The following is a 288,358-nucleotide window of genomic DNA, read 5'->3' as shown; positions in this document are numbered from 1 at the left end:
TTTCATTGGTTTATTTAAAATTCTTTAATTAGATAGGAATTCATGATTTCCCTTTGTTTCTAGTTGATTTGATGATGAATTTTACATACAACATTTTGGTGAACCCGACATAAAACAACAGCTAATTAACCTTCTCTATTTTCTATGTGATTTTTGTAGGTCCTACGAAATTTTAAGTTTTTTTGCACGTTTTGTGCGGATTGCACAGCGAATTCAACAATCACGCAATCACGTTTACATAATCACGCAATCGCATAGACAGACTCACGCAATTGATCACACAGGATCACGTATTCATGCGGACCCCATCATGCAATAGCCTTTATCTTGTCACGCATTCACTCAGATTTTGTCATGCATTCGACAGAGTTATTTATCTGTTCTGTTTATCTAATCTTTCTTGTTTCCTGCTTTCTGTTTTGTTAAATTTTGTATGAAATTGGTTAACTCTGAATATGGTTTACACTTATTACATTCTTTAATTATGATATCTTGTGGCACATAAGGTACAATTCAAGATTTTAGGTGCAAGGAGGACGAAGGAACAAAGAAGACAAGCCGAACGCTATCAATGAATCCTAAAGGCAGAAAAGCAGATATGAGATCTAGAGGACCAACCAGCCATTGATAGATACAACAGCCTAGTTCTCTCATATAGAGTAAAATACAATTTGCTTAACATAGAGTGGATGATGAGAGATCTTGCTAGGGCATCACAATCTGTTTTGCAGGTTCCAGATCAAAATTAGCTTTTTTTATTTTATTTTATGTTTGGTATGTCTGTGTATCACGCATTTGCTAAGATAGAATCACACAATCGTTCTGTCATTATCACGCATTCGCTTTGTCAGAATTACGCAATTGCTCTATCACTATTACGTAATCGCTCATATAGAATCATGCAATCGCTCAGGTATCACTATGCATTCGTATTTTTCATTGTTAAGTTATTGTTTCCTGTGGATTTTCTTGGGTTACTGATTATATGTCTGCAACATGTGGCGAATTTATAGAGAGGGTCGGATTATTTCTAAATCATAAATACTCATGTTATCACACTTCAGTTTTGGGCTTAAAATAAACCTGGTTAAAAATGGCCATGCATGTTATCACACTTCAGTTTTGGGCTTAAAATAAACCTGGTTAAAATTGACATGCATGCTTTCACACTTCAGTTTGGTGTTTTAAAATTGACATGCACATGCGTATCTCACACCTAAATTTGGGTTTTAAAATGAACGTGGATCAGGCTTATCAATAGAATAACTCATACTTCATTTTTTTAAAAGCGAAAGAACTTTTTATCATGTTTGGGGTGGACCTATTGTTGCATTAACTACCTTTCCACCCGCCTTTGGGGTCTTCGAAGAAAGGGAGAAGGTGATAACAACACCCAATTTTTTTCATTTTAGTAGTGAGGGGTATCTTTGACTGGGGATTTCATCAACCCATAGAGGTACTTCGAATTGGGATGCATTGGGGATATCATCTCTCCCAAAATACTCTCGAGCGGGTTTTTCGAGCCACTATATAAATATATTGGTCAGGCGGCTAGATTGTTGAGTGAATTAGACGTATGTGGGGGCCTTCCCTGCATTGATAAGCTCAACTAAAGTCTTAAGTGGCTTGCTCTGAGAATCTGTCATTTGATTGGGACCCCTCAAAATTTACAATAAGAACCAACTTAGTAGCCCAAATCCCACATTCAGTGATTCCAGGAGTGTGGATCGTACCCCATAGATACCCCTCATGTACCTTGCATTATGAGACAGAAATCCCTCAGTGATAAGATCTTCAGATCTTTGGGGTAAGAGAGACTGGCAGACCCAAGAAGTGTGTGTCATGGAGTCGAGCCAGTGCTACTAGACTCTCTATCTGTTCGTCTTGTTTCAGTATTTTGCTACGGGGGCCTCATTGAATGGTGTCCACTTTCTAGCCTAAGATTATATTTTGTGCTTTTATATGTATTGTTGTACCAGACTAGTATTGAGTTAGTATTTGGGCTATTTTAGGCCCTACCTTACGTATCTTTGAAACCTCAGAGTTGGTCAGAACACAGTTTAGTCAGCTATACCTGTCTTCGAACAACTATTCTCATATTTGGAAAACAACAAATTTGTCCTACAGGCAAAATTACTGGAAACAAATTTTATCTTGAAACATTAGACGGTCCTACAAACTCAAAAAAAATTACATACTTGTGACCATAGGAAGTCTTTGCATAGTCCTCATATACGTCCTTAGAAGTTGCATAGTCCTCATATACATCCTTAGAAGTTGCATAGTCCTCATATACGTCCTTATTATCGTCCTCATTTACATCCTTATTATCATCCTCATATATGTCCTTAGAAGTTGCATAGTCCTCATTTACATCCTCATATACGTCCTTAGGAGTTGCATAAGTCTTTGCATAGTCATCATTTACCTCCTTATTATTGTCCTCATATACATTGCATAAGTCCTCATTTACGCCCTTATTATCGTCCTCATATACATACTTAGATTTGGTCCTTATTAGATCTCATATGCATATGTCTTAGTCCATCATCATTTGCATAATCATCCTAGAAAGTCATAGCATGTGTCTTAATGGGTCTCCCAGGTGATGGTTTGCTCCCCTTCGAGTAACCTAATCTAGTGCCAAACGGCGGTCAACAAGAAATCATTAACGGTTTAGGTAACTTGGCCTAGCAATTAAAGAGAAATGCACCTCATTACATAGGAGTCGAGTATGAGCTAAATAGAGAATATAAAATTGCCCGTAGAATTGATAGAGAAATTGTTGCAGAACTTCTAAGAGAAGAACTTGGAAAACTTGCGTTGCAAAAATCTCGAAATACTCAACAAGTCTCACGTCCAAATCCCCAATAGAGAGTCTGGTCTAGTGTTACATATTCCATATTTAGGTCTAGAGTCTTACATTATTATCATCTTGCATTAGGTTCTAAACCATCCTCATATAGAAGTCTTAAATGCCCGTCACAAGGTCACAAAAGGCAAAAAGTAAGATGGACCGAAACAGCGACCTATCAGTTAATCCAACTTGGAACATGGACATATCAAGTAGTCAATAGTCAAATCTTAAGGCAATTCCCACAATACATGAGCTACAACAAAATTTAACATGCGAAGAGATTGAATCAGCTCAATAGGACCGACATGTCCTTATGATCTTAGATGCTCTTATACATAATGATAGGGACAAATATCTCTTATTGTTACTACAAAATGGGGCCAAATTACCTGAAGATTTTGATATCACAACAATCTTACCACTAGGAAATAATTTATGCCCAAATAGCAGTCAAATACCACATGTGACACAAATGCAAGCGATGACCTCAAGTTTTCCTCAAAATGCACCAACATCATCTATACAAACAAATGTCATTTCAAACGCGACTTCTCAATCAAGTGCATCATCCTCAACAATAAATGTTACTGCACCAACACAGGCTATCTTATCCTCTCACACAATACCGATAATGTCAAGTGTCTCAGCACCTATTCAAACACAAGTCTCTCATACAACAAGTGTGACTCAACCTCTGGTTTCCTATTCCATAGGATCTACATACAATCATCAGAATACAAACCCAGGTTCCGCTAATACAATAAGTACAACCCAGTCAAACATGGGTTCACATGTCGCTTATTTCACAGTACCTAGCGTAACCCATAACACATAGAACTATAATTATAGTAGCTTTCAACAACCTCCTTGTTACACTACCACGAATCCTTTTGTGGGAAATATACATGCGCAAAGTGTACCCCTGACTCAAACAGATATTTTGTCCCAACAAGTACAAAATCTGCAACAACAGATGGAAACTATGCAAACCAGTAACAATAAAAAGAGCTACACAATGGAGTACTTACGTCCTTATCCTTTTGATCACACATTATACATGCCACCTTTTCCACCACATTTTGAAACACCAAAATTTGACAAATACCGAGGGAATGGTGATCCTAGAGATCACATCAAAGATTTTTTTACGGCATGTATAGAGGTTGCAACTGAAGACACTTATCTAATGAGATTGTCTCCTAAAAGTCTGGGAGGCTCATCCTTGGAGTGGTTTTCACATCTACCACCAACTATCACATCTTGGGGTGAATTAGCTGAACATTTCATTGCTAACTTCTCGCATAACATTGAAACCCTAGTCACTTTCATGGACTTATGTGCTGCAAAACAATATGAGAATGAAACATCCACGTCCTTCATACAAAGATGGAGAGCTCTCTATAGAAGGTGCAAGACTATTATTCCCAAAACGGAGCAAGTCGACATGTTCACTAAAAACTTAATCCCTAAAATCAAGTACCTGATACAAATGCAAGGTTTGACTACATTTAAACAAATCACTGAAAATCCCTAAAGTGTGAGAAAGGACTAGTAGAACAAGGTCTCATAAAATATGGCAATAAGAACAATAATGATAAATCCAAATTTTGGTCAAAAAACAAAAATGTGACCAACGATGGTGTTGTAGATGCCCGTACAGTGAACAGAACTCAACCGATTTTGTCTTTACAAGGCCCAAGTCAATTATTTAGTCCACATACAGAGAATAGCACTGTATCAACCAACTTAAATGCTACACAAACTATGAACACAAAATTCCCAAGGGTAAATGCTCCAAAAAGTAATTACACACCTCCAGGGGAACCTATTGAATCAGCATTCAAAAAGTTAATACAAACAAACATGATCAATTTGCCAGAAGTAAGAGTATATGAACCAGGTCCTTTCAAACCTACATGGTGGAATGATAGTGATTTCTGTGAATATCATCGTACTAAAGGTCACAAAACTGCAAGTTGCTATAAATTGAAAAACTTAATCCAAGACATGATCGATCAAGGTGACATCACAATTGACACCAACAGAACTTCAACAAACATGAATCATACCATCTTTAAGGATCCATTTGTCAAACATGATAAAGGGAAGGCATATACATCGGGAACACAAGACAACACAACTAACTACACAAAAGTCTCATATGACTATACTATTCATGCCATTAGCTCAGGAGATGTAGTAAATGATGATTCACAAGAAGCACTTGATAATGGTGAGCAATATCAAGAGACTTACAACTATGATAACCAAATTTGCATGCTGTCAGAAGCACCAAAATATGATGAAGACAATAATCTTTGTCTTGTGGACTGGGGACATGAAGAACTGTTTCATTCGGGATGGTTTGAAGATGAACTTATAGCACATATCATGGATGTCAGACTTACACATAATGACTATAGGAAGGGATATGAAATGAACCTTGATAACACAATATATGTTGCTGACATTTCCCTCACAAGAGATGATACAGTGGCTACAATCATGATAACTCCCAAAGACAAATACTGTGTAGTAGTTACTCGCAGATCTAAAGTATCTTTACAAGGAGTACCATCAGGCCCACCACTAGCAGTAGGGACCTATAATGTTGTTGAGAAACTCAAGAAAACCCTAGCTCAGATATCACTCTTTGAACTATTGCATATATCACCAACTCATAAAGCTATCCTTGACAAAGCACTTCAAGATTCAGTAGTTTACAGAGATATATATGAAAATGCCTTCCAATCCATGATGGGGAATTTCGCTAGTGGTACCTATATTGTGTTTACAAAACAAGATATTCCAAGTGATAGACTTCTCCATAATGACCCAGTGCATCTAGAAGCTTACATACATAAGAGAAGAATCAGAAGAGTACTTATAGATGGAGGAGCTGGTCTCAACATCTGTACATTAAAGCTAGTTAAGGCATTGGGATATTCTGAACTTCATATTGATCCTTCAAAAAGAATAAGCATCAAAGCATATGATGAAGAGTGTCCTTCAAAAGGTGTAGTTACGCTACTAGAGCAAATAGGACCTATAACAATAGAGGTTACTTTCCAAGTATTGGACAGAAAACTAGGGTACAACATCTTATTGGGCTGCCCATGGATTCATACCATGCAAGTTGTACCATCAACATTTCACCAATGTGTTAAATTCTCGTACAATGGCATTGAAATCACCATAAAGGGTGATCCAAATCCATTCCAACACTGTAATCACTTAAAGGCAAGTGTAGATAATCAGGTGCCCAATAATCAAGCAGCACCCCTCACTACACAAATGGAGTCATTAACGATCATAAAAATACAAAAGAATGCGCCTGCAACATCTTGTTTGTAGATTAAGGATGTTGGTTGTGGGGAATACTCTATTTCAAGTACCTCAAAGGGAAAACAATTATCTCTTTCTCCTAGGTCTTTTGGGAAGCCTCAAAACACAGTAATGAAACAAGACAAAGGAAAAGAAATAGTAAGATACTCAGATTCATTCTCTTTCATTAGGTGGGGAGATTTACAAGAATAATCTCTGAATGAAGATGTCAATCACTGGATATACAGAGAAGAAGATGACATGACAATACCTAGGTTACCTTTAGATTAGTATGGCAAGGGATTCAAGATGCTACAAAAACATGGGTATGATGGTACCATAGTCTTGGGATTACAAAAGAAAAGAAGATTATAACTCGGTGTACTGAATGAAAACCCAAAGAATCAAGGGTTGGGATATAAACATGTACCAAATATAAGAGATGCAAGACAATGTACACTAGACATACTAAATAGATCAAGGCTATCGTCAGAGTACATGCCTCAAAGTCAGTTGTCAACATGAGTGTTTCCCTCTTCATCTCAGACAAGCAAGAAAGCACCAACATCTCCTAGTATGGAATCAGATGGTGAAGATATAAGACAACTTCTACAAGAACCTAGCACCGAATCACCTAGAAATACAATATATGAAACATCTGCACAAGCAAATATGGTAATAGACACTACCTTAGCACTAGTAAATGAGTCTAATCCTTGGTCATTGTCAATACTTTTTCCAAGGGAAAAAACTCAAGCTCCACCCAATGAATCAGACGAGGAAAGACTACAATGACTTATACCAGGCTTAAGAAGGGTGACCACCATACAAAGGAGGCCCGCGAATCTACAACAAAATCATATGCAAGAACAAGAGGGATAAGAGACACAACCTCAGAAACTAAAACGTACATAGAAAGTGTGACAGATTCTCGCGACTATGAATTCCTATCTGATCATGATGTTATCCCACAAGCAATAGACATGATAGAGGAGCATAAATTGCCTATCAATGATGAAAATATATCAGGTCACTCAAATAAACAGGTATAAATGTTATCAGAATCCATTACAACAGAAGGGAGTAATGAATTACCCCTTATACACTCACATTTGATTGATTGGGGACGATAAGGAAAACCAACTCTAGATTGGTTTGAGAATGATGAAGCTATTGCAGAATTCCTTGGTGATAGAGAAGGGTTTCCACAAGGTGATCACAAGGTAGGATTTCTTGTAGACCTGGATAGAACAACATACTTTGGAGAGGCAAGTGCCTCTATGACAGAAGATATGGATCAAAGTGATCGCAATGGCAAGAGTGAGTTAGACAACCTCCCTATTGAAAAAGAGAATTGAACTTTACTCATGGAAGAAAATGAAGAAGTAAATATAGCAGAAGGAGAAGTTGTACATAATATCCACTTAGAAAAATCATTAAACCAGGAAGAAAAGGACAAATTCATATAGTTTTTCAAATAACATCCGATCGATTTTGCTTGGTCCTATGCAGATATGTCAGACCTAGATCCAGAATTGGTGTTACATCATTTATCATTGCTACTAGGAATTAAACTGTACAAACAAAAGCTAATAAAGATGCATCCACGGATTACATTACTGGTCAAAATGGAACTCCAAAAGCTTCTAGATGTGGGCTTCATTCGACCTATTGACTATGCAGAATGGATATCCAATCTGGTTTCAGTGACTAAGCCCACTGGGGGCATAAGAATTTGTACCAACTTTCGAGATCTAAACAAAGCATGTCCTAAGGATGATTTTCCATTACCTAACATATACATGATAGTTGACTTAACTGTTGGGAATGAAATGCTTTCATTAATGGATGGTTTCTCAAGATATAACCAGATCAGGATTACACCAGAAGATCAACATAAGATGACATTTACTTGTCCATGGGGAACATACTATTGAAATGTCATGTCGTTTGATCTTAAGAATGTAGGAGCAACATATCAAAGGGCTATGACAACACTATTTCATGACATGATCCACAATATCATGGAAGACTATGTGGATGATCTACTGGCTAAATCACAGACAAGAGAAGGTCACCTTGAAGTCCTTGCAAAGATATCTGATCGATTAGAGCAATACAATGTCAAGTTAAACCCCAAAAAGTGTGTGTTTGGTGTAACAACAGGCAAACTTTTAGGATTTATTGTGTCTAATAGAGGAACTGAAGTAGATCCTGCAAAGGTCAAAGCAATCATGGATATGCAACCGCCATCAACACTTAAGCAGTTAAGAGGGTTACAAGGGAGACTACAGTCTATAAGAAGGTTCATAGCACAACTAACAGATAAATGTTATCCATTTCAGTATGTACTCATAAAAGGAGTTACCTTCAAATGGACAAAACAATGCCAAGAAGATTTTTAAGCTTTAAAAGATTATCTTTTGAATACTCCAGTATTAGTTCCACCTACTCAAGGAAAGCCCCTATTATTATATATATCAGCAACAAACTCATCTTTAGGAGCCTTGTTGGCACAACATGATGATCAAGGAAAGGAAAGAGAAATCTACTATATAAGTAGAACCCTAATTGGATATGAGCTTAAGTACACTCCTATAGAACGAGCATGTCTAGCAATGATCTTCGCATCTCAGAAACTTAGACATTATATGCTAAGTCACAAAGTTCAACTCATCGATCATTTTGATCCACTCAAATATTTATTAAGCAGAGCAACATTGACTGGAAGATTGGCTAAGTGAGTCATGATTTTAAGTGAGTTTGATATAGAGTATGTGGATAGAAATGCAATCAAAGGGAAGATTATAGCAGATCAGTTAGCAGAGGCTCCCTTGCAAGATAGTCACCCACTACTAATAGACTTTCCTGATGAATCTATGTTTACATTGACAGCATCCACCATGTGGAAATTATACTTTGATGTGTCCTATACAAATCATGGAGCTGGAGCTGGGACTCTTTTCATCACCCCTCAAGATGATTCTATCCCTAAATCATTCAGAATAAATTTTCCCTATACGAACAATATTGTTGAATATGAAGCTCTCATCATAGGACTTCATACCGTTGTACAATGGAGGATAAAATAATTAAAAGTCTATGGTGACTCACAACTGATTGTAAATCAAGTCAATGATGACTATAATGTACAAAAGATGATAAATTGTTGCCTTATAAACAAATGGTAGATGATTACAAAGAACATTTCAGTAACATCACTTTTGAACAGATTCCAAGGATACGGAACAAGGCAGCCGATGCCATGGCTACAGTAGGGTCTCTACTAAATATGCCTAATAATGAAACTCAGTTTGAGTTTATTGTAGAACAATTGATGATACCGACATATGATATTCCCTCATCAGAATTAAATCCCCATGGTATAATGAGATATACCCATACTTACATACTCAGTATATGTCTCCTGATTTGTCTAGAAATCAAAAGAAAACTCTTATTCCTCAGGCATCTAGACACACTATTATTGCTGACACATTGTATAGAAAGGGCTTTGATGGAACCCTTCTTTGATGTCTTGATGAAGAAGAAGCACAACCTGCCCTAAAGGAGGTACATGATGGAATTTGTGGGGCACATCAAAGTGGCCCGCCACTATCAAATAAATTGTTAAGAACTAGATACTATTGGCCAACTATGGAAAAGGATGCCAATAAATATGTACAGAAATGTAGACAATGTCAAATGCATGGAGACCTCATTCATGCACCGGCACAGTATCTTCAACCTATTACATCACCATGGCCATTTTTATAATGGGGGTTGGATCTAGTTGGTAAAGTTAATCCTACTTCTTCCAATTAGCACAAATTCATCTTAATGGCTACTGGGTATTTTACTAAATGGGTAGAGGCAATCCCCCTTACATACACCACTGGTAAGAAAATAGCAAAATTCATGCTTAATTACATTATCTCTCGATACGGGATTCCAATGTGCATAGTGACAGACAACGGACGTCCATTCAAAAATCAAGAATTGAGAGAATTGTGTGAAAAAATTGAAATACAACAGAGATTTGCAACACCATATTATCTACTAAGCAATGGACAAGCAGAGGCAACAAACAAGACAATATTAAAGATCCTTAAGAAAGTTGTTACTGACACAGGATGAGACTGGCATCTCCAGTTAAATCACAATCTTTGGGCTTATAGAATAGGAGTATGCACCCCTACAGGAGCAACACCATATTCATTGGTCTATGGTACAAAAGCAATGCTACCTATTGAAATAGAACTACCATCTTTAAGAGTCTCCTTAAAACACATCATATTAGAGGAAGAATATCAGGTTGTAAGATTACAAGAGCTTGAAATGCTCGATGAAAAGAGATAAACTGCTTTAAATCATTTGCAAGGTTACCAGAACAGATTGAGAAGGAGTTACAATAAATGATTACGCCCAAGGAATTTTGAAGTGGGAGATCTATTTCTCAAGGAGAACCAAAGGAACCTAGAAGAACATGTCATTTTTATCATAACAAGGGTTATAGGAAATGGAGCATACAATTTGGCTACCATGGAGGGAGATCCACTCCCTGACCCTATGAACAACATGCACCTTAAACGATATTATATCTAAGGGTTGGGTTAGTTTAGGTTTTACTTTCCATATTGCATCTCATTTTATTCAAAGCATTGCATCCCATATAGTTTCTTTTTCCAATGCATCGCATTCACAAAAAATTTGCATTTGCATATATCAGCATCAATAAAACAAGGCAACTATCCAAGTTTATCATCTATTTGCATTCAAGAAAAATAAGGGTTGTCTCCTTTCTTAGATATTCGGACATGAAGTCTTTGAGGTCCTAAGGTCATTCATTTTCAACATCACCCTGTGACGATGCTTTACTTATGGTTGGGTAGTGATTTCACTATTTTAGACTTGTTAACCCAAAATCTATCAATTTCTATATCTCAAACACATTAACAAAATCTCTAATTCATTCAAGACACCTAGTTGATCATATGACAAGTGAAAAATCTAAAATTTAACTTAAGTGTTGTTGTAATTGTCACACCCAAGTAGGTTTCATTACTTACAAGTCAAGGCAAGAAAAAGAAAAAAAAAAGTGCTATGCCAAATATCCATCTCAAGGCAAAAGAGCAATGATATATAACTAAAATATCATGCATACAAAGTGCGACAAAAAGCTTGACTATGGGAACATGCAAGTAACTCCATCAGGGCTATGAATGCCTGTTGGCAATGGAGCAATATTTGAGAAATTACAGTCTATAACCTCATCAAAGCTCTAAAAGCTTGCTGGCAGTGAGGCTCTATTCGAGATGCTTTTGAAGTTAGAATAATCCATGTAGCTAGTCATATAGGATGCTAAGGATCTTTAGTGAACACAAGAGCAGGAATTAACTCATTTGAACACACATGGGCAAAAGAAGATCAAAGTTTCAAGAACCAATGGGGAATTTGTTCGCGTCTCCATTTGTAAATCCTAGTCACTAAGTGTGTTAATTTGGATGTTCCAAGAGACCTTAAGGATCAATTGATTGCTTATGTATTAATTTTTTTGTACCTCCAATTCACTTGGTGTATTACAAAATGTTAAACAAACACAGTCATCCTTGTTCGAATAGGAAATGCATATTGCATTAACATAGGTCATGTCAAAAATTCATTGTTTCCACATGCATTTTGCAGATCATCATGTCATACAGGTTTGCATGTTGGGGGCATAACTGAAAAAATCCTAAAAATTCAAAAAAAATAAAATAAAATAATCCATATAAAGTCTTGAAAAAATCATAAAAAATCAAATACGATCCTGATAAAAATCAATCAAAAAACAGTGGAAAACAAAAAAATCCAAAAAGATTATAAAAAAAAAACTTTTAAAAATACAAAAACATTCAAATATGATCCTGAAAAAATACCAAAAACATTCACATATAATGTCCTGAAAAAATCAACCAAAAACATTCAGATATCAATCCACAAAAATCCAAAAACATTCAAATATCGATCCACAAAATCCAAAAAACAATAAAAAATAAATCAAAAAACTTGCAATAAAATGTGTCGCAAGAATCAAACACCATACCAGATATCCAACAAACACTTCGCATGAAGTTAACAAAGGATACGACTATCCAATCAAACATTTGCAATCAACTAATCAAACTGTCTTATCAATCGTATCATATCCATATCAAGTGATCATTATCTTGTCTTAAATAGAAGAGGATACACTCGAAATCAGACAGGTCAGTCTTAAATGGGGTCCACAACTTTATGAGATCAGACATTATGAACTATCACAACAAGCAATTGAGAACGAAGGCACAAGATCGGTATAGCTTCTGAATTTTGTCTGGGTCAGTCTTTATCTTTTATCATTTGGTGACAGATGATGTTCCTATGCCACTCGAGGATGTCCACAAGTGACTAGAGGAGCCATGATGGGCATTATCTTTTTTCTTTGTTTGTTATTTGTGGTGTGAACCAATGAAGTTCTAGGGAAATTGCTCTAGTGGGTGTCTATGATAGGAGCATTCAGCTTGTGAATGCCACACATACCTCGACCCCTAGTGTATTTCCCAAAATGAAGGGTTTCACTCCTTGTCTGCTACATGTTTATTTCTTCAATGAGATCTCTTTACATCTTGGTTCCTTATACCCTGATGTGCTAAGCTCCATTGCTCAATAATAAGGCTCGGTGATGAATATATATTGCATAATAAATAATGACACGGGTTCGTGAATCAATCATTCTCATTCTCATCTCATCTGTTTATTGATAGTTTGTTGATTTCTCATCTCTTTCTAAATTATTTTCTATCATCTAACATTATTCTTTCATCAATCTCTTCTTTCTTTCATGTTACTAACATTTCTTCAAGGTACATTTGAGTTAAAAGAATATTCTGGCATTATCATACAACAAACAGAAGTTGTATTCATATAGTTTTAAGTTGCATCCATATAGTTTTAAGTTGCATCTGTATAGTGTAAATTGCATTTGTATAGTGTTAATGGCATATATTCATAAACATCCTTCATAAATTATGTAGAAATCATTGCATTCATAAACATCATTCACAAATCATGTAGCAATCATTAAACCATTAATTAATCATCACATCATAAATCATGTAGAAACCATTGTATTCATAAACAATCATTTAAAAATCATATAGACATGCATCGCATAACACATAGTATCATACAACATACATGGAAAATAAAGCATAATAGATCGCCGCCAAAAAACTGCATATCATATATATAACTCAAAAATGGTAACGTGTCAGAATACAATAATCATAAAAACAGGCCCAAAGGCTCAGATAACATGATCTCAATGTATCAAATCACACTGCCTTTATCTCCAGGTGGATCCTGCCTGCTAGATCCTGCCCCAGGATGCTGAGGTGGACCCATAACACCACCACTGTTGGTCCTACGTGTAGAAGTCCTACTAGAACTAGAATGACCTCTAACCTCACTGAAGCTCAGAGCTCTCTGTCCCTCAGGTATAGCCTCATGGTAGAGCTGTCGATAATAAAAAGCCTCATGTATACCATAATAGAGTTTGTTAGACTATCTGCGTGCATCGGTACCCGGAGCAAAATGCTGATCATAAGCAGCCTGAACCATCTATGACCGTCTAACTATGTCATCTCTCTCCCTCTAGAGACGATCTCTCTCAGTCTCTAATGCACCATAGTCTGTGGAATGCCTATCGCTCAACATCTTGTCGCTGCCTAAGTCTAGCAACCTCGTCCTCTAGACTCTGAATCTATGCTCTGAGAATCTATGCATCATTATCATCTCCATCACCACCTTGTCCTCCTCCTCCGCCCTCTACAGCAGGAACGTCCTCCAACTCCGGCATATCATCATCATCCCCATCCTTGCTGCTCGATGACTCTGAGGAATCATCGTCATCTCCACTACTCATAGACTCAATGTCTCCACCAATGTCTACATCCTCCTCTACCCCCTCATCTACTCCTCTGCCCTCCTATCCTTTGGCATCTTCCCTCCTCTCCCCCATGTCAATCCTTAGTCATTGTCTAGGATGTCGTATCTATTGCATTGTGATCAGAACAGTCGGATCAGTCAGTGGAATAGGCCTATGTCTAGCCCACCATGCATCATACTCAAGAGTAGTCCCTAGATCTACTGCACCTTCTCTCCAACCCCATGGTAATGCATGAAGAGCATCAAACTTGGTAGCTACCACATGTGGTTGTATGCACACACCCTGATCAAAAACCTCACGAGAAACATGAGCAAAGTACATTGTAACAACAGGTGTCACATGTACCTCCTCGAACTGTTTGAGTACCCATCCTGGAAGAGACATCTCAATAATCATCTGCATCTCAGTGGTCCTCCCAATAAGATATCTTTGTTGTCTGCACAAAGGTAAGTGATGTGCATCATCTGCCCAACCAGGGTAATCTAAATACGGTCTCCAAATAAAATGCTACAAGATATCAAGTTGATATCGCCAGTACAAGGTGTTACCTGAACCCCTATGTCTAATACCAAGTGTATATCTATACGCATATGTCTCCTTAGGTTGTAAGTCAACATGAATAGCTGGCCTCTAGATAGAAATGTGCTCCCAAGCCCAAGTCTGGAGCAATGTCACACCATAGTTGATCGATCGGTATCCCAAGTATACAATGATGTGCATCTAATAATAAACCATGGCTAATAGACAAGGACCCCAAGCATATACTCGATGATGAACAATAATAGCATGGATAACTCTACCCCATACAACTAGAAATCCATGGCCTCGTCTGTCAGGAATCAACAAACCACCTACGATACTACACAATACTATAGTAATATCATCATAGTCCAAGCGAGCCCAAGGGATATCATAATGACCACTGATTTGTAAATCCTTCTCCTCACACTCAAAAAGTGAACATAGTCCAACGACGCCATCATCGTGATCATATACAACTCTGGCACCATGGATGGGAATATATAGTATATGCCAAACATCCTCTAAAGTAATGGACGCCTCACTAGTAGGAAGATGGAAGGTACATGTCTTTGAATGCCACTGCTCCACTAACACTGTAATCAAGGCCCTGTTGGTTGTAATCTCTGGCAAATGTAAAACATGATATTATCTCAGATGTCAAATATGTTCAATCTCCTCATCAAGTAACTCGAATCAAAGATCAAGTCCACTAGGTCTACTATGTCAGCAATATAACACTCCAATATTCTCTTGCACAAAGAAAACATTGAAAATGTCAGATATCGGATGCCGCGATAAAAATTGGATCAAATGCATGACAAAAACATCTTCAATTAACAACGAATGCGTAATGTTTAACACTTATGTGTAGAATTTAACACTCTTGCGGTACAATTAAAGCTTATGTGTGACAATTACAATGAATGCATAAAAGTTAACACTAATGCGTAAACAGATAGAGGAATGCGTGACACTAAGCACCTATGCGTGACACTTACACTCTTGTGGTACGCTTAAGGTGCTTGTGTAACACTTATGGCGTATGTGTGAAAATCGACAAGTGTATGCGTGATGACTAAAAATTACTTCTCTGGAAATTTTTTGAAAATATTACAAAAACAGGCAAAAAATTAAGCGAAAAATTTGGAAACATACCATGCCGCCAATCCCCGAAGGTCTCTGGTAAGAACGTACTTAGTCAGACAAGTGCACTTGTGACCTATAGCCAGCCATGATGATCAAATACTCGCAGGAAAGCAAAAGACTCGCAAGGATCTTCAAGCACTCGACACAATGCAAATGAGCAAATGAAAGGCCAAAATCACTATTTATAGCTCAAAATTAGGGTTTTTTTCTATTTCAACTCGTGAACTTCAACGAACTTGTAGGATACTCAAACGATCTTAAAATTGCACAAAACTTCACACGATTGCTCACTATAATGATATAAAAAATATGGTCTCAAATTTTGAATTTTTCAACCACCTTTTCCGAGGGGGTGCATATTTAACATTATACAATGTTACCAAGGCATGCTGGGGCAGGAAAATTTTTGTTTTCTTTGAAACAATATCGTATCGACTTTGTCTCAAAGAGGGGCAAATGTAGACACCTAAAAAATGTCTCATTAATCATGTACCAATTATTTGTCTAAATTAGTTAAATGTAAAAACGTAAATTGTGCTAACTTCAAATATAGACGAAATACTCTTTATTCTTAAATAAACTCATAAATCAGTTAATAAATCTATTTCATTCTACTTTTCCATCCATAGCTTCATTTGATCATTCCATTTAGATCATAATAAACACAGAATTTCTATAAAAGATAACGATTCTTCATTCAATAAATTGCTAAAAGTAGCATCTCAATCATACAATACTTAAGCATTTCAAGTTGCCTTAAGTTCAATAATAAATAATACAAAGTAATGGGTGAGAGGCGTCCGTTGATCTGCAACCCAAGTTATCACCAGTGAAATCTTTAGCATGAAGACGAGAACAAGATTCGAGCGCTTTTTCTGCCCAACCTTGAAGCTTACGCTTCCCCGAAATTCTTGGTCAATCAAGAATACCTGACCCTGCACGAATTGCTTAGCAAAAGAATTTGAAAGGCAAGATGGAATCTGATGCGTGCCTAGATGATACAAGCATTTTCATTTTTACAATTCTTTTAAGAAACAAGCATTCATTATCAATCTAGGATATGGTAGAGAGCATAAAATAAAATAATTCCATCTATTTCAATGGTTAATTCAATTTGATTACTCGACCGAGTATAATGCCATGCACAGCAAAAATAGATAGTTGGAAAAGCAACTATTCTCTCTATAATCCACATTCGACACCCGTCCAGGAAGGTAACTTTCCACAAACACAAGCCTATCTAGCTTTGTTCACATAAATCTTGAATAAATTTATACAGAAGACAATCTTTCGCCTTTCAATTCTAGCTTCCTATTTCTTGCAAGATAAAAATACAATGCTAAGAAGGCAATCTTTTGTTTGAATAGAAATTGATAGAATAAATCTTTATTACAACCAATCCTATCTGACAGGAAACAATCTTTTATGGATAATCAAATATCTAAAAGAAAACAATCTTTCCCTTCTATCTTTCAAGCAATTTAAAGACAAGAATTAAATATTAAGAAGGTGTAACACATGTATGAATCTTTACATAGAAATTGAATAAAATGAGCACACATTCTTTTATTCAATTATTAAACATTTAAATAATGTAATCATTAATGTGCATTCCATTTCTTATGGTTTAGAAATCTAAGTTTATATCTTCTAAGCTCTCCATCTTTCCATGTGTTTTGGTTCATTTACCTCTTTTCTCAAAACATCATATTTAGTTTAATACTAATATGTGACTTTTCATGATTTAAAACTTAACACACTAATTTCACTAATTTACCATAACGACAATCTAATATGATGCAAGTTCATAAAACGCCTATCTATATGGCTTTTTAAATGAGACATTTGATAACCATCTTTTCATTTCATGCAAGGATCTAAATTGAAAGTGTAAGTCTTTTCTTTATGATATCAAAATAAACTTCACTATTTAATAAGTCATAATCCTAATATTTCATTTCTTTATAGTTCAATTTCAGAGTTTCTCTCTCTATCCTCTTACTCTATTTCTAGAGGATTGGGGGATCTAATTTCTAAGACTTTCACTAAGTTTTATCAACCAACTTTCATAAAATATATCATTAATGCATCTCTATTTGCATGATCGGAATTTAAACAATTATAAATTGATTCATATTGTGACTCTAACTCTTCCATTAAAATATTTCATAAATCTAAATCTAGATCATTCTTTATCCCTTTAAATCTCTTCAACAAAACATACTAGATTTGAGCCTACCTCAAGAAGCGCAATCCAGGTCTATTATGATCTTTGATAACTTCAAATTGTCGGCAATACGTCCGGATTCCAATGCTTTCCTTCTCGACGCTCTTCTATATCTCGAGCTCTCTATTCCTAGTCCTTATCCTTTCTATATTCTAATAGTTCTTCTAAAAATAAAGTAATTAACACTCATTCACGAGCGTAACCTCTAAATTTGACACTATACCGGAGATGATCATCATTGATCTTTTACGACTCGGTCGTAAGCACATCAAAATCTCCATTATTCTATTCTCTCTTATCTCTCTGTCGGTCTTCTTCATTCTTGCTCTCCTCTATCTTGCTTCTCACTAACTTCCTATCTTCTTCTATATTCCATTCTCCAATCCTTCCTAATCTTTTCTCTCTATTCTTCCTCTCTCGTGTGTCTTTTGTGTTTCTCCCTCTGTGTCCATCTCTCTATCCTATGTCTCTATTTATTCTAATTTTCCTTATGATCTCTCCCAAATTAGAGGCTCGGTTATGGTTGTTAATTTGAAGTCTTCTTCTTCTACATTATGATGAGTCGACCATGCATCTTCTTCCTATCGTTGGCATTCCCAATACCATGGCACACATGCCTGCTAATGCATTTCTCTCTACGGTTATATGCCTAAGATTGTGGACTTCTTCTATGTTATCACCGTGGAAACTATCAGTCAATTCCAATCTACGTGGAGTGAGGGAGTTATCCATCGATGAGTCTGCAGTCACCATTAGAGAAGTGTCTGGTATCTCGTGGCAGATTGCTCGCTTGGTGGAGGGGTCGGCAAAGTTAAATGAAATTACAAACACTTAAGTGTTTGTCATAAGAGAGATTATTGCTCTCGCTGCCAAGTCGATCGCCATGATCTCCACGTCGATGCAAACTCTAAGTTATGTGTTAACCATTGGTCTTTGTGCCTAGTCAGCCACCCTATCGACTCTTAACTACCATGCGACATAGTCGCTATCCTATGTTTATCTCAAACCCGCCACCTTTCTTGTTATATATATAAATATATAATAAGCGGCTATATTATAAGTTTCAAAGTAAATCTAAACTTAAACGGTTTTAGATATAATATATAATCATAGTTTTATATATATGTATATTCATAAATACTTTATTATGAATAATCATGTTTGTATAATAAGATAATAATCGTATAAACATAGTTCAAATATTCACCTATATATATATATATATATATATATATATATATATATATATATATATATATATATATATATATATATATATATATATATATATATATGTCCAATGGGATCGTAGTTATCTAACTACCATGTGTATAAAACTTGTATCAATATAAACAAAACGATCATTAATAAAGATGCATTTTCTTATTCAAAAGATAATTAATCTTTCTATATAAGGTACGTTAAGTCATTAAATCCAAATTATTCAACTTATAAATAATCATATAATTACACATGAACCATAATTACCTACGTATATATATGTATATGATTGAGTCCTAGTTATTGAACTAATATACATATAAAATATGTATAATTATAGTATAATTTTGAAAACCAAACATTAAATATAGTTTCGATAATTTACATACTTCTACACAAAGGACGTTAAATCATAGAGTCATTATTTATGTTCAAATTATTAACAGATTTTCACTCTTCATAGACAAATAAAACATAACATTTGCCTTTACTCACAAAATTTCATTCATGACTCAAAATCATTCATCAATGCAGACATAAATGTATATGCATAACTTCACTATGTGGTGTGTGAGATTCCATCTATTCTAACGAAATACAAGAGCTAAGACAACTCTACCTGAACCATGTTCTCGCCTTCATCATTGTTCACATGTTCCTGCATTCACTTGCACTCAATCGCTCATTAGCAATGACAATCCCAGTTTACAATAAAAATTATTACTGATCATTCAATTGTATATAAATCATTTCATTGCATTCAACCTCCTATCTTATTTCATTGATAATTCCAATTTCATTTCATTTCCAATTCATTTACAAAAAATAAACATTATTTTCCTAATTAAATAATTATGGAAAAATAGGGTTCGTGACATTAAATAATTCTTTAATAATTTAATTAAGTTAATTAATCTTATTCTTCTAATTTCATATTTCCCCATCATCTTACTAATTATTCCAATTTCAATTCTATCTTCATTTAATCATTCAAACTATTTTCTAATGTTAATTAAATATTTATTATTTAATTAATTGTGATTTTTAATCATTCAATTTAAATAATCTTTATTATTTAAATAAATTCCTGCCTCGATTTCTATCTCTATCTTCAATTAATCATTAACCCTTTTCTAAAATTTATTATTTAATTAATTGTGATTTAATTTCTTTAATTAAATAATCTATTATTTAATTAAAGTCCATTTCTAAATAATTAAATACTTTCTTTAAATTATTTAATTAACTAATTTAATTTCATTCAAATTTCAAATTCAAATTCTTCTAATTTCAAATACATGTGCATGATTTCAAAAATCAAATTGAAAATCAAAGTCAACTTCTAAATATATTCAAATAACAAATTGAATTTAAAATAAATTCAATATTTGAATTCAATCTCATGCAAAGATTAAATTGAAAATCAAAGTCAAAGTGCAAGCACAAGCTAAATTAATTAACTCAATTAATTAATTAATTAAATCATTATCTTTTCAATCTCTATTTCTATCTTCCACTTTTCTTTTTTCCAAAAAGCTTTCAATCGGTTAACTTTTCAATCTATTTTAATTGATTAAATTTTAATTAATTGATTGATTACATAATTTCTTTAATTCTCTCCAATCATTCTTTTTCTATCTTCTAGTTAGCTTTTTCTAAATAAAGCTCTCAACTAGCTTTCAATCAGTTAACTATTTCATCCTCTTCAATTATCCTCCAATCATTCTCTTTCATCTTTCAATCAGCTTTTTTCTCAATCAGTTAACTTAATTAATCAATTTAATCTATTCAGTTCTACCTCCAAATCAACAGTTCAACTATCAATCAACATGTGAGCTCACATGAGTTCCACTTCTTGATCAATTTGTTCCACCTCTCATTCAATCTCACCCAAAATCTATAAATTGAGCATTCAATCTCCATTTTCAACAATCACGAACTTCGAATTTTTGTGTCATTTGCAGGTTGCCAGCGCGATATCTGAGAGCCACTATACCACGAAGAGAAGAAGAACAATGGAAGCAATATGAAATCATGGGATAGGGAGTTTTTATTGATAGATTTTATACTCCTATTGTTTTATTGTGTTATTTTCATTGGTTTATTTAGAATTCTTTAATTAGATAGGGATTCGTGATTTCCCTCTGTTTCTAGTTGATTTGATGATGAATTTTACATACGACAATATGTACGTACATATGTGTACATATATATATGTACATACATATATACATACGTACATACATATATGTACATATATAAATACATGTGTGTGTGTGTGTGTAGATATAGATATCAAAACTAGCAATTGATATCTTGTATAAACATCTTTACTCGATTCTTATTGCAACTATTTGATTAAGTAAGAAATTGGACTTAGATAATTGTCTCTACTTTCTAAGATAGCAAAAAACAGGACATTACAGAGGGAGCCAAATGACAAGTGTTGAAGTTCGGATGGGTGAAAATGAACTTTGATGGTGCTTCAAGGGGCAACCTTGGTAGATCCGGTGTGGGTTCCTTAATCAAAGAGTAGGAAAGGTTTGTAATATGTAAAATTATTTCTCCCCTTCCTAGAGGAATAAATAATGAAGTAGAATTTAAGGCACTCATTGTGGGATTATGAAAGTGTAGAGAAATCTATCTCAAAAAGGTTGTTGTGGAAGGTGATTTTAGCATACTTATAAATGTTATGAGAAAGGGATCCACACCAAATTGAAAGTTACAAGCTCTCTCGAAGGAAGAGTGGGAGATTGCAAGGGGCTTTGAGCTTTTCACTACCAGCCATGTTTATAGAGAAGCCAATACAAATGCAGATTTATTGGCTAATGAGGTAGTTGATGATGCTTTGTAAGGGGTGAGTTTGTGGATTTTAGATTGTGTTGGAGAGACTCTTCAACTTCGACATTAAAGGGTGTTGATTTTAAAGTTTATTTTAAGTTTACTGGTTTCCTAACAATGCTATCAACCTCCTTGGGTAGTGACTAATTTTCATGTTGTTATTGTGGTTTGTTGGGGTGACACTCTAGGTGTGAAGGCTAGCACACTTTCAGGTTAAGCAAGGGGCAAGTCTTCACGTAGCCTTAAATCATGGATGGGTAGGAAATGATAGACATGATTAAGCTCATCTATGATGTTCACTAAACATCCTCATTTGTATTCTTCTTTTTTATTAATATATTTTTTTCCTATGAATAAAACAAATATAACTAGTAAAATAATAATATTTTTTAATATTATAATGATTAATAATATTATTATTTCTAAATAATATTATTAGTTCCTGCCTTGACATGGAACTATAGGCAAGGCTATGTTTTTAACTAGCAACTAACTAGTGATTAAATAATTTTATTTGAACCAATCAAAACAATTTATCTGTCATACAATCAACTTTAATGTTTTAGCTTTATGTAAATGAACATTTTTAATGCCCTAAATAAAAATCCACTTTCCCTCCATTTTGATTGGTGATATTTGAAATCTCAACATTTTCTGAAGGCATAATAAGACTATTTCTAATGACACGTATACTAACTTATTTACCCAATTTTCGGCAATGACAACTATTCCTATATTTTAGGAGAATATGGATGTTGTTTTAACGTGAATAACCAAGAAACTAAAATAATTCATGTGCAACTTATTTAATCTTTATATATAAATTTCAAAACAAAATTAAACATTCTATCATCAAAACATATGTGAAATTAAAAAAAAAAATAGTATTAAAAATGTAGTAAATACTATACATGTGGTGGTTTCTTCAGTATCTTCTCGGATTCTTTCTTAGAATCATAGATGGTTATCTCTCTCGAGTAAATTTATTTTGATTAAATCTATTTTGAATGTTGTTCCTATTTATTTAATGCATGTTCTTAAAGCTCCAAAGTCTACAATAGATAAGCTTCATTCAATTGCTCGATCTTTTTTATGGAATGATAATAAGTGTAACAAATCTAAAATTCCTCTTTTGGCTTGGGATAAAGTTTGCCTTCCTAAGGAGGGGGGAGGGGATGGTGTTAGAAATTTATATAAACAAAACCTAGCACTAGGTGATAAGCTTGTTTGGAAATTGTATCTGGATCCTATGAATCCTTGGGCTAGGATTATGCATGCTAAATATATGCTCAGGGGTTCTATATAGGAGTTGAGAAAATACAACACCACAGGAGCCCAAATAATCTCTGCAAGCTGAAAAACCTATTACAAGGAGAAGCAATGAAGCAAATCACAAAAGGAAAGAATACACAGGAAAAATATGCTCCAAAAGATGAGAGCTCAATAATAATCCTTCTTCATACAATGAAAAGAAAGAACTCAACCTTTAATAGGTCAAGAAACCCTAAAAGGGAAAACCTAGGTTTGCACATAATAATTAATTAAAATAATTAATTATATGCACCTAAAGTTAGCTTAAGTGTAAAAGAGATAAAGGGAACTTAAATAATTAAACAAATAATGTTTAATTAATCAAGTAAATACCCGAATACTCTAACACCCCCACTTAAGCTAGACTTAGGGAGAAGCTATAACCTAGAACAGCTACTGAAAGCAATAAAGATGGGTCCCGGCAACAAGGCCTGATCAGGTACCCAAATACAATGAAATCTCTATGAACTAGAGAAATAGAGAAAACCACGTGGGAACAAAACTCTACTCCAAAAAGAGATGAAAAAGAATATCACTGAAGCATGAAGAACCTGCAAACTCTGTCGAAGAATAACTACTGATCTAAAGAACATCCACTGAACTAGAACATGACTAGGTAGAGAAGACTGTAATCTGCATGAGTGCCCTCAAATGACACTACTCGAATCAGGAGGCAAACTAGGCAAAAACAACTGAAATCGAAGATACAGATGGCATGAGAAACATAAGCCTGAAGAGCTGATCAATCGAACCATGGAAGTAGTAGAACCAACAGGATAAACCTCCCCATAATGCGAAAGTGGGAGAGGGACAAGAACACTGAAAAGGACAGCAAAAAAAAACTGCATGATGAAGAACCAAGAACATCAAAGGTGCTGAGACACATCATCATGAGGCAAATGTCGTGGAAGGAACATTCACTGGACAAAGGAAGATGGCAAACAACAGGCAAACATCAACCCCCTCATGGCACTTGATCAATAGTGCATGTACAACAAGACACAAAATATGCAAGATTCCAAGTAAACAATGCATGATGGCACTTTATCTCAATGTGTTTGCATAAATACAAGCTACAATGATAAGAAGACTGGAAATAGAAACGTGAGCCAAAATAGAGACAACCTACTCAGAGAAGAGATCCCAGGACCTGAAACAACCACGATATCCACCAGAGTGCTGAAAAGCAAAAAACTGAATAAAATATGCATGGAGCAGAATCTGGAAATAAAACTTAGATGGCTGGAAAGTACACAACACACACTTTCCAAAAATATAAAATTTTCAAAAAACGAAGGTCGGATGCTCATTCTAGGGCTCCCGAAGTGCAAAAACTAGACCTCACTTTGACTGGAAAAAAACATAGTCAAATAGAAAAATTGGAAAAAATTACCAACTCCATGAGGTCAAGCTCGGAACCAGCTTTCCGACGCCTATTCATTTTTGAAAAAATGACTCTGTATGCCCAAGATAGGGCCAAAAAACCAAACCCCCCCTGAAAAAATGCCAAAAAAGAGGTCTGGTGGCTTGTTTGGGTGGAGGTGGCCAAGGAGCGGCGCTCTGGTGATGGACGGGTGGAGCTCTAGTGGCCGGCGGCTGAGCTCGGTGGCTGAGTGGCACAGGGAGGCTACGTGCGATGCCAGGGGGCCGGGCGGAGAGGGGTCGAGCGGAGCGGTGGAGGAGGAGTCTGGATCGGGCGGAGCCAAGGTGGCCGGCGGCAGAGGAGGTCGGGCTGGGAGGAGCTGGGTCGGTGGTGTTGTAGCAGTAGCTGGTAGAGCAGGAAGGCCGGGGGCCGACGGGCAGCTGGGCAGTGGCCGGGGGAGCCAGGCTGAGCGCGGGGGCCGGTAGCTGCAGCAGCGGCGAGGCCGGAAAGTGGCGGGGGGGCCGGAAACCACAAGGCCGCCAGTCGCCGGGGAATGTAGGGAGGTCGGTGGGGGCCGGAGGGGCCACCGGCGGGGGCTGTAGAGGCCGGACTGACAGGTCCGACAGGCCTGTCAGTCCGATACCCTGCAGTACCCACAAAACTCAACCAAAAAAAAAAAAAAAAAATTCTTAAAAAGAAACAAAAAACCCCTTTTTTCACTTTTTTTGAAAGAATTTTTTTTTTTAAAAGAAAATTTCAGCTTGCATGCCGTAAAAAGGCCAAATTTTATTTTATTTTTATAAAAAATTTCTCGATTTGCGTGCCAGGGCCATACGGCCTGGATCTGAGAAAAAAATGCTCCCAGAGGCTCAGGAACCAAAATAGGTCAAATTTTATAAGACCATAAGGGTTTTCGGGCCTTCTGAGCATGATGGTGAGGTCCGTTTAGGCCCAAAGTGCTCAGAAAAAAAGGTCAAACCCTAGGTGCATAAAAAAATTCTTGAAACCCCAGATCTGCTTCCAAAGCAAAAATTCTCAAAACAAGAACAGGCAGCTGCAGATCTGAAGCTCTGATACCATATAGGAGTTGAGAAAATACAACACCACAGGAGCCCAAATAATCTCTGCAAGCTAAAAAACTTGTTACAAGGAGAAGCAATGAAGCAAATCACAAAAGGAAAGAATACATAGGAAAAATATGCTCCAAAAGATGAGAGCTCAATAATAATCCTTCTTCATACAAAGAAAAGAAAGAACTCAACCTTTAATAGGTCAAGAAACCCTAAAAGGGAAAACCTAAGTTTGCACATAATAATTAATTATATGCACCTAAAGTTAGCTTAAGTGTAAAAGAGATAAAGGGAACTTAAATAATTAAACAAATAATATTTAATTAATCAAATAAATACCCGAATACTCTAACATTCTAGAGAGAGCATTTTCACTGCCTCTTCCCTTCCTAAAGGTTCTTCAATTTGGAATTTTGTGGTTAATTGTCATTATGTTATTCTTCCTCATGTTTCTTGGCTCATCCATAATGGTTCTAAGGCTAGATTATGGGATGACATGTGGAATGGATATCCTACTTCAACAAGTATCAAAGATTGGTCCCCTATTCTTAATCACTTAGTTGTGATATGGGGTGTGTATGTTGCAGATTATTTTGAGTTGGATTTTTCTGGGCCATATTCTATGGCCAAATGGAGATGTATTGATTTTCTCGATATAGATATCTCTCTCAAATTTGCATATGTTATTGAGATCCAGAAATGAATAATTATTTATCATGACTTTGATGATGAGATAATCTGAAATAAATCTTCCACTGGTTCTTATTCTGTTAGAGAAGGTTATAAATCTTTGTTAACTCCTACTCTGGATCCTCCTTGGCCTTCTAAAATATTTTGGCATATTTCTTGTTTTCCTAAAGCTGGTGTTTTTGCCTGGTTGGTTGTTCATGACATGGTTCTTAGTGGTATGAGATTGGATAGACTTGGGATCACTACTGTTTTTTCTTGCTTGTTTTGTGGGTCCTTCTTAGAATCATCTTCTCATCTTTTTCTGCATTGTGACTTTGCCTCAGAATGTTGGTATTGTCTCTTTAATAGATTGGGGTGGGCTTCTACTATTTGTCCAAATCTTCTGTCTCAGTTTAGATCATGGACCACTTTGTTTTCCTCCTCTTTTTTTGCTTCCTTGTGGGTTGTGGCTCCTTCAATTCTTATTTGGAATATTTGGTTGGAAAGGAAAAATAAGATCTTTCGTAAGAAGTCTTCCTCTCTTCTAGAAGTTTTGGGTAAGATAGAGGCTTCAATTTATGAGGTTGTGTTGTCTTATATCTATAAGAATCTTGTTGGTTTAACCACTTTTACTCATTAGGACAACATGCTTTTAAGACTCTACCTAATCATTGTTTTGTTTGTAATGTTGATCTTTCTACTTTGAAAAGGAAAAATGCTAAATGGTATCCACCTCCTCGTTCTAAGTTTAAACTTAACTATGATGGTGCTGCTAGGGGAAATCCTAGCATGGCTGGAATAGGTTATGTTATTTTTTATCATATGGCTAATATTATTCTGGTTGGTTGCCATGAGGTTGGTATTCAAACAAATAATTATGCCGAATTCCAAGCTTTGTCTTTGGGCATAAAAGACATTGTTATTGAAGGTAACTCAATGATTGTTTTTTTTGCAGTCACTAAAAGGAAAAGCCATGCTTGGCATCTACAGTACTTGTTATCTAAAATTTTGCAACAACTTGATTGCTTTGGCTCATTTACTATTTCTCATTGTTGTAGAGAGATTAATAAAGTGGTTGATTTCTTAACCAACTTGGCTATTGATACTCATGCTAATCATATGATTATTTCATCTTTGGAGATTCCTTCTCATATTCGTATGGGATTACGTCCTATTGATTCACGAATCACATAACGAGCAGTTTGATTTTGCTCAGATATGGTTATTTGGTTATGTTTCCTTGAAGGGTTTGGTTTGGTTCCCCCTCTTTCTAAGATGATCTCTTGGTTCTAATGCCTCCCTTGGCATCATGTGGTCTTAGCTTTTCAGTTTTCCTGGATGTCATATATTGTTTGTTGCAGGTCTGTACTCTGGTGACACTTTTTGGAGGGTAAGATGTTTCATTTTTGGATACTATTTTTATTGATTTATCTCATGTTGTTGTCAGTGGTTAGGGTACTAATGGTTATTCCTGAGTTTTTATAGTCTTGGATTCTCTTCTAGTCTTGTGGTTTTGCAAGATCTTGTTGTTGGTGAAGACTTTATGGGCAACCTTTTCTTTTGTATCAAAGTTTATGTGGGAATTGTTTCATCCCTTATTTGTATTCATCGTATGTATCAGGAGAGGGGGGGGGATTTTTTGGTGGTTGGTTGGGTAGTTTTTAGGTTCTTTCATGGGCTACAACTCGAGGTTTTCTTCCAGATTCTTTCTTGCCGGTATGCCCACCTGAATCCGGTTTCTGTACTCTTCAGCTTTCTATTAATAAAATGTTCAGTGGCTCTGCCACTTTTATTGAAAAAAAATAAATTTATTTTTAGGCTATTCAAAATTTAGAACTCTTTAAATAATCAATAAAAATAAAAATAAAAATATTCATGTACCAAACAATGTTTTAAAAAAAAATCTTCCTACATCGATTTTTAAAGGTTTGAAATTTCAATTGATGAATTATAAATTTTAACAATATTTTGAACACAGGAAAATTAATTTCTAATATTATATAATTTATTGATGTTGTATGGAAGTAAAAAACAATGACGGTAAAAATATATCTATAGATAGTATATTTATTTATCTTTTAGATCATATAAATTAAAAAAAATCTATCATACAAGCACGCAAATTGTAATATCATGAATAGCTATCAATAGTTGACTTGGATTTTTCAATCTTAATGAAACAACAAAGAAAATAAAGTAGGCCATGCATAAGGTAACAATTATTTAATCTTTACATTTAAATTTAAATTTAAAAAAATTATTCATTTATTTTATTGGTAATTTACATATTTTATTAATATAGGAAAAACAGTATACAAAAGATACAAAAAGCCTAAAAACACAAGCGACCACCTCCATATCCATTCTCTGCCACCCCGTCACCCCCTAAATACATACATATAATTGACCTAAGACCAAAATGACAATTTCCTAAACATCCTACCTACATACAATTTCAAATCAAAATGATGATTCCATATTGATCACCAAGCCTACAGTTACTGTTGTACAACCTCAGCTACATAAATGACTTAAACACATTAATAAGTAACTAGAATAAACAAGATAAAGACCCAACAAAAATAGGGCAACCGTCGCTCAAGAAGAAACAGAGCACCCGACATCCCTACAACACCAGGACTAGGGCAAAAACTTTATACTTGTTCGAGTCCTCACCAACACGCACCATCCTTCACCACCCATAGGAAATTAAGCCACATTCTGGCCACATGCGGACCTTGGTACATCTGCAAACTCTGTCTTTCTCTTCATGTTGCGGTCATGTTTCTTCTTTTCTACACGTGCCATATCCCTTTCAATCTCCACATGCCAGACATAGACCAAAAGGTCTTCCCATACTTCATGAGCTTCACTAGTTTTCAACATACGGTCCGCACCATCCCTCCACAATAGAAAAGGTTGATACTCAATATTAATTCGGTCCAACATCACTCCCTCCCCAAAGGGACTCCTCAATCCCTGCCCTAGAATTGCCCTTGCCATTAAAGAAACTAAACCATACAGAGAATGGGTCGACACACAACCTTTTAAAACCCATTCCACCTTAGCTTTTGTGTCAAAACTTAACCCCTAGGCCACCAACATCGACACAATACCCATGTTGGTCCTATACCTATATTCAAAGACCAGGTATTCTTGACCCAAGAGGTGCTTAATGATATCGAGAAATGCCTCCTCATCACAACAAAAAAATTTGCCCAACTGCTTGTCTGAGATGTCACCAAGAAAGGCCAACTACTGCTTGGTGGAATGGACTGTGAAATTCACCCCCATTTCCACGCAGAGCCAAACAAACTCAAGACTACACCTAGAACTGATAAATTAAAACTCTCTCACTCGATGGAAAACAACTTCACAATGCCAAAAAATCTGGACAATTCTAAATAAATAAATGCAACTAGTTGCTTCCCACATCATAAAGCATGCCACCTCATGCAACCAATCCCAAAGACCACTGTTTTAATGACAAAGTAAGGTGAAGACATTAAATTTAATGATACAAGAATAAAATCTACACCAAAAATAAAACCAAGGGGTTGAAATGATGTTGCAGTACTATGAAATCTGAACACAATGATGACATCTACCAATTAGTCCTACCAAAACATGTCCACGTCTGAGTTGTCCCACCATCGAACCATTAGGGGTTCAACGAGTGAAAAATTATTATTCATTATTTCTATTTAAAAAATAGTTTTAAAAATGTAGTAAATATTATTATATCTTCATTTTTAAATTTACACTAAAAATAAAATTGAACATTCAATTTAACAACACCTTAATCAAAACATATGTGAAACTATAAAAAAAATAGCATTTAAAATGTAGTAAATGATATACTTATATGTTCCTCTTTAAATCTATATCTAATATTTGACATTTTTCTTTTCTTAATATTATTATTTGTGTATCGACTTAAGTTTTCACCTCAAAAGTTGACCTGCAACTTGTTAGTCCATGAAAATATAAAAGCCACGGGAACTCAAGCTTCAACCAATGAAACAACATAAAATAAAGCAAATAAAATGATTATACCTTCATGGATTATGTCTCATTGTGTCCTAACTTCATTGTTCTTGGTTGCAGATGATTTGCTCTCAGACAAGCATCGGTAGCCTCCAAGATGGAAAGTGTGGAATGGACTGATAGGTGATATGATATGCAAAAAGCTATGCTATGAAAATGATTTATGCTAATTTGCTCAAAAACTCTAAAATTCTTAGACAAATGAGCTCACGGATGCAAAGATTAAGACTCCTAGTTAACTATGAGATTAGCTATTATTTTCAAAAATGGCTTAGGAGACCTCTATTTATAGATTTTTGAGTGCATAAGATTAGGTGGCAGAGATCAACATTCATGATTAAATCTTGCTTTTTGGATGGCTATGAGAAAGAGGCTAAAGGTTGAGAGAAAGGGGGAAGGAGAAGACAAGTGTCACTCATCTCATCTTGGTCGAGGGGAAGACTGAGAGATTCTAGGATTGGTTGGAGAATATTTAGGAATGGAGGGAGAAGTGGAGATGGACTAGGGTTAGGTGGACAAAAAATCTTCCAAGAATATAGGAGTGTTGGAACAAAAATAGGGAGGTTTCAAAGATTATGTGCACGTGCCATTTTATTCATGAATATGGGAGTTGGAGATAAATGGCTCATAAATGATTTATTTTTATTGATTTAAATTAGCCGCATGATGGATGAGTTGGCAAAGGTGGAGATGAAGGATGAGTTGGAAAGTGGTAATTAAATAATTATGAAATCATTTAATAATGGAACTATGGGATAGTGAATAGTGCACAAATATGATAAGGAATGATAATTAAATATTAAATATTTAATTATTTGGCTTAGAAGAAAGAGGGATAATGAATTAATTAATTAAATATTTCAACTCAATTAATTAATAGAAGAATATTAAATACTAATGAATTAAATAAATTAATCTTTTCAAATTAATTATTTAATAGAAGAATAATCATTAAAAAAATAAAAGAATAATCATTAAATAAATATAAAATATTTATTTAATTGCTCATAGCCAATTTTATGTGTATACATTTTGCCCCTCTTTGAAATGATGTTGAGACAACATTGTTTCAAAGATTAAATCAAGTCTTGATGATGCCCCTAACGATGATAATTATCTTGATTGTGTGCCCCCTCGGGAGATTGATCGTGAAATTATGAAAAATTTAATTGAGTGATTAATCTCACGATAATTGTTTGAAAAGATTTGATTAAAAATAGGCCCTTCAATTAAATAAAATTGCCCCCCTTTAAAAAATTAATTACTCCTTCAAAAAATCAAAAAGGTAATAATAAAATTAACCATTGGCCCATTTTATCCTCATTTGCAATATGTCAACTTTTGGAGAGAAAAGAGAAATTATCTTGGAGTGCTAAGGTGGCAAGATGGTGATCCTATATGAGAACCATAGATTTGAGCGTGCTTGTCGATATTAGCGACTTGTCGAGTATGGCCCACCAGTGAGTGACCTATCCCAAGCTTAGTTTTTTATTTTCGTACTAATTTTCCATGTTTTTTCGTTTCATTGAAAATCACGTTAAAATTTTTCTGATTTTCATGATTTGGTTTCTCGCTTTTGCTTCTTAAGTTAGCACTTTCGTTGGTTAGGTTAGCATTTTTGTTAGTTATTGTTGGTAATTGACACTCATTTGATTGGTTCCAATATGTTGTCATTGATGGCAACATGTTCTGGGTTTCATATTTTGGTTTGGTTGTTTACCGGCACCAGCATGTATCTTCACTGGCAGGAAGGATTCTTTGGGTACTGACATTGCATGCCGACATGACTTCATTAGGATATTGGTATATGAGGTCGACATCATTTGGGAAGATTCGGCAATCGAAAATTGATTTTTATATTAATGTATATATGTAATTGAGCCAACATGTATATTAGCTTTGTAATTATCTATGTAAGCCGACATAAGGTATGAAGGATTGTAAGGGTATAGTTCAGTTGATTAGATCATTTTGTGACAGGTGATGTGATTATGTAATGAAATATGAGTGAGAGAGAGATAATTGTGATGCGAGGAATGTTGATTATGTAAGAGGTTTTTCCGGTAAGGGTTTAGGGTATCAAAACCAGAACAAACAGAGCTTAACCGGAACCATATTCAGGCATAGGAGATGATATCATTGCAGTTCATTCATTCTTCCAGATTGTTGTCTGGATTTGTATGTAGTCAGTGAGACTCCTTTTGTGATGAGCAATGTGCTCTAGGCTGTAAGCCTTCCTACATGTGCAAGCCCCCATATTTTGTAATATCTTTTCATATGGTCAATGGATTGATATTGTGGGTCACAAATACCACCGTGGTTTTTTCTCTTTGAGGTTTTCCATGTATAATTATCTATGTTATGGTATTCATTTGTGTGATTGGCTTATTGGTTGCTTTACTTCTTTCATTTATATATGTATCAGTTTACCAATTGATGAATGCATGTTTTAATAAGGTTAAAATTGATCATTCTGGTAGAACATTGACTCAACCCCCCCCCCCCCTCTCAGTGTTCTTGGATTCCAACAATTGGTATCAGAGCCTTGTGCCTCGTAGGAAGTTTAACAGCTTGAGGAAGATCTTGTATTCAAAATCCATGGATATGAGTTTGGAAAGGCAACTTGAGGTAGAAATTGAAGATTATGATGCTTAAAGGATGAAGAACTTGAAGTTACGAGATGAATTGAATTCTGCTCAGGAATTCATTCTTATCCTACAGAAGAGGTTGTCATCTATTCAAGCTAGGAGGATGGAACTTCTGCAAAATCAGAATAATGACGAGAAAGATGCCCTTAATGAAAGATGTCAGAAGCTGAGTCAGGAGAACATGGTCATGAGGAATGAAATGCAAGCCCTAACAATGAGGATGTCAAAGGAGATTGAAGACCGGAAGATGAATGAAGAAAACCTTGGGAGATCCCTGAAAGATAGATCTGAAGATTGCATCCGGTTGGTTCATGAAAATGATATGTTGAGAACAGACTTAGTGCAATCCCAGAGTAATGAACAAGAACTTGAGAGGCAAATGACGATTCTAAGAGATGATCTGACTATTGCAAGTGAGTATAAGGACAAATTCAAGGCTAGTTCAACATAGCTTGATGAATTATTGAAAAGTTAAAGATAGAATGGAGATTCCAGTGGACTTGGATTTGAACAAGGTCAATGCTCTGGTACTACAAATGAAGATCAAAATCAGAAGACACCGATAAGGCAGATTAATGCTTACAAATTTAATAGTAGATGCTTTGTTTGTAGAAAATTTGGTCACATGGCTAGGCAATGTAGAAAAAGAGCAAATCAGAAGTATAATTCTGCTCCCGGTCAATGTTCTAAATGCAATAAGTATGGTCATAAGACATAAGATTGTAGAATGAATGTTAAATGTTATGCATGTGGAAAATTTGGACATATGGCTAATCAGTGCAGGTCAAGCAATTATACCAGTTTTAGCAAAGCAATTCAAAAGAACAATGTTACATGTTATGCATGCAATAAGGTTGGACACATAGCTAAGTTTTGTAGAAGCATAAATCCGTTGGTTAACAATGATGGATCAAATGATAAAGGAAAAGAGATTGTCAATGAAATCAAGAAAGATCATATCAAGAAATGGGTCAGGAAGTTAGATGATCAATCAACGGATGGAAATGCTCTGGTTACTCAACTGGCAGAGGAGGTTGGTCCTGCACTAGTAGGAAGCTCATCTGGTAACTGAGGCAGATGCCTTAGGGGTAGGCAAAATTCATGACAATACTGTTTAAGCCCTGGGAAGAGATTCTAGAAGATTTTCCAAACATTGGAAATGCTTATCCGACATGGAGATGTTCAACCTAGATCCGATATCTTTCATCGGAAGTCATTCATATCAATGACGGATTAGGGTTTCTTGGAGGTTAAAAGGTTGAATCCACTTCATTTTTTATCACCTTGCATTCAGAGCGATTCAGAGTGAGTCTAAGGCGATTCAGTGTGATCTGATATCTTCTTCAGCGATTTCACCAGTGATCGGAAGAGTTCTTTAGGGTCTCATCGACAACTATTTCTCAGGTACTTATCGATATTATCTTTCATCATGGAAGCGGGATCATCCTCTGCACCTACTTTTATTGTAAATCCTACTGTTGTTGAGGTTAAGGACCGTCCTAGGCCGATTTTCAAACGATGTTCGCATATTGCCACCTTGGATGATGCAGTTGGCGCTTTTTCCTGTGTCCCAGAAGGAGTTGTATATGTGGAAGATGTCAGAGCATACATTCACTACCACATTGAGGATTTGGGTACCAGTGATATTAAGAGCATGTATATGAGCGAGTTGATGGGAGACTCCGGAAAGATCAAGCCTGAGTACAAACACATGGAGGATTTAGGGTTTATCGATATTATGGATATTCCTGAATTTGAAGATGAGATTGTCAGATATGTTTTGAGCAGAGAGCATGGAGAATTCATTTGGTTGGACATACCTTACAAGATCTCAAAGGAGGCCATTAGGTCCATCACTAGTTTGTCGTAGATTGGTCAGCGTCCAGAGAAGAAGATTTCTAATGATCAGGTTAACAAACTCACCGGTGCAACATCAGACCGATGATCGATGAGGGTTAGCACCATCATAGACAGAGACATCAGATTTGGTAGCATGATTATTAGATACAAGGTAACTCCATCCAATCGTCTTAACTCTGTTTCTAGCTCCTACATTTATGCTGCACATAAGATCATGAGGGAAGATGAGAAGTTAGATCTATGTGGATGGATGTTAGATGAATTGTTAATTAACCTAGGGAAGATCAAAGGAGAGAAGAAGGGAACATTCCGGTATGGAAATCTTATTGTCTGTTTGATGCTATTTTTCATTAATGAAACTCCCAGTTTTGGGAAGAGACAGTGGGCATTTGATATCCTGGTAGGAAGACAACTGAAACAATCTATTGCTACATTGGGTAGTCAGTGAGATGATAAGGTATGGGGTTACTTCAAGGCATTCCAAAAGGATATGAATTCTAGAGAGAGGTTCCAAAGAAAATTGTTGAGAAATACTCAATCGAGATATGCTTCATGGTTAAAAAGGATGAAACCTTGATGGAAGCAGTCAAACCCCGGAAGATACAGATTGAAGAGATGGGTTATGAAGTCGATGCACAAATTTTGGATGCTTATGCAAAGATGTTAATTGATGCACTTATTGATGAAGTTGAGAAATCCTTTGGTACTGCAAAATAGAAAAAGCAAGAGGATCAAACTGAATTTAATAGGAAGAAGAGGGAGAAATAGTAGGTCAAGGCAAGCAAATTTGTTGAACAAGTATCTCAAGATATCAAAGCATTAATGGATGTTGTTTTGGAAAAAGGAAGTAAGAGGATAGAGCCTAAAGTTTTTATTGAGCCTATTCCATCAGACTCTCGAACTAAGGATGACACACCCTTAGCATTCAAGAGGGTATTGAGGAAGAAAGGTGAGGAGACTAAGGAGGAAACTAGGAAGCAACCGGTTAGGAAGGTTACAATCAAGGTACTGGCACATAAGAGAGCTCCAAATAAAACACCTTCTGCTCCATCCGGTACTGGTAGAAGAAAGAAGATGGATGACATAGACCTGGCAATGGTATCCGATAATGTAACTATTATTCCACCCAAGACTTGTGCAGAATTGGTAGATGAAATTACTAAGGATGGTATTATGAGCATTTAGATAATGATGAGCAAAGAGAAGTTGAGGAAGTTGTTTTATTATATCTGGATATATATAAGAAATCTTTGTTGGAAATTGAGAAGCAAATATCGGCACAACTATATGACAATTTAGATGCTAGAAGATTATCAGCTATGGAGGAGGATAAGCGGATAAAGATTCATGAGTTGTTAGCTACTTGTGGATCCATTACTCCATAGGAGTTGGATAGGACACTTGAGGTTGCAGACATAAAATTATTTCACAGCAAGCACAAGATAGTTAGTTTTATGTTAGGAAGGATTAATGAGATAATCACTGAGACCCAAAAGGCATGGGTTCAATTCTTTGCTACAAACCCTACTTTTTACACTTCACCGAAGGCTAAAACTGACACTACAGACATCTCAATTGAAGGGGAAGGTAAAGGTATAATGGGTACCTCATCTACAATTTTGAAAGATATTAAGATATTGGATATAGAGCCTCCTGGTAGAATCTAATGTACAGGACACATAGGTGATACCGACAAATGTTGAGATACCGACAGATTCAGAGAGTGTACAAGTTACTAATGTTGAGGAAAATAGTCCTCCGGATCAAAATGGACAGATTGAGGTCACGGTTCATAAGGAGGAACCGGTAGTAACTGATACTGCACCAACTGGCGAAGCCACTGGTGCAAAAGAGGAAGTTATAAAAGTTAATAAACCATCAGAGGAGAAGAAAGAGGAATCCAATAGGGAATCGATAGTGAGCGCATCATTGTTGTCAATCGACACCTCACAGGTAGAACAAAAAAGCTTAACTGAGATGAGTTCTACTGAGCTCATGATGATGGTTGCACAGAAGAAGATGAAGGAAGGATCTGTGGACAAAGGAGTTATTGATCAGTCTATCCCTATTTTGCATAGACTTGTCCCGGAGTGCAAATTTGACAGAGGAGAAAGCCCATTCGACAAGCTTAAAATAATCACAGAGGATATTTCTAAGGACTTTCAATCTTTATAGCAGATATCAAACTGGCAAGCATTGGAGAGGTTTACACAAGCCAAGAGAGCAACATTTGATCAGATGATTGAGTCGGAGAAGAAGGAGATTAATGATAAGCTAAAGTTGATTGATAATGCCTTAAGGCAATGTACTAGTATTTATAAAGTATGTTGTAACACAGGTTTACATACAACAAATTTAGATAAAAGGATTAAGGATACTCAGGAGAAGATTGTAGGTTTAGTCAATTCTTTTGATGGTTCAAATTCTTTGACTACATCTATTGATGGTCAGATTTTGGTATTGGAAGCTCATGTTTTAGCTCTTGAGAGGTATAAAGTTAAAATTATTAGGAGAGCTAGAGGTCTTAGAGGATTGGTGAGTCCCCGGTTGGACTCATTAAGTGTACATAAGAAGGAGTGTATTGATATGGTTGGTAAGCCCACACTAGCAGAACTTAAAGATAAAGAGTCATATGCTCACATGCTTAATAGACTTGTATTTGTTTCTAGCACACTCATATCAGGTTAGGATACCTATCTAGAGCTTTTGGAGAAAGCCTATCTGGAAATTTTCAAGTATATTCAGCTCCAGTGAGGTGTTTTGGGACATTCTTTGTACAAACTTTAATTCTTCGTCTCGGTTTTTGGTTTTTTTTTTGGCATTGATGTCAAAGGGGGAGCTATAGGTAAAAAATATATTATTGACATCGGGAGATATGGAGGTATGGATTATTTTGTTTAGATCATGATCACAGATGGATATTCAACTCAAGGGGAGTAGTCTCAGGGTGAAACTAGCAGATGGAAACCATTATCATTTTTCACATGAGTGTTGCCATCAATGACAAAGGGGGAGATTGTTGGCAATTTACACTCATTTGATTGGTTTCAATATGTTGTCCTTGATGGAAATATGTTTTGGCTTTCATATTTTGGTTTGGTTGTTTACTAGCACCGGCACCGGTAGGTATCTTCACCGGTAGGAAGGATTCTTTGGGTATCGGCATTGCAGGCTGACTTGACTTCATCAAGATACTGGTATAGGAGGCCAACATCATTTGGGAAGATTTGACAATCGACAATTGATTTTGATATTTATGTATATATGTAATTGTAGTCACATAAATCTATCCACTTAATTAAATGAATATTTAATATTTATTTGATTATTTAACCATCAATTAATAATTAATTAAATTAATATTTAATTGATTCATCTTAACCCTCTTCTCCTATTAATTAAATAAATTATTCAATTTATTTGATTTAATTCACTTAACCAAATTCAGACCATTAATTAAATAAATAAATCATATTTATTTAATTAAATCTTCTCTCACATTTAAATAAATTAATATTTATTTAAATTCCCCCAAAATCCCACCTCTCACATTTAAGTAAATTAACATTTATTTAAATCACCTTTATCCTCTACCCACTTGTATTTTCCTACAAAAGCAAGTTGCACAATTATTTTAAATAAATAATTTATTTAAATCACCTTTATCCTCCACCCACTTGTATTTTCCTACAAAAGCAAGTTGCACAATTATTTTAAATAAAAAATTTATTTAAATCACCTTTATCCTCCACCCACTTGTATTTTCCTACAAAAGCAAGTTGCACAACTATTTTAAATAAATTATTTATTTAAAATCTTATTTATCCTCACCCACTTGAAACCTTTAATGGTTTCCCTTAAAGTCTTCAAACTTGATGGCTTTAAAGTCTTCAAACTTGATGGCTTCCTTCTATAGTCTTCTTAAGCCTTTAATGGTTTCCCTTAAAGTCTTCAAACTTGATGGCTTTAAAGTCTTCAAACTTAATGGCTTCCCTTAAAGTCTTCTTAAGACTTTAATGGTTTTCCTTAAAGTCTTCAAGCCTTTAATGGTTTATCTTCCTTTTTCTCATTTAAATAAATTAATATTTATTTGAATATTTATGCAAATGCAAATTACACCATTTAATTGAAATAAATGATTTTATTTTAATTGAAAATACCAAAATTTCTCCCACTTGCATTTTCCTACAAAATCCACTTGCATGCCTAAACCCCTTCTAGATTCTTCTAAACCTTTCCTAATTAACCTAATCCATCCCCTAAATATTGTCACATTCCTAAGCAAATTGGAGTCACTTCTCAAAGACTCCAAAGTCTTTGAAAAGCAATTAATACTTTGTGTGTTCAACAAATTAACCTCTAAAGTCTTCCAAACCACTTATGGCTCTTACATGACCATTAATGGTTAATTCCACTTGCACCCATGGTTAAGGACTTTAACCCCTAACTTAACCCTCATGTAACCCATGTGTCTCTTCAAAGCATTTATTTCTTTGACTAGGGTAACCATCATGTCCCTTCAAGCATTTAATGCTCCTTATCTCTCCTCTCAAGCCTCCTCATGATGACACTTGTCAACATGGGATTGGGTTGAAAGTCTCACATGGATTGAATATCTTTCAATCCTAACCCTTGTTAAGATTACTCAATCTTAACCCTTCATTTCCCCATTTCTTCTATAAATAGAACCCTTCTCCTCAAGCAAAAAAGAAGCATTAGAGTATTGTTGTTATACTGGCATTAGCATAGAGCTTTCTCATAGCATCACTATCTACACTTGCATAGCATTTGCTTATCATATTCAACCATCTTAAATCTCCATATGGCATCCATGGCTAGTGCTAAAAGCTGAGAGCTACACTCATTTGGGACTTGGAGAGGAGAGGAACAAGGGAGGAGCAACTATGAGCATCTTGATTAGCTATTTTATTCTATGTTTATATGCTTTCTATTTCATGCTTAATATCTCTCTTGATATGCCTGTTTAGGATAATCTTTTGTTGCTAACACTAACGTTTGTTTCTTGTGCTCTTGTGTGTGTTGCCATCAAACAAATTTTCTAATCCTTTTTGCAGAGCATCAGTAATTAAGCCCACATGTATATTCATTTTGTAATTATCTATGTAAGCTGACATAAGGCATAAAGGATTGTAAGGGTATATAGATCAGTTGATTAGATCATTTTGTGACAGGTGATGTGATGATGTAATGTAATATGAGTGAGAGAGAGATAATTTTAATGCAAGGAATGTTGATTATGTAAGAGGTTATTTCGGTAAGGGTTTAGGGTATCAGAACCAGAATAGATAGAGCTTAACCGGAACTATATTCAGGCATAGGAGATGTTATCATTGTAGTTCATTCATTATTTCAGATTGTTGTCTAGATTTGTATGTATTCGGTGAGACTCCTTTTGTGATGAGCAGTGTGCTCTAGGCTATAAGCCTTCCTGCATGTGCAAGCCCCCATATTTTGTAATATCTTTTCATATGGCCAGTGGATTGATATTGTGGGTCACAAATCCCATCGTGGTTTTTCCTCTTTGAGGTTTTCCACGTATAATTCTCTGTGTTATGGTATTCATTTGTGTGATTGGTTTATTGGTTGATTTACTTCTTTCATTTATATATGTACCAGTTTACTGGTTGATGAATGCATGTTTTAATAAGGTTAAACTTGATCATTTTGGTAGAATACTAATTCACCCCCCCCCCCTCTCAGTGTTATTGGATTCCAACAGTTAGTGCATTTACTTGATGTGTCCACACATATGTTATCTTAGTTAGCACATTTTCTTGGTCAACACTTTTGCATGTTTTGGTTGCGCATACGCATTGTGAGTTAGCGCTTATACCTGACTTCATGCTTTCGCATGGTAGGTTAGTGCTTTTGTCATGTGGGTTAGCGCTTTTACTAATTTAATGCCTATGCATATGTTTAGTTCGACAACACTTTTGTTGAAAAAAAAAAAAACTTTTGTGATTGATGCAATGTATAAGTTCGTTATGATGGATTTGATTAAATGTTTTGATGTTCCATTTTGATAGATTGATATTTGCCTTGATAGATAGATTTCTTGATAGATGTTTTGATTTGATGGGATAGCTAGTTGTTTATTAATTAATGGTTTGATAGGAGCTCTAAGAGACCGATGTAGTCTCTGATGAAGAGCTTGATATGTTGATCATTTGATTGATAGCATGATTTGCTTGATAGATAATATTTGCTTGAAATGTTTGATTGAGAGGATAGATGATTGATAGACAAACTTGTCTGATTAAACAAGAGAAACTTGATGTTCTCCAGTGTCGGGAGAAATTCCCAACGATGCACCACTTGGTTTCAGAGTTGATCAGGATGAGATTAGACATATTGATTCTTGTGGTCTACGTCACCTTTTGTATATGCCAGATATTACGCATAACAGGGGTCTTTTGACAACATTAGTCGAGAGATGGCATAGTGAGCATAACACGTTTCACCTACCCACTGGTGAGATCAGTGTTACGCTCGAGGATGTGTATAGGATCTTACATATCCCTGTTACTGGAGAGCTTGTCCAGTATGACTACCAAGATTTAGGAGGTATTGAGGCCTGCACAACGATTTTTGGAGATGAGAGCATTGATGGTGGGGAGATCAGATGGGAGGATATGATTATGCATTATGAGACTCTCCCAATTATACTCACATGTTTGATTGGTGGATTCATTTGCCTAGATAGGAGATCATGGGGGTTTGTTGTTGGATGTGGCGACATTCTTTAGAGTATGATGGAGCACCGTACTCAATATGCTTGGGGTATTTGCATGTTCGCGCATCTTTATCATGATTTACATTAGGTTGTGTATGATGGCAGGGCTAGTGTGTCTACTAGGTGTACACTCCTCCAGATCTGGTGTTGGGAGCACATTGTTGTCACATGACCAGTTCATGACAGGGTTAGAGGAGATGATCAACCTTTTGTTTACTTGTATAGAGGTATCATTACTCAGCCTAAGCTGGGTAAGCTAGAGTATTCAAGATGAGTTCTTGATTCTTTGGATACAGTTATTTGGTGACCATACATACATTGTGAGCCTTGGTTAGAGGATGCTCGTGTGTTACCATTGATATTGAAGAGAAGATATTTGATCAATCATACTCCTTTCATCATTGAGAGACAGTTATTTGGTCAGATTTTGAAACAGTTCGACTATATTCAACATATGCCTTATGGTGTGGTCATGTATGCGTGAGCATACAAGGATAGGCAAGATTGGGGTCCTTCCTTATCTTTTGATGTAGCATATGCAGAGTTTTTAGTTGTTCCTATTGTTAATTGTGATTTGAGACCTCATGTTCTAGATGCAGGTATCACAACGGATTATGCGCAATATCTTCTTACTCATCCATTTCTTTGCATTATTGATCTTGCAAACCCTCCTCCTAGCTCAAGAGGTGAGGATTCAGATTCTGATGATCCCATTGTGAGGAGGTGGAGATGGAGGTGAGAGGTCAAAGTTGCACGGGAGGCTGGGGGAGATGATGGGGACGAGGGTGGTGATGGTCGCAGAGGGAGGTGAGGATGAAGAGGAGGCAGGGCTAGAGTCCGAGGAGGACCTTTTGGAGAGATTGGTCAGATCGGAAGGATAGGGAGACCACTTCCTATGGTAGGTAGAGATGAAAATCAGTTTGGGAGGGATGCAGGGAGGGATACAGGTCGAGGCAGTGACAAGATTGGATCAGCGAGAGGACTACCTTCTCTTGGATTGGGTAGAGGCAGTGGATTGGACAGAGGCCAGGGGAGGGAGATTGATTTTCATCAGATCCGTCCAGATCCTGGGGTTATAGCAGCACAGGGAGGCTGGGATGAGGGTGAGGATTCAGAGGATCATGTGCCACTTACTCATCAATGGGTCATGAGATCCACACAGGTTCAGAATCCAGCTAGTGGAGAGGCATGAGTGAGGGCTGGTGATGAGGCTATGCAAGATGCACCTCAATAGGATGTGCCTCAGTAGGAGACCATGGATGATCTCAGAGTGCAGATTTATTAGCTAAGAGTGTAGATACAGGCTCTCACCCTTGAGAGAGATAGAGCAATGAGGAGATACCGAGATGTACAGGATACACTTGATCATATACAGGAGGTTGGTTCTGGAATATTCTCAGTCGATACTATCAGAGTATTATTCCGAGCTAGGAAAGAGACTACGCATTGGTGAAGTTTATATGAGGATCTAGTCTCAGAGAGCCAAAGAGAAGGTAGCTATGCAACCACAGCTAGGATGGATAGCAGCAGTGGTGGGATTATGTGGCCTCCTTAGAGAGACAGGGATCGAGGAGCAGGACCATCTAGTGGGCCTTCTTGTCCACCTCCATAAAGACGGACAGATTCGAGCGATAGTGGCACTGGACACCCTTGATTTGAGACTTGATTTGTATCATGGGACATTGTATTTTATTGATTATTTCTTTATGATATCATTGTATACTTGAAATTTTTTATGTTTATGATGATATGCGGACGTGGACTTTATATGATGCTTTGATTCATGATTTATTATGCATGCTACTATGATGATGATGACCTATATGCATTGATTACATGGATGATGCTATGATTATCTTTTCCTTTCTTTATGTTGTATGATGGTATACTGATCTATATGCCTCTATGATATGATGATGATCTTTATGAAATGATGAACTAACTATGATTATATGCTCTATATGATGATGATGTTTCTATGATTTGCATGATCTATATGCATATGAAAATGATTCTATGATGCTTAACTTAAATGATTAAATGTAATGATCTATATGAAAAATGATTGTAATGATGACTTATGCAATGGATGTTTATTTCTATTCCATGATGTGCATGCATATGATGATGAAATGATACTAATGAGATGCATTTGATCCTAATTTGATGATTTGGGTACAATATGATGTTTATAGATGATAATGTAAATGCCTATAATGATTAAATGATGAGATATTAATAATAATGATGTAATAGTATAGTTAATGAATCTAAATGCAAAAATGCAATTAAATGAACCCAATGGATAAATGATTATGAAGGAACTAATGATAACTAAATATGAAAATGATAAATGAACCTAATGCAACTAATAATGATATGATCAATGAAAATTGCACTCTGTTCAAACTAATGCAATCCTAATGCAAATAAAATGAATGCAACTAATTAATGATGAATGATGAACGATGTGATGATTATGATAACATGCACATCTAATTATTAAAAGATGAAATAAACCTAAATAATTTAATGCAACCTAATGCAACTTAATATGATTAGTGCAAATCATTTTTGTTTGTTCAAATATACTCAATCTTTATTCTAACCATTGACCTCAAATGAAATGGGATGAAATGCTTATAATGCAACTGACAATGACACTAATCTAAAGTGACCTAACTTAAATAATACTACCATTCCTCACATGCTTTCTTGTAACAGTGCTTGATTTCATCATTGAACTTTTAAATTGTTGTAAGAAAATACAAGCAACTTGACATAATGATTCAAGTTGACTTGAGTACTTCTTACATGGACTTTGATATAGCAAGTTAATACAAGAAACTTGATATGATGAACCAAGTTGACCTGAGTATTTCTTGCATAACAGACAAGGATTATCTCCTTTCATGCATGAATCAGTACGTCCTCCATGATCTTTTGTCGATCATATCTTTAGATGAGTACATACCTTACTAAGAGATAAACCGCAGACAACAAACAAAGAAAATAATCATGCCCTATCATAGCTCCTCTAGTCATAGACATCATCGAGTTGCATAGGGTACATGATTAGCAAAAATCAAGATATAAACATTGAATCATGTATGTCGCACATATGTTCTCATAGTCATTAATTGATAAATCATCTTGATGAATGATCATTGATAATCCTTCATTACTTGTTGGTTGAATCTTTGTATTCTGAGTTTCATGATTCAATTGTTACAAATGTCTTGATCTTTGTTGCCTTGTTGCTTGTCGTATGTTTCAAAACCCTAGGTGTTATTGGTTTTTCTAAGTTTTTGAATGTTTTTGGATTTTTTCGAAGCTTTAAAAGATGTCCTTAGCAAAGTTCATAGGATTTTGCCCCCAAAAGAAACAAACTTTATGATGGATATACAAAGGATAATCCAAACCATGGTGGGATGCGATGCAGACATGATTGACTCTGATAAAATCCAAGACAATGACTACGCTAATTATGTCAAAGATTAATAACTGTTGATAAGCTGCAAATTTCCTGCTAATGGTTCAAGGCAATGGATGCGATAGATGAAATGGATATGCTAGGATAGATAGATGTGATAGGATGGATAGATGAGATAGGATGGATAGATGAAAAAAGCAATCTCATAGATGGAAGAACCTACTTTCAGATAGCACTTTTTTACCAAGTTTTCACCATCTAAATTTATTGCATTTTTCATATATTTATTTATTTATTTTATGCTTTTTACGGATTTTGTTTCTTTTCTGATTTTTAGACTTTTTTTTGTTTTCCACTATTTTTGGTATTTTCTGCTGATACTTTTAAGCATAGAATTTATTCAAATGCATAGTATTGATAGGCTTATCGAACCAATCACCTTCTGGTGTAGATAATTTGTATGCTCCTGAACCATATGCTGCTACAACGACAAAGGGACCCAACCAGTTTGGCTCAAATTTGCCTTTCTTTTCTCGATCTTGTTGATTGCGTGGATTTTCTCTAAGGACTAGATATCCAATCTGAAAAATTCATGGCTTCTCTGTGGTTGTAGCTTCTTTCCATTCTTTGTTGGTATGGTTTTAAGTGATCTGAAGCATTTTGGTGACGTTCCTGAATCAACTCAAGTTCTTGAAGCCTAGAGACTCATTGTTCTTCCCCTGGGATAAGACCTTTCAAGGACACCCGTAGAGAAGGTATCTCTACTTCTACTAGAAATATTGCTTCTGATCCATACACAAGGCAATATGGAGTTTCCCCCATTGGTGTATGAATGCTAGTTTGGTATGCCCATAGAGCAGGATTTAGCTGAACATGCCAATCTCTACCAACTTTATTGATTGTTTTCTTCAAGATCTTTAAGATTGTTTTGTTTGATGCCTCAACTTGACCATTTCCCTATGGATAATATGGTGTTGAGAACCTATGTTGGATATGGAATCTCTCACATAGTTCTTTCACGTCCTGATTCTTAAATGGCCTTCCATTACCAGTGATGATGGTCATAGGGACTCCATAGCGATAGATTATGTAGTTCAAGATAAATGATGATATTTGCTTTCTTGTCACCTTTGTCAAAGACACTGCTTCAATCCATTTAGTGAAATACTTAGTAGTAGTCAAAATAAACTTATGTCAATTAGAAGATGAAGGATTTATCTTACCCACTAGGTCAAGTCCCCATTAAGAGAACGACCATGATCCTGCCATATGATGCAGTTCTTGGGCTGGTGCATGGATGAGATTCCCATGAATTTGACATTGTTTACATTTCTTGGCATATATAAATGAATTTCTCTCCATAGTAGGCAAATAATAACCCAATCGAATAAGTTTCTTATCCAACGTTAAGCCACTTGAGTGCATGCCACAAAGACATTCGTGGACTTCGTTGAGAACTTTCTTAGATTCCTCCTATTTGAGACACCTTAGTAGAGTGCTATCTAGACCTCATCTATAAAAAGTATCAGCAATGATAGTATAGCAAGATGAATGGCGGATGAAATTTATTTTATGATTGCGGGATAGGTCTAGGGGAAGGATATTCTCCTTCAGGTATCGATAAGTTTGGTTATATAAGGATTGATCAGTTCTAGATATGTGGCAAATCATGTGGGTGCCTTGAGATTCAATAGTAGGATGCAAGATATCTTCCACCAGGAATTCGTAACATTGTTAATTCTCTTGGTTCTGCAAAAGAGATGTTATTGTATCCATTGCATCTGCTGCTTTATTCTCATTCCTTGGGATCTAAGTGAATGATATTTCTTCAAAGTTCTCTTTAAACTCTTCAACTAACTTTTTATAGGGCATCAACTTGTCATCCTTGGTTTTATAATCATCGTTTATCTAGTTGATTATGAGTTGTGAATCTCCACAAACATGTAATTCCTTGATGTTCCATTCAATGACCATTTTGTTTGCACATGGGAATCGTAGTCTATATGATTTTGGAATTGTGTGGCCTTGAGGTGTTATAAACAAGATTCTTGCACCTAATCTATGTTGTCTATAAGAGCCATCAAAGTATAACTCCCAAAAATTTGTGCTAACTGTTAGAATGTCTACATCGGGAAATTCAATATGCAATGGTGTATCATCTTGCAGGGGTACTTCAGCCAATTGATCAACAATTACTTGTCCTTTGATAGCTTTCCGATCAACATATTCTATATCAAACTCACTTAGTATCAAAACCCATTTGGCCAATCTACCTGTCAATGTTGGTTTGCTTAGCAAATAATTCAATGGATCTATTTTTGCTATCAATTTCACAGAATGAGTCAACATATAATGTCGCAATTTTTGAGCTGCAAATACAATTGCTAAACATGTCTTCTCAATTGATGTGTAGTTCAATTCATAGCCTACAAGTGATCTGCTGATGTAATATACTGCTCTTTCTTTTCCTTCTTCATCATGTTGTGCTAAAAGAGCTCCTAGTGATACATTTGTCGCTAAGATGTACAGCAACAATGGTTTCCCTTTGATTGGTGATACCAGTACCGGAGGATTCACTAGATATTCCTTGATTTGCATGAAAGATTCCTCACATTTATGATCCCATTTGAATGAAACATTCTTATGTAATAAGTGAGTGAAGGGATTCCATCTATCTGCTAGCTGAGAAATGAATCTTTTGATTGACTGCAATCTCCCTTGTAGAGAACACAACTGGATTATGTTCTTAGGTGACTCCATCTCCATGATAGCTTTGACTTTTTCAGGGCCTACTTCAATTCCACACACTGATATAACATGTCCAAGGATTTTTTCTGAGGTAACTCCAAATGCACATTTCTTTGGGTTTAATCTTAACTGATAATGTTCAAGCCTGTCAAAGATCTTGCCAAGATCTTCAAGTGTTCCTTCCTTGTATGAGATTTTGCAGGTATGTCATCCACACAATCTTCCATTAATGTATGCATCATGTCATGGAAAATTGTTGTCATGGCTCTCTGATAAGTTGCTCCTGCATTTTTAAGCCCAAATGGCATGACATTCCAATAGTAAGTACCCCATGCACAAGTGAATTTTGTCTTTTTGTGATCTTGAGGGGCGATTTTTATTTGATTGTACCTCGAGAATCCATCCATTAAGGAAAATATCTCATGACCTGCTGATAAATCTATAATTATATCAATGTTTGGTAGTGGGAAATCATCTTTAGGACATTCTTTATTCAAATCTATGAAGTCGGTGCAAACTCTTATGCTTTTACCTAGTTTTGACACTGGTACAATGCTTGAAACCCACTCTGGATAAGGAACATGTCTTATGAAACCCACATCTAATAGTTTCTTTAGCTCCATTTTGACAAGGAGAGTGATATGTGGTTGCATCTTCCGTAGCTTTTGTTTAACTAGTTTTGCTTTTGGTTCTACATTGAGATGGTGCATGATAAGATTTGGATCAAGTCCTGGCATGTCTACATAGGACCAAGAAAAATTTATTTGCCTTTGTTTGAAGAATTCTATGTAGTCTTTCTTTTCTTCATCTGATAATGATGCAACAATATGAAGGACCTTGAGATCCTTTGGTGTGCCAATGTTTATTGCTTATGTCAGCTCTATCAGTATAGCAAATCTCTCCTGAAAAATATGCAGGGAGGGTGTCAAACCTTCCATCTTTTGGTGCCTCAAGGAGGTTTTCACCATCAAATACGCCCTTTATTTTTCCTCTTGACTGATGTAGTGTTGCCATGAAATGGTGTTTAACACTAAGTCTTTTTCCTTGTTTTATTTCAATTTTGCAACTGGACAGTTTGGCACCCTCCTGACTGCAAGAAGTGTTACTTGATTCACCGGTGAAAGATATCTTAGGTGTGATTGGTTCAATGGCGTTAATATATATGGCTAAGGCATGATCATTGGAAAAGATATCAAATTCAGGATTTTCAGTGTTTTCCTAGTCAATCAGTTCTGGATGAAGCATAGGTAGGTCACAGTCTTCATCATCGTTGGGTATTTCAATATTTATGACATAATAGTTATAATTTGGTGTTGAGTAGGTGATGTCATAGATAGAACTCTCTTGAAGATAATCTCTCCCAAGTGCTCTCCAATTAGCTCTAATGAAGTCAGGATGGGTATTTTACGATTCGCTCTCAAGTGACTCATCATCTGACGTACTGCAGGTTCCCTTTGGGTCAATTTCATTAGATTCATTTGTGGCCTGAAGTTGACATACTTGTGCACATGGCATAGAGGATTATGTCATTGTTTTCTTTGCTAGCTTCTGCCTTCTCTCGAAATCAGCTTCTTCTGAACTAATAGTCATTCCTGCTTGACTTTCTATTAGTTCTTCTAGAGTTCTTTCATATCTTGGTGTTTCTTGTTCAGTATTTGATATAAATTTGATATTCTGTTGATCTTCTGATGATTAATTAGTGACTGTTTGTGTTCCCTATGTTGTCATTTATTGATTCTTCCCATTCTCTTTTCTTTGTTGTCTTGCATATGCCTCTTTTCTTTGGATCCCAATTTCTTCTTGCCTTCTTTCCATCACTCTTCTCTGTTTTATGGAAAGTGTGTCTTCACTTGTAACAACAGTTTGTTCCTCATCATTCTCTTCACTTGATGCATCAGATAATGGATCTGGACCCCATTCATATTCATTTGAATATGTCTCTGAATCATTGTCTAGAATCACTCCACTATATCTGACACGAATGTTATATGGTGAGAATAGTTCTTTAATTTTTTCCATCTGTTCTTTTACTATTTTTGGAATATCTTGTTCAGGTTCCAGGCTTGCTTGTATTCTTTGGACTTGTTTGTAAGATTCTTCTTCTCTTTTGATAGCAAGCTCTTCCTGTTGTCTCTCGTATTCTTCTTGTTTCTGCTGCTTCATGTAGCCTTTCTTGCCATAGTTCTTCTTTAAGAATCACTTTCTTTCTCCATTTTGGGTGTTGATAATTGTGTTACTTTTGTTTTGATTTAGAATACCCAAGTCCTGATTTATCTTTCTTAGATTGTGTGTGAGGACAAATGGGTTATGAAATACCTTCTCGACGCTTACCAATTGGTCCTTTTCCTTCATATCCCATCCTTTTCATGATTTTATAACCATTGCCATATTTCTCTATGGGAATAATGACTTATGTAGCTATTGCTATAGTCCCGTTTTCGTCTTTGTACAACCAGCTAAGAATATCCTTGTCTTCAATTTCCTCTAAAAGTGTTCTAGCTCTAACAAATGCTCCATTAAACATTTCAATTGATTTTTGTTGGATCTGTGGTTGAGCATTTATAGATTTTCCATATTTTTTAGGTGAAAGTGGTAAGTTATGCAAAGAGTACTTTCCCATTCCTTCATCATTTAATTTGAGCTTTATCTCAAAGTCCTGTCGTAATATTTCTTGAGTTTCCTTGGTGGGATAGACTGCTTCTATATTATGTGGAACCCTTGCATCTTGCATTGGTTTTAGATTATTGCAATATTGGCTGGAGTCTGCTAATATAGTGATTCCTTATCCATTATGAGGAAACTTAACACACTGATAGTATGTAGAAGGAACTGCTTGCATACCATGAATCCATGGTCTTCCCAAAAGAATATTATAAGATAGATTCAAATCTAGAACCTGGCACAGTGTATATCTTTCTACTGGTCCTATTTTGATTGGCAACACCATAGTCCCTTTAGAAGAATGCTCTTCCTCATCATAGGCCTTGATGGTTATTTTCTTCTCCGGATCCACTGCATTCTCTGAATATCCCAAAGCCCTTATTAAATTTAATGCACAAATATTCAAGCCAACTCCACCATCTATGAGTATGCGTTTGACATAAGTTGTATGAATGATGACTTCGATATGTAGGGGAGGATTGTGATAGTGTTGTAAGGATGCGTCATCATTTTAAAAAAAAATAAAAATAATGAGGAGCTATGAGGTGTCCAACCATGTTTTGAAATTGATCCACATCCAGGTCTTTTGAGACCGTTGTTTCTGCTAGAGCTCTCTCCAATGTTTCCTTATGCATAGGCGAAACTTTTATGATCTCCAAAATTGATATTTGGGCAGGTATCTTTTGTAATTGTTCCACTAAGTTGTATTGTCTCGAAGTGGATGTTTATTCATTTGTTGTACCCGGAAATGTAACCTTTGCTTTGCTTCTAGTAATGGCGTTAATAGGTTCTGAAGATGTTTTGTCTTTGACAATGATGACATTTACCACATCATCATATGTGTAAGTATAGTTTACCTTGGCTTTGCCCTTGTCATCCTTTGGGTTGGATTGTTCACCTTTTTCATAATTTGGGAGTGGAGTCTTGAATGCTAGATGTGATTCATTCATCTTATGACCATCCACTGTACTATTTCCATTATCAATTAAGTCTTGAATAAGGTGCTTTAATCTTTGACAATCATTGGTTTGATGTCTTTTGTTTCGATGATAGTTGCAAAAATGATTGTTGTTCCAACAACTCGGTTTGATTTGAGGCTCATAATTTCTTGCTTCTGGGAAGGTAATCAATTTATTCGCAAGGAGAGTCTTTAAAGCCGATTCCAATGGTTCCCCAATGTTTGTGAATTTCCTGCAGGGATTGGAGAAGATAGACTTGGGTTTACTGTTCTCCTGATTGTTGTTGTTTGGTGCTTGACTTGATAAGTTAAAGATTGGTTGTTGTTTAGCACCATTGTTATCATCATTTCCTCCATTGGTAATGTTTCGATTCTTTGACCAGAATTTAGGTTTGTCATTGTTATTGTGACTGTTGTTATAGGAATTGTTGTAGAGTTTTAAATCTCCCTTCTTTACCATTGCATCTTCTATCTTAAGACCATTTTCAATCATTTTCAAAAAAGTAGGAGGACATTGCAACTTGAGTCTATAACTCATTTCACTGGTAAGATTGTCAATGAATATGTCCATTTTCTCTTGATCTGGTACATCTCTTGGATACCTATTAAACAATCATCTCCATCACTGTAAAAAGACCATGAAAGGTTCACCATTCTTTTGTTTGATATTGCATAGGTCTATCATTGTTATCTCATTTCTTATGTTTTAGGAGTATTGTGAGATGAATCTGTTCACAAGTTCTTCAAAAAATTTAATCCCAGATGGCAATCTTGAGAACCATTTCATTTATTGCCCACTTAAACTTTTAGGAAATAGACGCATCAGGTAAGTTTCATTGTGTGCAAAATCCATACTCATAGTGCAAAATTCCCTAATATGATTTTGAGGGTAAGATTTTCCATCATATTTATCGTATTTCAGGATTTCACAATGTTGTGTGAATGGTGTCATGTTTAAATTATTGTCAAAAGGATATGGACAAATGCCCTCCAATGAATATTTCTTGGAACTCGTTCCATTCTGAATATCCTGTATTTGTTGTTGCAAAGTTTGCATTTGTTGAGTGAGAGTTAATAGAGGATTGTCAACATGGGTTCTCCTTGCATCCTCATAAGTTCTTCTATCACTTCGCTCCCTTCTTGTTTCATATTGGTTCCTTGTATCATCGTGGTCTCTCCTTGTTCTATCTCCTCTTGTTTCTTCATGGTTTACTTGGTTTACGTCATCATCATTGGGATCATCAGTGTTTTGATTATGACTTGTTTCTGCATCTTGTTTCAAACTTTCCATGTTAAAACCTTGTGGCAATTTTGCTCCTAAATTTGCCAACATTAGGGTATACTTTTGTTTTTATTTTTTCAAGAATTTTTCCATTAGTTTGTCAAATCTGGAATCTTGTTCAAGGTCTCTAATGGTATTATTGTCTGCTTCTTCATCAACATCTATGTATCCAAATGGTTGAAACATTGAATTTTCTTCTTCCATTTGTTTTTGTTGTCTTCTCAATTGCTTGTGTTGAGCTCTAGTCCAAACTGGCATATGATTGATTTTAAACTTCGCAAGTTTTGATTTTCTAGATGCAACTCAATAGGTGATCACTGGTTTAGGAAGATAAGCTAAATTGATTTTACCACCCCTATTAGTGCGTTGAGATAAGGCGTCTCTTTGTTGAAAAGCACGTCCTTGCAAAGTTTCTTTGTCAAAGTCTATTTCGTAACCACGTAGATAGTTACGAAAATGGTGTAGGAATGTTCTATGTTTTAACAAGAGTTTGCGATTGATGTATAAGAATCTCCTCTTCTTCAAGATAGCCTTCCAACTTGGTTTTCTTTTCTTGAGGCGATATCTAAAAGTCATATAAGCATATAATGATTTTCAAGTTGTTTGATTCCAAAGTGAGTGTAATTTTGATTTTGATATAACCTAGGTCCAAATAGGAATGACATATCCAAGATAATGAACAAAGGTTGATATGATCTAGTTTCATGATAAAGGATTTGATGTATCCTAATAAGAAACTAATGATGATGATGATTTTGCACTTGAGATGGTTGAATCAATAAATTGTTGAATGTTTATGCTTATAAAAACCTTTGGAAATGACCTATTTAATTGATAAACCTGATTATTTGACTAGTTTGAAAATCTGTGATAGTTGAAAATGAATTTCCTTGAAAAAGGGTATCTGAAATTGATGTTGAAATTTTGCTCTGATATGGGGAAATGCTCACTATTACAGATGCACTAGAACAAATGTGCTATCCTGTTGAATAAAAGCATTGTCGTGTGCAATAAATGCGTTGTTCTGTTGAGTGAAAGCGCTGCTCTGTAGCTGTAAAAGTGTGAACCTAGGGTGTGAGTGCGTTGTTTATGTTGCAAAAGTGTTGCCTCATTTAACAAATGCATGATCCTATGACTCAAATGCGTTGTGTTGTTGAGTAAAAGCACTACTTTGCGTTGCAAAAGCGTGATTCTCACTGTTTTGATTGAAATTCTCAATTTACCAGCAAGTTGTCAGATTTTTGACTCGTTTCAAGATGATGATTTTTCAAGTTTCTGACCATTTTGAGAACATTTTGCAGACACCAAAGACACAATGTTTGGAAAATCAAAGTGCACAAGAAAGCACAAGTCCTATGGTAGGGCGAGACAATAATTGTTTAATCTCACATGGGGTTTCCCCTGAGGCTATGCTATTCAAAGTAGATATCTAGGTGCTTGACCCCATTGGCTCCACCCTCGACACTCACTTCTCTAGGGCAACCAAGCACCAGTTTTCATGCAAAATCCCCATGACAAACTACATATCTCTACTAAGAACTGTATGTGTGTAAGTCGCTTCAGAGGTTTGACCTCCTGCGCCAACAATTAGAAGGATTTTGGCAATTAGACAAGATGGTTTTTAGTAAGGACTTCCGGTCATGTGGCCATACATGTGACACTTTACACTTTGTAAATACAAAAGGTTACCAACCTATAGAGGTTGCACTCTATAGGGTTTATGGGGAAACATAGTGTCGGTATGAACTAATCGACACATGTTTCCCATGACTTTCGTCATAGACATGATTTTTTTAAAGTGGATCAGAAGGACTCGGTATTAGCCCGTTTCCACTTGGGTCGTTCCATTGGCCCCCTCAAGGTAGCTCGAGAAGGCAGACCCTCTAAAGGTAACACATAAGATAAAAGCAGGTCTAGCTTTTTGTTCACTGTATTAGGGTGAGAGCATACTCACCTACTACTTTAAAGCAAAACGATAGACAATGATTCTTTTTAACCTTTAGATCATCTATGTGCAACTACCTTACTGAAAACACATAATGCAAGTTTGCATGCTGTTCATTCACCCCTTAGTTAAGCTAGATGAAAGATGTATGATCTTTTACTTTCTAAAAGAACTCCTAGTTAGACTAAGTGAGAAAATGCATAAAAAATTGTTCAAAATAAAGCCCTGCATGCACACAAGTCAGTAGTTTGCAAAAATTGAGTCTTGGACAGTCGAACCTGCAAAGATTTATTAGCTGAGAGATTATAAAATTTCAAATTTTGCAGATAATGAGAATGAAAACGCTACAGTAAATGCGCTATCCTGCAAAGCATAAGCGTTACCTTGCAAAACAAAAGTGCTAACTTGAGTTGTAAAAGCGTTGTCCTATGTAATAAATGCGTGATTTCACAAACATAAGCGCTAACCTGAGTGATAAAAGCGCTAACCTATGAAGTAAAAGCGCTAACCTGAGTGATAAAAACACTAATCTATGTAGTAAAAGCGCTATCAAATTTCACACAGGCATGAAGCTGGCTTACAAATGCGTTAATTCATTCAGTTATTACGAGAATTAGACAGGATATTAGAAAGAGATGTGGGAGGCCTGAGCCCCACAGTGGGCGCCAAAAATTTATCGACTTAAGTTTTCACCTCAAAAGTTGACTTGCAACTTGTTAGTCCATCATGAAGATATAAAAGCTACAGGAACTCAAGCTTCAACCAATGAAACAACATGAAATAAAGCAAATAAAATGATTATACCTTCATGGATTATGTTTCATTGTGTCCTAACCCCATTGTTTTGTATTATTATATTATAATTATTTTATTAATATATAAATATAATTATACTAATATAATTTTAAAATAACAATAATTCAAAATAAAAAAAACAATAAAAAAATTGGGACGAATGTTTTTATTACAAGTACTCAAAACAAATAGAACTTAGACATATAATTTTTAAATTCAATATCGCACATTAAAATGGAATGAAGGTATACAAAGAAGAAAAGCATGATTGGATTGTTTTCGAAATCAGAAGTGAACAGCTTAGAAAAATGCAGAAAATCCAGTTGCCCATATATATATAGTTCGTGTATACCCATATATGGAGAAAAAACAAAATTGGGTTGTTTTCGAAATCAGAAGTGAATAGCGGAGAAAAATGGAGAAAATCCAGTTGCCGATCAACGAATACGAAAATGAAATATTGAAGGCCGTTACTCACAATTCAATTGTTGTTATTATTGGAGAAACCGGTTCAGGCAAAACTACGCAGCTCTCACAGATTATGCACAGGCATGGCTTCACTAAATCTGGAAGGGTGGGCATCACGCAACCCAGGCGCGTTGCAGCTGTTTCAGTCTCCAGGTAATAAGCATCAACATCAATTTCTGTTTAGATTATTGTTTTCATTTTCTTCAATGAAATGTTAGTTATTCTGTTCATTTGATTTCACATCGTCAAATAGCTGTAATTATGACACAGGGCATTTTTCAAATAAAGATATGAATTAATATTGGAGTGGAGTTAAGAACAGTCTTTTAACACGATGTTGATTTAGTTCAAATCGCGTTAACAAGATTTAAAAACGTGAGTCACAGAGGAATGTGCTGTATAATCATAACATCTCTACCTCAGCATATCCAAAGTTTACAGACATTTGTCAGGAAGAGAGGCACCTCATATTCCCTACACGGCAACCGCACTACATCTAACCTTCCTCATTATACCTCCGCTGAAGTTATGGGCAACCCTATTAATCGTTAGTCTGTAACTGCAACGTATCTAACTTGCTTCACCATATGTCCGCTGGAGTTATGTGCCACCACCCAATCTAACTGCAGCGAGGGAGGACTTGAACTTGGTTCATGCTCTTACAAATGGCCCCAATTCATATTACATTGAAATCTTTGACACATTAAGTTTGATACTCTTTCTTTGTAATTTTCTTTACCACTTGAGTCAGTTTAGAGTTACAAATAGAATAATGATCAATCGAGAGTGAATGAATGCATGCATATGTCAGAATTTGTTGAATATTGTTCTCCAGTTAATAAGTTTTGCATTTAAAGAAAACAAATTCAAGTATCATATTGAATTGGTTCGGGTAGGAAAATAGAAGAATCAATCAGTCGAGGGTAAAATCAATTTTGATATTCAAGAAAATCTATAAAATATATGTTCTCTAGAATGTTGGTAAACAGATTTGTCTCTGTGATATTTTTTTTAAATCAGCATGACTTGTTTAATGAACAACAACAAACATTCATGACAGTTGGAGAAATTGCTATTGAACTGACGATTTTCCTATGCATTTGACAGGGGCAGCTCTCTTGTAGTATGGGGTTTTTGCGTAGTTTTAACCCAAAAGTACAAAATGAAGAAAATAAAAATCAAGGAACACTATAAACCCTAGATAGGCTCATACGAGACACTGCATAGGATTCTTTATACAAAGGTGAGAAGAAAGGAGGGAATAAGAAGAAATAATATGCAGCAACTACGAAGATACAAAGTCTCTGGCTTGTGCATACAACATCAGCCAAAAAGAGAATGTTTAACAGTTTTCTCTGTCAATGGACAAGAAAAATTTAAGGAATCAGTTACACATTACAAATAATGTAATAAAGTAATAAAAAAGTAATATTAATGACACAAAGTTCTGAAATATTCTTGTAGATCCTACAAAATTAGACGTCAAAGTCTTTGTTCCATTTCTTGTACAGCCACAAGTTTAAGAGAAATATGAAAAAACTAGTTCAACTTACGAAGAACCTGCAATTAATGGAGAATAATTGACACAAAGTTCAGAAAAATTCTTCAAATTTCTTCAAAAATTTAGAGCATAAAGTTTCATTAGAATTTCTGTGGAGTGGCTATGTAGGGAGGTAACAAGTTGTAACACTCCTGAAAAAAGGAAGGAATCCTCATTGTTGCCCGAATGCCCGTGGCTTAAAATTTGGTGAAATTTAATGAAACCGCACTTGGAAACCAACTTGTGACCTGCTGGAAACTACGAAGTGCGAAAGATCAAAGGTGCCGAAAAATACCACAAAATGATGCACCAGTCAAATTGAATTGGAAATTGTGTATTTCTGCCACTAAGATCCATTAATCATTTTGCACAGATTATTCAATTAACAAGACTTTGTGATTTGATTTGTGACACGTGACTTTGAGGCAATGGCTTTTTGATGCACATTGATCCAAGGAACATGAAAAGTTCAAAGTTTTGCAATGTAAAAAAATGTAGATAACACAGAGTATAAAGCATTTATCAATTTCTGGAGTATGTCATTATTTGCACACATTTGACTATAAAACAGGCTTCTAGAGGTGTTGTCTGGAGATCAAACAAAATGAGGTATCTCTTTTGCTGCAATTTAATTTTTGCAGTCTAAATAGGATGCTAAGAATGAAAAAAATCTACATTTTTTTATTCAAACAGTAAGGAAAACAGTAAACACAATCGGTGAAGAGGGCAGAATAGAGTCACATACGTCAAAGTTGTGAAGGGTGCAAAGTGGACATTAGTGTTTGTAAAAATAGACATGAAGTTGGCTTCTAGAGGCATCGTCTGGAGATCAAACAAAATGAGGTTTCTCTTTTGTTGCAATTTAAGTTTTGTAGTCTAAATAGGATGCTAAGAATGAAAAAAATCTGCATTTTTTATTCAAACAGTAAGGAAAACAGTAAACACAATTGGCAAAGAGGGCAGAATAGAGTCATATACATCAAAGTTGTCAAGGGTGGAAAGTGAACATTAGTGTTTGTAAAAATAGACATGAAATTAACAGGTTAGCTTTAGAGGAAGGTTGTGCAGCACTGCAAATTGCATTTTTGAATTTGAAGAACTTTCAGTAGTATATATTTTTCTGTATTTTTTGATTTTGAGGTGGTAAGGCTCAAGGGCTACAACGAGAATCCATGCTTTTGAAGATGCTCAAGTTCAAAGAACGGACATGAGATATTTCCAGAACAGTGTACGAATAAACTGTAAGAAAGACACAATCTTCTGGTGGGCAAAATAACGCGACATAAATTTGCTGGAGGATGGCATGTAGGATGGAGTGGAAATTAAAATTTGGGAAAAACAGATATGCAAGTTCCATGACGAGTTAGAGGAGGGTTGCAAGACTCTTTGAAGTATCTTTTCGTACTGAAAACCATTTGGAACATTTCCACATTTTTTAATTTTAAATTTTGAGCTGGCAAGCAGGGGTCAAATAACAACCCATGCTTATCAAGAAACCAAAATTCAAAGCTCAACTGTGGATAAATTTTCCAGAAGCAAGCTAGGCACCTGTTGCAGATCAGGAAATCCTGGTATTCTGAGGAATACTCATAAATGTGGATGAAATTGCACCAACTATAAAGGTGATTAAAAGTCCAATAGTTTCATCTTTGCATACCCAGCAAGAGTGTTTGCCCTACATGACTCAGCACTGGCTAAACTGATGGATGCTGGTTCTAAACTGATTGTGGAGAATTAATTTCAATTTTTTGAGATGCTTTGGATGTGTGAAAGAGAAAACTCACCCTTGGGTGAAATTAGTTAGTATTGGCAAAATATGCTAGTTGTGTGTAGCAATCTTTTAAAACATCATCGATGGAGATTTCTAGTAAAGGTCATACATCCATATTTAGGTTGCCTCATATTCAAACTTCTTTTGGTTGGAAAAAAAGGAATGGGCATCCCTCCTGCTAGAAAGAGGAGCGCAGACCATCAGCTGCTTATTCTAAGAAGGTGCAACTGAGAGGCATATATTCCATGAAAAGTTACCTGGGAGTTGCAGCTGGCCTAAATTGTTCTTTTTGGCCAGTGTTTACCACTACAACTGGTAAATTAAATACAAGAAATAATAATGTACATGACAATGCATACTAGACACGACAGTGAAATATATCTTTATTTGCACATGCAATTATTACAGAGAAGAAGACCAGAGATGGCCGGCCAAGGATTACAATAGATCCGACTATACCGTACTACTTCCTTGGCGGTACACAACATATTTAAAGAACCTGACGTTTTTTGAGAGGAACACAACCGTCAACCAACCGACACATAACTACCGAGAGTGACAACCCACTTAATATAATTAAATTATTAATTAATACATTGGTAGATAACAAATAAAACCATAGGCATTTTATGCCGTCTACATCGTCCCCCCCAAAAGAAAAAGTCGTCTTCCAGACGAGAAGTAAACATCAAGTAACATCTGAAAATACTAATGACAAGAGTATAGGAAATGACTTGTACTGGACAACCCCAACTTGTAGTGTACCTACCAAATCAAATGGGGGTCTGGGGGCAGTGCCCCCAGCGGGGTCAAGGGGCAGTGCTCCTCGTAGGTCCCAGGGCAACGCCTAGGACGCACTCCTTGTCGTGGTACAGGGCAAGGTTGAGGGGTAGTGCTTCCGGCGCCAACACCAAATTACAACCTTCAAAACGACATGGAACTTCTTGGCGCACATGATTTTCATGATTGTTTAAGACGCCAGAAACAATGCTGATGAAGTCAGAAAATCGAGACTTTGCAGTGTTAAACCACGACTCAAGTGGCATTTCCACGTACGACTTTCAACTTTTATTCACTTGTGGCCTTGAGTCATTCCTCACGTACAACTTGCTCATGTACAGTAGATGTTGTATGGATAGGCTCCTCTGGCATATAGACTCTTTGTAAAATTCCCTACTAGGGACTGACTGCAAATAAATGTATATGTCCAGATTATATAGATATGTATTATTTAACTTAGCCGGTTGATTATTGAATTGCCTATGAATTTCATTCAATAGTATAACCCGTGCAGTTCCAAATTAACCTTCATGCTTATTGATAAACATAGCATTTATTGAATAGTCATTATACAACATTCAATATCGTATGAATAAATATTTCATGATGCACCTGTTAATTCGCAGTGTTGGCGGTGCCAAACTCGGCGCTGTGGTCCACTCGAAGAATCTTCGTATGCTCATTGGTAGGCAACGTGAAAAAGACACCTGCGACCGCCAACGATCCATTGATCCATTCCGAACTTTGTTCCAACTTATCCTTCACGGAGTAGTCAATAAAAGCACTGGTTTGTACCCCCGTCACGGTGTACTGCGTTTAGAATTCCTTCCGGTTCACTACGTGTTGTCTGCGATACCCACGGCGGTAGGAATCATATCCCGATATCGGATCTCATAGCCACGTAATACAAGTTGAATGTATCGTCTTTCCCTGTGTTCGGAGATCACACCCCGTCACGAGGATAAGGTATATGTATATACACTCTGGGTCTCACGCCATTATGGCACTCCACGGCGTATACCAACACGACTCCACTTCCAGGCTCACGTCCAATAGGCCAGTTATTAGTTGACGAAAGGAGGCTTGATCCGGTTCGTATCCTGTCTCACAAGAATGCAATTCTTTTCCCAGGCATGATTCATCACTTATGCCATGCCTTTTTATTCATCCACAAATTAGTTTTATGAACTACCTTTATTCATTACGCGTTAACAATATATGTTAACAATATTAATTATATATATTAATCCAGGTTAAAATATTAATATAAAATAATTAATATTATGTCATATTTATTTTCATGAATTAATTATTGGGGAACATCACACTCTTCTTGCTTTTTACACCTGAGTGCCTCCTGTATAGATCCGTACGACAATAATTTTCTGCTCCCCCAATTCCATATGGGTTTGTACGATGTTCTTTCAAGGCTATCTAAATTCCCATACGGTGTTCCTTTTCGACTCTGCCACTTCTGTTCAACTCCGTACGATGTTCTTTCAAGGCTATCTAAATTCCCATACGGTGTTCCTTTTCGACTCTGCCACTACTGTTCAACTCCGTACGATGGGCCTCCTATATTTTGGGAATTCCCTATGGAATCGTACGATGCTCTTGTTCTCTGCAATTGCCGTATGGGTCTGTACGACGGTCGCCTCCGTATGAATGATCTTCTTCGGCAATAATTGGTCAACACAATTCTGTACGATGACCTTTTTGTGTTTTGGTTAGTCCGTATGGATCCGCCAAATGTTCCTTTTCTCTATACGAGTCCGTACGCCAACCACTTGGTGGTGTGCAGATTCCGTATGATTGGTTGTTTGCCTTGCCAATTCCGTACGTGTCCGTACCAACCCTATATCTTACTTTGTGCTGTTTGCTCTACACCTTGCAACCCTTGTATGGATTCTCCTTCACACTGTAAATTCCGTACGATGTGGTACAGTGGTAACCTTGCTTTTAAAGAAATTCTCTTGGCCAGAGTTGCCTCTCCTCGCCTACAATCCTTGCTCAATTTCTCACCCACCCCGTACGGCCATACTTCGTGCAAACACTTTCTCTATCTAGACAACTTGTCACATGCATATGAGCTAACCCTCTGGATATCTATGGCGTACAATTTCAACTCATATGGCTCCTTAAAATTTAATTCCCCCTTCTGTACAGTTCTTGTACATAGCTCGTGTGCAATCCTTTCCTCAACCCCATAGGGTTCCCCAATACGACTTTGCCCCCCATGAGGTCCCACGTGCACTTCCTTGATTCCGCCGATCTGTAGCATGTTGCACTCGGGGTGAAAGACTTCGTAGTTCTCCATCTGCCAGTGAAATAACCCATTCAGGTTACTCGTCTCATCATCTTCCGAGCAATCTTCCAACTCAAGCACCCCTTCATCGTTGGGTTCCATGCTTTTCCTCCCTTCAGCCATACCTAGCTCTCCACCATCGGACTCTGAATCGGAGGATGCCAGTTCTTCACTCACCACTTGGTTCCTCAAGTCAATCACATATTTCCGCCCTTCACTCTCGATGGAGAGTGTGTTCTTCTTCTAGTTATGATTTGCCTTCGCCATGATCAGCCAACCCCTCCCGAGGAGAGCATCGTAGGCCTTTCTCTCCAATGGAATGACGACGAACTACGAAGTCAAGGAAGAAATGTTGGGTGCTGATAACCACCTTCTGTGCCATGAGTGTTCCCAAGGGCTTGATACCGTGTTGGTCCACACTGACAAGGTGGAATGTTGGTGGCCAGAGAGTTGGTTTGCCCAGACCCCTCCATGTCTGCTTTGACAATACATTCACTCTGGAGCCGCCCTCGATGATGGTGTTCGTCAACTTCGGTCCCATTATCTCTATGTCCACTACGGTCGGCTTCCGACTGATACTTACGGTGAGCAACATGGGGTCTATGGCAGACGCGCTAGGTAATTCTGTCGCCGTCATAGGGTCCGTGCTAGATGGTTTTGTTGCCGTTTGACGGTGTTCCTGGTCGATGGTATTGTTACCAACTACATTTGTGAGAGCCATTTTCAATTGTGGCATTGTCTGTAGAAGGTCAGATGCCTGTATTGGTACGGTCGCTTGCAACATTTGTTTTATGATAGTTTTCTTGTGCTCCGACCTTGGTGGGGTACTGGTGGCATCATGTGAGGCCCTTCGCTCCTCCGCCATCGCTTGTTCAACATCTGCCTTTGCCTCTTAGAGTCTTTCCTTCTCCGTACTGGGATCGGGGTACATTGCTTTTTTGCTTTGTAACCTTGTGATTGCGAGTACCTCCTTGTCTGGCTCTTTGATGTCCAACATATTTACCCCTTTTTGCTTTGGACAGTTAGTGTCTTCATGGTCACTTGGTCCCCACCATTTGCACAATAATTGTACGTTGTCTTTCTTGTTCTGGCAATCTCTCGCAAAGTGTCCCCATTCACTACGTTGTCGACATTGTATGATAGGACGTCCTCTGGAGTCATATTGTATTTGGTTGCGCCCTCGTTGATTTCCATTACCGCTAGGTGATACATTTTGAGGTTTTGGTGGGCTAGACTCTCCCTGTGTGAAGAGTACTTGCGTACTTCTCGTCTCCAAATTGTATGGGCACTCCTTGATTGAATGCCCCAACACTTGGCAAATCTCACAAAACATATTTCTAGGACAATTACCTTTTGTGTGCCCCTCACTTTTGCACTCAGTACACCATAGTTCATTACTTTCTTTGCTGGTTCTTTCTCAACCTTCAATTTTTTCATCATTCTCAACATATCTCGTCGAAGGGCTTGTACGGTTTTGGATTCGTCATCATTGCTACCTTTGGTGCTCTTGTAGTCGTCGGTCTTCCTCTTCCCTTGGGAGGAGGTTTTGTTTTCATTCTCGATGTCCATCGCTCGATTGTAAGCATCGACGTACGAGGACGGAGGCACTACTTTCGTCTTCTTGCGCAGCGAGGGTATCAATCTCTCAGTGAACCATCTCTTCTTCAACCTGTCGGCTGGTTGGTTCTCCATCTTGTTCAATAGTTCTTTGAGCCTATGGTTGTAAGCGCGTACACTCTCATTTTTCCCTTGCTTGGTATTATAGATTTCGGTCACGATCTCGTCGTCATCCCTCAAGAGTTTGAATTCCTCCTGGAACGCCTTCTTCAAATCATTCCATCTGGTTTTGTGTTGGGCATCGAGGTCTGTACACCAATCAATTGCAATCCCTCGAAGGGTGGCCGAGAATGCCTTCAACCAGTAATCCTGGTTGTCTTGGCCATTTGCCTCCCAAATGGTTATACATGTTTTGTAGTGTCGTCCAGGATCCTCTGATCCATCCCCTGTGAACTTCGGCAGTTTCTGCTTCTCCTAGGTGTTCACCATTGTTTTCACTTGAAAGGTACGTGTGTATTCGCCTTGTGTGCCGGACATGGGTGGACTGTTTCGACCGCTATGTTTCGGTGCTTTCCCTGCACTCTCGGCCACGCAGGCGTCCTCTACACGTCCACCTTTAGTGTCCCCAACAGTCCAAGTACTTCCAGGTGTGTCGGACCTGGGTTGACTGTTCCGACTGCTACGTTCCGATGCTTTCCTTGCACTCTCAGACACGTGTGCGTCCTCTACACGTCCACCTCTAGCCGAACACTCCAGGTACTTCCAGGCTCCTACTCGTCTCTGTGCTCCCTCCGACCGAGGGTTGGCGGATCACCTAATCACTTGATCTTGACCACCCTATGGCCTCTTCTCACCTTTAATGGGGTCCACAGGCATGAACCACTCAAGGCTGACCCGATTTCTTTTAAGGCAACGGCGCCAAAGTGTTTACCGCTACAACTGGTAAATTAAATGCAGGAAATAATAATGTACATGACAATGCGTACCAGACACGGCAGTAAAATATATATTTATTCGCACATGCAATTATTACAGAGAAGAAGACTAGAGATGGCCGGCCAAGGATTACAATAGATTCGACTATACCGTACTACTTCCTTGGCGGTACACAACATATTTAAAGAACCCGATGGTTGCCGAGAGGAACACAACCGTCAACCAATCGACACATGACTACTGAGAGCGACAACCCACTTAATATAATTAATTAATACATTGGCAGATAACGAATAAAACCATAGGCATTTTATGCCGTCTACAGCCAGGTTGTCTAAAACTTCAAATTTTTCTTTGGATCAAAAAGGGAAAACACTTATACCTGTGGCTTGGAGATAGAAGATCACATCATCAAACTTGTAGAGACCTTAGACTTAAGAGCTGTGACTGAGAGTATTGGTTCCGTGAAATTTCACCTCACGTAGGACTTTCATCCCATCTCAATCATTTATATGGCTGCATATGGCAGCTACCTGACAATAGGGAGCATGCCTAAAAGGATTTAAATCTGAATTGACATCATTGTGATATCAACAGCTTACCATGAGACCCTAGCCTGCTGGACTTGGTTGTTTCATATTGAAATTACATACAAATGCATGGAAGTAACCTTGCGTACTTTTTTTCATGGTGATAGAAGTACACATGCATAGCCAAGCTTTTTGGGTTGCCTAGTTGAGGCAAGGGAAGGTGATCCAAGATCGAGGAACTCATAGTTTTACAACAGTTGTGGAAGGAAGCTTTCCAATGACTTTAAAACTACTGTGGCACATGAAGATTTGGCCTTATCAAGTTTTGGAAGTTCATTGGATGGTCAGGATGGCTGGCAGAGGTTTTTGTCTATTTTTGGGTCAAATTTTCATCTGGATCCAATCGATGGTGTATTGATGTTAAAGTTTTTAAAAAATGGATTGCAGATTTTGACTTCTACAATATCGTTCTCATTTTTAGATGCAAGAATATGGGATCTTTGAGGGAGAAAATGCCTTGCTTCTGATCATTGACTTGTTTTGCTACCTGCACTTGTTATACTAGTGATTGATATGATATTATAACTTACAACTAATGAACCAATCATTGTAAAAGAGGCGAAGCCAGTAAGTTATCTTCAAAGCAATTTAAGGAGTATATATCCAACATAAGAGATAATGAGAGTAAGTGAGAGGAGGCATGACCACTTTATAGTTTATACTCAGTGATTGGATGTGGACATAGAGAGAAGAGAAAAGCGAAGAGTAAATTAAGTAATCTTAAAACTTTTAAGCTAAGGTACTGAATTGGAATCAGGTACGGGTATTGGTATGTAGATTTGGTATGCCGGTATAGCAATTTTTAATTTTTTTTGGAGCAGTCAGGGTACGTCTGTTCTATAAAAAATTAAAATCATAAATATATACATATTTGCAACCTAAAAACTACTATATTTTCCATAATAATATAAATCCATATTATATTAAATTTATTAACTACTATATTAATACCGTATTAACATAAAGTTATACTATATTGAATTTATTTTTTAAACATGTTAAGTATTAATGTTAATAATAAATATAAAAATAATTAAAGCAGAACTGTATAGATATAGATAGGAATGCCATAAAATATTAAATTTAACAAATAATCAATTGAGTATTTATTAATATAATTTAATACAACTAACATATATTTGAGTTTAATAAACAATAAACATCATTAAAAATGACTGTAAGATTAGTAATATTAATAAATGATATTAAATTTAATAAAATTTTAATCAGTTAAAGTTAGCACTTAAATAATTCTATAGCCTAAGTTTGATTAAAGAAGGGGAAAAAAAGCTCTAAACTTGAATGCAACGTTTGGACTATTATCCTGATTGGGAGCTATTCAAATGGCTGAAAGGAAATAGATAATATTTAAACATGTCTGGAATATTCCGAAGGCAAGTAGGGAGAAGGGTGGGAGAAATGGTGCAAATGCAACTTGAACAAAACTTTTTGTTGGCTTGTGACACAAGTGCAATCTAAAAAGGGGTTAACCATTCTATTAGAGTTTAGATCAAATGACCCTTTCTTCCTCATTTTCTATTGCTTGCAAAAATGCAGTGAAGAATATTGTCATCTAGGATTTTGGTCATATGTTTTATGGTAAAAAACTAAAAAGTTAAAACAAAATGCATTGAAATTTTCATCTGCCACTGGGATTGCTGTCAAAATGCCTTGTATAAGTTGGAATCACCCAGGTACGCTTGTTGATGACTCTATCTGTATCCACCTAAAAAAAGTGTACCCTGCCTGATTCCATAGGTGTTTTGTACATGAATCCAATTTGGATTCAGTAATGTATCTTTAAAGTGATTACAGTGAAAGTAAAAGAAATTAATGTTCTTTAATAAAAGAAATTAAAGTCCTTTAGAAAGCACACAAATGCAAATTCAAAAAATAAACACATGTTCTGTGCAAAAAGACAAATGGACAGTGGACAAAATTTCTATAATCCTAAGAAGAAATGTGAAGACAATCTTTGTTCTGCCAAAATTATTAGAGATGAAGCTGAAGTCAGAAAAGGACTCAGTTGACTCAAGGCAAAATAGTGGGGTTTATCTGATTCCTTGTTCCTGAAGATGTTCATATATTGGTGAAACAAATAGATCTATTTCAAGTTTCAACAAGAATTAATGACTATCAGACAAGTTTAGACCTTAATAGCATCATCAGATCAAGTTTAGTGGAACAATTGCACACTAATAAACATTACATGTGTGTACAGGATGCGCGAGCAATGCGGATTATTATTCCAAGCAGTGGAATTACTAATTAGAGAAATATCCCAATGATCTAAATAGGGATGTGTTGTGACCATTTCACACATCGCCCCATTAAAATGGGGGCCCCCTCTTTTTGCTCGTTTTGCTTGTTCTTTTTCTCTGCTTTTTAGGGTTTTGGTAGTTTGTCAGTTGTCTGGATTTAGGGTCAAGCCTTAGGGTTCCCGTTTTGACGTTTTCAGGCCGGAGTCCAGTCAGTCTTGAGAGCTTTTTTGAGCTTCCTCTCGCAAGGTGCAATTTTGAATAAAGTGAATTCGCCAGAGGCTAAGTGAGTTGGTCTATTTTTAATTGGAATTTTGAACAAATTTGCCTAAGTGTTGATGATGAAATTGTGAATTTTGTCCAAATGAGTAATTTTGACCAAATTTTGAGTTTTTTGATATTTGATCCCGGGCATTGGAAATGATTTGTTTTTGCCTTGTGAAGTGATTAGAATCCCGAAATCATGATATTTTGGCCTGTAGGAGCAAAATCGCTCCTGTCCCTCAGTGAAGGACCGGAGCTCGTTTTCAAAAATCTTACTGTCTCTGCAGGATCAAGATGATTTTTCAATTGGAAGTAGTAAAGGGAGGCGTGATCTTTCCGTTGAATATAATTTGAAGAATTTCATGAGCACGGAAATGTCCCAGGAGTGAAAATCGCTCCTGTCCCTCAGTGAAGGACCGGAGCTCAAAATCAAACATCACCTTGTCCTTGCAGGATTTGAACAGCTTGACGATTTGAAGAGGTCAAAGGGGATACATTTCATCAGTTGAATATAACTTGAAGTGCCTTCGTGAAGGAAAATGGACCAAAATTGCAAAATCGCTCCTGTCCCTTAGCCAGGGACCAGGGCGAAATTCAGTGTTAGCTCCCGTCCCTCTCCCAGGGACCAGAGCGAAATTCTTCATAAGGCAAAATTCAGGCAAAGGCAAGCAAGTTTTAAGTTTGAAGGCAAGAAAGGAGGATGAAATGGACCCGTTGAATACAAATTGAAGATTGCAAGACGCCTGATGAACTCCATATTGGCCTAGGCGCTCCTGTCCCTCAGTCAGGGACCAGAGCGATTTTTACCTTAGGTCAATTTCCTGCCAAGTTTGAATGAATTCCAAGCCATGAATGAATGAAAGGATGCATAACGAGACCGTTGAAGATAAAATTGGAAGCTGGCAAAGTGTGATGGAGCCTACAAGTCTAAATTCGCTCCTGTCCCTCAGCCAGGGACCAGGGCGATATGTTAGTTATGATGCCTTTCCTCCAAGTTCAAACCACTCCAAGTCAAGGTGAAGGGTGGCAAGGACATTTTGAAGCGTCTCAATGAAGAACGAAGTATCAAAGGTCGCCAATATTGAAAGAATTACACCAAATATCCTAGTTCGCTCCTGTCCCTCAGGCAGGGACCAGAGCGAAATTTTCAAATGAGGCCAAATTTAAGTTGCCATTCACATTTTGAATATTTGAAGGGGAGTAAAAGACATCGTTTTGCACTTTGAAGGCAATTACAAGTTAATATGATGAAGATTTTGCACTAAAAGCCCAAGATCGCTCCTGTCCTTCAGTCAAGGACCAGGGCGAAATTCAGTATAGCTCCCGTCCCTCAGGCAGGGACCAGAGCGAAACCTTCACAAAGGCTTAGATTTTGAAAGTTGATCGCATATCAAGTGACCAAGAGGGATCAAGGGACTTCATTTTACACGATGAAAGCAATGGCAAGTTGATGAAAGCAAGCATGAGCCTAAGACATTGAAGTTCGCTCCTGTCCCTCAGTCAGGGACCAGGGCGATATTTACTATACTTGCCAATCCGTTCAAAAATCATGCTAAGACAAGGTTATGCGAGGTCACAAAATATCAAAGATATCTTAAGAAGATGATATGCAAAGAAATTAAGCGTCAAAGGGTGATCAATTTGAACAAGGAAGCTATATCGCTCCTGTCCCTCAGTCAGGGACCAGGGCGATTTTCATTAAATCACTCATTTCCTTCAAGGTCACGTCAAGGCAAGGATACACAAGGTCGAAGATATCGTTTGGAAGGCAATGAACAAGAAACGAAGATTGAAAGATAGCAAATTGAGGCTAGAACACAAGGTTCGCTCCTGTCCCTCACCAAGGGACCAGGGCGATAATCCTTCAAGTATTAAAATGCCTTGTTAAAGGCAAGTGAAACAAGCATGGAACGAAAATCTAACGTTGTTTCTCCCTTGTGATGAAATTTGGTGATCATAGAAACAAAGACCAAGGAGAAAACATAAAGTTCGCTCCTGTCCCTCACCAAGGGACCAGGGCGACAATGGTCACAGAGGGCACTCATTCACACAATCAAGTCACTCAAGTTCGAAGTTCCTTATAAACATGCCAGCTTCAACATGGAGATGATGGTTTCAAACGTCAAAGGCACAAGAATCCAGGCTAAAATGGTAGATCGCTCCTGTCCCTCAGTCAGGGACCAGGGCGATGAGGTTTGTACTTTTCCACCTTCAAATTTTGGCGCTAACAAACATTTTTTGAATTTATTTTAAATGCTAAAAATCGATAAGTTTGAAAATTCAATTAAATAGCATTTAAAATTGTGCTAAAACATTAATTAATTGATTTATTAATTAAAAAACGATGGCATTTAATTAATTAATTGTTATTTTATATAATAAAAAATGGCGCTTGGATATTTAATTAATTAATTTTGCCTATTTAAAAATCGAAAAAATTAATTATAAAGGCAATTAATTAATTTATTATTATAAAAAATGGAGCGCTTGGATTTATTTTGTAAAAGTCGGCCTTTGTTATTTATTTAAAAATCATTTTAATTTCTTTATTCTGGCAAAGTCGGCCTAGAGGTGAATATGAGGTGAGCACTTATAAAGGGAGGGTGAAAATTTTCATTTTCACATTATCATTTTGTCATCTCACATGCGATCTTGGAAGGAGAAGTGCGAATTGTGTTTAGAGAGTGCGAATTTAGCAAAGGTGGTGCGAAGCATCATTGAAAGGGAGTGCGAACCTTAGTTTCCATATTGAGCGAACTCGCAAGGACATTGAAGATCACGTCAAAGACATCCCCAAGGGTGGCGAGTTGATAGGAAGGACGTTCGCTTGAAAATTCATGTGGTAAGGGCTTCAAACTTTAATTTTGCCTAGGCGATTTTCTTCATTTTGCATTTTAGAGTTAGCTCTCAAGTGAGGTATGGCGATGTGGTCCCTTGTTTTGAATTTCGAATTTTGATCGTCATTGCTTCAAGTTTTGAATTTTGAAATTTTGAATTTCAATAGCTCAATCGTTATTTAGGAAATGATAACTCAAAGACTTATCATGAAGTTTCCTAAAATTAATCTAATCTATGTTATGCATTGCAATATCTAGTTACTTATTATGAAATGTTGTGTAGGTATGGCGACCCCGAAGGTGGGAGCATCCACCAGTCGTCCAGCTCTCATGAAGGAAGATCAAAAGACCGAAGAAGTGGAGACCAAGATCGTGTCGAAGTGGAGCAACATTGGAGATACTAACTTGGGCAACTTCAGCACGAAGAAGTTTCGAGAGGTCCCTTACATTGGCAAGCCATCACCTGTCGCCAGGAGGATAATCGAAAGTGGAATCATTAAGGCGGCCGGCTTCCCTCCAGCAGTTCAGTGCCATGAGTTGATGATCGAGTGTGCTCGTCATTATGATCCTCAATCCAGAACAATCGTGTCCAAGGAAGGAAACACTTTAGCTTATCTTTCAGAAGAGGCTAGAAGTGAGGCTTTCCATCTTCCAGAGCACAAAGATATGGTCTACAAGAGTATAGAAGGAGCCAGGTCAATGTACGAAGATGATCCAGATGCTTGCCTAAGCATCATTAACAAGAACTGGTTACTCAAGAGTCGTCCTCGCCTGAGCAAGGTACCGAACACACCACATAGGATCGATTTCCAGGAGGAGTACAGAGATTTGATTACAATGCTCAACCGAGTCACAGGAGCCCTTCAGGCCTTCTACTTTGAGAAGTGGATGTTCTACTTCATCCAGGTGATAGTTCAGGGTAAAGGAACAATTCATTGGGCTAGAATGATTAGCCATTGCTTGGACGTACAGTTGAGGAGACTAAAAGCTACCAAGTCCTTCCACATGAGTTCATACGTCATATATGCTTTGATTAGGAGCTTTGAGTACGCAGGACTACCTCACAGAGGAGTGATTGGAAGAGGACCCGGCGAGGTCAGAGTTTGTGATTCCTATGTTCACTTGCATCATCCGCCAGGAAACAACTACAAGTTAGTTAATGATACCTTCACGATGAACATCACAAGGACGTTGCAAGGCGGGATTCACAACAGATTATCTCAGGATGCACAGGAACTAGTGAAGAGGTACGGTGCTTGGTTTATCCAATTTCCGAAGTTTACTTATATCAGAGTTCATGGATGTCCTTCACCTCCATACATGTTGCCGAGATATCCGACAGACAGAATAGTGTTACTTGAGGTAACAAGACAGTTGGCAGCTTATGCGAAGGCTTTCAGACACAGACATGGAAATGGAGTTCCCGTACCTATCATATTGGGCAATTCAGTTGAGGTATGTCCTAATGCTTTAGCCATGGATGACGCAGAGAAGGAGTTAGCTTTGTATTCTTTTTCATCCTTTGCTTTGAGAGGAAGCTTTGATCCACATGGATATATAGAGGAGACAGTCGGTAGGAAGTTTAAGCATGAGTTCCAGATAGAAGATTTTATGATGAATCTCTTAGATGATCTTGAAGTGAAAAGGAAGATGCATTCTAGATTGCCTTTGGATTTCATCAGGAAATGCAGGATTTACAGAGTGGCCGACCAAGCTCAGGACAATGGCAGACATCTCCAATCATCCTATGATCGAGAAAGCAAATCAGTGAGGTTAGATTGGAATGAGCCCGAGGTCGTGGATCTAGATGCTTTGATGACTCCAGTCTTGTCTTGTACCCGCAGATGGGTTGATGTGCAGCATCAGAAGTTGAGAGAGCAGGGCATAGCTATGACTTTCACCTTGGAGGAGAGACCAGCCGAAGGTGGAGCTAGTGTAAGCGAAGGCAATCCTAATCATAGAAATTCAAGTGAAGGCAACCTTCGAAGTGCAAGTGAAGGCAATCTCCATCCAAGAGGCTCGAAGAGGAAAGAGAGACCTGGAAAGAGAGAATCTTCCAAGAAGAAGCAAGAGGCCAACCGAGATCGTTCATCCGGCACATCTTCTCGACAAGAGAAGAGGACACTTGAAGTGGAAGAGTCTATGGAGTCGATGGTACAGAATGATAGGTAGGAAGAGGGACAGGCACCGCAAGGGTCACCAGATGGATCTCTCCAAGATTATGAGCTACATGAAGACAAGAACAATGACGAAGTAACATCTCCTCCCAGAGAAGAAGAAGCATTGCATAAGGAGATTCAGGTTAGAGAGACAAGATCAGCCATCCCAGATTGGTTGAAGGAAAGATTAACAAAAGTGATCGTGATTGAGGACGAAGACAATGTAATTGATTTAGAGAGCCTTGTTGGACATTCCCAGGAAGTGATAGAGAAAAGGAAGGCTACCAAGATGTCCAAGATGATTAGAGATGAGACTGGATCTAGAAAATTACAGATAGCTACACCGGCGGTGGACAAGTATGAAGGGGAGATCCTAGCAGAGGAATATGATGTAGAGACATTTGAGCTAGGTCCATCCACAGCTGAGCAGACACTAGATGATGCCACAGATTCCTTTGAGGCATTGAAAGACAAGCTTAGAGAAGAAATGGAGAAGAGTAGAAAGCTTGAGAGAGAGGTCGGTGCATGGAGAACATATTTCAGCCATCTCAATCAGCCTTTAGGACGTCAGGATCCAGCAAGATCACCCATACAGGCACTTCCCCTTCAATCAATTGGTGAGGCAGAGAGATTCAAGAGTATGGTCCAGCGTATGAGTACTTGGATGGACAAATCTCATACAGTTGCCGTAGAATTTGCAACAAGGATGATGAAGACTATTCATAGGGCTATTCAGGTTCTTGAGATCATCCACAATTTGATGATAACTGTAGCTGCTTTTGCTCATACCAAAGATGATGTTATTCCTGTCTTGAAAGTAATCAGACAAACATCGAGGAAGGTCTTAGCACAGGAAAAGATTATGGATGGAGGACCTCACAGTTTACTTCAGTGGTCAACCTTACTCCAGATGAAGGAAGTTCTCTTCGAGGACATCAGTAATAGATGCAGTCATGTTGAGGAGGTGATCAACCCGATCCAGGACAGAGTATTTGAGGTACTACGTACCATTCTTGGCAGGAGGATCGAAGTTGAGACAGATGTGGATTTGCAGGAATTGGAAGATAGAATCAAGGTCATCTTTTGCAAGGACGCTAATATCACAGATGAGCAACAGGACCAGATGTTTGCTACCATGCTCCTGATTGAAAAGACTAAGGAACTTGAACTTACATGGGACGCAACTCTTCTAGATGCATTTGATCAGGTCATCCACTTGGAAGAAAGAATGAAGAATCTTCCCGAGATTCCAATTCTCGAAATCGAAGGAATCGTGTCAAGATTCATTGCATATGCTAAAAAGGAGCATTGGAAAGGGAATAAGATTCTAGATGAGAGGTTGTTATAGATGACATGGCACCTTAATTGTCATTGGTCTATGTCTCCTAGTTTTTTGTGCCAAATTTAATATTTGGCTATGCATTTAATATTGTTCAGTAAAAAGGGGGCTATTTGTAATAAACCCTAATTAGGGTTTAGGTGTCATGATCTTGACCATTGATCTGCTTTTGATCTGGACCATTCATTGTAATTGAGGATGCTATTTATACCCTCATTTCATTTCATTTTGTCAATTAGAGAGATAGCTAGAAAATCAGTATTAGAGAGAGATTAGAGTTTAGAAGCAATTTACTTTTTGTAGCAAGATTGAGCTTTGAAGAAAGAATTCAAACAATTGTTGTACATGATGGCTTTGAGATCAATGAAATATTGAAGTTATGGTGTTTTGTTGCAATTCTCTTGGTTATCTTCATGGTTGTTCATTTTCCTTGAATCATTTCTCAATCAAAGTAGTGTGTTAATTCGAAGGACGAAGTGTTGGACTTGATCTTTGGTAGGATTCGCTTTCCAAACCACTAGCTTCTTGCTGATTGTAGGAACGCCTTGCGTGGTCGACTGGAGAATACTCGAATCACTTAACCTTCAATCGTTATTGTATCTTGGATATGTACCTTCGTGGTAGTGTCTTTGATCTTTGATGTGTTGAAGAACCATTTGTTACCTTAGAAGATCGCATCAATTTCAATTGAGTTGTTACTTTATGGCAATATTGAAGTTGGTTGAATCTTGCCAAATCTTGTCCACATGAGGTCATTCTTAGGGTTAGATTAGATCTCTTGCAAAACCCTATCCTTTTGTTATTTTTTGTAAAAGTTTGTTTAGTTCAGCAAAAACTTCGGCAACGTAAGGCCCCTTGAGGACACAGCAAATCACAACGACCACTAGTGCTTATCCACACGTAGAGACCCTACTAACCAGAACATTGGAGTCATCCTAACTGATCCTTCTTGCGAAATCTTCAGCAGTTAGAGACTTTACTCAAGAGAGGATAAGATGCCTTTGGGTATTTTATTCTGTGTATGATCGTGTACAAAATACATGTCAACAGGATGGTGTGATGATCTTTAGCCAAACTTGGAAACCTGCCATCCAAAAGCTTATGAATGCCAAACATAATCAGCAATGAGAATATTTTTGGTGTTTGAAAGTTAGTTGGCAAGGCATTTTGAATTTGGGTTATAACAGGAAGGTATCTATGGTATATGGTTGAACTATTCTACAATACAATATCAACAATTCTGATAGTGGGTCATGAAGGTGATCAGAGACTTTGGTGATTAAAAATGATTATGCAGTTATATCTAGAAGATGTCTTACAAAAACTATGCACTGCAAAAATATTGAATCTTTAATGATAAAAAATAACAATGGCTAGAAAGATTAAATGTACATACAGCTGCTCTCCAAAGATGTAAAACAATAAAATTCCACATGTAGTAATGACCATGGAGCTCTTTAATAAATCATGGTTAGTATAGAAATCTTCAGCCATTTTAGGATGTGGGTACCTAATATGAATGTAATTATGTTTGATGCTTGAGTCTCATTGAGACAAATATCAAAACTATGGTTGCAGCCAACCTTAACCTACCTAGAATAGTGCAATTCTGCATCAAACCCTGACTCAACAAGCTTCTATCTCTATGCACAGAAATTTAATGGTGGAGTCTATGGAAAGTTAGTTTCTAGTCCATAGGTCCACGACAGAGTTAATTGTAGTAAAATATCAATCTCCATGGATTAGGTTTTATAGGAAAAAATCATAAATAAATGCTTTTTAAAAAGTAATTTTCAAATTATCAGTTTTCTTTTGTAGTGATAAATTTCCAGGGTTGTTTTAGTCAAGGCTTCCGATCTTCACAAAAATGCATCTATATCTCTATTTCAACCACTTCTGTAAAATTTTGCTGAACTTGACAAACATCTAGTTTGACATACTTGTATATAGTAGAGCAAAATGCTAACAGTCATAGGGAATGATTAAGAAATAGTTTGAATTGGTCAATATTCAACATACAAACACAAAACATGGATCTAGGCTAATCCACTAATTTGTTTGTCAACTCTTTTTCTATCTGTTTCTTAGCATGGAATGGACATAATTTAAGGAACATTTCTTGGCAGGCAATTTCTTTCTGAATTATGGATTCTGTGGTACAACTTAAAAGTGAATGGTATTGTTTTCTTTTCAAGGATGTATTCTTTTACTTCTGTTCCTATTAATGGCTCTTTCTTATCTTCAGACGAGTGGCATCTGAGATGGGGGTTCGAATTGGAGAAGAAGTGGGTTATTCTATCCGGTTTGAGGACAGAACCTCAGACAGGACCTGCATAAAGTATGGACCATTTCTTTTGTTACTGCCATTTTTTGACAGCTTGGAACAATTTATTTTGGCTGATCAACCAGTAAGCCACTAAAACCTTCATTTCATGAGTTATTGGCAGGTACCTGACAGACGGCTGTCTCCTTCGTGAATGTTTGTCTGATCCAGAGCTAAGACAGTATGCGGTTATTATATTGGATGAAGCTCATGAGAGGAGTTTGAACACGTATGTTTTCTGTCTGTGCACATTTTGCAATCAGCTTTCCTTGCCTGCTAGTTGAATTCTTTTAAAAAGTTAGAACTGCAGCAATGTGTGATGTGAATAAATTTGACTATGGAATTCCAAATCATACATGTCAATTATCAATTTGTATGGGGTTTAAAACCATAAATTACAATTTGTTTTTTCTGTTGTGATGTGAATTGGAACCTTTGAATGCTGAAATAAATAAATGTTTGCACAAAGTAGTTTGCTAAAAGATTGGCACAAATATTGCCATATTGGACTTCATGTAAGTTGAGTTACACTTTTCTTTAGCACGCGTGTTCCTGACTGAAAGCCATATATGATCTGCCAAGAAGATGCATGACATAGTTCTTAACGTGTCCATTTCCAATTTGTATAGGACTTCATAAATTACAACTTTTTTTGTCTATTGTGATGTGAAATGGAATCATTGGATGTTTAAACAAATTGGTGTTTGCATCAAGTAGTTTGCTAAAAGATTGGCGCAAATATCTCTATAATGGACTTCTTGTAAGTTGAATTATGCTTTTTTTAGCACGTGTTCCTGACTGAAAGCCATAGATAATCTGCCGAGAAGATGCATGACAAATACTTAAAAGGGGGTGATTGATTTTCTAACGATAAACAACTCTTCTTCAATGACTCCTGCAGCTAGGCACACATTTATAGTTGTACAGGATAGTAAGGGGTTCAACTTTTGTTCTCTATCCTGGTGCATCATGTTTCAACTCTCTTCTAATTTGGTATAAATTTACCGCTGAGCCATTTATAGTTTGATTCTACCATTATCTCTACAATTCAGTTGCTGCTGATTATTGTTGTTTAACTCATTATAATTTATCAATTCTGCAACTGCTTTCCTGTCCCTTTTTTAATTTTTAATGGAATCCAGATCAGGTTGGCTTTTAGGTTGTACCTACCTCAACCAACTTCCCTATTTAATAAATAGTTGAGGAAATCTCTTTGGTGTCTGTTAGAAGTTTAGAAATAAGTTTATTTAAAATGGATGTGAGAAGTGCACAATCTATAGGAAAGACAATGGTAGAATTTTTAGGCTGCAGCACGCCTTCATTTCATGTGTTTGATCTGAGCAAGAGGGAAAGAGTGGCCCCTGAAAGAAATATATAGGTTTAACTATGTGTGTTTATCACATTCTTTTCCATTTTGGTGATTAAATGTGATGTGAGAGTTGATAGGTCTTATGCTGTTATGCAAGTAGTGTTGAACCCAAGGCAGGACTGAGGGGGAGGGGGGCGAATCACTCCAAACAAACAAATAATGTAGCACATAAATCATTAATCAACAACACACATCCAACACATGAACACCAAGATTTATATGTGGAAATCCCAAACAGGGAAAAACCATGGTGATCACCTGCCCACAAAATATATCCACTATGTATATCGGATTACAAAGAAAAGAGCTCACTGCTCCGGACTTGCACACCAAGGCTAACTGCTCATGGGGCAAGATACAAAGAGGACTTGCAAAACCTAAAGCTAACTGCACTCAAGGCAAGATACAAAAATGATATGAAAAGAAGGATCTCCTAATCATGAAGTTCAACAAGCGACCAACATCGACACACACAACTTTGACCTCAACTGCCAACACTCTATCTCAAATCTCTGTCACAGTCTCAGCACAACTTGCATATCATTCTAACACAACTCTTTTTCTGCTCTTCACCGAACTTCACTGACTATCCTCGCATCTATATTCATCACACTTTCCTGCCATGCCTCTACACCACACGCCTCATCACACACTTAACTCAATCGCATACACCCTTATATATAAGATAGATCATCAAAAACTTAAACCAAGTCGGCCTGAATCAAAATACACTTTCCGAACTGTTGTGACCATTTCACACATTGCCCCATTAGAATGGGGACCCCCTCTTTTTGCTTTTGTTTTGCTTTCTCTCTGTTTGTTCTTCTCTCTGCTTTTAGGATTTTGAGTGAGTGAGTGGTCTGTCTGGGCTAGCTGGATTAGGGTTGAACCTAGAGGCTCAGTTTTAGGGGTTCTTTTTGGTATCATTCAAGCTAAGTCCAGTCAAATTTTGGAAAATTGTTAAGTGTCTTCCTGAAGGATTTGAGATTGTTAGAATGAGGTAAACCTTTCAGGGGAGTCAAATAGGTCTTAGGTTAGGTCTTGATTGAAGATGGGTTTCTTAGTGTAAGGTCCAGTTTGTCTCCAAGTCTGAGTCAGTTAAGCATGGTCAGTGAAGAAAGTGAGTCTAGTGGGCTAAGTGAAATAGGTAAAGAAATAGATCAAGAGCCTGATAATGTCAATTTCGCTCCTGACCCTTGCTGAGGGTCCAGGGCGAAATTCCTTGTAAACTGGATTTCCTTCGCAATTTTGACTAAGTGTTAGCGTGTTTGAAAAGGAATTTGTGTGTTCTTGCCTGGAGAAGTTTTGATCGAATTTTTGAGAGCAAGATGATGCCTGAAATAGAAAAGTCGCTCCTGACCCTTGCTGAGGGTCCAGGGCGAACTTCATCCTAAACGTAGTTTCTTGTTTTTTGATGGATTTGCTAAATGGTTCCTGGCCTTGAAAATGACTTGACTCTGCCCTGTGAGGTGGTTTGGGACTTAAATTTTGAGCAGTTTAGCCTAAAATGAGGATTTCGCTCCTGACCCTCTCTGAGGGTCCAGGGCGAAAATGTTGTTTAAGCTTATTTATGACTGACTTTGGCTAACTTGTTTTGTGTAGGGTCTCTCGGAAGGAGGATTGGACATCACTTGAGGCAATTGAAGGTTTGAAGACATAAAAAATGATGAATTTTGGGGACTAAGAGCAAATTCGCTCTTGACCCTCTCTGAAGGCCCAGGGCGAAATTTTGATTTTCCTCATTTTGCAGTGAAAAGGGATCAAGTTTTGAACATGAATGGAAAATGAACAACTTCCTCTACCCACCTGAAAAGGTCTTAACTTGAAATGATGAAGGATCTTGTTGAAAACCTAAATTTCGCTCCTGACCCTTGCTGAGGATCTAGGGCGAAAATTCTTATTAGAGTCATTTCTAGCCTTGTTTGGTCAAATTGAGATATCAAAGGTATGATGAATGGTGAAATGAGCATGATGAAACCTCCAAACTTGTTTGAGAATGAAGAGATGAAGGAGTTTTGTTCAAGAAAGGTAATTTCGCTCCTGACCCTTGCTGAGGGTCCAGAGCGAAGTTCTTTATAAACACATTTTTGACTTTTCTTGGACATGAAAATCATATTCCTAGCATAGAAAGGGATGAAATCTTCCTTAGCAAAGAGGTTTTAGGATGAAAAGTGAGGCATTTTGGTCACAATAGCAAAATTCGCTCCTGACCCTCTCTGAAGGCCCAGGGTGAAATTCTAAAAGGCACATTTTTCTTGCAAAGTCAAAATGATTCTTATGGTTGGAATGGATGAGAAAAAACATGTTTTACCCATTGAAGATAATTTGGATGACCAACAAAGAGGCAATCAAGCTAAATAGGGAAAATCGCTCCTGACCCTTGCTGAGGGCCCAGGGCGAAAAACCTAATATTGGACTTTTTCCTCCAAGTTTGAGCGAAGCTAAGACTAGGCATGAGTTTGAAATGATGTTAGAATTGCCCTGAAGTGAAGGAAGATTGTTAAGAATGCAAGTTTTGAAGGCAATTATCAAAATCGCTCCTGACCCTTGCTGAGGGTCCAGAGCGAATTTCCAAGGTTCTCTCTTTTTTTTTTGTGGAATTAAGACAAAATCTTGCTTGGATAGGAGAAGGATGTGATGTGTTATGCCTTAGAGGTGATTTGAAGCCTAAAGAATGAAGGAATATGCTTAAAATTCAAAAGTCGCTCCTGACCCTTGCTGAGGGTCCAGGGTGAAAATCATAAAACCAACATATTTCCTTCAAGATTGTGCTAAGGCAAGGTTAGGCTAAGATAGAAAAGACCTCCAAAAACATGATGAATGATGATTTGCCTCTAAAACTTGATGATTCTAAGCCAGGGAACAAAAATCGCTCCTGACCCTTGCTGAGGGTCCAGGGCGAAAATTTGAAAACCTCTCATTCTACCTTGCAGAAACAAGACAAATTTGGATGGAGTGGATGAAGAAAGACATTGCCAAGTAATGGATAAAAGTTTCAACGAAAAATGATGATGGATTGAGCCTAATTTGCAAAAATCGCTCTTGACCCTTGCTGAGGGTCCAGGGCGAAAAACTTGGAAAGAAGATTTTCTTGCTTGGTTTGGAAGCATAAACATAATCTTGCTTGGTGAAGAAGTTTTTTGATAAGGAAATGAGGATTTTTGGTCAAAATTGAAAAATCGCTCCTGACCCTTGCTGAGGGTCCAGGGCGAAAAACACCAAAATCACACTTTTTCTCCAAAGTTGGATAGAGCTAAGTCTGGAATTCAGTGAGGAGACCTATTTGAGATGCCTTGAAGAAATTTTGAGCTTTGAAAAATGCTAGTTTTGAGCCAAATTAGGAAAATCGCTCCTGACCCTTGGAGAGGGTCCAGGGCGAAATTCCTCTAAAAGCATTATTTCCTTCAAGATTTTTGATGAAGTAACTTGGTGGCGCAAGGAAATGGATCTTGGAAATTGCGTTGAGAGTTCAACAATTGAAGCTAAGGTGGATTTCAACCTAAAATGCAAAAATTGCTCCTGACCCTTGAGAGGGTCCAAGGCGAAATCCTTACTTCCACCTAAATCCTCATGCAGAATACCAAAACTTGAAATGCAAGACCTTAATTGGGTATGAATTCATCCTCCGGGAGATTTTAGAGTCAAGGTACAAAATATTCAAGGCTAAATTTGGAAAATTGCTCTTGACCCTTGGAGAGGGTCCAGGGCGAAATTATTTGCAAGCTTCATTAAGACCTTGATCAAAAAATTGATATTCTCCAGTTTGCACTAAATCGCCAAAATTGCTAATTTTGAGAGATTTGGAAAATTAAATTTAAATGCGCATTAATTTAAAAGCATTTTGCATTTAATAAATTAATTTTAAGCCTTGAAAAAAATCGAAATTTTACCCTGGAGGCATCTAAAATTAATTTTTATTAAATTAAAATTTTTTAGTGAGCGCTCAAGGCATTATTTTGCCTTTATTTTGCAAGTCGGCCACCCTTTTTTGGAGATTTTATTTATTTTTTACGCCCTTTTTTGCCAAGTCGGCCTTGAAGGGAGTAGGGTGAGCACTCTATATATTGGAGAAGTGTTGCTTCACATTTCAAATCATTCAATCATTCCTTCTAAGTGCGAAATTGCAGAGCAAATTGGAGGAGCGAAATATAGCTTGTTTGGAGTGAATTTCTTCTAAGTGTTGAAGGCTGAGGGTGGAGTTTATTCTTTTTGAAGCCAGAGGAGGCGCAATTCATCCAAGAGAGGGCTATGATTTAAACTTTGCCTAGCGAAATCCCTTTTTCTTGCATCATTTTTTAGAGTTAGTACTCAAGAGGAGGTATGGCGAAATTATCTTAATATTCTTGTTCAAGACTTGATCTAAAGTGTTGATTAGTTAATTAGGAAATGATAACTCTAGATTTATCATGAAGTTTCCTAATTAATATCTTGAATCTTCCTTTTGAGTCTTATTTTCTACCCCTTAATGCTCAAGGACTAATTTTGAAATGTTGTGTAGGTGTCAAGATGGCGACTCCAAAGGCAGGAGCATCTACTAGTCACCCGGCTCTCACTAAGGAAGATCAGAAGAATGACGAATTGGAGACCAAGATCGTGTCCAAATGGAGTAATATCGGAGACACCAACTTGGGAAACTTCAATGTGAAGAAGTTTCGAGAGGTCCCCTACATTGGCAAGCCATCACCTGTTGCGAAGAAGATAATTGAAAGTGGCATCATCAAGGCGACAGGTTTTCCTCTAGTAGTCAAATGTCATGAGCTGATGATCGAGTGTGCCCGCCACTATGACTCACAATCAAGGTCGATCGTATCCAAGGAAGGGAACACCATAGCTTACCTTTCAGAGGAAGCTATAAGTGAAGCTCTTCATCTTCCAGAGCATAAAGATATGATTTACAAAAGCCTGGAAGGAGCCAGATCAATGTATGAAGATGATCCCGACACTTGTCTGAATCTCATCAATAAGAATTGGTTGCTCAAAAGTCGGCCTCGCCTGAATAAGATTCCCAACACACCGCGTAGGATCGACTTCCAGGAGGAGTACAGAGATTTGATAACTTTGCTCAATCGAGTTACAGGGGCTCCTCAAGCCTTCTACTTCGAAAAGTGGATGTTCTTCTTCATTCAAGTGATAGTCCAAGGAAAAGGAATGCTTCATTGGGCTAGAATTATTAGCAATAGTCTGGATGTGCAGTTGAGAAGGCTAAGACCTACCAAATCATTCCACATGAGCTCATATGTTATATATGCCTTGATCAGGAGTTTCGAGTATGCAGGGCTACCTCACAGAGGAGTGATCGGAAGAGGACCCGGAGAAGTGAGAGTTTGTGACTCTATGTTCATTTGCATCATCCGCCTGGAAGTGACTACAAGTTAGTCAATGATACCTTCACGATGAACATCACTAGGATATTGCAAGGTGGGATTCATAATTGACTATCTCTGGATGCACAAGAACTTGTGAAGAAGTATGGTGCATGGTTCATCCAGTTTCAAAAGTTTACATACATCAGAGTTCAAGGGTGTCCTTCACCTCCCTACATGTTGCCGAGATATGCGACAAACAGGATAGTGCTACATGAGGTGACCAGACAGTTGGCAGCTTATGCGAAGGCATCCAGACACAAGCATGGAAATGGAATTCCCGTGCCCATCATATTGGGAAATTCAGTTGAGGTATGTCCTAACACTCAAGCCTCGGAAGATGCAGAGAAGGAATTATCTTTATATTCATTCGCATCCTTTGCCTTGCGGGAGAATTTTGATCCTTACGGTTATATGGGGGAGACAGTCGGTAAGAAGTACAAACATGAGTTTCAGGTGGAGGACTTTTGGATGAATCTCCCAAGTGATTTAGTGGTTAAAAGAAAGATGCATTCCAGGCTACCTTTAGATTTCATCAGGAAATGCAAAGTTTATAGAGTAGCTGATCAAGCCCAAGATAATGGTAGATACCTCCAGTCGTCCTATGACAAAGAAGATAAAAGAGTGAAGATAGATTGGAATGAGCCCGAGGTTTTAGACTTGAGAGCTTTGATGGCTCCTATTTTATCATGTACTCGCAGATGGGTGGATGTACAACATCAGAAGTTGAGGGAGCAGGATGTATCAATGACTTTTACTTTAGAGGCCAGAACAGAAGAAGGAGAAGCAAGTGTGAGTGAGAACACTTCTCATCCTAGAGGTGCAAAGAGGAAAGAAAGACTTGAGAAGAAGGAATCTTCCAAGAAGAAGCAAGAGGCCAATCGAGATCACCCATCAAGCACATCTTCTCGACATGAAAAGAAGGCAAGCCAAGGGGAAGGTCAGGAGAAGATGGTACCTGAAGTTGATGAATCTATGGAATCTATGGTACAAAATGACAAGCCAGAGAAGGGACAGACACCTCAACATTCATCAAGTCAATCTCCCCAAGTTGATGCTAATGAGCTACATGAAGAGAAGAATGATGATGAAGCGACATCTCCTCTTCGAGAAGATGAACCACTGCCTAAAGAAATACAAGTAAGAGAAACAAGATCTGCCATCCCGGATTGGTTAAAAGAGAGACTGACAAGAGTGATTGTGGTTGAAGAGGAAGAAGATGTATTTGATTTAGAAAGCCTTATAGGAAATTCTCAAGAGGTAATGGAAAAGAAGAAGGCCACAAAGATGTCCAAGGTGATAAGGGATGAGACAGGATCCAGGAAATTGCAAATAGCTACACCAGTAGTGGACAAGTATGAAGGTGAAATTCTTGCAGATGAGTATGACTTAGAAACATTTGAGCTTGGTCCACTCACTACTGAACAAGCAATGGAAGAAGCAACCGATTCATTTGAAGCACTTAAAGACAAACTTAAGGAAGAAATGGAAAAGAATAGGAAGCTTGAGAGAGAGGTCGGTGCTTGGAGAGGCTATTTTAGTCATCTCAATCAGCCCTTGAGATGTCAGGATCCAACAGTATCTCCTTTACAAGCACTTCCTCTTGAATCAGTTGGCGGAGCAGAAAGGGTCAAAAGCTTGGTTCAGCTTATGAGCTCTTGGATTGATAAATCCCACACGGTAGCCGTTGAATTTGCAACCAGAATGATGAAGACAATTCATCAAGCTATCCAGGTCCTTGAGATTATCCATAATCTAATGATAACTGTAGCCGCTTTCACTCACACTAGAGATGTTATCATTCCTGTCCTGCAAGTAATAAGGCAAACACCAAGACGGATCCTAGCACAAGAAAAGATAATGGATGGAGGAACTCATAACTTCCTACAGTGGTCAGCTCTGCTCCAGATGAAAGAGGTCCTTTTTGAAGACATCAGCACCAAATGCAGTCAAGTTGAAGGTATCATCCACCCAATTCAAGATAAGGTGTTTGAAGTATTGTGTACCATTCTTGGCAGGCGGATTGAGATTGAGACAGATGTGGACATCCAAGAGTTGGAGGAGAGAGTCAAGGTCAACTTTTGCAAAGAGGAGAACGTCATCACTGATGAGCAACGAGATCTGATGTTCGCTACCATGCTCCTGATTGAGAAGATCAAAGAACTTGAACCTGGATGGGAGACAACTCCTCACTGCTTTTGATCAGGTCATTCACTTGGAAGAACGAATGAAGAATCTTCCTGAGATTCCCATTGCTGAGATTGAAGGAATTGTGTCCAGATTCGTTGGATATGCTAAGAAAGAGCATAGGAAAGGGAACAAGGTTCTAGATGAAAAATTGTTATAGGATGATGTGGCAGCTTAATTCCTATTGGTCTATGTTTCCTCGATTTTTGTGCCAATTAAATATTTGGCTATGCATTTAATAATGTTCATCTAAATGGGGACCTTTTTGTAACAAACCCTAATTAGGGTTTAGGTGTCAGAATCTCAGCCATTGATCTTCTTTCGATCTGGGCCATTCATTGTATTTGAGGATGCTATATATACCCTCACTCATTTTCATTTTGATATAGATGAGATGATAGATAATAGTTAGAGCTTGGAGAGAAGAAAGTTATTGTGTAGCAAGATTGAGTAGTGAAGAAAGAATTTTGAACAATTGTTGTCTATTTGGCTTTGAGATCAATAAAATATTGAAGTTATGGTGTTTTATTGCAATGCTTGTGGCTATCTTCATGGTTGTTTATCTTCTTGAATCGTTCTCAGTCGAAGTAGTATTTAAGTTTGAAGGATTAAGTGTTGTGCTTGATCTTTGGTGAAATTCACGTTCCAAACCACTAGCTTCTTACTGATTGTAAGGACGCCTTGTGTGGTCAACTGGAGATATTGAGATTGCTTAAACATTCAATCATTGTTGAAATATTGATATGTATCTTTATGATAGTATCTATATCCTTGATGATTTGAAAATCACTAATCACCTTAGAAGATCGCATCAATTCCAGTAGAGTTGTAATTTCTTGGCAATACTGAAATTGGTAGAATCTTACCAAGTCTAGCTTACATTGAGTCATTCTTAGGATTAGATTAGTATTTATCCCTTGAAACCCTCATCTTTTGATATTTTTTGAGAATCTGTTAAGTATTAGGAAAATCCTGTTCCTGCAGTCAAACGAGAGTGACACGAACAAAGCTTTCTCAGAAAGTGCGTAAGACCCCTTGAAGAAACAGCATTTACAACGACCACTGGTGCTTATCCACACGTAGAGATCCTACAACGAAGAACCTTGAAGTTACCCTGATTGATCCTTTTCGCGATATCTTCAGCATTCAAAGGCTTTAATCAAGAGAGGATAAGGTACCATTTGGGTATTTTATTCTGTGTTTGGTTGTGTACAAAATACACATCAACACGAATCAAAGATACACACACTGATCCACTCCAGGAGAAAGAGAGGACCGAAACACATCTTCCAATAATCAATTCACTGATTTGCAATCACTGGAACCTAACTAACAACATATCCACACGCTACACATCCATATAAGTATTTTCCGATCAAAACATACTCTCCAATGCAAATAACTCAAAACCGGATCTCCACACGCTACGGTGAGACCCATAACATAACAAACACGCTTCCACAAATCATATCCAGACCTAAGGATAGGTCAAACATAGAATCTCACAACCAGCAACGATCAATGCCACAACATCTGGAGAGCACAAAAATGTTTCCGGACCACAAAACCATCATATCCATGATACCGAAACTATATCCAATGAAGATAACAATAACACTCAACATCAGCAACAGATTCCGGACCCAAGCACTTCCGGAACAACCAATAGAACAATTGCACCAACAACACTGCAAGATAACTTTGCACCACAGACATTCCGGACCAATCCGGAACAACAAGTTTGACATCAATGACAACCACAGCAACACATCAATGCATACTTCCAACAAGTAGTTGATCAGATCATGCCAACCTTGTAAAATATTCAGTTCAGTTACTTTAACTAGATATTGTGATGCATTAGAGGTTAAATATTATTAATTTTTTGCATTAAAAACCAATTCACATTGCCCATATTCACATTTTCTCTTTAAATGGACACAGGTTGTTTTCAAGCTGAGCTTTCAATTTATAATTACCCATAACGTACTGAATTGACTGGAGTATATGCATTTTCTGCTAAAATGGACATAAATGCTAAGTTCTTTTGACATTTTTGGAAGTATTTCAGCATTTGTGAACTGAAAATGTTGGAAATTTATATTCATGGGTACAGTAGCTTAGCCAAGATAAAATGGAGACTTCAGCATAGAGGACAGTAAGGAATTGAAACTTGAGAATTTTCTTGGCATTGCAGTGATATATTGTTAGGATTGATGAAAAAGCTAGTGAGAAGGCGATCTCAAGATTTAAAGGTTATAATTACATCTGCAACATTGGATGGTGACAAATTTTCTTCTTTTTTCTTCAAATGTCCTGTTCTGAATATTCCTGGCAAATTATTCCCTGTTGAAATATTATATAGCATGGAGCGACCTGCAAGTTACCGTGAGTCTGCTTTACAAACGGCTATAGGTGAGAATGTTCAACCTTACCTGTTCACTTGCTCATTTAGTTTCTTGTTGAGTACATGATAAAATACATGAGAGCAGTTGAATCTTAACTGTTCAACTATTTAAGGATTATGGTTTTTGTACTGCTCTTAAGTTTATATACATATGTATTATTAAGGCTATCAAAATGTGTGACGTATGTGTAAATACTTGTCTCTGTATTTCTCTTTTCTTGTTTTTGTGTATGTGAACAAGTCTTATGGCTGATTGATATAATATTTTGTACAGTGTCAATTTGTCTGTTTCTAGACAACACATATGATAGAACTGTTTCTTCAAATTGTAAGGGCATATCCTTGAGGCATAACTAAAAACCTACAACTACAAAGATAATTTACAAGAATGCACACTATTTAAGATTTCAATGGTGTTTTGCATTAAATGTAAATAGTTAATTGACAATGTATTTACCTCAGATGTAAGCACCAGATTGTCAATAGTCAAGACTTGCAACAAGATTTTTAGATTTAAAGGAGGATAAACTGTTAAGCATAAACAAAGACAACTTTATACTGCCCAAAGTACAGATCAGTATTCAGCTATAAGTGAAGATTTGAAGAGATACCAGAGATATCATAGATGATTGTTGACTATTGGCTAAATTGAAGACCACCAAATCCGCATCTAAGGAAAGAATAGAATGCAAGGAGCTTTCTCTACAAATTTGAAAAGAGGATTTTCTCACACACTATTTTTGTTTGAGTTGTTATGGAAAGGACAAATTAAAATGCTAACAACCAGTCAACCGTTACGCTCCACAACCTTGGAGAGATGAGGAGTCATACAAGGAAACGGTTTTAAAATTTCCTAGCAACTCTTGGTCTCCACAACATGAAATCTATGTAATGTATTATACATATCTGTAATATAATTTACAATCAATTAATCAATATAGATAGTAGATAGGTAGATAGTAATCATATATTCTTCTCAGAAGTATGTCATGTACAAAATGAATAGATAATTAATAATACATTTACTATTTTAGTTCTATATCTCTTTCTTTGCACCTGTTTGTCTCATAAAGCTTCCACACATGCCTATAACTCTATCTAGAGAGTTGTCCATTAGGATTAAACTTGGACCTAGATCACTCATTTTCAAAATTTAGTGCCAATCAATATTACCCTTTATCACACTACACATCCATTACCAAAAAGAAATATAAAGCTACCTGTAATTTATTTGTAACTTGGGATTAATGTCAATGGGTGGTTATACGACCCTTTTTGAGAAGAAATTCTAGTTGGTTGCTTTTGATGAGTTGATTGATCAGAAAGTTGTTCAATATGGGTTTCAATCTCCAGGAAGGACTTTATTATCTAACAAGTTATTTTTTAATTGTCCTTGTTTTGTACCAGATTTACATACCCAACAACCTCCAGGTGACATACTTTTGTTTATGACTGGACAGGTAAGAACAATGTATCTCAAAGTAAACATAATTGCATTCTCTTATTTGAAGTGCAAACTAAAATATTCCTCTTTCCTTGGTTGGGGTTTGAGAGCGTATTTCAATAATGGTTTTTGTGCTCAAGGCTGAGCCACACCAACACATTTGTTTGTAATGCAGTTTTTTTTATAGAATTATTTCATCCTGAGTCTTTTGGATGTTTTCATGCACATTTGCATGTTTCATGGCCTTATCTTGATGAATTACAGAAGATGGATCATATCCTTTAAAGATATTTGCTCTTTTAGATGTTTTTTTAACTGTTTCCCAAACATTTATTTTTGAAACTTGCTGTTGTCTCATAACTTTTAATTTGAGAATATTTTTGCAATCATACGTGCAGGATGATATAGACAAAACCGTTTCAAAACTTGAGGAACGGATTCGGAGTCTAGATGAAGGTTCTTGTATGGATGCCATAATTCTACCTCTTCATGGCTCGCTTCCACCAGAAATGCAGGCAAGAGATACATATTGCTAGTTCTTTTTCCTACATTTAAAAAATATTACATTTTCATCTTTATAAAAGTTTTTCTTTTTCTTTTTGAATACTTTGAATTTTATCTAGGATGATTGCTAAACAATTTTTTGATTTATGATATTGTACATGCTTGCCAAAATGTTTCTATGGTATACAAATATGATAAGAATATGAATTCAATCAATGAAAACATAATTAGGGCACTGAATCTATTAGTTAAATAATCTTGTTGCCCTTATTAAACAATCTACTTAGTCCTTAGTTCATATGTTGCAAACGAAACTGAAGAACCTTTTAAATTATTTTATAGTGACACAAGTTCTCCACATTGCAAAGTTTACTGCGTTTTCCATTTCTATTGTTCAATGGAGTCTCAAATTATGTGAAATCTACATATTAATAGGTTTTGGTCAATAGCATGCACGCTCTACTGAAGAAAAGCTAGATCCCTTTCATCCCTATCAACTCTATCTAAACTTCCCATCATAGGGGGGGTGGGGCACTTGCACTAAGGGTGCATTTTACCTTAAGGTGGCCTTGGATGATGCCCTATCCACCCTAGGAAGCAATAGAAAACCGGGTGTGCATTCGGGAGGCCCTTTCTATCTCTCCCCCAGGATTTGCATGGTCATAACTCTTCCAGGGGTGCATCTTCAAACAAACTAAAATTGGGCTTTGCAGGGTGGGTTTCTAATTATTTTGTAGGGTGATAAATGGTAGAATTATAGTTGGGTGGGTGGGTTAGGTTCCTAGTGAAGTAATATTGTATTCCAAATTACCACCCTGCAAAATAATCAAGTGTGCATTCATAGGAAGATAAAGCAGGGCCCACCCATCCCTGCTAAATAAAGAGTTTAAATGATCAATTCCACTCAATGACTTCCGCTTTAGGGGGCCTTAACAAGTAGTCGATCTAAAAGATGGCTTTAGTCAGTTGATGTTGATGGAAGTTTCATTATTTCAAGGAGTTGCTCGACTGGTGAAAGGCAATGTTTGAAGAAGGGACTTTCAATCTTACAGGCTTGCCTCTAGTTTTCTTCCATCTTTTTAACATTCTTCGAGTGTCTGCTTGCCCTACGGTTTGCCTACCGTATTGGAACATACGAAGAACCTAGGTCATTCTCAACGTGCCAGGTTCAAATGGGTTGGATTCACTAGAGAGAAGGAATAGTGTTTACTCTCTACTGTGTGAATTCTCAAATTGCCAGAAGTAAACAAAATGTAGCAAGTACATGAACACTAACAATAGATATCATTCACAGATAATTCACAGAACATATATGGCAGAAAGATTTAGCTTTATTTCATCATGTAAAACTGGATACACAATAATAATCATAATGTTCCTGTTCTCATTACAACATAGCATATATACTGCCCGTCGGTTGATGGAGATACCAACTGTCGCCAACTACCAACCAATCCCTACGGGAACATTTACATGGCCAATTATTAACTAAACATAACAAGTATTATTCCTATGTCGGCAAATTACCGCCAACAAATAGCTGGAACGATCAAGCAAAACAAGTGGCAAACATTCGGGTGATCACTAGTGGAAAATAGGGTTGGTCATTGGGAAAGGTTCTACAATCAATGCCATTGACCCATCCGACATATTACGTATATGATACAATGACTCCATCTTGCAAGGGACACAACTTGCTAGACAACTCTTCTTCATAACTCTACTTTGGGTGGGAAGGCACGAAAGTTCACAAGTGAACCTCACCGGAGCCCTAACTCTACCAACCAAATTCAAGCTCTAACTCATTAAGCTATACTTTGAGAAAGAAATTTATTAATGGAAGTTCTTCATTGTCCCGATGGTCGAGTGTCTAACCTCACCCATTAAGGCATCCATTCCTTCTCTTCGTCTTGACAATCAACAACTGGACATTCTTTCTCCGGCAACATTAGCAGCAACCACAATTGAGCAACTGACAACTAGACATTCTTTCTTGCCACTGGACAACTGACAACCATAATTGGACAACCGATCTCTCTCTCTTAGTGTTGGACAACCGACAACTAGACATTAAGGCTTTCTCCGAGGAGGGGGCTTTGGTGGTCATAGCTTTGATAGAGAAATATTTGTTATGTAACATGCCGGGGTGGGAACTTAGGAGGCATCCTAGCTCCCACATTTGTTCCTTCCAATAGTACAAAATATGTTTATGAATATCCTAACATGAACGTATTTTTGATTTCCATCTTAGTGTTTGCTGAGCATGAAAAGTGCTTTCTATGAGACTTCCATAATCTCAAAGTTATAAGTCACTCTGTCATCATCCTTTGTTCTTCACAGTGTAGAGATACAATTTCATATTGTTTTCATTGAGAAATAACTTCACATAGTTGTAGCACAATTAGTTGAATATAAGTTGCGAAAACACTCTCATCAAGGGCCAATTCTTTTTGAAAGATGCTGGGCTCATATGATTGAATTTTGCTGCCTCTATTATATGGTATTTATTTGAAGTGTCCCATAGCAGCAAAAATAGTTTGGGGAAAATATCGGCAAACCAAAAATACAAGATTTAAAAAAAAAATTGTTTTAACAAAAAATCAAAATTGTAGAAAAAGAGACAAAAACTACCTCTCTTTTTTTAAATTTAAGGGCATTTTCATAGCATGGAGATATAGAGTGAAAATAAAATAGATATTTTAACCTATGAATTGTAGAATATAGAGTTTTGTTGTTTATATACATATCACTGATTACAATGCATTGCACAAAAGCTTTTACTTGGGGGAAGAATATTAAATTTCTATTGCTTTGTTTCATGTTGTACTGTCAGTTTATGTTGTATGACACTATGTTTTATATGAATTTCACCACTGACTTGTTAAATTATTATAGAAATGTAATGTTTGTTATTGTCTATCGATATTAAACAAAATGGTTTAGAATGCTTTGCTCATTTAGAATGCTTTGCTCATCTCTTGTGCTAGGATCCAGTCTAATTGATAGCCTCTCCCCTTTGGTTCTTTGGAATTGCGCTAGAGTAGATGAGGGAATGATAGTTCTCCATAAAAAACCATATTTTAAATATCTTACAAAATGGTTAGCAGCAGGATAATCTTTCCACTGATTGTAACAATCGGGATTGTTAAGTATTATCTATTGGATATAGTATAATGTCTTGAACAACAGATAAAAGATACTTGTATATGATCCGAAAAATCACATCAATAAAATGTTTAATCATAAATTTATAATATTACTTAGGGACGTATAACAGTGATGGTTTGCATGCATGAGATTGTTCATTGTTGGCAAGATAGAAGTCAAGTGTACAGCTATCCATATGCCATAGATCTAAAATACATCTAATTTACATTCTAATTTATTGGTTCAAATATCCTACACCCATGGAGATAGCGAGCATGCTAGATTTAGTGTCCATCATTCTTGACTTTTCCTTTATTTATCAATAAGATGAACCTCTTCATCACTTGAAAAGCATAAACAAATTCCTTCCAAATTTTTGTTACTCTTTTCTGAATTTCATATATATAAATTGCAATGTATCCGACAAAGCAAGAATCTGACTACAATAGCACTAAAGTCTAAGACATGAGTGGAATTTTCAACTAAAATTATTTCAGAACAACAAACCTACAACCTAACTCATCGTGGAATAGTGGACAAGTTGTCCAATGAGAGGATACTTTCTCTAGTAATTATCAATCTCCTTAAAGGCTTAACACACAAGCAACGAGATTTAGGAAAAATTAGGAATCCACATTGCTGTCTAACACAAAATGTAGAGAATAAAGCACGAGAATTAATGCCTAACAACACAATTGAGATTGATGTCAAACTAACCTTAAAACCTTGTTTGAATTATAAGGTTTAGTGAACTCATAATGGTGCAAAATTATTTTTTAAGAGAAAAAAAGAAGATAATGCAATAGGTGCTTTCTTGATGACTTCAAGGGTAACTGTCTCCAAAGGATTATGAAAGTACATGATAATAATAAATGTTATCACACAACACCAAATGGATTGGGTAGTTATTCCATAGCTTTATGTTTCAAATAACTCAGCTAGCTTCCCAGAGAAACATAACTCAGCTAGCTTCCCAGAAAACTTCACAGCATAGGAGAAAGCCTTTTAAGGTCTGTTAGGACATACAGGAACTAAACACAATAGTCTTTAGCGTTGCCATGAAGTAGCACAAGTTTATACTGAAAAATAATTGCTTCAGAATTGTCAAGAAAACTGGCAGATTCTTAGGAAAAGACATGTTGTTAATGGCCACAAAAGAATTCCTGCAAATAATTAAAATATTAGAATGATGCATAACTTATTGAATTGAGCCCGAAAGGAAGCTACAAGGATGATAAGGAGATTAATTCTAATTTCAATGTATTTTAATCCTCTAGTTGGGTCAATGTAACCACAAGGGTAGCAGGTTGCTACTACGATTTTAGTGAGTGTAACAACTTATGGCAGTGATCCAGGACACTAAACTCTGGACGATTAACTGTGATTTCTGGACAAAAACCCAATGAACTATGATTTCTGGACAATTTTTGGACATTTTTGAGAGTTCAGGATTCTGTAACAGATTGGTGGAGATTAACCAGTGATTTTTGGATGTTTTTTTATGTTTTTTTCACAATTTTTTAATGATTTCAATGGTATAAATCATTGAAAATCGCAGGTCAATAAGTTGCGATTTTTTTAGGGATTAAATTGTGACAGGTGCCAATTTTATAAATATCACAATTTTTGCGATTTTTAAGGATTTCTGCTTCTATGTTTTGAAGTACATTTTAGGTTTGCTTCCTTTATTATGTTTTTTGGACAAAAAAACTTTGCCCTCTGCCTTCTGCTGTCTAGGTTTGCTTATTTTAGGTTTGCGATAATGGGCAATATATTTTGTGGTACTTCACCTTTAATTGCAAGAACATAGTGGGTTATTGTTAAATGAAGTGTACCACAGATAAAAGGGAAGGTTGCAGCTACATTATTATGTACACAGAGGCCATAATTGCAAATTTGTCCTTTTATGTTGAACTTCTATCATTTGTTGGATAAGAAAAGTATAATTGTTTATACAAAGAGTTACATGTTTCCAAGTTTATGATGGAATTTTTGAATGCTTTTTATGGATGTATAATTGGATCATAGGTTTATTCTATGTACACAAAGAAAGTGTGAAAAATGACAATGAACATAATACTTACTACTTGGTTCTAATTTGGATTGGGTGCATTGCTGAAAAAACAGGTTCGAGTGTTTATGCAAGTGCCTCCAAATTGTAGACGTATTATTGTTGCAACTAATATTGCAGAAACATCCCTCACTGTAGATGGCGTTGTGTAAGTATAACATGCATAATATTTCTTCTTGTAAAATAAATTGCTTTTTACAATCTTCCTGATATTGTCAATTGGATGTATGACAAGTGTGTTTTGAATGTTAACAAATTAATTATTATGTAGTTCTGAAAAGCCTTTGGATATGATTAGCCAGAATTTTTGTATCTTTTCCTTACTATTACGAAAAATTTGAAAATTTGCATTTTTATTTTTTTTCAAAAAAAATCCGTGGAAAGGATTGTATCAATTAGATATAAAAGTTACACAAGATATCATTAGTAGACACCTGTTCCATTACATGAACGCCTAGATCCATGTAGAACCAGATACAATAATAACTGATAGTCCAAAGCATTTCTTGAATTTGAAGATTTATGTATTGTTAAATAAGGAAACACTATCTGTTTTCTCAATGTTGTCCTACATGGAAACTGGCAATTTATATTACAAAACTGAGTCTGAAAAAGACAGTTTGCTGAATGTCTGACCATGCCTTATATCTGTAAACTACGATGTTAGTAATTAACATTCAGATTCTAAGAGAGGGTATTAAGAACTGCAGTTTTAGGCAATTCAATAAGCTGTACTCAAAAGGAACATGAGAGCAAACAACAGGCCAATTGAAGACAGAAGGAATTTATGGTGGAGAACCTGAATTCCAGAGAAAACTCCAGCGGAAATGAGGCAAATAGAGCCCTTGTCCAATATATCATATATCCAATGACAGATACACTATTAAATGTCTTATGCAAACAGCTAGCCTGAAACAACAGTCTTCATTTAGCAGGTCACTTGCAATAAATCTCTAATGCTCTCTATCATCTTAAATACAGTCTACTCGTTTCCTACTTGCATTTGGGCATATGCTGTTATCTTTTTGGGAATTGTTGTGATTGTTTAGCTTCTTTGAGCTATAATTTTTCACCTTCCTTTGAGTGGCTGTTGTTCATAGTAGTTCATACACTAACCCCGTGTCCCCATGCGGCTGCTTAAGTCCATTTTCTGCTTAAAAATAAGTAGTTAGAGTGTCCCCATACAAATTTTTAGCTATGGGAAAAGGTTAATTTGGAATCTTTTCCTATTTTTTTGAAGATGCACTGCTTAAAAAATGAAAATAAGCTGTGGAAAAAAGAGGGGGGCTGGAAATAAGCAGCAACTGCATATTAAAAGAAATGCCACATGACTGCACAAATTTCTCTGCCTCTATTTTTACCAATTTTTCCCTCCAAGATTTATTACAAAGATTATTATTAATACTATTCAAATAATTTAATATTTATGTGGGAGAAGAATTTAAGTTGATTGCTTAACTATAAGCAGAAAAAATAATGTTAATGGGGCCACCAGCTCCACAAATTGATCCTTAAAATTTTGAGCAGTTGCTGCTAGCCAAAATAAACTAAGCAGCTGCATGGGGAACTGGCCTAAGGTGTCATTAACCTTGAAAATCCCATGTATAGTAGGTTACCAAGAGATGTGGGTACTTGGAGATTGGTATTGGTATCGGGTTGTCTATTTTTAAAAAATAGAAGACAAGGGTACTTGGAGACGCCACAATAAAATAAAATAAAATAATGTTTAGCATACTTAATGTTGGCAATATGTGTTGTCATTGATGTCAACTTGATGTTAGACAATATATGTTGTCCTTAATTACTGTTAGTTGTTGTGTTGTCATTGATGATATGTTTGGTATGATGATTATCAGTGTAAGAGGAGATTGTTGGTAGCTGTTGTCACTACTTGTCAGTTTTTGTCATTGATATAGAGAATAGATGAATATTGGTTGCAAGTGCTTTGTGTTGTGGATGTCCATCTTCTTGGTGTCTTATGTCTACACTTAGTATGATGTGATGATGTAGATAATGATGTTGATAATGTTCTTGATGGCAAAGATGGTATGATGATGATATCATATTATGATGAGTATTAGATGCATTTAGAAATATTAAAATGAGGATTAGAAACATCGCAATAGAATGAAGATGTTTATGTTGATCTTATGTATGCTACAAAATGGTGGTTTTATTTCTTCTTTGTTCTTGAGTGAGAAAATGATGTTTTTGAGACATTCTGGTCCTTGGAAGATTGATGAAGAAAGTTGTTGCAGGAATGTATGCTAAAAATAGTTTGTAAGAATGCTTCGCATTCCTCTGCGTTTGATGATATGGTCTTGCGGACATGAGCATAATGTTTATGCTATGGACAATGCACTTCTATCTTTTTTGGTCCCTAGTGTTGCACCTGATATGGTTGATGATTGCAGTTTGCTTACAGTGTGACTGTCTATTAGAATTGGTTTGAGAAATGCTCCTCCTTTCTATGCGTTGATGTTTCAGTTGCTACAACTTGGAGGACGTTTTCATAATGTTTGTGTTGTGTCTCAATTCAAGTTTCACATGTTGGTGTTGGTTGCAAGAATTGATTTTGATGATATGTTCATGACTGGTTTTCTTGGCCCTCCGAAATGAAGTGTTCTATATCAGTTGTATTATGCCAGTATGTTCTTTTGATATGATAGTAAGAAAGAAGTATTTGGGGATGGTGTTGGATGTTTAAGGAACGTCCTTGCTTGCTCTGCGTGATGCTAGAAGATCTGTTTGTTGGTGCATTGTGTCTAGTATTTGTGTTTCAAGGTAACTACTTTGGTTTGGCCAACAAAAGTTGTTCTCTTGCTTGTGGTGTATCCTTGGGTGTCTCCACTTGCATTGAAGATTATGTTACATTGTATTTGGGTCCTACCTTGGTGTGTAGGGATCCACATTGGGCTTATTCATCTAGAAGATATGTTTTTGGGCCGACTAGTAATGTGCTACATGGCTTATCTACACGTTACCTTGTTGCCGACTTTGGAGGATGTATGATAGTGTGTGAATTGGTTGAGACAACTTAGAAAGAAGTGATATGACACCTTTAGGTCCTCTCGATCTACTGGATTGGACTACTTTCACCACATTTGGGTTTTGATGAATGTCAATAATTCAAAGACCCATTATAAACTATGGTATGGAACAACTGCCACTGTTAGGTACTTTAGAATCTTTGGAAGCAAGTTACATCAGAAGAGATGAAGAAGATCTTGGAAAGTTTGATTCAAAAACTGATGAAGTAATCTTGCTTGGTTATTCAACAAGAAGCAATGCTTACAAATGTTACAATAGGAGATTCAAGAAGATAGTTGAAAGCACAAATGTTAGAGTAGATGAAAACTAGAATCAAACCACAACCCGAGGATTGTGGAATAGAAGGTGTTCCCAGCATGGCAGATGAAGAAGAGGAAGAAAAAGAAGAAAAGGAAACGGAGGAAAAGGAATAAAAAAAGACACCCAAGACTCCGTCAAGGTATGTTCAAAAGAATCATTCAGAATATCAAATTATTGGTGACAAAAATGAAGGTGTGTAGACCAGAAGAAGACTTGCAAAGGCAAGTGAACAAGTGAATCTTTGCCTTCTATCAAAGGTTGAGCGGGAGCCCAAAACTTTTTTTGATGCAAGCAAGGATGAAAGATATGAAACATTTTTCTAGGCCTGGTTTCTTTAATATTTTGCAGAATTTTTTAATAGTTTTTTGGATAAAACTGTGGGTTTTTTTAATAAAATCAGTGATAGTCATTTTTTAAGATTATTGCCTTGGAATTAGTGCCAGCAGGGTCTGCTATTTGACAAAAAAATTTGACCTTTTTTGCCGATTTGTTAATAAAAAAGTGAAGTTTGTAGCTGAAACATATTTTTGACCTCATTGAAAAATGAAAACGGGAGGGATGGCGTATGCTTTTATGGGCAAATGACCAGCATATCCTATCAAATCATCTGCAGATCAGTTTACTCTCTGTGAATTAGATTATGTGCCATTGTCCCAAGTTGGATGTCATTTTCAGCACACACAATTCCTATATTATTGGCAAGGAGTCCAAGCAAACAATTGCAGTTGGCATAGAGGATCATGGGTTGTATAGGCTAATTGTTAATGGAGAAGTTCAGGGGTGTGTGTTGGCAACCAAGATTTCATTAGCTATCAGTACTCTTTGGCATCATCGTTATGAGTATCTCAACCTTTTTTGTCTCTCTTATCTAGCTTGAGGGAATATGGTTGAAGGTTTACTTGAAATCCAACAACAAATACAAGGTGTTTGCGGAGCTTGCCAAGTAGGGAAGCAACACAAAACTCCATTTTTAGGAGGACAGGTTTAGAGAGCACAAAGGGTCCTTTAGTTGGTTCATGCAAATGCATGTGGAGCAATGAATACATCATTTGTCACTCATGCCAGGAACTTTCTCTTGTTTGTAGAGGATTTCAGTAGGAAATGTGGGTGTTTTTCCTAAAATAAAAATCAGTTGTGTTTAAGAAATTTCAAAAGCTCAAAGCATTAGTAAAAAAAGAGTTGGTTGTTCAATAATCACTCTTAGCTCTAATAATTGAATTCGAAACAAATTCAACGACATTTGTGCTACACACTATCACACATCAATTCGCAACACCCTATACTCCATAGTAAAATGAAGTAGTTGGGAGAAGGAATTGTACAATTACGAAGATGGCCTGTTGTATGTTCGAGAACAAGAGTGTTTTAAAATGTTTTGGGTGGAGGCAGTTTACACTGCTGTGCATTTTCTCAATAGGTCTTCAACACAAGCAATGAAGGAAAAGATCCTAGAGGAAGCTTGGTTTGGGAGGAAACCAAGAGTGAGCCATCTTAAGGTTTTCGTTTCTATTGCATATGTTTGGATTACAGATGCCAAGAGAACCAAGTTGGACTCGAAGAGTCTCAAATCAATGCTCACAAGGTATAGTGACAATCATAAAGTCTACAGGGTGATTGATGTGGACATTGACCGCTTAACTTTTAGTAGGGATGTGGTAATTGGTGAAGAATTTGGGCCTTTCTAGCTCTCTTTTAACATCAAGATTACTGAATATTAGCCTTTGAAGGCTAAAGATTTAGGTGTCCAAACTCCATTCGCTACACCTAAAGGGGGCACTCTGATGATTCTGAACATGTGGGATCACCTAGGAAGGTACTAGTAGTAGTACCAAAGAATTTTCTTTAGGAAAGCCTTTATCAACATCCAAATGATATAGTATCAAGTAGCCCAAGTTATGATGGTAATGCTGATTTGGAAGGATAGGTTTCTCGAAAGATATCAAAGTGGTGGGAAAAAATTGTTAGTGATGTTTGGGATGATGGAATGATCGAGAGGAGATCAACTAGGGGCATGAGGAAGAACAAAGTTAACTTTGTTCTTATAGCTAAGATTCGGGAAGTTTACAAACCTCAAGTGGATTATTTTAGATCTTTCACCAGGGAAGAAACCCATTGGCTGCAAATGGGTTAAAAGTCAAGTACAAAGATGATGATACACTTGACAAGTACAAAGCATGATTAGTGGCTGAAAGGTTCTCGCAGAGAGAAGGTACTGACTGTTGTGTTGTAAACACACATGCCTCGTTACAAATGGGGACCTGTTGATGTGTGTTTTATGCACATAACATTCAGAATAAAATACCAAAGCACTTTACCCTCTCTTGAACAAAATCACCTCAGTTGCTAAGGGTAAGATCAACTAAAATGATTCCAAGGTTTCTACAGTCAGGTCTTGACGAGTGGGTAACTCAATGGTCGATGTGAATTGCTGTTTTCACTTGGGGACTTACACAATTGTTCGAATCAATTTCTCTTATCATGGATGTGTGGAATGGGTGTGTTGATAACCTAGGATATGGCAATGTAGTTCTGGACTCAAGACTTACTAAAAAAATGGCAAAAGGGAATAGGGTTCAGGAAATATATTCTAAGCCTAGGAATGTAGGAAATGATGAATAAGTTCAGTGGAATCAAACTAGGCAAGGTCTCACCATCAAGTCAAACGGATTTTGACATGAGCTTAGTGCAATCATCTAAGTTATACTTCATAGATTTTCAAACTATTATCATCAAGCATTGAGACCATCCAAGTTGATGCATAACAATGGATATGTAATAATCGAAGTTAAGTTTGCATAAATTTCCAGTTGACCACGCAAGGCACACTTACAATCAACAAGAGGCTAGTGGTATGGATTAATAGATTCCACACAAATATACTCAACAATTCTTTCATTCAATCTAACAAACATTGAAAGCAAATTCTAATCTAACTTGGAGGAACTGAGAACCTTGAATGCAAAACAACACTTGAAAGACAAAATCACCATCACGTCGAACAATGATTTATATTCAAATAGCTGCAGCATATACCAACAATTCTACAAAACTCTCTCTTACAAATGAGAGGCAATGGGGTATATATAGAGTCTCATACAAAATGGACGGCCAGGATTAAAACTAAATCAAGGGCCAAGATCATGCCAACAAAACCCTAGAGTTGCCCTAATTAGTGTTTACATAAAAAATGGAGCCACCAACATATGGCCTAATAGAAAGATACCTAGTTTGAAAATATAAGGAGTTCATGGAGCAATAAGGAGAAGGGAGATATAAGGAGTTCATGGAGCGATAAGGTGAGGGAGGTATAAGGTGACCTAGTGGAGTGATAAGGTGAGATAATTAAGAGTGCAAATTGTGGAGGTGTTAATACCTCATCATTCAAAAAGATAATGTACTTGGGGATGGGGTCCCCCGATGTGGCCCTACTAGTTCATAGCTCCAATCAAAAGCGATTACCGAGCAAAAAATAAATAAATTTATAAACATATATAAATAAATAAATATAATATTTACACCGAAGGTGTACCCTATATGAAGTGGAGTGGCTCACTTGAAACATCAACGATGCAAATTGTTTTAGAGGGGATGCAAGACGATGAAAGTCATCTCACTCGTTGAATTTTTTCTATTTTCCGTTCATCGATTTGTGAGTTTTTTGCGTCCGTTGATCATTTTCCGTCATTCTTTGTCGTCCTCCGTTTTTTGCCTTCCCATTTTCCGCGAGCTTTCTTTGCATCGAACGCTCTTAACTCCGTTCCATTATTTCCGCATTCCAATTTACTTCTTGACTGTATAAGACGATGAAAGTCATCTCACTCATTGAATTTTTTCTATTTTCCGTTCATCGATTTGTGAGTTTTTTGCGTCCGTTGATCATTTTCCGTCATTCTTTGTCGTCCTCCGTTTTTTGCCTTCCCATTTTCCGCGAGCTTTCTTTGCATCGAACGCTCTTAACTCCGTTCCATTATTTCCACATTCCAATTTACTTCTTGACTATATAATGGAAAACACACATCACTTAACTTTTTCTTCACCTTCTTGTGCCCCTAGAAGATCTCTTGTTCATGGAGCTTCTGCAATGTCTCCATTGTTTGTATCTTTGCACTATTAGCTAAGCCCAAAAGCACCTCAGTGGGGCTCAAGCCGGACTTGAACTTGCCTCAATGTAGCTCAAGACAAACTTGAACTTGTGACCTTCTCGATCTCCATTTTCAGCCCTTGCATTTGTGTAATGGACACCCCCTGTTCGGTACTAAATTTATGTCCTTTTTACTTAGTGTAATTTTGTCAAACAGTTGGCGTGCAAGCTGACTACTGGATTTTTTGGTTCTTGATTTGCTATAGGATAAATTTGGTAAACTGATATTTATTGTAAAGCTTTCAAAGTTTATTCAATATAAAAATAACCAGACATATCAAATACCAAAAACAAGAGGATTAATGCTGATGGTATTTATTTAATTCCAACTCCAAGCATACAAATCAGATTTGAAGAATATTACAGACCATATGATAATAAACAAATTCAAACCTGGACTCCACAAGTATAGAACCTGCTGAAAACACTGTTCATGCACTGTAGCTGCACTATTCACGGCACTGTAGCATTTTTACTATTCACGCGGCACTGTAGCAAAAACACTGTTCACGCGGTACTGTAGCAAAAACACTGTTCACGCGGTACTGTAGCAAAAACACTGTTCACGCGGTACTGTAGCAAATCACTATTCATGCGGTACTGTAGCAAAAAACACTATTTTCAAATCTGCACTTTCAAACCCCTGTAAAAACATCATGCGAGAGCACCAAATGAAGCCCAATGTGTTTCCTGAATGAAAACACCATTAATCCTCCTGACTGTGTCTTTCAACAGCGAAGAGAATGCTAGCAAAGAGGGATTCCGTCCTCCAAGCCCAATAATTAGATTTCTACGAAATCCAACAGCATAACATTAATTCATCCCAGCACCCCCAAAAGAGAGCTCTCAACCTCCATTTATATCTTCTCCCTGGATGCAAACACTTCATTTCCTAAATGTGGGATAATACAATTAGAATAAAATATTATTTCCACAATGTACCATTAAAGGGAACTTTTAATATTTTAAACATTACTTTATATTCCCAACCTTATAAAATAACGATAAAGTTAAATATTTAATTTAACTTTACACTTTATCGTTAAATATTAAAACATTGTTGATAATCCCTTTAAATCATTGTCGCCTTCAAATATTTTTACTGATAGTTATGCCAACCAGGGAAACACTAAAAATTTCAAGTCACTGCTTGGAGACTAACTTACTATAAATAGTAAGTGTCTAGAAACCCTGTCAAAGCAGCACCGATTGGCCTGAAATCGAAAACACCTAGGCCAAAACACCTCAGGATCCCATCAATGTCCTTGTTAGCCTTCGGGACCATGTCAGAATAGGCTAACGACACCCCATATCATGTTGCGCTAAAAAGGGGACATTACAATCTGCAATACTACTTTGGAATAATAAGCGAGTGACAGGACCACAAAAATTGTATTAAAGAAACATTAGATGTAGGAAATATAGATATTCGTATAGGTATAATTTAGAAAGCTACTAGGCCTAATGCTTCTTTTTTAGGGTTTCAATGTAAGAGATCAAATAATCTCATAAATAGATATTGTTTGCAATTATCATATTGCTCCTTGGTGTTCGGTTTTATATAAGGTTGTATATTTTTTGTTACAGATCTTCAAATATTAAATAATGGCCATTAAAGATGTTTGGCTTTAATAAGCCATAGGCCACAAGTTTGAATCTCATTGCTTTGAACATTGATAGACAAAATTCTACTTTTTAACACTTTCTTAGCCCTTTATGGTTCTTGAAATTATAAGGATGGGATTACATAAAATATGCTGAATTAGGATGGAATTACAAAATATATTGAATTACTTTCGACCAAAAAAAGTCTATTGAATATGAACTTGCATGGGAAAAGAAACTTGAAAACTGATAAATGAGTAAGAAAATCACAGGTCAATTACTCATTATTTAAGTTTGAGTAGAACAAGGTTTGTTCAAACTCATGAATTGTTACCTTACCTTTCACCTCATACATGTCTCTCTCTTCCCTATATTTTCCACTCTCTCTCTCTCTCAACTCTTTATTACTCCCTCCATATCTCTATCTCTATCTCTATCTCACTCACAAACACTCCTTATTTCTCCCTCCCCATCTCTATGTCTATCTCTCACCTCCTCATAATCTCTCCATTACTTATCCTATAACCTCTTTTTATCTCTCACTCTTACATACTCTTTCTTTATCTTCCCATATCATTATATCTATCCCTCTTATTCACTCTCTCTCTCTATATACCTCTTTAGCTCTCTCTCTAGCTCTCTCTCTCTCTATATATTTATCTCTTTCATTCTATATATATCTCCCTCTTCTCTAGCTATTTATCTCTCCATAACCTTCTCTCCATATCCATCTCGATCTACATCTCTATCTTCCTCTCTATGTCCTTACCCTTCTCTCTCTCTTCATCTCTCTCTTCCCCCCTATCACTCACCATTTCTATCCATATCTCTTTGTCTCTTCATATTGGAAAAATAAACGAGCCTATTGCTAATGGAGCTTGATTATCTTCCCAATTAGAAGGCTTTTTTTGACATGTTTGGAAGGATGCGTACCTAATTTGAAGCTATCACTTATCCATTGAGACCTTTGTTGAACAAACAATATCATTTGCTAAATGGCCTCCCACTTGATCTCATGTACTACACAATTTTTTGCAACTAATAGACCTGAAAAATGTCCTAATTAAACTTCCAAATCTCTTCAGTGTACCCATTGCACAACAAGGTGCGATTGCTAGTATAAACTATATAAAATGTTATAGCCCTAAAAAAGACAAATAAAAACAAATATGTGATAAGAAGAACGCGCAGCAAAAATTGCAAATGGAGGTTGCTCATGCGAACAGTGCAGGTTGCATTTCCAGCTTTGCTTACACAACAATGCAAAAATGAAGATGTGCAAGGAAATGAAAGTCAGTGGGGAAATGGAGAAAGCTGATGGATGTTGCTGTATGAATAAAGGCCGAATTTTAACAAATTTTGTAAAAATATTTGAAATTCGCCAAAATTCGAATTTCATGGATGAAGTTCAGCAAATGCTGTGACTTAGCTGACTACTATGGAAAGCCGCCCTTTTTGTCCATGTGCAAGTGACATTTGTTCCTACATGAATCCCTGCCTAACATGAGAAACCGCTCACACTTGTCCATGGACACCTCAAAAACGTGTTCATATTGTCCTTAGGAAAATGGAAATCCTACCAAGGACAACTCAAAATGAAATCAATGACTTTGGAAGGCCAACTTGCATTGCAAAAGACTTGAAGAGTCCCTCCAAAATAAGGTGTATAAAGTGAGCGCCTAAATAATCAAAGCTGGCCGACCTTGGAGAGGGGTCTAAAAACTTTTGAATTTGAAATTTTAAAAGAAGGAAAAGATGAATCAAGGCCTAGCCGACTTGACATCAGATCAATACAAGTGAAAAAGCCAATAAATTTACCATCTAGGTCGGCCTTTGTGAGGAGATTGGAATTCCTAACATGAAGCACCTATATATGAAAGGATCAAAGCATCATTTTCACATCAAATTTTATACAATTCAAGGAAAATTTACGCAGAGCAGAGTGAATTTTAGCAGACTAGAGACTAATTCTCATTAAAGTTAGATCTAAAGCCCTAAGGAGGTGCGAATTTGGGAGGGGAAAAGAGTTACATATGCAGATTTAGGCGAAATCCTTCATCAAAAGGCATTTTCCAGACCTGCATCATCAATTTCAAGTGCAATTCCACAATTCTCAAGTCATTCCCAGATCATCAAGGATGAAAATCAGACTGTGTTAAGGTTTGGTTTATTGGAAAAGCGTGAATGAAAGGGTTTTAGAAGGGTTTTTGAGGCAAATTTGATGAATTCTTGCTGTTATTACTTTACATTGAATAATGATTTTCATGGCAATCATTTTAAGATTGAATTCATGAAGTTTCCACAGTCCATATTGATATGTTTGTAAATCTTCTGGATTCAACTGTGTAGCTAGAAGATTTACAAACATAATATTTTTTAATATCTTCAAATTGAATTTAGAGTGCAAATTGAATTCTCATTGTCTTATCTCAATCCTCTTGCATTTTATTTGTGTGTTTTGGAATTTCATTTACTTAGGGTTTTATTCACCATCATATTTCAAGGTTTTCCCTTTTCTTTTTCATGTTCGATGCATGAAATGAGTGTGTGGAATGGTGGAGAAAAGATGAAGATGCAACATGGAGGATACGTCTACAACAAGAACATCAAGAATCCAAGGGATGGTTGCTAGAAATCAAGTACAAGGAAGCGTATGGAAAAAGGAGGAGGACTTCACAACGTGAGAAAGATATCAAGACATTCAAGAGGATCACAAGGATGAAAAACATAACGACCTTGGCTTTCCCTTGAAAATCCAAGATCAAGATGGACGACTCAACTACTACAGGGAGATGAAATGCAAAGTATCATAAAGAATTCCAAAAATGAAGAAGGAAGATAGCGAAAGATGAAGAAGAGTTAATCAAAGATGATGTAATTTGGGAATATGAACCATCGCAATCAGCCAAAAGGCTAGATGAAGTTGACAATCACAAGGTATTACTACAAGGTGCAAGGACTGCTTTGTGATGAACAATTGAACATTATAGGAAATACAAGCTGAGGTGGAGCCCACTCATCATCAGCTAATCAAATAATGACAAGTCGGCATGTCCGGATTCATTGAACCTGACTCATCCAAAGGAGAACAAGTGGACAAGTGGATGCATTGAATGAACTGCCATCATCTACTCCTTGCAAATTGTGTCATTTGGGCTATGTTAATTATCATTGATCCTTTTCCTCAAAAGGATATGTATTCAAAGCAATATAATTTTCTCATTGGATAGAATTAAATGTAAGGTGGTGGTTGTTATAAGTAATCCAATTAGGGTTTCCTTGAATTATCTTGGCCATTGATTTAGAATCAATCTGGGCCCTTCATTTGTAATTGGGAAGTCTATATAAGGCTTACACTTCTCATTTGTAAATGTTAATGATTAGAAGCTCATAGTTAGGAAGCAAGTAGCAACAGTAGTTGGAGGAGATTAGAGATTGTTGCAAAGACTATGATGGAATAAATACACGATTTTCATTGAAGATATGGTTTAACTTTGTGTGTTGTTTCAACATTTTGCATGGTTTCTACTTCTTGAGTTTTAGTTAAAGTTACATTGATTTTGATGGAGAAATGTGAAGATGTTTGATGGAATTCTGGTTCATACCATTTGTAGTTTGTTGATTACAAATTGCAATGTATGGTTAATCTGAACATAATTTAGCACTAGTTTGATTGTGGATGTTCATTTGAATTGCACCAGCATTGGTATTTGGATGAATGCTAACAATACGAAAATCCTTCGTTACCTTTGGAGATTGCATCATCTTTGTGTAGTTGTTTTCTCATGGCGAAGCAAAGCTTGCATTATGGAATCCATCTACCAAAGCACTATCCATCATTATCATTGTCCTTACGTTTTAGATTAGATTCCCTAAACCTTTATCTTTTGTCTTTTATTTGAAGTTTAAGTTAGTTAAGAATTCCAGTTCCAGTGAACAAAGCATAAGTCCATTTGTGATATCAACAAATCACATCATTCACTTAGTCTATCCATCATAAAGTTGCATTGTAAACCTTGGGGTTCCCTTATTTGATCACGTTGTTTAGAACTTGAGGTTTCCTTGTTCAAGAGAGGATAAAATGCTTTGTATTTTATTCTATGTTGGTGAGTGTCACAAAACCGGCATCAACATTGACTATGAGGAGAACTTTGATCCTACAACAAAGATGAGCACCATCCATCTAGTTTTAGCCATGGCAACACAATTTGGTTGGAAAGTCCATCAAATGGTCATTAAGAGTGCCTTCCTGTTGATGTGTCTTTTGTACACGACCAAACACAGAATAAAATACCTAAAGGTACCTTATCCTCTCTTGAACAAAGTTTCCCGACTGCTGAAGATCTCGCCGAAGGATCAGTCGGAGTAACTCCAAGGTTCAGGTATGTAGGTTCTCTACGTGTGGATAAGCTCTTTGCGGTACGATGTGATTTTGCTGGAATCACAAGGGGACTTACATTCGACTGCCTAAGCGTCTGATTTGCTTTGGATATCACTGGAACGTGAGATTTTATTGGTTCTTGATTTAAAAAAGGAAAAAAGGACAAGGGTTGGAGAAGGATCTAATTCTAGCACTAAGAATGTAGGAGCAATGGATGACCTTTGATGAAACTTTAACTAAGTCTTGCTTTGACATGCTAGGATCATCTCCACAAAGTTAGTGCGATCTTCTAAGGAAAGCCTTATGATGTTCAGATCACCGCTACAAGCATAGACACCGTTAGGTTGATGCATATCAATGAAGAAGCGATAATTGAAGTTAAGCTTAAGCTGAATGATTCCAGTTGACTACGCAAGGCAAGTTTGCAATCAACAAATCGCTAGTAGTATGGATATACAAATTTCATCATTGATCATACAAATTTCTTCCATTCATCTAGTAACATGAAATTAAATTTGAGAAGTATAGAGACCATGCAAATTGTTGAATCGACACATAGATTTCACCATTTCTTCAATGAAGTTTACAAGTCTTTTGCAACAATATCTTGGCAACAATCTTTGCCTTCTCTTTCTACTCTACTCTAAAATGCTACTAATTATTGACTATTCTCTCTAACTATTTCCTATTCTCTGACTATTAACTATTAACCTTTACAAATGAGGAGCCAGGGCTTTATATAGAGAACCCTTTACAAATAGACGGCTCTGATTGACTTAGAACCAATGACTAGGATTACAAGATAGAAACCCTAATTAGGGTTTGTTACAACAAACTTCCTTAGCCAATTAGAAAATTACATTTCAGGAGTGAGGACCAATAAGAAGCAGGGGTAGGTACATCGAAGTTTGTGCCCTCCGGTAAATTAGGTACATTGAATCTAGTCATGCTAAGGTGGACCAATCCGACTGGAAGAATGATGACTGGGATGCCACCTTGTCTAACGCTTGTGACTTGGTTGATCCTCTTCAGCCTTTTGACATGATGAATGATGTACTTCCTTTGTTTGACCAGGCTTCCTCATTGTCAAGTCTTTCTTCTCCGGTAGCACACCTCCGCCTGGAAGTGCTGGCAAAGCCTTTTCTTTGTCATCTTGTGAAAGAATGAAGTCTTGAAGTTAACTCAAACTCCTTGAACACCCCTAGTCTTCCAATGCTTTAAAGCACCTTGAGTCTTCCCTTTTGCCTGTAGAATGTCCTTGATGACGATGGACTGGAAGAGGTTGTCCTTGTCCTGGCCTGGTCTTCTTTCATCTGCAAAACAAACCAAAAGATGATTAAGGACACATAATAAATTCATTCTAACATAGCATTTTCTACCTTAAGTCGTCAACAAGAAGACATCAAAATGGAATTTCGTTCAATATCCTCTCCAAGGACAGGCCTTATAAGAATTTCGCTCTGGACCCTTTGGAAGGATCAGGAGCGAAATTTTCATTCCTGGCCAATTTAGACCTCATTTCATCATAATCTCACAACTAGCCCTTTGCCTAGCTCAAACAGGATGAAAAAATAGGAGTTTCAAAGGATTTCGCCCTGGACCCTCTAGAAGGGTCAGGAGCGAAATTTGCATTTTAGGACAAAACCTTCACAACTTGTGACCACAACTTGCTCAAATGCATGTCTAAGGATCCCTTTAATCTCAACCAACATCAAGCTTGATGCAAAATTGGATAAAAATGGAGTTTTTGAGGATTTCGCTCTGGACCCTGGCCAAGGACAGGACCTATAAGGGATTTCGCCCTGGACCCTTTGGAAGGGTCAGGAGTGAAATTTGCATTCCAGGACAATTATATCACTCCTTTACTCCAAAATTCCTCCCAAGGCAAGTATATGCTTAGTTTTCTCTTCTCCAAAGCCTAGGGATCCATGTCTTGACCTTGGTTATGGGCAAGTTAGGTGAAATTAAGAATTTCGCTCTGGACCCTTTGGAAGGGTCAAGAGCGAAATTCAAGCTTTAGACTTATTTCTTGACTTCCTTCACTTCAATTCACCTAACAAGGCAAGAATACCTCACTCCACCTTCAACCATGCCATAGGAATCAATGTTTTGGCTTCACTCAAGGAGAAAATGGTTGATTTGGAGAATTTCGCTCTGGACCCTTTGGAAGGGTCAGGAGCGAATTTCTCCTCTTTGCTTGTTTTCCCTCACTCAACTCCATTTCTTCCACTTTGTTATTACTTGGTTCTCCATTTGAATCCTTCTCTCAACTTGACAATGCTTACTTGGCCTCAAAAATGGCTAATAAGGAGAATTTCGCCAAAAACCATGGCCAGGGACAAGACCTATTTAGGATTTCGCCCTGGAACCTTTGGAAGGGTCAGGAGCGAAATCCTTGTCCAAGCTTAAAATCTTCATTTTTGGTGGCGACAATCCATTCAAGGGCAATCCTAGGGGCATCTCCCAACTTCTCCCACCTTGGTCTAGGCTTAGCTTGGCATAAAAATGAAAGGAAAAGGTAGTTTTAAGGAATTTCGCTCTGGACCCTTTGGAAGGGTCAGGAGCGAAATTCATATTTTGAGCTTATTCTTTCATTCCTCTCACTTCCATCCACCTTCAAAGGCAAGGTCACGCCACTTCACACCTATCCAAGCCATCAAAACCATGGATTTGACTTGCTTTGAAGGGAAAATAGGTGATTTTAGGAATTTCGCTCTGGACCCTTTGGAAGGGTCAGGAACGAAATTCATGATTTGGCTCAATTCCTTCAAATTTGATAATCACTAGCAAGTCAAAGTCACACCTAAGGACACTTCCAATCCTAATTCACCTTGAACCACCCTAGACTTGGCATAAAATTGAGGGAAAAGAGTGGTTTTGTGAAATTTCGCTCTGGACCCTTTGGAAGGGTCAAGAGCGAATTTCTCATTCTAGACTTGACTCTTCATCTTTTCAATCCCAATCTTATTTGCAAGGTAAAATTCCATCACTCTTCACCCAAGGAACAAGGTTTCAAGCCCAAGCATGGAAGCAAATGAGGTTAATAAAGAATTTCGCTCTGGACCCTTTGGAAGGGTCAAGAGCAAAATTCATGATTTAGGCAAAATCTTCATCTTTCAAAGCGTCCAACTACCTCTCAAGGCAAGAACATATCAATTCACCCTCCAACATCCCAACGCCTAGCCAAAACAAGGAAGAAAATAAGAGCTATAAGGATTTTTCGCTCTGGATCCTTTGGAAGGGTCAAGAGCGAAATCCTCTTTCCAGGTTGATCTTGCACTTCATTCATCCAATTCTTCCTCAAACACAATCAATTCAACTTCCTTTCATCCTAATCAAGGCAATTCGCTATCAAACTAGCTCCAGACAAGGTCACTCTAGGGCCTAAGGCAAAAAAGAAGGTCAAATGGAGGATTCGCTCTGGACCCTTTGGAAGGGTCAGGAGCGAAATTCTCCTTCCAGGTTGATTTCCATCATTTCATTGCCTCAAACCTCCTCTCCAAGGTAATATGCATCCAAGTCTCCTCAACTATGCCTTAGAAGTTCCAAACTTGGTCAAGTCAAAGAGCGAAATAGAGGAAAAGTGAATTTCGCTCTGGACCCTTTGGAAGGGTCAGGAGCGAAATTCTCCTTCTAGGCTCATTTTCACTTTTTTCCTCCCTTCTTTGGCTTGGATATAACTCATTAGGCTTCTCCTGATCATCCTCCAGTCCAAGTTAGCATTCACTTCAAGGCTTTGTGAAGAAAAAAGGGGCTCATATGAATTTCGCTCTGGACCCTTTGGAAGGGTCAGGAGCGAAATTCTTGTCTTGGTCAAAAATCCTTCATTCCTTCACATTCTATCACTTGGAAAGGCAAATACACATCATTTCCCTTCCAAATACGCTCAAGGAACAAGGTTGGTAGTCTAAGCAAGGAAGCAAATGAGGCTTATGAAGAATTTCGCTTTGGACCCTTTGGAAGGGTCAGGAGCGAAATTTCTATTTTAGACTAAAATCCTTCACTCCTTCACTTTTAGTCACTCCCTAAGGCAAGAACATATCCATCTACCCCCACCATGACCAAGGAACAAGGCTTTCAATGCAAACAAGGAAGAAAAAAGGTGTCTTCTAAGAATTTCGCTCTAGACCCTTTGGAAGGGTCAGGAGCAAAATTTCTTTTAGGCTCAAATCTTGACTTCATCTCTCACATTTCTTCACTCCAAATAAGTGTTTTGCCCTTAATAATGCTTGGGAATGAGTTAGTTCTAGGTTTGGATCAAAGTAGAATGTCCTATAGAGGAATTCGCTCTGGACCCTCTGGAAGGGTCAGGAGCGAAATTGAAATTCGCCTTGGACCCTTTGGAAGGGTCAGGAGCGAAATTTGACATTTTGGTCTCTCCGTCAGGATTCATATATGGAATATGACATTTAAGTATAAGTGACAAGATATAAGGAAATGTCACTTATACTTTAAGTTATATTCCATATATACTATCAAGATGTTTGAGAGTGGTTTCGGACCTCCAGGAGTTATAATACAAAATCTAGTTTTTGGAGGATTCTTCAATTTTCCAGACAATCAAATTTCAGGATCAAGATGACATTCCAGACAGCCAAATTTCAAGACATTTGAAGATCAGGATGACATTCCAGACTTCATCACTCACCAACTTGACCTAACTCAGACCTTCAAAGAGGATATTCACTCACCAAGCTTCATTGACCCACTCAAACTCAAACAAGACACAATTAGCAACAAGAGCAAAACTAGGCCTAAGGGAGACTTTCAAAGAAACCCTAACCTGGAGCACATGCTGACTCCCCCTAGCTCAAGCAGAGCCTGCCATCCTAGTGATCCCCCTGGCAACACTCAAAATGCAAAGGCTAACAGACAAAACCCTAAAAGACCTAGAAACAAACCCCAAAAAGCAAAAAAGTACGGGTCCCCATTTGCAATGGGGCGATGTGTGAATACGTCATAACACTTCCTCAATGGCAACTTGGAGGAAGAAGTGTAGATGACTCAACCTCAAGGTTTTCAGGTTGCAAGAAAGGAACATCAGGTATGTAGATTGATGAAGGTATTACGATAATAGATAGTTTTTATTTATTGTTAATGGTTATCTACTGTAATATTCTGTAAATACTTAGTTAGCTGTTAGCTAGAATAGAATGTTTCTATTCTTCACGATCGTTTCCTAAGGAAACATCGTCTTTCTTCTTGTATATAAAGATCTATTGATCTCTGTTAATATCAAGCAAATATTTTACCAATTACTTCGTAATATGGTATCAAAGCTTTAGGTGAATTTTATCGAAAATTTTCGAAATTATTCCAGTTCATCCTATAAGGGCTTTCGTTTGCAACAATCATCATTTGTCTTCGTGGGTGTGTTCTGAGGATTTTTTTCCTACTCGCGTTTGTTTGGTAGCTCAGGAAAACGTGATTTTTCGCGTCTGTTCTTCGGCCTCTATCTGCATCGCGTGACTTCCACTCTGCAAGTTCACGTGGTGTCTGTGTGTGTCGCGTGATTTTCCGTGCCTGTTGTTCGTGGCTTGTGTCACGTTTTTTCCTTGCTCACGACCTCTGCTCTCTGTCTGTGAATGAGTTTTTGTACCGCGTGGTCTTCTTTGTTGGCGCCTTCTGTTCATGGTTGTGGTCTCTTTTCACAACCTGAAACTCGCGATTTTTTCCCGCACATTCATATTTCGGCGCAATATAGACCCGCCATTTTTTCTGCAACCTGCAACTTGGTCAAACCCACGTTTTCTCACTTTTGGCTAGGGTTTTGACCCTCCAGATTTAGTCAAATTTTTTTTTTGAGCACAGATTCGTGGTGGGTTTTTCGAGAGCTCAACTAGGCTATCGTCCGTTTTTTTAGCATGCCTCGATTTTTGAGCCAGCGGATCTAGATTTCGACAGCATATTCTTTCTGGGTTTTTCAAGCTCTCTTCTGGGTGCCTCTTCATTTTTTTTGGATCCTCCGACATTTTGCCTCGAAGTACGTGCCTTCTCAATTTTTCACGTTTTTCATAGAAATTCGTGCCATGGCATCTCTAACGAATATTCTGCTCGAGGGAAATCAGAAGTTCAATGGTCGGAACTATAGCACGTGGAAGCAACGAATGCTAACCATCTTCGAATATTGCGACAACAATTAGGTGGTTCTGGGTACTACTCAGCGCTCGACTACAGCTAGTCCTGATCAGGTTGCATATGACCAGCATAATCGAGAGGCAGTGATGCTTCTCAAATTATCCGTAGCTGATGATCAACCCCCTCAGATTCCATCCGGCAAAACAGTTGCCGAGATATGGGCGCATCTCAAAACCCTACATGAGACTTCTGATAAAAGAAGGGCCTTCTTTCTCAAGAACACTCTGTTTTCTATTGTCATGGATGAGCGGAAATCGCTCTAGGATCACCTGAATATGATTCAGGAAATCCGTGATCAGTTGCTTGCCATTGGACGCAAGGTGGAGGAAGAGGACATTGTGGTAATCACCCTTAAAAGTTTACCCAAGTCCTACGCGCATTTTATCGAAACTCTCAACATCACTTCTATTAGTGTTGATCTGAAGTTCACAGATCTCTGCACACTTTTGCTTCAGCAAGATCGGTGGACACAGCAGTTCGGTAGCAATTCCAGCTCCACCTCCATAGAACAAGCCTTTGCTGCTAAATCTTTTCACAAGGATAAGGGCAAGTCTCATTCTCAGCATTCTTCTCAGCAGAAACCCTCTGCTCCTGCATTAGAAGGCTCCAAGAAAAAGAACATTCAATGCAAATACTGCCACAAGTATGGTCACATGAAGGTTGAATGTCGGAAGCGCTTAGCTGCCCAAGCTAAGCAATCTAGTTCACAGCCCAAAGTGAACAGTGCAGAGCACACTGAGCAGACAAAATCTGCCTTTTATGCCGTCATGGCTAAAAGACTCGCAGATCATGTCAAATCGTCTGCCTGGTATATTGATTCAGGTGCCTCTCGTCATTTCACCCACCATCAAGACTGGTTCATTGACTACCAGCCTTATTCAAATTCTGTTATATTTGGTGGCAGGGAAGAATACATGGTTGTCGGCAAAGGCAACATTCAGATTCGGTTTGCTGGGAGGAATCTCATTTTCCTCGATGTCTTCCACGTTCCAGAGATGGAACTTAATCTACTCTTAGTCAGTCAGATGCTGCGACACTCTCCACGGTTGGATGTCACCTTCAGTTCACATTAGTGCACCATCACTGATCGGGAGACTCAGTCACTTTCTTGCAGTTGGTCTTGAGGATCATGGTCTTTTCAGACTTGCAGATTCTGGTGTTTCTCAAGACCTAGCTATGGCTGCTCGACAGTCTTCTCTCAGTACACTTTGGCATCAGCGATATGGGCACTTAAATGTGCGCTATCTTGCTCAGCTTGCTCGAGACGCGCTTGTCCTCGGAGTGCCAGAGATTTAGACTCAACAACTTGGAGTTTGTGATGCATGCCAGATTGGGAAGCAACATCGCACACCCTTCAAAAGTGGCGATTCATGGCGGGTGGCAATTCATGGTGGGCTTCTCAGGTACTTCAGCTTGTTCATGTTGATATCTGCGGCCCTATGGCTACTCCTTCTGTCCTTGGGTCCAGGTATTTTCTGTTGTTTGTTGATGATTTCAGTAGAAAAATGTGGGTTTATTTTCTTGCAAAGAAATCAGAAGCGTTTACTGTATTTTAGAAGTTTAAACCTCTAGTTGAAAAAGAGTCTGGGAAATCTATTATTGCTCTTAGATCAGATAATGGGGGGGGAATTTTGTTCTAATGAATTCTCTAGCTTCTGTGATATTCATGGCATTAAGCGCCAGTTAACCTCACCCCACACACCCCACACACCCCAATAGAACAGTGTAGTTGAACGTTGGAACAGAACAATCATTGAGATGGCTAGATCCATGCTCAACCACATACATGTTCCGAAGCAGTTTTGGGCAGAAGCAGTTAACACTGCAGTCTACCTTTTGAACCGGTCACCCACTGTGGCGGTCAAAGGCAAGATTCCGGAAGAGGCCTGGTCAGGTCGCAAACCCAAAATCGGTCATTCTGAAGGTTTTCGGCTCCCTTGCTTATGTTTGGATCCCTGATGCTTCATGCACCAAGTTGGATGCCAAGAGCCAGAAACTTATGCTTACTGGATACATTAGTCTTCACAAAGCCTACCGCTTGATCGACATGAGACATCTCGTCTCCTGAATAGTCGTGATGTAGTCTTTGATGAGCAGCGAGGACCCTTCATGCCTGTGTCTCCTGTTCTTGATTCAGCAGACCAGCCTATGAAGGTTCATGATTTGGGAGTTAGACTTCCATTAGGTCCACCTGATGGGAGGGCTCCTGCAGCTCCAGTAGCTCCAGTTATCCCAGTGATTCTTGTACATACACCTCCGGCTTCTCCTGCAAGATCACCCAGATTTGCAGATGCTTCACCTGATTTTGATTCGAATTCTTCTGATGAGGAACTTGATCATAGAGCATCTCCTGATGCTAATGTTGGTCCTCCTCCTCTCCGGTCTAAATGGTGGGCCAAGACACTTGTTGATCTTCGAGATGATGAACTCATCGATGGGAGAACTGCTCGGAAAAAGAGCAAACCTGCAGGGACAGTTAATTTTGCTCTCATGGCCAACATTCACAGTGTGTTTGAACCTCAGACATACTCCGAGGCCAAAGGTATTCCAGAGTGGGAACAAGCTATGCAATCTGAACACCAAAGCCTGTTGAAGAATCACACCTGGGAACTTTCTGATCTTCCACCAGGGAAGAAATCCATTGGCTGCAAATGGGTCTACAAAATCAAATACAAGTCTGATGGTACTTTGGATAAGTACAAAGCTCGTTTAGTTGCAAAGGGCTTTTCTCAGTGTCAGGGCATTGATTATGAGGAGACCTTTGCTCCTACCGCAAAGATGAGCACTATCAGATTAGTCCTAGCCATGGCAACACAGTTTGGCTGGAAGGTCCATCGGATGGACGTCAAGAGTGCTTTCCTGAATGGTGACCTACAAGAAGAGGTCTACATGATGCAACCTCCAGGTTTCAAGGTTGCAGGTAAAGAACACCAGGTTCTCAGACTGGTGAAAGCTCTCTATGGTTTGAAGCAGGCCCCTAGGGCATGGTACATGAAAATTGATAAGTACCTCAGTGATCAAAGCTTCAAGAGGAGTTCTTCAGACTCAAACTTGTACATCAAAACTACTGATAGTGATATCATCCTTCTGGTCATTTATGTGGATGATTTGATCATCACCGACAGTTCGGCATCTTTGATTTAGGGAATCAAACAGAGTTTATGCTAGTCTTTTGACATGACTGACCTTGGGCTCATGCATTATTGCCTAGGTGTTGAGGTTTGGCAATAGCCGTCTGGTATATTCATTTCTCAGTCTAAATATACTAGGGCTCTGTTAGACAAGTTTCGTATGCAAGATTGCAAGACTGCATCTACACCTATGGAGAAAGGTTTGAAGTTATCAACCCAGTCTGATTCTCCTCTCGTTGATGATACTACATACAGGCAACTAGTAGGTAGTCTCATCTACCTCTCTGCTACTAGACCTTATATAGCTTCGCAGTCAGCTACATTTCACGCTTTATGACAGCTCCCAAGGCTGATCATTGGATAGCCGTAAAGTGTGTGCTTCATTATGTGAAGGGCACTACTGATTATGGAATTCTCTACTCTCGGAGTTCTAATCCTAGTCTTTGTGGATTCACAGATTCAGATTGGGCCGACTCTGTTGACGATAAAAAGTCAACTTCTGGATATGTGTTTAGTTTGGGATCCGGTGTCGTCACATGGACCAGTAAGAAGTAGCAGGCTGTTTCTCTCTCCTCTACAGAGGCCGAATACAGAGGGGCAGTTAAGGCAGGTTGTGAAGCTGTCTAGCTTCGTCGGATGCTTGGGGATATGTAGATGTCACCAGTAGGACCGACCACCTTATTTGTTGATAACGATGGCGTTATCAAGTTAGCACGAAATCTAGTCTTCCATGAACGAACCAAGCATGTAGATGTTCATTGTCATTACATACGACAGCTGGTTGAAGACAGGATCATAGACTTGCAGTATGTTTCTACAACGGATCAGACTGCAAACATTCTCACCAAGCCACTTGGTCCAGATAAGTTTGTCAAATTCAGAGGACAGCTTGGTGTAGTGGATAGATTAACCATTAAGGGAGGGTATTACGATAATATATAGTTTCTATTTATTGTTAATGGTTATCTACTATAATATTCTATAAATACTTAGTTAGCTATTAGCAAGAATAGAATGTTTCTATTCTTCATGATCGTTTCCTAAGGAAACATCGTCTTTCTTCTTGTATATAAAGATCTATTGATCTCTGTTAATATCAAGCAAATATTTTACCAATTACGTCGTAATAGAAGGCTCTTAATGGCTCAAAGTAGGCACCTAGAGCATGGTACATTAAGATTGATAGGTATTTGGCTCAACAAGAATTCTAAAGAAGTCCTTCAAATCTAAATTTATATGTCAAAAGTGTTGGCAATGATATCATTCTAGTGGTCTTTTATGTAGATGATATCATAATTATAGGTAGTGAGGCACATTTGATTGAACAAATCAAATGTAATTTGAGTACAACTTTTGACATGACATATAGGCTTGCTACATTATTGCCTAGGTATAGATGTTTGGCGGATAGGTGGTGGTACTTTTATTTCAAATTCTAAATATGCCAGTAGTTTCTAGACAATATTAGAATGATGGATTGCAAAATATTGTTTACACCTATGGAGAGAGGGTTGAAGCTTTCAACCAAAACAAACTCAAAGGTATGCATCAATATTCAAGCAACTAGTGGCCAGCCTTATCTATCTTACAACCACTATATTTGGTTTGAGCTATGCTGTGAATTACATTTCCAGATTTCTGTATCTCACAAGAAAAGATCCTAGGCTAGTTGGGTTCACAAATTCAGATTGCGCAAATTCTATTAATGACAATAGATTCACTTCTGGATATATTTTCAGTCTAGGTACAGGTGCAGTCACATGACCAGTAAGAAGTGGCAAGAAGAAGCTCTTTCTGGAAAGACAGAAGCAAAGTATCAGGTAACATTCGAAGTAGCATGTGAGGTAGTGTTGCTACGGAGGATTCTTTCAGGCATGCACATGTCTCAAGTAGGGCGTTCCTACTTGTTTTGTTACAATCAAGGGGCGCTAAAGCTTGCCAAGAATCCAATCTTCCAGGAGTGTACCAAACATGTTGAGCTTCATATTCATTTCATTTGACAACTTGTAGAAGATGGATCATTGATGTTGCAGTGCTGTCCAACTGAGGACTAGATTGTAGACATTTTTACCAAGTCGTTGAGTTTTGATAAGTTAGTAAAATTTCGGGATAAACTTGGTGCAGTTAGTAGATTGACCATTAAGGGAGGTTATTAAAGTTATATTGTAATATTAGTTTATAATGGTCAATTATTTTGTTAGGATAGACTTTAGGAATATTCTTTATTCTATTAATTGTCATCTTCTTTCTTAGTTGTCAATCTTATCCTTATTGGATAAATCGTTTGTAACTCTTATTCAAGGAGACTTTCACTCCTTTGTTGATATCAAATATCTTGGTAATTTTTCTGTGTCATTACTTTCCATAATAATGGAGCATGCTGCAATTTTTTTTCTTTTTGGTAGAGTGATTCTATTGCTTCAGCTCTAGTTTGTGAGTCTATACTCACAAATTATCTTACCCTACGTATATGATGCAGGAGCACCCATGTCTATGAGCGATCTTGTCTCATCCAAATAAAATAAAATAAAGGTGATTGAGAGAATTTTGTTTTTGTGTGTGGGTTTCTGAATAAATGGCAAATTTAAATGAGTCAACAGGCCCCAGATTGTTCCAACTGAATTCAATTGCTAAGCATCCATATTGCTGTGCAAGAGTCATTTTCTGCTGTGCAACTACTTTCTGTTGCTGCACAACTGTTATGATGCTGAGTGAGAATGTCTTGTTGTAGTGCAGCTTCTTTTGGTTGCTGTGTATGATCCTAGTTGTTATGTATCTATTTCTTGTTACTACACAACTTGTCTTGGTTGCTTGATTCATTTGACCTTTTGTCAAACGCCTGGCATGCACAAAGTTGGGCGTAATTTTGGCAGTCCTTACCCACATTAATGGTCATTTGTTTTTCAGCAGGGGTTTTATGTTTTGTTTCCTAATTGGCTGACATTGGGGCATTTGACATCATCTTGTTAGCAACTCTTGTAAGGTTTCAACCTCTCAGCTATAATTTCTCACCTTCTTTGAGAGGCAATTCTTCATACTTATGTTGGTAGGTTTTTTGTTGCTGGTTTCTATTTGCTAGTGGTCTGCAGGTCATTGATATGCTAGCTGTTAGAGAATCATTACCCAGGGAGAGCAAACATAATCAATCAAGAAAAAATAGAAAAAACAGGCTCTTCTTGGGGCAAGAAGGAAGGGGAAACGGTTGGACTGTTAGTCTGACGATTCCAGTAGAGAATAAATCCATCAATTTTTTCCTGTGGAATTTGTTCAGAAAAGGAGATAGTCTAGATTGAGGTCATTGAGGTGCCTGCAAATAGAGATTTGTGAGCAGATTTGGATACGGGACTAAAGGATTGAGTCATGTCTATATATAAGACTTGGGGATAACACTGCAGTGTTGGGTATTATCTTTGTAAGCTATAGTTGGTAGGACAAGTGAGATTGATTTTTGGTATGAGAGTGAGTAGGTTTTTAGGCTTCACTATTAGCCTATTATAGCTTGTTACAGGCATCTCTGACTAATTTAATGCATTTATGATGTTTGCTTTTGTTGACCCCATGTATATGTTACTTTGGGTTGTGGGCTGCTAGGTGAGGCTGTCCTTCATTGAATCCTCTTGCCTAGAATGCATCAAATGCTCAACAGCAAAATTATATATGCAAGTTCTCCATCCAATGGAACAACATCAATTGTGAATATACTTTGGTCCTTGGCAGATGAGCAGAACCAATTCCATAATTTCTTGCCATGTCTCACATGACAAAGTGGCAGAAAGAAATAGACAGATGCTTAAGCACCATGTAGGTAGTACAATATTTTGGGAAAACCATAGTTGATAGCAAAGGATGAGAGGTAGATATTCAAGTAGTGGAGATTGTGTTAGAATTTTTTGGAAAATGGCTTTGAAAACTGAGAAATGCGTCCAAGCTTCCAATACTTCAAAATCGTCATTGGGCAGAGCATCCAAACTTGCCAGATGATTGTGAATTCCATTTTCATAAGTATATGCACTCTACTCTCACTGTACTGTGCAGCTAATTAATTGATTATCAGGATATACACACTAGGTGATAATAAATGTGTTCCTTTGCCTGAGCATTGTCCAAATCAGGGGGAGACATATATGTCAAAGGTGAGGTGGGCATGAAATCCAAAGAAGAGGCTAAACACATGGTCCCGAAGAGACATGGGTGGTTGAAATGGTTGTTGGAGCCCCAGAGGCATTGGTGAGTAGAAAATAATGGATGTTCTGGTTAACAGGGTTCAAGTTGCTAAAGATTGTTAGGAAGATGAATTGGTTGGAATGCTAAATTGGGAAACCCGTTTTCAGCAATGTTCACTGTTTTCTCTAAGCCTCTACTTGTTTTCTCTTGCATTTTATTAACACCCCGACTAAGTAAGTTGAGATTAAGTAGGAAAGATGAATGGTTTGGAGTCCCACTGCCGGGAGCTTCAATGCTAAAGAGCATAAAGGGAAACCTATCTACTGTTGGCGGCATTATTGTACACGGGAATAGCATTAGTTAATTATGTGTAATTGTTTTGGTTAGTTGGCAACCGAGGGGTGGAAGTTGTTGTGCGACGGTTGGCGCTCGCACCCCCTCGGTACCCTTTTATACTTCGGAATGTAACTTGTAAAGGACATTTATGGATGAATAGAAGATCCGATATACTTTGTCTGCTATTTACGACATTATTCTGCGTTATGTTCTTTTTGTCTTAAGTTATTCACCCGAGAGGGCAAACATTTGGCGCCCGCTTGGCGGACCAGATACCGACATCTCACACTTCTGCTCCAGGGACGGTACACGGGAATAGCATTAGTTAATTATGTGTAATTGTTTTGGTTAGTTGGCAACCGAGGGGTGGAAGTTGTTGTGCGACGGTTGGCGCTCGCACCCCCTCGGTACCCTTTTATACTTCGGAATGTAACTTGTAAAGGACATTTATGGATGAATAGAAGATCCGATATACTTTGTCTGCTATTTACGACATTATTCTGCGTTATGTTCTTTATGTCTTAAGTTATTCACCCGAGAGGGCAAACATCTACCAATGTGATAATTTAATTCTTATTTTCTGGGATAACCGTATATTGTTTTCATTTGTATTTTATTATTGCTTTGCAAGTGTCTTTTTTGTGTGTGGTTTTTGGAAGGGGACTATTTTTAAAAGTTTAAAGAACTTGTATTCTGCAATAATAAGACCTGTTCATATTTTTGTCTCTTTCTTTTGCATTTTAATTTTGCAGCAGTACAGTTATTGTAGGTTGCAGAATAGTTGATGTTGTCATGTTGTTTCTGTTTTCTGACTTGAGAGTTGGCATAGATTGGTTTAATAGCAGGCAGAAGGTTTACTAATGCATGCAATCAAATAATTATTATGTATTTAGATTGAATCTGTAAACCTAAAGTTCATGTTTGGCTGAGAAAGATCATCCTCTGTTGAGATAGGACATGAGATTTAACATTTAAAGTGAAATTGAACTAGAACCCATTCATAGATGATGAAAGAAGGTTTCACCATTCTTAACTAATTTACTGTGACCCTTCACTCACCTCCTTTGGATGAGTCTCCAGTATTTGTCAAATTCCATCTTTACATGGTAGGCAGGTGTTTCTATAAATTAGTATATAATGCTTAGGTTTACTTGTCATTGAGGCTGTGATGGTTGTTAGGTATGACTAAGGTTAATTCCAATAAGTAATAACCAACTTCTCTAGAATCTTAGCCGGAAGAGATGGAGAAATTAATTGGAGCAAGTGTGACCAGTCTAGGCCATTAACAGATATGTTAGGTTGACTAAGTGTTTCATTTGATATTAAAGTTCTTTCTATTGTTTTCCTATCTCATGAGAGTTATCCCCATCTTCTCAATAGGCTACCCTTTTAGAAAAAAATGCCATGAGGAATATTTTACGTTGAGTTGTAATTTGAAACAATAAATTCTAAAAAATATTTTCAAAGTTAGTTGTTAATAGATGCTGCTTCCAGGTTGTGTTGTGATGGAGGGTTTCTTGTTGATTTCTTTTGGGATGATTATATTTAGAGGTCTACAAAATAGTTGTGATGTACTTATATTTTCCTTTCTACAAGTATGCTTGATTTTGTCTACTTTTACAGATATGTCATTGATCCAGGCTTTGTGAAGCAACGACAATACAATCCTGGGACTGGAATGTACTCTCTCGATGTGGTACAGATTAGTCGGTATGTGATTGTCTTAGCACTTGTCTAATGAAAAAATGGGATTGTCTTTTCCTTTCCTTCAGTGTATTCCTCTTTTACATTTTATTCCATATGTTCCTTCTGATCTTGTTTTCATTTTTCACAATTTGAATTGAAGTACTTAACAAATTAAAATTCTGGCATTTATGATTACTAAAATCTAAGGTAAATTGTTAGGCGTTTAATGTTACAGAAGAAGAAAAAATGCTGATATTTCTGTTGACTTTAAAATTCATTTTTTATTTATTTTATTCTATTGTTTTCCCTTTCACTCAAGGGTATGAATTTGTCAAAGAACTCATACGATTCCATAAGATTTATAATTGTTGTCTACTTAGTATTTGTTTAACGTTTATTCCTTTCCCATTGTGGCTTCATTTGAAAGTGATGTATACATTGTTTTTGTAAAGATTTATACATGAGTTAGAATTTATGATTAATTCTTTAGTCAAAATTAAGAAGATACGAAAGTCTGTGATATATGAATATGACTAACCCCAATGTTAAACCCTAGTTGTTATTACACTAAGTTGACTTAGAGGAAAGCCTACATTTATGATTTTCATTTTACTTGTTTACCAAGGACGCCAAATTTTTACAACACAGAGGGCCATAAGGCAAAGGCAATGCTTGCACACACAACTGGACTTGGGGACACAAGATGGAAACGTGTCATTATTTAAAGTTTCCCCTTGATGTCGACTTTCCGAAATTAGTAAACATTTCTTCTAAAAGATGATGACAATGCACAGATGTTGAAGTTCACACTGTTGGACTGTGATGCACAACAAGCAAGAATTGAATAATAACCAATTCTCCAATTAACGTTCATCTGTTCCATAAAAAGGGCATGATTCAAGGAGGTCTAACCACTGCTCCTGGCATTTTCTGTCTTAATCATGTGTCAACCAGAAGAAAAAAACCCATGAATATGTTTGCCATCAAGAAAATTATTGCAACAGCATAATGATGACTCAACAAGAGCCCTGACAAGTCACACATAACCAGATAGTCTTCCCGTTATGGCATGTGCCTTCCATGATGCCGACTGGCTTGAAATGTCTGAAAATCACCATTTTCCCTTTTGTTTTCAATAAAATAACAGTTGAATATACATTTTATAAAAATTTTAAGGGTTGGATTTTGTTTTCTTTGGATTTTCTAAGGCAAGATAACTGATAAGTCTTGTAAGTGATGAGGATGATGGAATGGAAGAATTAGTCAATGTAAGTTAGGGAAGGGGAATAATTGAAGATACTCAAACCAAAACTTTTAGCTGAGTCTTTGGTGTTTGATTTTCCATCAAGGTGTTGGTCAAATGCATTATGTTAGTTTGCAACAACATTTGAGACAAATGGTTGCTGGTATTGGTATAGTGTGATGGTTAAGTTGTGGTGTTGTTGTTTTTGCCATCAAGTTTCAAACCACTCTGGGGTGTTATTGTTGAGTGTTTATATCAGGGATGAGGTCCCTTATTTGTGACCTCACCAATTCATGGCTTCAGGTCAAAAGCATTTACCAGAAATAACAAAAAAACATTTGAGACAAACAGCTTGGTAATTTAGGGTGTAGTTGACATTGGGTATTCAATATCAGCAACTCTGAATGGAAGGGCAACATTACTAGGGCTAATGCATGCTTTCAACACATCCTTGGCAAAGGGGCTAGTCTTTGTACTGAACTTACACTTAAGGAGTGGGATGAAATATTGAGGTTGGTTAGTGGGGAGATTTCTATACCATCTGCTTGTGGCATCCCACGTGGGACTTCCAAGCATGTTTCTTGTACTACAAATCCTCTTATTCCAAATTTTGAGGTGAATGTGATGTAACTCAAGGGGAAAGAAAGCCATGGGTTCAACTTCAAACCTGGTTATATAAGCGTATAATGTGTAGGGTCAAAAGGATATGGATGATACCATTGACAAACCATTCTTTTTCAATGGTATTCCATTTCATATTGTTTGATCTTTCTATTACAAGGATCTATTTTCCAAGGCTGTAAAATAATCTTATGTTCCTTTTGGTGGAACCAAATTGAGAACAAAATAATTGTTTCTAAGTTAATTTGTTGATGGAGGAGATGAAGTATAAATGGTCGGCACATAGGTGCTTTATTTCAATGGATGGGTGGACAAACATTAGTCGTCAGCCACTTATCAATGCTATAATCAGATGTAAAAGGGGCCCTTATTTCTTGAGGGCTAGCTTTGGAAAGCGCAAGGATGCCAAAGTTCAGTTCAAGTTTTTAGGGGATGCTTGTGAGGTTGTTACAAATGCAATGTTTGTAAGAAAGGCAACAGGAAAGCTAGTTGAGTCTACTTATAAGCACATTTACTAGTCCCCATAATTTGTGGATGCAATTAAAAATGCACTAAAGAACATTGTGAAAATTGAGTGGGTCAAACAGGTTGTTGTGAGTGACATGGAGGTGTAGAATTTCTTTGTAACCACCACACCTTATTGGTATTTTAATAATTTTTTTGGTATTTGTCAAGGAAGGAACCTCTCAAACAAGTTATGACCTGATTTACATCCTATTTTATTTTTTGGAGATGATGCTCCAGTTGCAAGAGCCTTGCTGATGATGCTTCTGACATAGGATTGGACCATGGTGGGGGAGCCCCCGACAAAATAAGAAAATGGGGTAAACGATATATTACATCCACTATATCCCCCTTTTTACTGTCATTAGATATAGGGAGTCTAATAGTTGTTAAGGCCTTTAAGAAAACATATAGTGTGGAGGATTTTGCAAGAGTTAGGGATTAGTGGATAAAATTTGCTGAACTCCAAGGCTACAAGACATAAGCTATGATAGGTGACTGAATATGGTGGACGATAAGTTGGTAAATTGGTGGTGGCTATATAGATCTTTGAAATGGCTATGAACACTTGCCATTCATATCCTCTCATAGGCTTCATCTTCCTTTGTTGTTGTGCATTATCTACTCTTTTATTAGGAATATGTTTACCCTTAGGAGAGTGGGGAAGCTTGTTGTAGATATTTTTTTCTGTCTTATTGATTAAAGATAAGCACTTGCAAGTAGAGATGAGCAACATGGTGGGAAGGACTGAAGACAAGTTGGTGGGAACTAGGATGTGCAACTATTATTGTTTTTTCTCTCTTTATAGGATCCAAATGAGTTTAGTATTTGCAAGGGAAAGGAACAATTCATGGGATTTCCATTTGATGATGACTCTGATTATTGAGCTAGTTGTGCAGTGCAGTGAGCATCTTTATTTTGGGAGTTTGCTGATGTTACTGATCAGTTTGTAAATTCAACCTTGTGGTTCTCATATAATGATGGATGGTAGTTGTTATAATAAGAATATGTATTGGTATTTGAACTTTTAGCCCTTGAAATTAGCTGTTTCTGGATTAGATTGTTTTTGTGTGATTTTTTTGCATCAATGTCTCAGATCACACTCCGTGATCCATCATCAGGATGTTAGAGTGCAAGCAGAGATGAAAAACAGACAAGTAGCAAGTCTGGATGGCTAAAAAGAGGAGGGAGGAGGCACAAAGAACAAGGATAGATGGATGCCAAGATAAGAAAATAAAAATAAATAATAGGAAAAATATGGATATAAATAAAACCAGAATATAAAGATCAGCCAATAAGAATAAGAAAGGAAAAGGAAATTAGTAACCAAAAAGGGAAAAAAATTATGAAAAGAAAATAAAGAACACAAACAAGAAATGTGGTCATAATAATATATTTATATGAGTGAGATAAAAATAGATTGAATTAATCAGAATATAGGGATCAAATTAAAAGAAGTATATATATATATATATTTAATATATATTAGTTTGAGAATATTTAAAATATAATGTCATAACCAAATTAGAAAATATGAACTAAACATAGTTGCAAAAGAAATATAATCAACGGAGAAGAAATATTGAGACAATTATATAAGAGAGAGAGTTTTGGAGTTAAAAAACAAAGCATACACTCTTATCTTAGTAGATATTCAGATTAATGTCCCTTAACTAATAAACCAAAACAAAAATAAAAATAATAACATTATAGACAAATGACAAATGTATAAATACTTCTTAATATATGAATATAGAATATATATATATATATATTAAATATAATTATATATAAAAAATGACAAATGTATAAAATATTTTGTTAATAGGAAAATATCTGCAGCGAACTAAAAATGGTATGAAAATTTCAAAATGTTATGAGATTGAGTGGGGAAGGATTGGAGATGGCTCTGCAACTTGCAGGACTCAGGAGCATTCAATAGGGTTTGAAGAAGGGGTCGACCCCTGTGTGTGGAGGAGGTGGTAAGGCCTCCTCCACGCTGGTAAGCCCTTGCTTTCCCTGGTACTCATTTCTTTCTGCATTTATTCTGTGCGTTGTGGTTTGTGTCATCCGTTCAGGTTGAGCGTGCGGATGTTAATGATCTCCCATGGGCGACTCTTTTGGAGGACAGGCTTTAACTACCAAGCGTCCGGAGTCCTCGTTAGAAGAGGTTGAGAGAAATAATGCAAAATCCTTTAAAGCTGCCCTTGTGGACTCGGCTTTTTCTATTCTTGACGAGGCTAAATTTCTTTTGGCGAGTTCTTCAGACTTTGAGAGTGATGGCGGAGGACAGAGAAGAGGTAAGAACCCTAGCCCTCCCCTTCCTACTTTGTCTATTGTTCCTAACGATTTCATCGCTAAAGCCATAGATTTGGAAAAGAATGGGCTTAAAGATGTTGCAAATTTTTTAGTGGCCGTGGATGTTGATAAGTGCCCGGCCAGAAAGTTTATGGATGATTGGTTTAAGAATGTTTGGATTAAAAAGTTAGGTTTTCTAAATCTAGGAAGGTTAGGAAAAAGAACACCCAACAATTGGCGTTAGATAAGATAAAAGAGTCTATCCTTAGCAGGTGTAACGCTCCTCAGATGCCCCCCACTAAAACTGGTTCGTGCTCAGTGCCCATGGAGGACGATGTTCTTGATGCCCTGCCTGAGATTAAGTTCTTTGGTAATGGTAGGAATTCTTTGGTCAAATCTATTGTTAGAGAAATTGAAGGATTAGATCGTGCCAATAGTGAGTTGGAGGGGGTGGGGAAAACTTTCTTCCCCCGAAGATTCAGAGATTGTTGAGGTCTCTAATAAGTTTGGAATTCTATTTGAAACTCTGCTTGAGAATGTGGTCTCTGTTGAAGGCCGCGAGGTTCTGGATCCTCGAGGGGTTGAGGCTATACTTCCACCCCTCAACTCAGTGCTGGCCTGGTATTTACACCTTCTGTGTAGGAAGATGGCCTTGATGTTGATAGCGCCTATTATGAGATCATTACTGCTGACCCGTCGATTGGTAATTCATACCCTAACACATTATCCAAACTTACCGAATATGGAGAGTTTGACGTGAACACTTGTGAGGACTCCAATATAGAAGACATTCGTGAGTCCGAGTTGGAGACAAAAATGGCTTCCAACAATTCGATCACAAGTGGGGAGCTTGACCATGGTGGTGATTCCCCATATGAAGGTGATCCTGATGGTTATCCTGATTCCCTAGATGAAGATATGACTGGCAAAGAGACAGTCATCTGCCCTAAGCAGAAAAGAGGAAGGCCAAGAGGCTTCAAGAGTAAAATATCTCCTTTGCCTAAGAAAGTTGATGCGAAGACAGATTTCCCCAAATGCTTAAGCAGTTTTAGGACTGCCAAGAACTCTGATCAATGATCTCTTGTCTATGATGAAATGTATTTCATGGAATATTAGGGATCTTGAATCCCCAGACAGGAAACACATTATTAAAAGGTTCCTTAACCAGCATAGGGATGTAGACATTGTTATGTTGCAAGAAGTCAAAGCTATTAAATTCACATTAGAAGTGAACTTAAACTTCATTTGGAAAGATGCATATAAAGTTATTACTAATCATGATAGAGGCAAAGGAGGGATTGTATTGCTTATCAATGCTAAATGGAGGGACTCTATCTTGAATGCTGGGTCCTCACCTTGTAATAGATCAGCCTGGGTCTCTCTCAAGACAGGCAATGCCATAATTGGAATCTGTTTGGTTTATGCCTCTAATGATTATAGGGAGATATCGGAGCTATGGCAATGGATGAGTTCTCTCCCTAACATCCTTTGGATCATTGGGGGGGATTTCAATCTGATTGAAAATCAGGAGGATAAGGTGGGAGGTGTGAGTATGGAGTGGAATGGAGGTGAAAAACTGCACTGGGGCAGGATGAAGAATAAGAAGAGACTATTCGATCCCCTAGAAGGATTAAGACATGAGTATAAGGGGATATGGTTTATTTACATGGTGTAATTTCAAAAAGACCATAGAAGAATATACTGCAAACTTGATAGGTTTTATGCTAATAAGGACTTCTTTTCCATTATGCAAGATGATAAGGGGATCTCTGTTATCGTGTGGCCCTACTCACTCTCAGATCATCATCTGATTGTGTCTCAAATTTGCTTTAGGGATTGTGTGCCTAGTAGGTCTATTAGTGAAGATAAGTTCATGTTAAATACTAAATTATTGGAGGATCAGGATGTGCTCACAGCTATCTTCATGATCAGGCAGATCAATAAGTGGTATAATGGCACCAATTCTAATATTAAAAGATGGAACAAGAATGTCAGTAGTTGGCAATGTCTTCTCAGTACCATTGGAAGGAAAAAAGCGAAAGATTACAGGTTTTCGGAAAGGATCCTAACGGATAATTTGCACCAAGTTGAATTTTTGGTCCAAAAAGATTCCAATAATATTAATATTTCACATTCTGTGGCTCCAGCCACAGATTGCCTGAGGAAGTTACAACAAATTAAGGTCGCAGGGGCTAAAACCAGAGCAAGATTGAACTGGTTGCAATATGGAGATAAAGGCTCCAAGTTCTTTTTCAATATGCTGAAACAAAAGGAATGTAGAGAGAAAATTGATAGACTCTGGAATAATGGCAGGGAGATTACGAATGTGGATGGAATTAAAGCAGAGTTTCTCTTGTTCTATCAGAAGCTCTTTACCTCTGAGGATACCCCCTCCTCTATTGCTGCCAGGGGCTTTTGTAAAAGTCTGATCCTTAATCTTATATCTAATGAGGATACACAAATGTTAAAGAGGCCTATTATAGTAAATGAAGTAAAAAAGGCAATTGGAGCCTTGAAGAATGAGAAGGCTCCAAGTTCGGATGGACTTCCTATTGAGTTCTATAAAGCTAACATAGATTGGATTAGTGAAGATCTTTTGCTAGTATACGAAGAAGCCTTTGAGAATGGAACACTTGGTTTAGACATTAATAAGGGAACCATCAAGCTCCTTCTTAAAGAGGGGGTTAAATGCCTGATTAAAAATTGGAGGCCTATTACGCTTTTGAACGTCTCCTATAAAATCCTTGCCATGATTCTGGCTGGCCCATAGACTGGAGGATATTTTGCCGAAGTTTATATGCCATACCCAGACCGTTTTCATAAAAGGTAGATATATTTTAGAAAATCTCATCACAAGCTAGGAGGTCCTAAAATGGGCTAAGAATTCTAATCAAGAAGTAGCCATGTTCTTGTTGGATTTTGAAAAGGCATATGATCAGGTAGAGTGGGGCTTTATTATTATGATGCTTGAAGCCTTTGGTTTTCCTAAGGAATTTTGCCACTATGTTCAAGTTCTTCTCAAGGATGCTTTTGCTCAAATAGAAATTAATGGTTCTACTACTCAAGCTTTTAATCTGGGGAGATCCATTAGACAAGGATGTCCGTTGGCTCTTGCTTTATTCGTTATTGCTTTAGATGCAATTTTTTACTTATTGAGAGAGAATAATCTTTCACCCAAAGTTAAAGGAATAACCCTCCCAAACAATATAGACCTGTTGAATATTCAATTTGTTGATGATACTGCATTATTTCTTGAATTGTCTTAAGGAAACATGGAGTCATTGGTCACTAAGCTCAAAGCATTTGGAGAGGCCTCTGGGGCTAAGATATCCCAATCCAAGTCTACACTATTGGGGTGGAAGGATCACCCCCCTGATTGGATAAGAAAATTTGGATACCAATGGGAAGTACCCCACAAGTAGGTTAGATACTTGGGTATCCCCTTTTCTGTATCACCAAGCTTAAAAGACATGTGGCTGTGGGTCAAAAATAAAATAGACTCCAAGTTAAACCAATGGGATAGACACTATCTATCTCTAGTAGGAAGATGTAATGTCCCTACTAGTTAGAGATCATTAACCTGCAAAATAGATTGTTAGAATACAACAAACATATATATATATAATCTAAATTGCAATTTTCATCTAATAAAAAGGATACGAATGCCATATGAAAGTATGTCCTTAGGCGGCCGTGAGGCTCGCCCTCTTGGAACCCCTTGGTTCCAAGATGTCCTTAGGCGGCTGTGAAGCTCGCCCTCTTGGAACCCCAAGATGTCCTTAGGCGACTGTGAAGCTCGCCCTCTTGGAACCCCTTGGTTCCAAGCCCTCCAGGAAATCGAAGATGAGTTCGAATCTTGTCTTGAGTGTAACCAATTACACCCAAGCCATCCAAGGAAGACCCTTGTCTATTCCTTGCCTTGGGTGATGCCTTCATCATCCAAGTCCTCAGAGGGGATTGGCTAGATCCGTCTCTTCTTGGTTGAACTTAATCAACCAAGCCATACATATGGATATCAATGTTCAATATATTCCTATCTATTTATTAATATGTATTCAATAACATCTATTTACGCATATTTATCACATATGTTTACACATCTCTTAACATGTTCATTAGCATATTTATACATATTAATTAACATATGAAAATCATTCATTAACATATAAATTAAAATATTCCTTAACATATTTATACGTATTAATTACATTCGTTAACATATATATTAAATATGTATTAATTTCATTCGTTACATATATATTAAAACATTCATTCCTTACTGTATATATTAGAACGTTAATTACTTATATTCCATATTACATACAGTAAGTAACCAGTAACATATATATAAAATATTAATTTATTACTTACCTATTATGTTCGCAGCAGTAGTGGTTCCTCTAACCGCAGTTTTTCCTTACCCTTCCCGTGGCTTCATATATTCCTCTGTGAGTCCTCTTCTATTCGCTGCTGTAAATCAATTGTTATATAGCCCGATCCTACCTTGGCCTCTTTCCCCCCACATCTTGGGTGAATTAGATGGTCTTAATATATGATGGGAAACGATGTTTGAATAGACACGTATTCTTAATTTGTCCTAAATCGCACCTTTTGGTTATACTTTGATCGGTTACTTAACAAATCAGAATCTTGTTTTCCTTAATGATTTTGCTGATCATTGATGATTCTTAAACAGATCGATCATTATAATGTAACCGTCTCTCATATAGTTGACCCAATCCACCATCTTGATAATAAGTAAATTTGACTTGTTTTATCTTTGTCCTCAATAGACGTAAGTTTATTAAATACATTTCTTAATATGATTGCAAATCATGCTGCCAAGTGGAGTAGTCACTGAGCTTTCCTCTCAAGACATTATCACTGACATTTAGTGATGACAATATTATCTCTGTAAGACATAATCGCTGCATATCACTTCATACGTTAATTGCTTTCAAACATATACTTATCACTGCTTTAGTCAACTCTGTGCTATGTCTTAATGGTATTGCCATGAATCACGTTACCCACTATATTTCTGAAGATTATTATATTGGCAGCATAGGAAATGATATGCCTGTGAATGGAGACAAGAGGTGATATGGTTCATTGAGTGGCTCGTATTTTTAGAAGATTTTGGAAGGAGTTTATATTGTTGCTAGGGAGACCATTCTGACATGTGTCAGATCTGGTCTGCCATAAAGATTACCATTTGATATGCTAGACACTTAAAACAGCAGTAGCAATCAGGCTCAAAGAACCAGTGAGTTGAGGAATTTGATTAAAAATATAAGTAATCAGAAAATACTGTATGATGTATATAAGGAATTGTTTTATGCATCTGAAATCAGTCAAAAGGCTTTCTATATAAGGAACTGGTTTTATATATATATTTTTATCTTTTAATTGTATTATTATTTATTATTGAATATATAAATTATGTCGATAATATATAGTATTAACATTATGTTCATAATAGAATATTAATTTATTTTTATTTGTAAATATTTCAAGGATATTATTAGTAATAAATATTAATTAAATAATAATATTTAATTAATGAATTTTAAATAATCATTCATTGATAATTATTATAATAATTAATAATAATTTCTTCATTTAGGGTCTCTCTCTTCATATGTATATAACGATCAAGGAGGGGACATGACAGAAGACTTCAAGTCTGTCAAAAGATCTTGTCCTCTTACAACATTTATTATGCTTCAGTGTGGATGTTTTGCAATTACCAAGTTAATGATATTCAAAAGTGCATCAAAAACTTCTTGTGGTCAGATGGGTAGGGTAACAAAAAGAGACATTCCGTCAAATGGGAATGGTGCTGTATGGAGGAGAAGATTGGAGGTCTAGGTTTGAAGGATCTCAGATTACATGGTATTGCCCTCGTTGCTAAATGGATTTTTCATGCACTAGAAGGCAACGAGCCCTGAAAGGTTCTTGTTAGAAATAATATTAGATTGGCAGTTCCTAAGTTTGTCAAATCCTAGAAGTCCCTCCCCTTTTGTGACCTTATTGCCGGAAACTTTCCTGTCTCCACTGTGGGCTCTCTGGTCTTTTAGTCCATTTGGAAAGCCTGGGAATCTCTTAGGATGTGGATTTCCAACTGTAGGGTCAGCAATAATGTTCTCATTAACTGTGGGAGGTCTATTTGGTGGGATCTCTTCCATAATTCGAAACCTCTTGCTCTTGTTCAAGGCTGTTCAGCCAAAATATGGGCCAGTAAAGGTATTTTCTGTTTGAAAGATATCATGATTAATGACAATCTCATTTCTTGGGCTGACTTATCCCAGAAATTTGACTTAGCAGCCTCCAATTGGAGGACTTACAATATTATTCGTGAGGCCTGCCATTCTTTGCAGCTCCCCAAGAGTTGTATAGTGGATGATGACAGGTTCCTTACCTATACCTGGACGGATGTCAATCTTTTAATGAATACCAAAGCTAATCTTGTTTATAAAACGTTGAGTCATAATAATAACATTATCTCTCATGCTAACTCTGTATGGTGCACTGATTTATTTGATAGTCATTGGCAGAATGCTCTTAATAGATTATGGAGTAGTAATTTGGCTCCTAAAAAGAAATGTTTTAGATGGTTGCTACTGCTTAATAGGCTGCCGATCAAACATGTGCAGCATGAGGATGAAATGTGCGATATTTGTGTAGTGGCTGAAACTGCTAGACACTTAATTTTTGATTGCATCATTGCTAAAGAAATTTGGCTTATGTTTGGTACTACTATTAGTCTATTACTAACTCTGTGAATGTATTGAATATTGTCTCTGGATATGTACATGGTGTTAAAAAGGACAGTAATTTATTTTGGTTTCATCTTTCCTGTGACATTTTATGGTATTTATGGAAAATCCGAAATGAAGACAAGTATCAGAGTAGAGCGAGGGTTCTTACTGAGTCCTTTCGAAGACTCACTTTTTATCTCATTGATTCGCAGGTTGTTTTGCCTATGGAAACTATTTCAGAGACATAAGAAGTAAATGCACAGTATAGAATAAGAGATGCTAGTATGCCATAAGATAAGTGTTATAACTCCAAAGAAACAAGTATATTTTTCTTCATATAGTCCCCAGTTACAATGATGATTTCCCGAGGGAACAAGATACAATATATAATACCCGAGGGGGTGCGACCAACCGTCGCGTCCAACTGCCCTTTGGGTGAATTAATTGACTCCCATAACACACAATTACCGGTGATGACACAACATAATGACGACACTATAACATAATTGATTATTCCCGACTACACAGGTTACCATTGTGATGAGGCTTGCGAAGAAGAAATTTCAAAGATTCATAGAAGATGGACACACCAGAGTTTTCACATCTAAGCTTTCCCATGGGTATACCTAGAGCAGGACTAACACGGAGAGGACATCCTTTGTCAATGCCTTAGATGCGTTCATGGAAGAAATCAACGAAGGAAGGAAGATGGAGAGGGAATATATGACCGAGCTGGCCGCTCATGGTGCAATCCCGGTCACGGAAGACAAGAAGATTGTCTAGATGGAGGGTCCCCTTGGCTGGACAGCCTGGATGGACCACTGGTTTTTAATATCATTGAGCGCTTTCTTTTTGTATTTTGCAGTCTGCGCTCAGTCCTAGATAGCTAGGAAGATTGTATGCATATCTCGTAGGTTGTATATAGGACTTCTTGCTGGTTTTAAGACTGGCTCTTTTTGATATGGTTGTAATGTTATAATCTGCCGAACCTGACTGGATATTTTGTATGGTTGATCTATTATATTCAATATAAAAAAAAATATTTTGTTAATATAAGAATATAGAAAATCAGGATATTTAATATATATGGAAATTAATATGAATTAATAGAAATATATATGCATATATTATCTTTATATATATATATAATTCAAATTCCAAAATAAAAAGACTATATAATATAATATGTATATGATAAAAAGTGAAAGAAGATAAAAAAAGGTAAAAATATCAAATAAAATAAACACCTACTACAAAAGAAAAGAAAATCGCGAGTGTGTGTTCTAACTTCTAAGTGTATAGGTATGTTATATGTAAATATATGAAAGAATGAAGTAAAGTAATAAATGCAAGGACTGGATAAAAGGAAAGAACATGGAGGGAATGAAAAAGACAAAATGGACAAAGGAAATAAAAAGCAAATAGGGGAAGAGCAATTAATTTAAAAAAATAAATCAAATGATCATGTAAAAAATGCAAAAATTGAAAAATGGATTGTGAATATTTAATGTCTGTAATTTTCGGCCCTTTATAATGATTAATAATTAACATGAGATTGCTATTCAACGTTGGACCATGGATGCTATTTAATTTAATTTCATTGATTTTTTTGTAATTTAAATTTCAATAATTATTCATATATATTTTTTGTTGGGGTTACCCAGCATCTTTTTACAATCCCCTAAAACTTGTCCTGTTTGTCCTAGTTCACAATTCAAATCTATAGAGTACTTTGTGTTATATGGAAATTGTATGCCTAAATAGATATACAAATGATGTTGAATAATTGATTGAATTGAATGTTCTATACATTGTAGAGTGCAAGCTGACCAACGGGCAGGTAGAGCTGGAAGGACACGTCCTGGGAAGTGTTATAGACTCTATCCATTCTCTGTGTATGAGCACGAATTGCTTGAAGCCACCATTCCTGAAATTCAACGTTCATCACTTGCTTCTGCAGTGCTTCACCTCAAGTCACTAGATCTTCCAGATATTGATGTTCTCAAGTTTGACTTTCTTGATCAACCATCACGTAATGACCTTGATAGTCCTTATTTGCTTCCAAATTTATTTTGTACAATTTTTCAATCATTTTCTTCAAAACACTATACATTTTTCTTTTTGACTGAATCAAGTATAATATTGCTTTTTTTCCTCTTTGCAACAGTCAAAGAAATAAAATAAAAAAAATTGTGTGTATTTGAGTCAAGTCAGTTTGGATCTACCAGGTTTAAGAGGTCCTATGCTGTTCTTGTAGGTGAGTCATTGGAGGATGCCTTAAAGCAGTTGTACCTCATTGATGCAATTGATGACGATGGTTTAATAACCAAAATTGGAAGGCAAATGGCAGGTAGCTTAAATCTTCTATTCTAATTTCTAAATAATAGATTTTCTAATGCTACCAAGGAACGAGCAGATTGTCAGGATTTATAGGAAATTTGGATTTGGTGTTATACCTTACATATTTTATTAATATTTAATAAACACAGTATAACAAAATGCATGTTGTCCCCGTCCTATGAGATTTCTATCACATCTTTGTATATTGGGAATTTGCATTTTTCTAAGCATTGAAATTATCATTATGACATCCACATCCCTTCTATACATTGAGTATGAATTGGATTTTTCACATGGAATGCATAAGATTATACATTGAAAGAATTGGTTCAGCTAAGTTTTTATTGAAGAAGTAAATTAAATTTAAGGAAATTAATATAAGTGTCCTAGTTTCAGTAATTAAATGACTAAGGATCCCTAGTAGAAGCTGGAAAATAGCAGGCTTTGAGTATAGATTATTTTTTTGAACAAAGAAAGGTTAGATGGTTGGAATGGTATGTGCATAATATTGAGATTCAAAGTTTCTCAGGCTTTGTGGACCTCTTTGGGGCTGGGAATTGGGAATTGCAACTAAATTTTAAACTACTCTAAAATCCCATTCTGCTAATGTTTGAGAGTACTCCAAAAACTCATGGACTTGCTGAAGATTAATCTTTCTATTGCTCAAGCTTTAAAGTGCTCTTTGAGGTCAGAAAACTCAGTCCTGTAATCTGATTTTTATTATTGATTATCTAATGAGGAATATTTGGTTTATCTCTAGCATTTATTTCTTCTCTACTATTCAATTTGTATTCAATATGCACAAAGATCGCGTTTAAACCTTGTAACCTGTATAATCTCAACCTGGAAAAATCACTCCCTATATGCAAGCAAACTGTTCGACAAAATTACTCACAGGAATTAAATTGAAAATATCGGGTGAAAACCATAGAGAATCTTACAGCATAGCTTGAAAAATGTTCTTGGGAACTGGAAAACCAAAAGATCTAGATTCTTCAAAAAATTGTCAATTTTAATTGGGAAAAAGTAGAGTTAGAGTTAAGGTTTTTGAAAAAGGATAAAAATAGTGTTTTAAGAGTTTTTGAAAAAAGGAAAAAATTGCTAGAGTCAAAGAAATGGGAAATAAAGCAGAAAAAACCAGAATAAATGGGCAACTATGTGGCAGATGTGATTTTTGATGGTAAAATCTGAAAAGTTTTTGCGAGAATGTGGGAAAAAATCAGCAACAAATTGTGGCGGGCAATTTTATGAATTTTATGATAAAATTGCAAGTTTTCTAAGTCAAGAAAATCGCTTACAGGGGTGAGTAGTGAGAACATCCATTATTTAACAGGTTAGAGTGCATTGTCTAGTTTTCTAGCAAGATCTAGTGTTAACCATGAATATAAATGAGGAAACATGCAAACCAATAGCACCATTTTAGCTTCAATACCCAGAAACATGAATGTTAATTAGTGCCATATGACATCATTACATGTGTAGAACACATTCATTCATTTGCAAGGAATTGATAGATCATCAGAATCTTCTCTTTCTGCTGGCTGAGCCTTACCTAAATTCTTACCAGCCTGTCAGTGTTTTTAACTTTTTTGTTTCTGTAATGGTTACCCCAAAATCCACTTCTAAATGAAATCACAACTATAAAGTAATTCCGTCAAACACTTTGCTTGCAGTCCCTAATTTCTCTGTTTTTGTGTTACAACCCTTATGACTCCGGAATGGTTTGTTGTATTGTTTTTTTTTGTGCTCTTTTAACAAGGATCTATGCATGTAACATGAATATGAAAATGAAAGCATAAACACACAACTGAAATAACCAGCACACTGTATTTATAATGATTTTCAGATTAAGTGCAATATTGGCAATGAAACAACTCACTAAATACTCCAGCAATAAAATGGCATGAATATTGTTTACTTCAAAGAGTGATGGCCTGGGCCATAGCATTAGGCTGCTGCTAACAAGATGCTACAGTGACGCTGTTGCTACAGTATGCAGCTGCTACAGTGATGCTGCCACAGTATGCGGTTGCTATAGTGATGCGGCTGCTACAGTACGTGGTTGCTACAGTTCACTGCTGCTACAGTAATATTTTATCTTCAGTCAGTCCAATGTCTTCACATATCATCCCCTCAAAGTGGCATAAGCATCGGACAAATGGTGAAGAAGTTATGAGCAAGATATCCAATCTGCCTGTAGCTAGAAACGCGCCTAAACTGCCTGATAATGAAGCTGTTAGCAATGGATTCCAAAGGCCAAACCCCAGGGGAATGACATCTAGAATGTCACAAGAGAGTATAGACGTCCTCTGATGCCAAGAACGGATCTGCAACTCATGCATCAATTTCTTCTCATATTCAACATATCTAATGAAGCCACAAACGCTTTCTTTTATTCTTTTTCCAAGGGTCGACTCAACTCTCATGGGCCATGTGGGATAAAAGATGAGCAATATAAAACATATATTAAAATATTCACTTATGTCTCCCTTGGGTACAGATCTCCATAAAATAAATATTAGAGTAACACTTTAATATTTTACAATAAAATTAAATGTTTCTTTAATAAAACTTCAGGCATTAAAATTTATTAGCAATCGGACTCCGAATAATGCGAGTGATAGCTCGTCGAAAAGCTCTCACCGAGGAGTATCAAATCCAAACACCAAAACTGGCCTCCACTATGTCCTGCTGACTTACTAAAAATAGTAAGTATGCCTGAAACTGAGTAAATCAACTTCGTTTTGGTCCAAACTGGAAATGACTAGGCCAAAACACTCCAGGATCCCCTTAAACCCTTCGTTAGCCCTCGGGACCATGTAGAACAAGGCTAACGCACACACACTTGGTCAACTGCTAAAGTGGGGACATTACAGTCCGTCCCCCTTGAAATTGCTTGTTCGCAAGCAATCTCAGTCCAGCCTGCTGAATAACCTGCTCACTCTCCCATGTAGAATCCTCCTCTGGCAGGTCTCTCCATCTGACCAAATACTCCTTCACTATCCTGTTTCTAAGCTTCCTCTCTCTGGTGTCCAGAATAGCCTCGGGTACTAACACAAGCTTCCTCTCCTCATCCAAAGGGGGTAAATCTGCAGAAGGCACTACACTCTGACCAATGGCTTTCTTAAGCCTAGACACATGAAACACATTGTGCACCCGACTGCCCTCTGGAAGCTCAAGCTCATAGGCGACTTCGCCCACTCTGCGAATCACCCTGTAGGGACCATAAAATCTAGGCTTCAACTTTTCAGCTCTGCTCTTCTTGAGCGATGACTGTCTATATGGTTGTAGCCTCAAGTAAACCATATCCCCTACCTCGAAACTGTGCTCTATTCGGTGCTAATCAGCGTACAATTTCTGTTGATTCTGGGCCTGCTGTATATTCTCCTTGAGCACTTTCAGGATGTCCTGACTATCCTGCAATAAGTTTTTGGCTTTGGGCACTCTGCTGTCCCCCAAAACTAAATCCATTAAGCTAGGTGCGTCATAACCATAGAGTGCCATGAAAGGAGTCATCCTGATGGACATATGATAAGTGGTGTTATAACAATACTCTCCCATATGCAACCATCTGACCCAAGCCTTTTGTTGTGCAGTTACATAGTTCCTCAAATATCCCTCCACCCATTTATTCACAATCTCTGTTTGCCCATCTGTCTGCGGATGATAACTAATGCTAGGTGTAAGATCTGTACCACACAACCTAAACAACTCTTGCCAAAAAACACTCATAAACTTACTATCCTGATCACTGACAATGAATCTGGGCAACCCATGTAACCTGAATATCTCTCTAAAGAAAAGATCTGCCACTTGTGCTGCTGTGTAAATGGACAGAATAGCAAAGAAGTGAGCGAACTTCGTCAAGCGGTCCACCACCACATAGATGCAATCCCTTCCCTGCACTCGTGGTAAGCCAGTGATGAAGTCCATCGAAATACTTTCCCATTTCCTATCAAGAATGGGCAAGGGCTGTAATAAACCTGCAGGAAATGTGTGCTCTCCCTTATTCTGTTGACAAACCGCACACTCCCTGACATACCTCTGAACATCATCCTTGAGCCCTCTCCATGAGAACCGCTCTCGAATCTGCTTGTAGGTCTTTAAGATCCCCGGATGCCCAGCTGTGGGTGCATCATGAAATGCCTTCAGTATCACCTCTCTCAAATGTGATGACGGAATCAAATAAACCCTGTCCTGAACTCTGATCAATCCATCTATCACCTCATAGCGATCATCCTGTATAGTACCTGAAATCAATCCAGAAGCCCAAGCATCTCCGACATACTCTGCTATAATCCGATCTCTCCAATCTCCTGAAATCTCTGCCAGAGCACATAAGTGAGGTCTCTGAGATAAGGCATCAGCCACCACGTTTTTCTTACCTTTGACAAACTCTATGTCAAAGTCATAAGCCTGCAATTTAGTAACCCATTTCTGTTGCCGGTCATTAAGATCACGCTGGTTCATGAAGTATTTAATACTGTTGTGATCAGTTTTGATCACAAAACGCCCACCTACCAAATATGATCGGAATTTGGCCAATGCATGCATTATGGCCAACATCTCCCGGTCATAGACAGAATAACTCCTCTCAACTCCTCGGAGCTTCCTACTCTCGAATGCAATGGGATGCTTCTCTTGCATCAATACTGCTCCAATCCCATCACCCGATGCATCACAATGAAGCTCAAAAGGCTTCGTGAAATTTGGTAGAGCTAGAACTGGACATGAAGACATTACTTGCTTGAAATGCTCAAAACACCTCTGTGCTGCCCCTGTCTACACGAAGGCCCCCTTCTTGGTGAGATCTGTCAAAGGCGTTGCCGTCTGTGAAAAACCCTTAACAAACCTTTTGTAAAATCCGCAAAGACCAAAGAATCCCTTAAGTTGTGTGAGGTTCGTAGGAGTAGGCCAATCAACTATAGCTCTAATCTTTTCAGGGTCTACTCGAACTCCATTTGCACTAATAATATGCCCAAGGTATAGTAATTCTGTCATACCAAACTCACACTTAGACTCCTTGGCATACAAAGACTCTCTCTCTAGGATAGATAATACCTCCAAATGCTGTGAATGTTCCTCCCAGGTCTTACTGAAGACCAAGATGTCATCAAAGAAGATCAAGACAAATCTCCTCAACTGCTCCCTGAATACCTGGTTCATACAACTCTGAAATGTAGCGGGTGCATTGGTTAGTCCAAATGGCATAACCATAAACTCAAAGTGGCCATAGTGACATCGGAAGGCTGTTTTCTCAATGTCCTCTGCTCTCATCCTGATCTGATGGTATCCGGATCGCAAATCAATTTTGGTGAAGAAGCATGCCCCATGCAACTCATCAATCAGCTCATCAATCCTAGGAATGGGATACCTGTTTTTAATTGTTTTCTTATTCAGTGCCCTGTAATCGATGCACATGCGCATCGTCCCATCCTTCTTCTTCACCAGTACTACTGCTGAAGCAAATGGGCTTTTGCTAGGCCTAATGTGCCCCATCTCCAACAACTCCTTAATTGCCTTTTCTATCTCATCCTTGTGTTTCTTAGGATGACGATAAGGGGTAATCATAACTAGTTTGGCTCCCTCCTCGAGCTCAATAACATGCTCTATCCCCCTATCAGGAGGAACCCCACGAGGAATATCGCCAAATACTTTGGCGTGTCTGTCAAGTATCTTTTGGATATCTGGTGGATGACTCTTTACCTGTGGCTCTGATGAAGCTGGCATAATGTAGCACTCTGCCGCCCACTCTATGTCATCATGACGAAAAAATCTCTGCATTCTCCTCAAGGACACTACTCTGCAGCCTCCATCCGAAAGTCCTCTAAGTATCACAGTTCTGCCCTCATGCTGGAATCTCATCTCCAATTTCGCTAGGTTGAGTGTGAACTCAACTAGTGAAGCCATCCATGTCATGCCGAGGATGACATCATAATCTCCCATGTCCACCACATAGAACTCATCCTCGAACTCATAGCCATCTCCAAACCTAATGCGAAGATTAGATATCTTCTGAGTGCACAATAATTTGTCACCGTTAGCCACCATGACTCTAAACCCATCATGCTCCTCGGTCTGTAACCCTCTCCTGGCTACCAACTGCGCATCTATGAAGTTATGTGTAGCCCCAGTGTCAATGAGAGATATCACTTTTTGCCCCTGGATAGTACCCCTGACCTTAAATATGATTGCCTTTTGGGCCCCTGTCAAGCATGCCAACGATCTATCATCCTTAGGAATGCTGCTCTCCTCTATCGTGTTACCCTCATCTGAATCGGAGTGCTGATTGTTTGCCCTCTCGGGTGAATAACTTAAGGCATAAAGAACATAATGCAGAATAATGCCGTAAATATCAGACAAAGTATATTAGATGTTCTATTCATAATCCGTGTATTTTACAAGTTACATTCCGAAGTATAAAAGGGTACCGAGGGGGTGCGAGCGCCAACCGTCGCACCGCAACTTCCACCCCTCGGTTGCCAACTAACCAAAACAATTACACATAATTAACTAATTTTATTCCCGTGTACAATAATGCCGCCAACATCATCCCCCCCAAAAGGAAAAGTCGTCTCCAGGCGACTTACAAAATGGGAGATAATGCAACCTATACAATATACATATCTGAAAGACTAGGGAGGGGGTTGAGAAAGCGTCCCTGAAGCAAAAGGGTGAGATGTCGGTGTCTGGGCCGCCAAGCGGGCGCGGAGCTCATACACCTGCTGAGTGCGTGCAGCCACATCCCGTTCCGCCACCAATACTTTCTCTAAAGCTGTCTTCACCATGTGTGCGGCTTCTAGCAACTCCTCTTTTGTATCCACTGCCTCCGTCGCACAGACCAACCGAGTCTGCTCGGCCGCTAGACGAGTCTCTACCTCGGCCTTTGCTGCCCGGGTCTCAGCCGTCTCTGTGCGGGCCATCTCTAGCTGTGCCAACAACTGCGCCCTCTCGGCTGCCCATGAGGCCTGCTGACTGGCCACCTCCGTCTCCAATGCTACTCGGGTAGCCTCCCTGATTGCAGACTGTTGCTGTGTACGCCTCAATGTATAATAGGCATCCCGATAGACCTGCTTGATCTCGCGGACAACTGTCGTCACCCGACTCTCCACAACGGGCTGACGCAACCTCCAAGCCTGGAGCATCTCCTCTGTCTCCGTAGTCGGCCACCCTGAGACTCAAAGCAGGTAGCAAAGGCTGCCGGGCAGCCCACCCGCATAAACTGTAAGACCTTCTCTAGCTCCACCACCACCTGCTGCAATGCTTGTGTTTGGGCAGCGGCCACCACCCGCCTACCCCTCGTTACCATAGCAGCCATGTCAGCTAGATAGGTCTCAACATCCTCCCTCGTCTGCGCCGAGGGCTGTGAAGTCCCTGGTGGAACGACCACGACTGTATCTTGCTGTGAAGGTACCGCCTCGGCCACTGAAGGTGCACCATTTCCTGGTGCCTGCCCAGCAGAGGCGACATCCCCCGCCTCGTTCCCAACTGTGAGTCCATGTGCCTCCCTTGACGAGTCATCCAAGTCGACTACCTCCGCTCTAGTCTCTCGACATGGTGAGAATACAACTGCTCCCTCCGGCTGTGCCAGTGTCATCTGAAACCGCTGTGTGAGCCATCTCTGCATAGCCTCGAGGTTAGCACGCATCTCCGTGACTGAGGGATGGTTCGTTGTCGTCGGCTCCTCCAACAAGGAAGCAGAAACAGTCACCACTGCGTCACTACCCACGATGTCCAACCGTACGTGAGGCTCGGTATCCACTCCCTCCACCTCCGTCAGCCCCTGCTCCACAGCGACCACTACCCGATGCGGCGACTCCTCCGTCCCTGACTCTGCGATGTCCTCGGTAAGTGTCGCCGTGGTTGGGCCCGGTGATGCTCCCTGGTGCTCGTGCTGGAGGGGACCAAGTGTAACAGGCCTATGGCTCTGCCCGAAGGCCGGAATACAGGTGCCGCCCACTCCAGATGCTGGCACAGGTGTGCCCATCGGTAACAGGGGTGGGGCAAACAAGACTCGTACAGGCTCCTCTGTTGCCTGGCTGCTATCGTCCTCCTCATCTTCCGCCTCTGAATCCTCCGCGCTGCTGGAATCCCTCCCGCTGTCAGGCTCCCTTGAGGCCGAGGCCCTATCTACCGCCCGTTTCCGCTTCGCGGAAGAGTGCCCAATGTCCAAGTGCCTCCAATACATTATTGGAGGCTCGCTTGTTGTCAACGGTCCCTGCGGCCATACCTCCAACTCGTCCTCCGGCACTGCTTCCCGCGTGGCCTCCAGGAATAACCCTATAGCGTAGTGAGGCATATAGAATGTGCGATGCTGGAGCGTCAAAAACTCATACATACGCTCTGCCAGTAACGCGGCCCAATCATACACGATGCCATTCATCAGCCCATTCATCAGCATAATCTGAGGGAGGGCAATGTCCGACACCCTACCCGACCTTGTCAATCTGCTCTTGATGACATCCATAATGCATCTCCAGTGGCCCTCCGCAACAAAAGTCTTACGGATTCCGCGACCCTTCGTGGCTCTAGCCACGCTGTCCAACTTTGCTGTCGTCAAGTTCTGGGAGATTAATTTAATCCACCGCTCCTTCTCCTCCCGCGTCATCTTTTTGGCCTTCAAGTCTATTTTCTTGCCCTGGCTGCCTGGAATGCCGAATACCCTCGTGAAATCCCCTGCTTTGAAGGATATAGTAACATCCCTCCGGAGGTATTCAAACGTGCTGGTGCATGTGTGCCTGTCGAAGGTGTCCACCATGAAGCGTAGGGCACCTTCGTACTCTCGGATAGGGAACACGGGCATCCGAACAGCCCACTCTACTTGTGCCTTATGGAGGTTTTGCTTTACCAGGTCATTATCGGGGGTGTCCTGCCACCATTTCCAGCATTCCAATCCATTCAGGCCTTCAAAAGTAACATTTTGTGGCATCACTGTGTTTTTTGCACTTATGGCAGCCTGTGGTGCCTTCTGTTTTTGTTTTTGTCGGGCACTGGCATCCATGGTGCCGCCTGCAACACGTACTCCTGACGCTAAAACCCTGATATTGCTATCCCTATCCCTCTGGTTGCTACTGGAAGAAGCGTGCAGCTGTTTCTTCCAACTTCTTTTCCCTGCTGAATCCATCAATCTCTGTATAACTGATTTCTTGTAAAAAATCGTACCGTCTTAGGCACCTTCGTAACGACCTTTTTCGTGCGGCTGCTTGGTCTACCTGTGGTGGTCCTTTTGCCCTTACGTGGCTGTGTGGTTTACTTTTGGCGTGGCTGCGTGGGATTGTGCGGGCTTGGTCTCTTTTTTTTTCCTTTTCGGCTGCTGCGCGTTGCTGTGCGTAAACCTTGCTGTGCGTGTTGTGTGGTTGGGCTGTGCGGTGTGTGCGGCGTCTTCCTCTTCCTTTATCCCTTGCTATGCGGTGTTGTGCGGCGTGTTCTCCTTTTTTTCCTGTGTTTGCGCGAAGGGTTAATGTCATGCGGGTGGTGTTTTAATGTTACGCGGCTGCTTGCGGTGACCACCTTCAGTGGCCCCCAGTCGGTGTGACCAGCGCACGGTGGCTCCACCTTCGGTGGTCCCACCGTCGGTGGTTCCACCGCACGGTGATGCCACCTTCGGTGGTCCCACCGTACGGTGGCCACTTCTCTTTTTTTTTTTTTAATTTTTTTTAATTTTTTAATTTTTTAATTTTAATTTTAATTTTTTAATATTTTTATTTTTTTTTAATTTATTAATTTTTAAATTTTTTTTAATTTTTTATTTATTTATTTATTTTTTATCATCAGACCGACTGACTGGAGGGTCTCGGTTCCCTCCGTTCGTGATAGACTTTTAATTTCGACTCGTTGACTGCGTCCGGTATCTCCTTCCCGTCCAACGTCCACAACTTAATCGCCCCGTTCGTATTGACCTCGCGTATCCGGAAGGGCCCTAACCATCCGACTTTGAATTTCCCAGGTTTAATTTCGTTCTTCCCGTTGAATTTCAAAACTAGCTGTCCGGGAGAAAACTTCATTCGCCGGAGGTGCTTGTCGTGCCAAACCTTTCGTCTTTGCTGGGCTGTCTCTGTCACCCACTGAGCCATAATCCTTCGTTCGTCCAATTTGTTCAAGGCGTACAGTCTCTCCCTTAGGCTTTCCATGTCTCCAAGTCGATTATCGATGGCGATTCAGAGACTCGGCACCATGAATTCAACTGGCACCACGGCTTCTTGTCCATACATTAGCTGGAAGGGAGTCTGTCCAGTGGTTACCTTGTAAGTTGTTCGGTATGCCCAGAGTATTGACGGTAGGCGTTCCTCCCAGTCATCCTTCTCCACTCCGCAAGACTTATATATCACCGACATCATTATTTTATTGGTCGCCTCGGCCTACCCGTTCGCCCGTGGATAGTAGGGGCTTGATAAGGAGTGGAAGATTTTAAACTCCGTTGTCAGCAATCGGATTATGTGATTTACAAAATGGCCTCCTCTGTCACTCGTCAGTTGGATTGGAATCCCATACCGCGTAATGATGTGTTCATAGATGAATTTTGCTGTATTGACCGCCGAATTGTCGGGTAAGGCTCGTGCCTCCACCCACTTGGTCAAGTATTCTGTTGCCACTACAATGTATCTGCATCGTCGGGCCCTACTTGGTTTTAATGGTCCGACGAAATCCAATCCCCATCTATCAAACAGTTCCTAGGCATTCGATGGGTTGAGGGGCATAAAATCCCTTTTTAATGGCCGCCCGGCCCGTTGGCATGTATCACAGCTTGTTACCCACTCCCTGGCGTCATTATGTAGTGTCGGCCACCACAGTCCTGCCAATAGAACTTTCCTCGCTGTGGTGTCGGGCCCCATGTGTCCACCTGCGGGCCCTTCATGTGCTTCTTTCAAGACGCTCGGAATTTCCTCTTCTAGGACGCATCGCCGTAGGATTTGATCGGGCCCCATTTCATACAATAGGCCATTAATGAGTTGGAATGTCCTGCTCCTCAGTACCAGTTTCCTTCTTTCTCCTGGTGGCATCTCCCTCGGGAACTGTGATGTCGACAAATATTCCCCCACGCTTGCGTACCAAGCGGGGAGAACCGCGATGCGAAATAAGTGAGTGTCTGGAAAATCTTCGTTCACTCCTTCGGCTGGTTCTCCTAACTGAATTCTCGACAGCTGGTTGGCTATCACGTGGCTCTTCCCAGGTCTTACTATAATGTTGAATGTAAATTCCTGCAGCAGTAGCAGCCATCGGCTGATTCCTCCTTGGATAATTGGCTTGTTTACCAGATACATTAAAGCCTGGTGGTCCACATAAAATGTGAACAGGGTGGCGAGCAAGTAATGTCGAAATTTGTGGACAGAGTACACCATCCCGAGGGCTTCCCTTTCTGTGGTGCTATAATTTTTCTCTGCCTTCGACAGGAGTCTGCTTGCAAAGTAGACCGGGTGATCTAGCCCGTGGTCGCCAACCTGCGCCAGTGTGGTCCCTATGGCAAAGTTGGATGCGTCAACGTGTACATGGAACTCTTTGTCCCAGTCAGGATATGTTAGGATTGGCGCACCCACCAACCGTGACTTCAGTTCTTGGAAGGCCTCCTCCTGAGCCATCCCCCATATATACCATTCACCTTTCCTTGTCAGCTTGTCCAAAGGGCAGGATACTTGAGCAAAATTTTTGATAAATCGCCTGTAATACCCTATATGTCCTAGGAAGGATTTGACTCCCGTGACATCTGTGGGTGCCTCCATTTCTACTATCACCCGAATCTTGTCTGGGTCAGTCTTGAGTCCAGCCTTACACACTATGTGTCCTAACAGCTTCCCTTGAGGCACCATGAATCTGCATTTTTTGGGGTTGAGTGCTAGGCGAGCTCGCCTGCATCTCTCCATGCATTCGCCAAGTGCGGCCAAATGTGTATCTTGGTTGCTGTAGATGGACCAGTCGTCCAGGAACGCCTTGAAGTTCCCTACTGACATCTTTTCAAATATGTGAAGGATTATCAGTTGAAAGGTCGCTGGTGCGTTGCATAATCCGAACGGCATTCGATCATACGCGTACACGCCATCCTCCACTATGAAGGTAGTTTTTAATTTGTCTTCGTCGGCGATGGATATCTGGTTATACCCAGAAAATCCATCCATGAATGAATAAATTTCATGACCGGCCACTTCTTCCAAGATGCTATCCGTGAATGGTATTGGAAACGGGTCTTTTATGGTGACCGCGTTAAGGCATTTGAAATCCACGCAGATTCGTATCTGGTTTGCCTCTTTTTTAAGGGATATCACTATGGGCGATACCCACTCGCTGGTCTGCACTTTAAAAATAATCCCGGCTTCGAGCATACGTTCAATTTCATCATTCACTCTTGCCGCATAGTTTTTATTCATTCTGTATGGCCTCTTCCATACAGGTACGGCCCCAGGTACAAGTGAAATTTTGTGTACGCACAGTTCTGGCGGTACCCCTTTGAGGTCCTTATACGTCCAAGCGAATACATCCTTGTATTCCATGAATATTTTAAACACCGCGGCTTTCAGGATTGGGTTCCAATCGTCGCCAACTAGGATGTTTCTTGGCTCTGCTTCCGTGCCAAGGTTTGTAGGTTTTACCGATTCTTCGTACCGGATTGGTTTTGTCATGTCGAAACTGTGTGCTGGTACTTCGTTGATTGGGGCATCCCCTTCGGTGTATTCCCCATACGCCGGCGGAAATTCATTCTCGTCTACCTGCAACATGTTACACCCATACAACAACTCATAGTCCTCCATTTGCCAGTGAAAAAGCCCATTAAGGGAATCAGTCTCGTCCTCAGAACATCCTTGGATTTCGAGAACGCCCTCCTCGTTCGGTTCCCTTCCGTACCTTCCTCCGTCAACTCCGCCTTCGCCGTCTGATTCCGACTCTGACGCGAGTTCTTCACTCACAAGTTGTGTCTTCAGGTCGATAATAAATTTTCTCCCGGCTTTTTCCATTGACAATGTGTTACGCTTCCAGTTGTGATTTGCTCTGGCTGCCACCAATCACCCTCTGCCCAAAATGGCGTCGTATCCTTTCTTGGTTAGCGGAATCACCACGAAGTCGAGGACAAACGGTTGTGTCCCAATGGTCACTTGTTGCGCCATGTGCGTTCCAAGGGGTTTGATACCATGTTGATCCGCTCCCAGTAAGTTAAAGGTTGACGGCCATAGTGTTGGTTTGCCAAGTTGCTTCTAGGTTTCTTCCGGAAGCACATTCACTCCGGACCCACCGTCGACGATAGTGTCAGTCAGAATGGTTCCCAGTATTCCCATTTCTACCACCGCTGGGTGTCGGCCACTGTATAGTGTCAGGACCAATGGGTCTATAGGTGTTCTACCGGTACCATCCGTATTTCGGGTTGCCTGACTGTGCGGGGTTACTTGGACCGTACGTAGGAGTGCCGTACGTAATTGCGGCATCGTTTCCAGGAGGTCCTTCATTTTCACCGGCACTTCAATCTGCAGCATTTGCTTCAGGATATTCTCCTCCGCCTCAGATCGGGAGGTACTTACCGCTTCTTGGGTGCTCCTTTGTGCCAACATTTCCTTCGCTACTTCCGCCTTGGCCTCCAGCACTCGTTGCTTCTCCGTGCGAGGGTCCGGGTATGTGGCCTTCTTTGCCTGCGACTGTGTGATTGCCAATACCCGTTCCTCCGTCCTGTCGACGTTGAGCAGGTTTACTCCAGACTTTGGGCACGTTCCATCATCGTGGTCTCCAGGCCCACACCGTTTGCATAATTTTTGTGGGGTTTCCTCTAAGGTGCATTCTCTAGCAAAGTGGCCCCATTGATTGCAGGCTTGGCACTGGATCATTGGCCGTCCCTTTGCATCATATTGGATTCGGCTCCTATTATTATTATTGGTCCTCCCCCCTCGCCGGTTGTTCCGATATCCACCAGATGATGCATTATTGTTGGCGGTTTGCGACGTTGCGGCGGCCGGCTGCTCTTGCGTGAAGAGAACTTGTTGGTTCTTGGTTTTCATATTGTAGGGACATTCCTTTGTCAAATGTCCCGCAATCTGGCAAATGTCGCAGAAAGCCTTCTTGGGACAGGACCCCTTGGTGTGTCCGTCACTCCTACAGTCGGTACACCACACTTCATTTTCTTCCGTCTTACTTGTACTCCCTTTCATGGCTTTGAATTCTTTCAGCATTCGTTCCATGTCCTTTTGGAGCGCGTGTACCTTTTTACTCGATTCGCCACCGCTACTGCTCTCCCCGTCAGAATCTTCATCATCGTCAGATGAATATTTATTACTTTTCTTCTTCCTTGATGTTTTGTATTCGCTTTCTAGATCCATCGTCCTGTTATAGGCGTCGTCATATGATGTCGGGGGTACAATCTTCATTTTTTTCCTTAGGGAGGATTTCAATCCTTCCACGAACCATCATTTTTTCAAGCCCTCAGCCGGTTGGCTTTCCATTTTACCCAACAATTCCTTCAATCTCCTACTGTATGCCCGTACTATCTCCTTGGTACCTTGTTTGGTACTGTATATCTCTGTTACAATTTCGTTGTCATCACGAAGCAACCGAAACTCCTCCGTGAATTCCTTCTGTAGGTTGGCCCACGTGGCCACTTTTTGCTTATCTACATCGGAGTACCAATCGATGGCAACTCCACGTAACGTGGCTGGGAACTGCTGTACCCAGTCATTCTAGTCTGTCACTCCGTTGGCAGAGCAAATGGTTTCACATGTACGACAGTGCCGTAAGGGGTCTTCCTTGCCGTCCCCTGTGAACTTTGGCAATTTTTGTTTACTCGCCATCCCTGGTCGTCTTCTTGGGGGCGGTTGTGTCTGTGTCTGTGGCCCTGCGCTGCTTCCTCCGGTGGCATTGGTGGTGTGTCCTGGAGGTACGGTGTTTTGCCTGTCGTGTGTGGCACCTACACCCGTACTGTTGCCCTCCCCTTCACTCTGACACGTGCCTACTCCTGCTTCCCGTTGGTGATCTTCACTCCGTGGCGTAAGGGATAAGTTTCTAAACTGATCTCGAGTCTCCTCAATTAGATTTCGTCGTAACCTTGTTTCTTCTAGAAATTCTTCGTGGCTCCATGTCCTACGATGATCTGGCAACGCGTAGAAATTTCCGTCGGCCTCTGCACCCTCCGTGACACCTCCTTGGTTCCCCTCGGGCCCCCCTTCGGCAGGTCGTCCTTCGGCAAGTTGCCTCAGCCTCCGTCTGCGTTCTACTTGCTGCTCCAGAATCAATGCCCTCTGTGCGGCCTCCCACTCGTTCGTTTCTGGTTTTTTATTCCTATATTCAATAGGTTTGGCATTAATTGTCGCACATTCCCATAACTCACAATTCATAAATCAAAATATGTCTTTTATTAATTCATCTGCTCAAATACAACTCGTGTCAATGACACTTTTATTTGAAAATAAGAAGCTCAAGGTTCAATTCCGTCCTGGCCTGGCGCCATCTCGTTCCGTTTCCCGTCGGCTGTTCTCTTCGTAGCGTTGCAGGATTTGTTGTCGTCGCTCTTCCTGGGCAATCTCTCCAGGCGGGCCTGTTGTGCCAGCGATGCCTGTGCAAGCAGTCGGGGGAGGTGGTTCATCAACCGGTTTACTGCCGGGCTAACCTCCAGCGCTGTCCACACGGCACTTGGTGGGATTTCTGCCTCCGTCGCCTCTCGTCGGACGTAGGTCTGAATGGCTACCTGGAGCAAAATTGAAAATTCTCGCGTTGCCGTGTCTTCTCTTGTGTAAAGTTCTGTCCACGTGTCGTCGGCCTCTGGGTTCATTTCACCAACGGGTAGGCCCATTGTGTCTGTGCGCCATCCGTGTCTTCCGTTCCCGAGTACGTCTAGGCAATGGCGCCAAATGTTTGCCCTCTCGGGTGAATAACTTAAGGCATAAAGAACATAATGCAGAATAATGCCGTAAATATCAGACAAAGTATATCAGATGTTCTATTCATAATCCGTGTATTTTACAAGTTACATTCCGAAGTATAAAAGGGTACCGAGGGGGTGCGAGCGCCAACCATCGCACCGCAACTTCCACCCCTCAGTTGCCAACTAACCAAAACAATTACACATAATTAACTAATGTTATTCCTGTGTACAATAATGCTGCCAACACTGATCCTCCCCCTCTGACTCTGACTCCTCTGCTGAAAAATATTCCATTTGATTTGCCTTAGCCTTGAGAGGGCATTTATGAGATAAGTCCCAAGGCTCTCTACACTGGAAGCACAGTTTCTTCTTTCGAAGTTCATTCAAGGTTTCACTGTCTAGTCCTTTTTATCCTTCTTTGGGTTTGTTATACTCTTTCTGAAATGGTTTTTTGTCTTTGTCCTTGCGGTAGGAAGAGTCTGTTGAATGGTATTTTCCTTTGTATACCGAAGGGGCTAAATCTCGTGCCTTTTTAGTTGCTTCTGCTAAGGTGAGTGGATCATGTCCCTTCACCCAACCATGTAATGGATCAGCAAGCCCATCACAAAATAACACCACCAATCTCCTAGGAGAGATATTAGTAACAAGTACAGACAAACGCTGAAACTCGGCGATGTAAGCATCCACAGAACCTGACTGTTTTAACTGTGCTAGCTCCTTGAAATGTAACTCGGGATCCCTAGTGTCAAATCTCTCAATCAATCTTTCTGTGAATTCCTCATAGGATGTAATCTGATTATGCCCTAGAGTCACCATGCCATGATGCCACCATTCATGCGCAATGCCATCCAAATGCATAGCCGCATACTTGATAGCCTCCTCCTCAGGCATAGGATTTAGCTGCAAGTATGTATCTACCTTCTGCACCCAAGCTCATGCGGTCATCTTCCCTGAAGCATCATAATAAGGCAAGGAAAGTTTTCCAACTTTCTTTCTCAGCTCAAAATTTTGATTCCTCCCTCCTGCTCTAGGCATATGTCTCATCCTCAAGTCCATATAATCTCTGAGGGAAATATCTGCCTGAAACTCGGGTCCACTGGCCTCCCAGTCCCTCCTGAATTGACCCTGTAACTCAGTAATCTGCGGTTCGTTCACTGGTTGAACCGGATCCCTAGGTGGGAAGGTGGGTAGAAGAGGTCTCGAGCTCGCTGTTCGAGCTGGGCGTGCAACGTGTCTAAAGTTATCCGCCTCATTCCCATTGTTGCCATGTCCATTATTACCATTAATGTTATTCTCAAGGCCATTGTTGTTGCCTCGACCTCCATTATTATCATTGCCCCTATTGTTATCGTTTCCCCCATTGTTATTGTTTCCATTGTTGGCATCACCTGGATTAATATTGACGCCCATCTGTCTAGCCATAAGCTGCAACATCATGTCCATTCGCCTATTCTGCTCCTGCTGCATACGCTGCCCTTTCTCTAACGTATCTAGTAACTGTCTGAACATTACCTCCCCCTGATCTGGACCGGTATTCCTATCATTTCGGTCACCCATACTGCTGTCCTGATCAAATAATATCTCCTCTATGTCTGTATGACTGGATTCTATGTCCACCTACACGGATGAACTAGACTGCTCGCTCTGTGAGTTCAAATTTCTGTTTTGTCTTGCTTTGGTATGGCGGAAGTTATAAGGCCCTTGTTGCATGCTTAAACATACATGCTTAGCATGTTTTTTAATTCATTAATTTCTGATTTTAGTGTTTTGATATTTTGTCAAACACTTTTCCCTCTATCCGGCTGTTCCAAAGTCTCTGTAAGACCTCCACAGGATGGCAGGACTTATAGCTTTGATACCACTGTAATGGTTACCCCAAAATCCACTTCTAAATGAAATCACAGCTATAAAGTAATTCCGTCAAACACTTTGCTTGCAGTCCCTAATTTCTCTGTTTTTGTGTTACAACCCTTATGACTCCGGAATGGTTTGTTGTATTGTTTTTTTTTGTGCTCTTTTAACAAGGATCTATGCATGTAACATGAATATGAAAATGAAAGCATAAACACACAACTGAAATAACCAGCACACTGTATTTATAATGATTTTCAGATTAAGTGCAATATTGGCAATGAAACAACTCACTAAATACTCCAGCAATAAAATGGCATGAATATTGTTTACTTCAAAGAGTGATGGCCTGGGCCATAGCATTAGGCTGCTGCTAACAAGATGCTACAGTGACGCTGTTGCTACAGTATGCAGCTGCTACAGTGACGCTGCCACAGTATGCGGTTGCTATAGTGATGCGGCTGCTACAGTACGTGGTTGCTACAGTTCACTGCTGCTACAGTAATATTTTATCTTCAGTCAGTCCAATGTCTTCACATATCATCCCCTCAAAGTGGCATAAGCATCGGACAAATGGTGAAGAAGTTATGAGCAAGATATCCAATCTGCCTGTAGCTAGAAACGCGCCTAAACTGCCTGATAATGAAGCTGGTAGCAATGGATTCCAAAGGCCAAACCCCAGGGGAATGACATCTAGAATGTCACAAGAGAGTATAGACGTCCTCTGATGCCAAGAACGGATCTGCAACTCATGCATCAATTTCTTCTCATATTCAACATATCTAATGAAGCCACAAACGCTTTCTTTTATTCTTTTTCCAAGGGTCGACTCAACTCTCATGAGCCATGTGGGATAAAAGATGAGCAATATAAAACATATATTAAAATATTCACTTATGTCTCCCTTGGGTACAGATCTCCATAAAATAAATATTAGAGTAACACTTTAATATTTTACAATAAAATTAAATGTTTCTTTAATAAAACTTCAGGCATTAAAATTTATTAGCAATCGGACTCCGAATAATGCGAGTGATAGCTTGTCGAAAAGCTCTCACCGAGGAGTATCAAATCCAAACACCAAAACTGGCCTCCACTATGTCCTGCTGACTTACTAAAAATAGTAAGTATGCCTGAAACTGAGTAAATCAACTTCGTTTTGGCCCAAACTGGAAATGACTAGGCCAAAACACTCCAGGATCCCCTTAAACCCTTCGTTAGCCCTCGGGACCATGTAGAACAAGGCTAACGCACACACACTTGGTCAACTGCTAAAGTGGGGACATTACAGTTTCTCAGTGAACACATTTTTGTTGATTTATATTTTAAGGGTATGAAAATCACTGTGGCAATATATTTGAGTTGCCATTGATGCCCTTACACAATTAGTTCTATGCAAGTGAGTTTTTGTCTTGAGATCCCCAGTTAGCTTGATCAGGATGACAAAGAATTCAAGGAAGCAGCTGTTTAGTGAATGGTTTAATTATAATTTGAATAGTATTTTTGATTGAAGGAGATCTTAGATTTTTCCTAGGAATTTATTTAAGCTGCAGGATGGAGGGAAGTGAGCTAAGTGCTGCACTACCTATAAGATGACAAGCAATAATGGCCTTTGTTATCACATATATAAGTGTAGCTTTCGTTGTTAAATCGATTTGTTTTTCTTATGTTTGTATTGACATCATAGTTAATTGAATTCGAACTGATTCGTCATCATACTCATTTTACCTTGTCTAACAAGTTTTGCTCTCTTATCATTGTTTGTTGGGCATATCATTGTTGCTTATCTAATTTCTCTCAATTTTACCCATTAGTCAATATTTAGTTCTTGGTGAGTTTTACTTTTAGGTTTTTATAGACTAAACCTGTTGTTACTCGTTTGAAATTTAGATCACTATCAATTTAGTTTCAGATTAAGTGATAGGGAAAATTCCACAGTTCCTTATCCCTTCCATCAACGGTTTATCAATCTCCAGTCATTGGCAGGAATGAGTCATTTGGAGAACCATTGCTGGGTCAGTCATCTCAACCAGTAGCTCATAATGAATTTCTCCTGCAATTAACTTCTGATTTCCTTGCACAAATGTGTGACCACTTAGAGATGGAATGGTCAACTCGTGTGGTCCATTAAACTACCCTTAACCTGCTAATCAAGAGGGCATGATAGAATTATTTACATGGACACCAGCAGGTGGAAATGCAACTGCCTCCAACTATTTGCATTCTGCTTCTTTCCCATAGTCTGCACTTCTTGTGGGCAGGCCTGTCCCTAAGTCATTTGCTCTTGTTCACATAAAACTGTTTAAAATGACCATAAGAGCAATTTTGACAAGTCAGCTGCAGGACAAGGTATAAGTGACAAAGGAGGAGCATGATACTATAGTAAAGTTCATGAAGGATACCAAGCTTTCTATCTGAATGATGTGCTCACACTAGATTTTGCTTCTTGATAAGTCCTACTAAATTTCTTGAATTCTGTATGAGAATGTTCTTGCATGTACTTGCTGTTTTTGACATGCATATTTGTCTATTTTAGCAGTAATAGTCTAGACATTGTAGTCTTCTCATATTGGATATTGATATTAGTCATATTCTGAAAACAGCTCTCATGAAGGCTGTGCTCTTGTAGTGCTTTCTAAATTAATCATTGGAATCAACAAAGTTCATTTTTTGTTCATTAGATCTTTGTTTGAACTTGTTTTTTTACAGAGCTCCCTCTAGAACCTTCACTTGCAAGGGCCTTGATTGCAGCAAATGACTTGGAATGTTTATCCCAATGTCTAACAGTTGCAGCAATGTTGTCATGTGAAAATGTGTTTACTCCTACCTCCAGGTACCTTCTCTATGCATGTGTATGCATTTGTTTCCTTTTTCTGGTTCTATGGGTTTCTTTGGACTATGTGAAGTTGTGAACGAGAGAGAAGCGTCGCAGCTACTTTGGAATTGATTTTCTACTGCAACTTTTGTGCTTATACTGTAAGGGTTAATTACGGAGTCAATATTTCTGCATATGCTAAATGTAAAGGTAGTATTTTAGGTCATTACCAAGTAAGACACTGATTGTGTATATGATACCTTCCTTGTTAAAGCCCACAAGGACATTTTGTTTCCATTTAGCCTATATATTGTTCAATGAGGAGTACATACCCTACTTCTGGGCTCAGACCTACACCGCTTTTATGGAGTACACATGCCTTCACCATAAGCAAAGAGGTTGGAGGAAATATTTCAGTTGTTAAAGAGTGTTCAGTTCGATTTCTGTATTTCCAATTATTTTCTATACAAGAAGAAGATAATGTGTGGGTGTTTAGTCCTAAATGTATAGTTGGTGAATAATCAGATAACACAGTATTTCCTGCACGTACCAAGTATTCATGGAACAGAACAATCATAACATAAATGACAAATGATAATAATTAGACCAGAAAGTTATATCTTTATTCCAATGTCCAGAATTGTCCATACATAATCTCCCTGCCGAGGTTCCAACCAAACAATATATAGACCCGACGATTGGTCAAGTTGCCAACCGTCACCAACTCCCAACTACCCTACGGGAACCTCTCGGCGACAACCATAAACATAATACAACATACACACTTATAAATATTATTCATACTAACATACGTTTTGACCCCTAATAGTGGGCCAAGTCATCATTGATGCTTCATTTTCCCATTTTTGATAGAAATACTACATAGTTGACAGGGTAGCTTGTTCGATAAATTAATGCTTCAATTTAAGGTGATGGCATAGTCATAAATTTTTCATTTGTGAATATAATCGCACAACCTCCATATGTATCATGGGTTCATGAGTTTCTAACTCATCTTTGTTTTTGGTACATCTTCCTAAGCATGAAATATCCCCAGTCCTATGATGACTGAAAACAAGGAATATTTTGCTGTCCAAACTGTGTGTTATGCTGTTCTGAAGTTTGTGTGTTATGCTGACAGAGTTTTCAGTTTGTAATGCAGACCTAAGTCACATGATACGGCGATTTTCATGGATGAGGTTCGAATTTAATCGAATTTCAAACTTATATAAAAAAAATCGAATTTAATCGAATTTCAAACTTCTATAAAAAAATCGAATTATATCGAATTTCCTCTATAAAGCACTGCTATCCGCCTCTAAATACAACTCAGCTGGTCGTGGGTATTCTTTGTATATGCTTTGTATCTATTGGGTCATGGGTGTCTGCAACTGTTGGGTCGCCCTCGGATTTTCTCCAACAAGGGTCGCTATTCTGATAATTTATTAGAAGTGAAAATATATTTAAAAATAAACAAAATTATAGAAGGCGAATTTTATCCGATTTTTTTTTCGAATTTTTACCTTGTCGAATTTCATCCGAATTTCATGGCTGTCGAATTCGAATTCGAACCTTGTGACTTAAATGCAGACCATCATACATGAATATTTCATGAATAATCAATTACTAAATGACTCTCCTCGATCGATAATTATCTAGAGATGCCTAAGCAACTATCTATTGATGATATATATATGAGTCTAGGGTCAAAAATCAAAATAAACAGCAAACTTTCAGTATGACAAACAGTTGTCATACATCGTCAGAAAAGATTATGTATAAGATGCAATCAATACTCCTTCAATCCTTATTCATATGATGACCCAATGAGGCATTACAATGACAGTGATATAGTCATACACATTGACTGATTTCAATTGACCATTTTCAGACTTCTGAAGACAAATGACAGTCCTAAACTTATGCACACAAACTGAGAATTACAGTGTAGTTTTATTTGCAAATCAACCTGGGATAAGGCGCCTTGAAGAAGCAAGCAATATCGTGAGTGAGGGAGCCTCCAATATACCAATTCGACCTTCTACTCAAATCGCCCCTGCTGCTGCAACTGAAGTCTGATCCAATGGTGATTTGGGTGGCTGCAGGTCCTCTATTTTCCTTCAAAAATAATCGCTCTTCCTCCTCAATTAGAGCGCTGCCCTTACTGATGGATTTGGAAGCCAAATTGGGGAGATATAAGCAAAATCGATGGTTCACAGCTGACTGGTACGATTTCTGATTCAGACTGATAGAAGCCTGATTCCTCCACAAAATCTTCTTAAAATGACACAAGAAGAATCGCTTTTGGCCTCCAATAATATCGCTGTCCTCCAACTTGGTATTTGATGCTTCAATGATGAAGAGTGAGCAAAATCGTGGATTTGGGTTTGGCAGTTCGACTTTTACTTCAGACCTGGAATATGATCAGCAAGCTCACAATACACTCCCAATACTCCTCCAATACGATTGGCTACCCTTACTAATCAAAATCGATATGCAAAGGACTCTAGATCTGCCAATCTGAAAATTCAATGAATTCATTCACCATGGCATATAGCAAAAATTGTGTAGCACACTTAGGAAGACTGATATGTCTCCCTCTCACAATAGCAACCCCTCGGAAGATCTCTCACTTCCTCAGTTATGCTAACTATCAGGAGTTTTCGTTCCCAAATGATTATCTGCAGAAAACCCTTCGGCTCCACAAGTCTACACAAGTAGAGATATTCAACAACTGATGATCAACTATGAATCACCTTCCTATATTTATTCTTTTCATATCCAATCATGTGATTCCTTCTAGAAGATTCCCTTCTTATCCGGTAGGTACACTTTATTATTATTTTATTACACATTATTTTAATTGCACTTTTAAAATATTATTACATTATAATTAAAGTGCACACATCTCACGATACGTGTAATCTCCTTATTTCGCCATAAAACCAAGTAGACACAAAATGTGAAGCCGTGAATCACTGCAAATTGACCCCCTAATCAATCTCCTTGGCCTACGAGGGTCAGATGATAGGCCAAACCCGTGAATATCTGAGGACTAATGAGAAGGGGACATTACAAAGCATGATACATTGAATGCAGATTAAGATCTGTGCTCATAACGTAATGGGTTTATTGTATTTGGAAAGTACTACCAGCGAATGATTTAATGTCATGGTGAAGGCATGTGTACTCCATAAAGGAGGCCATTTGTTTGGATAAAGAGTGGATATGGCTTGTGCCACTCACAACAATATAAGCTAAATGAAAAAATAATGCCTTTGTGGAGTGCTTGCCACAAAACTAGTCTCTTTCTTGGCAGTGAGCTGAAATGCTACTTTTACTTTTTTCTGATGAATAAAACATTCTCCCGGATCATATACACAATCAATCCATGCTGTAAAATGGCACAACAATAAGATTATCATCGCCTTCCTTAAGTTTGATTATAATTTTGGTATTTTACCATTAATGAGAATGAATCCCTATAATGGAACCCAAGTATTGGTGAGATTACTTCCACCGATAAGTTACAGTACAAAGGTATATGTTTACCATCTATGGTTTGCTCCTATGCATGGCTAGTCAGAATTATCTCTAGCCTAATGTGATGGCTTTTCCAAATCTATATACACATTATTGCATACTTCAGGATGCTTCATTACAGAATGAGTTCATAGGCATTATATATTCACCTATTGAAATTCCAATTCTTCTTAGAAACTTGTGAAAATGCCAGATCGTTTCCTACCATAAGTCTTCCTTAAAAATCAATTTCTATCCATATAAAAGAAAAAGGTATTACAAAACAGCCACTTGGCATAATCGTTATCTCAACTTGAATAATAAGCTTTCATTTTTGCTAAGCTCATTCCTTTAAGGTTTGATGGCAGCCATTTGAAAGTCTAGCCGTAATAGAGGCTTGCTCCACTGTACAGTGAATATGCTGATGTAAGAAATAGACCATTTCCTTCCATGAGGAATGACATGATTAAGCTGAAACTGCTGCTTTATTTGACTAAGAAATTCTTACTAAGGAGGTGATGGTGTCCTCTAAGGCATGAGTGAAAAACAGAAAAGAGAGGTAAATCACTCAGGCAACTATAGAACAAGAGATGGTAGAAAACTTGTCCTCAAAGGGATTTGCAAAAAGAATCGTGGATTATGAGGTGCTAAGCAGTTTACCTTCCCTACTGTCCTGTTTTTTGAAAGAACTGTTTTTACTTTTTTTTTTGTAATGGTATTGTATTTGGTTTCAATTGAGCTGTTTTGCGTATTCATTAATGATAATACTGAACAATATAATCTATTTATTTCTTTCATTTTGTCTATTGCTGGGGAATTTACGCATTCATATGTTGAAGATATTGTCCCACTGGTTTATGTCTTATGATGTCCACTTTCTCCGTAGTTCATGTCCATTGTAAGGATAATATTTATAATAATCAGTGATGATAAATATATAGGCTATTGTGAAATTGTAAAATTATTTTTCTTTGTAAATCTAGTATATCTTAATGTCTAATTAGCTCAGTGAGAATCTGAACTTGAAGTAGCATCCTTTCCGTTAATTTTATAGAACAACATTACTCACCATTCACGATTTAGCTCATAGAATAGGTGAGTTCGTTTGGGCCGTATTAGTTTTCAACTAATGTTTGTGTTGATTTGAATTGAATCTTTTTGATGATTGAGTGATTAGTTGCCCATATTATCATCAAAATCAGTTATTTAGAAATGGTTTATGCTAGTTATTTCAGGGACTTCTGTTTTTTCTAGTAAATCTTGAGTGTATCCCACACCTAATGACTAGAATCAGAGGAAATGCATACATTGTTTTAGAATTATTGTAATGATACCTAGTAATCATTATAAATATTCTAAAGTCTAAAATAACTCTTTTGCAGTATGTGCTTTCGTTTGTTTAATAAGAAGTAAAATGTAAGGACATATCTGGTCTGTGAACTTGTAAGGATTTTCTATAACATAATTCATCAAAACAGATCCTATATTTCCCTAGTGCAGCTTGACTGCATAAGTTGCTATTCCAGGTTTGAAAATATGGAAAAGCGGTTCCTATAATTGCATTTTAGAGCTGTGGAAACAAAGAACAAAGTTATGGTGTATGCATGTACAAGCAAAGAGTATAAAATAAGATTAGAAATGAGAATAACAGCAATATGAACAGGGAAACCCAAACATGAGGATAAACTCCGGAAGAGTCCAGTATTTTTCCTCAAGCTACTACCTTGTGAGCTGTTCAAATGGTTTTCTTGGCTAAAATGAGTTTTACAAGGATTTCTTCTTGCTTACAACAGCAATTTCCCAGACCATATAAGTTTGTAATGCCCTGATATTCCCCTAATTGCTTCTACAATTCTCTAAGACTCACAGGATTCCAACAACAAGCTTTTGCAATCACCTTCCCATGACAATTAAGGAAGACTGATCTCTCTTCAAGGTTCTATAAAGAGTTACAAAAAGATTTGAAGAAAGAAGCTCAAGTGTCCTTGTAATAGAAAGGAACCATTTTAACATGTTTTGGGGCTCTTAGACCCCAAGACATGTTCAACTATGGTCTAACCTGCTCTGCATGTTCTGTTCTAACGGGGATAGATTTGACCCAAGTCCAACTAGTGAGATGTGTTTGGCCACTGTTGAACCTGTCACCACTGCCTTTTGTTTTGCCAGGTCCTGTTCCTTTGTGTAGTCAATTCCTTCTTCTTTGGTTTTCTTTGATAGACAACTTCTTCAAGGTAGAATAGGTGTCATTTTTTCAATATTGAGCCTTAAAGTTGTGTTAAACATAAGGGATCAACTTCAATGAAAACATTAAATGACTAAGTTAGCCCAGTTGACTAACTTAACTAATCCAATTTATGATTATGCCTTCCCAATTAGAGGGGTTTTAGTCCCTCAAATCTTGAGGACTCTCTAGATGAGATCTGATTCCCACCATGGTTCTTGGATAACACTTTGTCCTACCTGTTGCAGTCATTCTAGATCAACTTGCAACTTTTTCTATGGCACCTCTGTTTGCTCTTGATTTTGATTAGCAGTGGACCTAGACAAATATTCAATAATTTGTGGAATTGATTTTACAAGATTTGGCCATGGATCAGAAGCCTAACAGAAATCTCAAAGACTTTATAAGATTGATATGACAAGAATAAGTTGTATTCCTATCAAAGGATGCAAATATAATATATCATAGTTTAATTACTGGGACTCGGCAACCCAAAATTTTGGTTCAAACTTGGGACTCAGCAAAAAAATAAATAATAGTTGCATGAAAAGAAAGAGATTAATTCATTCAAAACATAAAATTCTAATTTGACTATCAACATTACATGTCTTATGATCCTCAAACTCTCAAAATTTTGAATTTCATAGTTTCAAAGTTGAAAAATACACTGTAATACAAGAAAATTATAAATAATGAATGTACAGCAGCATTATAACTGTTTACATTCGATGATATGTCAAAATGAAAAAAAACAACCAAATGCAATCGACATCTTCCTCTTTCCCCTTCTAGTGTAACTTAATTTTTGAGGTCTTGAACTAGAAGAAAGTCAATATCAAAATGAGATTATTTCTTTAAGAGCGTTTTCATTTTCCTCCATTGCATCTAATTTTTCTGCTTTGTTGCTTCTCTCTCCAAGATTTTCATTAGCAAGGACATCATTTTGTTTATCGATAGTCCATTCACCATAGGGATCAATCTCATCCGAGTTGATGGAATCATGTGAAATGCCCTCCAAGTTTCTAGTTTGAAGGCAAAGGTTGCAGTGAACGAAGACAAGATCATTGAGGCGCTCCTAGGTCAACTTGTTTCTCTTCTTTGTGTGAATGCTCTCAAATAGGCTTCAATTGCTCAAGGTGCTCAACCAAAAACTTATCCAAAAATCTCCTTGACATCAATGACAAAATCTACAACAATCACCAAAACCAATGAGTTACTTCTTATTATCTTGATAGCTTATAGCAACAACCTCATACAAATTCTCTCTCCTTTACAAATGAAGGGGTGAACCCCTTTTATAGGCCCCAAGAATGAAAATGGATGGCCAAGATTGCATTGACATTGAGGGCTAAGATCTATCCATGCAAATCCCTAATTAGGGTTTGACCAGTAATACCCTAGGTGGTGCCAAGTAGTGGGCTTGGCCATAAATGAGGAATCACACCCACTATGCATTAAATAACCCATCACTCCAAATAAGGCACCCACTATGCATTAAGTAGCCCACCACTCCATCATGCATTTAATAAATCATCGCCCAAAATAGGGCATCTATTATCTCTCTCTTTGATGGTAAATGCTATGAATCTAGTCATGACTACCTCGAGCTCACCTACGAAGACACTTGGCGTAGTTTCAAATTTATATTCCAAAATGGCTGTCCTTTTCACACTTGGAGAAAATCTTCTCCCATCTTGACATTGTCTCTTGAGTCCTACGCATGATGCTTGAGAACAAGTAAACATTTTCTAGATGATCCCTTGAGAAGGAATCCATGAAGAAGAATTCATGCAACTTGCTCCTCAGATTATCCACTGTCAGCTCCTCGTCAATTAGTCTCTTTGCAAACAATGCCTCGAGAGTATTGAGCATTTCTTCCTGAATATTCTTGACTGTTGTCCTCAATCGAGCTGACTCTCTATTTGATCTTTCGAAGAACTCCTTCTGGGCATTTACTGCACAGTACCACAGAGGGAAGTCATATGCTTCATTTACTCTAATGACTTCTCCATCTATCAACGTTTGCCTTGGGACTTCCATCAATGCTTCTAGGCGTGGAATAGTCATATCCTGATAGACGTGTGTTTCCTCCCATGACTGGTCCACATTCTCCAGTCTTCCTAAGATAGCTAGGATTTTCTAGTATAACTGAGCTAAGTCCTCAACGAACTTGCTATAACGAAAATGTCCTCCACCCATTTATTAGTGCCTTGGGCTATTTTTCTTATTTCCTCAAGTTTATCAACTGACTCCTTTGGAAGAGTTGTGGGAAGAGCAAAGGTTTGGTCTTCCTGCCAAAATGGACGCATTAAGCGTTGCACATACCCACCTAGATCTTTGTTCTCACTTTTCACTTTCTTATGTTTCTCTTCCATTTCCTTCATCCGTTCCTTTAGTGCTTGACAGGAGTCATCAAAATTCTCTATCATTTATGCCTTGGTAGCATGTCCCAAGTCAATTGTTGTTACGTCATAATCCTCTGGGATGATTTCACTTCTAGCCTTGTCAACCCTTGGCACTGCCACATGTAGAGTCCTAGACCTGATTTATTTCTGATTACTTTCGAGAATTTCTTTGCCGCCTTCTTCTCTATTGGCTTGTTTATCCAACTTAGAAATTCTTCAATTTCAAGTGTAGGATCAATTTCTTCCTTTGGCTCCTTCCTCATTCTTTCTTTTAGCCAATCCAAGGTAGCTGACTGCTAATCATGTGTTTCTAGTTGCCCTTGTTCTTGCGTTACTTCCTCGAGGAGCCCCAAGTCTTCAACTATTGTTTTTCTAAAACAATCCTAATAATGTTGGTTGGTATCCGGAGGAAGTTCTTGTTACTCATTTCTTTGCTGAGCAAGCCTTCGGGAAGCATTGACACGAAGTATATCCTATGCTTGTGAAATGTGTTGGCCTTCTTCCTATGACTAGTTTCTCGTATTGAGCCCTGCTGCTTCCTTTGTGAAGATGCCAATTTCTTGCACACTTGATGAGTTACCAGGTGATTGCACCTCTTCTAATCTTTGTTTCTTCTGATGTGGCTCTTCTCTTTGGACTTCCAGCCTTTTCTTCGGCTATGAATCTCGGGCAATGCTTTTCTCCTTTCCACGTTCCGCCCTTCCCTATGGAATTGTCTCTTCTTTGGCTTTAGCTCATGATGACCCCTCAGTGTATTCATCTTGTGACTCCAAGTCTCCCATCAAATTATAAGTGAGGTGGTCATTCTTTGCTTTCAACTTGCTAATGTGATGCTCAACCTAGAGTCTTGTAAATTTTGCAACTGGTCGGCTTAGGATATCTAGATCAACAATTTTCGGCTCTGACCAATTAGGTGTTTGAATTGGCTTATTCTTTTCCTTCTCATAATCAGGGTGAACATTGTTCACATCTTCCTCCACCAGATCTGGCACTTGGATTATTTCACATATCAATTTCATCTTGAGAGGCAGTCTGGAAAACATTCTTTTCCTGACCTCGTAATCATCCTTGGCATTAGCCCAATAATCTTCCATTTGTATCTTATGCCTGTGCCTTACACCAACCACTATTCTTCTGTTGTCTTACGGATCAAAATCTGATCTTGCAGTGTGGGCTGCGAGGTGTTAGAATTGCACTTCCTTCGCTGACTTCTCTGCTGCTACCAATGATGGGCACAATTCATCATAATCTCCCATGATGATTAGGAACTCAAGTCCACCTTTCTTATTCTTTTTCAGAATCTTGTCAAAAAAGCCACCCAAGTCATACGTGAGTAGTCATCAATTAATAGCATAAAGTATCTCTCACCTTGCATGCTTTCTATTCTTGTAGGTCCACACAAATCAGTATGTATCAGCTCTAAAGGCATTGTGCTTGAGTAATCCTTTGATTTGAAACTCTTATGAGTTTGTTTGCCCAATTGACAATCCTTGCACATAGAGTTAGATGGTCTAGTGAGTTCAGGCAAGTCTCTAACAACTCCCTTCTTGCTGATCTGAATAAGATTATCAAAATTTATATGACCGAATCTTCTGTGCCACAACCAAGATTCATCAAGTAAACTCAAACAACAAGTTTCACTCTTAACATCATCAAGAATATATAAATTGTTCGCTGCCCTACTTGCATCAGCAATATGAACACCATCTTTACTAATTTTGCAACAATGATAACTGAAAGTTAAACTATGTCCTTGATCACACAACTAACACTGAGCAAATTGTGTTTTAAGCTTTCTACAAACAACACATTCTCAACTTTAGTTTTTCCATCATTCAACATAAGAGTACCTTCTCCAACCACCCTTGCAGATGAATTTCCACCAAACCTTACCTTGCCACCATTTGATTTCTTGAGAGTCAAGAACTTACTCTCATCTCTGGTCAAGTGTGTGGAGCAGCCACTATCCACATCAGAGTTCCCAGACTCGCCGCGAGTCGGGCAAGTTCGCCGAGTTGGCGAGTTGAGCCAAGCTCGGCGAGTTTTGCTGACTCGGGACTCGGACTTGGCGTGTTTTGACCATAACTCGCCTGACTCGCGAGTCGGGCGAGTTATGGCAAAACTCGCCGAGTCCAAGCTCCAAGACTCGGCCACGACAGGTCAATGTCTTGACTTGCAAAAAACAAAAAAAACATGAAGTTGTTTGTCAAGTTAGTCTCTCCGTCAGGATTCATATATGGAATATAACATTTAAGTATAAGTGACATTTCCTTATGTCTTTTCTCTTTCTTATACTTTAAGTTAATATTCCATATATATTGTCAGGATGTTTGAGAGTGGTTTCGGACCTCCATGAGTTATAATGCAAAATATAGTTTTTGGAGGATTCTTCAAATTTCCAGACTTAGTCAAATTTCAAGCCATTTCAGGATCAGGATGACATTCCAGACTTTTAAGGCGAGTTCACTCTGGCCTTGATGTAAGGGACGGGACCTAGGAGGACACTATGCATTCAACCAAGGTTTGATTTAGCAAATTGAAGTGTGACCGGATAGTACACAAAAACCCTAGGAATGATCTAAATAACCCCTAATCACTCAATTGACTTAACCTCCTTCACTCCACCTTGAGGAGATCCACCTGACCTGATGACCTTTGAGAAACTCAATCCCTTCAATGCAAAGGCTAAGAACACTAAAACGACCAACAACAAAACTAAAAGAGCTAACCCTAGAAAGCAAAAAGTGGGGGTCTTCATTTACAATTCCCCCTTCCATCCAACATATATATAGCCTAAAAACTAAGAGGTCCGAGAAAGACCAAGGTCAACTATAGTCCCAAGGTAAAACCTAAGTTCAACAAGCACACTATTTAATGCTACCATACACAAGCACTCCTTGCAGTTTCCATGTGAAGATGTTCATGATGTCTCATGTTGGTGCTCCCAGAATTTCAATTTGGCCAAATAAAATACTAAACAAAAGCTCCAGACAAGTAGATACTCTGCCAGCATGCCTTTCATGGCATAACAAGCTAGCACCCATTATAATTGGGCTTTATTCAATAATGGGTGCATGAAAAAAGTTTTAAATCGTTAAAAATCTCTTAATTTCAAGGTTTTTTTTATTTTGCCGAGTCATTGCCGAGTCATTGCTGAGTCGTTGCCGAGTCATAGCCGAGTCACGAGTCGAGTCGGCCTTGCCGAGTCCAAGCCGAGTTTGTGCTAGCTTGGGTTTTTGTCCAAGAAGAGCTGTTTGCACAATCAGAGACTTTGTTTCTACCTCTTTCTTTTTTGTAATGTATAGCCTGTTACGTATTCATAATTGTTCGCTTCATCAGGTCATTTTTAAAAATTGTGACCTCAACTCTTTCAAAACCCACAATGACACTACCTAACAAAAACTGGCTCCCACTCAAGAACAAACTCCGCTAAAAAAATTCCATCCAGTCCACACAGCAGATAACACGAACACTGAAGTAACGATTTCTATTATTATAATCGGCTGCCAAATATCAAAAGCTTAAACGTTTTTTTTAATGAGCACTAACACACAAATATGGTCCAGATATTAATTCTTCTTTTGCTCTGTCAAAAAAAGTCTTCATATTAAAAATACACTACCAAAACCTTAGAGAAGAATTCGGGTCCCATGCTTGAATGCTATTAGAAAAAATCAAACCCAGTGACTTGGCAATCTGACTTGGCAAGGAGTCTGACATGACAAACAACCAAGCAGATAACAAGCAGCTGAAAAGAAAGCAAGTAGGCATGCACACTGCTTAAGTAGACACACAAGCAGGTGAAGTTGACAGCCAAGCACCTCAAGCAACCAAGGAAGCAGTTGGAGCAAGCAGGCAAGGAGCTGAAACAGGCAAGCAAAGAACTCAAGCAACTCAAGCTGCTCAACCCGATAAACAAGTAGACATCTCAGCAAAAAATCATAATCAAACTCAGTTAAGCCTTTGACATCAATGACAACAATGACAAATATTCCAACAGGTTGTGTGCTCCAGCTGCCTACTCGCTTGCTTCAGCTGCTTGGTTGCCTACTTGTTTGAGCTGCCTGCCTGTCTACTTAAGCTGGTTGGGTGTGTGCTTCAGCTACCTGCCTGTCTACTTTAGCAGCTTGTGTGTGTGGCTAAGCTGGTTGTGTGCTTACTTGTCTTCTTGTCAGCCACTTGGTTAGATTTTATGCCACATCATTGTTTGAATACTCTAAGGAGTCGATTTCTATGCAAGTTAAATATTCTCTCAAAAGGGTCTTCATGCATTGGCAGAAATTAATGGAAATGGAATATTTTTTTTTTTGCTTGGTAACATGAATTTTTAGCCTGGTTTAATCGCCAGGTGAGGCCACAACTGGGGGGCCTCATCCCCAAACCATATTATTTTTGGGTATTAACACCTCTAAGCATTAGGTCAATCATCTTTGTCCATCTGTAGTCTCGTTATCACTCCATTTGCAGCCACCTTATCTCTCCGTAGTCTCCTTATCACTCCATCTGTAGCCACCTTATCTCTCCGAAGTCCTCCCTTATCTTTCCGAAGTCCTCCCTTATCTCTCCGTAGATCAGCCTACCGCTGCACCTGCCTCCATTCATATCCTGCCGCCACAAACCACGACCCGCAACCACGACCCGCTGGACCAGCCTCTCGAACAGCCGTACTGCCAGCGCCACATACTTGTCAGCATATGTGGGGATATGAACACCCCCCACATCGGTCAACATATTAACACACCTGGTCAAGCAACGGGTCAACGAGCATTGAGTGGTACCTGTCAGCGGAAACACCAAACAACGGGCCATCAATTGCCAAACCGGTCCGAGGATTCAAACCAAAGACCTCTGTATAAACACGGAGTTGCAACAATTGTTGCACTACGGGGTCAACCCCCAATGGAAATGGAAATATTAATATCGCGGGCTTTTATGTTTTACCATAGCATTCTAGATTGTTCAATATTGAAGGAGACTTTAATATTTGTGGAAGTAGTTTTTATTGCTGCTGAAGACTATGGTTATATCCATCGTTATATTTTTTTTTGGCAAATCGTGGCTTGTTTAACATTTGTCAGACCTATTGAAGTGGGCAGTATGTATGATGAGATTTATTGTCTAAAAATGGCTGCTAAAATTTGTTTTCTTCCAGCTTCTGCATGTGGTCAAAGTTTACACCTGGCATTTTTTTTGGGAACGATTTCCTTTATTGACTCCATTTATTTGTGCGTTATGCCTGATGTATGGCAGCCTTGTTAATACCATGTACTCCCTATTTTCGGGTCGTGTTTTCTTTTTCTGAAAAATGTTTTCTAACAATGAACATGGGAGTGAAGTCGTGGGTCAAAGAAGCAACGTCGTCGTGGGGTGCAATGAATTGTTTTGATAGATTGTGGAGTGACATTGTGATTATTTTATTTGCATGGGTGGTCGTGCTTGGTGAGGTGTTTTCAGAAAAAGCTACTGCGTTCCCCTTTGGGTGCATTTTGGGAATGATATCGAAGCCAAGCTGTTGCTGTAAAACACGTTCAAATATGGTAAGAAATGATTTTCATTGGGGCCGTGTGGTGAGTGACTTTTGTTGTGTGCGACTTTCTTTTCTAAAGATGAACGGTGATATACTAAGTGGGCAATCTTTTCAAGTATCATGTTTGTGACAGCTGAAGACTAAAAAAAAAAGAAAAATCTGAATCTCCTAGGTGACCTGGAGACTTCTGTAGCAGGTAAAAAGGTGATATAAGAACAGTCCGTCAAAATTTTGAAGTGGGCTTTTGGACAAAATTAAAGAGCACTACATGAGCAATATTATTTCGAACCTGTGATAAGAATTCTATGGCAGATTTATCATCAGACTGTGTCAAATATCCAATGTGTTGAGGTTGGTGGTATTGAGGTTGGTGCGTTATCTCAGTGAAGTTGGTGCTTCGAGGAGAGTTGGTTCTCTTATTGAATTGGTGATTATTTTTGTAAGCTGGGTTGGTGCCCATTTTGATTTTTTGAAAGCTTTAGTTGAACTGTGGTTTTTTACCTGAAAAGGTTTTCCATGTGAAATCTTGTGTTCATTTGTTCATGCTTATTCTATGATATTTATCTTTGTGGTTACAAGTTCTAAAGTGCTAAAATACTGATTCACCCCCCCTTTCAGTATTTTCTGTAGAAATCCCCAAACTTGGAATGATATAACAATTTCTCCAACTTCGTTTCTTGAGCATGTAGCACAAAGACAACTTTTTTATGAAATTGCTCCAACATAATTCAAGGGTTTTCATCCCCAAACACCAAATCTTCAGCTCAATGTAGATCCTTAAATGAAATCGCTCTATTGAAGGTAGAGGGTTTTCATCCTCAGCTTCAACCTTTTGGATTTTTGTCCATCACAAAATCATTGGGTTTTTGTCCTGCTGGTATGAGTTTGGCCACAAGCACAAATCTATGAAAGAATTTTTTTAAATTTTATGAATGTGTTCCTATCTTCTCCTCAACTCCTTTTATAATTTTCATTTGAGAGAAAATCCTTTAATTTTCCCTTTTTTAATCTTTTTAATTTTGACAGCGAAAAACATGACCTTTAAATTGGTAATTGGGTGCCTGGTGCCTAGCAACACAACTTATGTCACTACAAAGTTTTAAAAAATTACAATTATTCATCTTTTAATTTATTATTTTTCGACAACTTAATTTTAAATATATAATTGTTTTCCAAGATCTTATAAATAGGGACATTACATTTGTTATGTAGACAAACCTTTTTGTTAAGGGATATTTAAAGATATCATTCATTTACTTCAGAACTACTTTCTATTTGGCCTTCAAAAGAGGCCATAATTTTATTTTGCTTGTTCTTTTTGTATTTCTTCCATGGGTGCAACTTCCAACGTAATTCATTTGTATGACCATTTATATCACAAGGTGTACAATATTTTTTAGATTTAATAGCAGTTGTAGCCCCAAGTTTACCCTCCCCATGCATTTTCCTTTCTTTTTTGAGTCAAGTTAATGTCCTTGTGCCTTTGAAGAATAGGATGGACTCTTTTCTTTGTTCTGTTCTTTTTATTATAATGGGTATATGGACATTCCTTATCTAGATCCTTGGGCTTAGAAAGTAACACGGGCCTCCTTATATGGCTACATAGACCATCTATGTACTTCATTAGGATGCTGTCTTCTTGCACATCTTTATTTGGATACTTGACCATGATACTTCCAAGCTTCCCCATAGAACTTGAAATGCTTGCGGCATCTTCTTCTAGCTTGAGAAATCTCGTTTAATCCCGTAGAGGTGGTACTTTATCACATGCCATGGCTCTCACTTTTCTTATAATCTCTGGATTCTATCTCTTGTTGCTAAGGAAGTAAATATGAGTTCCATCTTGAGCAAGCTGAATTAGCAACAGGCATAAATCTGCAAAACTGATCACACAAATAAACAACCACAAAATCCAAGAAATCCTGCTTTGATAGCCATGTGGTCTGTAAACTAGCGTGGATATTTTGGTAGATAATTCATCTAAACATATCCTATACATTGCTAATGTAGCTCAATTGCTTAAGTTGCTATTCCAGGTGAAGTAATATGGAAAAGCAGTCCTCAGTTCAGAGTTGTGGAAAATAGAGAACAAAGTTATGGAGTATGCATCTACTAGCAAAGATCATAAAACAACACCGAGAATGAGAAATAACAACAATATGACCTGGAGAAACCCAGAAGTAGGAAAAAAATCTTTAGAAGAGTGAGGTATTGTTTGTCCTCAAGCCACTATCTCATGAGCTGTTACAATAGTTTTCTTGCCTACAACAACAACATCGCACATCATATAGGATTCCGTTGCTCTAAGAGTGCCCTAATTGCTACAACCAATTTTTATTGAACACTAAGGAAAATTTATCTACTTACAATAACCTCTCTTGGAGGTTTTATGAGTTACAAAAAGGGTCACAGAAGGAAGTGGCATGTTTTGGAGCTCTTATACCCATGCACGCCCTTTCTCTATTGTCCTCTGCTACATGTTTTACTCATTGAACCACCTCTGCATATTCAGTTATGATAGGGTTAGATTTAACCCTAGTTGAATTAGTGGACGTGTTTGACTGCAGATGAACTTGTCACTATTATCTTTCCCTTTATCAGGTACCATTACTTTGTGGAGGCAGTTCCTTCTTCCTCCTTTCTCTTAGACAGCTTCTGCAACTCAGCTTAGGTGTTATTTACAGGATTGAGTCTTCAAGTTGTGTTAAGCATATGATGTTAGCTTTCAATGAGAACATAAAGCGAGCAAGTTAGCTCACTTACAATATCCTTGTGAGTTGGAGATATATTATGTGCCCTGTTAAAGATGTTGAATTGGAAATGACCAAGACATGACTTTAATGTCTTTGTCACTTTTGGAAAAGCTTAGCAGTCCCTTGGCCTGCATTGACCTGAAGGGATATGACCAATCCATTTGAGCCATTGCAATTTAAAAAGAACATAATGGTTTATTTGGTTCTTTTTTTTGAGTTTGCTAAAGATAATGTATTATTGTAATTTGTGACATTTTAGATTGATCATGTGATCCATATTCCATTTAGGACAAGTTTAATACATCACACATTTCATCTATTATCCAATTTAAATATAATATTATAGTTGCATTTTTTGCTTTTAGTTTTAGATCTTTCATAAATATATTTTGTTTCTCCAATTCAATTATAAGATGTTTCTTTTGTGTCATCCCTTATGAGCTCCTGTGACCTGCCCCTTTTTCACGATTCAGTGCAATCTTGTAAATTTTTCTGTTTTCTCATGCTATTCATGAAAGTTCTTCCTTTGGTTCCCCAAAAATAGACAGTAATTTGGACTTGTTTTTACTAGAGAAGAAGACTTTTTTGCTTCATTGTTAAAATGGCATTCCTATCTTGCTTATCAAAACAATTGATGTTTACATCTGTATTGAAGGTATTTATTTTTTGTAGTAAGGGTGCCTCTAAAAAGAGAGAGCGTGTGGACTTAAACCTACCTGATGGTAGTGGTATGGGTGACCATATTCAGCTGCTTGAAATTTATGAAGAATGGCACCAAAATCATTATGATGTTGAATGGTGCAAAAATCATGGTTTGCAGGTTAGTCTTTAATGAAGATTTATGTTGCAGACTCTAACCTCCCTCTATTTTTTATTCAACACTCTTTTTCTTTACATACAGAGCACTAACTAATTTTCAAACTAGTTGATAAGAATCCAAATAATTCAAAGCAAAGGTGCTTTAAAGCAACTTTTGACACCCATGGAAAAGGGGAGGGTCAATACATAGTGAACACCAAATTAACACTCTTCTTACTCCGTATCTACAGCTATTCTCTAATGCAAGATATCATAGTTGTGTAAATTTTCATCATCAAATTGTTTAATTGAATTTTTAATTTTATAGCATGTATGTTTCTTATTAATTTTTTTTTGAATTTGTTGGGTTCTAGGATAAAATTCTATATATATTTGTTGGCCAAAACAACAAAAGATGGGTTAACCTTTGTGCTTCACCTCTTTCATGTGAGGTTACAAGGTCAATATAGGACAATTCTTCATGGCACTCAGATGAGTTGAGCAACAAGCCTTAAATGGAATTTGTTTCCATGATTTCCAAGATGGAGCATGGTCAAACTACTTGAATACAATAAAATAGTGTGAATTCCTTAACAAGCTTTATCCCAAGGATATAAATGTTGATAGTAGATTAAGTGAAGTGACCTTATAACTAGAAGGTTATATTACAAGTATTCTATTTCCTTCTAAAGAAGACACATTTTAATAATTTTGCATTGTCAGTGTCTTGGTCATAGAAACCTGATTATTTCCTGCCAGTGTCAAGCTCAATCCTCTTCTGTTTTATCATAGATGAGAATGATTTCCAGGAAAGCTGCTAAATACTTCTGAAGATATGATTTAAAGATGTTATTTTTCATTCTCACAAAAAAATTTGGAGCATAAGATTGAACTACAAAAGAGAAGAGAGTGGCTCTGACTGGCAGTACAAGCTGTTTTTAAGAACATATTTATAGTTTGGCTAGGATGTATACATTGTTTTTAGAAAGGCATCACCTCCACAAGCACAAGACGAGCTAACATCTCTGCTCCCATGCCTACTTGAAAGAAGTTGAATTTTTTTTTAATAAGAAACTCAATTCTAACATAATATGTTCTGCTAAGTCTGCCCTAGAAGAATCTAGCTTTTCAAATTGCAGAGGAAAAGAAATTGCAACAAGACTTGGTGTTTTCCATTATTTTCCCATGTTCGATTAGCCTACCTCATATAAGTGGCCAACAAAAATCATGCTTTATTCTTCTCGATTCTGGTGTATATAGGGTTTTGCTATTTGACAATGCATTGTTTCCTTTTTATAGCACAAGATAAATAGTGCCTATCAAAAAATACTGAAACAACTGTAATTTATATAAGACTTGAGATGGCTTAGCTCCCACCAACCATGCCTCTGTCCATGCCCTCCGTAATGTGCCCACTTTGAAATAGGATTTAATAATAAAATTAAAATACAAAAGAATAAAAATATAGAAGAATAAAATTAAATATATTTAAGATTTAATTAAGTTAACGAATGGTCAAAAGGCATGAAATGAAAAGTTGTGACTCCCTCAAACATGAGATATAAAAGGGAGAAGAGAACCTCATTTGTGAAGGGGGAGGAGAAGAAAGAATGGAGCATGTGAATCAAAGAAGAATCAATGGAAGAAGGAAGGAATGAGAAGTAAATAAGTGACTCTTCCAAACGAGGGCATAAATTATGAAAGGTTGTAACTCTTTCAAAGGGTATAAAATGATGAAGGGTTGTGACTCTTTCGAAAGGGTGGTAATTATGAAAGGTTGTGACTCTTTCAAATGGCATAATTACGTAAGGTTGTGACTCTTTCAATGGCCATTAATGATGAAGGGTTGTGACTCTTTCAAAGGGTGGTCACTGTGAGAGGTTGTAATCATTACAAAGGGAAGACATGATAAAGAGGTGTGACCCTCCCTCACATTGGAAGATATAAGGGGAGAAGGTTTCATTTGATGAGGACATCAAAGCATAGCAGTTCTCATAGAATCAGATAAGACCTGAACCGTGATACTCTAACCTCTTGTGGGCAAAATATAAGGTGATTCAAATAGGAGACATTACACCCTCACCCTTTCGAGACCAGGCCTCGCCCTTCACTGAAACTGGCAAGTCCATTTATGCAAACAGCCATGAGATGATAAAACCACCCTTTGAACTAATCGTCCTGGCCCAACCCAAATTTCTGAATTTTCATCCCCAATCAGGCAAATCAGTTTTGCAAGGATGACTTGATTATTTTCATATATTGTCATGTCCAAAGAACTACCATCAGGCCCTTCTTCCTCACTGATAACGGAAATGACTCTTTACTTTATGGTGGAAAGTTTTCCAAAGTTAAAAAACTCCAAAAATGACTGGCAAATAAGGCATGGCTACATAGGGAGAAATACAAGTTGAAAGCATAGGCAGTGATATTACATGGGAAATGCAGCTGCATATAGCTAGCATCTTGATAATACAAACAAAAATCTAATAACATAGCATGAGCCAGCGATTGACTTAGGCATAACAAGTTGCCCATTACTAAGCTAACTTGAACAACTAACATATATAGCCAACAACTACATTTAAATGTGCATATCAGCTAGTATGCACTGTAATGTTCCCAATCAAACAATTATAGGAAATGGATGATTTATCAAACAGGTGCGAGTTGCAATAATGAACAAATCAAATGTAGGTGCCAAATCCTACTGGAAATTAATGCGGATTTGCAAGATTTCTAAATTGCAAACCCTTATCAATCAAAATTGATACTATGAATTGTAAATCCAACCATACTCAATGCTGTTGTGAATTATGAAACCTCCAAATACTGAAAAGTATTTGAGACATTAGATTTCCAGTCCATAATGATAGTTGTTGTCGTGCTTCTGGATTCAATTGTGTGAGCTAATTTGGCATCAAATATCAATGTTTCGGATCACACTCCATGATCCATCATTAGGATGACAGAGCTGCATAAAGATAGAAGATAGATTGCAGACCTTGACCAAACGATATATAGGAATGAGGGAGGTGGAGAGGGGGCACAAAGCCCAAGGAGGGGAAAGGAAAAAAGGGGGAAACAAAGAGGAAAAATAAGAAAGTAGAAAGAAAAAATAATAATAGTAAAAGAAGATAATAATAAAATAATCAAAAAGCAAAGGAGACTAGAAAATGGAAAGAAAATAAATAACCAACAAGGAACAAACCAAAAATAAAAAAATAAATTGAAGAGAATAAAAACAAGAAAGAGTTACAAGAAATTAACAATATATATATATAAAAAAATAGAGAGGAAAAAAACAAAGAGGAAAAAGTCAAAAGATAAAAAATCTAAATAACAATATAAAGGAAGGAAAACAACAAAAGAAGAAGAAATAATAACAAATGAAGACGGATAATTTTTTTGGGAAAAAATTATAAAAAACCCACCACCATATTTTTATGGAGAAAAATTAGAAAAACCGACACTAATTTTTTATGGACAAAAATTAGAAAACCAGAAACTAGAGAGCCCTCCCGAACTTTAAAAAACCCTAACCAGGGCATATGTAATGCCCCTGTTTCAGATTTACCTCATATAGTCCTGAGACAACAATTTCAATTCAAAATGAGAATTGTAATATGTAACTTCATTAAATCTGAAGACATTTCATTTTAAATTTTAAATTTAAAGTCCAGGACTAATTCAGAGAATAGAACTTATCTTGAAAGCTTTGACGGATTCTGCTATACTCCAATCTGCATGCATTCTTCTTTGTAAATCTTCTATAAATGCTTTAAATTCTGCTCCAAAATTCTTTATAGATCTTCCACTGATCTTATTAAATATTACTATTCATCCTTTCTTTATATTCGGGTGTGTGATCTAATCCATCTTCTCTTCTTCAATATAGATCTTCAGTGCTGTTCCCAACATCCCTCTAAACCATGATCATGATTTACTGCAGCTTTAATCTGATTGGTATCTCACAAGTAGTGGAGAATGGAAAAGACACAAATAATTTTCCCCAAACAAAAATCTTTAATTTTCATATATTGTTGACTCCTCTAGACCTTCGTTGACCCTTGGGTAATGCTGATTGCTCAAATCACAATCAATAATCTGCAAGGCTTGGGTGAGGCTGAAATAAAAATCACAACCAATATTCCAAAGTCTTCCAAGTGGGTCCCATTCCCTCTAGTGGAGCTGCTGCTAAAAACACAACAATAATGGTGAAATCTCCAAAACCTTTTCTAATTGGTGCAGACACTGTTTTAGGATTCTTTTATTATAGGAATCTGAACAATTATTGTGTGGGGGCCACAAAGCACTTTGACAAGCTTATTCTAATACTAATAAATCTGAATTTCTTTTGAAGTCCCCTTACTTTAATTCTGATATCTATGTCAGATCAAATGGTATCCCTAATTCCTTCCTTTCTATCCTTAATGTTTGATGTACTTACCAATGCACTCTTGACAACTCCTCAATTAATTTATCATTATTTAATGCAGATCGGTTGTCCCACTTAGTTAAGGCACTTCGGGTGTTTTCTTTAGTAATGATAATTAGGAAAGAAACTCTGTTCGCTGGGTGTGAGGTTACTTCTTGACAATGATTTGTCAATCATTTTAATAATGGTTTTCTTGGCAAATTGCTGCTCTCATCTCAGATGTAGTTGCTGATTGTTTTAGCATTGTCTTGTTATTACTAACATCGGACCTCATCTTCATGGTGTATTGGCTGTAACCGTAATCCAATATGATTGATGCATATAGAATGTATTTTATTTACAGTTAATTTGCTGCCATAGATGTTCTTAAATATATCGCTGTTTATTTAAACATATCTATCTGTGCATATATTGTTCATATATTTTTATCGCTGACTTTCTTCTTTGGAGATGATTGGTTGTTATGCCTTCTCTAATCCCGTCGCTATTTGTCCATGACACTATCAGTCGATGGTATGTTCTATCCGTTTGTTGTATATTTGATAAGCACATTCCTTAGCTATACTCATCAACCATTATGATCATTTTGGGTTGCGTCTGGGAAGAAAAGCTATTCCTGTGAATTCTCTTAGATTGTCCGACCAATAAAATGGTTTCTCACCTATGCAAGGATTTATTAATTGTGACTCTTTCATAATTAACATGACCTCCGCCTGACTTTGATCAGGCATTGTTTAGATGCTGATTCGTATCCCTGTCTAAATCGTTATTATAATCGATATTGTTGATCATTGTCGGCACTGCCACTTAATACCATTCCTTGTTTAGTGATGGATCAATCGTTTTTAATATGCTGTCATTCTTATTTGCTTATTAATAACCTGGTTATTGATGATCAAGACTAATCATTGATTAGTCATCAATGTTATAATCTTGGGTCCGATCGATGCTAATGTTACTATGTCAGACTTCTGATTATGATGATAATCTTCCTATGTTTTCCTTTCATTGATTGTATATTGTTTGTGTGTAGACCATATAAACTTGGATGCCTGCGATTCTTTATGCCTTTATAACTTTGGCCTTATTGATTAGTGTCATATATCTTAGATCATCCACTATTCCTTATTTATATCATTTATAATGATAATACAAGGAGCTTTCTCACTATCAACAATATTTAATGAGGTTCAGTTTGGGGACATCACAACATATAGGAGCAAACCGTAGCCAAAAAAAACAAATCCGCAAAAACCAGAGTTAAAAACCCAAAAACAGAGGCCGCAACAGACATTTGGTAGCCATCCACCACCATCACACTAAATCCTTCATGCTCCACTATTTGGAGTACCTTTTTGATGACAAAGGCTGAATCAATGAAGTTATGAGTAGCTCCGCTACCGATTAGTACTATTATGTTTTGTCCTTGCAATACACCAGACCTTAAAGGAGTTGAATCTTGGAGTTTCGGTCATGGTTTCAATTACACCACCCTTCTTTTCTTGATTTAGAGGTTTCTTTTCTAACAAAGGTTCTTTGTTGATTTCATTTTGCTCACTCCCTTGATCGGATTGATCTTCCTCATCACTGTCAAGTACTACCTCGATATAATAAACCTTCCCCTTGCCTTCTCATATGTGCCCTATTCCCAAGGTTCTTTGTGTGTAAAGCAAAGTTTCTTCCTCCTTAGTTCTTGCCTAGTTTCTTCATTTCTTTTGTTCTTTTTTGGCCACTCTTTTTGGAAAGGTGGTTTTGTTTTATCTTTTTGAAATGATGGTCCCTTTGGTGGTGCTTTGTTCTTGATTGTACTTGAATGGTTCAATGGTATGCACAACCTTGGAGCTGAAAAGGATTGAAAAAACAAGTAGGAGTAACTACTTGTTTGTGCAAATCAAGGGAATTTTAAAGAACAATGTCAATGAACAAGAGAACAATAATTATCACCTGATGCATTATACAACCATCACCTGGTGCATTATACAACCATCATCATGTTACATGACAATGCTACTGCAAGAAGTTTTTAAGATTGTTAGTATAACTCCCGAAAAGAATCAGTGAGAGACAAAATATTTGTTTGACAACAATACTTGTCTTGATAGAGTCGGATTGTCCATGGGGAGTTTGAAATTGGATATCAATTGTCTAATAGAACCTTTATATGGCAATATTGAAGGTTTTTGATACACACACTATTAGTGCACAACCTCTGGAAAACTTGAAAGCAAATGTCTTAGGACAGATTCAGAGATCTTCATAAACTCCATAGGACAGCAAAAGAATATAATAGGTTCATTGTTTTCAAGCTTCACTCTATTCAATATTAATAAAAACTGGTTTGGCTACCAATGTTGGCTGCATAAGACAAAAGAATCTTCCTGTAATCATCCCCAAGTAAAGTCTGCCTTCTAATAGGCCATAGGTTGTCATTTAAGTTCCATCAAATCTCATTCCAATTGAACTTAAGATCAGACTGCTATCACCTGCATGTGTGGAGTTGATTGGACCTACTGCATAGAATTCTGCACAACTGAAAATTCAATCCTTAAATTCTGGCATTATCATATTCCTTTTCAGTGATTTTTTTGATTAGTGCTACATGATGGTCTATAAATGTCATGCTTTTTTCATGATTGTTAAACCGTACACATTCGGTCACATGATATTGAGCTTGATTTACTATCTGTAATGTTTTTTTAGCTTCTATAGTTCTATCTTTTTGGTCAAAACTATCACAACGTGAATTGGATGGTTAATCTTTGCAGGTGAGATCTATGATGTTTGCAAAAGATGTCAGACAACAATTGTCATCTCTAATGTACAAGATAACAAAGGGTAATGATCTATCTGTTGTCTTCAATGATTACAGTTAACTGACAGATAAAATTTAGATGTGAGCAATAACAGACCTGCATCAAAATTCATTATCTTAGTTACACTTTTGTAGCTGTTTGAGGACTTGTTTATGCACTTTTCTCATTTGTTGATTTGTTGTTGATCCTAATGTTTCTGATTTTATTTTGGTATATTAGAATGTGGTTCTATAACCCTACAATTGTAAAGAGTGATAAATATGCTCAAGTCAGGATCAGATTTTCATGGCACAAATATTTTCTTGAGAAATTGTTTCTTAATTATGCTAGTAGGCATTCCTATAGTGGGAAAAGCTCTGCAGGTGGTACTGCTACTGTTTTAAATGGATGGTATAGATTGAGAGGACAATCATAGAAAGAATCTGGGCTTAATAACTGTTTTCAAGTAAAGTAACTCTCTGCTGCCTCCACATCAGCAGTCAGCTGGCAACCCAATTGACAACTCTTTCTTTGACAGTGCATTTGTCTTGCCTTGCTGACACAGGCAACATCTTCCACATCAGCAACCCATGATGGTATGAAAAACATGTAGCTAAATGCCTGTAAATACCAACAGCCTGGTACTCTGTGTAGCTATCGTTAAGCACTTTCATTCACAACTTCACCATGGAAAGTTACAAGACCATTTTAGTTGAAGATTGGTCACAAAGGTTGTGTGTGTGATGCACATGGTCAAATGTGTATTATAGACGCACACATTTAGTTTACTGAAGGAAAACCGAAAATATAATAATTGATTCCTCAAGCAACACATCATAGACAATAATAGTTTCACTTTGTAAGTCCTAAAGTGTAACTACAGCCTTCAGCTGCATTTTACTGGTATTTAACAATTGTATTTGTTTTACAATTGGTATTTAACAAATGTATGTTTCCACTTAGTTGTCTTGACTTTTTAAGTACATTGGAGGTTTGCTCTTTTCATTTTTTTGACACTTACTATTTTTGTCCTTATCTTAGTGCTGAATTTTTATTTATATGTGCATAGGTTGACTAAAATCGATTCTACATCAACTTACTTTAGCTTCCATGTATGAGCACCAAATTTTTATTTGCCCATTTTTACACTCAAGATAGGATTGTGGGTGCAATTTTTACTCTTGAACAGAATTCTGTATGTAATCCGTTACACCCCAAATAGGTTGCAAAAAGCAAACCAAATGATTATTATTATGTACGAACATTAAGCTACTTTTTGTGTGGTTCGGAATTTGATCCTTAGTAGTGAATAAGTTACTTGGGTGAGTCATTCTGAGCTTCTCCTAAATTTGACTTGTTGGATCCTTATAGTGTGTAAGTAGTGATGAGCTCATGCAATGATATCCATGTTTGAAGAAATTCCTTGTCAGAGAATGTCGAAGCTAAATGGTTGTGAATGGGTTGTCAATTTTAGCATTGAACTTGGAGATGTTAGTTGCTGTTGTCATTTTATGACACCCTTGGTCCATCAGTGAGAACCGATCAGAGATATATTCTATGGACTAGCGCTGCCTCAGTTGATCAAAGAGAAAACAATGGAATCATGAAGTATGAAGTGTTGTCTTGCCGGAACTCTGGAACCCTCAAGTTCCGAAGTTCCTAAGTCCTCAACCCCGGAACTCCGGAACCTCCAGGCTCCCAAGTTCCTAAGTCTTCTCTTCCTCAACCCCAGAACTCCGAAACCCCCAGGTTCCCAAGTTCCCAAGTTCCCAAGTTCCTCTTCCCCGGAACTCTGGAACTCCTAGGTTCCCAAGTTCCCAAGTTCCTCTTCCTCAGAACTCCGGAACCCCCAGGTTCCCAAGTTCCTAAGTCCTCAACCCCGGAACTCCGGAACCCCCCGGTTCCCAAGTTCCCAAGTTCCTCTTCCCCAGAACTCCGAAACCCCCAGGTTCCCAAGTTCCCAAGTTCCTCTTCCCCAGAACTCCAGAACCCCCAGGTTCCCAAGTTCTTAAGTCTTCTCTTCCTCAACCTCGGAACTCCGGAACCCCCAAGTTCCCAAGTTCCTAAGTCCTCAACCCCAGAACTCCGGAATCCCGGAATCTCGAAATTCCAAGCCTACGTCTTCCCAACTTCTGTGACTTGTGTTTCCGAAGTCTTCCCAACTTCGGTAACCTGTGTTTCCAAAGTCTTCCAACTTCCTTTCGGCTTGCAGCACTTCTAGATGGCGTGATCAACACTCAAGGCTCTTAATGCTCCAACAACTCTTGCGACTTGTACACCTTCTTTTGTGGAGCTATAGGGGCGTATTTAATGATTTTTGCAGGTGGAGTATAGGGCCATGCTTATTTGTGGTTACTTATGTCATGCCTGCATGCTCTGACTTTGGAATGTCAGTCAATCCACCTTCTAGAAGTACCTTTCTTCGTTGGATTGCATTTTCAGGGTACGGCCAGGTTGCTTGCATGTACACAATGTCAGGTGCATGCACTTCCCTGCATTCCCTGACTGACATTTCCCTGCACACACAAGAGTCAAGGCTTCTCTCCCTTGACCAATGGTCTCTCCTCTACGACCAGTTTTCTATATAAAGGCTGTTAAGCCTCATTGTAAAGGGTTCTCTCCCTGCTGGCTTGAGCTATTCTATGCTCTTTAACTTCTCTTGAAGACTTGTATTTATCTTGCATTTCTGCAACTGTAAGTTTGGCCATTGGCCTTTGAATGAATTGAAATTATCATTCTTGCCTTCCTTCAACTTATGCATGCTGTGTATGTTTCCTTACCTTCATCATAGGTGTATGTTTTGTGGCTCTTCTCTCATATATGCTGTGTTAATTGATTTCTGAGTGTGACTTGTGGGAAATCTTCTCCCCTTTGACATTTAGCAAATTCTAACCTCCATACATGCATTGGGGTCACTCATGCAACTGAAGTTTGTGCATCTCTTGGGTATTTCAGTTGATTCTTTGTGCCATTTCGAGTGGGGAGAGAAACATCTCTTATCTTGGTGCATCACCTCCTTTCATTTTAAGCTTTTCTCTCTTCCTTTTTCCTCTGCAAGCTGTTAGGATAGGCTTAGAAGTAAAATTTGAAGTGTTGAGTTGGTTCAACACCTGCACCTGGATTGAGAAGGAAGTCGGCCTTCTCCAGAGACTCAACCCCCTTGTGCAAGGTCCCACACTTTGGGGTTGTTTCCATGTTTCACGAGCTTGCTGAGTTGATAGCTCAGCAAGGGTGCAAGCTTTTGTGATAACAGTTGCTAAGAACAAATTTCAGTAGTAGGAACCACCTCTAGCACTGCAAAAGAAACCATTGCTGAAGGAAGTTACTCATTTGAAAGACTTGTATAATAGTATCCCCTGATTTTTTCAATTTGCCAAGATAATTTCACAACACTTTTGACCAATGGACTCAACAACATGAACATGAATTTGAGGCAAATATTACTTAGCAGTTCTGAATATGATATGTCAAGATACATGAACTGCTGGCATAGAAATCATAAGGTCAAACATGCAAGTTCAAACTCTGTAATTCGTTGAATGCATAAACACAAGTTATTCATGTTAGAGTAACTTGGGATTACTGAAACAAGTGAGCTACCAAGACCAATGGGAACAAAGTGACTGAGTTTAGACTGCTGTTCTGAAAACTGCAGAGTATGACAGCCATAACCACACTTGCATCTTCTCATATGGGTCGATTCACACCTCCACAAGAACCATAGTTGAATAACTTGGACTTAGCAATAACTCGGCAGGCCCAAAATTTTGATAACTTTGGATTCAGAAAAAACTCGGGGAAAAAATTGGCAATAACTGGGCAAATTTATCAAACATCTGAAAATACATAATTTCTTAAAATTTTCATCTCACATATTGAGAAAACAACATGCTTGTTTCCCATGTGCCTACAAAGTTTGAGCATTTTTCTCACAAATTGGAAATAACACGCTTCATCCAAATGTTCAAAGTCAGGCCTGTTATACCCATACAAGTTTTTTGTGATGTGCCTAATTTCAACCTAAATCTGTCTTTTTATCCAAGTCTCAATTCTTGAGTATCTGCAAAACGAACCATATAGAGAGTTGAGAGTGCAATAAAAAAATTGTGAAATGTATATTATAGAGTGTTGAGATTACCACAATTAAAAATTAAAGAATTAGAAATCTAAGGGTTTACAATTGCTGTGCGTTATCGTGAATCATCGTGCCCTCCTTTTGTCATCGCATGCCTTTCCTGGGAAGAAAACAAAAGAAAACCCTTGAAAAACAGTTTCACATTTATACCATGCAGGATGAGTTATTACCATGTTTTAGGGTGAAATTGGTGAGTTTTTGGTGGTTTTTTTGCATAAAACTGTCTCAAACCTTTGCAAAACATGCTGACGAGTGTTGTTGCGAGTTACTCAACTAGGGTTTTGACTTGTGAGTTTTGCGAGTACTTGTAGAGTTTTGCAAGCTTGGTGTTGATCATGATTGTAAAAGGGAAGAGAGTAGCTTTAGACAACAAATTAAATATACCAACTAGGCAGCTCTTCTACACACAATCAAAAAACTCTAAAGATGGCCATAGACAAAGTTCTCGAAAATGAAAGCAATTAACACCATAGTTGAACTACTCGCCAAAACCAAATACTCACCAAGGCTTGAAAAAAAACTCGGGCAAAACTTGGCCAATACTCGACAAAAACTCCGCACTAAAACTCGGGAACTTAAAAAATTGCTTAAATTTGATTAGAAATGCATTTTTTTGCAAAATTCAATGAGAAGATGCATCCAATGAGTGAATAAATGAGAACACAAAAGAAACAAGTTGAGTCTAGATATATTTAAATGCAAAGTGGGTATAAAATTGCATCCTCATGAGGAATGTTGATGGCTGGAAGTAAAATAGTAAATAGTTTTTGTAAAACTAAAAGTAAATACATCATTACAATTACATCTTCCTCTTCCAGCTCTAGTAAAAACTAGGGGAGAGGTAGAACTAGAGGGTCTAGTCCTAGAAGTCTGCTGTGGGCATGACTGTGCCTCCTCGCTCAGTATGTTTGGCTCAGGGTGTTGCTCGTCCTCCATCCTAGATGTAGCTCTGCCTCTAGCTGCTCCTGGCACTGGCAATGACTCCTCATCCTCCTCATCCTCCTCAATGTCATCCAGTGTGAAACCAAATCCACCCCCCTCCTCCTCCATAGCCTACCCCTCCAAATCAGTGATGTCATCCTCTGTAAACAATGGAGGCTGCTCTTGCGATGTCCAATCACTGTAAGGATCTATATCATCCAAGTCAATTGGACCAGCTGGTGCTTCCTCTACCTTCCTTATGCGCAACCAGAGATTATATTGCACAAAGACAAGGTCATTGAGGCGTTTTTGAGCTAACTTGCTCCTCTTCTTCGTTTGGATGGCCTCAAACAAGCTCCAATTGCGCTCGCAACTGGATGAACTACAAGGCTGGCATAAGATTTTGAGGGCAAATTTTTTTGAGATTCTGGGTATTTCCACCTCAACTTTGCCACCAAGCATCTACAAAGTAAAATATTGAAAAGTTAGAAAACGAAGTGAAAAATGAAAACATATTTTATCAATTTATCAATTACTTTAGACCCCAAAATCCAAATGGCAAATGTTATACCTGGGGTTTGAGTGGTTCTTCCTCTCTTGACCAGCTTTGAAGAGAATAGCTTACCCCTTGCTTCCTCATAATTTTGGAGTTCGGCCACAACGAGGTCTCTCACCTCAACATCAAGTATCATCCTCTGAATGCATGTAGTGAGGCCCTCCATGACCTCTCCATTAGGATTTGGGTAAGAATCCCCAAACTTAAAACGAGGGTTGAGGAAGTACCCTGCTGCATGAATGGGTTGGTGGAGCTGATTGTTCCACCTTTTATCAATAATTTCCCAAATGGGATCAAATTTGAGTCTACCCCCCTTGTAGTAATTTTTGATAGACTCCTTGGCCCTATCCATGGCCTCATAAACATACCCCATTGGGGTTTGATCCCCATCTACCAAGCGGAACTCTAACCAAGGGCTCCGACACCTACAATTGAAAAATACAAATTACAAAAAGATTAATTATTGAAGTTACAAATTAATAATGAGAGACTTGAATCAAGAATAATTAAAAATTCAAGTTTTGAACTTGCCTTCACAATATCTGTAGCCTTTTGTGCAAAATGGTTGTTGAAGACTATGCATGCAACACCCTCTCCGTCAGGAATCTTTGAATAAGGTGAGTCTAGCCATGCTTGACTCACAAACATTTGTTTCAAAGAAGTCAATGTACCAAGAATGCTTTGCAACGTCAAGAAAATCGTTGCAGACCTTGTGACACCGACTCTCACCAAATCTCTCCCTTGGGTGTGCTTTCTCATCAAATGAAGAAACCAAGGGTGATTGTAAATATATTTTGTGATCCTCCTTGCATCTTCCACAACTGAAGTCACCCAATCAAGTTTTCCTATGCCCTGCAAAAGAAGGTCAAAGATATTGCTGCACAAGGTGTCCAAGAGAGAGTGGGGTGCCTATCTTGGAGGATTCTACTTGTTGACACATATGCTTCTGCATTATCTGTGATTATTTGCACCACATTCTCAACTCCCATCTCCATGACAATTTGCTCCAACATTAGAGCCAAAGTTTCTGCATTTTTCACCTTGTTGGAGGCATCCACCTATTTCAAGAACACCACATTCTCCTTGCAAGCAACCAAAAAATTAATTATGGTGTGGTTTTTACCATCTGTCCACCCATCAGAAATAATAGTGCAGCCATATTTTCTCCATTCTTTTCTTTGGTCCTCCACCACTTTTTTTGCCCTATCAACTGCATTTGTGAGCAACCTACTAGAACAAAGTGAAATTAGGTCTTTGTACACAATTTTGATATAATAAACAAGAAAAACATTTAAAAATGAAATCAAGTGGACTATTTACTAACTTCCCACCCAAGTCCTTGCGAGAAGGGGCTTTGTACCCTTTTTATGAAACTATCAATGCGGTAACCAAATTTAGCCAATAAGGATTGTCTGCCACATTGAATGGGATGTTGTTGAAGTACCAAAAATCGGCACATGCAATGTTTGTTTTCTCATGTGCCTCTCCATTCCATCCAGTTGCCTCTAATGATGGTTGTGCTCCAGGTGTGTTCCTGGGCACAAAATAATTACTTATAGACCGTGTCACTGATGGTGATGCAGTAGGTGCTCTACTAGAAGAAGCAGAAGTGGTGGCCGAGGTGGTGCTGAGTTTGCGGATACGTTGGCCACGACGAGAGCCCACTATGCCCTGAAGTGCTTTATCTTCTTCTTCAATGTCAATTGAAGCACCTTGAGATTCAACTATGGCTGCTGTCATGGCTAGTTTTGCCCTCTCCCTTTGCAATTTTTTCTCTTCCCTAGCTGCAAGTATGGCATTAATGTCTCTTTTTATTTCTTCTATGGCCCCAGGACATTCCCTAGCATCATGCTTCTTGGTGCCTGCAAGGTGGTATTTGAGGTGGTTTATGCCTCTATGAAATATTTTTTCACATTTAATGCAAATCACCGACCTAGGTTCCGGTCCTTCATAGGCATACCTCCAAGCCCTATCTCTAGCACCTTTAGGATGGGTGCTTAGTGGCCGGTTATACCCTGAATTTGCCATATTGAATTAATCGTTAACTGTTAACCTACACATACAAAGTGAAAAGATAGTTAATATTTTAGTTAAAAATTTTAGCAAACTATCTAAATTAGTTTAAATAATTTTAGACATCAATCAAAGTTAAAAAAAATTAAAAAATTAGGGTTTGATTTTTTTTGAAAAACTAGAGATTCTTAAAAAAAAATAGTGAAAAATTCAACAGAACTTGTCAAAAATAGTGTTAAATCTTGTTTCAATGACTATAAATCATTTTTGACTAGTTAGGAATGATTTTCTATTCATCTAGATGCAACAAAAACTAAATAAGATGTTTAAAAAAAACATAGGAAAACAAATCAGAAAACCTGTTGTACGATGCACATCGCACCCCATCCCTGACGGGGACCCCCCTTGTTTAGTTTGCTCGACCATAGGGGAGAGAGGCTTGTTTTGAAAGTCACGTCAGAAAGCTCAAAATGTCTTCATGCCGCCCTTCGAATGCCAAAACAGATAGCATTTTCCTTGCCTTCATGCCAGTATGATTATAGAGAAGAGAAAGGCACTCCAAAATATTTCTCACAAATCGCCTAAAAAGGCCAAATTTTGCCAAGACAAAAAAAAGGGAGGGCGTTTTAAAAAGTTTACATTTCGGCCAAAAGGGCCGAGTTTTCCCCTCCCCTTTTTGAGTGAAGTTGGCCAAAAGGAAATGTAAAAAAATAGACAAGTAAAGAGGGCATTTGGAAACAAAGTCTTGCATCTTAGCTCAAAAAGCCGAGTTTCACCCCCTTTGATGAATCACGCAAACAAAGGAAGTGTTTCTTTCACTAAAGGCCGAGCTCGGTATGTTTTTAGCATTTTAAGAAAATCGTAGCTTGCAAAGTGCCTGAAAAGGCCGAGTTTTCCTTAAGCGACTAAATGAAAGGAAACAATAGCTCATATTTTGCCTTTGGAAGCCCAAATTTCCTCCTAAGTTTGATGGTGATAGGAGAGTCAGGCATTTGACGTTTTTTTTTTAGAATCCAAGTTGTGAGCCGTCCATAAAGCCGAGTTTCATTTCATTCCGTAAGCGATAGGAAGGGTCGAGGGTGTCATGCGTTTGTTTGAGGGACTAAGCTTGCATTTTGATTCAAAAAGCCGAATTTTCTCCCAAGTCACTCAATTCACATTTTTTTGCTTGCAAAAGCTGAGTTTTAGGAAGAGGGGCACCAAAGAAGAAAAGTTCGAAGTTGACGTTCCCATTTCGCCTATAAAGGTCGAGTTTCACCCAAGTGAAGTAAAATAGCAAAAGAAAACGAGGGGGAATACATTTTAAAGTGCAAGGGGCCAAAATCACACATTTCCTTCCCATAGGCCGAATTTCTTCTTAGGAAAGGGGCGAATTCTCTTGAGAAGTTCGGCATTTTTATTTGTTTTGCGAGAAATAAAGGAGCTCGCATTTCTCTTTCAACGCCCGGATTTCTCCTTGGGATAAGTAAAACCAAATCAAAAAGAAAATTTGGCGAATTTGTGAGTTTTGCAAAGAAATAAAGGGGATTCAAATTGTTTTAAAGTGATCATCTTTTATTTTCCCCTCTTATTCGCCGAAACAAAGCCTGACATCGCCTTGCAAACATTTAATATCTGTCAAATTACTTAAATTTTTCGAGGTAATTAATTCAGGTTGAACTCGCTTGTGTAGATCGACGTCGCTGGAAAGAGCTAAGGTGGCAACCTAAAGCGCAAATTGAAGACATGATCGCGATCAAAGCTGAGAAGCAAAGATGTAGCATGCAGGATCAAGATGGTGATCACGAAGCATGGAGATATGTGCCATCAACAGACAACAAGTTGGAGCCCGCCAACAAGATTGAAGATAGGAGAACACTCAGAGTGCTACAAAATGTATGCATACTCAAAAATAAACAGCTGGAATTGATTCCAAAAAATCAGTTTGTAAAACTGAATTGTTTTAATGTAAACAACTACCTATGGGCCCCTTATTAATGCAAAATAAAACAAGGGTACACAGGTCAATTACTTCTCAGCTACTTGATTGACCAAATTAATGTCAAATAGTGGTCGGTAGCTGAGGAGGTAGTTGGGAGGACAACTAAAAGTTAATAGCATGGGTTAAAGTTGCCAAGCTTCTAGAAGAAAGATCACAACCATTGGATTAAGTCAATCCTGGCCTTTGATTCATAATTGTAAAACCTATAAAAGGCCAGTGCCTCTCTTTTGTAAAGGGTTAGAAATTTGGAAGGCAGATAATTAGATTTTTTTTTAGTAGTTAGAATTAGAAGTAGCTGTAGGTAGAATATAGTTGCTGGACATAAATTGTTGTAATGACAACTAAAATCAATATATGAACAACGAAGAATGGTGTTTGTTATTTTGGTTTTCTTCTGTTTGCATGGTTTCCCTTCAACTGGTTAGAATTAGAGTTCAATGGTTTAATGGTGAAGTGTAGGGGGGTATTTGATGAGGTTTTCGGTTCATACCATTGGGGGCCTGCTGATTGCAGGTTACTGTGTATGGTTAGTCTGAACCCAAAACTGTGCTTATTTCAATTGTAAGTATTCGTCTTAGGCTGTGCCAAAATCGGGTGCCTAAATGAGTATCTCTAGTCTGAAAAATCCTTCATCCCCTTGGAGCTTGCACTATTCTTGTCGAGTTGTGAGGGTATCTCTGGCAAAACAAGAATTAGTTTATGGAAATCTGTCTACCTGCTGCATTAACTGTTATTGTCACTGTCCTTAGGATTCCTAAACCCTTCCCTTTTTCTTTTATTTTTCGCAGTTTGAGAATCACAACATTGTTGGATACAGACCAGCTTGTTGTAAACGTAAGCCCCTTTGTGTTACCAACAAAACACATGAACCTCTGAGTTATCCCACAGTCATGAACTGACAGTTAAAACCTTGAGTCGACTTCTAGTGATCGTTTAAGTAGCACTCGAAGTCCCCTTATGCAAGAGAGAATGGGATTGCTAATAGATTCTATTTTGTGTTGACCAGAAGGAGTTGAAATCCGACTTTCGACATGTCAACAAAACCTACCTTGGAATCTGATTTCTCTTCAAAAACCACCTGAAATCCACTTCAAATCCGCTTAGAATTGGCAAGAATCGATGGAAATCGGTTTGCAAGTGTTTGGGAGGGTGTTTTTCCCCTTCTCAGCAGAATACAAAACAAAAAATGATGAAATGAAACTCTTTTTAGCCGTTTTTTTCTTTTATTCATTGGCAGACGAGTTTTAATACGGACTCGCCAAGGCAAAAACTCGGCAAGTTTATCTAGCGAGTCAATGGTGTTATTACTCGCGGAGTTTTCGGCGAGTAGTTCAACTATGATTAACACCATAGAATCTTTCACTTGGCAGAGTCTTATAGGTATGAAATGTCAGTCATGGTGGGCATATAATCTACAAGATCCCCTTCTTAAAGTTGCACTAATCTTCGTTCAAGTAAAGAAAATAAAACAAGTCCCTTATTTTAATTTCAGAGAGTTTGAGCCTTACTTAAAACATATGGTATCAAATTATAATAAAGGACAAAAATCCATAGTGCAATGCAGGCATTCAGAAGTTAATATACATATACTCCTCCTGATTTTAGCGAACTCGTATTCATTTTAGCCGTGTGTTTCATGTCCATGTTTAGGTATTATAGTATTAAAACTTACTAACTCATGTTAGTTAAGCAAAAAAGTAGCTGTCCAAATACTATGTAGAGACAACCTCACAAATAAAGAATAAACAAAAATATAGATAATGTAAATAGAGGAATCTGAAATGACTATGTAGCAAATGATGAATTGAAATGCATTTTAGGTTTTATTAAAAGCAAGTTAATGGGGGGTTACACGGGCTTTAGAGATTGTTGTTTGGATGACTGAATACATGGTGGGGCTAAGCAAGGAAGACATTAGAATTGGAAGGAACTCTTATCAGTAGGAATACAAAGGTTCTTATCGATAAAGCCCAAAGAAATCTATATGACACAACATGCAATTGCATTGCTTTTGGATGCAATTTATACAGATACGATTAGTGGCAATTGACAAATTTTAGTCAGATACAGAATATGATCCTTCTTGGTCCTCTATTTTCAGATGGAAGCCTTTGAGTTTACAAGTAATGGTAGGGAAAGGAGAGGAAACCAAGACCACTACAAGAAAAAAGAAAAATACACAAGCTGAATCATCTTCTAAAGAAGAAGAACCCATAAAAGAAGGTGATGGTGAAGGGAATGAGGAAGTTGGAATCATAGAAATAACTACATCTCCTTCTAGAACCGCCTTTGGACTCTGCACTTGTAACATTATCCAAGGAGACATAGATGAGTGGCTTAGTCATTTAGGGGCTACCGTTTATGTCATAGAGTATCTTCTATTGAGCCCTACATACGAAACTTAGCAACAACTAGAATAAATACTCAGTCACTCCCTACACTTCAGAAAGAAGTCCTCAACAACTCCATGATGGAAGTGCTCAACAATTGCATGATGAGTCACATAGCGTAGTCCATAATGATGATGATGAGATGACCATTTTGCTCTCCAAACCAAACTAAAATTATCGCCTTGGTACCATTCAGGCGTATATCAGGATTTGTAACCAATGGCACACATCATGTTTGAGGTTGCTAATATCGCATGAAAATTGGATAGCACTCACTCTCTTTGGTTGTATAGGAGGTTTGACGATTTTAACACTTTGTTGAGGGTGAGTGCTAGGAAGAGTTATTAAAATCATTCTTTCTCATGGATGCCTACCATCAAACCATCTGAAATGAAGCATCAATAGATTCCCATTCAAATGCCCCCTTCTTTTGGTGGTTCAAATGACAAAGTTCTAGAGGCATTATATTCTATAAGTATAGATTTTGATATTTGTATCTCATGATATAGACTGCAATGGCAGAATAATGCACAATTATGCCCAAATTGATGAGTTCATGCATATTTCTAAGAAATGAAGAGAAGAATTGGATGATCAAAGTATTTGGTTCCAAGCATCACTTAGTAGATCCATCTTAGAGAATTGGAAAAAACTAAGGTGACTTAAAAAAATAAGGAATTTGTTGAATTGAGACTTGCCAATGAGAAGTTGAAATCTCAACACATGGAGGTAATGTAGATAGTTAAATTTTTTTGGGAAAGGGTTCTCTTGGTGGCTCAATTTGAAGCAAAGAATAGATAAAGCCTTCAAATTGTGTACAATTGCTTCTTACCACTCGATTCCATCTTCGATATCTATACTACCTCCTAGGACATCGTCTACTTTTTGTTATCAAGAAGACTACTTTTCTTTGTGGGCAGGAGGTGGGGACTAATGTAGATAGAATAAAATATATAGTAGTTATTAGTTATTTTGTAATTTCAGTTATGTAATGTCCCCATTTGGGCATTTCCTTAATTTAATCCTGAAACAACAATTACAACTTAAGGTGAGGACTGTAATACAAAAATTGCCCAAACTGAAGACATTTTATTATGATATTTAACTTAAAATTTTAAGAATCGGTCAAGGATAGGACTTATCTTGATAACTTTCTCTGATTTGAGTACTTGAGATATATGTCTTAATGTTATATATTGCTATTGCTTCTGCTCAACTGAACCTCCAAATTGGAACCATAATAAATTAGATTCTTCATAACTTGTGCAATAGTTCTCCCTTTCAACCTGCTATCATTTGATCTTAAATCATCTTTATTTGTTTATTCTATTGTTGTTGAAATTATAAATCTGTTATTTAGTCAGCTCCAAGTCTCCTATAATTCTTCACAAATATGTTTCAATCTTAACCATCAAATCAGTCCATGAATCCTTCATAATCAGCTTCACCATGTATTCATAGATTCTGCAGAAGACTTCATATATCTGCTCATTGATCCTTAATATAATTCTATTTTTAATGTCACCACAAAAACTATCCTTTATATGATATTATATTGAGGAATATCCATCCTCTAAATATATATTCTTTTATTTTACTCACACATATTTCTCTGCCTCTTTTTCCAATATTTTTAAGTCTTCCAAGTGGGTCCCATCCTATTAGTGGAGCTGCTGCTAAAAACACAAAATAATTGTGTAATCTCCAACTAATTGATGCAATCACCATTTGAGTATCCTTTTACTATAAGAATCTGAATAATTATTATTTGGGGTCCACAAAGCACTTTTGGTAACTTATTCTAATATTAATACATCTGAATTCCTTTTGAAGTCCTCTTTCTTTAATTTTGATATCTGTGTCAGATAAAACACCCCTCCACGTGGTGCTCCTTCCTTTTTTGTCTGCTTCCACATTGCAAGATAATAATAAAGGCTGCTCACTTAATATGTATATGTTTTTCTCCCTTTCTTGAAATACTTCTACGTCTGATCCCCGAAAGATATGCAGATGTAATTGATAGTATCGTTCTGTGGTGAGACATTGCTGTTTCATGACGTATAGGTTTATGCTTACAATAATAGATGATGATGCTGTCTCTGATCTGTCAGTGTAATTATGTAAATTGGTGCCTTCGCGAAATGTTGACTTGATTCCTTATGCAACCGGTTCTCTAGGAGTGATCCAAAATGGATTAATCATAAGAGATGAATTCCCCTTATCGATCGCTGCTTTTGGTCAATGCTGCACACCATTCTCATTTGCTAATGTCGTTCTATTATATTCCTCTCCCTTACTTTTCTCCTCCTCTAAACTGGCATAAGGAATTATATATGACCCGTCCATGAATAAGTGGTTACGTGGGAAAAGACACATCCCATGTCCTTTGACAAATGCACATCTTCTTAATAGCTGAATGGTGTATTATAATCGATGTATGCCGTTTGTACTTAATCAATATCTGACTTGGATGAATCGTTGTGTAATGAGGATCATTTGATAGAAGATCGCTCCATTTGGGATAATGAGGCGTCTCATATCTCTTCGTGATAATCGCAGGTCATTAGTTATTGATTGACTTGAATCGAATTCTCCTTATAATCGCATCCTTATTATTACAAAGGATAGCACTCTTTCATTATTCTTAATTTCCCAACCGATGATAATTGGTTAACATTGTGTCTCTTCATGAGTTAGTTCCATCTGTTATTAAACTTTAATGGATGGCAGATTATTGTTTGTTTATCATTCTAAACACTATCATGTATCTAGGTATTTGAGATGACTTGACAAATGGTTCGAAAAATTGTGCCTAAATTCGATCTGCTGGGAATAAATGAAACAGTTGTCTTATATGTTGATGCTTAACAAGATTACTTTCTTCTGCTTGATCAATTATTGATCTTGGATTCTTGCAATTATTTATGCCTTTCTTGGTAGCCAAACTATCCCCTCCTTATTTGTCTTTACCTTAATAATCAATTGGAATATGGTGATTTTCTCAATGTTCTTTATAAATATATACAACCTAATATTGGTAATATGTACACTTATTACTTCTTAACTACTTAAAATTGCTATCAAAGCGGCCACCCTTGATCACACAACCGTTCATTGTTCGTTAAATTTTTGGGTCAAAGATGGGGACATGACAAGTTAGTTGATGAGAATGGTTGTCTCATTGGTTGATTGAATTAATTTTCAGTAGTTGTCGATGGTTGGAATTCCTTGGCAACTGTCTACAAGTTTATATAGTTCTTCTATAGTGAAGTAACATGGCTATGTTGTTGGAACCATAGAAGCATTAATCGTTTGGGGAATTAATCGGCAAAACAAAAGTATAAGATTTTTTGTAAAAAACGTAAAAAAATTGTAGAAAAACAATAAAAAACTACTTTTTTTTAACATTTAAGGCATTTCCATAGCATAGAAATATTATAGGCAAATAAAATAGACCAAAAATTATTTTATAAAAATATTGAATTTAATATTATTAACTGTAAATGTTATATTATTATAACTAAATTATTATAATAAGAAAAAAGTATTTACCAAAAATTACTGTAATAAGAAATATTAAATAAATTTTAAATTTTATTTTACAAGGCTGAATATTGATTAAATATATTTTCATATAACATATTGTATTATTATATTATTTAATTTTAATATTCTAATATATATATATAATATAATATTATTGTAGTTTTAAAATTTAATGATATAATATTTTATTCTAATAAAATAACATTTTAACAATAAAATTTACATTTTTTAAAAATTTACTTGACCACAAATACTTTTTCTTGAATAAATAAATACATAATAAATATGATGAAATGCTAACTAATCGATAGTAACATTAATAAATAATAATAAATATATTTATTATGTATCGATTAGTTATTAATGTTAAATACCTATATAGTTATTATGTATCGATTATAAATTTATACTTGTACTGTATCGATTATAACTTTATATCGATATTTACTGAATCAATTAATAAATACCTATTGCATCCTATTGCTTTTATGGTTAATAATAAAGTAATAAACATATGCTGGTATTCGCAGATATAATATGGTTAATAATACGACGATTAATACTAGTATTCACAGATATGTGATGCTAAATTCGCCGAACTATTCCAAATTTGCAACTTGCAACTCATTTCACCTTACTTTCACGCGATTTTTGGTCGCTATTTTTGATCGTTTCTTGATTAGGTGTGGAAATAATGTTGTGTGAGCCGCTTCGCAGGGTTTTTTTTTCCTAGTTCGCAGGTTTTTTTGGGTTTTAGCATCAATTTTAGGGCTTTTTTTGGCACGATTTTTTATACCCGATTAATCAGATGGTTTAATCATGATTAAACGCTGAAGAAATCATTGAAAGTCGTTGACAAAAAATACACGATTTTTTCAAAAAATCGAGGGGAAAAAATTGGCAACCTGGACGATTCCCGATTAATTGGGTATAATCGCGATTTTTTGACGAGTATTGCTTCAATGGTTGGAACTATTCTATTCCCCATTTTGGTATAAGAGCATTGAATGAATAAAATGAATAATAGCTATCGTTTTAAAAATAATTTGTTATTCTCATATGAATCAGTCATGTATGTGTAAACCAGTTTATTGTGGTTAAGTAATGGCATATATAAGTAGTGAGTAAACAAATACTAGCAACTAGATTCAATGTAATAGTTCAATAGTACCTATAGCAAAGGGACTTGTAACACCTAAAAGATTGGTACTTGTAGCAAAGGGACTAGCAACACCAAAACTTGCAATCCCTGGAATTGTGGTGTGGGTTGTCAAACAAGTTCTCACCTCATAGAGAAAGATACCAATTGAGAAGACTATGTTGTGGCATGAACACATGGGCGACATAAGTGAGAAGGGTCTTAGGATCTCAAAAAACATAAATTGTGTAAGGGGTTAGCTGATTGGTCTCTTGACTTTGACCTTTTTGAATATTGTATCTATGGCTTTTTTGAATATTGTATTTATGGTAATAAAATCACGTTCAATTTTATTTCAGCTCATATTAAATCCTTGGTCATGTAGATGTGTTAATACACAAAATCCTTGCATTGCGTTTCTTTTATTGACTTTTTTTCTAGGACTTGGATCTATTTTTTCAAGCATAAATCTAAGGTGTTTAGTTGGTTCAAGGAGTTCAAGGCTCTTGTTGAAAACTAGACAAGTAGAAAGATCAAGGTGTCGAGAACAGGTTATGGTGGAGAATAATGTTCAGTTAACGTTTTTATATTTTGTAAAGAGAATTGTATTTCCTTGCATAATACAAATCTATACACTAATCAACAAAGTGGAGTTATAGAGATGATGAACATGATGTTGATCAAGAGAATTAGGAGTATACTTAGTGGGGCCAATTCGGAACAAAAAATTTAGGTATAGCCAATTAGCACCACATGATACCTAATTAATAGGTCTCCTACATCAACACCATTCTGAAGATAATATGCTTATACTCTTACTGATTTTAGCGAACTCCTATTCATTTTAGCCGTGTGTCTTGGGTCCCATGTTTAGGAATTATAGTACTTAAACTCACTAACTCATGTTAGTTAAACCAAAAAAGTAGCTGCTCAAATACCATGTAGAGACAACCTCACAAATCAAGAACAAACAAACTTTTGGATAAGATAAATAGAGGTCTCTGAAATGACTATGTAGCAAATCATGAATGGAAATGCATTCTAGATTTTATTAAAAGCAAATTAATGGGGACTACATGAGCTTTAGAGATTGTTGTTTGGATGACTGATGTTGGTTAACAGATTTGTCCCTTTAAAATTTATAAACAAAGACCCCTATTTGCCCAAAAGTGAGACTAAATCGTTAACAACAGTTGAGTAAACTATAAATTAGTTTCCCACTAAATTTTATTAAAGGTACAACTCCCTTCTTAAGATTTGTATGATCTGATTTTTAGGAATATTATATAGGGGTACACTTCTTGAGTTATCCATTGCCAAATCTGTCCTCAAAATGTTGATTATAGGCTCAAGGAATATTATCAAACACTTAGCATACAATGTATGAAACCTCTGTTATGAATTTCCTGATTGTCTTCTTGAGTTCGTAGGCTGCAAATGAAGTTATTGAAGGCTTCTAACAATGCAAGGTTGTTATAGAAACGATATACTAGCTGTTTCAGAGCTTTACACACACATGTAATGACTGAAATTAACTAGTACAGCTAGTTGACATAAAGACAACCACTTGCCATGCATCCCAATGTACACCTACAGCCACTAGGCATTTAAGCAAACAGTTGGCATACAAGCCATATGCTGATGATAAACCAAATACAAATAACCATAAAGCTTAATTTGTAATGCAACTCAAGATACATGGCAATGCAATAAACAATAATCTGGAAGTCTTTATTGGAATGTAGCAAACAACAATGGTAATAACAAGTATGGAACCTGTTAACTACAGCAGCAACCATAAACTTTATTGTTCCTTTTTGATAGACTTTATCTTGGCCTTCCAAATGCTGCGTTTATCCTTCTCTTATACCAGCGCTGCCAAAGATGATTTCCTTTGATTTTATTGTGTCTTCTAAATAAAAATCTCACCATACAGGTGCGCCCAGCAATGAGGGTATACGGCAAGCTTTTTTCAGCAACTGTATAGCTTAAGAAGCAAGCTAATGACTAAAGAAAATCACCAACACAATACTCTCAATCTGCCAGTTGAAAACTCTTTTGGATCAGCTTTGAATGTCCTCGAAACTTCACCAATTTACCCCAATTAGAACTCCTGAATGCCAAATTCACTGGATATTTCACCAACTCAAATGGTTGCAACACTGGAGATTTTCCGTTCTCCAATGGCTGTTGAAAGCATGAAACCCTTAGTCTCTTCTCCCAAACCGAGTTCAAAGAAAATAGATGCATAACATAATAATCGAACTTCTCTTTTCTCATGCTTATATATTCTCCATAAGAAGTTCGAACCTCTCCCAAAAAGGCACATTTAATCATTTAAATGAAATATTATTTCATTTGCTCATAAATGAATAAACTTTGGGTTGTGTGCCGGATAATTAATTAATAATTTGGCCCCCTCTTTAATGATGAAAATGACCCTTTCTTTATGAAATAATAATAACTTATAACATAACATTAAATGGCCTCATAATAAAATTTATTAATGAAGTTATCACTTTAGTAATAATCAAATAAGCATAACTCCATGATTAATCAATATTTCTTCATTCGGTCTACACCGGGGAGTTGACCATTTTATCCTCTGTCCAACCCACTGACTTACCAAAAATAGAAAGGGTCCCTCTCGATCGTCTCTTGACTGACTATAAATAGTAAGTATATGAAACTGAGACCAAACGAAGTCGAATCTGAGCCAAACGAAGACCAAACTAGAACATACTGAATTTCGGGGAAGACAAGAACTCCCATTAACCAAGCCTCTGCCTCAAAAGACCCTCTATCCACAATTATTAGCCTACAAGGGTCAGAATGATAGACTAACCATCCAAAATCCATGTCTGCTAAAATGGGGACATTACACTTTTCACCTGTAAGTAGGAAAGGCAACAAATGCTTGCACATCACTATTTTACAAGCACAAATAACAAAACTGAAAGATAAAACTTCGAGTGAACGATTAAATCGAAAGGTTCAAAAACTATTCATTCTTCAAAAAAATCACCATTGACATTGACACCAATATGCAATACCAATGTGAGCAAATATATTAACCCAAAATGAATCTTACTGAACTTCCAAAAGGAGAGCAAGAATTGCTTTAAACGAACATTCTTACCCACAAAGAAGTAGTCCATCCATAAGTTCATTTAAATTCGCAGATTCAATATCAGCATAAAAGCAAACTCAGCATTTAATGCAGACAGACAATAAAAATCTTTCAATGGACAAAAAGAAAAAAATATTGATCTTCTTCTTGATCGTTTCAAACTCTAATACCCACAATATAGTGGGGATCAAAATTCAGAACTTTTCAATGTCCTTTAAACATATATTTATAATGTCCATATATGTAACTATCAAATGTTTCTTTAAACTGATTCTTCTAAAGAATCATTTAAAAAAATAGTCTTTTTAAAACATCTAGAGAAAATAACATTAACATTAATAAAACAAAGAATAGAACTAAGATTGAGGTGGCACTTTCGATTGGTCCTCCCTAGAGCTGCCTTGTTCAATCTACTGTTGTTGCGCCACCTTGGCCTTGTGATCCTTTAGTGCCTTTAGAATAGTCAGGATCTCTTGCTCCAATGAATGAGAACATTTTGAGTCCTTAATCTCCATAGGGCTTCGTCAGATCAGACGACTTCATTTTTGGTAGTGAATGTTTTAGCATGATTTGCACACCAAGTTAGGGAGGAGTCAATTCTGGCCAAGCTGTTCTGGTTTTCCTCATTGAAAGCTTTAGGATCTGAGAGAGTCGATGGTGTTAATAAACTCAACTTTGAGGTCATCAAATGTAGCATCTTCGGAGTGGTCTGGATTTTGGATTTGGCAACCAATATTTGTGAACTTTGGTACATTCTTGTTGTGACCTTTTCACACATCGCCCCATTGCAAACGGGGACACCCTCTTTCTTGCTTTCTGCTTTTGGTTAGGTTAGGGTTTTTTTTGGCAGCCATGTGCCGATTTTGAGCTTTCAATGCCCGAGTCTCATTTTTTTATGTGATGATGCCTAGAGGTCTTTAGTATGTGAGTAATGTTAAATTTTGAGTTTTGAAGTTAATAGGATCAAAGTGTTTAAAAAATGTCAAAATGTCAAGGTGATCCTAATTTTTCCTAAGTGTTGAGGTTGCAACAAGTTTTAAATATGAGCGTAATTATGTTCAAGTGTTGCAAATTTGTGTGAATTTTGTGCTAGAGCGTCAAAGGTTCCTATAGGAGTCATTTTTCCAATCCTAGGAGGTTAAATAAGTCAAGCGTGCACAAAGTCCCGATGGACCCTAGTTTTCCCCCCTCAAATCTAGTTAAAATGTTAAAAGAAGTGATGGAAATAGAATTTCCATCGAGTGAAATGATAAAATTTGATAAGTTTAGGACTTTACAGTGTGAAAATCATCATAGTCCTGATGGAAGACATTTTTCCCCCATGAAATTAAGGCATAAAAGTCAATTGTCCTGATTGGAGGCATTTTTCCACTAAGCAATAAAGATGAAAATGGACTTTGTCTTGATGGAGCATGATTTTCCATTGCATTTTGAGCAAAAAGAAGTGATTTTAATGAAGAAAATGGTCTTAGTCCTAATGAGGTGCGTTTTTCCCCTCATGGACTGACTTTGCAAGTGTTTTTTGGGGAAATCTCTATGCATTTAGATTCTCCATTGTGGTTGTTCCGATGGAGGTCGTTTTTCCACCAGGCCTTCAAGAGGAAAAATGTACAAGGAAAGTGTGTCCCGATGACCCACGTTTTTCCACCAAGAGGTAAAATGACTAAGTTAAGTAAAGTTGAGTGTCTAGATGAGGTTCGAATCTCCACTAGAGGGGAAAATGAGCGAGACAGAGTGAAGTGTGGACAAATCTATGTTGTCCTGATGAAGTGCATTTTTTCCACTAGGGGTAAAATGATGATAAAGTGACAAATTTATTTGTCCAAATGGAGTTTGAATTTCCCCTGGAGGCAATTTTGATGAAAATTGACAAGTTTCAATGAGATTTTGGTGTCTAGATGAAGGACGTTTTTCCACTGGGAGGTGTTTTTGCATGAAATGATCAAATTTGATTGTCCAGATGGCCATCAATTTTCCCCAAGATGGGTTTATGAGCAAAAATGAACTAAGTGATGGAATAAATTTTTCCAAATGACGATCGATTTTCCCCTCAAGGTTACAAGTGGCAAATCGAGATGAAATTAAATGAAGTTATGTGTCCAGATGGGGTGCGATTTTCTCCCAGGTGGCTGGAATTGAATTCAAATGAAATTTTAATGACAAGTTTGGGCTCCAAATGTAATTCAATATTGCCTTGCCACCAACATTTAATGATCGAGCATGTTTAAAAAGGCTAAGTGTTGAGATCCCAATGCCCATCGATTTTCCCATGTGCTGGTAAAGATGAACTTTTGTCCCACATTGGCTGTGTGGTGAACTCATGAGGTAAAAACAAGAATAAAGGACCCAGTCCAGCACTTACCTATTATTATATTATGACTGATTTGACAGTTTGGAAGCTGAAGGGAGTGATTGAGTGTGGCGCCATTGCCTAAGGGAGGCTGCGATTTGTTTAGAGAGGTTGATTGCACCCCCATTGAGTGGATTCGTGGGCAAACAAGAGGTGTGCCATTGCTGATAGGGGTGCGACTTTGCTTAATTGTGTGTGGCACCATTGTTGGGAGAGTTATGACATCATTTAAGGGGTGCCATTGTTGATCCAAGGTCTGAAACAACATTTCCAGCTCTATTAATGCCATATTGATTTATTCTCAGTCTTTGTTTGCTGTCCAACGGTCACTTCTAGCCATCAACTTTGGCCAAGACATGTTCATTTTGAGCTTATTGGGCAAAATCGCCCCATGTGTGAGAGTTGCGCCATGTTTTTTGACTAATCCCAGCCATTGAAACTTGATTCACATAGATGTTCTCAGACTTCTAAGAGGAAAATCAGACCTGGAGCACTGTTATGGGCACCAAGATTCCACATTTTTCAGACTTAAGGATGCATATTCAAACATTGTACTTAGAAAATCAGAGTTATTTTTTGACATCGAAACCTTCATTTTCTGAGTATAGCAATGTATTTTCAGACTTATATAATGTGATCAGACTTGTTCTAAGTTTGAAGATCAAGGTTTTAGAAGGCGATATGTCTGATGCGATTGAAATTCATTCATTTTTTAGAATTTGTGCCATATATTGTTTAAATTTTCTGATTTTTGAGCTTGTGGATTTGAAAATCTTTCAAAATCAGAACTTACAAAATTCTGAAAATGAATTATTAGAGCTATTTTTACCATGATGTTAACTTCTAGCTTCGTACAGGTACCATGTCTTACTGGGAAGATGATTTTAGCTGTGAGTAACTTCTTCACTTCTTGGTATATCAGTGGTTCTAACAAAGGATTGACGGGTCTTTGTCTTTGCCTGAATGGCTTGCTTCCTGGCTTCAACGGGATTGTGTGAGTGATAATTGCAGTGTCGTAGGTCTTGAGATCTTCATAGCTCCATGCAATGACATCTGGGAAGTCCCTCATGTTTTTCAGGATTCCATCTCTTTCAGTCGCTGTGCAGGACTTTCCAATGAAAACATTCTTAATTTGTGTCTCGTCACCTAGATTGATCGCGTCACACATATTGCCTTCTATGCTGTGATTCTTCTTTTCTTTCAGCTTGTCAGGATCAAAAATCCTTTCTAATTCAACCATTCCTTTCGGAATAGTGTTTGTCTTTAAGTTCAGGACTCCTTCGGCATCGAACTCAGCTTCACCTACTTCATCTTCATCTATGATCTGTGTTAAGAAGACGTCCGTGCTGGTTAGGAAGTCTAGAATGTGCTTGTCGTCTTCGAAAACTTGGAAATTGGTAATGTTATCAGGGACCGAAGGGACTGATATTAACTCGATTGTAAACTTCTTTAATCCTTCCATTGCTAATGGAATCAATGAGCTTGCGGCCTGTGCAAGTGAATTGGCCACTTGATTTTGATGTCTATAAATTGAATTGATATTGAAAGCATCGAAACTTTCAATTAGATCCCAGACTCGATTTCTGTACTTGGTTAGCCTTTTGTCATGGCAAACATATTGCTTCCTGATTTGCCTTATTGCGATTTCTGAGTCTCCATATACTTGCAGTATCTTTGCCCCCTTTTGGATGGCTAACAATAATCCATGAACCAAAGATTCATATTCTGCTACGTTGTTGGTGCAAGGGAACTGCAATCTGTGAGCGGCAAGGTATGTTTCTCCCTTAGGACTAATCAATTCATATCCGGCTCCGGATCCTTGTTTGGACTTCGATCCGTCGAACCTTAATGTCCATATCTGATTTTCTTGATCGTCTGTTTCTGGACTTTCATGACTTTCATTTGTTGTATCGGACGAAACTTCATCTTCCACAGAACCCTCGGTCTCTGTAAAACTCTCATTCTCTGAATCTTGAGTTTCTTCTATAATTAGTGTCTGTGGAACTCTTTTATATACTTGTTCCAACGCGGTCTGGCATAAAGCACAAGATAATTCTGAGTGGACGGCATTGTGAATTCTACACCAATTCGGAAGTAGCAAATCTCGAACGGACGCTAGATTGCCAAGTTGCACACTTTGCTGGATGTTTCTTTGTACGAACCTCCTGAAGTTTTCGAACATGCCTTCGTCCTCTTGGTCGGATCCTTGATCGCTTTCAATGACTATCTCCGTCGATTCCATGACCTCTTGCTGGGTATCCTCATCTCGCACATCTTGTATTATCAGGATCTCCTCCACTTTTGGCTTGTATGTTCCTAGGTCGGACTCTAAAAATAGGACTTCGTTGTCTTCCCCATATTCAGTTATCATCAACCTCAACCTTGGGGTGCTATCAATTTTAATCTGGTTCGGGACTCCTCTCCATGGTAGCCACATGTGTGCAAAATCGGTCGACACATATCCATTCAACTTTCGGGACCAATCTCGACTTAGGAGCATTCCATATGAATCTGGAATATCCACTACTGATATATCTATAAAATTCTGGACTCTTGGATCTGCGGCCAATTGCATGTGAATGTTGTTCAATTCTCCCATGACTGGAACTTCTGTCTTGTCAAGCTGAGTGACCTTTCTCTTGGTAGGTGCGGGAGTTATTCCAAGTCTTTGACAAACAGCCAGGGGCATGACATTGCTTGAGGCTCCGGAATCATAAAGGCAATTGTGTAACAATTTTCCAAATATTCTGACTGATAACAGGAACGGGGCCGGTTCGTCCTTTCCTTGAGAAGGAGCTGAATTTTCTTCACTTGATTCTTGATGTTTAACTTGATTAATCTTTGAATGATCATCCTTTGCTGGGCTCTCCTCTTTCGAGTGACTGGCTTTGCTTGTAGATTTATCCCTCTTAACAACATCTTTCTTGATTGCGACTTCCTTTTCGGGAAGAACCAAGTTAGTAGTGAGGTTCTCTTTGACTATAGGCTGAGCTTTCTTTGTTTCGCCTCTTTTGAGTAATACTTTTCCTTCCAACATATCTTCCTTTTTAGCTGGGAAGGTTATTGTTTGAACCATGCATTCGTTTTGTTCGGGTTGTCCTTGGTCAACAGCTTGCTCTTGGGTCACATTGATAGTGGCTTGAACATTTGACCTTGTTGCACTAGGTTCACTCAAACTATTGATCACTGCCTCTTTAATTTCAGACACTTTGAGCAACTCATAGAGTGGTAAACTTACCTTGACTTTCTTAAGTTCATCTATCACCAAGGCGACCAATCTTTTCATTTCATTGCCCGCGGGAGGTGAAATATTTCTTTGTCTGTATTCTTGAGTGTTTTGTGGGTACTCTGGAACATTGCTGGCTTGGGGATCTGGCGGAGTTGAAAAATTGTTTGGGGGAATCGATGTTGTTTAAGGTTCAGGATTCCTCTGATTCCTGTGATAAACTCTTTGGTTGACTCCTCCTGATGATTGGTGAAACACTTCCTTTATTCCCTCTACTAAGACACTGTCGTTCAATGGTGGGAAATAGTATTCTGAATCCTCTACAGGTCCATTTGCAGATGCTGGCGGAAACTGAGATCCTGGTGGTACCATCGGTCCATTGGCCGATTCTGGAGGAAATCTCCCATTTTGTACTTGATCAATTTCCTCCTGTGAATATCTGCAGGTTTCAACGATCATAGCTTGACCATACTGCGTGGTTGGAACAATTTCGTACCTTGTGGTAGGAGGATTTTCAGGTGGATTAGTGGTACGCATCTCCTGTTGGAAAATGTCGGCTGCAATTTTGAACTCAGGACACTGCAACTCGGAATGTTGGTTTGTGTTGTGGAGTCTGCACCAACTAGACAAGGCTGCCTCGGCTAAAAACACTTTGCTTGAAGAGGGGTTCTCTTGACTTTGCGCATTTGGTGGATTGTCCAAAGGTGTCACCACATTTCCATTGTTTGGAGCTGTATTCCATGGTCTTCTGTGGAAACCTTGATTATTATTTCCTTGATAATTGTTTCTGAATCCTTGATTATTATTCCCTTGGAAATTCTGATTGTTCGTGTGTTGGCCATGGTTGGCCCTCTGCATGCTCTGGAGTTGATTATTCTGATTCCTCAGGTGGGTTACCTCGGTTGATAGCCTCTTGACTTGCTCAATCAACTCTTTCATTTCATCTTTCTCTTCTTGTGTCCTTGACGAATTTGTAGCGTTTTGCAGGTACACAGGTTGAGCGGGTGGGGCTTGAGAAATTGGAGCTCCTGGGTGAAGGACCAACTGATTCGCCGGCTGTACGCTTGGATAGGTCGCTTGCGGAATTGGGTTCATGACTGGAGTTTGGTTGGCCAAAGCCGTGCCAACTGCCTGCATCTGGTTTGGTGCTGCGACGGGTCCCATATGTAGTAGTGGTCCAGTGATGTTTTGTCCCATGTGTTTACTCACTTCAATGGCCTTTGCATAGGCCGCATTTAGATCATTCGGAGTCGGATGTGTCCTTACGAACATAGCTGTGAGATGATCTAAGGCTCCATAGTAAATTTCCCTTGGATCTGCAATAAGATAAGGAGGACGTAGCATTGTGTATGCTCGGTGAAATCTGTTGTTGAAGGAAGTAATAGGTTCATGTTCTCTCCTTCGAACCTCAACAAATTGTCTGTATAACTCTGCTGGTGTAGTTGGGATGCCAAATTTAGCAATGAATGCGTCTTTCATCGCGTCCCAAGTCCTGATGGACCCTGTAGGCAAATGAATAAACCAAAAGTATGCCTCTTCTCCCAATGAGTAGGGAAAAAGCCTACATGCCACATCTCCATATTCAATTTGTCTGTTACGAAGAAGGTCCTCGAACATCTTGATGTGATCTTCTGCCGTGCGATGGAAATCACTAACATTGAACTTGGAGCAAAAGTGTTCTGGATTCTTCGGCATATCATGGTAAACTGCGAATTCCAACGGTGATGGATTGTTGACTAGCCAAGTCGCACCATTGAGTATATGAGGAGGAGGAGGTGGAGGTGGAGCACGTTGAGCCATCGTACCTTTTGAAGCTGAACTTGATGAACTAGCTTGGCCCTTTGTTTGTGAAATTGCCTGGATACTAGATTGGATCGCCGCTTGGACTTGTTCTTGAAGAACTTGTGATGACTCAGGAGATCCTTCCAATCTTAGTTCGAACTCTTTGGGAGTGTCCTCTCTTTTAACTCGCTTTGCTTTGGAAGTGAACTGAAGTTTGCTTAGATCTTTGATGCCTGGTGTGGACCTCAACAACCTTTGATGTTTCTCGGGCGAGAAAGAACCAATGCGATCCGGCGTGAAGTCTTGCAAGGATTATTGTGGGTTCCTTTGGTTGCGAAGATCTCTAGCTATGACCCTTTGATGTTCTTCGGCTCTATCTTCCTCTTGCTCTAGGATGATTCTGACTCTGTTATATTCGACTTGACTTCTCCTTGCGTTCCAAGCTACTTGATTCAATTCGGAAATGATGTCCTCTTGGGTATTGCCTACTTGCAAATTGGGTTGCACTACTTGATTCAGTCCTTCATTCGGCAACACCATCGTACTTCATGATCATGTTTGCAATGTTTTTCTCTTTTCAAAATCTTCGGACTTCGAACTTCGGAAACTAAAGAGCCCTCCTTCTAGCGCCAATTCTGTTGACGTGTATTTCATACACAATCATACACAGAATAAAATACCGACAGGCATCTTATCCTCTCTTGAGAAAATAGTCTCTAACTGCTGAAGATCTGCAAAAAGGATCAGTTAGATGGACTCCAAGGTTCTTTTAGTGGGGTCTCCACGTGTGGACAAGCTTTTTAATGGTATGATGTGATTTGCTGTTTCCTCCAAGGCGTCTTACGGATTCCAAAGGCTCGAAGATTTTACTAATCTAAAAGGAACTTTCAAAAAAATGGCAAAAGGACAGGGTTTAAGGAAGTCTAATCTAGCCTAACCCTATGAACGACTTAGCATGAATGAGATTTGGCAAGACTCAACCAACTTCAATTTTGCCATAAGATAACAACTCAATTGAAATTAGTGCGATCTTCTAAGGTAATAATGGTGTTCAATGCATCAAAGACCAAGGACACTACTATGAAGGTACATATCCTAGATACGAAAATGCTTGAAGGTTAAGGACGCAAAGTGTTTTCTAGTCGACCACGCAAGGCGTTCCTACAATCAGCAAGAAGCTAGTGGTTTGGATTGCGAATCCCACCAAATATCAAATCTCACACTTAGTCTTTCAAATTAACAAACTACTTTGATTGAGCGTGATTCAAGTACATCCAACAACCATGAAGATAACTTAAGAAATTTGCAACAAAACACCATAACTTCAATATTTTATTGATTTCCAAGTCATCATATACAACAATTGCTTGAACTTCTCTCTTCAAGACTCAATCTTGCTACAAAATAAAAATTGCTTCTAACTCTAATCTCTCTTCTATTACATCAACTATTGACTATTGTCTATTACACTATTCACTATTACCAAATGAAATGAAAAATGGGGGTATAAATAGCATCCCCAGTTACAATGAAAGGTCCAGATTGAAAATAAATCAATGGACAAGATCATGACACCTAAACCCTAATTAGGGTTTGTTACAAATGACCTCCTTTTTACTGAACAACATTAAATACATAGCCAAATATTAAATTTGGCACAAAAATCTAGGAGGTATCAACCAATGAGAAATAAGATGTCATGTCATCTGTAACAACCTTTCATCTAGAATCTTATTCCCTTTCCAATTCTCTTTCTTAGCATATGCAATGAATTTTGTCACGATTCCTTCGATTTCTGTGTTTGGAATCTCGGGAAGATTCTTGATACTCTCTTCTAAGTGGATAACCTGATCAAATGCATCTAGAAGAGCCGTGTCCCAAGTAGGTTCAAGTTCCTTTGTTCTATCAATCAGGAGCATGGTGGCATACATCTGATCATACTGCTCATCTGTAACATCTGCGTCCTTGCGAAAGATGATCTTGATTCTATCCTCAAATTCTTGTAAATCCACATCTGTCTCGACCTCGATCCTTCTGCCAAGAATGGTACGAAGTACCTCAAATACTCTGTCCTGGATCGGATTGATCACCTCCTCAACTTGACCACATCTAACACTGATGTCCTCGAAGAGAACACTCTTTATATGGAGTAAGGTTGACCACTGAAACAAACTGTGAGAATCACCTTCTAAGATCCTCTCCTGCGCTAAAATTCTTCTGGATGTGTGTCTTATAACTTTCAAGACAGGGATGACAACGTCCTTGGTATGGGCAAATGCAACTACTGTTGCCATCAATTTGTGGATTATCTCAAGAACTTGGATAGCCTGATGGGTGATCTTCGACATCCTTGTAACAAACTCTATGGCCATTGTATGAGATCTATCCATCCAACTACATGTACGCTGGACCGGGTTCCTGAATCTTTCTGCTTCATTGATCGATTGAAGGGGCAATGCCTGCACTGGTGATCTAACTGGATCCTGACGTCCCAAAGGTTCATTGATATGACTGAAATATGTCCTCCATGCACCGACCTCTTTCTCAAGCTTTCTATTCTTTTCCACTTCTTCTCTAAGCTTGTCCTTCAATGCCTCAAATGTGTCGGTGGCATCATCTAAAGTCTGCTCTGCTGTGGATGGTCCTAACTCAATAGTCTGTATATGATAGTCTTCTGCTAGGATTTCACCCTCATATTTGTCTGCTGCTGGTGTAGCTATCTGCAGTTTTCTAGATCCAGTCTCATCTCGAATCATCTTGGACATCTTTGTAGCCTTCTTCTTCTCTGTTGTCATATGTGAACGTCCCACAAGGCTCTCTAAATCAATTGCATTGTCCTCGTCCTCAATTACGATCACCTTGGTCAATCTTTCCTTCAACCAATCTGGGATATTCGATCTTGTCTCTTGAACTTGAATTTCTTTATGTACTATTTCTTCTTGTCTGGGAGGAGATGTTACTTCGTTATCCTCTTCTAAATCATAGTCTTGGAGAGATCCATCGGATGAAACATGCTGTGCCTGTCCTTCCTCCTGTCTGTCATTCTGTACCATCGACTCCATGGACTCTTCCACTCGAACTGTTCCATCTTCTGGTCTGGAAGAAGTACCTGGTGTTTGATCTTTGTTGGCACCTAACTTTTTCTTGGAAGACTCTTTCTTTTCTGATCTTTCCTTTCTCTTCGAACCTCTCGAATGGAGATTGCCCTCACTGGCACATCGAAGGTTACCTTCACCTGAATTCCTAGGATTAGGATTGCCTTCACTAACACTGGCTCCACCTTCGGCTGGTTTCTCTTCCAAAGTAAAAGACATAGCTATGCCCTGTTCTCTTAACTTCTGATGCTGAACGTCTACCCATCTGCGAGTACAAGACAAGACTGGTGCCATCAAATCATCTAAATCCACGGCCTCGGGCTCATTCCAATTCAAACTAATTGTTTTACTTTCTCTATCATATGAAGGTTGGATGTGCCTGCCGTTGTCCTGAGCTTGGTCGGCTACTCTGTAAATCTTACATTTCCTGATGAAATCCAAAGGCAATCTAGAATGTATCTTTCGTTTCACTTCGAGATCATCTAGGAGATTCATCATAAAATCTTCAATTTGGTGCTCATGTCTAAATCTTCTACCGACCGTCTCCTCTAAATGTCCATGTGGATCAAAACTATTCCTCCAAGCAAAAGATGAAAAAGGATACAAGGCTAACTCCTTCTCTGCGTCATCCATGGCTAAGACACTAGGACATACCTCAACTGAATTACCCAAAATAATAGGTACCTGAACTCCATTCTGATGTCTGTGTCTGAATGCCTTCACATATGCTGCCAACTGCCTTGTTACTTCAAGTAACACAATTCTGTCTGTCGGGTACCTTGGCAACATGTATGGAGGTAAAGGACATCCATGCACTCTAATGTAAGTGAACTTGGGAAACTGAATGAACCAAGCACCGTACCTCTTGATGAATTCCTGGGCATCCTGAGATAATCTGTTGTGAATCCCTCCTTGCAGCGTCCTTGTGATGTTCATCGTGAAAGTATCATTGACTAATTTGTAGTTCTTCCCTGGTGGATGATGCAAGTAGGTATAGGATTCACAAGCTCTGACCTCGCCGGGTCCTCTTCCAATCACTCCTCTGTGAGGTAGTCCTGCGTACTCAACGCTCCTGATTAAGGCATAGATGACGTATGAACTCATGTGGAAGGACTTAGTAGCCCTGAGTCTTCTCAACTGTATGTCTAAGCAATGGCTAATTATCCTAGCCCAATGTATCGTACCCTTTCCTTGAACAATCACCTGGATGAAGTAAAACATCCATTTCTCAAAATAGAAGGCATGAGGTGCTCCTGTAACTCTGTTGAGCATGGTAATCAAATCTCTGTACTCCTCTTGGAAATCAATCCTGTGTGGTGTGTTCGGTACTTTGCTCAGACGGGGACGACTCTTGAGTAGCCAGTTCTTGTTGATTATGCTTAGGCAAGCATCTGGATCATCATCGTACACTGATCTGGCTCCTTCAATGCTCTTATATATCATGTCCCTGTGCTCTGGAAGATGGAAGGCTTCACTTATGGCTTCCTCTGAAAGGTACGCCAAAGTGTTTCCCTCGTTATACACAATTGTCCTGGACTGTGGATTGTAGTGACGGGCACACTCGATCATCAACTCGTGGCACTGAATAGCTGGAGGAAAACCGGCCGCCTTAATGATGCCACTCTCTATTATTCTCCGGGCGACAGGTGATGGCTTGCCGATGTAAGGGACCTCTCGGAACTTCTTCGTGCTAAAGTTCCCCAAGTTTGTATCTCCAATGTTGCTCCACTTTGACACAATCTTGGTCTCCACTTCTTCGGTCTTCTGATCTTCTTTCATGAGAGCCGAGCGGCTGGTGGATGCTCCCGCCTTTGGGGTCGCCATACCTACACAACATTTCATTATAAGAAATAGATTTTGCAATAAATAGCGTAAATAAGAGAGAAAAGTTTTTAGGAAACCTCATGATAAGTCTCTAGAGTTATCATTTCCTAAAAAAACAACGATTGAGCTAAGAGATTCAAAATTTCAAAATTTCAAAATTTGAAATATGACGATGAATGAATAAAACAATAATAATTAAATCGCCATACCTCGATAGAGAGCTAACTCTAAAATGCAAAAACGAAATTCGCCTAGGCAAAAATTGAGGTATAAGATAATCTTCAATATGATCTCCTCAGAATTGACTTCGCCACCTCTGGAGAGAACGTGATCTTCAAGTATTGCCTTAGACGTGGTCTTAAATGATCTTCAAATTCGCCTTCGGCGTGGTCTTAGATGGATCTCCAAGTTCGCCCTTGGATGAATGAAACTCGCACCACCTTTGGTGTTCAACGCAATTCGCACTCCATACAAGATGATACTAGCGCCACCTTTGGTTTGAAATCGCACCACCTTTGAACACACTTCGCACTATATTCGCCCCTTCTTGATTCGCATGAAGAAAGGTAAAAATGATTATGTGAAAATGAACATTTCACTCCCCTTTTATAGCGCGCTCATCCTTTCACCCCTTAGGCCGACTTGACAAAATAAAACCATTTTTTAAATGATTTGCAATAAAATAACAAGGCCGACTTGCTTAATAGGGCGCTCCAAATCGATTTTTTATATTAATTAAACAATTAATTGTTAATGCCTTGCGTTTTTTAAATGAGAAGTTCGATTTTTAATAAAGGCAAAAAATAATTAATAAAAGATAACGCCATATTAAATGCTAAATAAATAAGATTTTCAAATTTTAAATCGATTTAGCATTTAAGGAAATTTGAATTGTTTAATTTGGCGCCAAAAATATGAAAATAAAGGGACGTACCTCATCGCTCTGGTCCCTTGGAGAGGGACAGGAGCGATCCATGATTTTGGTCTTGATTTTGCATTTTTCACGTTCAACTCCTTCATCTCCATGTTGAAAATCGATCAACTTGATGGTCCTTCGAATTTGATCGCCTTGTGTGCGCATATGGGTGTCTTTTAAGTGCATATCGCCCTGGTCCTTGTCCAAAGGACAGGAGCGATCTTCTAGTTTCCACGTTCAATATGCATCTTCTGTCTTCGATCTTCATTGTAGGGCGAATAACACCTATGCTCGTGTCTTTTGCGCTTATTCCATTTGTCTTCATTATGTGTTTGGACGCATTAAAGGGATCATCGCCCTTGTCCCTTGGAGAGGGACAGGAGCGATCCACGTTTTCTCCTTGACCTTGGCAAGTTTGCACTTCGATCTTCATTGCAATGTCTTCCAAACGATGTCCCTTACCTTGCTTAACCTCGCCTTGTTTCGTCTTTGAAAGAACATGAGCGCTTTTGGTGATATCGCCCTAGTCCTTGTCCAAAGGACAGGAGCGATGTGAGCTTTTACCTTGACTAGCAATGTTTGGACGTTCAAAACCCTTGCGAATTATCTTCAAATGATGCCTTGGACCATATGCCATCTTATGACGTCTTGACTTAGTTTGAACTTGAAGCAAAACGAGGAATCCAAAGCAAATCGCCCTGGTCCCTTGGAGAGGGACAGGAGCGATATAGTCTCCATGCTCAAAATGATGATCATTTTACGTTCAAAAACTCTTGTATATCATCTTTTATCATGCCATGGACCCTCTAAAACATTGCAACGTCTTGTCCTTACGTAAATTTTGCATGAAATGGCCAATGCATCTAACATCGCCCTGGTCCCTTGGAGAGGGACAGGAGCGATCTATGTTATAGGGTGTCAATCTCTTCATTTTAACGTCCTCTGAGTGTTTGCGCATGATGAAGACGCCTTGTAATGCCCCTCGCCACCTTGTCTTGACTTGTGTCGACCTTGAACTTTGGAGGAACGACCTTGAATTTGCGTAGGAAGTATCATCACCATTGTATCGCCCTGGTCCCTTGGAGAGGGACAGGAGCGATCCTCCCTTGTGGCCACTATCTCACTTTGCCAGGTTCCAAGTTTATATTCAACGGACTCGTCCCTCTTCACTCTATTCGTCCATGCCTTGACATCATCTGTAACTTTGCAAGAAAAGCAATTATATCAAAAATCGCTCTGGTCCCTTCCTGAGGGACAGGAGCGAACTAGGCATTTAACACTGTTATGGACGTCCCAAAAATCTTCAATTTATATTCAACGCATTTATCTCATGTTTTCCCTTGTTTTTGAACGTAAACTTGCCTTGACCTTTGTCTGGATTTTGCATAATGAAGGAAATCGCTCTGGTCCCTGGGAGAGGGACGAGAGCTACAAGGTACCTCGCCCTGGTCCCTTGGAGAGGGACAGGAGCGATTTGGTCAATATAGGTCATTCTCCTTCGTTTTTGCATATCAAATTATATTCATTTGGCAAAGCATCTTCCCTTGGACGTCCTCAAATCATTAAGTTTTCGAAATCTTGCAAGGACAAGGCGAAATTTGAATTGTAGCTCCGGTCCTTCACTGAGGGACAGGAGCGATTTTCCCCCTGGAGGCATTTCTGTGCTCATGAAAATCTTCAATTTATATTCAATGGAGAGATCTCGTCGTTCTCCATCACTTCCAACTCGAAATTTGTCTGGACTCTGCAGGGATGATGAGATATTTGAAAATGAGCTCCCGTCCTTCACTGAGGGACAGGAGCGATTTTGCTCCTACAGGCCAAAATAACAAGATTTTTTACATTTTAACACTTCACGAGGCGAAAACAAATCAATTCCAATGCCCAGGATCAAAATTCAAAAAAAGTCAAAATTTGGTCAAAATATTCAATCGGACAAAAATTCACATTGACTGCCAACACTTAGACAAATTTAAGCTCTGCATTAACATTCCAATTGAAAATTAGACCATTTTGGCGAATTCATTGCATTCAAAATTTGCATCCTAGAAAAGGAAGCTCAAAAGCTCTCAAAAACGACTGGATTTTGGCTTGAAAAGGCAAAATTTAAAACCCTAAGGCTTGGCCCTAAATCCAGACAACTAACTAACTAACAAAACCCTAAAAACGAAAGCGAAAACGAGCGAAAAACAAGCAAAAAGAGGGGGTCCCCATTTGCGATGGGGCGATGTGGGAAATGGTCACAACACTACCTTGTCTACGTACTTGCCGGATATGTTGTGTACAAAGGATTGATACGCAAGGGCGAAGTTGGGAACAGACCAGGACAATATAAAGTTTATGAGTGCTATCTGCAACTCCACCTACATGAAATTCAACATTACAGAAGGGTGAATGATGCTTTCACCATGTACATCACAAGGCTGCTGCAAGGCATAATACATAAATGGTTGTCTAAGGAGGCAACAACACTTATAGAGAAGTACGGATCGTGGTATATCCAGTTTCCTACCTTCACATACTTAAGAATTCAAGGATTTACATCGAAACCATACAAACTTCCTAGGTATCCGACAGAGAAGATGGTTTTACTTGAGGTAGTGAGATAGCTTTTAGAATTTGATTTCATCTAGAAGGCGAAACACAAAACAGGGATAACTTTTCCTATCGTGCTTGGGAAGATGAAGGAGGTATGCCACACCGCATCCGCAACAGAGACAGTTAATGAGGAATTGGAATTCTATCATCTTGGGATCTATAGAGATAAGGATCGATTCGATCCATTTGATTCCTTTCTCATTTGCCAAAGCTATTCCTAGTAGTAATGCTTCGTATTCAGCAGTGTTATTAGTATTTCTAAACTCCAACTTGTAAGAAGGGAATTTCTTTCCATCAAGTGAGACTAATACTATCCCAGTGCCAAAACCTGAATTAGAGCAACTACCATCAAACTCCAAAGTCCACAATTCTGAAGAAATATTTGGACCAAGTGATTCCTCATTGAAGACATTGTTAGAAAAGAGCATGTAATTACCAAATTCTATCTCTTCGTAGAGAATCTGAGATCGATAGGTTCATCGGATTTCAAGACTGTGAATTTCGCCTTGGCTTCAAGTTCTAGATGCACCTTCTTATTTCCTAATGGAATGGGGGCATGGGACTAATCCATTTGAATCTCCCCTCCTAGATCTTTACAGAAACTCCGACTGAGAAGCATATCGTAATGGGCAAGTATGTCACCCACTAGAATAGTTAACATGAGCCTTTTGCCTGGGTGGGTTGCTAAGGACACTGTTGACGTGTCTAAAGCCGTGTCGCCACAACTCTATCCGGCCATTGCAGAATAGAATGTTCTCGCCGAGTATCCTATCCTCTCTTGTATAAGGAAGCACTAATGCTGCTTTTAGTCGATCAAAGGGGACAACCTCAAGGTTCCAAATGTTAGTTCTTGACTGCGGGATAACTCAACGGTCGATGTGTTTTGCTGGGAGCACAAGGGGCCTTACATTTTGCAACAAGCTGGTCTGCATCTGATTCTCGAACTGGGAAACAAAAGCAAAAGAGAAGGGTTTACGAACTAAGCTTTGAAGACTTCCAATACCCTTGCCAAGGTGTGACATTCACCTTAATACTTATTTCCATTTTCTTTCACTTCCACCTCCACTTCCTTTGCCACCTGAAACCAATGCAAATCAGGCCTGTTCCAGATCTGAAACCTAACAAAAAGGGCATATAAAAGTGAGAAATCAAACATAAATCAGGCCTGAGACACAAAATCAGACTCAAATTGCTGAGAATTAAGTCAAAAGGAGAGAAATCAGACTCAAAATCAAATGTTTCCATGGTCAGAAAATTCATTTTCATATTTAGAGAAGGTAGTAAGAAGCTTGATTAAGTACTTCTTACAATGTCTTGATTCAAATTATGTTTGTTTCCAGGTTTAATGCAAGGGGGATGAACATGCAAAGGAATGTGAAGAGGGTCAAGACTCGAAGGCGTGGAAGGAACATCACTCACGTGCATGAGGGCTCATCAGCTCACATACAACATCAAGATTTCACCACATAAGTAAAGACAAGAACCCAAAGAAGACATTGCAGCACTTCAAGTCTCAAGCTCATGCAAGGCAGCTGATGGGATCATCATCACGAACTCCAACCAATATCAACGAATTTGATCAAGCACTCAAGGAAGAAATTTTTCACAATCTTGAATTCCGGAAATCCAAGAATCATTGCCATTGTAGCAAGAGTAATTGAAGAAGGAAGCTCCAAGGCGGAGTTGATCAAGACAGGAGATAGTTTCAGAAGAGTTAATCAAAGTTAGAAGATGATGAAATTTGGGATGCAATTTGGGAATATCTCCCATCATCATTCCATTCGTAATTGCAGGTGCTTGGATAATGTTGAGTATCAAGAGATGCCTCAGTCATTTACAACTTGTGATGAGTTACAAAGAACAAGCTGAGGTGGCACCCAGTCATCACTTAGCAAATCATATCATTCTAAGATAAGGTGTCCAGATTCAATGTACCCGACTCATCCATCAAAGAGGCTAACCACCACATGTTGGCACAAAGTTCGATGCACCTACCATCATCATCTATTGGTCGAAAATTTAAAGGACATGTGTCCCTTCAAATGTAATTCTATCATTGGTCAAGCATTAAATGCTTTGTAATGGGTGTAACAAACTCTAATTAGGGTTTCTATCTTTCAATCTTGGCCATTGATTGTGAATCAATCCTGGCCACTCATTGTAATGAGAGCACTATATAGGGCTCCACTCTTTCATTTTGTAAAGGTTAATAATTAATAGAAAGCAAATAGCAAGCAAATAGTTAGAGTATAGTAGGAAGAGAAGGCAAAGATTGTTGCCAAGGCTTTGTTGTAAGAAGTATGTAAACTTCATTGAAGATATGGTGAAATTCATATGTTGGTTCAGCAATTTGCATAGTCTCTACTTCTCGTTTAAGTTTCATGTTGTTTAGATGAATGGAAGAACTTTGTGTATGATCAATGGTGAACTTTGTACATCCATACTACTAACACCTTGCTGATTGTAAAATGTCTTGCATAATCAATTGGATCCATCTTAGCCAAGCTTAATTTCAATTATCACTCCTTCATTTTTATGCCTCACCTTGAAGGTATCTATGCTTGTAGTGGTGATTTGAAAATCATCAAGCTATCCCTAGAAGATTGCACTAGACTTGCGAGTCTTTCACAAGGGCTCGCGCGAGTCTTTTGCTCGGACTCGCGAGTCTTTCGCTTGGACTCGCACGAGTCTTTTGCTCGGACTCACGAGTCTTTCATGAGTTTGACACTTTGACTATCTATTTATGAATTTGGAAATGTTCATTGTTCAAGATCTACAAAAGTGCAGAGGGGAGACTCTTCTCATCACAACTAGCAATTGATAGGAGAGGAAAACAACAACTAGGTAAAACATTTAGTAACTTAGTTCAATACTGCAAGAAAAAAACTACAAACTTGTTTGATACATTTTTTTCTCAATTCTAATATTTCTAAATGTTTTTTGTAGATTTATGGTGGGAGAATTATGGTGTTGGCATGCCTAATCTTCAAAAGATAGCCGTTTGTGTTTTGTCTCAGCCATGCAGTGCTTCTGGGTGTGAATGAAATTGGAGTGCATTTGAGAGCATTCACACAAAGAAGAGAAATAGATTGACACAAAAATGGCTCAATGATCTAGTCTTCGTTCGGTACAAGCTTCGCCTTCGAGTTAGACAGGTGGAGGGTGTTTCACATGAGGCCATTGACTTGGATGAAATTGATCCATATGGTGATTGGACCGTGAATGAACAAAATGATGGTGACGATGTCCTCCTTACCGAAGAAGAAATTGCAGAAATAGAGAGAGGAGCAGCACAAGATGCAGAAGGAGCAAGATTGGATGAAATGGAGGACGAAGATGAGGACGAAGATGAGGATGAGGATGAGGACTTTGACTTTGAAGAAGAATCATCTCACCATTTAGATACCACAACACCCACTGCTACTACTTCTAGCTTAAGGCCTGAAAAATTGAGCTATATTAGGAGAAATACAAAGAGGAAGATGTAGTCTTCTCTTTGGTTTGTTCATTGTTGTTTTTCACATTTGGAGTTGGACATATCATTATATGTAATTTTGTGAACATTTATAAACTTATGCTGCTATTATACATTTTAGAGTTGAAACTATGAGTATGAATGATGAAATTTCAAATATTGCGTGTTTGTAGATCATATGACATGTGTAATGTTTCAAATATGGCTCTTATGTTCTCTAAATGCATTAATTTTTTTATGTTTTTTTTGTAAAACTATGGTTTTTTTTTTTTTGCCGAGTCCTTGCCAAGTCTTTCGCGAGTCTTTCACGAGTCTGAGTCCGAGTCCAAATTTTTGGTTTGCCGAGTCCGAGTTTTAAAACTTTGGAATCAATAAAAGAACGAACGCTGGACTATCAATTGAACTTGCGAAAGAAGGAAGTAGTTCATGCAGTTGGAACCAATTGATCTTTCAAGCTACATTGGAGATTTGCAAGATCTCTTTTTCAAAAAATCCAAAAAAGTAAAAAATTTGAAAAAAAAAATAAAAAAAATCAGAAAATTCAAAAAGAAAGGACTTCTCAGTGGTTCGGCAGCATCTCCAAGATGAGTAGGAAGTTGGTATCCTTCAACATTGGTGGAGATTGAATGCACAACTTCACCCATGGAGACTGTCCGAGTTTGCAACACCAGGGCAATGTAGAATCCATGAAACAAATGAACACAATGAAATGCATTGCTTGACATTCTTATCAAGGATGGAATTGATAGTACAAGGGAAGATCTTCTTTTGGGATGTTCCCAAGCCAGAGGTAGAATCAGGCAATTTCAGTGCTCCGATGAACAGTGAGAAATTAACTTGCTTTGAAAGGAAAACTGCGCTTGGAAAAGATATTGCTACCATCATTGTGTAGAATTCACAATGCACCCCATTCTGAATTCACTTGCTTCCATTGTCAAGCTAGTATCAATCGCCACATGGCAGTTCGGATTGCCAATCCTATCCTGGGACGAGTATATCAAGGATAGATCTTGGAGTGCATACCTTGCAGCTAACGAGTATAGAAGAGCATACGAACAAGGCGTTGGTACATCGCCTGATAGTAAAGGAAGCCAGTTGCGTGTCAATGGCACAAGTCTACCTGATGATCAATGTATTGGAACAGATAGCTTCCCATACCTTGCACCTAAAGAGGAGTACGCTACAACTTCATCCCAAGAGGAAGAATCACAAGAAGATAGTGTAAGTGAGCCGGTTGAAACAAAAGCAGTGATAGGCAATGATCAAGATGTTAGTTTGGCAATCAAGGAAGATAATGATTCACATCCATTGCAAGAGGAGGAATTCCTTGAAGAGTTTTCATTCATCCTACAAAAGGAGATCCTTGAGAGTGAATTGCAAGAAATTTCAAGCATCCTTGAGAAGGAAGATGATCATATGGAGATGTTGAACAAAGAGCTACAGGTTATCACAAGTGAGGCCAAATATGAGGAACAGTTCGAGGGGGCGCTCAAAGATATCCTCACCATCATGTTATTCGAGGGGGCGTTGAAAGATCTCATAGAAGTAGTACAAGAAGAGTCATTGCCGACTTTGTACCAAGACAAGCAAGTCGCTGCTAGAGGCATGATTCATCATCAACTTCGACCTCTTGAGGCATTATTGGATGAACTACAAGTTGATGGTCTTAACGAGCTAAGTAATCAAGTCATAGTTGAGGGTAACTTTTCCCAAGCCATCAAGATGATAGCAAGTGAAGACCAATGTGTGGAGGTGCTAAGACATGAAGTTCTAGCTTCACATGTTTCTTCTAGCGAGTTTTTTGTCATCCGCAGTGTGGTTATTTGTAGGCATTATAAAGTTGTAAACTCCATAAAGAATAATGGGTGTGGAGATCTTTGGAGTTGCTTGCAGCTACTTAGAAGAGTCAAAGGAGGAACAAATGTGTAGGGTCTTCAAAATCGGCTCGAAGGAGACTTTGGAGGCCTCTGTCAAAATACTAGGTTCTGAGAAATGGAATTGCTCGCACCTACATGATGTAAGAATATGAGTTATTCATATCAAATATAGTGCATGTAATGGGAAGGGGGTTGTTGATGTGTATTTTGTACATGACCAAACACAGAATAAAATACCTAAAAGTACCTTATCCTCTCTTGAATAAAGCCTCTGAATGCTAAAGATATCGCAAAAGGATCAATCAGGGTGACTTCAAGGTTCTTCGTTGTAGGATCTCTACGTGTGGACAAGCACCGGTGGTCGTTGTAAATGCTGTTTCTTCAAGGGGTCTTACGCACTTTCTGAGAAAGCTGGTCCGTGTTGCTCTCACTCGACTGCAGGAACAGGATTTTCCTAACACTAACAAATTCTCAAAAAAGATCAAAAGATAGGGGTTTCAAGAGATGAATTCTAATCTAATCCTAAGAATGACTCAATGTAGGCTAGGCTTGGTAAGATTCTACCAATTTCAGTATTGCCAAGGAATTACAACTCTACTGGAATTGATGCGATCTTCTAAGGTGATTAGTGATTTTCAAATCATCAAGGATTATAGATACTGTCATAAAGATACATATCAATATTTCAATAATGATTGAATGTTCAAGCAATTTCAATATCTCCAGTTGACCACATAAGGCGTCCTTACAATTAGTAAGAAGCTAGTGGTTTGGATATGAATCTCACCAAAAATCAAGCACAACACTTAGTCCTTCAAACTTAAATACTACTTCGACTGAGAATGATTCAAGAAGATAAACAACCATGAAGATAGCCACAAGTATTGCAATAAAACACCATAACTTCAATATTTTATTGATCTCAAAGCCAAATGGACAACAATTGTTCAAAATTCTTTCTTCACTACTCAATCTTGCTACACAATAACTTTCTTCTCTCTAAGCTCTTCTAATTTCTAATCTCTCTTTCTAATATCTAATTAATGACAAAATGAAAATGAGTGAGGGTATATATAGCATCCTCAATTACAATGAATGGCCCAGATCAAAAGAAGATCAATGGCTGAGATTTTGACACCTAAACCCTAATTAGGGTTTGTTACAAAAAGTTCCCCTTTTAGATGAACATTATTAAATGCATAGCCAAATATTTAATTGGCACAAAAGTCGAGGAAACATAGACCAATGAGAATTAAGATGCCACATCATCCTATAACAACCTTTCTTCTAGAACTTTGTTCCCTTTCCTATGCTCTTTCTTAGCATATCCAACGAATCTGGACACAATTCCTTCAATCTCAGCAATAGGAATCTCAGGAAGATTCTCCATTCGTTCCTCCAGGTGAATGACCTGATCAAAAGCAGTGAGAAGAGCTGTTTCCCATCCTGGTTCAAGTTCTTTGATCTTCTCAATCAGGAGCATGGTAGTGAACATCAGATCTCGTTGCTCATCTGTGATGACATTTTCCTCTTTGCAAAAGATGACCTTGACTCTATCCTCCAACTCTTGGATGTCCACATCTGCCTCAATCTCGATCCGCCTGCCAAGAATGGCACACAATACTTCAAACACCTTATCCTAAATTGGATGGATGATACCTTCAACTTGACCGCATTTGGTGCTGATGTCTTCAAAAAGGACCTCTTTCATCTGGAGCGGAGTTGACCACTGTAGGAGATTATGAGTTCCTCCATCCATTATCTTTTCTTGTGCCAGGATCCGTCTTGGTGTTTGCCTTATTACTTGCAAGACAGGAATGATAACATCTCTAGTGTGAGCGAAAGCAGCTACAGTTATCAATAGATTATGGATAATCTCAAGGACCTGGATAGCTCGATGAATTGTCTTCATCATTCTTGTTGCAAATTCAACGGCTACCGTGTGGGATTTATCAATCCAAGAGCTCATAAGTTGAACCAAGCTTTTGACCCTTTCTGCTTCGCCAACTGATTCAAGAGGAAGTGCTTGTAAAGGAGATACTGCTAGATCTTGACGTCTCAAGGGCTGATTGAGATGACTAAAGTAGCCTCTCCAAGCACCAACCTCTCTCTCAAGCTTCCTATTCTTTTCCATTTCTTCCTTAAGTTTGTCCTTAAGTGCTTCAAACGAATCGGTTACCTCTTCCATTGCCTGTTCAGTAGTGAGTGGACCAAGCTCAAATGTTTCTAAGTCATACTCATCTGCAAGAATCTCACCTTCATACTTGTCCACTACTGGTGTAGCTATTTGCAATTTCCTGGATCCTGTCTCATCCCTTATCACCTTGGACATCTTTGTGGCTTTCTTCTTTTCCGTTATCTCTTGAGAATTTCCTATAAGGCTTTCCAAATCAATTACATCTTCTTCCTCTTCAACCACAATCACCCTTGTCAGTCTCTCTTTCAACCAATCCGGGATGGCGGATCTTGTTTCTCTAACTTGTATTTACTTCGGCAGTGGTTCGTCTTCTCGGAGGGGAGATGTCACTTCATCATCATTTCCCTGATCTTCCTGTAGCTCATCAATTCGGGGAGATTGACTTGATGAATGTTGAGGTGTCTGTCCCTTCTCTGGCTTATCATTTTGCACCATGGATTCCATAGATTCATCAACCTCAGGTACCATCTTCTCTTGACCTTCAGCTTGACTTGCCCTCTTTTCATGTCGAGAAGATGTGCCTGATGGGCGATCTCAATTGGCCTCTTGCCTCTTCTTGGAAGATTCTCTTTTCTCAGGTCTTTCTTTCCTCTTTGTGCCTCTAGGATGAGAAGTGTCTTCACTAACGCTTGCTTCTCCTTCTTCTGGTCTTGCCTCCAAAGTAAAAGTCATTGGTACGTTCTGCTCTCTCAACTTCTGATGTTGTACATCCACCCATCTGTGAGTACATGATAAAACAGGAGCCATCAAAGCTCTCAAGTCTAAAACCTCGGGCTCGTTCCAATCTATCTTCACTCTTTTATCTTCTTTGTCATAGGACGACTGGAGGTACCTGCCATTATCTTGGGCCTGATCAGCTACTCTATAAACCTTGCATTTCTTGATGAAATCTAAAGGTAGCCTGGAATGCATCTTTCTTCTAACTTCTAAATCACTTGAGAGATTCATCCAAAAATCCTCTACCTGAAACTCATGTCCGTACTTCTTACCAACTGTTTCCTCCATATAACCATGAGGATCGAAATTCTCCCGTGAGGCAAAGAATGTGAATGAATACAATGCTAATTCCTTCTCTGCATCTTCCGAGGCTTGAGTGTTAGGACATACTTGAACTGAATTCCCCAATATGATGGGCACGGGAATTCCATTTCCATGCTTGTGTCTGGATACCTTTGCATAAGCCGCCAACTATCTAGTTACCTCAAGTAGCACTATCCTGTCAGTCGGATACCTCGGTAACATGTATGGAGGTGAAAGACACCCATGAATTCTGATATATGTAAACTTTCGAAACTGGATGAACCACGCACCATACTTCTTCACAAGTTCTTGCGCATCCAGAGATAGTCGATTATGAATTCCACCTTGCAATATCCTAGTGATGTTCATCGTGAAGGTATCATTGACTAACTTGTAGTCACTTCTAGGCGGATGATGTAGATGAACATAAGAGTCACAAACTCTCACTTCTTCAGGTCCTCTTCCGATCACTCCTCTGTGAGGTAGCCCTGCATACTCGAAACTCCTGATTAAGGCATATATGACATACGAGCTCATATGGAATGATTTGGTAGGCCTTAGTCTTCTCAACTACACATCCAGACTATTGCTAATAATTCTGGCCCAATGAAGTATTCCTTTTCCTTGGATTATCACTTGAATGAAGAAGAACATCCACTTTTCGAAGTAGAAGGCTTGAGGAGCCCCTGTAACTCGATTGAGAAAAGTTATCAAATCTCTGTACTCCTCCTGGAAGTCGATCCTATGCGGTGTGTTGGGAATCTTGTTCAAGCGAGGCCGACTTTTGAGCAACCAATTCTTGTTGATGAGGTTCAGACAGGTGTCGGGATCATCTTCATACATTGACTTGGCTCCTTCTAAACTTTTGTAAATCATATCTTTATGCTTTGGAAGATGAAGAGCCTCACTTATAGCCTCCTCTAAAAGGTAAGCTAAGGTGTTCCCTTCCTTGGATACGATCGACCTTGATTGTGAGTCATAGTGGCGGGCACACTTGATCATCAGCTCATGGCACTTGACTGCTGGAGGGAAACCTGCTGCCTTGATGATGCCACTTTCAATTATCTTCTTCTCAATAGGCGATGGCTTGCCAATGTAGGGGACCTCTCGAAACTTCTTCACATTGAAGTTTCCCAAGTTGGTGTCTCCGATATTACTCCATTTGGACACGATCCTGGTCTCCAATTCGTCATTCCTCTGATCTTCTTTGATGAGAGCCGGGCGACTAGTAGATGCTCCTGCCTTTGAAGTCGCCATCTTGACACCTACACAACATTTCAAAATTAGTTCTCAAGCATTATATCTTGAAGTGTAGAAATTAAGACTCAAAAGGAAGATTTAAGATTTTAATTAGGAAACTTCATGATAAATCTAGAGTTATCATTTCCTAATTAACTCATCAATCACTTAGACTTTTCTAAAAAAGTGTCCAAAAAATCAAGTCTTGAACAAGAATGTTAAGATAATTTCGCCATACCTCCTCTTGAGTGCTAAACTCTAAGAAATGATGCAAAAAATGGATTTCGCTAGGCAAAGTTTAGATCAAAGCCCTCTCTTGATGAATTGCGCCTCCTCTAGCCTTGAAAAGAATAAACTCCACTTCCTTAGCTTTCAACACTTGAAAGAAATTCGCTCCAAACCAGCTCTATTTCGCACCTCCAATTAGTTCTCCAATTTCGCACATAAAAGGATGATTGAATGAATGATTAAACTTGATCAAAGCATCCCTATTATATAGAGCACTCACCCCTTGCTTCCCCTAGGCCGACTTGGCAAAAAGGAGGTAAAAAAAAAAAAAAAAAATCTCAAAAAATGGGGGCCGACTTGCAAAATAAAGGCAAAATAATGCCTTGAGCGCTTTATTTTTAATTTTAATTTAATAAAAATTAATTTTAAATGCCTCCAAAGTAAAATTTCGATTTTCTCAAGGCATAAAATTAATTTATTAAACGCCAAATGCTTTTAATTTAATGCGAATTTAACTTTAATTTTCCAAATGCCTCGATTTTAGCAATTTTGGCGATCTAATGCAAATTGGAGAATATCAATTTTTTAAAACAAGGCTTAATGAAGCTTGCAAATAATTTCGCCCTGGACCCTCTTTGAGGGTCAGGAGCGATTTTCCAATTTTAGCCCTGAATACTTCGCATCTTGACTTGAAAAATCTCCTGGAGGGTAAATTGATATCCAGTTAAGGTGTTGCACTTCAAATTTTAACATTTTGCATGAGGAAAATAGGTGGAAATGTCAATTTCGCCCTGGACCCTCTCCAAGGGTCAGGAGCGATTTTTCATTTTTAAGTTGTAATCCACCTTAGCTTAATTGTTGAACCCTCAACGTTACTTCTAAGATCCATTTCCTTGCATAATTGAGTTACCTCATCAAAAATCTTGAAGGAAATAATGCCCTTTAGAGGAATTTCGCCTTGGACCCTCAGCAAGGGTCAGGAGCGATTTTCCTAATATTGCTCAAAATTAGCATTTTTCAACGTTCAAAATCTTTTCAAGACATTTCAAATAGATCTTCTCACTGGCTTCCATACTTTGCACTATCCAATTTGGGAGAAAAAGTGTGATTTTGGTGTTTTTCACCCTGGACCCTCAGCAAGGGTCAGGAGCGATTTTTTAATTTTGACTAAAAATCTTCATTCCCTTATCAAAACACTTTCTCACCAAGCTAGATCATGTTTAGGCCTCCAAAATAAGCAAGAAAATCCTCTTTTCAAATTTTTTGCCCTGGACCCTCAGCAAGGGTCAGGAGCGATTTTTGCAAATTGGGCTTAATTCTCCACCATTTTTCATTGAAACTTCATTCGTCACTAAGCAACGTCCCTCTTCATCCACTCCATCCAAATTTGCTTTGTTGTTGCAAGGTAAAATGAGAGTTTCCAACATTTTCGCCCTGGACCCTCTCTGAGGGTCAGGAGCAATTTTTCATTTTTAGCCCAAAATCATCAAGTTTCAAATGCAAATCATCATTCATCATGCTTTTGGAGGTCTTTTCTTCCTTAGCCTAACCTTGCCTTAGTACAATTTTGAAGGAAACATGCAGTTTTTGTGATTTTCGCCCTGGACCCTTAGCAAGGGTTAGGAGCAACTTTTTGGTTTTAGGCATATTTCTTCATTCGTTGGACCTCAAATCGCCTCTAAGGCATAAAACATCATGTCCTCTTCCTATCCAAGCAAGATTTTGCCTTAATTCTTCAAATAAAGGAGAGAATCCTGGAAATTCGCTCTGGACCCTCAGCAAGGGTCAGGAGCGATTTTTACATTTGCCTTCAAAATCCTGACTCTCAACAATCTCTTTTCACTTCAAGGCAATTTAAACATTATTTCAAACCCATGTCTAGCCTCAGCTTCACTCAAACTTGGAGGAAAAGGTTCAATATTAGGTTTTTCGCCCTGGGCCCTCAGCAAGGGTCAAGAGCGATTTTCTAATTTTGGCTTGATTGCTTCCTTGTTGATCATCCAAGTTATATTCTATGGGTAAGACATGCTTCCTTGACTCCATTCCAATCATAAAAACACTTTAACTCTGCAAGAAAAATGTGCTTTTGAAAATTTCGCTCTGGGCCCTCAGCAAGGGTCAGGAGCGAATTTTGCAGTTGTGACCAAAATACTCCACTTTTCATCTTAAAACCTCTTTGCTAAGGAAGATGTCATCTTGTTTCACGCTATGAATAGGTTTTCATGTCCAAGAAAAGTCAAAAAATATGTTTGCAAAGAATTTCGCTCTGGACCCTCAGAGAGGGTCAGGAGCGATTTTACCTTTCTTGGGCAAAATTCCTTCATCTCATCATCTTCAATCAAGTCTGGATACTTCATCATGCTCATTTCATCCTCCACCATGCCTTTGACATCTCAAATCGATCAAATAAGGTTAGAAATGACCTCCATAAGGTTTTTCGCCCTGGACCCTTAGCAAGGGTCAGGAGCGATTTTGATGATTTCAACAAGATCCTTCATCATTTCAAGCTAAAACTCTTTCAGGCGGGTGGAGAAAGTCATTCATTTTCCATTCATGCTCAAAACTTGGTCTCTTTCTACTGCAAAGTGAGGGAAATCAAGATTTCGCCCTGGACCCTTGGCAAGGGTTAGGAGCGATTTTGCCCTTAGTGCTCAAAATTTATCATTTTTCTTGTCTTCAAAACTTCAATTGCCTTAAGTCACGTCCAATCATCCTTCCGGGAGACCCTGCACAAAACAATTTAGAAAAGTTAGTGACAAATATGTTTAAACAACATTTTTCGCCCTGGACCCTCAGCAAGGGTCAGGAGCGACTTTCTCATTTTAGGCTAAACTGTTCAAAATTTGAGTCTCAAACCACTTCACCAAGCAAAGTCAGGTCATTTTCAAGGCCAGGAACCAGTTAGCAAGTCCATCAAAAACAAGAAATTGTGCTTAGGATAAAGTTCGCCCTGGACCCTCAGCAAGGGTCAGGGGCGAATTCTCTGTTTCAGGCATCATCTCACTTTCCAAAAAATGATCAAAACTTCCCCAGGCAAGAACACAGAATTTCTCCTTCAAAAATGCTAACACTTAGCCAAAATTGGACTTTACCCCAAAAAAACCCTTACTAGACCTAACCTAAGACCTATTTGACTCCTCTGGAAGGCTTACCTTATTTCAACAATCTCAATTCTTCAGGAGGACACTTAACACTTTTCCAAAATTTGACTGGAATTAGCCTGAATGACGTCAAAAAGGAACCCTTAATGTTTAGCCCTAGCCCAGGATCACTCACTCACTCAAAACCCTAAAAAGAGAGAGAAGAACAAGCAGAGAGAAAGCAAAAAAACAAAGCGAAAAGAGGGGGGTCCCCATTCTAATGGGGCGATGTGTGAAATGGTCACAACAGGGGTTATGGTGGGAAGTTGCAACAAACTTCATAATGGCAGAGAATCGATAGGTATTGGCTGGACATAATAGACGATATGGAGATCATACCAAAAGTGGCTCATATTGCTGGTATTTTTGTTGTGACTGGTGTTAAGGAGAATTAGATATCTGGGCAGGCACTTATTTTGTATTGAGAGGGACTGGAATGAAAATTTATAGGCACATTCGGAAGGTTTATAAGTCAATATGGTGATCTCTTCATGCTGAAACATGTTGAAAGGATTTATGAAATGGCTGAAGGCATGATGTATTTTATGACATTAAGAGAGCCATGACTGGTCTTCTCTTCATCTCTGTACTTTTTATGGTTTTTAATATATATGGGAGCTGCACCAACAAGGCTGTGTACTTATCTATTAAAAGAAATAAAAAAAATTCTTTCAATTCTTCATAAGCTAATATCTTCAATAATTCACAAGTTGAAAATTCTTTGAGCACAAATGCAACCCTTGGGTGAAGTCACCCCTTATAGACAAGATTGTTTTTGTCGTCAAATCCAACCTTAGAAATCAAAAGAGTTTTCATTCTCCAAGATGTCTAAAATATTAAGGGTTTTTATCCTTGGATGGAAAGATGAACATAAAGTTCAATCTTCAATTAACATTCGAAAATGTAAATGATAAGTGATGATTTGATATGAGTCTTGCCTTCTATTTTATAGATGCTTTACTTTGGGGCCCTTTATTTATTTGTTTTTATCTATTTGGTTTTTTTCTTCACTTTAAGATGACATCCAAAATTCCCTTTTGAATTATATTTTGAAGATGTGTTAAAAACACTTATTTAAATATTACATAAGACCAAAAAATGATATTTTAAGTTGCCATTTTGAATCAAAGTGATTGGACCCACTTAAAATATCACTACTATGATTTCCTTTGTTCTATCCTTTAGCCTACAAGAAATGGGGATAGGCTAGAGTTGGACATACTGTCACTGATGTCAAAGGTGAGGATTGTTGTGGTGGTTGTCAATTATCTTGTAGCAGACTTTGTGAGGACTTCATATCTGATTTAGAGCAGACATTATAGCATCATTGGAGAAGACATAAGTGCAGAATTGGAGAGACAATGCAAAAGTCAATTCATTAATGGGCCGACCCATGAGATGGTATTCTTTCTATGCACAGTCTAGCTGATTAGGAAATATTGCAGCAACGTCTTAATTTCTTATGGGAGAAGTTAAAATAATATTAATTGGGCCACTTTTCTGAATGGCCAATGCTCTTGTCAACTTCTTATAAAGGAATTAAAATAAATTAAATTATGTTTGGCCGACCCATACTATCAATGCTGGCCAACCTTCATTATTTTGGCACCACCTTAAAATGGAAATCAATGTTAATTATGGGCCAACCTAAGCCAAAGGTTCATTTAAATCTTCATCAATGCTGGCGGACATAGACAAAGGTTCATTTAAGTCTTTATCAATGCTGGCTAACCGAGACAGTTTTTCTTATATATTAGTTAATTTGAAAACAAGTAGAATATGTAGCGAGTAGTGAATGTGAAGCAGCGAGTAATTAATGAGGAGCAGCAATCATTAAAAGGCAGCAATTACTAAGGACAGCAGTTGAGAAGTAATAAGGCAGTGATTAACAAGTTAAAAAACAGTGATTATAAAGAGTCTTAGAAAGGTCAGTGATTACAAAGAGCAGTGATTAAGAGTCTCTGAAAGGGCAGTGATTAATAACAAAGGTAGCGATTAAGGTTCATGAAGAGTCATGTCCATTTGGAAGGTCATCATCCTTCAAAAGGGATGCATCTCTTCATATGAACACGAGGATATAAAAAGAACAAGATTTGCTAGTAGAAGTGTGTGATATGTGAAGAGTGAAGAAGAAGAGCTATGAAGTGAATAGAATATTTATAGAGAATGTTCAAAGAGTAGAAGGTGATAAATAAAAGATGTATCATAATGGAATGAATACAAGAGGAAGCAATGTAATGAGACATGATTTGAAGTAGATTTTGTAAAGCGTTATAAAGCAGATATGCTTTTAGATCTAAAAGCATATTGAAACAAAGATATAAGGCAGATTTGGAGCAAAAATTAAGGCAGAATTGGAGAATAAATAAGTGAAGTTTTGGAAGTTGGTGCTTCCCAAAGTGGAGATTGGTGTCTCTCGCTAAGTTGGTGCTTAGCTGTGGAGGTTGGTGCCTCCTATAGGTGTCTCTAGTAGGTTGGTGCCTACAAATTGAGGGGATTGGTGTCTCTTGTGGGTTGGTGCCTACGAAGTTTGTAAAAGAGTTTTATATAAACAATATTTTGCCATAGTTTTTTCCTATAAGGGTTTCCATGTAAATCTTGTGTTCTTCTTGTGTTGTGTAGATGTTGCATCTTATGTGAATGATATTATGATTATTAGGTTGAAAAAGTTAAAGATAGTATTGTACTGATTCACCCTCCCCCCCACAGTATAATTGTGTGCTCATCAGTCTGCTTCATGGATCTAATCTTAGAAAGGGGACATGGCAACTAGCTATACTTACATTGTTGTTTCATTTGTTAGCAAATTAACACATAAAATAGTTTAAGAATTCGGCCCATTGAGAAATGCATTAGTGCAGCAACTATTTCTGAGAAGTGAAAAATGTAGTTGGTAAATACTTTAATCAAAGCTGAATGTTTTATATGCATCTGTCCACACTACTATAGTCATATTATATTTTATTCCACCATTCCACACTGAAATCTTCTTGCACCTACTTACTGTCTCCTTATGTCTGAACTACCCCTATTGGCATGCCCATTGCATCATCAGGTGCGAATGCTAATTTTTATATGGAATTGATATAGTCATGCATAATTCCCTATATGGGTCAAGTTGCATTTGGATTTGCACTGTCTCATGTATAAAATAGTACTAATTCCTCCCTTTTAAAGCATGTTTATGTGCTTTTTACAATGTATTGTTTATTTAACCAAATGAATTGAAGATCAACTAAACATAATCAACATTGCCATTAAAAGTTTATTTCAACTTTCAAATTACTAGTTTGCACAACAAAATTTCATCAGTGTTTTTTTAATCAATACTAATAGCATGTGGTCTTGCCATGCCTTTATGGTGAGCTCTGTTGGTTGAAAATTTTGTACACTTGGGGAAATATACAAAATTGTGGTTTCAACCACAGTGTGTGAGTAAAACTCTCCTAATTAAGGGAAGGCTCCCCCTATCTATCTAAAGCTTAAAAATAAAATGGGATGGGACAACAGTCTTTCTTCTTCTTTCAAGAAAGGCAATATCTTTTTCTCTTCACAGAAAAGTGATAGCGATTTGATATAAAACAGCAGTAACAACTTTCGAAATGAAATGAGAGAAAGGAAATGAAGTTTCCTGAAAGCTCAAAGACTTTCATCACTTCCTTCGGGACGAGACATCAATATCAAGCTCAAAGTCTTGATTATGTGCAGTCCTATCTACCCTTTTCTGTACTAATTTTATTAAGAACAAATTATAACAACACAAAGACTGAAATATCTTATTCTTTCTACGCAAGACAGAAAGAACAAGTGTGAGCTCAAAGACTCAACTATTTCTCATTAAATCTACTTACTTCTAAACTTTGTTAAGAACAAGTGTAAGCACAAAGTTTTACAGCTTTTTTCCAATAGAACTTCTACTTTAACCAAATTAATCTCCAATACTTGCAGTTCAAAGACTGCAAATCAGATTCGATTAAGTTCTCAAAGAAACACTTGCAAGAAAGGTAATATGGAACACAAACTCAAGAATGTAGCACAAAGACTCAAAGCTTGAGCAATTTTCTTTTATTCCTTTCAATTCTTCAATTTACACATAAAAGCTCAAAGACTTCTTTGCTACAAATTTGGCAGAGTTTTTGCTTGCTTTCCAAAAAGATAAAGATTACAATAGACCCCTCAAGTATTTATAGAAGAGGAGCCTTGAGAAAAAGGTGGGAGGATCTCAACCAACTTAAGAAATTCTCTCAACCACCAAGATTTATTCAATAACTAACTATGACTTACTCCAACTACAGTCCTAACTGAACACAACTTGTAGTTGCCTTACATGTAATTACAAAAGTGCAAGTAAAGACTTGACTGACAATTTATAAAAGGTTTTTACATGCAACTTGTCAAAAAAAAAACTACAACTAAGAGATTACAAATCTGGAAAAATACTAAGTGTTGAAAAACACTTAAGCCGCAACATGTGAAGACATGAATCCTTCGAACTTCTGGATGATCATTCGTAGCTCAGCGGGATTCGGTTTGTGGGTGTTCTTGGCAACAACCATGGTCTTCACAATGGTATCATGGCATTGAAGAAGCATAGAGTTGTTCTTCTCCAAGATGGATTGGATCTCGTGCAAAACGGTTTGATGTTTCATCAAAGCCTGAATTGAAGCAGCTAAGAATTGTTCGCTCCTCCATTCATTATGAATTCTCATCTGTAGATCTGCAAGAATTTCTTCTTCTGGTATCAGCTCTCCATTCTGACTCATTATGTTGCAAGAAGCCTTCTCACAATGGGAAACAATACCTTGAAATACTTCACCCCGCAATCTCATTGCATCATCAATCTCCTCAATGAGGGATTTGAGAACAAGGGCTTTATTCTCCAGAAGTTCTTCAAATTCCAAGTACATGACCCTAGAAGAAATAATGGCATGCTTCTGAAGAACACTCAACTGTTGTTGGGGCATGGTGCACCAGATAGTCAAACTATCTTCAACCCTTTCCAGATGTTATTTGAAAGTGTCGGAGGTATGATTCAATTTCTCTTCAATGGCCTCCAACTTATCCATCATTTGGAAAATGTCTTTCAACACTTGTGCACATAGATCATGAAGTTGATCCACCCAAGAATCCAATGCTTGTACTTTCTGGGCAGCTCTCTCAACTCCACGAATCGATTCTTGGGAACTAGAAGAACTTGTAGGATTACTCCCTTCACCAGCAGGTTTTGTAATTTTATGAACAATTGCAACAAGTTGCCGATTCTCCTCTTCTAGCTTGGCTTTCTTTGCTATAAGTTCGTCATACTGCTGCACTAGTGAGGCTACAAATTGCTGGGCATTGTGTTTGACCACGTCATGCGTTTGTTTGCCCAATTCTATCCTTGTAACCTTGTAATCAGCAACTTGCATTTCCTCACATGGCTTATCCGCAAGGGGCTCAACAATTAATGCCACTTTCATCTTATTGCTATCAACAGTTACTCTTGAAATTATCTTGGCCTTTTTAGCAACCTTGGGCCTATAGTCAAAGACATCAAGAGAGATTTCCTGCTTCTTCCTCTTTGGGGTAAAAGAACTAAGTCATGGAGGTAAAATGGCTAGTTCTCCTCTAGTAGCTGCTGAAGGCGAAGGAGAAGCAGTTTCTGTTTGAACAACCGTGGTCACCCTGGGAGGAGTATCTGTTTGGATGGCGACCATGGTTTGCTCAGTAACCAATGGGCATGAGGATTGCCTCATAAATTCTTCAAAGCCAGAAGTAGAGGTATCAATCTCTGACAATTGGATACATGTAGGAGTATCCTCAGGAATTTCCAGCGAACTCTCTTGTAGATGATTAGGAGGTGGCTCAATTGTTGAAATAGGAACGACATTCTGAGGAGACTCTTCCACTATTATGTCAGGAGGAGAAAGAGGCGTCTCGATGGAAACTGAGGAAGGAATCTCATGAGGTGAGTCCGAAGCTAGAGACTTAGGAGCATCATCGGATTGCTGTCCTTCTGGATTATCAGGATCGATCACATGAACATGAAACCGGGACTTTTCCTTTCCATGAACTGTTGCCTCCTCAGGGGGAAGCACTACTGCCCAACTAACCCGCAATTTGATCCCGGTGCTTGAAGATGATGCACCTTCCTTGTTGTCAATCTGAATCTCAGACTTACGTCCAAGAGGCCCTGTAGAGTCATCTTCTTTCCCAACCTTGATCTTGATGAGTCTAACACCATTACCTTTGAGCCAAGTGTTAGTGTTAGCTAGGATAGGCCGAAATCTTTCAAGAATGGACGTGCATTCTTTATGCGACCATTGGATCAAAGGAAGTGGGGCTTCCTCAACCCTTCGTGAGACGTACTTTGGATCGAGCACATGACCGTCATCGATCATTCCTTGCGGAATGTCCACCAGGTTCAGATCAATAACTTGCTCAACGGTAAGCCTGCAGTAGTCCATCTTGAGAACCTCCATTTCTGTACGGAGATCTACCCAGATATCCTCGATACGATGCATGTGCACGAAGGACTTTTTGATCTTTTCCTTCATACCCGGTAATCAAAATCTGCCCTGGATTTAAACCTTTTGAGTTTAATCTCTTGCATCTCAGTCTCCATAGCTTTGGCTTTGACGAATGCGACAAGAGAATACCGGCCAATTTTCAATGGGTTTGTTGTAGAAATCCCCATTCCGACCTTATGTCTGACAAACTGATGAGCGTGCACAGCCATGATCTGTCTTCCCAACTCCATAAGAATGATCTTATCGATCGGGTATCTAAGAAGCATGTATGGCTGCCCACTTGGCTGCCCACTATAGCATCCAACTTTCATATAGGTAAAGGTCGGAAATTGAAAAAACAAACACCCATACTCATTCACTCTTTCCCATGCCTCATGTGACACCCTTCTGTTCTTTAGAGTCTTGTCAAACTGGCACATGAAGTAACCAAATAATGCATCTTGAACTCTTCTAAAATGCAATCTGTTGGGTCTCAAAGGCAGCTGATCATGATATTCCCACACAGGTATAAGCGATCGATCACCCTTGGTAGAAAGACAAGGGAAATGTCTGAGTGACGCTGCCAAATACACTAAGTATGAATTCATGTAAAACGTCATGGTGGTAGGAACTGCTGCAAGTTGCTCGCATAAAGCATCGCTGATAATCTCTCCCCATGATATATGATGGGATTGCCTTATGAACATGGTAAACTGATACATCCAGGGTTCAAAAATATTGGAGTGTTCAAGACCCATCATCTTGTTGAGGAGAGTTATGATGTCTCCAATTTCCCACTTAAAGTCACAACGGTACAACTTAGCCACCTTGAGAAGGCGGCTCCTGGCTCATGAATCCACTTGTTAATATGACATTTGCAGTCCTTTTCCCTCTTGACATAGTACTCGACTGCACTATCCTTTGAAATTTCCATATAAACAAGTGCTGGTGGTATTCTGAAGACTTTCTCAATTGCATCTGCATCAAGGCGGATTATTGCTTCACCATCATCATTTTTAATGGTTCTTGTCTCTTTGTCAAAGCGATGGGCGCAAGCGAGAACAAATTCAGGTTCTAGGGCAGCCACTGGAAAAGAGGATGTGTGATGGATGTGGCTGTCCAACAGCCGCTGCATATTACTATCGGATCCTCCACTCTCTTGTCAAATTCTGACATGTCCACATGCCTTATTTCCGTATCTTTTATGCGATCCAAAGGAGAGGAAACTTGCGAAGGTGAAACTTCATTCTGGTACTTGTCATATTTATACTTCATCTTCTTTGGAATAGGAGAGGATGGTAAATCTGACATTGAAAGACAACCTGGTATACTACGATGAAGACTTAAAAGTGTTAAGGCAACATCATAATCAGCTGCAACTAACATTTTTCCTTCTTCAAATGGGAACAACACCAACCCTTGCACTTCACAATTTTGTGAGAGAAAGATGGAAAATAAATGGGAATGGTGGAAATTTGACTCTGATCAATTTCGGATCTTGGGGAAAATTTTACAAGTATACAAGTTGGGAAGAGTGCACATGCAATCAAATTTTTAAAACCCAAATGCAAGTATACTTGTAAAACGAAAAATGGAGAAATGAGTGAAAAATGAGAATTAGACTTGCGGGAAATGACGTGAACGGAAAGTACGGATATAAGCAATATGGATGGATAAAAATAGGAAAGTTTTGGGAATGTCATTTTCAAGAAAATGGGAAGAACTTTGGACATGCAATCTAGTTCTAAAAACCCGAATTTGGAAGGAAGGGTATTTTTCATCTTTGCAACTTGGAATTTCAACAAAAGATGGTTAAATTCTTATAACCATAAGGGAAGAACAATGATTTTCATCCAACTTGTAATCGGGATTTAAAATCCCGAATACAAGTAAAGAGGGAAAATAGGGAAGAACAATGCAATTCACAAATTGCCTTGGAAAGGAGAAAATCTCTCTCACAAAATCGATTTTTGGGGCAAAATAAACATATACACAAATTTAAAACTAGAAAGGAAAAACAAGAAGACAAGAAAACAATAAAATGAAACAAAGAAAGAAAAGAAATCATACCTTGCTTCAAACTGAAAATGCCTCTTCAAAAAGATGATCAATCTTTGAAAGAAGAACTCACTCTTCAATAGAGATTAAACCGCATTTCAAAACCTTTGCCATGTTTTACCAAAACGCCTTGGGCAGAAAAACGTGGCACCGAAAGCAAACTTAATGGCACAAGAACCGGTCTAATCTTCCTCCAACTTCAACGCCTTAGCATAATAAGCAAAAACGACTTAGGAGATTGAAGCTTCGTGGAGTTTGGATCCACCAAAACGTGGGTTTTGGCAAACACGTGTTTGCTATTTTAGATAAAAATCCAGCAAACATAAACCCCAAATGGCGTGATAAATGCATAAAAATAGGGAAGAATCTCAAACGCCTTGTATCTCCCAAAAAATCTCCACAAAAAATGCTTCCAATTTGCAACAAAAACGCCTTCCTTTAGCTGGTCAGGTTTTTGGAAAAGGAATGCAAGTTTTATTTTTCATGTTAAAGAGAAAATCGGGTTTTAATTCCCATATAACAAGTTTTAAAATGTTACTTTTCTCTCAACAAGACAAAATCGGGTTTTAGAAATGCAATTACAAGTTTAAAATTCCCCAATTTACACTTTTTGAAGAAAATCGGATTTTTTGGGCATAATAGCAAGTTTAAAATTGTCACTTTATTCCATTTCTAAGCAAAATCGGGTTTTGGAGAGAGATGTGCAAGTTACAAATTACTTGTAAAGGGGGTTTTAGAAAAGAATTACAAGTGACTTTTAAATATGCAATTTAAAATTAACTTGTAACTTATCCAAAAAATCTCTATCAAAACTAAAAAAGCCAAAAAACATCAAGGGGGAAATAAAAAGTAAGTTACAAGTTCTTTTTTCAATAAAGTGCACTTGTAATTAGCCAAAAATTTCCCTACAAAGACTAAAACAAAGAAAATCATTAAAACTTGCAATTCAAGGAAAATTTCCCACTTGCAGTCAGGGAGAAAAAAACCCGAAATTGAAGGAAAGACATAGCAAATGAACCCAGAATGCAATGAAATTCGAAACGTGGTTCAAGGATGGATTGAGGATTAAGCCAGTCCAAGGATTAGGCAAAATCTTGCCTCAGGAAGCATGCCATAGAGTAAAATTTTCATTTTTTGACAAAAATTTCATGTAATGGTTCTTCATTTTTGAAAACAAAAATGAGGACAATAAGCTCAAATCACACTAGGAGACAAAGCAGCATGATCTTTCATGTGTTTAATAGTAACTTCCCGAGGATTGAGTTCCGAGCCTCTTCATGAGAGGTCAGTCCCTATACCTTTTGATCAAACCCTCGTGAATATTGAAATTATGGGATGTTATATATTTGACAGAAAAATAGAGTATATATTCTTCCTATGGACAGGCCAAGAAGAACTACTAAGATAACATTTGGATATGCAAGGGGAACTCCATTAAAAGTCCTTTTTCTTTTATTTATATGCATGAATAAATTAACATTAAAAAGGTTCTGTACTGAAACTCATTTCGAGGTTAGAAATGCACAAGCTCTGTATAGTAAATATAGGACTTATGTAGAAACGTACTAGTATAGGCTAAATCTAACAGCCATGTGCAACCTAAGAGGTTAGTTTTTGAAAGGCACAGATTTTTCCTTTTTGTTCAAATTTGACAGAGATATCTATCTACCTGTTGATTAGATATTAAATATCTGCCCGAGTACAAATTTCTCGACTATATAATAATAATTTTACATGACATCCAACAAAAAGCCCTGGTCAGCGGGAGTTTCTGTTTGCTATATTCTACTAATTTAACAGCAGTATAATGTGGTTAGTTATACTAATGATTTAGTCTGATTTTTGATGTTCAGAATCTCTCGATGTCATGACAAAAGAAAGTTTTCGAGAAAAGAGGATCATGATTAGGAAATTGAGGAAAGCTTTATGTGTTGGTTTTGCAAACCGACTGGCACAACGAATGGAGCGGCACAATGGTTACAGAACCTTGTGCTACAAGGCACAGCTTGTGCAGGTTCTGGACTTTATTTGCATAGATTTCTGAGTGTTATAAATATTGTCCCTGTTGTGAATAGAGAGATATTCTATGTGTCGTATCTGGTTAACATTAAAATTTGTAAATTGTTCTTTGTTTTATGCTATGGCAGGTGCATCCAACTGCTTGTCCACTAGAGGTTGATGATGATGGGCTTTACCCAGAATATGTTCTTTATAATGAGTTACTTGTAACATCTCGTCCATATATACGTAATTTATGTTCTGTTGAAGCATCGTGGGTCAAGCCAATTTGGGCAAAGCTACAACATTTTGATATTGGTAAACTCAGGTATGTGTTTCCTCCATGTACTTATATCTTTGACATTTGGAATTTACAGAGGTTAAGGAGACCAAATTGTAGTTAATATCAGTTAAATGTGTGTGACTCACATGTTCAATTTACATTGTGAACGAGAACAGTATTATGGTTAAGAAGGGTTAAACATTCTTTTATTTGAATATATGTGTTGGTTGTGTTTTGCATATTTATGATTTTTTTGATTTGCCTGAACACAGTGGAAGGGCTTTGTCTACTGAAGAATTGAATATTCCAACCCAAGAGGTAACAAACTGCAGTGCAACTGTTACCCCAAAGCTCTCAGAGAATCGTGAAAACATTATCCAGTCAGCTCGGGAGAGGTTCCTTGCTCGAAAGCAATTAAAGGTGAAGAAATAGATCAAATATTGGTCACCACAGTTTCAGTTCTTGTCTTATACTGTCCGTCTATCTCTCATACACACAACTTCAACCTGTTAAGCAATCATAAAGTGCGAAGAAGACCAGCTCCTGATGGTGAGAACCTTTGCTGAAATAATTTCCTTAATGGAATATAATGCCCCAATCCAAGGCAGAATATATTTGACAAGAAGCTAGTACACGATGTGCAGAGAAAAAACAGTGGGCAGGTTGACCAGAGATCACTGATATAATCAGCTCCATCAGTTTGTTCCCAGTCAAACCAGAATTGTATGTTCTATGCAAAGAGAACTGCATTGTTGTCAAAAGATATGCTAATCGTTATTTCAGCAATCAGATGGAGAATATTTGATCAACTGTCGGATAAGAATTTACTTCTTGTCATCAAAATGTATATGAATTATGTTAGCTGTTTTTAAAATTCAATAGCTTTTGCTTTACTTCAATCTCTTCTTAGGATGCATTCCTGTGTAGGTTATACCTATTGGAAATTGCACCTCATTTCCTCATTTTGTGTGCCCTTGAGCTTTTGCTTTACAAGTAATGTATATATTCCTATAATTAGGTCTCAAAAGACAGACTAGTTTCTTATTCCCACAGCTTTTCCAATACTAAAATCTATTGTTAATTTGTGGATCATATCCACCTATAAAAAGAAAAGTTACAATACTTGATGGACACTGTAGAAGTCTAGTAGAATCTCAACTTTACTTTGACACAAAAGGTGGATTGACATGAGAATGCAGGGAACCATGTCAGTCAATAGCGAAATGCGTTAGTTCCTAAAGATGTTTATCATGTGGACATGGCATAAGAAGATATAGAGAATAATTCTACGTTAGGTGAATTGTATACACACTCGATGCCAAATCTTCTGATGGAAAAACCGTATCAATTCCCTAAAGGTTTAACTTATTTTCATTTGCACTTGATTCTTGAATTTGCTTTGCAATACTTTGCTTGTAATTTTCACATATTTAAGAAAATTAATCCTTTGTGTTCACTAAATACTCCTAAGAAAAGAGGGTACAATCCAAAAGGACTAACAAAACATTATCCGTAGTGAATAAATAAGATTTATTCAAAATTCAATTAAAATATGATTCTCTATGCGCATTGGTAAAACTACAACTAGAATCCACTGGTACTATTTCTGAAAGTGAAACTTTTGTCCTCGACATTATTGATTTTGTATGATAAATGACAAGTTTCGAAATGGCTATGAAAATCATATATTTGAATTCCTAGAAGTTGAGCTCATTAATTGCACAAAAGGATAAATCAAGTACTTGTGGAAAGAAAACGCAGAGCCCAAGTTGTAGGTCAAGAATGAAAGAAGCACAAAGAAAGTGGATTTAGTTGGTCTAATTTGAGGGAACCCACAAGATAATAGAGTTGTAATAAGTATAGCCCTAATGAATGACCAATAACACTTCAAATTATGTCCCTTTTATTTGCTTAAATTGAAGGAAGTGTTGAGAGTTAGGTGATATTCACCTATAGAGTGTCCTTACTGGAAGAGTTTATAAAGTACATTGCAGTGTTTTTAAGTTTTGCGATACAAGATATATGTTGACTCACATGTGATGACATAGTAAGTTGCAATGCAACATAGATGGTAGTAGTCGACAAATTATGCTAAGTCGTTTATAAATAAATATTGTCAGCGAAAGTGTTAAATGTGTAGTATTAGTTGGCTTTGTTATGCAATGTTGTTCAATTGTTCCCTACAAGTAGTTGTGCTTGGCAGTTCGTGGTGGTTGGTAATCTTAACCAACTGCAAGCTACTATTTATGTACACATTTTGTGTGTTGGAAATCATTCATTATTTCACATATTGCATATTGTAATAAATGATTTATCCTTCTAATACCATATTGTACTTGGTATGGTCATGTTTTGTAATATTCCCCTTAATTTTTTAATTTATTTTCCAACGAGATTTACAAACAAACACAACAACCCGTTAAGGTTAGAATAAAGAAATCCAAACAACTGAAGGGAACCCTCCCCTTTCTGATCACCGAGAGCCCAAATTGGGAGGGTCAGAGCATACAACGATAGGGGATCGTTAGATGCAAATATGAGATGCTGATTACAATACTGGGCAGCAAGCCAACCCCTTCCGCTTATAAAGCGGGTAATGAAAAATCCTAAAATCACTTGGCGGTAAACCAACCAAAGACAATACAAACAACTGGAATGAGCAATCACTCTACCACTTATGCAACGGGAGGACTAAAATGAAGATTACTATCAACTCCACCGCTTATTCAGCGGGAGGACATTATTACAAACAAAGATAGGCGGCATGGCCAACCTTTTCCACTTATGCAGTGGGAAATACAAATAAGTTGCAGCAAGAATGATTGATCAGTACTATTGAAACAATCTTACAAAAACAGAGATAAAAGATTAGAGAAGATGTTTAATGCTGATCCCAAGCGAAATACTTCCAAAATCACACAACATAAAACACTACTCCTGTTCTAATTTTGCAAGCTAGAAACACACTGTCCAACCACTACCGGAAACACCAAACCACTAATAACTTTCTCAAAACTATCCCGAATCGCATCAAATCAAAAGAAAACGATAGATATAACATAGGCGTCCAATATAGAAACTCAAACCTGCAACACTGGAGAATGGAGAGTAGTTGCACGCATCCCAAGACAACAAGGAAAGGGGGCGGTACAACAGAAAGTTCGATCTGCTCCTAAAAATCACAATCCACACCAACAACTACGCCAAGTTGGAAGAATGGTCGCCTTCCTAGTATGCTTCCAAAGAGACGATACCTAGAATGATGAGTTGCACAGGCATGGAGATATGAGCAACTCTTCGCTTTAGCCACACCAAACCAGCAACTCCAGAAAACACACCACACTGAAAATACTAAAAAATACGCACTGAAAATGTCACAAGAATACACCACTCAGCTAGGTACTATGTTTCAAGTACGAAACTGACAATACTAGGGAGCCACACTTTGAAGCTTCAAGGTCAATCGCTAAACTGGCAGCATAATGATGCAATTTTTCAAGATGCCCAAAATGAGAGCCCAAGGCTCTTATTTATAACTTCATGCTCCACCAAATTCAAATGCAAATGGCGCCCAAACTCAACTCAAACTCTTTTCATTTCATTTCATGTCTTCACCTAGACATGGCGCCCACTTCCCTTCTTCCTTCGCAAAGTTCAAACTTTACCTTTGGTGACAATTTTGCAACATAAAAATAATATAACATGAGATGTTTTATCATCCCCAATCGCCGCCAAATTATCACCACCGACTTAGGAAAATAACAATATTGATATCAGATATTTATTTTTCCTTAAGTCGTCCTCAATACACTTAATCAGTAAATACAAATATTTAAATATTAACCCTTAGGACAAGGAAATAATATTTAATTAAATCACTTATGACTCCACTACTGATTATCAACAAAAACTAGGATGAAGCTGAGCAATGAAGACCATTGAGTTGTTGCAGGATCAGGACCTTGTCCAAACTGCCGAAAATAGAAATGCTCCATACTGCCACTTACTAAAAATAGTAAGTCATGAAATACTCCTCCGAAAAAGCATGATCTTCGCACCCAAAGAAAGAGATTGGAAAGCTCAGTAAGACATCATCATCCAATTAGCCAAACCCTAACTTACTAAAAATAGTAAGTTCTCACTACATCAAAGAATCCAATGCATGTTATGCTACCCAGGAGTTCATAAAGAATCTAGAAGGAAACCATAGACAGAATTGAAGAATTCCCTCCTGATAAACCCTAAAAAGTTCGCGCAGAACTCCACCAAAGTCGGAAACCCTAATTCTCCTTTTCACATAGCCTACGAGTCTCTGGAATAGGCCAGTGGACCCTTGAAAGCACATCATTGAGAAGGGGACATTACAGTCCGATCTCCCCAAAATTGCTTGTCCTCAAGCAATTGTAAGGTTGGATGCAGTAAGATGTCTTCATTTTCCCACATAGCATCCTCTGCTGGCAAATTTTTCCATTTGATCACCCTTCTCCTCAAAGAATGTTCCCTAAAATCAAGGATAGCTTCAGGAATCAAAACTAACTCTCCCTCCTCATCAAGTGCAAGTTACTCTGCCAAAGCAACAACATTATGTCCAAGAGCCTTCTTAAGGCGAGACACATGAAATACATTATGAATCCTGCTGCTCGCCGGTAGTTTCAACTCATAAGCCACTTATCCAATCCTCCCGTTGACTCAAAAAGGCCCATAGAATCGTGGTTTCAATTTCTCAACTCCACTCTTCTTGAGAGTAGACTGTTTATAGGGTTGGAGCCTCAAATAAACCATGTCACCCACCTCAAAGGTGCGCTCAATTCGCTGTTGATCAACATACAACTTATGTTGATTCCGCGCATGTTGGAGATTGTCCCTCAAAGTCCTCAAAATATCTTGACTCTGTTGCATCATATCCTTCGCCTGAGGGGTTCTGCTATCACCAAATATCAAGTCAGCGAAGCTAGGAGCTTCATAACCATATAGTGCCATGAATAGTGACATCTAGATGGACATGTGATAGGAGGAGTTGTAGCAATATTCTTCTGGATGAAGCCACCTCACTCATGTATTCTGCTGCTCCGAGACATAGTTTCTAAGGTATCCTTCCAACCACTTATTCACTATCTCAGTTTGCCCATCAGTTTGTGGGTGATAACTTGTGCTTGGAGTGAGAACAGTACCACATAATCTGAAAATCTCCTACCAAAAAGCACTTAGGAACTTGATGTCCCTATCACTCACAATGTTCTTTGGCAATCCATGTAAACTGAGCACTTCCCGAAAGAACACTTCAGCAACTTGAGCTGCTGTAAATGAACTGGTGATGGCGAAAAAGTGAGCAAACTTAGTTAGTCTATCCACCACCACATATATACTACCCTTCCCCTGAGCCCGTGGCAACCCAGTAATGAAGTCCATGGATACACTTTCCCATTTTTGACTGGGAATGGGCAAGGGTTGTAACAAACCAGCTGGCAGAGTGTGCTCATCTTTGTTTCTCTGACATGTATGACACTCCTTAATGTACCTCAAAACATTATTTTTTAGCCCCTTCCAAGAAAACCTCTCTCGGATCTGCCTATATGTTTTGAAGTAACCTTGGTGACTAGCAAGGGGAATGCCATGGAAAGTCTTCAAAATCTTCTCCTTCAGCTTAGATTCGGTCACAATGAAGATCCTTCCCTTGTATAGAATCAACCCCTCAACCAATTTGTATTTTTCATCATGAAAAATACTCTCTATGTTGGTTGCAAACTGATTTTTGACATAATCAGCAAGCAAAAACTCCCTCCAATCAATGGTAAGCTTGCACAATGAGCTCAAATGGGGCCTTCTGGACAAAGCATCAGCCACAATGTTATTCTTTCCTTTGACATACTTGATATCAAAGTCATAAGCCTTTAGCTTATTCGCCCACTTCTGCTACCTTTTGTTCAAGTCTTTTTGGTGCATGAAGTGTTTAAGATTGTTAAGATCAGTCTTAACAACTAACTTACTCCCACAAGATACTGCCTGAACTTTGCAAGGGCATGCATTATAGCAAGCATCCCCTTGTCATATATCTAATATAGCCTTTCAGGCCCTTGTTGGACACAATGGATCACTGAGAGGGAGGTGAATCAGTGATTTAAACACTTTCTTCACTAACTAGGGATATACCGGTACTATATAAAATAAATAGAGTGTTGACCGGTAAACCAAACAATGCAAACTAAGTGTGTGAAAGGATTTGCTATATCATCAATATAACACACACAAGAATGCATCACATAACACCAGATATACGAGGAAAACCCAATGTAAGAAAAACTTCGGTGAGAATAGTTGCTGGAGATCTTTTGCTCCAATCTAGCCTCACAATGAAAATGGTCTAATTACAATTTTAGGGCACCAACCCCTGATTTATGAGCACCGACTCAAAGGAGCTCCAACCCCTGAACAATTTATAGGCTACAACCTAAAGGAGCTACAACCCCTGCACTAAGCACCTACTTAGTGAAGACAATATTAAAATTCAAATACATAAATAAATTCTATACTTTGCTTTATCAATTTCAATCTTATCGGTTTGTTAAACCTCCACACACACTGCAACACTGCCTTTCTGCTGGTCCTTAGTCTGTTGAAACTTCTCTCCCTCTGATTCTTGTATTCACTTCACACCTGCCCACACTTTGCCAGCATCTGTCTCTGCCGGTTTGTTCTCTGTCGGTTCATTCTTGCTCTTCTCTAATTCCTTCCGGAGCTTAACAATTTCTTCTTTAAGGTTTTGATGCTCCTTCTCCTTTTTACTCAAGCCGGTACTAGTAAGTTCACAGATCCTCTTGGCCTCTTCCAATTGAAGTTTTAAATCTGCAATTATTTTCTTGGATTCGTCAAGAGATTTTTCCAACATCTCTTGTTCTTCAGCTGCTGCCTTTTTCACCTTCTTCAGATCTCTTCTTGTTTTCTTAAGCTCTTTCAAGGCGCTGATGAGCTGTGGTTCAAGATCTACTTCTCCTTCTTCTCCTTCTTCAGGTACCAGAACCTCTTGTGCCATAAAAAGGTTTGCTCTGACTTCATCTTCACTGCAACAACCATCTGAGGCACTCTCCTCATCTGTGGTATCATTTTCATGTGTGTAAAGACTGCTATGCTTCTGGTTGCCTCTTCTACCATGCCGGTAGACATTCTTCTTCTTGTCCTTACCGTATGATCTGCTACCAATTGATTGATAATTTTCATTCTTATCACCATAGGGACATTTGGTAGCAAAATGTCCAATCTTTCCACAATTGAAACATTTCAAGGGCAACTTGCCTTTGCATTTGCCAGAACCCATCTTGAGTCTTCTGACAAAGTTTGCCATGATATCATCAGAATCTTCACCGATTCCATCTTGAGCAGAATCTTCTTTTCCTTTCCTTGATGTTTTGAATGCAACTTCTTTCTTCACAGCCTCAGTACCGACAGTCCTCATCTCATAAGCAGTTAGGGAACCATATAGCTCATCCAATGTAAAGGTTTTCAGATCTTTTGCTTCTTCTATTGCTGAAACCTTTGTATCATACTTAGATGTGAGAGATCTAAGTACTTTCTTCACTACCACCTCATCTTTTATTTCTTCTCCAAGCCCTCTAATGGTGTTTGTTGTTTCATCAATACTTTGGAGATAGTCAGCAATCTTCTCTTCATCTCTCATCTTCAAACCTTCAAGCTGTGCTCTCAATGTCTGTAACTTGGCTTCCTTGACTTTAGCATCGCCTTCAAATATTTTCTGCAACTTATACCAAGTTTCTTTGTTAGATGAGCAGTGCATGACCTTAACAAACTCATTATCAGATAACCCACTAAGAATGACATTTTTAGCTTTAGCATTGTTGTCATATTCCTTCTTTGCATCTGGATCAGTAGGGGGATTATTAGGGACTGTATACCCATTCACAACCGACATCCATACATCACAACCTAGAGAGGACAAATAGGTTTCCATTCTTTTACTCCAAAAAGCATAGTTGACACCATCAAACATAGGGGATTTTGAGGAGGCTAATTCATTTCTTTCCATTGTGAACACTTGACAAGATCTACCCAAGCTAGAGAATGCTTTGACAAAATAGGGTACCTATGCTCTGATACCAAATTGTTGGACACAATGGATCACTAAGAGGGGGGTGAATCGATGATTTAAACACTTTCTTCACTAACTAGGGATATACCGGTACTATATAAAATAAACAGAGTGTTGACCGGTAAACCAAACAATGCAAACTAAGTGTGTGAAAGGATTTTCTATAACATCAATATAACACATACACAAGAATGCATCACATAACACCAGATATACATGGAAAACCCAATGTAAGAAAAACCTCGGTGAGAATAGCTGCTGGAGATCTTTTGCTCCAATCCAACCTCACAATGAAAATGATCTGATTACAATTTTAGTGCACCAACCCAAGGAGCACCAATCCTTGATTTATGAGCACTGACTCAAAGGAGCACCAACCCTTGAAAAATTTATAGGCTACAACCTAAAGGAGCTACAATCCCTTCACTAAGCACCTACTTAGTGAAGACTATATTAAAATTCAAATACATAAATAAATTCCTTGTTGCAAATGAAGTTTTGCAACCCTTCTATACTCTGCTTTACCGGTTTCAATCTTACTGGTTTGTTAAACCTCCACACACACTGCAACACTACCTTTATGCTGGTCCTTAGTTTGTTGAAACTTCTCTCCCTCTGATTGCTGGATTCACTTCACACCTGTCCACACTTTGCCAGGTTCTATCTCTGCAGGTTTGTTCTCTACCGGTTCACACACACCTTATCGGTTTCTCCTTCAACACAGTCACTTAAGATTTTTTTTCTTTTACACTCAAACAATTTTTTCTATCTCACTTTCATTCACCAACATCATCACATCTAACTCAACAAAAAACTTAGCCTCATAGATTTAGACTTGTATAACTAAAGACAAGTCTTTCCACCAAAAACTAATTCAAACTTCAGGTAGTTAGGGTTTCTTTCCTTCGACCAAATCTGTATCCAATCTAATTCGATCTGCCTTGGATCGCTCACTGCTTTGGGGAGATGTATTTGTACACGTTTTTATTCATACAATGCATGTTTGCTAAAAATAGCAACCTTCACCTTGCTTTTCGGCCTTGATCTTTGTCGACCTCATTTCATCCAACTGTTTCTAATTGAAGATCAATCTGCAATCCGATTTCGTGCCTTGATCACAGTGCCAGCAATTGCTTGATCATTCTCTGCCATCCATACTTCCTCGAGCCGCATCAGTTAGATATCATCCTGTGATTTGTGGTTTTATCGTTTAATGACCACCAACTCCACAGACAACCATGTCGATGAACATTTCATCGACCTCTGCATGTTTACCACCTCAGCTCCACGAAGGACACATTAGCATATATTCAACTTCACTGACATAGGGTCGGTTCAAATATGAACAATCGGGAAACCCTTCTACCGGTAGAACCTTACCGGTATGACCAACATAGTGATCAATTACTCTTACTGGCAACACATCAACCTGACAATTCATCTTGCCTTCCGGTATGACTTCATGTCATTTTTCTTATTTAGCTCACCAGGTTGTTGTGATTCATCAACATTTTGCCTCTTCATCACAAACAAATAGTCAGCCTCCATACCGGTTTATGCCTTACCGGTTATAACTCAAGCATGCCAACTCACCTGCATCTCACCTCATACCGGTGGTATCATTTGTCAACTCATAACATACTTCTCTTCTTTATGCCAGTTCAATTTTCTTCATACCAGTTGACACACTCTATCGGTAACCTAAAATACCGATTGACATCAATGACAACTTAATGCCAACAACCCTCTCAACTTCCTACTTTCAAACACTATAAGATGCTTGTCTTGCATGAGGACTGCACCAACACCTTCTCCTGATGCATCACACTATAGTTCAAAAGGGTTGGTGAAATCAGGTAGAGCCAAAACAGGATAGGAGCTCATGATCCCCTTAAATTGATCAAATACTATCTGTGCCTTTTCTGACCACTCAAAAGCTCCTTTCCTTGTAAGGAGGGGGGCAACCAACTAAGAGTATCCCTTCACAAACCTACGATAAAAACCACAAAGAGACAAGAATCCCTTTAAGTGTGTTATGTTCTCAGGAGGAGGCCAATCAATTTTAGCTCTAATATCTTCAGGGTCTACCTTCACATCTCCTACACTGATAATGTGACCAAGGTAGAGCAATTCTTCCATTCCAAAATCACATTTGGACTCCTTTGCAAATGGGGACTCAGATTCTAGTATGCTCAACACTTTGTCCAAGTGTTGTAAGTGCTCCTTCCAAGATTTGTTGAATATGAGTATGTCATCAAAGAAAATGAGCACAAACTTCCTCAATTTTTCTGGAAGATTTTGTTCATGCATGACTGGAATGTGGTAGGGGCGTTAGTCAAGCCAAACGACATGTGTAGGAACTCAAAATGCCCAAAGTGGCATTTGAAAGTAGTCTTCTCCACATCTGAAGCTCTCATCTTAATCTGATGATACCTCGACCCGAGTTCGATCTTTGAGAAGAACACTGCACCATGTAGCTCATCAATTCTCCGGATAGGGTACCAATTCTTTATAATTTTCTGTTTCAGGGCTCGGTAATCCATGCACATGCGCATGGTCTCATCCTTCTTTTTCACCAAGACAACAGCTAAAGGAAATGGGCTCTTGCTTGGCCGTATGTAACCCATGTCAAGCAGCTGCTGGATTGCTTTCTCGATCTCATCCTTCTGCTTCTTGGGGTGCCGATAGGGAGTAGTCATAACAGGCTTAGCTCCTTCTTCAAGCTCAATGATGTGTTCTGTACCTCTTTCAGGAGGTCTACCAGGAGGTGGATTCTCAAACACCTTACTTCTCTTGGTTATCAAAGCCTGAATGTCTTCAGGATAGCTCTGATTCTCCTCTAGTGATTTGGAAGGCATGACCATGATCTCAGGAGGTCTACCAAGATATGGTTTCCCAAACATCTTACTTTTGTCTATGATCAATGCTTGAATGTTTGTTGAGTAGCTGCCCTTGTCTTCCAATGGATTTGATGACATTATCAAACACTCGGCTGCCCACTCCCACTTGGTTATGGTGGACCAGCCTCTCCATCCTCTTCAATGAAACAACTCTAAGTCCACCATTTGACATTCCTCTCAATACAACCTTCTTCCCATCAGACATGAGTTTCAGCTCCATGGTTTGCAAATTTAATGTGATCTCACCAAGAGATCTTAGCCACTGAATCCTGAGGACTACATCATCAGTCCCACCAATGCTAACCACAAAAAAAATCATCTCTAATTTCATGATTTCCCAACTTCAGAGACATGTTGGAAATCACTCGGTTGCAAGATACAGTGGGGCCATCAGCTACCATGACTTTGGATCCTTCTACTTCCTCTGCCACTAGCCCCCTCTTTGCAACAACTCTCTCATCAATGAAATTATGAGTTTCTCCCGTGTCAATGAGAGAAATGACATGATGCTCTCCTATCACACCCCGAACTGTAAAGGACTCATTCTTGTGAATGCTCGAGAGTTGAGCAACCACTCCTCTGTCTTCTGACTCAGTTTCGGGCCTTTTAGGAGCCTCTTCATACTCGTTGTCCTCAATTTTAGTCTGCTGTTCTTACATTTCAGAATCTGATCTGTCAACAGAGTAGCACTCCATTTGATGCAAATTGCCCTTCCCATGACACTTATGTCATGGAGCCCAAGGTCCTCTACAAGAATAGAAAAGATTCTTCCTCCAGAGTTCTTGACAGAGCTCATCATCCATTCGCAAAGGGAAGTTCTTGGTCTGATTGGTAAACTTCTTCTTATCCTTTCGGAAGGGGAAAGCCTTGGACTGAAATTTGTTCTTTGGGGCAACCAACTCCATGCTTCGAGCCTTCTCGATTGCATCAGCCAAGGTGGGCGGGTCAAAAGCTCTTACCCAACCTTTCAAAGGTTCTTTAAGTCCCTCCATAAATAGGACCACTAACCTCTTCTCCGAGATGCTACTAACCATAACTGAAAGACTTTGAAACTCAGTTATGAAAGTGTCCTAAGAACCTTGCTGTTTGAGTTGGGCAAGTTCTCTAAATCTCAACTCTGGGTCCTTGGTATCAAACCTTTCAATGAGTTTGTTGGTGAAATCAGCATATGTAGTGATCAAGTTATGACCAAGGGTGACCAACCCATGGTACCACCATTCGTGGGCAACACCATCCAAGTGCAAAGTGGCAAACTTGATGGCATCTTATTCAGGCATAGGCCTCAAGGACAAATAATTGTCCAACTTCTGCACCCACGCTCTAGCTGTGCTCTTAGTGCTTCCATCAAAATGTGCTAGAGTCACCCTTCCAAGAGTTTCTTGATAATCTCTTGGGGCAGAAAATTTGTTGTCATTCATCCTTCCTCGCTTCATTTTCTGATTCATGAACTGATCCAAGGTGAGGATATCCCGAATCTCTGCTGGGAGAGAAGCATACTCCATATGGCTATTCCTTATCTCATCAGCTGTAGGTATCTCAATTTCAGTTTATTATGCTTCTCTTGGTAGCAAGACGGGTTGCAGAGGTCTTGGAACTGAACCTCCACTATTGCTCCCATTATTACTCTCATTTCCATTTCTCGCAGGAGCATTAGAAGTACTAGCTTCTGGTCCTTTGTTGGGTTGATTAGGGGTCCCAACAACATTCTGTTTAAGTTTGGCCAACAATTGAGACATCATATCCATCATGACATTAAACTGTTTCTCAACCTTTTTGTCAGTTGCCTCATTCTGTTCTGCAACCTTCTCGACCATTGAGTCTACCGAATCTACATAATCCACTTCCTTCCCTCTGTTTCTCAATACCTCTGAAAAGGTATCTTCTTCTGACACTAAAGGAATCTGAAACTGTTGTCTCCTCTGTTCTCTGTTGTAGTAATGGATGTCTCTGTCACTTATGGAGAACTCTAACCACTCTAAAAATCACAGGTTGACAGGAAAACCAACTCTAATACCACTGTAATATTCCCCTTATTATTTTTTTTTAATTTTCCAATGAGATTTACAAACAAACACAATAACCCGTTAAGGTTAGAATAAAGAAATCCAAACAATTGAAGGGAACCCTCCACTTTTTGATCACCGAGAGCCCAAACTGGGAGGGTGAGAGCATACAGTGACAGGGGATCGTTAGATGCAAATCTAAGATGCTGATTACAATACTGGGTGACAAGCCTACCCCTTCCACTTATACAATTGGTAATGAAAAATCCCAAAATCACTTGGCGGTAAACCAGCCAAGGACAATACAAACAACTAGAATGAACAATCACTCTATCGTTTATGCAACGGGAGGACCAAAATGAAGATTACTATCAACTCCACCACTGATTCAGCAAGAGGACATTATTACAAACAAAGATAGGCGGCATGGCCAACCTCTTCCACTTATGCAATGAGAAATACATATAAGTTGCAACAAGAATGATTGATCAGTACTATTGAAACAATCTTACAAAAATAGAGATAAAAGATTAGAGAAGATGTTTAATGCTGATCCCAAGCAAAATACTTCCAAAATCACACAACATAAAACACTACTGCTGTTCTAATTTTGCAAGCTAGAAACACACTGTCCAGCCACTATCGGAAACACCAAAACACTCATAACTTTCTCAAAACTATCTCGAATCGCATCAAGTCAAAAGAAAATGATAGATATAACATAGGTGTCCAATATAGAAACTCAAACATGCAATACCAGAGACTGGAGAGAAGTTGCACGCATCCCAAGACAACCAGGAAAGGGGGCAGTACAACAAAAAGTTTGATCTGCTCCTAAAAATCAGAATCCACACCAACAACTACGCCAAGTTGGAAGAATGGTCTCCTTCCCAGTAGGCTTCGAAAGAGCCGATACCCAAAATGATGGGTCGCACAAGCAGGGAGATACGAGCAATTATTTGCTTCAGCCACACCAAACCAGCAACTCCAGAGAACACACCACACACTGAAAATACGCACTGAAAATGTCACAAGAATACATGACTCAGCTAGGTACTATGTCTCAAGTACGAAACTGGCAATACTAGGGAGCCACACTCCAAAGCTTCAAGTCCAATCGCCAAAACGACAGCATAACGATGCAATTTTTCAAGATGCCTAAAATGAGAGCCCAAGGCTCGTATTTATAACTTCATGCTCCACCAAATTCAAATGCAAATGGCACCCAAACTCAACTCAAACTTTTTTCATTTCATTTCATGTCTTCACCTAGACATGGCGCCCACTTTCCTTCTTCTTAGGCAAAGTTCGAAATTTACCTTTGGTGACAATTTTGCAACATAAAAATAATATAACATGAGATGTTTTATCATCCCCAATCACCACCAAATTAACACCACTGACTTAGGAAAATAACAATATTGATATCAGATATTTATTTTTCCTTAAGTCGTCCTCAATACACTCAATCAGTAAATACAAATATTTAAATATTAAACCTGAGGACAAGGAAATAATATTTAATTAAATCACTTATGACTCCAATACTGATAATCAACAAAAACTAAGATGAAGTTGAGCAATGAAGACCACTGAGCTTTTGTAGGATCAGGACCCTGTCCAAACTGCCGAAAATAGAAATGCTCTATACTGCCACTTACTAAAAATAGTAAGTCATGAAATAATCCTCTAAAAAGCATGATCTTCGCACCCAAAGAAAGAGATTGGAAAGCTCAATAAGACATCATCATCCAATCAACCAAACCCGAACTTACTAAAAATAGTAAGTTCTCACTTCATCAAAGAATCCAATGCATGTTATGCTACCCAGGAGTTCATAGAAAACTCAGAAGGAAACCATAGATAGAATTGGAGAATTCCCTCCTAATATACTCTAAAAAGCTCGCACAGAACTCCACCAAACTTGGAAACCCTAATTCTCCTTTCCACATAGCCTACGGGTCTCCGGAATAGGCCAATGGACCCCTGAAAGCACATCATTGAGAAGGGGACATTACATGTTCACATATTCGTAATAGTATTTAACATAAAGTAGACGAAAAATATCACTTACAAAACATAGTGTAGACACCTAAAATTGTCATGTCTAATTAAATAAATATTTTTATTTATTTAATTATCTTAAGCCTAATTCTTCTATTAATTAAATAAATATTTATTTAATTAATTCATTTATCCTCTTCTAGCCTTATTTCTCATTTAAAGAAATACATTTATTTATTTAAATTATCATTTTCCTAAATTAAATAAATATCCTATTTATTTAATTGATCCCACTTCTTCTATTAATTAAACAAATCTTTATTTATTTAATTAATTCATTAGCCTTTTCTACCCATGACACATGTCATTCATCTCTTAATTCCTACACTACCTACCCTTTCATTATTTTCTTATTTTCTTTACCTACCCTCTAATCATAGCCGACCATTTATCTTTTACACCTCTTAATCTTATCCCTCCATTTCTTATAGTGTCTTCTATATAAGAAGATGCTTCCTTCATTATCAAACCCTAACTAACTAACTACTTGATTACTCGACTACATTACGCCTTTTGCACTTTCATATGCGATCCTACTTGCAACCATATTTCCGTTCTTTGTTGATCTCTTGTGCACATATAAAATCTGAGAGCAAATATATCAAACAAGATCAATGGAGATAGGAAGAATGAAGATCCAAACCCTATTGGACATGTGATGGTATAATCTTTGTGATTTCATTTGATTTGCATTGTCTTAGGTAATCTTCATATGTTATGGTGGATCTTTGTTGTTGTTAGGCTAGGGTTTTGTGGTTGACTTCATTTAGTCTTTCAACATTGTTGTTATCCATTTTCATCGTATACATTTTGGCATGCCCAGTGGGACTCTTGTCCCTTTTGCATTTAACATCTTTTGTTGCAGATTTTGTTTTGAGGTTGCAAATCTGACATTTCCAACAACATTTTGATATTTTGCGTTTGCGCACTTTCAGATCGCGTTTTTGATTTTCTGCCGCGTCTGTGACATCTGGAACCGCGTCTGCGTTTTCGACAATTTTTTTTGTTGTTGCAGATTTCAGGAAACACGTCTGTGTTCCTCAGTCGCTTCTGTGAAGTTTTCAACCACATCTGTGTTTGGGAGCCATGTCTGTGTTAGATCTAGGCGCGTCTGTGTGTTCTAGCAGCGTTTGTGTCTGTGACAACTGCGTTTGTGTTCGGTTGTTGCATTTTTGGTTTCATTGATTCAGTTTTTCGTCATTCGGATTTCAGATCTAGTTTATTTTGAGCTAACATTTTCAAATCTAGCTAATGAAATTGGTGCAGCTTGTCTTGAAAGCAAAATCGTTTTGTTGAAGGCCCCTATTTCACAAAGTCTTTTAGATTTAAAATTTACCTAACTTGTGTGCTTGCAGGAAGGGGTGATTATTTCAAACAATCCAAACTACTAATAGATCTTTGTTGCAAGACCTTGGGAAGGGTTTTTGATATTTATTGTGTGCCTTGTTTTCATAGATTAGCAAACACTTCAATTGGTGCACTAAAATTGAACCATTGTCTTTTGTGTCTTGTGCAATAGGCTCTTTTTGTTTAATCTTTAGAGGGTCTGTCTCCCCATGTGGTCATTAGGACTACTAGTGAGGAGAGAACGACCCAAGTGGTAGCAAAAGAAAAGCCATCTTCTTCCAAACCACTATAAATAACTGTATCCATGGTGAAAACTATGGATAACGTGAGCTGATTAGTTCATACCGACATTATGTCTCCCCATAAACCCGTTTGATCAAATTTATTTGATCAGTTGTAGGGCGTAACCCCTACCGGCTAGGAGCCTTATGTATTTACAGAGCTGAAAGTGCCGCATGTATGGCCACATGAGCAGATGCCCTTACTAGCACCTTTTTGTTTTAGAAGCCAAAATCCTTCTAGTTGTTGGGACAGGAGGTCGGACCTTTGGTAGGGGCCCACACACATACGGTTCTTGGTAGAGATACAAAGTTCGCCATGAGGAGTTTTCGTGGGGACTGATGCTTGGCTGTCTCGAGAAGTGAGTACCGAGGGTGGAGCCAGTGGGGTCAAGCATCTAAGTATCCACTCTGAATAGCGTAGCCTCGAGGGAAACTCCATGTGGGATCAACAACTATTGTCTTAGCCAGCCATAAGAATTGTGCTTGACTTATTTTGAACAATCAAACATTCAAGACCAAACATCAAAACATTGTGTCTTTTGTGTCTTCAAGTGTATGCAAAACAATTTTACATCAAACAACACACTTTTCTTGGAGTCTTTGAGTCTAAACATTTGCAAACATTGAGTCCTCATCAACACTGTGTCCTCTTGTCACGAAAAATAGTCAAACATTCAGATTTGGTCACAACAAAACAACTTCATAGATTGAAAAAATTACACAAAGTTTGCAGAAACACGTCTGTGTCTGACAGAATAGCGTCTATGTCATCTAAACGCGTCTGTGAAGGGCAGAAACACGTCTGTGTCTTTTGAGCAACATTGCAGCATCTCAGAAACGCATTTGTGTCTAACAGGATCACGTCTGTGTCATTTAAGCGCGTCTGTGTCTGGCAGAATAGCGTCTATGTCCTTTAAGCGCGTCTGTGAAGTATACAGGCACGTCTGTGTTCAGGATTGAAAACTTTCATAATTCAGCAAACAAGAACAGTCAGTTTCAGACTTATTGAGCTTCCTAGGTTATCTCTCTGGGGTTTTCATCTAGCATTCAACCTGTCTTTAGATCTCCCAAAGTCCATCATTTCTTTACACCTTACATTACATTCACATTTGTCTAAAATTGAGTCAAAAGGTCACTTGGTTGTCCTCATCATACTTTGTCAACACATTACATACAACAACATTTTGCTAAGTGGTCCCTCATCAAGGTCTATCACCTTTGGGTCTCATTTGGTCTTACTTAGAGTCAAGGTCAACTTACCTCATCAAGAGAAACTGTCATCTCTTTGGAAGCCACACCTACTCTACTACATACATACTTGGTCTTACACTTTGGACATTGCAAGTACACCTCAGATTCATTTACATTCCATCTAACTCTTGGTCTTCCATACTCTTTTCATTTTCATCTAGTCTCACACATCTTGGTCAATACCTAGTTCATGGTTGAAACCCGTTCCCAAAAATCTAGGAGAGAAACTAAAGAGGCTCAAGAGTCCGCAAACATGAGTTCCTATGAGTATGACAATGATATCTTTTTCAATTCTGATCATACTACATTACCTGACATGGATGCCTATAGAAACATTCCAAATGTTGAGAACATGGACACTACAAACAACAATGATACACACAATGACAATATGAACAAAGTTTCCATACATTTAGCAGAAGTGGAAGACACCATTATGAATCCCCATTTCAATCGATTGGTTGAGGAAATAATGAGGAGAGATAGACAATACTTTCTGCAAGTGATGGCACAAAGTGGAACCAAGATACCTCATGATTTTGACATGTCTCAAATAATGGAAAATCGACCTTTGCAACAACTTGACCTCAACATGGATCAAAGGAGGCCTAATAGTGGAGGCAATAGAGGACCACATATGGTGCCTGAATCACCATCATCTTTGTTTCAAAAACCAGAGGTCCCATACACACATGGTCAAGCATATGATACTCACTTTCACAGACCATTATGGAAGTCTTATGCAGAAAAATATACTCAATCACATACCAATGCTAAGGATCAACCACCAAAGCAATTGGATATTCAAAGGCATGCTCAAAATTTGGACACAAGGAAACCCCGCATCAAATTTGGGGGCAACACACTAGAACAAACTCATGACATGCCTATAGAGTATGGTATACTTGGACAACGCAGATATTCCATTCCTCGTCATGACTCTATACCAAGTGGTCCATATATGCAACATCATTATAGACCTCCTCCATATGAGCATGTGTATGATCAGTATCATCCATATATGCAACATGCTCCTCCTCCCATTCGGTTCAGGCATGGGGTTTGGTCCAAGAAGTCGGTCTCCACCTAAGAACAATTTAGAACAACAAATCAAGGACTTACAAAAGAAGATGGAGGACATAAATACACCAAAGCCAACTTACACCATGAGAGACATGTGTCCCTATCCATTTGACAAGAGCATTCCAATGCCTCCTTTTCCTACACACTTTGTGACACCTAAGTTTGATAAGTATAGAGGAAAAGGGGATCCTAAGGCACACATAAGACAATTTTTCACAGCTTGCATTGAGGTTGCAGCAGAAGAGACATATTTGATGAGATTATTCCCACAGAGCTTAGGTGATCAAGCTATGGAATGGTTCTCTCAACTTCCACCTGGAATTAAGTCATGGGGTGACTTAGCAGAGGCATTTATCCAACAATTCTCCTACAACATAGAGACAGACATATCAGTCACTACTTTGTGCAACACCAAGCAAAAAGATGGAGTGTCTTTTTCATCATTTTTACAAAGATGGAGGAATCTAGCCAGCAGATGCTCTTGTGAAATTCCACAAAAACAAATGGTAGAAATGTTCACCCAAAATGTTAACAAAGACATTGGCTATGATCTAAGGAAATCTTGTTTGTCCACCTTCAAGGACGTCATTGAAAAAGGCTTAACAACAGAGAAGGTCCTAATTGAGCAAGGCATCATCAAAATATTCAAAGAAAACAAAGATGACTTTAAAGGAAAAGACAAGTCAAGATTTTGGAATAAAAACAAGAACACAATCAATGATGGTGTTGTTGATGCCAATACAGTATGACCCAAAATCGTTTTTTCGGGATCAAGCTCTACAAATAATCAAGTGAATGATCAAACAACTTCAAAGTCATGAAGGAAGTACACTCCATTGGGAGAACCACTTGAGTCAGTTTTCAAGAAGCTAGTGGCAAACAAAGTAATCACAGTTCCAGATTTTCCTGCATATGAACCAAAGGTCAAACCAAATTGGTGGAATGATGATGAGTATTGCGAATTTCACAAGAGCAAGGGTCATAAAATAGGAAATTGTCATCGACTGAAGAACATCATACAAGATCTCATTGATAGAGGTGACATTGAGATTGAAGGACACTCATCCAATCAAGAACATGAAATGTTTAAAGAACCATTCCCAAAACATGACAAGGGAAAAGCTAAAGCCACAGATGAGCAGACCAACTGTACCAGAGCATCCTATAACTATGATTCAACTGTCAATCACCTTTCAATGGATAATTATGTCTCTACCATTATCATCAAGGACAAAACGCTTGAGACTTCTACCCAAAGATCCAAGATTGTCCTAAAAGGCATCGAATCTTCTTCCGAACCTACCTCTGAATGTAATGTTACAACTCGTCGAGGTAAATTCACTTTGCAAGGTGCTCTAGCTAAAAACACTTCTTCTTCGTCAACCAAACCTAAGTATGACCTTGTAGAACAGTTAGGGAAGACACCCACACTTATCTCAATCCTTGAGCTCTTAAGCATATCCCCCGCACATAAGGCCATTCTTGACAAAATCTTGAGAGACACCTCTGTCCCTACTGATCTGAATGTGGACCAGTTTCAAGCCATGGTGGGATACCTTTCCGTTCCACACTCCCTTACATTCACAGAAGCCGATGACGCCTCCATAAGTTAGCCACATAATGCACCTTTACACATTGAAGCCTTCCTACACAAACATTGAATAAAATGAGTTCTGATAGATGGAGGATCAAGTCTGAACATTTGTACATTGAGCACTATTAAACAATTGGGATATTCAGATAAAGCTGTGAATTCTAAAAACAAATTTACCATCAAGGCATATGATGATGAAGAGCATTCATCCAAAGGCACAATCACCTTACCTCTCAGAGTTGGGCCAGTTACAAAGGATGTGGTTTGTCAAGTCCTAGACCTGGATCTCACATACAACATATTGCTAGGACGTCCATGGATTCATGAGATGAGCGCAATCCCATCTACATATCATCGATGTATCAAGTTTCCACACAATGGAGTTGAAGTGATAGTCAAAGATGATCCAAAACCATTCATATATTGCAACAATCTGCAACCTCGATCAAAAATAACAATCCCAGCCAATCGACAAGCTATTCCTTCATCAGCCTATGTAGATCCAGAATCATTGAAAGCTTCTACATCAAAACAAGCAGAGATCAAAGAAAAGTTCAAGTTTAAAAATATGGGATGTGGTGAGTATATCTTTCATGTTGATCAACTCCCACTATCTCCTAAGATATTCAGTCGACAAGAACAATCTACAAACAATTTGCAATGCCAAAGAATTGGGTGTGAACCACCTAGTGTTGTGGCTACTAAGTCTGAATGCAAATCTCCTCTAGTGGTGCAAGCATCTCTTGATATCAATAGTCCTAAGAATGGTTCCAACAAAGAATCTATTGAGCATATCGCCAACCCTCTTGAGAACTCACATAGCTTTACCATTTCATCCACTCATTCCATTTCCACTCCTCTCCTAGACTTGGATCAACAAGAATTACAAAAGCCCTTACTCATTGGGGATCACAAATCAAGCTTTGAAAAGAAAAATCTAAAAGTAAAAAATAAAGAAAAGTCCTTTAGTCCAAATCAAAATCAAAAGCTATTGGACTCTGCAAAAATCAAAGTCAAGGATAAAAATCATATGGAGAAAAAAGAAAAAGAGTTGATCTTTCCTAATATCAAAATAACTGGGGGCAAAAGTTCTAAAATTTTAAATTAAAAAGCATACTTGTTGATCCTAAGTCTCCATCATGCTATCTTACTTTCACTTCTTTTCGCAATCATAAGCCTTCATCACTCATCCACTTGTTCTGCATATCCTTTCCCTTCTGGTGATACATCATGGACCTTTAATGGAGCTTCCTCGAGGGACTTTGTTGTCAAGGATGGCCAAACTTCTTTAGGTGACACACATACGGGTCTGTGTAGTCCACACACTAGTAATTCTATCTCAATTCCTTCATCAAGGAAGACATTCACTCGAGCTACACATCATTTAGTCAAGGAACAATGCAGCTACAATCATAAGGTAAAGCCTCGCACATTTGAGGTGGGTGACTTAGTTCTAAAAAAAAATCCTACAAATCAACAAGACAGAGAGAAGAAGGGCAAATTTGAACCAAACTGGCTTGGTCCTTACATCATCACAACAACATATGGATCTGGTACATATCAGCTCTCAACCATAGAGGGTGAACCTTTGGAGGATCCTATCAACAACATGCACCTTCGCAGGTTTTACACATAGCTCTTCCGAGTATCCTAATTCAAAAAATACAAAAAATAAAAATAAAAAAAATTGAAAAATCAAAAAAAGTAAAGAAAAACATTTCGTCCAACGGTGAAAACCACTTTGCTGGCACCCTGGGCAAGTACCATGGTGAAAACTGGGTCACCAACACCATGTGTAGAGACATTACTCCTCCCTCCTTCAAGATTCAATCTCATCTTTTCACTTTGCACACACTCACAACCTATTCATCCGTAATAAACTTACCCATTCCCATCATGGCTTGTCATGGATCTACCTAAGATTGGTTAGCCATTCATAATAATTCCTCCTTTTCACCCTTTCCATTCATAATAAATCAGCTCCTATCTGTGGCTAAGGCAAATCCTACGTCTAGTGATGGGTGTGGACCTAAGAGCATCGCCTGTTATGAGGAGTACAAGTTTTTATTTTTCCAATTTTCTTCAGTCTATCCGCGCACAATCCACAATAAAGCAGCACTTGCATCGCCAATCCGCAATAAAGTTCCGTCTTCTTCGCAATAAAGTATCAGTTGCATGGATTTAGCCAACTTCAAATGAGACACATCAACAACAATGGGATTCAACAAAATCAAATCTTTCAACAGACTCAGACAACATATGGTTCAGTGCTATCTATCCTTTTTGTGAAAGTAAACATTGTGACCACAATCAAATAAGACTTATACAAGTGACAAGAGACACTAAACTTGAGGACTACAATGGATGTTGGTGTTGAGTCTTGGTTTTCTTTTGATTTTATCTTTCTGGTGACATATCTTTTAGCTTTTTCGGGATGTCTCCGACTAGAGATTTTATCTCCAGGATGTCTTTGACTAGAAAGGCGAGGATGGGGTATCGTCACCTATTTTTCTTTGTTGTCTGTAGATTGTCTCTTAGTAATGCTATGACTTGTCCAAGGATATGAGGACACCGTGAGTCTAGTGTGAACTGGGGCATTCCTTGTTTGTGACTGTCTTATCTCCATGCAAACAGGTACAATGACTTTCTGGGTCAAACATATGCCTCAATTGTCATAACCTACTTGCTATAATAAATCTCAATGAACGCATCAAAAGCTCTTTCATTTTTATATCTTCTATCTTCCATCCCCCTTTCTTGATTGGCTTCCATCGTCCTTCTTGAGTCCATGTAGCCTGCTATCACATGACTGAGTATAATGACACACCAAAAATATTCGCATCTCATGTAGTTGCACCTGCATTATCACATATTAAGAATTTCATACATACATATAGATATCACAATTACATCACATCCTACACACAACACATGTTAGCACATTTTACATTTGCATTTGCATAACATTTTAAAAACACAAAAGAACAAAAAACATTGCATTGCATCATATACATATTTTCATTCATATCATAATCATCACATAGACACATACATCATGAAACATAAGCATCACATAGCAACATACATCATGAAACATCTCATCACATAGGTACACATGCATATAGCTGCCGCAAAGATGAATCATCTCATATATATATAATCAAAAGTGTCATGATACAATGATGTCAAAATACATATGGCTACAAAATCACCCGAAGGTGTCTACATCATCATACAAAAATGGTACAAAACTGATACATAGGGAGCCCTCTATGGCTATGATGAACTCCCTCCCTCGGAGCCGCTTGGCCTTGACGAAGTCTGAGCCCTAGAAGGATCTGCCCCAGGATCATCTCTCCTGCCCCCTCTATCTGGTGGTGGTGGAGGACCCATAACTCCACCACTGGACATCTATATCCTCTGACTCCCTCCTATGGTCATCGCTGTACGTGATGGCCTATGGAAGCTCCTCGCCCGCTGCTTTGGTGGCACTTCCCCATAGTATAGGTCTCGCCAATATCCTATCTCCTCCCCTGCCTGTAGAACATAGCCGTATCTAGCCCCTGTGTCCTCTATCACCTGCCTCCCAGCCCTCAGTGCTGTCTCAGCCTCAATGTAGCGCTGGATAGTCTGATCTCACTCCCGCTCAGTATCCCTCAACTATTTCCTGAGCCTAGCTGTATCCCTCTCCAGATCCTGGATCTCATCTACCTATCCCTGACAGATCTCTCTCAGCTCAAATAGCTCATCCTCCTCCTCCTCGTCCCTCTGTGCCTGTGGCTCCCCCTGTACTGGTGGCTATGCCTGTGCATGCGCCTCTGCCTGTACCTGCCTTTTTCCTTGTCCCTGCACCTATCCAGGACCCTGTGCTGCTAGCACTTGTAATGGAAATCCACTGTGACCCTTCACCACCCGAGCCTGTTTCTCCTCCCCACCCTCTCTCTGTGGAGCCACTTTCCTCTCTCCAACTGCACCCCACCTCGTCTATCGGCCTCTACCTCCACCATCTCCATCTATCTACTCACCTAGATCTGTCAGGCATGGAAATGGATGCTCTACCCAATATGCAGTATACTCTGCATCTATCCCTGCATCCTCAATCCCAGGCCACATATCCCATGGCATAGGCACCATCTCTACCAGCTGCATCACGGCCTGATCATACGATAGCAGTGGCCCAAAGTGTGCCTGGTCTCGCACTGTCCGCACATACATACCAGAACCCCGTGGCATCCGCTAGATCCTGCCAAATTGCTTGCATACCTTGTCAACCAACTGTCTCTCCAATACATAGGGCATCTGCCCAATCAGATATCTGCTCCAGAAAGTATAGGGTAGATCCACTGCTCGCACTCATGGTACGACCTCCATATCACAGTGTCGATCTCATCCAGGACTCGACGCCAATGCTCCAACCTGCCAATCCGTGGCTGTGATGTAATCATATCGTACAAATGCACAAAGCTGCGTCCATGACCCCGACCCTTGAAATGTATCGGTCGAGTAACTAGCAGATGCTCATATGCCCATACCTGCAACAATGTAACTCCGTAGCCCAATCCTATGGATCCATGATACACAAGTTGATGAAGCTTATAATATAAGTGTGCCAGCACGCATGGTTCCCAGGCATATCTGGTATGTTGTGTAACCAGTGTCTCCAAGGTGCTCCCCCAGCCTACAACCAATCCTCGTGTCACCCTGTCTGGACATAGGAACCCACTGATCACTCCTCCTAGCACTGCTAGTAGTTCCAGCCCTGTCATGGTCATCGTGTCCCATGCCACGTGTCTAGCCCTCATCTCTAGTCCTGGATCTTGAAACACTCGTCTCAGGGCCTCCCTATCTCCATCTTGATAATAGGGTATTAACTCCCCATCAATCGGTATCCTTAGAATCCTGTAAACATCCTCCAAGGTGACTGTCATCTCACCCATGACAAATGAAAAATGCATGTCTCAGAATGTCATCTCTCGGCCAAAGCAGTCAGTAACCCCATGTTCGCCCGAAACTCAGGCACATACAGAATGTATCTCAGACCCATAACCTCAATGGCAGTCCTGTCCTCGAATGTCAGCTCTGGTCGTAACCTCTACGTCGATGGGAATCTCTCCCGTGACTCCAGCATAGGCAAATACTCCTGCAGTCAAGCAAATCAGTCATGTCAGTCAAAGTGACACTCACTGTTCATCACAAAGTGTTGCTTCTATCAAAGTGACACTCACTATTCATCACACATACTATCCTAGTGACACTCACTGTTCATCACAAAGTGTTGCTTCTATCCTAGTGACACTCACTGTTCATCACAAAGTGTTGCTTCTATCCTAGTGGTACTCCCTGTTCATCACAAAGTGCTTCTCATATTTGCACTCACTGTTCATCACAAAGTGCTGCTCATATTAGTACTCCCTATTCATCACAAAGTACTATGTCTTGGTACTCACCGTTCATCACAAAGTGCCTCGATCTATCCTAGTCTTCCTTAGAGGACCAGCTTGAGTGTATCCTCTCAGCAGCTTATCCAATCGACAGCGTATGTTCATTAGAGAACTGTCGATTTGACCTTGAAGACATAAACGTGCCTTCATGACATAAACGCACTTACATATTGCACAAACATGCCTGCTCTGCACAGACACACCTACAATACACAAATGTGCCTCTGCTTTGCACAGACGCGCCTGTCCTGCACAAATGTGCCCACATTTCACAAACGCGCCTGCACAACGCAAACGCGCTCGCATTTTGCACAAACGCTTTTCCTAGCATAGACGTGCTTGACACAAATGTAGACGTTCCTAGCCAACATAGACGCGTCTGGCACCAACGCAGACATGCCTACACATTTTTGACATTATCCTAAAGTGCATTTATTGCCCTACCTAGCATGCATTTATGACAACAATTAATGCAACAAAGTACAAAGAGGTTTTGTGGTACTCACCGGCTCTCCTGCATCTGTTGGCCTCTGAAATCGACGAACACGATCGAATCTATGAACCAATGCCATCGCTACTAACTGCTGTTGCTCTCTTCTCGCTCTGCACTTTGATCTTTTGGATGTGTGGATGACAATGAGGATGTTTTCCCCTTGTGGTCTATTTTATAGACTATCCTAGCCCTAGCTCTAGCCCTCGTTTCTCGAGTCAGTCTTCATTATCCCGTGACTTTGTCACTCTATCCTATCCGGTCAATCCATTCTAGCCTTTCTTTCTTATCGAGAGATTGTCTGCAATCTTTCCAGACATTTTCATCCAATCTCTCGAGGGCGCATATCATTCCCATCTTGGGGCAACTTTGTATCAGTTCATATTATCTTCTTTGAAACAACTCGACAAGCCGCATTGTCTCAAAGAGGGGCAAAATGTAGACACCTAAAATTGTCATGTCTAATTAAATAAATATTTTTATTTATTTAATTATCTTAAGCCTAATTCTTCTATTAATTAAATAAATCTTTATTTATTTAATTAATTCATTTATCTTCTTCTAGCCTTATTTCTCATTTAAATAAATACATTTATTTATTTAAATTATCATTTTCCTAAATTAAATAAATATCCTATTTATTTAATTGATCCCACTTCTTCTATTAATTAAATAAATCTTTATTTATTTAATTAATTCATTAGCCTTTTCTACCCATAACACATGTCATTCATCTCTTAATTCCTACACTACCTACCCTTTCATTATTTTCTTATTTTCTTTACCTACCCTCTAATCATAGCCGACCATTTATCTTTTACACCTCTTAATCTTATCCCTCCATTTCTTATAGTGTCTTCTATATAAGAAGATGCTTCCTTCATTATCAAACCCTAACTAACTAACTATTTGATTACTCGACTACACTATGCCTTTTGCACTTTCATATGCAATCCTACTTGCAACCACATTTCCGTTCTTTGTTGATCTCTTGTGCACATATAAAATCTGAGAGCAAATATATCAAGCAAGATCAATGGAGATAGGAAGAATGAAGATCCAAACCCTATTGAACATGTGATGGTATAATCTTTGTGATTTCATTTGATTTGCATTGTCTTAGGTAATCTTCATATGTTATGGTGGATCTTTGTTGTTGTTGGGCTAGGGTTTTGTGGTTGAATTCATTTAGTCTTTCAACATTGTTGTTATCCATTTTCACTGTATACACATAGAATATCATAACATGACAATACAATACAATATAGTTTCAGAAGGATAGATCATTTATTACAATATGCAATATGTACAAATTTTCGTTTACTTTGTATGTTAAATACTATTACCCTACTCAAGTAAATATTTGGAACCCTTGTGGATATGAAACTTAGAAATATAAGTCATAGACAAGCAATATGACAATCACTAATATGGCAATGTAATGGGTTGACCGATAGAAGAACCAGAAGTATGCGAAACTGAAGAGGAAAACCCAGTAAAGGATGAATTGATGCAATACTTGGTGTTTTTGTGGGAAGTATCATTCAATTCGTACATTTGAAGGGAAGTTCTCTAGCGAGAGGTCCCTGAGAGCATTATCCAAGATAGCCTAATAGTGAATAACAAAGTTGACCACCTTCTCTAGGTACTACCAAGGTTTCTGGCACAAAATTTCATTACACTCCATGACCTTTGGGGAGAAAGGTTTCAAGATCAACAAAGTCAATGAAGAATACATGGTATGAGGAAAGGAATTGGAGGGAGGAAGAAGAGCGTGAGACAAATAGGCATCGCACCTTTGTAATTAATGCCCCTATGGCCAAACAAAGACCGAACATGTACTATAAACGATTAAAAGGAGGGAGATGGATTGATGAGATCTCTCAAGATTAGAGAACAAAGTGAACTACGATGGGGGTTCTAGAGAATCACAAAGTCCAACAAGAAGTAAAAGTACAAGTGTTAGCCAAAGTCAAAGTCTGGAGAGACAAAAACCATCCAGTGAAGTGATGGCATGCCTTGCTGATCACTAGTTTAATAAAATAAACAATGAAAACTTACAGGAAATGACAGGGAATTAATGATAGCAAGTTCAGGTATAGCCAAGAAGAAATTACGCTAACCCTCTATGTCAAATATGCCTGAGAATCAATATTACCTATTTAGGCAACCATCGTATGCACCAATAAAACAAAGAGACTTATATTCTTATTGGAGTCATCAATTGTTACAAAGTTTTTCAATTCTTATTAGAATCGGTTCATCACCCATCTACAACACAAAACTCCCAATAGGCTGCTTGGTCGATCTCCTTACGGACCGATACAAACCTTCTGGTCACTCACATTCAGTTGATCTGCAACTGCTCCATTAATTTTCAATTCAACTAGCTCTCTCCTAACTCGACCAATCCAACCCCTAGTACACATGTCGTCGCCTTACTAATAGATGAGAAGTTGGTTGGCCAATGGTTGCCAACATGACTTTTGGAAACCGACTATCAAAATTGAGTACAATTGTCGATCGGTATTCGGACTTGGAAAACTAAAGTGAAAAGATCTTCCTATTGCAGTTAAGACAGGAACAAAAAACAAAGGTTGACTTCCAGAAACTTGCGATAGGAAGCAAAAAGAAAACCAAAATGTAACTAAAACCCAACTAGAAAAATGAAACAACAAACAAAAACCATGAAGGAATGCCCTTGCATTAGACTCCCTAGGTGGAATGAATTCATGAGCTCCTGCTCATGAGATATGCCATTGAATGACCCAGTTTATTGATCTCATCCTTTGTAAGCCAAGAGGCATCTTCAATGGAAAGATTGCTCCATTGGATGAGATACTGAAAATACTCATGCTTATGGGTCTTCTTCAACATCTTCATATCTAGAATGCATTCTATTTGTGGTGGAGCAGAGACTATTGCAGGCTGATTCTCTAAAGATTTCATTTTTAGTTTATTGTACATTCCTGTGGGAAACCTCTCCTTACAAAGATGAGCCAACACAAGATCTCCAGCCTGAAATTGCAACTGCCTCCTCTTTTGATCAGCATACTTTTTGTATTGCTGATTTTTGTCTTCTATGTTTTGTTTTACCTTCTCTTGAATATCATGAATGGCTTTGGCAAAGTCCTCCCCATCTGCACTCCTCTTCTCCATATAGCAAAATCACGAAGCTTAAAGACACCCCTTGGGTGTATACCATGCACCACATAGAAAGGATTGAAACCTATACTTTTATTTGGTGAATCATTATATGCGAATTCTGCTTGTGCCAACATGAGATCCCAACTTCTAGGTGAACTACCAATGAGACATCTTAACAAATTTCCAAGGCTTCTATTGGAAACCTTGGCCTGACCATCCATTTGTGGATGATATGCAAAACTAAAATTTAGATTTGTGCCCAATTTCTTCCATAGGGTCCTCCAAAAATGACCCACAAACTTTGTATCCCTATCAGAAAATTTTACTCCTTATAATTCCATGTAACCTTACAACTTCTTTAAAGAACAAATTAGCAATGTTAGTGGTATCACTAGTCTTCTTACATGGTATAAAATGCACCATTTTTGTAAATCGATCTACCACCACAAAGATTAAATCATTGCCCCTTTGTGTACAAGGCAAAACCAACACAAAATCCATATTGAATCCCTAGGTTTGGTTGGAACCGACAATGACTGGTAAAGCCTAGCATTCTAGCTTCTTCCCTTAGCAAGTTGACAAATTATGTACTTCTCTACATACTTTCTCACATCTGCATGCATTCTAGGCAAAAAATAATGAGTACTTAATTGCAAATAAATCTTATCCTACCCAAAGTGACCAACAAGACTACCACAATGTTTTTCTTTCAACAAATTGTCTCTCATCGATCCTTTATGAATGCATAACTTATTTCCCTTAAACAACAAACCTTATTGTATCATAAATTCCACCCATGGCTCTCTATTTCTGGCAATAGGAACACTGCAAGCTTCAAATGCTTCCTTCAAATCTGCATCCTCTGCATATAATTCTTTCAAACTTTCAAAACCCACACTGTTAGTTTGTATTTCACAAAGCAACAAATTCTTTCTACTCAAAGCATCAACAACTCTATTCAATTTCCCACTTTTATGTTTCAAAACAAAGTTAAAACTTTGAAGATACTAAACCCATTTAGCATGCCTTTGATTCAACTTTTGTTGGCTATTATGAACAACAAAGCATGGTTATCTGTATGGACAACAAACTCCTTAGGCAACAAATAATGTCTCCATTTCTTTAGGGACTAAACCAAAGCATAGAACTCCAAATCAGAAGAAGAATATTTCCTTTTAGCATCATCAAGCTTCTCACTTAAATATGCAACCGATTTACCTTCTTGGCTTAGGATTGCCCCAATTGCTAACCCACTAAAGCATCACATTCTACTTGAAACACCTAGTCAAAATTGCTGATTGTATGGTAGTGCTTGTTAACCACAGGCAAACATCAGATCTATTGCCTTCCCAACCATAGACGATAAACTCTTATCGTCACCCTTGAGCACAGTACATGAAACCTTCATGTTGTTGAATTCATATCAATTGATGCAATCATGACCTTCACATATATCAATCAATACCTCCTAATAGACCTCAAGTTGGCCATATAATTTTGGTGCCAAGGATAGGGTCAGACCTATATATTAAAAGTTATATATGAGTCTCCCTTAGTTGCAAGTTACATTTAACTTAATCACAAGTTACACACAAGTGGTTTGCCCAAATAGGGCTTGTCCCAAATTAGACTTATACAACTAAGATATCCAAATGCTAAGGCCGACATGCCACTTGGCATTTTGTGCACTAGGTTGGCCCTAGAAGGGATCCAACCTAGCTACACAATAACACTCCCTCTTAGCTAGGGAGGATTCCTTCTGAATAACCAAGTCACATAATGACTACCACCATGGCTACTCCCATGAATAATACATTCACCATAGCTACTCCCAAAGGGTAAACAAGCACATTCCTACTCGCAGAGGGTGGAATGAGAGCTTTCACCTCAAACTTCTCCCAGAGAAGAATTCTTTAACAAGGGATTGCACCTTGAACTTCTCCCTCACAGAGAAGAACTCATTAAAAAAATCTTCATGACGATGTAGCTCCCTATGAAGCTGAGAAAATCAGGCTCCCTCTGAAGCAGATATCAACCTTCTGACCTCTTCGTGCAAGGTTGCTTCTGACGATATGTCAGACTCCCTTTGAATGCTGAATCTTCCTCTATGAAGAAATGCAAGCAATCTTCCTTCCTTGAATGCAATCTTTGATTCGTCCTGGGATTTCTTGGTGGGAATGAAATCGAGACAGATCAGCAACAACACTCTTACTCTCGAGATCCCAAATCTTTAATGTACTGCTGCGTGGCAACACAAAGCCAATATCTGTTGGGGCTGAAGCAAAGGGCATAGATGATGTCCCTTGCATCGAGCGAATACAACCTCTTGCCCTCAGCAAGGTCCCAGAGCACAGTAACCCCATCCTTCCCACCGTTGGCGTAGAGTGAGCCGTCAGGTGAGACATCGACAATGTTCACATAGCTGCCATGGCCTACAAGTGTGTTATTGAGCTTGCAGTTGGTGAGGTTCTAGACCTTGACAGTGTGGTCCCAGGATCCCGATACGAAGATGAATTCACTGATTAGAGAAGTAATTCACTTGAGTCTATTGAACTCCCTCAAATACATAGGATCTACCTTCAAACGATTAGGCTCTATAGAAGGAACCCACTTTGATACCATGTTGATTTTATGGTAGTGCTCATTAACCACAGACAAACATCATATCTATTGCCTTCCCAACCATAGACGATAAACTCTTATTGTCACCCTTGAGCACAGTACACGACTTTCATGTTGTCGAATTCATATCAATTGATGCAATCATGACCTTGCATATGTATGAACTAATACCTCCTAATAGACCTCAAGTCGGCCATATACTTTTGGCGCCAAGGATAGGGTCAGACCTATATATTACAAGTTACATATGAGTCTCCCTTAGTTGCAAGTTAAATTTAACTTAATCACAAGTTACACACAAGTGGTTCGCCCAAATAGGGCCTGCCCCAAATTAGACTCATACAACTGAGATATCCAAATGCCAAGGCCTACAGGCCACTTGACATTTTGTGCACTAGGTTAGCCTTAAAAGGGATCCGACCTAGCTACACAACAACAAAAATCAGGCAAAGGAAGAATGGGCTACTCACTTACCTTCTTCCTGATGACCTTGTCAAAATCAAGCAAAGAAAGAATTGGGTGCTCAGTTACCTTCTTCTTTTTGTAATAAGTGATGACCTTTTTGCAATTTTTGCTCACTTACCAATTTACCAACAATTGATGACCTTTTTGCAACCAGGATACTTTATAAGGAAATGGATGCTTGATCCTTTTAAGGTCTAACTTATCTACCATCCTTGTTGCAACAATCTTATATGTACTACCTGTTAGAGTTATCTTGTATTAGCTAATAATTATTTATTTAATTATTAGTCTATTAAACTCTACACTTAAGCTAAACTTAGGAATTTAATAAATATTGTAAGTATTTAATAATTATTCTAATTATTAAATACACATTATCCCTTTAGGGTTTCTTTAGGGTTGCACATCTTTAGGGTTTCTATTATCCTTTTATAAGGATTGTATTGTACTTTTTCATTAAATTGATTCCCTTTCTGAATGATAATTTTCTTCTTCAGAGCATTTATGTTTTTTTGCTTTATGTGTCTCCATTATTCTCTTGTGACAGGTATTTGCATGCAGGTGTTCTCGGGATCTCTGAAGTTGTATTTCCTCAACTTCTTCACCACCATCAATAATCAATCTACAACATTTACCTTTGGACTTACATTTAGTTCTGAATAATAGTCTCCTTTGGATTGGTTCTTGATTTTCTTTTTGTGGCTTCAACAATACCCTCTTGAGCAGTAAAGACTCACCCAAATCTGGTCCATCCTTGTGGTGTACTGGAGACCCCACACTCTCTTGATCCACATGAACAACCCAATTGCTCCTCTCAAACTTTGAATGCCCTCCTTGAGAAGGCTTAGAGCAGTCCCAACTCTTGTGCCCCAATTAGTTTCACTTAAAACATTTTCGAGCAAATCCTCTTCCTCTTCCTTGTGAACCTCCTCTTCCATAAGTTCTTCCACCTTGATTTTGATAGCCTCCTCTATCATTTTTGGTTTCCCTGCTACTACTTTCAACCTCTTCTCCTTGATGATGTTGTTGTCCTCTCCCATATTGTTGTCCGCTTCCTCTAAACCCTCTTCCTCTCTTTTTCTCTTGTTGACTTTTCTTTTGCTGCAACTTCTCTTTTGCCTTTAAGGCAAATTGATAAGCCTCTTCAAGACTCCTAGGGGACATGAGACTTAGTTCATCTTACAAACTATACTTCAGGCCATTCATGTATTGGGCTATTTTATCGATATCTTCCTCACTATGACCAGACCGAATTACCAACTTATAAAATTCTTCAGTATAGCCTTTGACTGTCATGCCCTTCTCCTTCAGATTTTGCAATCTTTTGAGTAGGTTTTCTTGACAGTCTCCTGGAAGGAACTTGGCCTTCAATTTAGCAACCATCTGATCCCATGAACTAATCTTCTTTTTGTTCTTCCTTTTTTCTCTCCAATTGGACAAAGTCCCACCACATAGCAGCGTGGCCTTTCAATCTTGTGCAGGCAATTGAACTCTCCTTTCCTTTTCCACTCTCTCATATTCAAAGTAATTATCCACATCATTGATACAGTCAGTTAAATCTTTACCATTGAGGCTTCTCGAATATGTAGGAACCTCTATCTTCGGTTTAGAACCCATAGTCAATACTGTCCTTAACAATCTCTCCTCAAACCCTTCAAGTTCTTTGTATACTTCCTTGTTCCCTTCCTGTTCTTGTTCTTCTCCTTCGTTCTCACTTACATCATCTTCAGGGGTTCCCCTTCTTTGTGCCTTTTCTAAGTCATCCATTCGAGTCATCAAATGTTGCAACATTTCTTGAATTCCTTCACTAGGAACTCTTTTGCCTCTTCCTCGGGCTCCACCTCTGCCCATTCTCCTTGGAAGCATTATGTCTATACAACTCAAGCCCGATCTCTTTAGGATTTGATACCACTATGATGGCACACCTTTCTGATCACCAGTTTAATAAAACAAACAACGAAAACTTACAGGCAACAACATGGAGTTAATGATAGGAAGTTCAGGTATAACCAAGAAGAAATTACACCAACACTCTATGTCAAATATGCCTAAGAATTAATATTATCTGTTCAGGCAAACATCGTATGTACCAATAAAAAAAAGAGACATATATTCTTATTGGAGTCCTCACTTATTACAAATTTTTTCGAACACCCATCTACAACACAAAAATCGTAGCAGGCTGCTTGGCCGATATCCTTACGGGTCGATACAAACCTTTTGGTCACTCACATTCAGTTGTTCTACAATTGCTACATTAATCTGCACTTTGACTGGCTCTCTCCTAACTCGACCAATCCAATCCCTAGTACACCCGCCATCGCCTTACTAATAGATGAGAAGTTGGTTGGCCAATGGTTGCCAACATGGATTTTGGAAACCGATTACCAAAACTGAGTGCAACTATTGATCGATATTCGAGACTTTGAAATCTAAAGTGAAAACATCTTCCTGTCATAGTTAAGAACAAAAAAACAAAGGTTGACTTCTAGAAACCTACGACAGGAAGCAGAAAGAAAACCAAAATGCAAAAGAAAACCAAAATGCAATTAAAACCCAACTAGAAAAATGAAACAACAAACAAAAACCCGTGAAGGAGTAATGCCCTTGCATCATGAAGAAGGCACAACACATCATACGTGGAGTTAGTGGGAGGAGATTGCTAGATATCTATCACTCCTTGATGAAGATCTTGCCAACCAAGCTGAAAACCGGTTTGTACAATTAGTATCAGTTGAAGAGCCTGAAGAAAACTTCGGGATGGAGTTTGTTGAGAGTAACCAGCCTGTACAGTCGATACAGGAAGGAGGGAACCTTGAGAACGAGATTGCCAAAATACTTGAGAATAATTTGACCTGCATCAAGAACTTGTCCATATTAGAAGAACAGAGAATAGGGGGACCCAAGCCAAAGATGTTGACGAGGAGAGAGAGTCCAAAACGTGGAAGGTAACTAGGGTGCAAGGGATGCTGATGATGGACATGTAGAGTGCTCGCACGTGGTCATGAGTGGAAGTGTAGCACCAAAACTTTGAGAGAAAAACAATCCAATCAAGTCCTAAGCACACAATAAATATTGATTGAGACTAATGGTGACTCCCTCGATGAGTCCAAGTATTGACAAGCAAAAACTCCCTAAGTTCACAGAGAATAGATCAGAGGATACTGTAAGACAATGTAAGACATGTGAAACCATTTATTTGGCAAGCAGTTAGATTGATAAAAATTATTGGTTCAGGTCGTTTCCCACAACGCTATGGGGAATAGCCATCGACTGGTTCTCAGAATTGGATGATGAACATAGAATCTTGGGAAAAGCTAAAGAAGGTGGTTCAGACAAAATTTAAACTCTTAAGGGATGATAATGAAATTGTTGTTGGTATATATCATAGCGAATAGGGGAAGCATGAGAATGTGCAAGCTTACAATCCTAGGCTCAAAGAGTTGTTGGGTAAGATCAAGAACCAACCAACCAATGGGTTGAAGAAGAAGTAGTTCATTGAGGGAATGATTCCCTCTCTACAAAATAATGAAGGTAGTACCTTTGTGCTTGTGCATTGATTCTTACAATCAGGTGATGGACATTAAGAGATAACAAAACATCACATAGAAAGACGAAAGCAAGCAACAACGAGAGCATGAAGGATGGTAGCAATGACAGTGAGTTGAAGATAGTAGAAGCCTTGGGACGGGATATGTTGCACATGATGAATGAATTGAACGTCGAGAAAGAGAATCCCAAGGAAAATAAGGAAATGTATTGTCTTCAATGCAAAAAAACAAAAATGCAAAAATGCAAAAATGCAAAAATTCTTTGCAAAAAATAAAAAAATGTAAAAAAGAAAAAATGCAAGCAAAAATGCAAAAAGAAAACCAATTTTTTTTCTTTTTTTCTTTTTTGCATTTTTGCATTTTTTAAATTTTTGTTTTTTTGCTTTTTTGCATTTTTGCATTTTTGCATTTTGCATTTTTGCATTTTTACTTTTTTGTATTTTTGCTTTTGCATTTTGCATTTATGCTTTTTTGCATTTTGCATTTAACATTTAGCATTTAGCATTTAGCATTTAGCATTTTTGTATTTTGCATTTTTTCATTTTTCATTTTTTCATTATTGCATTTTGCATTTTTGCATTTAGCATTTAGCATTTTGCATTTAGCATTTTTGCTTTTTGCATTTTTGCATTTTGCATTTTTGCAGTTTTGCATTTTTGCATTTTTGCATTTTTTGCATTTTTGCATTTTGCATTTCTGCATTTTGCATTTTTGCATTTTTGCATTTTTGCATTTTGCATTTTGCATTTTTGCATTTTATTTTTTTATTTTTTTTATTTTTGCATTTTGCTTTTTTTTTTTTTGCATTTTTTTTTTTTTTGCAGATTTGCTTTTTTGCATTTTTGTTTTTCGCATTTTTGCTTTTTTGCATTTTTGTTTTTCTGCAAAGCATTTTTGTATTTTTGCATTTTTTGCTTTTTTGCATTTTTGCATTTTTGTTTTTTTTACATTTTTGCATTTTGCATTTTGCATTTTAGCATTTAGCATTTTTGTTTTTTTGCTTTTTTGCATTTTTGCATTTTTGCTTTTTTGCATTTTTGCTTTTGCATTTTCCATTTAGCATTTAGCATTTAGCATTTTTGCATTCTGGATTTTTGCATTTTTGCATTTTTGCATTTAGCATTTTGCATTTAACATTTAACATTTTATCATTTTTGCATTTTTGCATTTTGTATTTTACATTTTTGCATTTTAGAATTTTGCATTTTTGCATTTTGCATTTTGCTTTTGCATTTTGCATTTTGCATTTTTGCATTTTGCATTTTAGCATTTTTGCTTTTTTGCATTTTTGCATTTTGCATTTTGCGTTTAGCATTTTGCATTTAGCATTTTTGCATTTTAGCATTTAGCATTTTTGCATTTTAGCATTTAGCATTTTTGCATTTTTGCATTTTTGCATTTTGCATTTTCCCTTTTGTTGCAAAACGAATGAAAATGCAAAAAAAAAAAATGCTAAAATGCAAAAAAAAAAATGCAAAATGCAAAAAGCAAAATGCAAAATGCAAAATGCAAAAAGCAAAAGCAAAAGCAAAAGCAAAAGCAAATGCAAAAGCAAAAAGCAAAATGCAAAATGCAAAATGCAAAATGCAAATGTAAAATGCAAAATGCAAAATGCAAAATGCAAAAATGCAAAATGTAAAATGCAAAATCAAAAATGCAAAAATGTAAAAAAAAACAAAAAAACAAAAATGCAAAGAACAAAAATGCAAAAATGTTTTGCAAAAAAGCAAAAATGCAAAAATGCAAAAAAACAAAAATGCAAAAAAAAAAAAATGCAAAAAAACAAAAAAAAAAAATGCAAAAATGCAAAATGCAAAAATGCAAAACGCAAAAATGAAAAAAACAAAAATGAAAAAATGCAAAATGCAAAAACGCAAAACTGCAAAAATGCAAAATGCAAAAATGCAAAATGCAAAAATGTTAAATGCAAAATGCAAAATGCAAAATGCTTAAATGAAAAATGAAAAATACTAAAATGCAAAATGCAAAATGCATGCTTTGCAAAAAAAACAAAAATGCAAAAAAGCATTTTGCATTTTGCATTTTTGCATTTTGTATTTTTGCATTTTGCAGTTTGTATTTTGCTTTTAGCATTTAGCATTTTGCATTTTAGCATTTTGCATTTTGCATTTTGCATTTTAGCATTTTGCATTTTTGCATTTTTGCATTTTGCATTTTTCATTTTTCATTTTTCATTTTTCATTTTTCATTTTTCATTTTTCATTTTTCATTTTTTCATTTTAGCATTTTTCATTTTAGCATTTTTCATTTTTCATTTTTTCATTTTTTCATTTTTGTTTTTTTGTTTTTTTGTTTTTTTTCATTTTTGTTTTTTTTTCATTTTTGCATTTTTGTTGTTTTGCATTTTTGCTTTTGCATTTTCCATTTTAGCATTTAGCATTTTTGTTTTTTTTGCATTTTTGCATTTTTGCATTTAGCATTTAACATTTAGCATTTTGCATTTAGCATTTTGCATTTTAACATTTTGCATTTTGCATTTTGCATTTTTGCATTTTTGCATTTTAGAATTTTGCATTTTTGCATTTTTTGCATTTTGCATTTTGCATTTTGCATTTGCTTTTGCATTTGCATTTTGCATTTTGCATTTTGCATTTTGCTTTTGCTTTTGCTTTTGCATTTTGCTTTTTGCATTTTGCATTGTTTTTTTTGTATTTTAGCATTTTTGTTTTTTTTGCATTTTTGCATTTGTTTTGCAAAAAAGAAAAACTGCAAAATGCAAAACTGCAAAAATGCAAAATGCTAAAATGCAAAAATGCTAAATACAAAATGCAAAATGCTAAACACAAAATGCAAAATGCAAAAAAGCAAAAATGTTAAAATGCAGACTGCAAAATGCAAAATGCAAAATGCAAATATGCAAAATGCAAAAGCAAAATGCAAAATGCAAAATGCAAAATGCAAAAAATGCAAAAATGCAAAATTCTTAAATGAAAAAATGTAAAATGCAAAAATGCAAAAATGATAAAATGCTAAATGCTAAATGCAAAATGCAAAATGCAAAATGCAAAAATACAAAAATGTGAAAAAGAAAAAAAACAAAAATGTTAAAATCCAAAATGCAAAAATGCTAAATGCTAAATGCTAAATGGAAAATGCAAAATGCAAAAGCAAAAATGCAAAAAAACAAAAATGCAAAAATGCAAAAAAACAAAAAAACAAAAAAACAAAAATGCTAAATGCTAAAATGCAAAATGCAAAATGCAAATAGGGTTTCTTGACCAATTAGAGGTTATTTTTCTTTTCTTTGTATCATTATGACACTACACATTTTTTGTGAATATTCAGCTCTCCTTTTTTGAGCATATTTTCCTGTGTTTTTTGTTCTGCAGATTGTTCTTGCTTCATTGCTTCTCCTTGTGACAGATTGTTTTAGCTTGCAGAAGATCTTTAGGCTCCTGTGGTGTTGTGTTTCTCAACTCCAACACATTTTGCATTTTGTTTTTTGCATTTTACATTTTTGCATTTTGTATTTTTGCATTTTTGAATTTTTGCACTTTGCATTTTTGCATTTTGCATCTTTGCATTTTTGCACTTTCCATTTTTTCATTTTTTCATTTTTTTATTTTTTTATTTTTTTTATTTTTGCTTTTTTTACTTTTTTTGCATTTTTGTTTTTTTGCGAAGCATTTTTTCTTTTTTGCAAAACATTTTTGCATTTTTGTTTTTTTGCGAAGCATTTTTCTTTTTTGCAAAGCATTTTTGCATTTTTGCATATTTGCTTTTTTGCATTTTTATTTTTTTGCATTTTTGCATTTTTATTTTTTTGTTTTTTTGCATTTTTGCTTTTGCATTTTGCATTTTGCATGTTTGCATTTTTGCATTTTTGCATTTTGCATTTTGCTTTTAACATTTAGCATTTTTCATTTAGCATTTAGTATTTTTGCATTTTGCATTTTTGCATTTTTGCATTTTTGCATTTTGCATTTTTGCTTTTTTGCATTTTTGCTTTTTGCATTTTTGTTTTTTTGCATTTTTGCTTTTTTGCAAAGCATTTTTTCTTTTTTGCATTGTTGCTTTTTTGCAAAGCATTTTTTCTTTTTTACATTTTTTCTTTTTTTCTTCTTTCTTTTTTGCATTTTTGCTTCTTTGCTTTTGCATTTTTGCATTTTTGTATTTTTGCATTTCGCATTTCGCATTTTGCATTTTACATTTTGAATTTTGGGTCTCAATGTTCAAAGTTGACCTTATTTTCAAAGATATCAATTTAATGTAGAGCAATTTATTTTCAACTTTGAACATTGAGACCCCAAACGAATATCAAACATAAAAATTGGTCCCATAAGGTCCCAAATAGCCTCCAAGGACCTTATTACATCACATATGGTCTTTCAAGACCTTATTTGCAACTTTTCTCTCTTAAAAACATAAATGATGCATAACTTGCCTTATAGAGGCTTGATGACAACATAGGTGCTCTTGCACCACATTATTGATAGATGCTCGAGAGTCAATGTGTTTCTAGAAAAACTTGAAAATGCCTTGGGAAGACAACACTCTGGCCACCAACCTTCCACTTGGTGGGTGCTGACCAACATTGGATCAAGTTGTTGGGAACATTGATGGCACAAAAACTAATGATTGGGACACAATACTTTTTTTTGTACTTCATAGTTATCCCATTGCAAAAGATGGCATATGACACACTCTTCAAGGGATGGTTGATTATTGCTAAGGCAAATCATAATTGGAAGCATAACATACTCTCAATCAAGAGTTAAGGAAGTACATCGTTGACTTGAGGAATCAGGCAGTGAGCGAGGAACTTGTTGTGACCATTTCACACATTGCCCCATCAAAATGCCCCCCCTCTTTTGCTCAAGTTCTAGTCTCTCTTGGTCTATTGTCTCTCTTGCAAGTTTAAGTGTGTGGTTAGGGTGGTTATCAGCTCAATTGCTCAAGGTCTGCAATAGCAAAATGGTAAAAAGGAATAGTCAAATTAAGCATACTAAGAAAGAAGTTTGATGGAGGAATCCTTAAGAGTCTAAACGTAGTACAAGTGTTCTTTTTGTCATTAGAGTGACTTATATGCATCCCAGTGAGAGGTAACTTTCAGGAGCAAAAAAAATATTTTTTGACTAAGTATATATAATTTTCAATTGCTCCCTAGTAGGAGTGAATTTTGCTTCCATTTCTCCTCATTAGGAGCGAAATCCTTTCTAAGCTCTTCAATTCACTCAAGCTTCCTCTAATCATTGTGCAGTGTCTCAATTCAAGCAAGGAATGTGATGCAAAATTAATAACCTTGGATCAGGTCAAGTATGTAGGCAACTTCAAGTGCTCCCTAGTTGGAGCGAAATCTGCTTCCATTGCCCATAGGTGAGAGCAATATAAATTTCTTGAGCAACATTTGAGGGAAATGAGTGAGTTTATAAGCCTTTAGCAACATTTTGATCATTGAAGAAGTGAAGTTTATCATGAATTCAACCAAGGAATGAAGGGAGATCGTTGGTGAGGGTTACTTCCATTACTCCTCTCTAGGAGCAAAAACTTCAAGTGCCCCTTTCTTAGAGTGAATTTCACTTCTATTGCCTTGGGTTGAAGGTGAAATCATATTCAAGGTGAGTTTTGAAGACTTTTGGTGTATAGAAGCATAAAATGAGGCATAAAGTGATAAGATTCAACTCAAAAGTGCATTTTTAAGATACTTCAAGTGCTCCCTCATTAGAGAGAAATTCACTTCAAATGCTCTTGATTGAGAGAGAAATTGATCCTAGAATGCACCTTGAGCCTAGTTTGAAACACTCGAATGGATGGAATGAAGGAGAGTAAACAATAAAATGCTAAGTGTCAAGTTTCAATCCACTTCAAGTGCTCTTTGACAGCAACGCAATTTCTTTTTAGGCCTTCCATGAGGTGAATTTGACATGCTTTTGTATACACCTAAAAATGGTCTGAAGATAATTAATTAAATAAGCAATTATCTAATTAATCTCCTTTCCCAATTTAATTGAATTCACTAAGAAATTTGATTAAATTTCTCCCTTTCAGCTACTTATTAATAAATCTAAGGATTTATTTAATAGGTTCATTTCATAATCCCCTTTAATTAATTAATTCCCCCCATCAAATTCATTTCTTCTAAATCCCATAATTAATTAAAACAAATCAGTTTATGAGTTGTTGAGATTAATTAGCCATTTCCTATTATTTGAATTTTTAAATTCAAATTCTCCTAACTACTAACCACCTAACCTAACCCATTTAAACCTAACTCATTCCATCTAACCTCGGGTTTAATTAACCCATCTTAGCTTGCACATCCTAACCACCATGTCCCCTTTCCTTGAACACTTTGCCCTCTCATGAGCAAAGCTTTGTGACACTTGTCACTAAGTGTTCCCTTTCATCCAACTTCTTCTAGAAGCTCCTTGACACTTGTCACCACAAAGATGATATTGTTCCCTTTTATCCAATGCCTTCTCCTACCAACCGCCAAATGTTCCCTTTAATCCAACCTCTTTGCGAACCTCCTCCAATTTAACCATTGATATCTTCACACTCAATCTTGACCGTTGATTCCTGCCACCTCACCCCTAGCCTTAAAAATCCTATAAATAGACCCCATTTTAGAGTTCAAAGGATCTCGAATCCCATCTCATTTTGCATTCAAGCATTGTTAATATAGGCATATGCAATCTTAGTTTATCATTTTAGCAGTGTTATCATGTTCAATTTTAGCTTAAATCTTAGCTTATTTCATAGCAATATCATAGAATCATATAGCTTAAATCATTATCTCATCTAGATCACGTATCTTCATCATTTAAATCTTCCATTTAAGTGTAGTCAAGTCACTGGAATTTGCATAACCAGATCTGAGAGCAAAATTCATACTTGCATTTACTAGGAGGCGATAGATTGATTAGCTATGGTTTATCTTTATTTGCTTTATTTTCTAACCATGCTTATAATGATCTATTGAGTGTTTTGTGTTTGCAGGTACAGGTACACTTCATAGGCATGACATTTCGGCACCCATCGTGGGGCCGAAATTATCATTTTTGGCCTCTCAAGCTTCATAAACTTTCATCTCTACTGGGTCTGGTTCATAGTGTCGTACAAGCTACTTTTCTGGATCGTACGAACTCCTTTATGGTCTGGGACGATATTATATTTTGACTCGTATTAGCTCAATCTTGTGCCGTACGAGCATCTTTATTCTATCGCACAAGATCTAAATTCATGTCATACAAATTTTTGACTGAATATATTCTGACTCATATTAGCTTGTTTATGTGTCGTACGAGCCTGTTTTGGCTTATGTATGAGATCTAAATTTGTATCGTTTCAACTCATAAATCATGTCGTACGAGTATCTGCCTCTAGGATTTAAAAATAAACTGCATTTTAGGGTTTTCTATTTTTAATCCAAGCTTTACTAATGCTAACCTTGACTTGTTTGTGAAATTTTTGGCAGCTTAACTCTTTTCTGCAGAATGATTGATGAAAATACGCTTGTCAAAGACCAAATTCAAAACACATCAATGGCTACTAACGGATTTATTTTGTAGGTTGCCTAAAAGAATTCAACAAAACTTTGTGTATTCCTTAAAGTTTTTTTTAGGCACACTTATCTTTTGCTAAAGGAATGAACAATCATGTATTTTGTGTCTTTGATGATAGGCGAGTATGCTCTTACCTTTCTTAGGTGATCAAAAAGCCAAACTCATCTTTTGCTTTCATTAGTGCATTTCTTTAGCAGGCATGCCCTCCCGAGGAGTAAATAACTCTTAAAGCCATTACAGCCGGTGTAAGGGGAACGACCTAAGTGGGAATGACTAACATCAAGTAATCCAACCCACTATAAAATAAATGTGATTTGATGAAAATCAAGTCAACGATAGTGCTCGGGAATAGCTCTCCTCCGTACCTTCAGGTATAGCATGTTAGGATTCCCACATATACTGAGAGAGGGGGGGGGGGGTGAATCAGTATCTAACCAGTGAATTGAATTTCTTAACTTAAAACATGTAGAACATATTATAACAGTGTACCGGTATGCAAGAAATAATGCAATAAACATAATTAAAAGCATCCACATGAAAAGCACACCATGACACAAGGATTTAATGAGGAAACCCGGTGTGGGAAAAACCTCGGTGCGATTTGTGACCCACAATATTCACTTACTAGCCAATAAGAGAATATTACTTACAAGAGGGGCCTACACATGCAGGAAGGCCAATTGCCTAGAGCTCATTGCTCAATGAGAAGTCTCACTGACTTACAATGATGGATCATATAAATCCAGTATCTTGTACTGCTTCAGAATAGCATCTATAATGCTAGATCCAGTACCGGTTTCCGCTCTGCTTCTTACATAAACCCTTAACCTATAATTCACATAATAGGTCTGCCTCAATTCGCCTAAATACACTCTTCTATCTTCCTTATTTACTTCCAAATATTCTACAATGATCTCTCTTATATAAGAGTCATTTTACAATGATGCCAAGTCGGCTTATAAAAGATTTTACAATAATAAGCAAAATATAATATATCAAAAATCATGTCGGCCTTTGTGTCGGTGCTAGTGGACTGAGTGTCGGTGTAGAGTCTGATCTTGCTAGTGTCGGTGTAATGCATTGCCAGTGTGATGCCTTGCCGGTGCCATAGGATTGTAAGGTTGTCATCAATGACAAAACCTTCAATCACCTACAATGTCTCATTGGAGTGTGCATATGCCAACAATCTCCCCCTTTGGCATTGATGACAACACTCATGAGAAAATTCAAAAGTGTATCCAAAACCGTAATCCAAAAATGTTTCCAAAAATATGTTACCAAAAATATAAGAACTCCCCCTGAGTAGATAAGTCCTTTGCTGGTTATTTTCACATACTACTACTCCCCCTTTGGCATCAATGACAAAGGTTGTCAAGATGTCAGTAGAGTTGTAGTCTCAACCTTGTAACTGGGTGGTTACAATTTGAAAAAGATCTCCCAAAATCAAGTTTATACTCTCCATAAACTTCTTGTCGTCCTTTATTGTTGTCTCTGTTCTTTTAACTGTACCGGTGAGGTGCTGCATATGCTTTGTCAGTGTTTTCTGTCCCTGTACCAGTGCCTCAGATATTTCCTTCCGTAATGATGCTAGATAGTCCAATCTTGGACTCAGTTTTAGTCTCAAATTCTTTGCCTTATTTACTATTCTCTCCTTTTCTCTTTCTAACTTAAGTAACTCTTTCTCAAAACTTGTTATCCTTTGCTAAAAACTTGATAATGTATCAGGTGAGTTAATAAAATTATCAACACGTTTATTGATTTCATCCTGTACCTTGCTCATTTTCTTATCTATGTCTACTATCAAAAAGTTTGTCTTGCAGGTGTCTTTGTACAAAGTTTTGTATTCTTTCAATAAGTTACATAGTTCCAGTAGAAGTGTGTCAAATTCCCTAGTACACTTCTTTATCTGATCTTCAAAGAATTTTTGCTTTTCAATTTCTACCTTATTCTTCAATGTCTCTTCCTTTATT

At 38.0% G+C, this 288,358-nt stretch overlaps 1 protein-coding gene across 3 annotated transcripts; it reads left to right on the top strand.

Annotated features, from left to right (window-relative positions):
• The first annotated feature begins 55,902 nt into the window (after nucleotides 1-55,902).
• Nucleotides 55,903-243,421, top strand: LOC131032097 (probable pre-mRNA-splicing factor ATP-dependent RNA helicase DEAH4). Of its 3 annotated transcripts, XR_009103377.2 has the most exons (17): nucleotides 55,903-56,272; nucleotides 76,701-76,793; nucleotides 76,903-77,007; nucleotides 87,895-88,112; nucleotides 89,512-89,564; nucleotides 89,947-90,063; nucleotides 95,327-95,418; nucleotides 124,141-124,227; nucleotides 137,448-137,662; nucleotides 137,888-137,980; nucleotides 158,360-158,483; nucleotides 175,566-175,713; nucleotides 182,892-182,961; nucleotides 242,095-242,255; nucleotides 242,389-242,567; nucleotides 242,795-243,071; nucleotides 243,167-243,421. XR_009103377.2 is itself a non-coding variant. In XM_057963016.2 (16 exons), the coding sequence occupies exons 1-16, from the start codon at nucleotides 56,067-56,069 to the stop codon at nucleotides 242,952-242,954; spliced, it is 2,121 nt and encodes a 706-aa protein (XP_057818999.2). In that variant the 5' UTR covers nucleotides 55,903-56,066; the 3' UTR covers nucleotides 242,955-243,421. The 3 variants fall into 3 exon arrangements, 2 of the variants coding, with proteins under 2 accessions (XP_057818999.2, XP_057819000.2); XM_057963016.2 differs by having other exon boundaries at nucleotides 242,795-243,421; XM_057963017.2 differs by lacking the exon at nucleotides 89,512-89,564 and having other exon boundaries at nucleotides 55,904-56,272; nucleotides 87,895-87,952; nucleotides 242,795-243,421.
• The last annotated feature ends 44,937 nt before the right edge of the window (nucleotides 243,422-288,358 follow it).

This window comes from Cryptomeria japonica, chromosome 4 (assembly GCF_030272615.1).
Source record: "Cryptomeria japonica chromosome 4, Sugi_1.0, whole genome shotgun sequence".
Taxonomy (NCBI): Eukaryota; Viridiplantae; Streptophyta; class Pinopsida; order Cupressales; family Cupressaceae; genus Cryptomeria; species Cryptomeria japonica.
The sequence above is the reverse complement of the archived record's forward strand: the minus strand, read 5'-3'. Positions and strand labels throughout refer to the sequence as shown.

Coding starts and splice junctions, on each gene's coding strand:
- LOC131032097 (XM_057963016.2), top strand. CDS start 56,067: ATGGAGAAAATCCAGTTGCCGATCAACGAATACGAAAATGAAATATTG. Junction 90,064..95,326: donor CGCTTCCACCAGAAATGCAG/GCAAGAGATACA, acceptor CTGAAAAAACAG/GTTCGAGTGTTTATGCAAGT. Junction 137,663..137,887: donor CTTTCTTGATCAACCATCAC/GTAATGACCTTG, acceptor CTGTTCTTGTAG/GTGAGTCATTGGAGGATGCC.